General features: G+C 46.8%; 1 protein-coding gene across 3 annotated transcripts; it reads right to left on the minus strand.

The window, feature by feature from the left end:
• Positions 1-50546: 50546 nt before the first annotated feature.
• LOC119974902 (WSC domain-containing protein 1-like) lies at positions 50547-237477 on the minus strand. 3 transcript variants are annotated; one of them, XM_038814237.1, is made up of 9 exons: positions 237244-237477; positions 168579-169295; positions 132836-132950; positions 130794-130978; positions 89689-89810; positions 67541-67715; positions 63607-63771; positions 59476-59676; positions 51133-51485 (listed from the first exon to the last, which is right to left on the minus strand). In XM_038814237.1, exons 2-9 carry the CDS (start codon positions 169006-169008, stop codon positions 51133-51135), a joined length of 1746 nt encoding a protein of 581 aa, XP_038670165.1. In that variant the 5' UTR covers positions 169009-169295; positions 237244-237477. The 3 variants fall into 3 exon arrangements, with proteins under 3 accessions (XP_038670168.1, XP_038670165.1, XP_038670167.1); XM_038814239.1 differs by lacking the exon at positions 237244-237477 and adding an exon at positions 179551-179665; XM_038814240.1 differs by lacking the exon at positions 237244-237477 and having other exon boundaries at positions 50547-51485; positions 168579-169008.
• Positions 237478-288358: the final 50881 nt, after the last annotated feature.

Genomic DNA, 288358 nt, shown 5'->3' on the forward strand with positions numbered 1-288358 from the left:
TTGCTGCAGGACAGATTGTTGGGCTACTGTTAGAGCCAGTATTGTCCCTTTGAGCACTGGCATGCACAGGGCTACGATGGCAGCAGTCTGAGCCCGCACGGTGCCAAGCTGGGCTTGAAGGGCAACGGGCTCCCATTGCCTCAGCCTGAGTTCCCATTGCAGCAGTGAGATGTGAATGCAAGCCGAGTTATCGGCCATGAGATGCTGCACTCCAGGTGAGTCTGCCAGGCCTGAAAATGCACCAAGCATCGCAGTGTGCATGCTCATCTACGCTCCAACCTCTCTGTGGTCCCACCCTGCAGGAAGCTACCATGTGAATGATCCTTTTCCCTGGCCTTGCTACAGCCGCTTATGGCTGATGACTCGCCCTATGCTGATCCCATTTTTGCAGCAATCTCTAAAGTTCATGCAGTGCAATATCTACTTGGATGGTCATATCAAATGACAGTGCATTTTCAACAGAGCTCGTACTCTTCATGATGAAGCTGCACTGGCTGGCCAGGAAGCATTTCTTGGGTACCTGAAAGCAGAAATACAGTTAGTTTGAGGGACGTAGGGTTAGGTTGGAAAGCCAGACGTCCATGCTCACATCAGCTGCAGCTTACCCTTCATGTCACATAACCGTTTGAGGGTGAGGTGGGATTTGAAAAAGACCAGATACACACCGTCATCCAGAATTGATACTGGATGCAACGACTTCGGTCACAGTCAGTGCAATGATGAAGTGCCCTCTGGAGGAGGACTACAGAGATGCACCCCAATCCCCTGAACCTTCCTGTTATGGGCCACCAGGTCCTGCACGAGAGGGGGAATGAACATCAATGCCTGTGTTACAATGTGTTTGGGTGATGGGCCTGGCAGAGCTGAATAGAGCTGGAGTTCTGTGGGAGCAGCAAGACGTGCGTGCGAGCCTGGCAGCATTGAAAGGTGCATAAGGGGGAATTGGAGTATTTCAATGAGTCCGGATTGGTGATCCATGAATTGTGGGGCTGTGGTGGTCTGAGAAGCGTGAATGGTTGGTTGAGTGATGCCTGGGAGATGCCACATGAAGACACATTCACTGGCCTTGAACACCTGCAAGGTCTCAGGTATTGCAACACCGAGGTCATGTCCTCAGGTCAGAATCTGGGAGTAGGCCTTTCTGATTTTCAGCTCCTACTTCCTTCTTGGAAGTAAGTGCCTTGAAGGTCCCTCTGATCCTCTCAAAAACTTGACATCTCTCCTCCTTTCCGTATTAATCAAAGCTTCATCTAAAAACCTGGGAGCAATCTCTGGTTTATTGTTATGTTTGCTGCCCTTTCCCTTGCAGGCAAGCCTTTGCAAACATTTTTTCAGCAGTTCCTGATACATGAAAGCAACCTTAAGAGGGCAGGCTGCCGTTAAGTTTGCCACGATAGCCACGCACTCTGTTGGATCCTCTGTTGTGTACATCCATGTTGGGTTGTCTGTATGGTAATCCACTGTTACGCCTGTATTAGGTGATGTAAGGTAGGACCTGTATTACAGGTTCGCCGGTAGCCCCTGCCTGCTGGCCCCGCCCAGGAAGAGGAGTATAAATATGCATGTCCTCTATTCAACTGCCATTTCGCCAGCTGCTGTGGGAGGCCATGCATCTTACTGCAATAAAGCCACAGTTGTACCCAATCTGAGTCTTTGTGCAATTGATCATGCATCAGTCTGCTGATTGGAAAGAACAGGCAGCTCAAAGGTTTGTGAATTGTTTTGCCACAATGGGAGACAGAAATGGGCCTTGGCAAATTCCCCAATACTTTCTTAACATCGGCCTCAGTAAAGCAATTCAGAAAATACGTTTGCAACATTTCGAATCACTTTCCTAACCATTACTGTGATTTTGTCAAATGAGATTTAAATGAGAATCTAGCTTACTGCCGTGCAACTTAAATGCTCGCATTTTCTGGCGGATGAAAATAGCTCCTTTAGAAAATTGGTTCAGTAAATAAACATCAGTAGCAAATGAATGGAGAAACTATTTAATCGGCCTGGGAAACTGCAAGGTCATAAATGTGCATAAGGTATTCTTTGTAAATTTTTCAATTCAGATTAGAATCTATATAAATAAATTCCATTTAAGACCATGCAACCCCACTATTTTACCTTCCAGTTTTATGATTTAAAATCCACATGCGATCCCAAAGTTTTATGATCCGTGGGATGGCACATTTCGTTTAAAATTAGATCACACCTCAAATTTCCGTACGGTTGGAGACTGCTTCCTGGCAACCATTGGGAATGTGTCCAGATCCATCTGCCCTTTCAGGAGAAAACCTTACCATCCCCATTTTGCTTTGCAAGTTAAGGGTGACGATTGTGACATTTTTTAAAGTGTATCTTTTTAATCACAGTCAGAAGTCTTTCAACACCAGGTTAAAGTCCAACAGGTTTGTTTCAAATCACGAGCTTTCGGAGCACAGCTCCTCCCTCAGGCATTCACCTGAGGAAGGAGCAGAGCCCCTAAAAGGTAGTGAGTTGAAACAAACCTGAAGTGTTGGCTAGTGTAGACTTGAGAGATGAACAGACACTTCCAACACTGATGAAGGTTCAACTCAATTTTATTAACTACTTCTAACTAACACACAATGACTGTGGGTCTAAATGATGCTAACTTAAACTAGAAACCTAAGCCTTGTCCGAACCAGTTGATTCTCTCAGCACGTGTTTTAAGTCTGTGCTGGGCTGGATGAGTTCTTGTTACACTCAGAGGCAGCACTTAGAATGAGCGGGAACCGTGGTGCCCTCTGCCTTTATAGTGTGTGTATTCTAACTGGTGATTGGCTGCGGTGTTTGTACATGTTGATTGGTCCCTATGTGTGTCCATCAGTGTGTGTCTGCACCATGATATACTGGTGTATATTATGACAAAACCTGTTGGACTTTAACCTGGTGATGAAAGACCTCTTACATAACAGGAAAGGCAGTTAGCCCAATTTGAAATTACTTGGACAGGCAAACTGCCTCTGAAGACATGGCAGCCATATTGGAATGAAGTCCAAGGACCAATCTCAGGAGATTCTTGGGCCCTCCTCTCCGTCTGATTAGAGTCTCCACAGCCTTTTGGGTGAAAAGGTAAACAGAAGCACAACTACCCGCTTTGATGGATGGAAAAGGTGGACGTGGAGTTGGCTGTTGTCCTGCCTGATATTTCTTAACTGATACATATCACTATCAGAAAAAGAAACATATTGGGCGGATATTCTGGCACTTGGTGTCGATGGAATCTTCCCTGTGGCAGATTCCCAGGTAGTGGGATGGGTGGACCACACAGAAAACTGTGGACATCGATCCCGCTGGTGGCCATTGTCGTGCTGCTTCTGCCGTCGGTAAACATGCCGGGGATGTGGGAGGAATATCCTGCCCATTATCTGGCTATTGATTCATTTACTTCCTATTGGACATTGCCATGTAAAAATTCCTTCCCACATTTGTTCATATATCACCGGTCACAGATCATCGAAAGTAACCCATTGATTGCAAAGTGATTAATACACCATGGCTTTAAATAATTCAAGGTCCTAACTGATGTCTTCTGCAAAACCTTTCTTTCGGAGTCTCAAGATGTGTGTGCAATGCAACGGTCTACGCTTCATTGCTGTCCTGTATCAGTTCACGCTGATATCAGAACATTGTTTTGCTCTGAAAAAGATGATAATAATCCAGAATTTTTGCCACGAACAAAAGGTTATAACTTGGCTCTGTCAACACAATTTATGCAATGCCAATGGGAAAAAAAATCAATACGATTACAAATTGAGCTTTTCTTGAAATATAAGATCCTGCATAATTAATAGCCATGTAGGAAATGTCATGTTGAAATATTAATTTTTTTATCACCCTCATGTGTCAGTATTGCGGCAATGATTTAAACTGAGAGAATCGACATTAGCATTTTTTCATTGCACCACACAAAGGGTTAGAAAATGTAATTTCATAAGCGATAGCCTTTATTTCCTGTTTAACTATTCTGGTTTTACATAATTTATTTTTAAAAACGCACCAATGCTAACCCATGTTGAATTCTGATATGAATATTTAAGGCTAAAATATTTGTTCAAGAAGTGAACATTTAAATCTGTTTTTCCGCTCACTGTAATATAAGATGATAAAACTTGAATTAAAATTTGTCTTTGGGATCTCTGGCATCGTTGGCGGCTTATGGTATTTTGTGAGCTGCATTTGATGCTGAACTAGACTAAGGACACACAATATTCTCCATCACCACAGCAACTGCAATTTGTTTTTCCCCTTCAGAGACTTTGACCCATTGGCTACAAACAGGTTGTAAAGCTCCATTATGCTGCATTCATTTCTCATGCCTAGCCGAATAAATACCTTTTGAATCATTCATATCTAATTGTACTTTGCAAAAGTGTGCTTCTTTGAAAACTCACAAGTCGCAATAAATGCAGAGGAAAAAAATAATGCTATTATACTTCCAGTAAAGCTGGTCATGGTGCTGACCTATCAACCTGGAGGCTGACATCAGCGGTGGGATTCTCCGTTTATGAGACTAAGCGTTGGCGCGACGCAGGATCCGTGGACTTTCACGACAGAAAAAACAGCGCAAAACCTGGATTGATTCAGCAACTGTGGAGGGGTTAGCACCAGTGCCACGTGGAACACAATCCATTTGCAGGGTCTGTGATTGACACTCAGGAGACTGACAAGTTGCAGCCGCATATGCACATTACAATCCGCACACACAATCATCCCAGCCAATAAGATGGCACTGGTTGTGCTGGAACGTGCCCATACAGCTGATGGGTCGGTTGGGACCAGAGGGCACCGAGGGTGTACCCTAGGGGTACACCTCTATGACCTGTGGCCCTAAGTTCACAGTGGGCTGTCAGCGGCGTGTACAGCTGCATGACTGCCTTTCTGGCTGCGACAATGGTATTCCGTGCCCATCCACTCCGATCCCACAGCCCATCACCTAGCCACCTTTGGCTACTCCCCATGACCCTGGCATAAGACCCCCCCCCCCCCCCCCCCCCCTGGCCAGCGGCAGAACTGTCAGCAAATTAAGGCGAATTTGACTTCCCGTAACCCCTCTCTCTCCCTGAGCAGACACGATTTTTAAAAGACAAGTGAACCACACCGTCGGGAACTCGGCCCATCAGAGGAGGAAATTGCGGAGGCCCCGGAGAATACCGGTGTGGTGAACCACTGTTGCACCTATATTAGATGATATATGGTAGGACCTGTACTACAGGTACGTCGGTAGTCCCTGCCTGCTGGCTCCGCCCAGTAGGCGAAGTATAAACGTGTGTGTCCTCTATGCTGCAGCCATTTCGCCAGCTGCTGTGGGAGGCCACACGTCTTAGAGCAATAAAGCCTCAGTTGTATCCAACTCTCGTCTTTGTGCAATTGATCGTGCCTTAATTTATTGCTCTAAGAGTTTCAGAAGGTGGACCTCCGTATCAAACCAGATCGCCTGCAGCTGGATCCGCAATCAACCGGATTGGCCCGCTAATGATATGCAAACGGTGTTTACTGTACGTGCGTTCAGGACCGCATTGACGCCACTGTCGAGGTGACAGAGAATTGTGATTTGTCATTAAATCGGCGCCCGGCGCGATTTTAGCGCGGAACCTATTCTCCACCCAATCGCATCGGCATCAGCCAACGGTGAATCCCGCCCCAGGAGCTTTCTTGGACATTCTCGTATTCAGTTGCCACAATTAGTTTCTCTAATTAAACAATGAAGATGGGAGAGGTATTTCCAGAGTAAACACATTTTAATTTAAGGTTCTTTCTGTGGGAAACAATGATACCAAACAGTGCAGTGAACCTCCAGTAAATTCTGTGAATACTCTTTGGCCAACTATTCCCTCTAATTTCCTTCAATTAATAATCGATGTATGATGAAACTAAAAGTAGAGGAAAATGTGTGAAATTTCTCACCTGAGGTTAATTTGTGATAAAAATGGGATTTGGTGCTGTGGGCGTTATGAGCTAATCCTTTCACGAGGAGATATACGTCCTCCTCAGATAGGTGGGATGAACACTTCTTTCATCTGACAGCTAGGGATTTTAATTGAAGTGAGTTTGACCAATCTGAACTTGATTTGGAATCAGACTGTGGTAAAAGTGTTTGGATTGCAAGGAATACTATCATAGATTGGTTATAACAGAGAAGGAAGCCATTCAGCCCATCGAATCCCTGCCTTTTTTTGTACTTTGTGGCATACAGGGCATGATCCTATGGCCACGCTGCTCCTGAAAAGCAGCTCACGCAGCTAGTCTCACTCTACTGTGCAGATTCCCAGGGAAATGAGGCTCTGGGATTCATCCCCATCGCCTCGGAGGCTTCGGCTCTGGAAAGGCACACTTTGGTGTTATATTCGATCTTGGGGTGAGCTTCCAACCCTCATATTGGTATCATCACTAAGACCACCTATTTCCATCCACATGTTCAGCACTGGTCCACACAAACGGGGAGCAGATGGAATGGTGCTCGTTCGAGGTCTCCGAGGGCATTGGAGGTCCCCAGCAGCATGCCCCTGAGCAAGGTAGTGCCCTGGCACTGCTGGTCCCACCTTGGCAGCACCATCTGGGCATCCTGGCAGTGCCACACTGGCACCCAGGTGGCATATTGGTATGCAGATGGCACTTCCAGCAGACATGGGCACAGCCATGTTGGCACTGCCAAGGTGCCAAGCTAGCATTTTGTGCGCCCATGCGATTGGGCCTGGGGTGTCCTGCATGGGTGCTAGGAGGGGGGGGGGGGTGGGTGTTTGGGGGTTACTTCGGGAACCTTGGAGATTGATTGCCATTTTAAAATGGCGCTTGCTGGAATACCCCAGTGTACAACACGGGGTAATGTGTGGCCTCAGCCACGCGTTCCCCACTGATACCCTTATACAGCACCTGTCATGTTGTATACCCATGCGTTTCAGCTGCTTGAATGAAGTCACGGCTCACTGTACTAAGTGTCAGTCTGCTCCATAAGCTGATGGTGTGTTGTTCTTCATAGTAAGTTTAACTTGTGAATTCCTCCATTTATAATCATGTTCCATGGGGATTCTATACTCATTTTGCATGAATATCTAATCTATTGGTTCTTTTCATCATTCTAAAAGTTGGAAACATATCCTCTTTAATCTTCTTTATTTCCAATGAGAATAAATTTGCCCTCTGAGCTCCTCTTCATAACTTAATGTCATGAGCACAATGTGGAAATAATAGCATTTGTGCACACTTGTATAACCATTTGCAAGAAAGTAAACTGATGCAAATGGAATATCGCTCCACTCAAATCGTCCAGATAAGAATGTCTCAACTTTCATTTAATTGAGAGCTGAATATTTTGTTACGATGTGCCAAAAGGGTTCCAGAAACCACTGCGGAAGAAAATTTGATAAATCTAATCCTGTAGTTTAGGACTGCAGGTTGTCAAACGTTGGATAGAAAATCTCCAGACTAAACCAATCATTCCTGTTGTCTGACTAATCAAATTCCTACACTTCTGAGTCTCAATTAGATGAATAAATAATTAAGGGGAGGGTGGGGGTTTGGCATTCAACTTGGAAATGTTCGTTTTACTTACAAAGAGATCTGGAAAGGCACAATTTGGTGTTATATCCAATCTTGGGGTGAGCTTCCAACCCTCATATTGGTACCATCACTAAGACCACCTATTTCCATCCACATAACATCATCCAACATCAGTCTTGCTTGAGCACATAAGCTGCCCGAAACCTCATTCATGCCTTTATTACATCTAGGCATGACTATTTGAAATGAAATGAAAATGAAATGAAAATCACTTATTGTCACGTGTAGGCTTCAATGAAGTTACTGTGAAAAGCCCCTAGTCGCCACATTCCGGTGCCTGTTCGGGGAGGCTGGTACGGGAATTGAACCGTGCTGCTGGCCTGCCTTGGTCTGCTTTCAAATCCAGCGATTTAGCCCAGTGTGCTAAACCAGCCCTGCATCCTTGGCTTGTCTTAGAATTCACAGTGCAGAAGGAGGCCATTCCATCCATCGAGTCTGCAGCGGCGTTTGGAAAGAGCACCCTACCTGAGCCCACAGCTCCACCCTATTTCCATAACCTAGTAACCCCAGCCAACACTTTTTTGGACACTAATGGGCAGCACGGTAGTATTGTGGATAGCACCATGGCTTCACAGCTCCAGGGTTCCAGGTTCGATTCCGGCTTGGGTCACTGTCTGTGCGGAGTCTGCACATCCTCCCCGTGTGTGCGTGGGTTTCCTCCAGGTGCTCCGGTTTCCTCCCACAGTCCAAAGATGTGCAGGTTAGGTGGAATGGCCATGGTAAATTGCCCTTAGTGTCCAAAATTGCCCTTAGTGTAGGGTGGGGTTACTGGGTTATGCGGATAGGGTGGGGGTGTTGACCTTGGGTAGGGTGCTCTTTCCAAGAGCCGGTGCAGACTCGATGGGCCGAATGGCCTCCTTCTGCACTGTAAATTCTATGATGATATCTAAGGGCAATTTAGCATGGCTAATCCACCTAACCTGCACGTCTTCGGACTGTGGGAGGAAACCGGAGCACCCGGAGGAAACCCACGCAGACACGGGGAGAACGTGCAGGCTCCGTAACGACAGTGACCCAAGCCAGGAATCGAACCTGGGACCCTGGAGCTGTGACGGAACTGTGCTAACAACTGTGCTACCATGCCATCCCTGTGCTACTGTGCCGTCCCTCCTAACCTTTGCCACCTGTGAACATGAGATCATCCAAAACGTTGCTGCCTGATTCTGAGCCCACAGCAAGTCCCTTTCCTCTTCCACCTCTATTCTCTTTGACCCACATTGATTCCTGGTCAAGTAATGTCTTGATCTTTAAAATTCTCAACCTTGATTTCAAATCCTCAAATTGAAATTACCTCTCCTCATATACCCAACATTCCTGTATTCATGTCCAACCCACAACCCTTCCAGCTGTCGGACTCTTTCTGCACCTCTTCTTTTATTGACTCCATTAATGGGGGCCGTGCAGTAAGCTGCCTAGCCGGCAAGTTTTGGAATACCCTCCCTACACCTTTCCGATTTGCCACCTCACTTACCTCCTAAAAACCTACCTTTTTGACCAAGCTTTTGGTCATCTGACCTAATATCTCCTTGTGTGGCTTTTGTGTTATACTTCCTTATACACTGTTCCTGTGAGGAGCCTTGGGGTGTTTTATTTTGTTAAAGACACTGGCCGGATTTTCATTCTTAAAGCAGATTGTGGGAGTTTGGAATATCCCTAGCTCAGCCAGCCTACCTCAGGCGAGAGTTCTGCAAAGATGGGGTCTTCATTTCTGGGGTGGGGGCGATTGCGGACTGAAGTCAGGCTGGATGAAATTGCGAAAGAAGTGGAGATGAAGGTTCGTTTTTCAACCATCAGTGAGAAGAATATGAATGTGTGCAGAAAGCTGCGGCACATCCCTTGGATAAACAAGAAAACATCTCAAAGTAAAGAGAGGAAAACGCTCTCAGGGCAGGGTTATTCATCTCGTTTTGAATAAAACTGTGAAATGACAATGTTTTGTCATGGAGGAAGTGATTGAGGAAGATAATTTTGAAGCTCGCTGTCACTCAGATAATCACAGTTTGAAGCAAACCTAAAGGACCTACTGAGGGCTGCTTCCACCAACAGTGGAGAAGAGTAAGAAAAACCCTGGATGGGATTTTCCCCTCCCCAGCACCGATTTCGTAATCGGCAATCCGGTGGAGAATGGCTTTTACGACTGAATCAGAGGTGTCAGAACAGCAACCACGACACTTCAAACAACCACGCAACCTCAAACAAACCATTGTTTGCAGCAAATTACCCAGCCTTTAGAACAGCGACCATGACACCACACAACCCTGCCAGGGCAATCTCTGCAAAACGTGCCAGATCATCGACATGGATACCACCATTACACGTGGAAACACCACCCACCAGGCACGCGGCACATACTCGTGCGACTCGACCAATGTAGTCTACCTCATACGCTGCAGGAAAGGATGTCCCGAAGCGTGGTACATTGGCGAGACCATGCAGACGCTGCGACAACGAATGAACGGGCATCGTGTGACAATCATCAGGCAGGAATGTTTCCTTCCAGTCGGGGAACACTTCAGCAGTCAAGGGCATTCAGCCTCTGATCTCCGGGTAAGCGTTCTCCAAGGCGGTCTTCAGGACACGCGACAACGCAGAATTGCTGCGCAAAAACTTATAGCTAAGTTCCGCACGCATGAGTGCGGCCTCAACCGGGATCTGGGATTCATGTCGCATTACATTCACCCCCCACATCTGGCCTGGACTTGCAAAATCCTACCAACTGTCCTGGTTTGAGACAATTCACACCTCTTTAACCTGGGATTACCCCTATCTCTGGATCTGCAATGATTTAATTACCCGCAAATGCTTGCATTCCAAGCATTGTCTGGCATCTCTGACTTTGTCTATATAAATGTTTCTGGAACATACCTCTCCATTCACCTGAGGAAGGAGCAGTGCTCTGAAGCTAGTGTTTGAAACAAACATGTTGGACTTGAACCTGGTGTTGTAAGACTTCTTACAGTGCTCACCCCAGTCCAACGGCGGCATCTCCACATCATCGTCTTTTTTTGGATGCTCTGCCCCCTCCAAAATGGTGTCATCAGGTAGTACGTCGCACACCTATCGGACAGCCTCAGGACGTTACCTTAAGGCCCTCTTCAGGTGCTCCATCCCTGATGGGCCGAGTTCACGACGGCGCGCGGCACGTGTGCTCTCAGTTTTCGTGAACCTGGCGTGGCGACTGCGGACAGTCAGGGGTGTGGGGAGAGACATGCCACTGGCCGGGGTGGGCTTCGACGAGGGCTGGGGGTCTGGTGGCGGGTGGTCCGGGGATACCAAGGGACTGTCCAGGGAGGCACTATCTGGCAGGTCGGGTCGCGCGCGGCCCTTGCCTCGTTGTACGTCGCAACCACTGCTGGTCGGTGCCGTGCGCATGCGCGGCCTGGGACCCAGCAATTCTCTGGCCATTGATTCTGTAAAGGCCGCGCGTTTTACATGGCGCGACTGCAAGCCCCTCATCGGTCGGAGGTCGGTGCTGGGACCTCGCCAACTTTTCTCATCGTTGTCCTAGACACTTCCTCCAGACATAGCCTCAAAATCGGAGAATCCAGCCCCCTATGTTCTTCTGTATTTAACTTGAGAAACCTGTGCGATTCATTTCTTTCAAATAGTGTGACTAATCTGCATCCAAATGTGAAGAGGGGAAGACCACCAGAGTATCAGTTTGCAGCTATACCAGAAAGGTTGAAAACCCATGGTACAAAATAGAAATACAAGCTGGTCAAGATATACTTCTAAAGAAAACTTTAGTGTCTCTTCACTATCTTTAGTTGACTATGCAAAAATTATGGAAAAAAATATGTAATTTTTTTTTTTAGAACAGTACAGCACAGAACAGGCCCTTCGGCCCTCGATGTTGTGCCGAGCAATGATCACCCTACTCAAGCTCACGTATCCACCCTATACCAGTAACCCAACAACCCCCATTAACCTTATTTTTTAGGACACTAAGGGCAATTTAGCCTGGCCAATCCACCTAACCCGCACATCTTTGGACTGTGGGAGGAAACCGGAGCACCCGGAGGAAACCCACGCACACACGGGGAGGACGTGCAGACTCCACACAGACAGTGACCCAGCCGGGAATCGAACCTGGGACACTGGAGCTGTGAAGCATTGATGCTAACCACCATGCTACCGTGCTGCCCTGTAATTGCTGTGCTGTACAGATTTAAGGGAAGAGTGTAGTGGAAAAGGTAGGTTTTGAATTATGGTAATTTTATGATGTTTAAATCCTGCTAATCCTACTTGTTACATATTGGCGTTAGTCATGGTTAAATCTTTCTAATGTGAGATGTTTACGTATGCAACAAAATGCTCAAAAAACAGAGTCCCGTGTTGGGTGTGTATAGCAGGGTGTTTCTCAGTGCCTGTAGCGCTGAACCGACCCCGCTATCCAATGGCACTCTGCCTTTTGGTGGCCTCAGCACTACTGAGGCTGCACTTAGCTCATTTAACTCATGGAGCGGGGCATCATTTTTAAATTCGACCCCAATCTTTTGACCCCCCCCCCCCCCCCTCTCAGTCACTCCACCACCACCTCTGGACACCCCACTGCCCCAACGTACCTCTTAGGGGATCCTCAAGCCAACCCCCCCTCACCCCACCTATTAAGTACAGGGCATGCCTGGGACCGATCCCCAGCAGTGCCAACGTGGATCCTTGGCACTATGGTACTGCCAGCCCTGCACCCAAACAGTGCCCCTGCCAGCCTGGCAGTGCCTTGGTAGGATGGCACTCCCAGAGTCCATAGGTGGCAGTACCAAGGTGTCAGACTGGCAGTGTCACGGTGGCTGGCTGCCGGCGGGAGTGCCAGGGTACCACCTTATCCAGAACCCGACCACCGGGGGCCTCCAATGACCTAGGAGACCCTCAGGTGCTGTTACAGCTGGTTCACATTTGTGTGGACCACTGCTAAATGGCACCATGTTGAGGTCTCCAAGGCGAGGCTGTTAGTTCCTGGGCCTCAGGACAATCTGGTGTAGACATATTTAAAGGAGTCTAATGGCTCACTTAAATATTTTAATCTGGATCTCATTCAGCAAGGGCGAGATCCAGATCGCGATGTCTATTGAGATCTATTGTCATCAAGTCGGTCACGACAAGGCAATTATATTTCACCCTTTATCTTTAAAGTATGTAACAAGTTAATTGTTAGAAGCTTATGATGTGAACGTCTTCTTGGAAATAAATTGGGAAGTCTTTGTATAAAAACCTTCACTATGGTGAAGGATATTTTCTCCCAAGGGGTTTATGATGAGATCTTGCTTACCTTCCATCGAGCGAGAGTTTGGCAATTCCAAGTTCCAATATGCCTTGTGGGTTTCCACGTTTCCAGTATGGACTGGAAACAAGTTCCATATGTGCACCACAGTATTTTACACTTCTTCAGGCTGAGGACTAGCCTAGTGTGCCTGCAGAAGGTTAGTGACTCCATGCTACAGCCCATTGGGGCAAAGGTACCCCTTTGCAGCAGTGGTATTCTGCTCAGCATGGCCAAAGAGCTGAAGTTGTACTTCATAGCTGGTGCTGAGGTTGTGCTGTGAGTTGACTCACTCACAGTGTTTACTGATGCCTTGTTAGATTGTTGAGAAATCCATGGAATTGGTCATGGTCATATTTGCTATTGATGTGTAGTGTGGTTGTTAGATCAGAGTGTTCCTCTTAATTTACATGCACCTCATAGTAACCCGGAATTGTAGAGTACAAGATAGATATTGGGCGCAATTCAGCAACCGGGTTGCACCCAGCACTGATCGGGGCATGCCGGGTGAATAGCAGGAGATTGCAAAATCAAGATTCAACAATTTTGCGATTCACCAAGCCCACTCCCAATGCGAGTTCCGGATCTTGCCCCAAAATAGCAAGAATATCATTAACAACACTGAAGTCGAATGCAGCGCGAATTACCCAACTCCTCGGCAGGAAGTCACACAGGCATTGGTGGGGAGGGAGGGGGGGGGGGGGGGGGGGGGGGGGGAGGTGCTGGTGGGTGTGGGGTAGGCAGGTCTTGCATTTGGCGAAGGGGGGAGGGCGGCCCTCCGATGGACTTTGGGACAAACTGCCATAAAGAGTTACCCCTTTGGCCCATCGTGAGGTCCACTGCATCACGACCACACTTGTCACGAACCGCATCAATTGTCCTGGCCCAAAGGACTGGGGAATCGCGAGGGCCCGGTGAATACAGGCCCGGCCTGTTAACAGGATGCAAAGTGGTCTCAATAACTCATTTTCACACTGGCACGCGGTGCAAACCTCGATGCGGACGAAGATCTAGAGCATCTGAACAGGATTGGCGCCGTTTTTTCAGCGACGCTCAATTATTCTGCTGCATCGGGAACTCTACTAGTGGTGGCGGAGATTCCAGCCCAATGCTATGAATATCAAACCAACGATGAAGCTGAAAGAGGAGTACACACAGTGAAAGCATTGCTGAAGAAGAATGATGACATCTAACTTACGCTTCTGAGTGATCGTTCAACTCCACTCCAAAATGGTTTTGTGCCATGAGAACTCCCCATGGGGAGGCAGCTGAGAACTCATCTCCCTGCTCTCCCACATACGGCAATGCCATCAATATAAACTGATGACTTGGACAAAGTGGGGGAGAAAGAGGATAAGTATTGTTCAGCCAGATCTGGAAACTTGGCATTATATCGCCAACCTTTGGCAATTCCGATGAAAGGCTAACTTTGTTTCTCTTTTGACACAGCTGTTGCCTAACCTACTGAGATTTCTTTACAGCATTTTCTATTCAAATTTCTAGCATCCACAATATTCTGCTTTTAAATTTTAAATCGTGAATTTCTTTCCCCAGTTAATGTATTAATGTATTAAAAATGGAGAGACAGATTCCTTTAAATGGAAGCAATAATGATAAAAAATTGTTGTGAAATGCTTCACTTGGCACAAATATAAAAGCTCAAACAAATTGATTTTGTCCTCACCTTGAAATCACACAAATAATAGGACCAGAGCTTCCATATCATTGCAGTGAATGAAATTGTGGCTATTAATTTAACTGATTTGATTCCTATAAAATAAGGTGGCATTAAAGGATTCTTTGTTGTAATAGAGTTAATCTAATGTCAAGGTCATTGGTTTCTTATGAGTAGTGCATTTCAGACAATTACAATGTTCCAGTTCTCATGACGTTGGATCCACAGTTGTGCCTCAGTCTAATATCCTTCAACATTTACTGATTCCCACGTTAAGTATTCAAAATTGTGCTTTTAATATGAAATGGTGATGAGTGAGAGATATTGCAATCTTTTCATTCACTGACATTTATAGCCTAACCTCACCATGTTAAAGAAACACAGGTATGCCTCTAACTTTTGGCAATGGTATATAAGCTGAATCATTAAATCATACAGCTTTGAAGGAGGCCATTCAGCCTGTGTCTGTCTTGGCACTTTTTAAAAAGAGCTATCCCAATTAGTCCTGCTTCTCTGCCCCCCAACATTACCCTAAAATGTGTCTTTAATCTCATTGTGAGTTCAGTATGCAATAACTTCTGCTTTCTGCAATCTATCTGACCTATTGGTCAGTAAGGACACATTATATTCCATATCACATAAATGTCACAGATATCCGGACTGACCAGTCCCAGTCCAGTTCTATGGGCAGCGATTGGCAGATATGAACTGGCTGTGACATCAAATTATTGCTTTGAATTTTGTGCGCACCCTGAATACAAACCCATTAATAGCTGGTTTGAGTTTTCCAACTGAAGTGGACATGTGACCCCCTTGGGGTAACTAGCTGCGATGAACCCGATAATGTTTCCTTCACATGATACATTCTTCCGGAACTCTTTTAACAACAGTGCCACTTCCCTGCGCCCCTCTGCTATTGGAAAACATTGAATCGCCGAAGCTTACAGCATAGATGGGATGCCATTTGGCCTGCCATGCCTGTGCTGGCTCTTTGAAGGAGAATTGTGCTTCGTCTCACACCCCTGCTTTTTGTCCTCTCTCTAAATTGCTTAACGTCAAGTCCCCACAAATTCAATTTTTAAATTACTAATAGATTCAGTGGCACTGCCTTTTCAGATGGAATGTTCAGATCCTGATAACTTTGAGTGAAAAACTCACCTTCCCTCCAGATCTTTTGATAATGATTTCAACTCTTTGACCACTGGTTATTGACCCATTCACCAGAGCAACATGTCTGTCTTTGTGAGCACCTAGCAGGTATAAATGAAACTGCAGTACCTACTGGATTGCTGATTGCATGATCAGAAGATCACTGTACTGACTGATTGAGACAATTCATCGGAAAATAACTCAAAGTAATTGGAACATTGTACTTTTCCATAGACGTTACGTTTTTGTTTCATTATCTGGTTCGGAAGCTAAAGCTATCCATGCATTTACTGCATGCTGGATTGATACTGCTACCCACTGATTTTGATGGGAGTTTGGTAGACGTGAGTTACATTGTCAGCTCAGGACAAGAACAGTGATCAGGATTTTCCGACCCATTCAACCGCCATGATCTTCCGGTCCCGCCGATGGGGAACGGGTGAGCCACGCAAAATGGTGTTGACATTGGCAGGACCAGAAGATCCCATTGGTGGCCTGTAGAGAGCCTCCTCCGCCACGGGGAATGGGGGTTGGGGGGGGGCGGAAATTGACTTATATTTACAAGGCACTCCTAACTAGCAAAACATCTCACGACATTTCACTAAATTTGACATTGAACCTTGTAAGGATATATTCGGACAAATGACCAAAATGATTGGTCACGAGAGAGGAGTTTTCCTCTCTTAAAAGAGAGATACAGAGGCAGAGAGGTTTAAGGGAGGGAGTTCTAGAACTTAAGGATAGGCAACTGAGGCAATTGTGGACTGATTAGAATCAAGCATGCTTAAGAGACCAGGAATGGGGAAGCTCAGAAATTCGGAGGATTGCAGAACTTGGAAAAGTGCCTGGGGTGGGGTGGGGGGGGGGGGGGGAGGGGGGGGGGGACCGGGGGGGGGGGGGGGGGGGGAATAGGGGGGAAGAGGGTTCTGTGCAGGAATGTCAGTTGCATCAGATAACAAATTCGATTTGAACATTAGCAGAGGCATCAGCAACCAGCCAGCAGTGCATTGATTAAAAACGGGATTTTAAAAGTTCCTAACCTATTCACTGGACCACCTGGGGACATTTAAAACTTGACTGCACATTGCCTGCAGTTATGAAACCAAACGTATTGCGAGAATACCTCTTGGATTTGTTTCATATTCAAATCCCACTTTGCAGTCTTCAGCGATGAGAAATCAAAAATTATGTTATTAACCATCAGCAATACTTTCATCTCGGTAGCTGTTCTTCATAGAGTATCATAGGGCATCATAGAACTTACAGTGCAGAAGGAGGCTATTCGGCTCATCGAGTCTGTACTGGCCCTTGGAAAGGGTATCCTACCTAAGCACACACCTCCACCAGTAACCCCACCTAACCCTTTTTCGACACTAAGGGCAATTTAGCATGGTCAATCCACCTAACCTGCATATCTCTGGACTGTGGGAGGAAACCGGAGCACCCAGAGGAAACCCGCGCAGATATGGGGAAAACGTGCAGACTCGGCACGGACAGTGACTTAAGCGGAAATCGAACCTGGGACCCTGGCGCTGTGAAGCAACTGTGCTAACCACTGTGCTACCATGCCGTTTCTTGAAGTGAAAAAGATGTGGGAAAAATACAACCATTATATTGACATTTAAAAGCTGAAAACTATTGCGGCACTATTAATGAGTTATTTACTAGGTTATCCCTCGCGGAATATCCAACCCTAGGCTAATTAATCGGTATAGTTTTATTTGAATTAAACTGACTATTTATTACGTAATTAATTTTATTGTCCTAACTTGGAGTGCTGAGCTTGTGGCATTTGAGTGCTACAGTGAGAGTTTGGTGACTGAGGGAGTATAAGGGTTCATTTTTATTTAAAGTCTAGTATTTCTTTTATTTAGTTAATTAACTTAAAAGTTGCTGTTTGGTCTATAAGAAGGTGAATTTTGAATCAGCTTTAAACAAGGTTCTACTTGGACTTATTGCAGCTGGAGCTTGTTAATTAGTTAATTGCATTAGGCCAGTTTTCAGAAGCTAGAGTCACAGTATAAATAGGAGCTAGTTACAGTGCAGACTTTGTTTGCACTGGAGTGCTGAGCTTGTGGCATTTGAGTGCTACAGTGAGAGTTTGGTGACTGAGGGAGTTAGGTGAGGAGGGAGTAAGGTGCTCCTTACATTTCATTTCCTATATTTATCAAAGAGCGTGAAGGGAGCCAGGAGTTTAGAGTACAGCTGACTGGAAGTAGAGTCGGAGGGCGGAGGTCCAGTTGGTCCACGGGGCAGCTAATTCTGTAAAGTAAGAGGGGATGGAGGCTAGGGCAGTTGCATGCTCCTCCTGTAGGATGTGGGTGGTGAGGGATACCACTGGTGTCCCCGCTGACTATACCTGCGGGAAGTGCACCCAACTCCAGCTCCTCAGAGACCGTGTTAAGGTACTGGAGCTGGAGCTGGATGAACTTCGGATCATCCGGGAGGCAGAGGGGGTCATAGAGAAGAGTTACAGGGAGGTAGCCACACCAAAGGTACTGGACAAGAGTAGCTGGGTTACAGTCAGGGGAAAGAAAACTAACAGGCAGACAGTGCAGGGATCCCTCGTGGCCGTTCCCCTTCAAAACAAGTATACCGTTTTGGATGCTGTTGGGGGGGATGACCTACCGGGGGAAAGCCCCAGCGGCCAGGTCTCTGGCGCTGAGTCTGGCTCTGGGGCTCAGAAGGGAAGGGGGGAGCATAGAAAAGCAATAGTAATAGGAGATTCAATGGTTAGGGGAATAGATGGGAGATTCTGTGGTCGCGAGCGAGACTCCCGAAAGGTATGTTGCCTCCCGGGTGCCAGGGCCAGGGATGTCTCTGATCGTGTCTTCAGGATCCTGAAGGGGGAGGGTGAGCAGCCAGAAGTCGTGGTGCACATTGGTACCAACGATGTAGGTAGAAAAAAGGGTGTGGAGGTAATAAACACGTTTAGGGAGTTAGGCTGGAAGTTAAAGGCCAGGACAGACAGAGTTGTCATCACTGGTTTGTTGCCGGTGCCACGTGATAGCGAGGCTAGGAATAGGGAGAGAGTGCAGTTGAACACGTGGCTGCAGGAATGGTGTAGGAGGGAGGGCTTCAGGTATTTGGATAATTGGAGCGCATTCTGGGGAAGGTGGGACCTGTACAAGCAGGACGGGTTGCATCTGAACCAGAGGGGCACCAATATCCTGGGGGGGAGGTTTTCTTGTACTCTTCGGGAGGGTTTAAACTAATTTGGCAGGGGAATGGGAACCGGATCTGTAGTCCAGCAACTAAGGTAGACGATAGTCAGGACGCCAAAGCACATAGTGATGCAGTGGGGAAGGTAACAATGACAAAGGAGAGTACTTGCAGGCAAGTAGATGGGTTGAAGTGTGTATACTTTAATGCAAGAAGCATCAGGAATAAGGTGGGTGAACTTAAGGCATGGATCTGTACTTGGGACTACGATGTGGTGGCCACCACGGAAACTTGGATAGAAGAGGGTCAGAAATGGTTGTTGGAGGTCCCTGGTTATAGATGTTTCAACAAGATTAGGGAGGATGGTAAAAAAGGTGGGGGGGTGGCATTGTTAATTAGAGATAGTATAACAGCTGCAGAAAGGCAGTTCGAGGGAGATCTGCCTACTGAGGTAATATGGGTTGAAGTTAGAAATAGGAAAGGAGCAGTCACCTTGTTGGGAGTTTTCTATAGGCCCCCCAATAGCAGCAGAGATGTGGAGGAACAGATTGGGAAACAGATTTTGGAAAGGTGCAGAAGTCACAGGGTAGTAGTCATGGGCGACTTCAACTTCCCAAACATTGAGTGGAAACTCTTTAGATCAAATAGTTTGGATGGGGTAGTGTTTGTGCAGTGTGTCCCGGAAGCTTTTCTAACACAGTATGTAGATTGTCCGACCAGAGGGGAGGCCATATTGGATTTAGTACTTGGTAATGAACCAGGGCAGGTGATAGATTTGTTAGTGGGGGAGCATTTTGGAGGTAGTGACCACAATTCTGTGACTTTCACTTTAGTAATGGAGAGGGATAGGTGCGAGCAACAGGGCAAGGTTTATAATTGGGGGAAGGGTAAATACAATGCTGTCAGACAAGAATTGAAGTGCAGAAGTTGGGAACATAGGCTGTCAGGGAAGGACACAAGTGAAATGTGGAACTTGTTCAAGGAACAGGTACTGCGTGTCTTTGATATGTATGCCCCAGTCAGGCAGGGAAGAGATGGTCGAGTGAGGGAACCATGGTTGACAAGAGAGGTTGAATGTCTTGTTAAGAGGAAGAAGGAGACTTATGTAAGGCTGAAGAAACAAGGTTCAGACAGGGCGCTGGAAGGATACAAGATAGCCAGGAGGGAACTGAAGAAAGGGATTAGGAGAGCTAAGAGAGGGCATGAAAAATCTTTGGCGGGTAGGATCAAGGAAAACCCCAAGGCCTTTTACACATATGTGAGAAATATGAGAATGACTAGAGCGAGGGTAGGTCCGATTAAGGACAGTAGCGGGAGATTGTGTATTGAGTCTGAAGAGATAGGAGAGGTCTTGAACAAGTATTTTTCTTCAGTATTTACAAACGAGAGGGGCCATATTGTTGGAGAGGACAGCGTGAAGCAGACTGATAAGCTTGAGGAGATACTTGTCAGGAAGGAAGATGTGTTGCGTGTTTTGAAAACTTGAGGATAGGCAAGTCCCCTGGGCCTGACGGGATATATCCAAGGATTCTATGGGAAGCAAGAAATGAAATTGCAGAGCCGTTGGCAATGATCTTTTCGTCCTCGCTGTCAACAGGGGTGGTACCAGAGGATTGGAGAGTGGCGAATGTCGTGCCCCTGTTCAAAAAAGGGAATAGGGATAACCCTGGGAATTACAGGCCAGTTAGTCTTACTTCGGTGGTAGGCAAAGTAATGGAAAGGGTACTGAGGGATAGGATTTCTGAGCATCTGGAAAGGCATTGCTTGATTAGGGATAGTCAGCACGGATTTGTGAGGGGTAGGTCTTGCCTTACAAGTCTTATTGAATTCTTTGAGGAGGTGACCAAGCATGTGGATGAAGGTAAAGCAGTGGATGTAGTGTACATGGATTTTAGTAAGGCATTTGATAAGGTTCCCCATGGTAGGCTTATGCAGAAAGTAAGGAGGCATGGGATAGTGGGAAATTTGGCCAGTTGGATAACAAACTGGCTAACCGATAGAAGACAGAGAGTGGTGGTGGATGGCAAATATTCAGCCTGGAGCCCAGTTATCAGTGGCGTACCGCAGGGATCAGTTCTGGGTCCTCTGCTGTTTGTGATTTTCATTAACGACTTGGATGAGGGAGTTGAAGGGTGGGTCAGTAAATTTTCAGATGATACGAAGATTGAAGATGGAGTTGTGGATAGTGAGGAGGGCTGTTGTCGGCTTCAAAGAGACATAGATAGAATGCAGAGCTGGGCTGAGAAGTGGCAGATGGAGTTTAACCCTGACAAGTGTGAGGTTGTCCATTTTGGAAGGACAAATCTGAATGCGGAATACAGGGTTAATGGTAGGGTTCTTGGCAATGTGGAGGAGCAGAGAGATCTTGGGGTCTATGTTCATAGTTCTTTGAAAGTTTCCACTCAAGTGGATAGAGCTGTGAAGAAGGCCTATGGTGTGCTAGCGTTCATTAGCAGAGGGATTGAATTTAAGAGCCATGAGGTGATGATGCAGCTGTACAAAACCTTGGTCAGGCCACATTTGGAGTACTGTGTGCAGTTCTGGTCACCTCATTTTAGGAAGGATGTGGAAGCTTTGGAAAAGGTACAAAGGAGATTTACCAGGATGTTGCCTGGAATGGAGAGTAGGTCATACGCGGAAAGGTTGAGGGTGCTAGGCCTTTTCTCATTAGAACGGAAAAGGATGAGGGGCGACTTGATAGAGGTTTATAAGATGATCAGGGGAATAGATAGAGTAGACAGTCAGAGACTTTTTCCCCGGGTGGAACACACCATTACAAGGGGACATAAATTTAAGATAAATGGTGGAAGATATAGAGGGGATGTCAGAGGTAGGTTCTTTACCCAGAGAGTAGTAGTTGAGTCGGAAAAGTTAGGGACCTTCAAGCGGCTATTGGATAGGTACTTGGATTAGGGTAGAATAATGGAGTGTAGGTTAACTTTTTAAGGGCAGCACGGTAGCATTGTGGATAGCACAATTGCTTCACAGCTCCAGGGTCCCAAGTTCGATTTCGACTTGGGTCACTGTCTGTGTGGAGTCTGCACATCCTCCCCGTGACTGCGTGGGTTTCCTCCGGGTACTCCGGTTTCCTCCCACAGTCCAAAGATGTGCAGGTTGGGTGGATTGGCCATGAAAAATTGTCCAAAATTCTATGATTAACCTAGGAGAAAAGTTCGGCGCAACATCGTGGGCCGAAGGGCCTGTTCTGTGCTGTATTTCTCTAAAAAAAAACCTCGTGACAGGATTCTGAACCACTCAAGGAGCTGCAGTTTTTATTTTTCATTATTTAGATAAAATTACTGAAGAAATGGATGCCTCTGTTCAAAAAGCATGATGAACAGAGCCTGAGCTCTGAGCTCAAAAGTCTTGATGGCCTGTAGGTCCTTTTAATAGTTAAGGCAAGGGCTTCTGGGGAGATGGTGGCGTACTGGTAATATCAATGGAAGAGTAATCCTGTGACCCAAGAAATATCACTGGACTGGTAATCCAGACATCCAGGCTGATGTTCTTGGTTTGTGTGATCAAATCCCACACGGAAGCTGGCGGGATAAAATCTGTGATAAGCTACTGAAACAAAAAAACAGAAATGAAAATCGCTTATTGTCGCAAGTAGGCTTCAAATGAAGTTACTGTGAAAAGCTCCTAGTCGCCACATTCCGCCGCCTGTTCGGGGAGGTTGGTACGGGAAGCCAGTGAAGCCACATGAAGCCAGTGTTGATTAAAAACCCATCTGGCTCACTCATGTCCTTCAGGAGAGGAAATCTGCTATCCTTACCTGGTCTGGCTCCAGATGTGACTCCAGATCCACAGCAATGTGGTTGACTCTTAAACACCCTCTGAAATTGCCTCACAAGCCACTCAGTTCAAGGGCAATCATCTCCCCCACTGACATGCTTTTGGCTATGCTTTGCTTTCTGGACAGAGAAAGGGGAGTTCCAGTCAAGACATACAAAATGAAAAGAATTACAAAATGAAAAAAATTCCAAGATGAAACTGTCATTTCTCTGCTAACATAAAAAGTATTAGAAGGGAAATTTGTGGTCCCTTTGAGCTTTTTAAACTCACCTTGATTTTGGTTCTCATGTCAGAGCCAGCAAGAAGTGCTTTGAGATGACTACCATAAGATGCTGTTCTAACTATTTGGGCAATTTCACAGTTAAGTAGATTATTCAAGGCCCAATTCACTTTGCATCAAGGCACAATGTGAGGTATAATTGACCTACTCCTTAACAAGACAGGGAGCAACATGCACTCACGCAAATATAAAAGAGATAGGATTATAGAAAGACAAACAAACTTTTTGGTATTTGCAAAATGTTTATTTCTACATTATCATACATGATTCAAAGCTGCTATACAAAAGTGCTTTGTACAAAAATAAATTCTGTTGATACAAAAGGATAAATGCAATGTTCAACATCTTCTTCCATGAACTGTAACTTTCAGCATGTTAAACTTATTAAAATACCAATGTTCAACCCATTTCACATAATCAGTTATTTCTTCATTTCATATAAGCAATAGCCTATTTCTAACCATTTTTCACATAAAAATATACAGTAACAATCCAAAATATTTCTGTCTTCGTGTGCCACAAAAGTTGATATTCTACTTATCTAATTACTGTGAAAGCACAGAGTTCAATGCAATGGTTTCTCTCATGATGATTTATACACTTAACAGGAACCGAAGCACATTGAGTGTGGTATTGAGAGAGCTTTAAGAAGCATTTCCCATTCACAATTCTCTCCTGTTCTCTCCTGAAGCTCGTGGCCTTGTCAGGTACAGGTTTACGACCCCAGCAGGTTCCCCCCAATCAATACCACATGCAAGCGGCCACTACCCATGAGTGAACCTATTCAATTGAGAGGGGACAGCAGAGCTGAGCCCTGTCCTATTCTCGGCTCATGTGACACCAACACTGGGTATCAGCAATCAGGATTTATGACCATTGACTGCCCCCCCCCCCCCCCCCCCCCCCCCCACCACCCCCTCTCCTCCCCCTTCCTACAAGTACCGAGATCAGTCATAACACAGCACGGGTTGCTTCGACTGAGGTCAGGTAATTGAGCACAGATTTTAATTAGTAACTCAGAGTTGTATCGTGGTAAATCTTTGTGCAATAGTGCAAAACAGGTGATTGTGAGTCAGGAGCTCATTTTACATATCTCTATTAACTGCCCAGTTATGTCATCCCCTGTTTTCATCACATCACAAAGTCAATATCTGGCCCCCATTGTAAGGTATTAACCTGCAAGTGAAAGCAAGAATATGCCACTGACATAGAGGATCAGCCATGATCATATTGAATGGTGGAGCAGGCTTGTAGGATCGAACAACCTACTTCTGCTCCTAGTTTTTATGTTTCTATGTGTGAGTAGTGAATCCAAATTGAGGCTGGGATTCTCCAATCCTGCGGCCAAGTTCTGACGCTGGCGTGAAAGGTGGTGCGAGCCACTCCAGCGTCAACGGGCCTCACCTGGCAGCTATCCACCCCTTCACAGGTGGCTGGTATGGTGCCAGAGTGGTCTCCGCAGCTCTTGCCTCCGAAAGCCGGTGTGAGTTCCCCATATTGCCCAGCACCCGGGCAATATGGCGGAGCCCTACAGGGGCCCGGCGCAGAATAACATAGGCCCCCACATAACCAGGCCCGCCGATCGGTAGGCCTCGATCGCTGGCCAGGCCACCGTGGAGGCCCGCCCCGGGGTCAAATCCCCCCTTCCCCCACCACCAGGATGGCCCCTGCAGAGAGTGCGCCGAGGTCTCACTGTGTGGGACCACACATAACCCACACCGGCGGGACTCGGCCGAACTCGGCGGGCACTCGGCCCATCGAGGCCCAGAGAACCACTGGGGGGGGGGGGATGGCTTTTCAACGGCCCCTGACCGACACGGTGGCGATCCCGCGGGCGTCCGGAAATCGCCGGCAGAGAGTCGGCGAGGCGACGTCGGGGCCCGTGGTGTGATTCCCGCGCCCCCTGGGGATTTTCCAACCTGGCGCGGTGTTGGAGAATCCCGGCCTGAATTTTTTCCGTAAAAGGGAAATGCTGGAAATCCGAAAGTAAAAGCCATAAATGCTGACAACATAGATCTGGCAGGATCTCTCCAAAAACTGACATTTTTCCAGCAGTTTCTGTTTTTATTTCGGAGTCTCCGCATTTTTGTAAATCAAATATGTTGCCCAGTCTAAATCAGAGGGGCGGATGGGGTTGGGGTTGTCAAAATTTTAAGTAAATGGGTTAATGTCTTTGTTAAATCAGCAGACAGAAAATGGGGACGTTAACTAATATCACACAGTACACTAAAATCCCAATTGCAATTGGTAAATTAATTTAGAATTTATTGATTGTGAAACAAGACCTGGTAATATCACCATCTATTTTCGACTGCTTCTGTTATGTATGCATTATCACTGTGGCCCCGAAAGGATTGCCCTCAGTGACAGGTCCAGACAAGAAATATACATGAAAATGTAATGAAATCGAACTTCCCCTGCACTACTTTTTTGGGAGTACGTGGGTAATTTATTTAAGTGCGTGACCCCTTTAAATTTGATTGTGCAGCTGTGCATGCACAGCAACCTAAAGGGTTTGACGTGTTTATAGTCTGGTCAGAGACTTTCAGGCACCTGCATTGCCATACAGTTGCAGGGAACACTGCTCTGTCCCCTTACATCACACTGACAGAGTGGGACTCAACAGCATGGTAGAAATCTTGGTCATTTCAAAATATCACAATCTCACACTGAATTAAATCACAAGCAGTTATTTTGTGTGATGGAGACCACAAACAATCAACGAAAAATGCTCCGAAGTTTAGAGTAGAAAGTAAACAGAGATGAAGAACAATGGTCCGGAATTCTCCAATCCCGCTTTGACTGGACTTGCCATGGGGGACGCGATGGGCTAGCCTGAAGTCCATTGACTTTCAGTGGGACCGGACGATTGTGACAGCGAGCAGGGCTGGAAAATCCCACTCAATGTGTATTGTCTGGTCAAATTATGGACGAGGCTAATGATTTTGGTCATTCCACCATTTCCTAAATTTTCAATATCAAACATCATAATGTTAAACCCCTAATATAAAGTAATTGTCACAAAGTTAATGAAAGAATTTTATCACACTACCAAATGCTTTACATAACCTCTTACAAATTCTGATTGATGCCAGTAATGGTGATGTCAAACTAAAATGGTGGGAGCGATACCGAAAATGGGAATGGGTCGGGCAGTGTGTGGTAGACTATCATTTTCAGCCCACTGGTAGCCTGCTGCAATTAAGTAGGATCCCTTGGTTTAGCATTGATGCAAATCCAATTCTTACCTTATAGTGTAAATTGGACGCCAAGGCTTGTCTGAGCTGACTCCCAAGAAAAATGGAGAGAATTCCCTTTACAGGCAATGTTGGGTCAGGCCAGTCCACTATGCATTGAATACACCTTAAAAAGGGTAAAAATCTATCCCATCAGCCATATGAAATCCTGCGGCTCTCATACAATTGGGCCTGCAACTCAACATTGTGGGATTATCTACAGCCAAGCGAGAGCCTCACCCAACAACATGCCATCAATGTGATCTGCTTTCAACAAAAATATTTTCCATCAGATGAAGCCATGAGGTACAAGATAGATGGATTTGGCCTGTTGCGTCACATTGCACACCACAAGCACGGCCGTGTCATATCTATCTAAGCAACCATCTGTTCTCCACTGAATACACAAGGTTGGTGTCCCCTTTGCAGCTAATGTCTACAAGGTCCCTAGCACTAGTTGAGACCAACAAGTCCTCTCAATCCTACCACACCCAGCTGCCCATACTGTAGACTTTGACGGCTGCCACACAGACTGGCGTTACAAAGATTTTAATGGAGAAGGTGATAAGCTTGTCAACTGGACCTGACAGTGTGACCTTGCCCTCATCCGTGATCACAAACAGCCTGGAACTATCCACTTAATAGGTGGAAACGTGACTACTCTCCTGATGTCCCCTGGGTCAGTTCAGTATTCAGTAATCCACTTCCTGTATCATGCCAAATCCTGCCTAACTTTCCACACAGCCAGCACAGATCCATCTCTGATCCATATCGGACTTCAATTACCAATCGCCACCAGCTCAAAGAAGAAGCAGTGGAACTGGCAATAGGTTAACTCGTAGGAAGACAGCAAGATTTTGGAACAAGGTGTTATAATAGTACCCTCCCAAAATATCCCACAGAGCTGGTATATAGTCGCTTCTGCAGAGCCATCGACACAGCAGCCACCAGAACCATTCCAAGGGGATACCACCCTTATGTATCTGCCTTATCTGAAAGAGGAGCCTACTTCCCTATTCCAACAATACAAGTCCACTAGTGATGCGGATGTGTCAATCCATCTGTTTGAGTCCCTGGACTGTGTTCGCTGGGCCAGATAGGAAGAGACAATAAAGAACCTGTACTGAACTTTGCCAGCTCAAGTCAGAAATGTGGCGAGTCCTATGCCCCCCAGTGACCACCAATGTAATGTCACCCATCTGCAAATGCCAGTGAGGTAGCTAACCATCTCCTTCACATGGGAAAGTCACCACTGGAAAAAGAAAAAGTGGAGATCCTTCCAGCACCTTTCCAGATCTGATCCCTTCACCACCCTTCCGGATCTGATCCCTTCACGACCCTTCCGGATCTGATTCCTTCACCACTCTGGAGTTGGACAAAGTACTACACACCATCAAGCTGGGCACTGTTGCTGGTTATGACAGCACCTTCATAGAGTTCCTAAAATAACTTGGTCCATGGGCCTGCTCTTGGTTGGCCAAATTCTTTACAAGAATCATAAGTGAGGAAAGGCACCAAAGCCCTGGCTCATGTCTAAAGTAATCAACCTCCCAAAACCAGGCAACCAAAATCACCATCAAACTACAACTAAGGGCCAATATTCCTGCTATCAATATACTTCTAAGGAGTGGAGTTCTGAATAGTCCAGCAGATCAGGCAAGAAGCGGAGAAAACCCTGCAGGCCAAGCAGGCTTTCGACAAGGGAGTAATATGTGATCAGCTCCTTGCATTAACCGCTTTCATTGCAATTCACCTTCAAACGAATCTTAAAAATGTAGCAATTTTCCTTGACCTCACTGCAGCATATTATACAATCAGGCACTTATTCGCCAAGATATCAAGTATCCCGCCGGTTACTCACACCATTGAACTGCTACTCTGGGACAGACAGTTCAGGGTGCATATGGGTGACAAGGTTAGCGAGCGCCTGGAGGAAACAGACAAATAGGCTATCTTAGGGGTCTGTCTTACTTCCAAGCATGTTCAATTTGTACACCAAAGACCATCCCCAGCCCAGCCCCGGATGTTTATCAATACAGGTAACATCAGCTGCGGTATACCAGCTCAGGCTATCCCTGGACTGGAAGACACACTAAACAATGAGATTGTAAATCTAGCTGACTGCTGCAAGACCAGGTGCTTAAAACTGAGCACTCGTCAAATAGTCTCGAGCACATTCCACCTTCACAAGAGGGAACTGAACATCACTCTGGATAGAGAGAGCTTGATTCCCTACCCTGGGTGTCACCCTTGACAAAACCTTCATGTACAGACAGCACCTCATCAAGACTGCAAAAAAGATTGAAAGCCACAATAACCTCCCCAGTAAGCTAGCTGGCACCACGTGGAAATCACAGGCAAATACCGAAAGGATCTCTGCTTTTGCCACCGCATACTCAACTGCAGAGTACGGCACACCAGTAAGGCACCAATTGGCCCATACCAAACGTATCGATGTGCAACTCAACTCAACAATGTGCATCGCCACAGGTACTCATTGAGCAAATCACCTCCCCCTGGCTTCCAGTCCTGAACATGTTGCACCTGCACTCCCCACTACCCCCACATCAGGTGAGTAAGTGCAACAGGCAAGCTACTGGAGTAGCCCTACTCCAACCCAAGACTGTCATTATTCAAGGACATCCCAAACACAACAGCAGTACGCCTTCCCTCATCCCATGTGGTTAAACCACCATACCAAGGAGTAACAGCTGAGGACCTACAGCAGGAGAAAACATCCACCAGAAACAACTCACTCATCATAGATCCCGCTGCTCGTCCACCCGACTTTGATCTCGCATTGCAACAATTGGGCCCTTTATCATTGCCGGGTGGACAAAGGCTTCTGTGCAGCCACCCAGAGTCAATAAGATCACCAAGACCATCCAGGCTGCAAGTGTGGTACGGTGCAACTAATGACTCACTCTGTCGAGGAGTGTCTGCTGACTAAACCTAAAGTTGGGCTTAAAGAACTCCATCTAGCTGTTGGTTGACAAGACTATTGTTTGCCTCTGTGACGATACACACCTACATAAAGAAATACGGCAAAAATTAAGGAAAAACTTTGTTTCAACAATAAAAAAAAGTCATGATATAAATTGAATACTCAATAGGCAAGTAGAATACTGTGGGCGCGATCTCGTCACGCTCAACCTGGTGTTAGGGTGAAGTTGTTGAATCTTGCGAGAGGCCTCCATCAGGAATTGCGACGCTCGAAATGACTTACGAGATTCCATTGAATCTCTCGCTGAGAGAGATCCAGGCATATATACTTAAATGATCCATTAGGCTAATTTAAATATGCACTCACCCAATTCACCCAGGCACGGGATTTACCAGCCTTGCTAGTGAGGCCTCAACAGGGCGCCATTTGGTGCTGGTTCTCAAAGTTGTGAACCAGCCATGATGGAACCAAAAGGGGGGGTTGGTCTCACTGGGGAGTTGAGGCCCCCGGGTGGTCAGGCACTGGACAGGGTGGCACCCTGACACCTGTGTATGTTGGCCAGTCTGATGTTCTGGCACTGCTAACCAAACACCTTGGCACTCCAGGGTTCCCGGGTGGCACTGCCAGGCTGGAAGGCCAAGATGTCCAGGTCTCAGATTGCGCATGCTGCTGGTCAGGCATAACAGGTGGGGTGAGGCGTGGCTCAAGGTCCCCAGAAGAGATAGGTTGGGCGAAGTGGGGAGGTCCTGAGGCCTCGGTGAGGGTCGCAGAGAGGGGTAAAAAGATCGGGGTTGCCTTTAAAATTGACACCACGATCTGCAAGTAGTCTTCCGGCGTTGGCAAACTCAGCTCACCAGTGCATGAAATGGCTTAAAGAGCGGTCTCAATTGGGAGCTCCTCACTGAGGCCAAAGAAAATGGCAAAGTGTCATCAAATAGCATGGTTTGTTCTCGGCACTGCAGGCGCCGGGAAACACTCCGCTAACCGTGCCATTATGAATAAGGTTCAATCAAGCCATGGGATGACTAGTATTTATTTTACTGGGCCAAGGCTCATGCTGTCAACTCAGGTGAGTATTTTTACACTCAAATTAATTTAAATTAAAGAATTATTACTAAATGGCACATGGAGCTGCTAGCTCTATATGCCTTTCTCACATGTGTAACATTACTGTTAGGATTTAAGGAATTAATAATACCTGTTGAGTAGATTACGTGACATAATAATTTGACTTAGGGATTTCCAACAGCTTCCCCAATGTTTTTCAATTAGAGGGAACTCTTAAAATGGGAAAAAGCAAAATATCGCAGATGCTGGAAATCTGAAATAAAAACAGACTAAAAAAAATTATGGAAATACTCGGCAGGTCAGGCAGCATCTGTGAAGAGAAATAGAGTTACTGTTTTAAGTGGCGATGACCTTTCATCAGAACTGAAACTAGGTAAAAATGAAACTCCAAGAAACCCCTTCCCGCCAGCCAGACCAAACGGCATAGACCTCAGCGGGGCAGGAAGATCCCGCCAGCAGCCAATGACAAGCCACCTCTGCTGCCGGAAAATCGGCATGGGGTGGTTGGAAAATTCCGGCCTTACATTTCAATTTTTCTTCAGTTCTGATTGAAGGACCAAACGAGTATTCCCATCATTTTTTATTTGGTTTTTATTTCTTAAAGTTAAATTCATGTTTACTTCTGAAGTGAATCCGAGGTTGACTTTACTGTAGCAAAAACCAACACTGGTTTCTACTCAAGAAAGGACTTTGATCTCACCTTGTGGTTTCTATCTGACCAACTATCTCCCATCATCTCTCCCTGAGATTGACTCAGGGTAAACACCCATAAACCCCACAGCACTTGAGTACTTTGTACTTACAACTGTGGCCTGGAGCAAAGAGGATGCTTCTACGCTGTTGTTTCCACCATTGGTATTCTACCATCCTAAAGCCAGCAATGTGACAAGAGACTGTGCTCACCACATTTAAGTTCCTCTATATTTACAATATAATAATAACCTTTATTGTCACAAGTAAGTTTACATTAACACTGCAATGAAGTTACTGTGAAAAGCCCCTAGTAGCAACATTCCAGCGCCTGTTCGGTTTCACGGGGGCGGGGGCGGGTGGAGAATTCAGAATGGTGAATTCACCTAACAGCATGTATTTCAGGACTTGTGGGAGGATACCGGGTGATCACCCAGAGGAAACCCACGCCGACACAGGTAGAATGTGCAGACTCCGCACAGACAGTGACCCAAGCTGGGAATCGAACCTGGGACCCTGTGAAGCAACAATGCTACCCACTGTGCTACCATGCTGCCCCTGGTTCTGAATTAGCCGCAATAGACCCAGTGACTTGGTTCCCATTTGCTGGATTAATGTGAAAAGCATGCAATCTTCTTTAAACAATATATTAAAGGCTCCACTTTCCTAATTCAAAAGTGCACTGGGGAGTGAGAGGGATAGCGGAGAGAAATTGAGTTAACATTTTCGGCACTGAGATAAAGGGAACTGTCACCAATCAGCATTAGACATGACAGGCAAGATCTCAGGACATGAATGCCTTGAACATAGAAAAACAAAGGAAGTTGTGCAAAATCTTTTCAAAAATCTCTCATTTGGCCTTAGCTCGAGTATTGTGTAGAATTCTGGGCACCACACTTTAGGAAGGATGTCAAGTCCTTGAAATTGGTACATAGGAGCTTTACCAGGATGATGACAGGGACGAGGAACTTCAGTCAAATGGAGAGATTGGAGAAGATAAGATTCTTCTCCTTAGACCAGAAAGGATTAAGGGACACCTCATAGAGATATTCAAAATTATGAGGGATTTTGATGTTGCACGGAAAGGGTAAGGAGAAACTGGGGAAATGATTTGTAGCCAAAGGTCATAAATTTAAAATGTTTGGCAAAAGAACCAGAGGGAAACGAGGAGAATTGTATCCACACAGAGTTCTGCTGAGGACGGAAAATCACAACCTGAAAGGGTGGTGGAATCAGATTCCATCCAAACTTTCAAAAGACATGTACCTGAAGAGGTCGGATTTATGGGGGAAAATCTGAGTGTGGGATTACATGGGGCAGATCATTCAAAGGGTGCTGACCCTTTGCTTCATGGTTTGAAAGGCCTCCTGTGCTATAAGCTTTTGTGAGTCAGCAATTCTATAATTTTGGATTGTATTAAAAATACTGTGTAATCTCATAAATGAGCACAACATAAACAACCCTGTCTGATTGAAGTAGGGAGCAGCCGCACAATCATCTCAAATGCACAGATAATACCAATGCTAATAAAAGATACCACCAGCAAATTGCAAATGTTCTTAAATCTCAAGCCAAAAGAGGGGACAAAATTGTGTTTGTGGCAATATTACCCAGCCCGTCCACAAAATGACACATAAACTGTGACGGTCTTCAAATTACTTCGTGCAACGCTAACGTACTCATGTTTAATGTGTTTAGATGAAATTCTTTTGTCTGCAATTTTAAGAAGGGTTAAGCTAACTTATTTGAATTTCATTAAAGATTTCATTAAAATATTGGACATGTAAATTTCATTAAAGCATAAAAATAGGCACATGTCAGCTAAGCATACATCAAAGTTGTTGATGCCCTTATTTTCAGGCTGAGTACATTTCATCCCCAGAGCATCCTGCCTGAAACATCATAGGAAATCTTTCTGCTGTTTGGTACTGTATGCAACGAAGAAGACAGTGGGAGCTCACCATTGCAGTCTATGTCTGAACTGGATAACGAGTAAAAATACATTCTGTATTTGTTTTTGACCTTTTGCCGAGATAGAAAGAGATATCCATGCACAGTGACATGCATCTTAAGTCACAGGGTGACGTGGAGTTCTGTCAAATGACATTAAACTCACAAGACAAAATGTTATTTAGGTAGCTGGACTGGGGGTTGGGGGTTGGGGGGGGGGGGGGGGGGGGGTAATCAGTGAAAAACAATGGGATGAAAATTGTGCTGGTTCTTTGATGGGCGGGCCAGATCATCTCCTAGACAGTGAAGGGACAATTACCTCCTTCCCAATGGTGAGATGAAATGGTAATATCATACTGCCTCTCTGTTGTACACAGACACTATTAGACAGGTATTGACCACTGACTGCTTCCCTGTATGAAACAGCTCTGATTACTGGCTGTCACCTGCTGGCCTTGCGCACGTCTTGACTCAATCTGTGAGAACTTCCCAAATCACTTCTGGGTAGCAGCATTTTTCTTCAGAAGAGAAAGACAAGTTCGATAGCGGATTAGAGCAGACGATGTCAGAACCCACTGCAACAAATAGGTCCACTGTAACTAATGATTCTGCGCTATCTGAGATGGGATAAAAATATTGGATATTACTTACCCTAATTCAATGAGGGAAAAATCAATGGCATTTGCTGTACTGAAGCTAATACTTTAATTGCTAATATTGCCTTGATTTGTTTATTTTTTTGCGGTGAGGGAAAGCCTTTTGTTGATTCGCCTTGACTTCTTTCTCTTTGTAGTTGGCTATTTCTATATTTTTTTTAATTCAGCTTTTTTGTGTTGTTCCACCTGTGGCATGCTCCTGCGGGCCAAGTGTTGTGAGAGAAATCATTAACTTGGCAACCAACCTGCTTACCTAATTGTTTTTCCTGTTGAAATCACTTCGATAATAGCCTCTAAACAGCCTCCCATGTTCTTCTAGATATTGTTAATTTTCACCTGTGCTTGGTCTCTGCGGTTTCATCAACGTTATCTGATAATGGTACTGCAGTTAATAAGAACTCCATAATTTTAAAAGATTAACAGCTAAACAACAATTGTGAAGCTGCTTTATATCTCCTGAGTTCCGCTAATATCATATTCGCGCACAGATAATTTTCCTACATGCCTCTCATTAGCTATGGTGTGAATTTAATCTGCTATTCAAATGTGAATGATGTAATCTTGCCGCATAAATTCTGTCACAACACACTTAAGTAACTATTACAACAGTAGAGCAGAACTGTGTGGGAATTAAGCTCCTTAACTGAAACAGCACAATAATTTACATGAAGATAATTATTCGCCTCTGGTAATAGTGGCATAACTGCAACCTTGTAACTGCAGCAGCATTGCTTGCTACTTCTGAGCTCCCTTATCTGCTAGTTTAGTTCGAATTATTTCAATGGATATTGGTGCCTGTTAGAACTGTAATTGCTTAAAAGAAAGGAGGCATTTCTTTTTTTGTGGTCCAAAACCTTTTGTTGACGAGGATCAGTATTTGGAGAAAATATTCAGATAGTCATGTATGTCTCGGTCCAGATGAAAAAGCACTTCTGATGCTGTTGATATGTTGTCTCAAGGGAGGTAATGATGCACTGTTTCTACAAGAGACAGTGGGCGTTCTTATTGTTGTGAAGGATCCACAATCCACTTTTTTTTCAGTAACTACCACAGATTGTTACAACTCAGCAAAGAGGGTGAGTAACTGATTTCTAGACTTTCACTGATGGTGCTCCATGTCTGGTGTCAGAAGAACTGCCCAGAAGCGGTTCAAGGGCATCTCCCTTCAAAGACCATCAAGGGCACTCATACAGCTGGAATGGAAGAGCTCAGTTGTGAAGGGGGTGAATTTCAGTGGGCTACATTGACTTTTCTCATCTTTGACTTCTGCTCGATGTTTCTGAATATTCTAATGGCAAAGGAACTCAACAAAGTGCAGGCATTGAACAACTGCCCCAGTCCATACCACAGAAGGCATTAAAAATTGTTACATTCACCCTAGTAAATGGCAATATCAGATTTTAAGATCTTACCTCAAAAGTAATCAAATAACAGTCATAGATAATCTGTGCAAGAGCATCGCAAGATAAGATTTGAGACTTTTGTTTCAGAGAATTGCCTGGGTTCCTTCCCGATTCACACAGGCTATAGGCACAATTCTCCCATCGGGAGACTAAGTCCCGACGCCGGAGTGAAAACCGGAGTATTTCACTCCGGCGTCGGAGGCCGCTCCTCGCCCCCTATTCTCCCAACACCGGGGGGGCTAGGAGCTGCGCCGCGTCATTTACGCGCGCCGTGCCTTGGCGCGGTTGCCGTCCTCCCCGCGGCCAACCCGCAAGAAGATGTCGGATGGATCTTGTGGGGCGGTGGAGGAAAGGAGGTCCTCCTTCAGAGAGGCTGGCCCGCCGATTGGTGGGCACCGATCGCAGGCCAGAACCCTTTTGAGGCCCCCCCCCACCCCCCAGGTGCAGGATCCCCACTTCCCCCCCTCCACAGGCCGCCCCCCCCAGCGTTCCCGCGCTGTTCCCGCCACCAGAGACCTGGGGCGGCATTCACCCCTACCCGGCGTGACGGAGGGTGCCGGAGTAGAGGAGTGGCGCCAACCACTCAGGGGTCGCGCCTCCCCAAAGGTGGAGAATTCTCCCCACCTTTGGGGGCCAGCCCCGCGCTGGAGCGGTTAGCACCAGAAGACTGGCGCAAAAAACCGGCGCCCCCGGTGCGGGGCTGGCCAAAAGGCTTTCGCCGGTCTGCGCATGCGCGATGCAGGGTTCTCTTCCGCTTCCGCCATGGCGGAGGCCGTGGCGGCGCGGAAGGAGAAAGAGTGCAGCCAGTGCACTGGCCCGCAGTCTGAGCGGGGGGCCCTGATCGCGGGCCAGGCCACCGTGGGGGCACCCCCCAGGGTCCGATCGCCCCCCGCCCCCCCAGGACCCCGGGTGCCTGCTCGCGCTGCTGAGCCCGCCATTCCAGAGGTGGTTTAAACCTCGGCGGCGGGAGAGGCCTCCCAGCGGCGGGACTTCGGCCCATTCGGGCCGGAGAATCACCGCAGGGGCCTCTCCGATCGGAGTGGCGAGATTCCTGCCCCCGCCACTTCCCAGGTGGCGGAGAATCTCTGCCGCGGCGGGGGCGGGATTTTAGGCGCCCCCAGGCGATTCTCCGACCCTGTTGGGGATCAGAAAATTTCGCCCCAGGTGTGGACGGCGTCAGCGGGAACCTGTCGTATTGGGCAGGCTGCTCGGCCCATCCGGGCCGGAGAATCGCCGCTTGCTGGTTACAAACGGCGAGCGGCGATTCTCCCAGCAGCCAACCGTGAATCTCGCCGCGCCGGTTTGGGGGGGTTGGGAGAATCGCGTGCGGGTGCCGGGGCGGTGCGGCGGGACTCGCTCGGCGCCCCGGCGATTCTCCCACTCGGCATGGGGAGGGGGTGGGGGCAGAGAATTCCGCCCTATATTCTTAAATATTTAACAATGAATTTTAAACACATTAGATCTTGGTATCAAATTGCTACAAAATACTCAACACTATTTCTTCACTGCTATTTTGACAGCAGCATTAATCCAATCAAACAAGTTAATACCTCTTTTAAAATACAAGACAGAGGAACCTGATATTACTGCAGTAATTGTTCAACAACATCATTGCTGACAGTAATTTCTCTGGTTTAACGTGAAAATGATATAAAAGCGATATGAAAAGATAAGTGGGAATCATGTTTATGCATATTTGTGTTGTTTTTAACATTTAAAATAACTTGTTGAATGGCAATAGAAGAGGTTTAGCTTGAAGACAAAGAGGAAGCTCTGTAGGGATCATAGGGGATGGGTGGTTTTGGAGGGAGTACTCTGTTGAGGTTTTCCCATATCTCCTGTTGCTATCGTAGGTTTCCAGTCACAGCCGGCCTGATGGACAGCGTCAGGCTGGAGGCCTTTCAGGCAGGGCCTCCCACAGCAAGAGGGTGGAGACAAACTGACCTGAGAACGAGGTAGGTTGAGGGGGCAAGCTGAGGGTGGGGAAAGCTTGCAAGGCTGTGGGAAGAAGAGTCTGACCATAGGGTGGGGGGGGGGGGGGGGGGGGGGGGTTCTATCAAGGATGCGAGTTCCAATCTTAAGTGGGGATTTCTCATGAGAAGTGGTCATGGGAGTGTGGGAGGCAAGTGATAGTCAGGGGAGCGTAATGGTGGTCTGGGCGGATTCCAATGATGGTTAGGATAATGGTCGGGTGAGGGAGGGTGGGTGGAGAAGGCATCCGAAGGTTGGAGGAATCTGATGGTGTCTGTGGGGAGTTGAGGGACAGATGGTGGTTTGGGAGAGGGGATGCATAGATTGAACTCTTATCACCTCCTCTTGCCTGCCAGGTTTCCTAAGACCTTGGAAACATAGGGGCCTGTGGTTAAAATAGAACTGTTAAAATTAAAGTAGGCAGCCTCATTGTAATATTTAAACAATCAACCCACTTCCTACAAGCGGATGGGTGTCCATTCCTTATTCCACCTGCATTTAAACCGGAAATGGATGGAGATTTGAGGTGAGTTGAGTTCCTACTTCTAATTTTTCAAAGATCATTCGCTCTGACAAAACCCTCACCCCTTATGGGTTGTTCAGCTTCAGTTCATACATTTTGTGCAGACTTGCTTTGGTATTAAAAAATATATATCTGATGTATTATTCAGACTGACAAACAAAATAATTGTCTGTTTTAAGTCACAATAAGTCATAGCCAAAGAGTAACAGAAACCTATAGATAGCTAAAGAGAGACATCAAGGCAGCATTTGATCGAGTATGTTATCAAGGAGCCCTAGCAAAACTGGAGTCAATGGGAATCAGGGGGAATACTCTCCGCTGGTTGGAGTCATATCTGGCTCAAAGGAAGATGGTTGTGGTGGTTTAAGGTCAATCATCCAAGACCTAGACATCACTGCAGATGTTCCTTAGGTGAATCCCCTATTATCAACATCCTGGGGGTTATCATTGATCAGAAACTGAACTCGACTAGCAATATTAATACTGTGACTACAAGAGCAGGTCAAAGGCTAGGAATCCTGTGGTGAGTAACTCACCTCATGACTCCACAAAGCTTGTCTGCCATCTACAAGGCACAAGTCAGGAATATTCTCCACTTGCCTGGATGAGTACAGCTCCGACAACACTCAAGAAGCTTGACATCATCCAGGACAAAGCATCCTACTTGATTGCTACCCCCTCCAAAAACATTCAATCCCTCCACCACTGATGAACAGTGGCAGCCTTGTGTGTCATCTACAAGACGTATTGCAGTAACTTATCAGAGTTCCTTAGACATTACCTTCCAAATCCACAACCACTACCATCTAGAGGACAAGGGCAGCAGATACCGGGGAACACAACCTCCTGGAGGTTCCCTCCAAGTTGCTCACCTTCCTGATGTGGAAATATATCACTGTTCCTTCACTGACGCTGGGTCATAATCCTGGAACTCCCTCCTAACAGCACTATGGGTGGACCAACACCACATAGACTGCAGTGGTTCAAGGTTCAGCTCACAACCACCTTCACAAGGGCAAATAAGGAGCGGCAATAAATGCTGGCCTAGCCAGCGATGCCTATATCTCATAAATTGAAAAACATACAGGCACTGAAATTCTGCAGGAGCATGTGCCACCCTCCATCTCACCATAATTATAGGGTTCACAGCTGTGATTAAATGTATTCCTGGATGTTTCATCACATGACTTTCCCCCATGCTCTAGTCGATAGTTTGGCCAAACACATCCATCCATGTGACACACTGCCTTCCTCCGCAATAGAAAAGCAAAAAGACTCATTACCCAATTGGATAACGCTTGACTGTCAGCCAAACATCTGCCTTCCCCCCCAACCTTTTCAATATTTTTCAATCTGGATGGCACAGTGGTGCAGTGGTTAGCTCTGCTGCCTCACGGCGCCAAGGACCCAGGTTCAATCCTGTTCCCAGGTCACTGTCCATGTGGAGTTTGCACATTCTCCCTGTGTTTGTGTGGGTCTTACTCCACAACCTAAGGATGTGCAAGGTCGGAGGATTGGCCACGTTAAATTTCCCCTTAAGTGGAATTTTTTTTTTAAATGCTGAAAGAAAATGCCGTTAAATTACAATCTCTTTTACCCTCCTGGTGACCTTTCTCCAGGGTTGCTCACAGCAGTGTCCTGGAGATTGATCTTCAATTCCTTGAGAGTCCGGCCAATCCTGACAGGTTGGCAACCCTGGCAAGGAGACTGGACAGCTAAGAGTGATATTCCAGGCTGTAATCTAATTGATGGGTTTGGATGGCATCATGAGCCATGGAAACAAATGTGGGTGGAGCTGTGAGGAACATTCAAAGCTGAGGGAAGATTATCTCTTAAAATTTCCCCTTCCCCCACACCCACAGTTCTTCCCCTCATGTTAGTTTCTCTGCTGTTTGACCTTTCACATCTTTTGTTCTCTCTGGGGACTCCCATTAGCACTCTTTCCCCTTGGTTTCTGTGGCCATTAGCACCCAGTTTCCCTGGGTTTCTGTGGCTATGACTCATCTTTCATTCTCACTCCACAGTATACATATTTCCCACTTTCTCTGTCTGTTAGCTTTGACAAAGAGTCATCGGACTCGAAACGTTAGCTATTTTCTCTCCCTACAGATGCTGCCAGACCTGCTGAGATTTTCAAGCATTTTCTCTTTCGTTTCAGATTCTAGCATCCGCAGTAATTTGCTTTTATCTCTTAAAATTACTCCTTTATTCCCAGGATTTTTAAAATAATATAAAAGTCCTGTAGAATTTGAGAGGTCAGGGGCAATTTAGTGTCTTTTTGATGTAATTTTGTATTTTACTGGCAGGCATTATCTAAAGAGAACTCGACAGGCACAATATTCTGCGATTGATCAACTCTCAAGGATCAATAATTTGGATATCTGATAATCCTTGGTAATCTGATAATCAAGTGGATCACCAAGAATCTCTGATTGTTTGAATGGTAAACCGAGGGGGAAAGAGCAGAGCTCATTAGTGCAGGACATCAAGGTTGCAAAGTACAGTGCCGATGTCCAGGTTCGATCCCTGTCTGGGTCACTGTCTGTGTGGAGTTTGCACATTCTCCCCGTGTTTGCGTGTATTTTGCCCCCACAACCCAAAACTGTGCATGGTAGGTGATTGGACACGCTAAATTGCCCTTTAATTGGAAAAAATAACTGGGTACTCTAAATTTATAAAAAAAAAGGTTGCAAGGAACAGCAGAGAGGATGTGAGAGTCGAGAAAGCTATAGTTAAGAAGTGAGGTGCTCAGATTCGAAAAGCCTTCTGGGAAGAAGCTATATACAAAGGAGCCCTTCTGAAGTCCTAAGAAAGTGACTGAGCACAAGGCGACAGTGCAATTAGTTGATTTTAGCACAACGATGACGCAAAGAAGCGAAACAGCTGGTACAAAACATCTTGGCCAGATTGTGTGCCACCAACTGACATGCTTAATGTTTGCTGTGACTGGATGCCAGAGAAGCAATATCTGGAGCACACACAGTGCACAAATTCCAAAATTGCAGTGGGTCAACTAAAGCCACTCCTGCGAGTTTACGATTTCAAACAGTGGGTGAAGAGCCAGCACATATTTGATCCATTTTCCCACTAATTTAAAATGAATTACAGTTTAGGCATAAAGGGGCCTCATCTCAATGTTTGATAAGTCTCACATCAGAAGGGCTCTTGAAAAGTTAAAATGGATTGACTTTTGGAAAAAATGAAAGTCTGATGAATCTTATTAAAAAGCCAGATACGCAACTTTTAAAACTTGATTCATCAGAAGCTTAAGGTCTCATTTTTAAAAAATGATTTACCCAATCATACGTTTTGTACCTTAAGAATTGTCTAATTTGTTTGTTCTAAGAAAAGTTTACATTTTTAGTTCTGTTAAATCAATCATGTCTACTTAATCTGATTTTCCATTGTCCTGTGACTGCTACAGGGACACTTACAACTGCTTGCCCATGTTTGTTTTGTCCATGCTATGCAGTGCTGCAGCCAATGCTAGGAAGGAATCCTCTCGCAAGGCAGCCGAAACACTCACCATGGTAGCTTCATCGGTACATTTGTTTGATGTAAGCATCGAGCCAATATTTAGAAATCAGGGGCAAGAAAGGAATGCTCAGGAGAGTGTCATTTGCATTGGATTAATACAATAGAGAGAGGATGAGAACGGCTAAAATTGGGATTAAAGTTTAGAGGCTTTTAAGAGAGGTGTGCCGAGCACTCTAAATTGCAGGCTCGGAGCATATCACAGTAAAAGAAAACTGATAACTCACCTCTCCCACATTAGTGCAGGCTCTCAATACAGTACATTATTGGAGACGCCGAATCAACTAACCTAATTTTACCCTTCATTTAGAAAATGTGTCATTTTATTTTTCTCGCTGAGATTTGTATGGCACTATTTCAAGAGACAAATACATTTAGAGCTGGTTGTGTGCTTTCCTCATTTTAGCTGAATGGCTACTTTGGATAAATTGTCTCATATGTATTTAAGCTGTTTATTTTGAGTGACCCAGTAACTGTGATGGCCGAGTGATAAGCCTCCATCTGGGAAGCCTTACTGAAAGCCGTGATTTTGCTAGGCGGTCTTTTTAGAAATCTGTTAAGTTGCCATTATACTGTATGCCCTTAGGCGATGCTTATGCTGCAGAAAATGAAGCTCATATTTGATTAACCAGATAAATAATGAAACTACTCCAACAATTAAAAAATCATCATGCGCAAATATACAGAAAGAGCACTAAAACGTGTCGCAAGGGAGCAGAATCACAGGGACGAAAGAATCAACTGCACCTTTACCATTATTTTGACTTTTCTATTTCCTTTCGGGACATCTTGGTTTGTCCCATTTGCCACCCTATAGCCAAGGCAGTGGTCAGTTTGTTGGTGCTTAGCAGAAGCTGTGTTATGGGGGAACCTGACCTCTGAGTTTCCTTTCGCTCTCTTGGGAGGTGCCTGGCCTTTTCCCCAGCATTCTGGCGCAGTGAGGAAAAAGAAATTGACACAGTCCAACACATTCTAATACATCAATCACACACTTTTCATCAGCCAGAAATGGAGCTAGTCTAAAGTGGAAGTAGGTCTTTCCGCCAGGCGGGAGGAATTTGATTGTGACATGAAGAGGAAAGAAACTACTTTACAATTGCGTGTTGCCAGTTTGTCGTGCACATTGCAGTAGGTCTTCCATGGGATCGGTCCGCGGGTGAAAGGATACAAAGACAGAATGTTGTTGTATTATATACAGCTCAGGGCAAAGGAAGAGTATGCAGCATGGTATCACGGTAGCACAAGTGGCTAGCACTGTGGCTTCACATTGCCTTGGTCCCAGGTTCAACTCCCTTCTGGGTCACTGTCTGTGCGGAGTCTGCACGTTCTCCCCGTGTCTGCGTGGGTTTCCTCCCAAAGTCCAAAGACATGCAGGTTAGGTGGATTGGCCATGTTAAATTGCCCTTATTGTCCAAAAAGGTTTGGAGGGATTATTGGGTTACAGGGATAGGGTGGAAGTGAGGAATTAAGTGAGTCAGTGCAGACCCGGTGGGCCAAATGGCCTCCTTCTGCACTGTATGTTCTATGTTCTATGTAAAAGTAAGATGCCATTCAGCCATTTGAGTTTTCTCAATTAAATCATGGCTGATCTGCATATAAACTCCACCTACCCAGCAGAGGGCAATCCTCTTGTCTGACAATCAATCTTGTTTTGGACATTTCAGTTGGGCTAGCCTCAGTATGCGGGGAGAAAGGTCCTTATTCCCACTATTTTTTTTGTGGAACCTTAATACACTTGAATGGCTAGATCTAATTTTAAGGCATACCCTCTTAGTCTTCACTGCCCCAGAAGAGAAAATTGTTTCCATTCCCTAATCAACTCCTTTAATTATCATAAGCAGTTCTTTAACCTTCTATATTCAAGGGAATTCCTGCTTAATTTCTGCAACCTATCCTCATAATTGAAACTTTTTGACCCAAGTATTAGTTTGTTGAATCTGTGTTGCACCCAACCCACGGCTATTATATCCTTTTTCAGATGTGTGTCCGGAACTAAATGCAACACTTTAAATGTACTCTACTTGGAGATTTACAGAACTGTAAATTAAAGGCACTTTTACATGGCCCTTTGTTATTAAGCTCTTTGAAGAAAGCTGCTTGCTGCTATGGTGAAAATTAAGGGGAGGGGAAATAGCTACAACAATAAACAGAATTTCCCACCTATTCCATGTCAAATAATTACATATAAAAAGTTATAATAATTGTTTGAATCTTTACACAAAGGCCTAAAATATGCACTTCCCATATTGGGGCAGTTTGGGTGCTTTACAAATTTTCCTGGAATCCCCTCTACATTATTTCAGATGAATGTGTGCAGTGTCTCTATATCAATAATGCATCATTTCAGAGCAATAATGTGAAAGATATGTGCACATATTAGTGCTTAGCACACTTTGTTCCAAATATATTCACTGTCGGGGTCTATGTTGCCTCTGCAGAGTTTGGTCAATTTTGAACAAAGATTCATTTACTACAGGTGTCATCAATGGAACTGCATAATAAGGCAATAGAAGAATTCTCTCAACCCTAAAAGATCACTCCATCTGATAGTTTGGCCCATAACTGATGAGCCACAGAAAGTTAAAAAGGCTGAAACGATAGCTGAAGCTGAATGCAAGTCCTTTTTAGCTCAACATGCGGGCTGACCGATTTACAACTCAAACTCTCACAATTCTGCCATTTTGGTGATCAGCGCTGACCAAATGTCACATTAATGCTCTTAACCCTACCAGAAATCAGTGGAATTATGAGCGAAACTCTTAAGCATTGACCACTCAATGGACTTGAATGTGACTTTGCTTTCAGTAATCCCTGATGGAATGGATGTTATGATGGTTAAAAAAAGCAGTATTATCTTTCAATTCTTGTATTGTCATTCCATTAATTCAGTAGATTTGTTCATATCCCCTGACTTAAATCCTTATTAGGAGAGTCAGGTTTACATTTTAAAAAGGAACTCATTACCATCCGTTTTTAGTATTTATAGAGCAAACCAGGAAAATATTTAACTGGAATTTGCAATCATTTGTGGTTATTTCATTCCAGTCATGAGAATGTACAAAAAGTTACATTTATATAAGAATGACAACAAAACTGTCAAAAAAAAAATTAGCTTATAAAATATAACGTACAACTAATCAAGGGTGGGTGGAAAAGTGATACAGATGTGGTCTTGCATTCACCTCACTATATAATACTGGGTGATGTGGAGATGCTGGCGTAGGACTGGGGTGGGCACAGTAAGAAGTCTGACAACAGCAGGTTAAAGTCCAACAGGTTTATTTGGAATCACTAGCTTTCAGAGCATAGCTCCCTCAGGTGAGGAATACTGTGTGGCCCTTGATGTTTATACCCAATATGGCTTAGATGCTGTCCAAGTGATCCATTTATATTAATATAGGAGATTTGTTGCTGTAAAGAAATATTTGAGGTGACTGAGATGAGGAGTTTCTGAAGTATGTTACTTGACAGTGTCCCCCTAGACATTTTTCAAATGAAAATATACTCTGCTGGAGACACAATATTTTTTTACCTATCAATGGGAGAGGTTGATGTTGCCTTTCCAAATAAACGCAACTAATTCTCAAAGTCATGATACTATTTCAATAGGTATTATCCCATTTCAAATTTAAAAAAATATACTTGTTAATTTTATGGTATCATAATGACAGCTATTGGGCGGGTTTCTCCGACCCCCCGCTGGGTCGGAGAATCGCCAGGGGGGCAGCGTGAATGCCCCCTCCCCCCCAGCTGGCGAATTCTCCAGCGGCGGGGATTTGGCAGGGGTGGTAATTGCGCGTGGGGGCAGCGGCCCCCCCGGCGATTCTCCGGCCCACAATGGCTGCCCATTTTCGGCTGGTCCCGCCGGCGTATGTTACGACAGGTACTTACCCGGGGAGACCTGGCTCCCCGGGCGGCCTCCGGGATCCTCGGGGGGTGTATGGGGGGATCTGGCCCTGGGGGTGTGGCCTGGCCTGCAATCGGAGCCCACCGATCCACGGGCGGGCCTGTGCCGTGGGGGCACTCTGTTCCTCAGTGCTGGCTGGTGTAACAGTCCGCGATGGGCGATGCGGAGATTAACCCCCCGTGCATGAGCTGGGATGACGCCAGCACACACTGCCGCTCCCATGCATGCGCCAACTCCCGCTGGCTGGCGGAGGCCCTTCGGCGCCGGTTGGCGTGGCGCCAAGCCACTTCCGCGCCGGCCGGCGTGGCGCAAACCACTCCAGCGCCAGCCTAGCCCTTGAAGGTGTGGAGGATTCCGCACCCTCGGGGTGGCCCGACGCCGGATTGGTTCACGCCACTCCTTCCCACCGGAGTTGCCCGTCCTGCCGATTCCCGCAGAATCCCGCCCAATTAATGGAAAAAAAAGAGGTAATCATGAAATTCAAGAAAATTATGCGCAGAATTGCATATGTAGAAATCTTGGGATGATATTGAACTTCAACATTGGAGCAAAGCAGGCCGTGAATTGCTATTCCTGCCTTGTCGGTGGGTCAAAATCCTGCTGACATCCTGCTGTACTACCCTCTTGATGTTCTTTTCTATGAACTGCTAATTTGCTACCTGCCATTTCTGCATTGCTGCTTCTCAACCACCTCATTTCTGATATGCGTACGAGGTCACTTTGCCAGTTGTGGATCTGTATTAAAATAACTGACCTCAATAGCCTTTGCTGTTCAAGTAAATGATTGAATAATTTTTTTGCAATTAATTCTTGGACTGTGGGTGTCACTGGTAAAGCTAGCATTTCGTGCTCATCCCTCGATGCCCTTTCGAAGATTGTGGTGCTTCTTTTGCATAAATCGCTGCAGTCCGTGTGGTGAAAGTGCCACCATGGTGCTGTTGCTTGGGAATTTTGACCCAACGACAAGGCAGGATTAGCAATTCATGGCCAAGTCAAGATAACGTGTTCTGAAGGAGCCATATTAGACTTTAAACGTTCGCCCCTTTTCTCCCTCTCCACAAATGCTGTCAGACCTTCTGAGCTTTTCCAGCATATTCTGTTTTTAATTCAAGATAATTTGCAACTCGGAGAGGAACAAGGAGGTGATGATATTCCCATTCACCTGCTCGGCTTATCCATCCAGGTGAAAGGGGGGTTCGGTTTGGTAGGTCCCGTCGAAGATTCCTTGGTGACTTGCTGCAGTGCATCATATCAATGGTATGCACCTCAATAACCATCCGCCAATGATGGAGGTAGAGGGAGTGGATGTTTAATGTAGGGAATGGGCTGTTGAGCATATCATGCACTTCAATCACCATGGCATATTGATGGCTATGCTGATACAATAAAAAAACTGATATTGGGATCAGAAATGATTATTACTTCAGAAACCAAACCCTTGCGTTACGTGGAACTAATTTAATATTTTTGTGGAATTTATTATTATTTATTTTGGCGAAAAAAGTAACCTGAACTTTTGTATTATTCTGTAAAATTTTGAACTGGATGGGAGCTTGTCCTCAACCTTGGTAAAAAGCTTCAAGCCACAATCAGCAAACAAAGGACTCTTGAGATGCTGAGGGGAATAATGATTCAACTGTCTTTGGGATTATAACATGGAGGTCATCTGCACTCTCCTGAAGTCATTGATCATTTTAAACAGATATGGTCAAAACCAGGAAGGATGCCATGGGGTGGATTGTTTTTTAATATAGATTTAGAGTACCCAATTCATTTTTTCCAATTAAGGGGCAATTTAGCGTGGCCAATCCACCTACCCTGCACATCTTTTGGGTTGTGGGGGTAAAACCCACACAAACACGGGGAGAATGTGCAAACTCCACACGGACAGTGACCCACAGCCGGGACCGAACCTGGAACCTCAGCGCCATGAGGCAACAATGCTAACCACTGCACCACCATGCTGCCCTATGGGGTGGATTTTTAACTTCCCAGAAGAAATGAAATTCATACAATCTTGCCTTGCTGTTTTTCTGCCTGGATTGCAAGTTGAAAACCCACCTCAATATGCAGCCTTTTCTCAGAAAGCAAGAGGACATGCACCCTTCAGAAAGATGAGCTATAAGTTTCCACTAAAATATGTTTGTTTTGCAATTCCATTGACATGACTGTTTGGGTAATTGGGTTAACAAGTTTGAAGATTAACATTATTTACATTTATAATCATAAAATTCTACGACCATCAATATTATAGTGACTCACTCACAATTAGGAATTCATGAAAGCAGAGAAGTATATTAAAATAATTTTGGCCAATTTCCACATCATAAATTGTATCATACTAATAGCCCCACACAGCTAAACAAGAATCCAAGCAATGCAGCACAAGAAATTGTTTGCAGCTATTCAACCAGCACATGAGAACTAATTGATCAGAATATGCAAGACCGCAGGAAACTACAAAAGGCTGTGAATGTAGCCCATTCCATCACGCAAACCAGCCTCCCATCCATTGATTCTGTCTACAATTCCTGCTGCCTCAGAAAGGCAGCCAGCATAATTAAGGACCACACGCACCCTGGACATACTCTCATCCACCTTCTTCCTTCAGGCCCGTCAGGAAAAAGATACAAAAGTTTGAGGTCATGAACCAACCGACTCAAGAACAGCTTCTTCCCTGCTGCTATCAGACTTTTGGATGGACCTACCTCGTATTAAGTTGATCTTTTCTCTACACCCTAGCTATAACTGTAACATTATATTCTGCAGTCTCTCCTTCCTTCCCATTGTCTGTATAGCATCCAAGAAACAATATATTTCACTGTATACTAATACATGTGACAATAACAAATCAAATCAAATCAAATCAAATACTGCAATGCCCTTGTGTAGTCTTAAGAATTTTGAAGAATGCTTCTCACTTAGTTCAGTGACTTACCAAGTGGGTTTTTAGACCGATATCAACCTGGATGTAGGTCCAAAAGATAACTTAATCATTTCAAAGTTTGCGGTCTGATCTCATTCTTATAATATTAGTGAAGTGCCGACAGGATCTTTAACGACAATAACTACAACAATTTTCATTTATCTGTCTCAGTAAACTTCGAAAACTGGCAATACGTTTAAATGGTGTTGTGCAGGTAGGGAGGAATGTAGAAAGATGGAGAGAATTAAAGGGCGACTGTTTCAGACTGTGGGGCTCGAGATGTTTGGAGGCTGTCCGCTGAAGGTAGGGTGGATCTAGTAGGGGGCATTCAGCAGACAAGATTTGGAAGGACCGAGGGCTAGAGTAGAATGGCAGGGTTATTTGAATGTGAAGTCAAGAATTTCCAGGTCAATGCACTGAAGAATGGGAGACCAAGAGAGAATTGCAAGCAAAGGGAGAAATAGGTGAATGGGATCTACAGGCAGTAGAATTCTGGGGGTGGAGGGAGGTTGGAGTCTATGGAGGTTAAAACTTGAGGGGCGGGATTCGCTGATCCTGAGGCTAAGTGTTGATGCCGTCGTAAATGCCGTTGTGTTTTACGTTAGCGTCAATAAGTCCCAGGAACAGCGATCCTGAGCCCTTCAGGAGGCCAACACGGCACTGGAGCAACCCTCTCTGCTCCAGTTGCCGATACCGGCCTCACATCTGCGGCGCGTGTCTGCGCATGCGCGCAGCGACCAGCACGATTTCACGCATGCGCGGTGGCTTCATTATCCGCGCCGGCCCCGACGCAACATGGCGTAGGGCTACAGGAACCGGCACGGAGCAAAAGAGGCCCCCAGCCCAAGAGGCCGGCCCGCCGATCGATAGGCCCCAATCGCGGACCAGGCCACAGCGGAGGCCCACCCCCACCCATGGTCGGACCCCCCCTCCCACCCCCACCTGGCTGCCGGGTTCCCGCCGGGTAAGGCTACATGTGCAGGCGGGCCTCGGAATTTTTTGCGAAGAATCGCTGGGGGGGGGGGGGGGGCGGCGGCGCTCGACTGGCATTGCGCTGACCGCGCCGGTGCCAATGGTGCTGATACTCCGCTGAACGGCGTCAGGGCGTGGTCGCGCGAATCGCGCCCGGCCCGGCGATTCTCCAAACCGGCGCGGGCTGAGAGAATCCCGCCCAAGATGGCAGTAAGCAGGATGCAGGTCAATTCCAGTCAATGTTTTTCTAATTTTTAAAATTTCACAGTGAACAGATCATACTCAGAGTTCCATTTGGCCAAGTGGAAGGAGCAATGCCTTCAATGCCTTTGTAAATCCAGTTACTGGTGCCACTCTGCTAACTGCAGTCCTAAGACAACATTAGATGGGAACCCAAAGAAAAACACTGCTGCCTGCATTTTCCACCAACTGCGCAGCTTAAGTACTTGTACCTAACCTATTAACTGTTGGAACATCCAACTAAATCACTGGGATTATAGCCACTTTAAGTCAGGTAATGATAAAGGGTTTTATCTCCTGCTTGGTGCAATGCTGATAATAGCACTAAATCCAGATAGGCTGCGCTGGGGTTAGCTTATTTATTATCTTCAGAATGGTCACATGTTTAAATTATTCACTGAAATTAAAGAGGGAAAAATATTAAAATGCTGAAATTGTTTTTCAAATGCCAAATATTTTTGAAAGGTCATTTATGTGTTTGTTTTAAGGCAAATGGATGGGCTGGAGATGTGCCCACTCATCTAGTCTAGAAAACAAATGGGAAAAAAGGGGCAAAGAAAAATATGCTTCATGTTATAAAGAAAATTCAGAATCTGGATTTTTCAAATATCACAGTCTGGAAATTACATGATATTAATGTCCAAATTTTTAACACCATTGCATGATATTCCTTTGCCAACTATTTTCATATAAATGGTTCTGTGGGTGTGATTTTCTGGGTTGCATCCCGCCGGAATTGGGATGGGACACAGCCGATAGGTTCCTGGAGAGGCCTCTCCTGGGATTCCTGACGGTCGTTAACAGATCTCGTGGCACGTCGCACTCTGGATCCCGCTCACAGTATGTTCAGAAATTCACTTAACTATGTCTACGCGGGCAGCACGGTGGCCTAGTGGTTAGCACAACTGCCTCACGGCGCTGAGGTCCCAGGTTCGATCCCGGCTCTGGGTCACTGTCCGTGTGGAGTTTGCACATTCTCCCCGTGTCTGCGTCGGTTTCACCCCCACAACCCAAAAATGTGCAGAGTAGGTGGATTGGCCACGCTAAATTGCCCCCTTAATTGGAAAAAATAATTGGATAATCTAAATTTAAAAAAATAGAAAAAAAAAACTGTCTACGCTGGATCGAACCTGGCATCCACTGGCTTCTCTGAGAAGACTTAGCACTGATCCCCACAAACAGGGTCCAGGTGGAATGGCACTTGGGGATCTCGGGGTCTCCCAGGTGTTTGGAGGCCCCAGGGTAGTCGGCCTCTAGGCAGGTTGGCACCTGAGTGACACTGCAAAGGTGCCACCCTTGCACTTCCAGGGTGCCCAGGTGGCACTGCCAGGGTGCCAGGCTAACAGTTTGCACACCCCGGGGATCGGGCCCAGGGGTGCCTTGTCTGTGACAGATGGGGTGTGGGGGGGTCCTAAGGGCCACCTTATATGGGAGTAGGGGCGTATGGGGGGAGGGGGGGGGTCCAGGGGTCATATTGTGAGGTCAAGAGATCGGGGCACCAGCTACACTCGTCTGATCTCCTCAGTGTGCAGGAGCTCCGCTTGTCTGATATCCTAGGGGTGGGGGGGGGGGGGGGGGGGGGCGGAGTGTACAACAGGTAGATGCAAGCAGTTTGAAGGCTTCATCCAGTGAGTTTTATTTCACTGAGATCTGTTAGTATTTTCACCAGAAAAACAACTCAGTTAACCTTTTCAAGCAAATCTCCACTCTTAACAGTCCTTGAAATGCAAAAATTAACTATAAATGAGAGGAGAGTTGTTGACTTGACACATTAGTAATGGGACGGTCAATGTTAGCGCAATCACCTTCTGGGATGTCTGAATGAGTTGCTGAAAACATTTCCACATTCCTTAGAAAAATTAATTGTATGCTACTGTAAACAGGCCACAAATTCCTTCTGATTCCGGTCTTATTTTGTAGGGAAATATCCTGGAATCTAAAGAGTTTTAAAGGGCATCTAACTGCTATAAAAATTTCAGAGACGCAAGGCAAAAAGACTTGGGTCAAAATACTTTGTGTCACGTAATCCAATTAAATCAGACATACTTTTCCTTGACTCGAGATCCTTTTCCTCTACAGCATGAGGTTATTGATCTATCGGTGTCACAATGCCCTCCTCTTTACCCTCTTTTCTGACCTTCTGATGCTGTTCACATTTTCACACTACCTTAGGGATGCAGGCTCGAAGAGGTGATACACTGTTTACCTCTTCAGCTACATCATCTGGGGAGGTACTCCTTGGGTAGTCTTGTGAGATTTTTCATTTTGAGAGACTCATCCACCATCTCTATATAACTACTAATTACACTTTTCATTTCGGGTGTAAACGGATCGAAATCTTTCTGCCGCAGCCCAGATCGTTTGAAGTTCCCGTCCTTTTGAGTTTCGACACACAGTAGTCTGTCATCCGACACAGTAATGTTCAGGAACTCCGCCATACGCTTCAGCTGGGGTAAGAGATTTCTCTTCATGTCTTCATAGTGAACCACCAGCACTTGATTGCAATATTTCAACCAATCCAAAGTATGGGAGGCCCACCAGGAGGCATAAGTATTTACAAATTCTGCCCATTCTGCGGAGAGAGAAATTTTAATATTGTTCAGTAATTTTGCATATATCAGAGCACGGAGCTGCAGTACCCCTCCCACCCTTAACTCACACTGCAAAGCTATCATGACATTCTGCTTCAAAGCTTCTCCCATGAGGCTGCTGTTGCTGACTCTGAATTGACAGGCAGGCAAGTTGTAGCGGGCAGCACCACCACCAATGCTGAATTATTGACTCAGTTGACCTCAGCTCCCCTGTTGATGAGGAAAGGGAAAATTCTCCTGCGTTTCTGTCCGAAATGTCAACCATAATACTCCCAACGAAAGCTAAGGTTCCACCTAGCCAGAGTCTTATCTGTCAGCCAAGAAATGCTTACTTCCATCTTTGCAGCACTGCCTCACTTCCCCACAGTCGCTGAGACCTCATCAATGCATTCATAACCTCTTGACCCAATGGCCCTTAATTCCTGGGGATAAACTCCACAGAAGGGCATGCCCACCAGACATCATTCTACCTTGCTCTCTGGCTCAAGAGTCAGGGTCACTTCCGCAGAAGGGTGGGGTCATGTCAGTTCCAGTATTCCCAGGGTGTCCACCCTGGAGGAGTTAGGAATATCTCCCCATGCTTCTCTGCATGGAAGCGGGTCATTGCAGCTGAGGAACATCAGAAATTTTAAATGGAAGTTTTGGATTTAAATTGGCCACTTTTCCAATGCAACAATAGATCATTCCACCTTCTGACTTTCCAAAACTGACTCTTGCAGTTAAAAGTCTCTGTCCCAGTTCCACCAAGAACTGATTAACACACGCAATATCCTTGCATTATGCAGGTGTACTTTAGATGGAGAATTGTAAGTAAAAGTGCTGGGGTTTGGAGCATATTGTCACCTTAGCTGTTTTGATGATATATGCGTGAACAGGTGGGAGCAGGAAACTGATTTTCCCAATATAGGCGGATAAAGAGGACGGAGACTGAAATTCCCTCTAAGTGGCATGGCTGGGTGACTGCACAGTAATCTGCAATGCATCTTGCAGGCAAGCAAACAGGCCGTAGATGACCAACATTCCCTTTAACGTGTGCAAATGTGGTCATGCAGTAATCTTAAAGGGACAGAGTCAGGGAATGGTGTCCTGCCACAGTCAGCATCGCAGTGGAGTAGTCTGGGAATGGTTTCTAGCCAGAGCCAGCGCCACAGTGAGGCAGTCTGGGAATGGTTTCCAGCCAGAGCCAGCGCCACAGTGAGGCAGTCTGGGAATGGTGTTCTGCCACAGTCAGCATCGCAGTGGAGTAGTCTGGGAATGGTTTCTAGCCAGAGCCAGCGCCACAGTGAGGCAGTCTGGGAATGGTGTTCTGCCACAGTCAGCGTCAGTAGTATGGGAGCAGACAGCAGCATTCTGAGGTGACATCACAGTTCAGAAAGTGACGTGGGACCAATGGGAGCAGCTGATTGGTGAGTAAGTCCTGGTGGGTATTTTCAAACTATATTAGATTGTAAGTCATTATTTAAGCAAGGGTATGGATTTATTTGATTTCTTACAAGTTTTCTAGAGTTTTAAATTGAAAGGGTTTACTCATGGCAAGAGAGTGCAAAGCCATGGCATGTTCCTCCTGCCCTATGTGGGGCGCCAGGCATATTTCCAGCACCTGGGACCAGCATGTGTGCAGGACTTGTGTCCAGCTGCAGCTCCAGCTTGGGTTTCAGAGCTGGAAAGGTGGCTGGGGACACCGCAGAGCATCCATGGGCCTGAGAGTATCATGGACAGCATATTTAGAGAGATGGTCACACAGGCGCTGAAGGGGCTTGAGGAAGGAAGGAAATGATTGACTACCAGGCAGTACAAGAGAAACAGATATTTCAGGAGTCCCCTGGGGTCCCGCTTGCAAATCCGCATGGTTCCTCCAGTGAGTGCCAAGCTCCTGACACCGCCAGCATCCTGTCTGTACAGGAAGGGAGGAAGAGAGGAAGAGCAATAGTAATCAGGGATTCTATAGTCAGGGGAACAGATGGGCACTACTGTGGCTATAAATGTAACTCCAGGATGGTATATTGCCTTCCTGGTTCTAGGGTCTGGGAAGTCACTGAATGGCTGCAGGGCATCCTGAAGGGGGAGGGTCATAAGTCAGAGATCATGGTACATGTTGGTACCAATGACATGGGTAGAAAGAGGGATGAGGTCTTGCATCAAGAATTTAGAGAGCTAGGCTGTAGACTAAAAAGCAGGACCTCTGTATCACTTCCAGTGCCATATGCTAATGAACATAGAAATAGGAGAATAGCGCAGATGAATGCGTGGTTTAAGGTTTGGTGCAGGAAGGTGGGTTTTAGATTTCTGGATCAATGGAACCATTTCCGGGGAAGGTGGGACCTGTACCATCAGGACGGTCTATATCTGAACCAAAGCAGCACTAACATCCTTGCAGGCGGGTTGCTAGTGCTGTTGAGAGGAGTTGAACCTAATTTGGCAGGGGGAGAGGTCGGTGTCGCACAGACTATCAGAAGAATAGGGACATAGCACAATACAGTAAAGTACAGGAGTGGCAGCTCAACATTCCAAGATATAGAATCTTCAGGCAAGACAGGGGAGGGGGTAAAAGAGGAGGAGGAATTGCATTACTAGTTAAGAAGTCAGTTACTGCAGTAAAGAGAGATGATGGGTGCAGTTTAACCACCACGTTGCACCCTGCGCCCAGCAGTTAAATAGTGGGAGATGCCAAAACCGAGATCAGCGGCATGCGCAAATCAGTTCACCATCTAACCGTCTGGAGCTGGTGGCAGGTTTCCGGATCACGCCCAAACATGGCGAGAAGATAATTGACAATGAGCAGAAATCTCCATCTCATCATCAAGGTGAAGTCCAATGTAACAGCCTCCTGGGAACTAACTGTCTCCACAGTGAGAGATCACATGGTTGTCGCTTAGCGCTCCTTGTTAAAAGCATGAAGCTGGCACAATGGCTGCTGAGGGAGACCGAGGAGGTGTGTAGCCATTTCTATTTTCCGGCATGCAGCCCAAGTGCGCTGGCGCTGCTTCCCCGGTGCCCGAGGGCAGGGTGGGGGACACCCAGGGGCATTGGGCCTGGTCGGGGGACTGGGCGTCATAGGTCGCGATTCACCCCTGAGCTGGGGGAGGGGAGGGTGATGAGTGGCTTAGTGTCTGCGGGGCCTATAAGCCATACTCCAGTACTGTGTATGCCTGCATCAGGGGCAAAAACAGCTGCTGCCTGTCTGTCCGACCAAACACTTCCAACCCTGCTCTTGGTTATATACTGCACGTCACTTTAACTCCCATTGACTGTGAGCAGCCTCTAGCTTCACAGTTGAAGACTGTTGCAAATAAAGAATTAGCATTGCTAGTTATGTGAGCACTTCACAGCTGCAGGTTCTGTTTGCTGCTGGCTCCTGCCATTGGCTGCAAATGTCCGGAGACTGCTGTTTCTGTTTCCTTCCTTTTCTTTAGCCGGAAAGAAGGTCAATTTTTTCTCAGGTACCTGGGCCCTGGAACACCGCGCTGAGGGAGACGTACGAGTTAAGAAGGCAATCAAGGTTTGAATCAAGAATAAGATGCCGTCGGACCTGGTGTGCGAAATTGATCCAAATGAGCAACCTGATGGAGATGTTGAAGAAATGCTTTCGCAGATTGCTGATGCTTTTGTTGCTGGTGTGGTGAATGCTGCATGTACCTGGCGCGTCGCCGTGGGTTAAAAATGCTGGAAGTCAAAAGGATGTTCAACTACACCTTGGGCACCAGTGGAACATGTGGATGCCAGGATTCGGTCCCAATGAGATTGAGCCGTGTGGGAGGGGCCTGCACAGCTGCGGCTCCTGGACGGAGAATGGCACTGATACAACCAACAAGTCATACATTGATGAACTGTTCATTTCTATGACAAAGTCCCAGAATATAAAACACTCCATTTCTGTTGAGGAACCTGCGAGGGGTGATGCCGTGAGTTTGTCTTTTTTTTGTGCAAATGAACTGATATAGCTTCATATTGATACCAATATGGAACAATGACGTTTCCTTGTTTTGTGATGTGTGCAACGTTACGTAGTTGATTTTCAAATCTTTGTTACTGTTGACCATTTTTGCTACTAAAATATTACTCGAGTGTGCATTCTTGTGGGGCCACTTGGACAAGTGTTATTGCCGAGCTTTCCAATCAAACTGTGAGGCCCGGACACTTTGCCTGAACCCTGGAGGCATCACCACCAGAGAGGCAGCGGCCAACAATTAGACACTGAGCAGCTGGGCTTCAGGTCTGCAGCTACCCCCTCGACCAAAGGGTGAATGTGTGGATCAGGGGAGGACACCTGAGCATGGTCTCTCTAACGTCTCTGGAAGGGGTCTGGGGTCTAGGGGCTCATGCCTTGGCCGGGGGGGGGGGGGGGGGGGGGGGTGAGTGTGGGAGTGAGGTTCTCCAGCACAACTGGCTTGGTGAAAGAGACTCTGAGAAAAGGCGGGACATGTAAGGCTGGGGGGATCCCAGGATCCCGGGTGGAAGCACAAACTGATTTTCAATCTCTCTCCTTCTCCAATTCCTTATGGATACCACAATGGATGTTGTTGTCGACCCCACAGCGGCTGCCCTTGCGGCTCTGGTGGCAGCCCAGGTGGCCAGACGACCGAGAAGGCAGCAGGTTCGAGGCAGCACCCCATGAGCAGGGGGCTGTCGCACACCCTGCAGGCCTGGCTGCCCATTATGACGAGGAGGGACCCAGAGGGGGACGCCGGCGATGGCCCAAGGTGTACAGGCGCTATTGGTTGTTCAATGAGATGATGGACAGAATGTGTCGCAGGAAGCTCCATCCCAGCAAAGAGGCAGTGTGGCAGTGGCACTGTGTGCCATGTCCTCACGGACTTGGAAACCGATGGAGGAGGAGGATACCTGCCCACAGTGGCCTTGCAGATGACCACGCCCTGAATTTTTATGCCACCAGATGATCCCAGAGCTTGAGCGGGAACTTGTGCGGCGTCTCTCAATCTACAGCCCGCAAATGCATCCATGAGGTCATTGATGCTCTGTGTGCCACGGCAGTTGACGATGTGAACTTTGACCTAGACCAAGTGAATCAAGATGCTGGGCAGCAGGATTCCCCGCCATAGTCAGGTATCCCAGGTCCAGGGGGTAATTGATGGCACACATGCCACCTTGCAAACAATGGGGCATCAGGGAGTGCCCTTCATTAACAGGTGGGGGGGGTTCCATTCCCTGAATGCTTAACTGATGTGCGACCACCATCACAGGATCATGCACCTGTGTGCATGCTTACCGCAGGGCGCATGCATGACAGCTATACTGGGACAGTCAAAGATCTGCGGCGAAGGACGGAGGAAAGAAGAATCCACGAGGAGGCCCAACGAGGTCTACTCCAAGGCCTCATTCCAGGAGCGCCCGACCAGGCCACCAAGGAAGGAGCCCAACCTGACTCAGGAAGCCCCTGCCTGTGACCCAGGACCCTGAAGCCAGTGTCCAGTGATGTACCACAGGGATCTGTGTTGGGCCCCCGATTATTCATCAGTCCGTGGGGGGTAGGATGACACATAGATTGGCCGGGTGGTTAACTGTGAGGTTGAGTGTCTTGGGTTACAGGAAAATAGAGATGGGATGGTCAAATGGGCAGAGAAGTGGCAGATAGAATTTAACCCTGAAAAGTGTGAGATGATACACTTTGGAAAGAGAAATTTGACAAGGAAGTTTTCAATGAATGGCATGAGATCAGGAAGTTCGGAGGAACAAAGGGACCTTGGCGTGTTTGTCCACAAATCTCTGAAGGCTGAAAGATAAGTTGATAGGGTTTTGAAAAAGACATATGGGGCATTTGCCTTTATCAATCATGGCATAGATTACAAAAGCAGGGGGGTCATGTTGGAGTTGTATAGAACTTTAGTGAGGCCACAGCTGGAGTACTATGTGCAGTTCAGGTCGCCACATTAAAGGAAGGATGTGACAGCACCAGAGAGGGTGCAAAGGAGATTCATCAAGTTGTTGCCTGGATGGAACATTTATGTTTATGAATAGAGGTTGGATAGGCTTTGGTTGTTTTCGTTGGAGCAGGTAAGACTGATGGGCAACCTAACCGAGGTGTACAGATTGAGGGGGATGGACATCATTGATTAGGGAATAGCTATTCCACTTAGTTGAATGGTCAGTGACATGAGGACGCAGATTCAAGGTAAAGGACAGGAAGTTTAGGGGGATTTAAGGAAAAGGTTATTTACCCTGAGGGTGGTGATGGTTTCGAATGCACTTGGAGGGTGATAGGGTACCTGGATGGGCACTTGGCACTACATGACATTCAAGGTTATGGGCCAAGTGCTGATAAATGGGATTAGGGAGGTAGCTCAGGTGTTTTTCACTGGTCGGTGCAGAATAGATGGGCCAAAGGGCATCTTCTGCACTGTGATTCTGTGCTGTTGTAATTCTGTGACCACATAGTGCAGTATAGAGGCTGAACACAATGACTAATACAGAGCAGGAGCATTTATTGAGACCCAGCAGAACAATTTCCAGTCCCAAATTCTTCAGCCCATCGACGCTCAGAAGATTTGGCACCATGATTATCAGTGTTTCACTGGCCCACCTTATTGACCTCTACAATCTACAGCTTGTCCAAAGCTTTGTCATTTGCACCAAGTCATTATGCTGGTTCCTTTTTTCCACATCCCCGCCCCAACCATCATCCCGCAGCGCCCCCCCCCCCCCCACCCCCATCCTCCCCATGTATTACATACGAGTGTCTTGCCTTCATTTATAAATCTCTCTAAGCCCTTCCTACCTTATTCTGCCAACGTCTTCAACCTTGTGTCTCTTATCTATGGCCATTGAACCCTGGCTCTCTTTGTAAGTGGAAGACACACTGCTTCCTTCCTTTCACATTTGAAGGCACAATCCAACCGTTTCATGAATATAACTTGACCTTCCTGGCTACACCCAACTGGACTTAAAACTCAGCATGGAAAGGGAGCCTGAATATTAATTTATCTGGCTGAGCTTAGTCACCGTTCATTACTCCCTCACAAAGACTTTCTGCTCATTCTTCTCATTCTTTGTGACGCACCTGATAACCTTTTCTGCATTAAAGGCCATTATAAATGCAAATTAAAAAAAAAATTAGAGCAGCCAATTGTTTTTCTTTTTCCAATTAAGGGGCAATTTAGCGTGGCCAATCCACCTAACCAGCACATCTTTGGGTTGTGGGGGTGAAACCCACGCAGACACGGGGAGAAAGTGCAAATTCCAACCCGGCAGTGACCCAGGGCCGGGATTCGAACCTGGGTCCTCAGCACCACAGTCCCAGTGCTAACCACTGCGCCACATGCCATCCTTATAAATGCAATTACAAGGAGAGTCCGAAATTCTGTCACTCATTTCAGAAATTACTTTAGCTTCCATGCGATGCTTGGGAAGTCACCAAGTGGGAAGTCCCAAGCAGAAATTGGCCCTCAAGCCAGGACATCATGAATGCTGCCACAGCACAAAAAACTATCAAAATGACTCAGTGATCACTAACATGACAAGCATCAGGCCTGTTAATACTTAACAGCGGTGGGTGTCAGCATTGATGTGTTGGGTAAGCTGGGTCTGCGAGGACTGCGTTTACTGCAGTAGTGAGAGAGACAGGCTTCCAACACTTGAAGAAATGCAACTCGATTTTATTGAACTCTTAACTATCATACATACTTTAACTGTGGGTTGACACTATGCTGACTTGACTGGAGACCTGAGGCTAACCTGACCAGACTATCTTACTACCACATGTGTTTGCTCTAGTTGTTGCTCACGGGCTCTGACTGTCTCAGAAGCTGGGTCCCGAGAGAGCGGGAAAACTAGTGCCCTCTGGCTTTATAGTGGTCGTGTCCTGTCTGGTGATTGGCTACTGTGTTCTGTGTGTTCACTGGTCATCCTGTGTGTCCATCACTGCCTGTCTGTGCGCCATCATATACCTGTGCGTATATTATGACAATCATCAATGCTCTTTTGCAGAAATTGTTAGAATGGGACCTGCCCTTTTACCTTTACTCTTCCAGTGGCGTTCCGATGCATATCCCAGGTGACCAGCACGCTTTCTATTAAACTCTGCCATCAAAGCCTTGTAAGGGTTTCTGACCAACAAGATGGCTGCATTAAATGTTTCTATTTCTCTTTTCCCACTCTCATGAGTTTTTATGCAGATAGTCCGGCCACTTTTCCAGTAGTCCTTTTCGCCTTTGAAACCTAACAATGATAAAGAAGTTAACAATTGGGCATTGGACAGCATCACTACATACTCCTAAAAACACAGGCACAGCATATTCAAAAGGAAGCGAAAATTTAAATTTCTTCGGGAGACAGTGGCGTGATGGTAATGTCATTGGACTAATAATCCAGAGGCCCAGGCTAATGTTCTGGGAATAAGGATTTAAATCCCACTGATGGAATTTGAATTCCAATAGTAATCTGGAATTGAAAAGCTAATCATAGTGATGGTGATCATGAAACCATTGTCGTAAATCCCCATCTGGTCCACTAATGTACTTTGGAGAAGGAAATAGATCATAAGACCATAAGACATAGGAGCAGAATTAGGCCACTCGGCCCATCGAGCCTGAACCGCCATTCAATTATGGCTGATATTTTCTCATCCCCATTCTCCTGCCTTCTCTCCATAACCCCTGATCCCCTTATTAATCAAGAACCTATCTATCTCTGCCTTAAAGACATTCAGTGATTTGGCCTCTATAGCCTTCTGCGGCAAAGAGTTCACAGATTCACCACCCGCTGGCTGAAGAAATTCCTCCTCATCTCTGTTTTAAAGAAATCTGCCCTCCTTACTTTGTCTGGTTTGCATGCGACTTCTGAACCATAGCAATGTGGTTGACTCTTAACTGTCCATCTGAAATGATGTGGCAAGTCATTCGGTCCAAGGGAAATTAGGGATGGATACCACTTGCTGGCTTTGCTAGTGACACCACCATCCCATGAAAGGAATGTTTAAAAATGGGTTCAACGCTCACGCCACCATAATAACTTCTTGTACGTGACAAGTTACAAATTTCTTTAAGAATTAGATTATTGCGGTAGTAAATCAATTCTGATTGTTAGGTGTTCAGTCCTGACTAAGTCTATTGGGTGCTCTTCATTTTGACATATTATGCAAAATACAACACAATTTCATAAATTTAGAAACAAAACAGTAGGCACAAGAAATAATTATACCAAATATAGTTAAAAATAGCAGTTCAGAAGAAGAGAAGGTACTTAACCATTTTATGGTGCTTATGCATTTTAAGCTAATAAGTTCATATCGTTTTATTGGTACCTGAGTCAGATTCAATTTAAAATCATACAGCCACCTTTCTAGTGAATGATAAATAAGATGCCGAATGTATCTTATGGATTGATGTGCTCAGGAATTGACTGAATTCTGTATACTTGGATGTAACAACAAATAAGTGTTACATTTCTAACATTGAGGCTAAAGTTATCCAGGGATACAGAAAAATCCATAAAGCACTATTAAAGGAACTTAAGAAATAGGATCATTAAGTAGGCCTTTGAGCCATTCAAAAAAATCATGGTTCATCATCTGTTTCAACTCCACTTTCCCACACTTCCAATATCCTTTGATTCCCTTGGTATCCAATAACTATTCACCACTGCCTTGATTATAATCAATGACTGACATCCACACTCGTCTGGGATAATTCAAAACATTTGCAACCCTGCGAGTGAAGAAATTTCTCCTCATCTCAGTCCTAAATGGCTAATTAATTTGTTGCGGTACTGTGACCCCCCCCTAGTCCTGGATGCCTGAACAGGGGGAAAAATCTTTCCAACATCTATCCTTCTAAGCTCCTTTAAGAATTTTATATGTTACAATTTGAATATTCAGAGAGCAGGGCCGGGATTCTCCCCTACCCGGCAGGGAGTCCCGGCGTGTTGGAGTGGCGTGAACCACTCCGGCGTCGGGCCGCCCCAAAGGTGCGGACGTCTCCGCACCTTTAGGGGCCAAGCCCTGACATTGAGGGGCTAGGCCCGCGCCGGAGTGGTTGGCGCTCCGCCGGCTGGCATGAACGGCCTTTGGCGCCATGCCATCCGGGGCCGAAAGGAATTCGCTGGCCGGCGTAAGTCCGCGCATGCGCCGGAGCATCAGCGGCTGCTGACGTCATCCCAGTGCATGCGAAAGGGGAGGGGGTCTCTTCCGCCTCCGCCATGGTGAAGACCATGGTGAAGGCGGAAGAAAAAGATCGCCCCGTGCCCCCCCCCCAGGACCCCGGTGCCCGCCCGCGCCACCAATCCCACTGGTCAGGTAGGTGTTTTGATTCCCACCGGCGGGAGAGGCTTGACAGCGGCGGAACTTCGGCCCATCGCGGGCCGGAGAATCGCCGCGGGGGGCCTGCCGACCGGCGCGGTGCGATTCCCGCCCCCGGCCGAATCTCCGGTGGCGGCACCGGGCGATTCTCCGACCCGGCGGGGGGTCGGAGAATCCCGCCCCTGGTCTAGTCTGCTTAGTTTATCTTCATAGGACAATTCCCTTATCCAATACAATGAACCTTTACTGCTGTCACTTTAAGGTAAGCATATCCTTTCTTGGGTAAGGAGACCAACATTGAATACAACACTCCAAATGCGTCCTCACCAAGGTCCATATAATTATAATAGATTCCTTTTATACTTGCACTCCAATCCATTTGTAATAAAAACTAGATATCCCTTCCTTTCCCAATTGCTTGCAGTGTCTGCATTTTATGTGCCAGACCCAAGTCCCTCTGAATACCAATATTTCCCAATTCCTCCCCATTTAAAAAAATATTCTGCTTTTCTAATTTTCTAACCAAGAGGGTAACTTTGCACTTTTCCACAGTATATTCCATCTGCCATGCACTTCCCCATTCACTTCACCTGTCTCTACCCCTTTTCAGCCTCTGCTTTCTCCTCATAGCTTACTGTCTCAACTAAACTGTCATTGATGTAGGTTGTAAGCAGCTGAGGCCCAAGCATTGATTCTGATGGCACCCCACTAGTTACAATTTGCCAATCTGAATATGACTTGATTATTCCTGTCCAATTCTGAATTCATGCTAATATGTTACTCCCCAATCCATTTCAACCAAATTTTGTTTAATTACTTTCTGCACGGCGCCTTATCAAACATTTTTTGAAGTCTATACGCTTTTTGAAGTGTGTATGGTTCTGCCTTATCTACACTGCTAGTTATAACCTCAAAAAACTCCCAATAGAATTTGCAAATACTTCCTTCCCATAAATGCACATTGACTCTATCCCAATCAGAGGATACATTTTGAGTCCATCTTAATCCATTTATATGCATTGATTTAGATGGAGGTTTACAAGAATGCTTTCTAAGTGGAGTAAAATTAACCTTTTATCAGAGCCGTTTTATTTTACAAATAGACGTGCAAAATTGCACTGCTCAATCCTTTGGTTCTGCATTGATGAGCTGATTTCTTATCAATTTTTAATTGAAGTTCACATGAATTATACGATTTGAGATATCCAACAACAAATTCAGAGTTTCAAAAGTGCTGACTGCCTCTGTGCATCTATACCTAACCTTTACAAAACAGATTGCGATTGATTGTCAACACTGTAACTGGTGAACACTTAAATGTTCTAAGTATAATTTATGGACGTGTTATTTACCCAATGAAGCTTTGAGCATTTAAGGGTGGGATCTGCTGTGCATCCCGCTGCATGGTTTGGGGAGGTGGGAGGCAGCCTGCCATTGACCAATGGCAGGATCTTCTGGGTCCCACCATTGTCAACGGGGTTTCCTATTGAATGCACCCCTCGCCGTCGTGAAACCCATGGCAGGGGTGCACTGTTGGGGGCACAGGAAGATCCCAACTGTGTGAACAGCCTGAAGGTTCTCTAAAGATACAACTTTAGTTTGTGGTCCATACAAATAGTTGTTGAATAAATAACAAGGCAAAGAATGTTAATTGCATAGTAATTGTGTTTCATTGCATTCAGCTGGTAAGCATTAATTGGCCATTCTGTTGAACCACCTATAAGGAGACACAGACTAAAACTATTGTTTTTTTGGATTAGGAGGTATATGCTTGTAACGTGTAACTCGGTATATAAATATGTGCAAAGATTGGCTCCAGCAAGCTAGTTAGAAAAACAAAGAATAACACATACCCTTGTTATAAAGAGTCCCGTCAAAATAATAACTTCCAGTGTAGAATCCGGTGGCGTGTTCTATCAAATGTCGTGCCCATGTATTTCCAGCACCCGGAAAGCTGGAGAGAGCAACCATGACCTTCGTTTTTGTAGGCAGGAACTTCCTATCTGTACATCTGGTGTCTAGAAAAGAAGTGAAGTTCGATGAAATCTGTCATAATTCCTGATTTTGTTTTCTCTGACAGTGTCTTCTAGACAGGATCAGAAATCAACTGGATTACACATTTTAGTTTCAAGAGAAAGAAAAAAAACATTTAATTTAATTTGAATGTAATCAGAATGATTTGGAGGAAGGTGAGCTTGAACGTAAATAGTTCTGCATGTGGGCAGTGAAATTATTTTCTTCTATTTATTCCTAAAAATATGCAATCCCATAAAGACATTGTGTAGTTGCATATCCTGTAGATCTTGAGTGAAAGGAGATGACAAAATTATTTGTTGTTTCTTAGTTAAAGATGTTTATTTTTGGTCTCTCTACTTTGTGATGTTATTCCACCATGGTACACAATTGTCCTGGATTGATCAATGAAAACCTATTTCTATTTCACTCTAGTGAGTGTTTCGCTGATGAAGGTTCCTCCATTTTGTTTTTGGATATTTTTTCTCTGGAGCTGGTTTGAAAGTTGTATTTTGAGTTTGGATACCTGCCTCTTTGGGATTTAGGGTGCAGTGTTAAAAATATAGTGACTGTTCATTCCTACTGCTTTTTTTCTTTTGATTCTCTATCTGACAACAGAACAATAATCAATGCATATCTCCGACTTGCCAAAAGAGCTAATTTTAAAAAGCAGAAAATGTTCCCTCCTTATTCTCTTCTATTGTCTCCATTTTTTTTGCATTTCTGTGAGTATTATATTTTTGCTAACATTAGTGAAGAATTATATTCTAGCTAATTCTGATGAAGAGTTAATTTGAGCATAAGCTTGGTGCAATGTTAGCAGACCATGAATCGTGTTCATGTGCAAGTTGTTTAATTGTGAGAAAACTGGGCACTTGGCAGCTAAGTTTTCAAATTTGAAAAATTAACCTTTTAACCTGGCCACAACTGAGAAATCATGAAGTCCTGCATCATATTGGGAGTTGAGGATAGACAGGTCATTCTGAAGGATGAGATTATCAGGTTGTGTCCTTCAATCAGACTGACGTTCCTCAATTTCCTGCTACACTACACTACACACGTGCATTTTTGGTATTTTATCAGCCTTTGAATTTTGACGGAAAGTCTTATTCCCCCTTTGCTTTCTTGGCTGCTTAATTTCTATCATTGCTTCCATCTGTCAATGGCACCAGGCACGATGCACTCAATCACTGCCGCAGTAGGGGCCTGTCATGCAAGAGCACCCACAATTGTGCCAAAGTATCTTCTTATCACATTCAGAACTGTGGTGCCCAGATAATCAGAACAGTACATTTGGCAGAGATATAATTGCACATGCAATACCTTCATCCAAAGATTAAAATGCAATAGATTGGATTAAAAGGAACTGTAAGGAAGAATAGGTTTTTAATTAATAGCTAGATAAATTTTTGGGACAGTTTATTTATCTGTCCATGTAAATTGCTTAAAAGAAATGAAGAAAACCACAGGACATTTAATTCAGAATCAGCATTCAAAGTGATTTGCATCAGCTCAATTAGGACCAATAGCATTGGTTTGTCTGCTTGTCCTGACCAAGGTGGCAACTTGTTGTTTTTCATGCAACCCCTGCAGGACCATGCTGTGTGACCTCTTCAAACCTAACTGCACAGATTTATGGTGTGTGGACTATACTTCATGTGTTTTAAGATGGACTTTTTACCCAGGTATGACATGTGCATATCAGTGTCATTATTCAACCTTTAAAAACAAGTAAGGTGCCACACAGTTTGAATTGTACATTATAATAATTGTGAATATCATCACAGATTGTACCTAAAATTGGAATAGAAGGTGAACTAATAGTAATTTCCCCTCCCTCCCCTGTCCTCCTTCAGCACTAAGGAGGGAGGTCAAGGCAGTGAGTACACCCTCCCCCCCTACACTTACTCAGGGTACTGAGGGAGATCCTTCAGGTGCAGCAGAGGGGCTTGAATTAGGCTGGAGAGACTCGGGTCAGGGTCTTTCCTGGGTAGGCATTGTTTGGCTCATCTTCCAATTGGTAGTCTTTTAATCCTTTGAAATGTGTCCCAGCATGTCAATATTAAAGATTTTTGAGAAGAAAGTGAAAGTATTCGTATCTGGAGTCTTAAGACCTTTAAACTCTCTCCCACCATGTCAAAATGAAAAATCTGTACAAAGAAGTTGTCCCTTTAATGTGGTGGAAACAGTTAAAGTATTTTTTTCACAATCAATTCAATTGCCCTTTAACTTATTCAAGCCTGTCTGCAAACTTAGAAGCCTAAAAGCTTTCAACTGCATTGTTTACATTCAATTTCATGGCCTTTTAAAAACCTCTTGATTAACAGGTCCAAGCAGTTTCAAAGGAAGGCTTACCATTGTTTATTTATATAACTCTACAGGGGTCCATTAACTCTCAAGTACTCCCTCTTTTACGCAGCTGTTCTTTCTAACTGTAATTTTTTTTAATGAGGCCGCCTCTATTCTGAAGAGCAGCCTGGAAAGACAAAGTGTTCTGTTTGAGTACTGCCCCATTTCCTGTTCACTGGGCAATCACAATTCCCGCTAATGGCCTTGCAGAATCACTCTCCCTCGACCCCAACAGCATTTTCTGTTGTTTGAATTTTCCTTAAAATTAGAGCACATTAATATGTGCTGTATTAATCCTAGATGGATTATTCTTTATTTATTTTTTTCTTACTGTTTTACACTTATTGCTAATTCATAGATGGACATGTGTCTGAAGCATTAACACGGGGTGATTGGTTTTTAAGATGAATCCACTTTCAGTATTCTGACTCAGATTCAAATTCAGCATAAACTATTAAATGAAAGATTCCCCTGTCTTCTGCCTGTAAGGATGTTATATGAAGTGCGTTTAAGCAGTTTTGATCTACAATCTGGTGAACATCACTCACTAATTTGACCTCAAAATGTTTCATCTTAATCAGAAGTGTCAAAGGATGGGCAGCAGGGTAGTACAAGTGGATAGAGGCAGCACAGTAGCACAAGTGGATAGCACTGTGGCTTCACAGCGCCAGGGTCCGAGGTTTGATTCCCCGCTGGGTCACTGTCTGTGCGGAGTCTGCACGTTCTCCCCGTGTCTGTGTGGGTTTCCTCCGGGTGTTCCGGTTTCCTCCCACAGTCCAAAGACGTGCAGGTTATGTGGATTGGCCATGATAAATTGCCCTTCGTGACCAAAAAAAGGTTAGACGGGGTTATTGGGTTACGGGGATAGGGTGGAAATTAGGCTTAAGTGGATTGGTGCAGACTTGATGGGCCGAATGGCCTCCTTCTGCATTGTTTGTTCTTTGTTGACGACTGTGAGTTGTAGAAACATGTCCCACAGGTGCTCAGAAAGAGGGTACTCTTCTGAATTTGGGTCTTTGGAACAATACTGATGGTTTATGAATCTATAAGTGAAAGCAGTACTGTACCTCTCTTCTCAATGATAGCACTCAATGGAACATTTCCATTCCCTAGTATTAATATTCCTTGAAACTCATATGCATGAACAGAAAAAATTCTGAAACAAACGTAGAAATATTAAATTGATGGATACATGCAAATTTCACTTAATAATTTATGCTGGATTTGAATCTGAGTCAGAATACTGAAAGTAGATTTGTGCTAAATACCAATCACCCCATGTTAATGCTTCATACACATGTCCGTCTATGAATTAGCAATCTACTCGTTGAATTCAAGAATCGAAGCAGATCAAAAATATATTTCAGTTAGGTTTCAAATCAACATGTCACTGTTGAGCCACAGAATGTGATCTTTCAGATTTACCTTGAACTGGAGTCTGGTAGACAACACAATAATTTTCATCTCCTAAGAACTCTGTTGCTGTGTCACTTGACAGCTTGCCACAGAGTTGGTCGTTCACCATGTCATGAAGTGTGAAGTGAGTTGTGGCAAATCCACAGTAACATTCTGTCCTCCTGATGACAACGAGGGGAAATTCCTGTCAAGGAAAATTGCATGAAATTGTGACATGAGCCCCTGAATCTCTCTTTTTTAAAGCTAGTACCCTGTGTTGATGAAAATGTATCGTCAACTGAGGAAGAATTTTCTTACTCCTTTTGCTAACTGCTGTAAAGCAGGTCCATTGCACTGCACCTCACAAATTTCCTGAGTCATAAAAGTCTTGTGCATTGTACTATTTTCAGATCTTGGTTTTCAAAATTGATAAGATTGTTTATACTCAGTACAGGTATAATTTACATCAGAAGATCTTGAAGAATTACCTTATTACAAGGATGTGCTTTTAAAGGTTCGATTTCTAATGTTTACATTTTTCTTGCTGTATTTAAAAGAAAACTGGAACCCTCGAGATGATATAAAATAACTGAGGCTGATACAATGCATTGCTTCATATTCCACTAAGTAAATTTTTTTTTAAAGACATTCAACCCCCTGGGCAGCATGAAATACTTTTGTCCCCTACTGACTTCACATCCTCCTGAGCCTTTTCAAATGTTTCTGAAATGAGACATCAAAATGTAATTTCCTGTTCTGAAACAATAACTGCAGCAGACATGAACTGATAGAATTCCTCTGGAATATATAACCAGGAAGGTACTTTGAGGAGGTTACCAAGCAGGAGAGAGAGAAAAAAGACAATGCTGTTCTAATCAAAGGCTGCTGAAGCTGTGTGCTATCTTTGCCTTGCTCGCTTTTGGTGTGTGTGTGTACGTGTGTGTGTGTTCACACAAATGCATGTGACATATGGATGGTGGTTCTGATTTACCTAGTTTTTGTAGTTCAGGGCATAGTTTCAGTAAACTTATCCTGTTCTTTGTGTAACCCATGAAAAACTGTCTGACTAATGCTTTACGATCTAAACATGTAAATAGTGGAACTTGTGAAGAATTGGCAAAGCGCGTCCTCTCTAAAATAATACCCTGTTACAGATTAACCTGGAGTGGCCATTGAAAGCGACCCCCCCCCCCCGCCGGCGATTCTCCGCACCTCGATGGGCTGACTGTCCTCCGAGTTCGGCAGAATCCCACCTGTGTGGGTTACGTATGGTCCCACCCTGTGGCACCTCGGAGCTCTGGCTGCAGGCACCGTCCTGGTAGGGGGATGGGGAAATCCGACTCGGGGGGGGGGGGGGGGCCTCCAAGGTGGCCTGGCCCGTGATTGGGGCCTACCGATCGGCAGGCAGGCTAATTCCATGCGGGGCCTATGTCCCTCCGCACCAGGCCTGTAGGGCTCCGCCATGTTGCCCAGGGGCCAGCGCAGAGATGGGAACCCACGCACATGCGCGAACCCGCGCGGCCGTGGCGCACCGGCTTTTGAGCACCGGAGCAGTGAACACCATTCCGGCTCCATACTAGCCCACTCGGAAGGGGTGAATACCTGGGCCTGTAGGCCCGTTGACGCCGGAGTAGCTCACGCTGCTTTTGATGCCAGCGTCAGAATTTGGCCGCGGGATTGGAGAATCCCGGCCAATGCATTTTTCCTTCAAGCAAAATATCTTGATATATGAAACTTAACCTAAAATTATTGGTGGATAATTTCTCAACATTTTTGCATGATATTTCTCTGTCTGTTAGATAACTATCGTGATGCCCAATACATTATGTTAAGTAAAGGCTTAAATAAATGGCTTAAGTAATTGCCAGTCCTGCATCAATTGGTACACTACTATTCAAGGTTTTGTATTAGTATTGGATTGGTTAGATTGAGGGGGAGTCAATGGCATAGTGGTAATATCACAAGACTAATAATCCAGAGGTCCAGATTAACGCTCTGCCAAATCGCACTACAGCAGATGATGGAACTGAAACTCAATTGGTATAATATGAAATTGAAATCTTAGTCTCAGTAATCGCAACCATGACATTTACATCAGAAAACCATCTGGTTCACTAATGTCCTCTGTTGGTCCTACCAAGAGATCTGCTGCCACGGTGTGTCATGCACTATCCTTACACATCCACTGTAGCTCATCTGTAACCACTCTTTGATGTCTGTCATCCAACTAAGCCGAGGTGACCCGTATTCTTCCTGCCCTGCAATTTGTCCTCTTGAAGAAATCTTTGTTGTATTTTTTAGCTCTTATCAAATGATCGAAATACTGACATTTTCTTTTCTCATTGTCACATTCTAGAGTTATTTTTGTTCTTGCAATTTCAAGCACCTTTTCAATGTCCTATGGTCTGTATGTGGAATTTTAGCATATCTCTTAGCATCCACATTTCAAAGGCCTCTCTTTTCTGTCACAGATTTCTTGTTTGGTCCAGGTTTCCAAGGCATACTGGAAAGTGGATAAGAATACAACATCTTACGAGCTTTTATTCTGTGTTACAAGCTCAAGTGTTCTTGTTGTTAATACATCCTTTATCTTCACAAAATTACTTTTGGCTATCTTTTGGCTATCTCTATCCTGGTTCTCATTTTGGCAGTGTATCCACCATCTTATGTCATAAGTGGACAAATGTATCTATTTTTCCAGTGTGACACCATCCACTTCAATCTTCACTCTTGTTTCTTCAAATGTATTCCTTCCAACTACCATTGCCTTTTTCTTTTTGATGTTCAATATCAATCCATACTTTATTTTTTTAGATTTTGCTTGGTCTATACTACTTTGTAAGACTTCTTCTGATGCTGCAAGTAGCCCTGTGTTGTTAGTGTGCTACACGTGTTCTTGCTTTTAGTTTTTATTCCTGGAAGTGCATTTAATTTTCTGAATACCTTTCCCCTGTACATATTGAATAATTTTGGTGACAGTACACAGCCTATTCGTACTCCTCTCATCACGTTCAGCAGTCCACTCACGTCGACGCTATCACCAAGAAAGCACAACAGCGCCTATACTTCCTCAGGAAACTAAGGAAATTCAGCATATCCACATTAACCCTTACCAACTTTTACAGATGCACCATAGAAAGCATCTTATCTGGCTGCATCACAGCCTGGTATGGCAACTGCTCGGCCCAGGACCGCAAGGAACTTCAGAGAGTCGTGAATACCGCCCAGTCCATCACACGAACCTGCCTCCCTTCCATGGACTCCATCTATACCTCCCGCTGCCGGGGGAAAGCGGACAGCATAAACAAGTATCCCTCCCACCCGGCTTACTCACTTTTCCAACTTCTTCCATCAGGCAGGAGATACAGAAGTCTGAGAACACGCACAAACAGACTCAAAAACAGCTTCTTCCCCACTGTCACCAGACTCCTAAATGACCCTCTTATTGACTGACCTCATTAACACTACATCCGATGCTTCATCCGATGCCAATGCTTATGTAGTTACATTGTATATCTTGTATTGCCCTACTATGCATTTTCTTGTATTTTCTTGAATTTTGTTTAATTCCCTTTTCTTCCCATGTACTGAATGATCTGTTGAGCTGCTTGCAGAAAAATACTTTTCACTGAACCTTGGTACATGTGACAATAAACAAATCCAAACCAATCCAATCCAATCCAATCCAATCTTGATTGTGTAACTTCTAACCTAATGCTCACTATTTGGTCCTAATAGAGGCTCTGGCTAAATCCAAGGGCTGGATTCTCCGATCCCTGACGCCGAAACCGCATTCGGTGATGGGACAGAAAATCCCCGATGACGACAAAATCAGAGGCGGCGGTGTTTTCATGATGCTTCGCCCCCGAAAAGCACCGTAACCGTGCCCTCCTTATGTTGGCTGAGGCCCGCTCCTAGATGCTCCGTCCCCGACTGTCCGAGTTCCCAACGGTATGGGCCGTGTGTGGTCTCACCCGTCGGGAACTCAGAGTGGCGGCTGCGGACTCAGTCCAGCGCCGCCACAGTCGGGGGAGGGTCAATCCGCGGAGGGGGGACATATTCGGGGCTGGGGGCACCATGGTGGGGCGGTCAGGGGCGCGTGAGCCAGCCGAAGGGGGGCACTATTTTGTGGGCTGGGTCCACAAGCGGCATCCGCCGTGAAGCACGGCGCGGCCATGGCAGGCCGCCGCTCTGCGCATGCGCGGCCACAGACTGGCAATTCTCCAGGCCGTATCGGCAGCTGCCTGCCTGCTAGCGCCTCTGCCACCCCTCCTCCCCTTGAACATGGAATCGGTGGCCGTTTTGCGCCAGTTTTCCTGCCATAAAAGGCCACCGTTTCCATGCCGGCGTGGGGACTCTGTCTCCAGAACAGAGAATCCAGCCCCACATTTCTGCTGTCAATTTCACATGTCAACCGCACTATCAGCTTTTAGTAATAATAATTTACATAAACACAATTGAATGATTTTTCATACTCCATGAAACTTTTAGATATGTATATATTCAAAATATTTACCAATGATTGTTCATAAGTTAAATATTCCCCCTCTGACTCCAGGTCTAAATCCAGACTGTGTTTCTCAAATTTGTTATTATTTATTTCTATTATGGTTTTCAAGGTCAGTGTAATGAGATGACTGGTTAAGTTTTAGTTCAAAAATAATATGCCCTCCATTGCTTTAGGTTTCTTAGCCAACTTAATAACATTGAATGTCTCAAGTCATTTGGAATATCCTTTGGTATATATTAGATCACAAATTTCTGTTGTCACGTCTAATTCTGTTTCTCCTGGGGCTTTTAGATGTTCTGCAGTAAATTAATCTTACCTGGAGGTTTTTCTGTATTCATCAATTTCAAAGCTTCCTTTATCACAATGTTTGGTCTTTCATTTGCCTCTATATATCTTGAGGACTACCTCAATTTGGATCATCGTACAATTATACACTGATACTTATTTTTTACTTGAAGAGCGAATGTGTCTCTGCTGTCATTCTTCAACATGTCAGGGTCCAAATGGTCGTACATCTTTTTCTTTTTGATATTTGCAGCTTCTCCATGTGACAACTATTAATCACACACACTTCTATATTCTGTCTGTCATTTTGCTATTGCATCCCTTTCAAACAATATCTTATCATCTTTGTCTTTTACTTGTTGTTGTCTCTTTCTTTCTGTGTCAAAGATTTCGCTTCTGGTGCATAACCCTCATTTTGTGATTTCTTTCCAGTTCTAATAATTCATCGTGCAATCTTATTGTAGCCTGCCTACAAGGTTTCTTTATTGTCTTTTCAATTTCGCCATCTTTGTGTATGTCCATTTTCTTTCCCCTTTCTAACATCAATGCTGATATCTCACCTGTCATCCATTCCTTGTTTTTTTAATTTTGTGTTCTGATATTTCCTTTGCAGCATGCTCTCTCTTTCATGTTTTGCTTTATATTTCTGATTCTGAGAACTCTGCTTGTTCTGTTTCCTCAGTCCTGAGGCACTGATACTTATTTTTCACATGAAGAGCAAATGTGTCTCTGCTCTCATTCCTCAACATGTCAAGGTCCAAATGGGCGCACGTCTTGCATGATAACCAGGTTAAAGGCTGTAGGGAAGGAAATCTGGAGTCGTTACCAAATCTGGCTGATGTGACTCTCGACTCACAGTGATGCAATTGACTCTTAATTGACCTTTGAAATGGACTAGCAAGTCACTCAGTTCAAGGACAATTTGGGATGGTAAAATGCTGGCCTTGCCATCAAGGTGCACATCCCATGAAAGAAGAAAACAAAGGTCAAAGTTACCCATTGCCTGTGATTCTTATCTCATCATATCAAATGGTCATCCCCTTTCCTGAAGGAGTCTATGGTTCAGCCTGTTATCAAGGACTATGCTCAGTAAATAATGACTGGCAGAAGGTTAGTTTGCCTACAATGTAAGATTTTTACTGATTTTTAGAATCTGTATCAATGGATTTTATTTTGTAACTGTAGTTTAAAATAATGTGGTTCAGTTTTGACTTTGTTGGTCAATTAAAGTAATTGGTGAACAGAAAAGCAGTTTGTGAAGATTCAATATTGTTTTATGATGGAGCTCATTCACATCTTGAGCTGAAACCATATTAATGGCCAAAATACAATTAGGTGTTTGTTTTTAAATCAGTTTGAAGGAATAGCTAAAATCAGGCTGAACTTAAGATGACACTGTTTAAACAAACCATGCATTACTTTAATTGAACTGTGCCGGAGAGAAAAACCTTTATTCCCTGATATTATGATAACCTAACTGTTGATTTTTATAGCTTTCGTGTGGAGTTTAGGTCAAGATATATTGATTAGAGAAGGTGACTTTATTTATTGCTTCTCTGTATCTGGAAGGAAATCTGTGTCCATTTGTTAGGAGTGAATTTGTACCATTTCCAGAAAAGGGAGAAGAAATGGGAGACTGGGGAATAAAAGTTGAGAAATTGTAATATTTGTTGGCACCGTGATACCATGGCTTCTGGGCTATGCTGTTCTGGACATGGGGCAAAAATCCCGCCCCCGCCGTGGCCGGAATTCTCCGCCACCCGGGAATTGGCGGGGGTGGGAATCATGCCCTGCCGATCGGCGTGCCCTCCGCGCCGATCGGTGAGCCCCCTGCGGCGATTCTCCGGCCCGCGATGGGCCAAAGTCCCGCTGCTGAGAAGCCTCTCCCGCCGCCGTGGTTTGAACCACCTCTGGTGGCGGCAGGATCGGCGGCGCGAGTGGGCCCCCGAGGTCCTGGGAGGGGGTGCGGGGCGATCGGACCCCGACGGGTGCCCCCACAGTGGCCTGGACGTGATTGGGGCCCACCGATCAGCAGGCGGGCCAGTGCCGGGGGGGCACTCTTTTCTTCCGCCGCCGCCACGGCCTCCACCATGGCGGAGGCGGAAGAGAATCCCCCAGCGCGCATGCGCCAGTGGTAACGTCAGCGGCAGCTGCCGCACCGGCGCATGCGCGAACTGGCAAAGGCCTTTCGGCCAGTCCTGGCGCTGGGCGCCGGGCGTCAAAGGCTGCTGGCACCGGTTTTGCCGCCAGTCAGAGTGGCGCCAACCACTCCGCCACGGACCTAGCCCCCAAAGGTGCGGATAATTCTGCACCTTTGGGGAGGCTCGACGCCGGAGTGGTCGGCGCCACTCCACTACGCCGGGACCCCCCGCCCCGCCGGGTAGGGGAGAATCCCGGCCATGGTTCATCATCACTTGAAAGACAAGGAACACACACACACAGAACACAGAACAATACAGCGCAGAACAGGCCCTTTGGCCCTCGATGTTGCGCCAAGCATTGTCCTAAACCAAGATCAAGCTATCCCACTCCCTGTCATTCTGGTGTGTTCCATGTGCCTATCCAATAACCACTTGAAAGTTCCTCAAGTGTCCGACCCCACTATCACAGCAGGCAGTATATCGTGTTGCTCGTTCTGGGTGAGTGTGCTTTACACTCAATTAGCTCTGTTTTATTCCTTAGCTCTAGAGTCGCCAGGTATCTTTATGATACCGCCACGAGGTTCAAGTTCAAGTTCAGATCAATGACTCAATACACCAGTTAGTAAGTTCAAACAAGACACATTTATTATTGCACAGTTATTTACTACTCATGCACATAATACTAAGACTAAACTGTTCCTACCGCTGCTAGGCCAATACTTATCTGGAATAAGGGAACTGCCGGATCAGGGAACAATGGCCTCTTGCTTTGTCCTGGATCCGCAAGCTTCCAGTTGGTGTGGACTAAAGGGGTCAGGAGTGTCTATTCTCGTAGCGGGCATTGTATGACACTTACTTGTTGGTGTAGCAATTGGCCAGGCCTCTCCTTCTCACGTTCAAGTTCTTAGAGAGCTGCTGCAAAGGTGTTCTGCTGGGAGGGCCGGCTAAGAGATCAAATTTGTCTTGGGACCTTACTTTTACAGGTCCCAGGGGCTTCGCGCCCTTTTGGGCGGTCCCCTAACTCACTGGCAATCGATTGGGTCTCATCCCAATCGATTGATACGAATCCCCCAATACTGAGGATGTTCCTCGATCACGGGGCGGTTCTTTCTAACTTGTTTGTGTCCTTTTGTTTCAGGCTCCGTTGGCGCCGAGAAGTCTGACCTGCTATAGAATGTTTCTATTGCAGCTAATTGTTGTGTCCATTGTGCCCGGGAGTCACCGGGAATCGCTTAATTAGTATGCAAACTTGCTAGTTTCTATGCTGTCTGGTTTCTTCACAGACAGAATCCACAGAGAGGTTCTGCAACTTGCTTGCCTTTCTGACATTGACCAATTTTCCCTGCATGCAACTCAATGTTCCATTTTATGTCGGGAAGTAGCCAGCTTCGGTGGCTACAATCGCATTAATAATAAATTTGGTTTTAAAATACCAAATCCCTATTTCTTTGTGCAATAAGCCCTGGAGTGAAGTATTCTTTCCGCAGTCTTTCAAAATAAACTAAAATATAAGCGACATTGGGCGGGTTCTCCGTTCCTGCGGCTAAGTGCCAGCTTGAACGGAGAATCCGCGGAAGTGTCACGCGGAAACAATCGGCACGAACCACTCACCGATTCCGGGACCGATGAAGGGCTAGCGCCAGCGCTGACCAAAACCCCCACCTCCCATGCGAAAACGGCCGAAGAATGGCCGGGTCCCGGACCACGCATGCACATGGCTGACGACCTGCAGCGGTCGTGCCGTACAACATTGCACTTGCCGTGCATGGACCCGACCCTGCCATCCGCAACCCGACAGCCCACACCCTGGCCCCCACTAGTCCCCCCCAGCCTTCTCAGAAGTCCCCCGGCCAGCGGCACGGATCCCGGCCGAGTGTGGCGGCACTGGATACAGTCCGCCGAGTGTGGCGGCACTGGATACAGTCCGCCGAGTGTGGCGGCACTGGATACAGTCCGCCGAGTGTGGCGGCACTGGATACAGTCCGCCGAGTGTGGCGGCACTGGATACAGTCCGCCGAGTGTGGCGGCACTGGATACAGTCCGCCGAGTGTGGCGGCACTGGATACAGTCCGCCGAGTGTGGCGGCACTGGATACAGTCCGCCGAGTGTGGCGGCACTGGATACAGTCCGCCGAGTGTGGCGGCACTGGATACAGTCCGCCGAGTGTGGCTGCACTGGATACAGTCCGCCGAGTGTGGCGGCACTGGATACAGTCCGCCGAGTGTGGCGGCACTGGATACAGTCCGCCGAGTGTGGCGGCACTGGATACAGTCCGCCGAGTGTGGCGGCACTGGATACAGTCCGCCGAGTGTGGCGGCACTGGATACAGTCCGCCGAGTGTGGCGGCACTGGATACAGTCCGCCGAGTGTGGCGGCACTGGATACAGTCCGCCGAGTGTGGCGGCACTGGATACAGTCCGCCGAGTGTGGCGGCACTGGATACAGTCCGCCGAGTGTGGCGGCACTGGATACAGTCCGCCGAGTGTGGCGGCACTGGATACAGTCCTCCGAGTGTGGCAGCACTGGATACAGTCCGCCGAGTGTGGCTGCACTGGATACAGTCCGCCGAGTGTGGCAGCACTGGATACAGTCCGCCGAGTGTGGCAGCACTGGATACAGTCCGCCGAGTGTGGCGGCACTGGATACAGTCCGCCGAGTGTGGCGGCACTGGATACAGTCCGCCGAGTGTGGCGGCACTGGATACAGTCCGCCGAGTGTGGCGGCACTGGATACAGTCCGCCGAGTGTGGCTGCACTGGATACAGTCCGCCGAGTGTGGCAGCACTGGATACAGTCCGCCGAGTGTGGCAGCACTGGATACAGTCCGCCGAGTGTGGCAGCACTGGATACAGTCCGCCGAGTGTGGCGGCACTGGATACAGTCCGCCGAGTGTGGCGGCACTGGATACAGTCCGCCGAGTGTGGCGGCACTGGATACAGTCCGCCGAGTGTGGCGGCACTGGATACAGTCCGTCGAGTGTGGCGGCACTGGATACAGTCCGCCGAGTGTGGCAGCACTGGATACAGTCATGCCAGGCCCACGATTTGTGTGAACACCCGTGCCCCACGCAGTCAGGAACTCAGCCCATCGGGGGGTGGAGCATCGCGAGTGGGCTGATCAATGAGGTGCCAACGGCATTGCGATTGCGTGCGGTTCGCGTCACAGTGATGCCATTTCGGAGCGGGTGGGGGACCGCAAACAGGCATCAAACCGGCGCCGGCTCCAATTCCGGCATCGGAATCAATTCTCCGCCAGATCGACGATTACGATAGCGGCGTCAAGCAACAGAGAATCCCACACATCGTCTGTGCTGACAACACCAAAATTCCTGGGAGCTTGAGAGATTAAAAACGTCTACGTTGCCTTTACTGTTTCTTGTTAAGTATATGTAGTATCTTGCTTAATAAATTCTACTTGATTCAAAAATACTAGTTATTTGTACCTTGTAGGTCAAGCCCAACTGAGCGCCCTAATGTTAGAAATTAAAGTTTGGAGCTGAAAGGTTGTTTTAATTAGAAGAGCTTGTTACAGCGTCTTCATTGCAGTACAAACCAGCCATAGCATCATACAGCACAGTTGGAAGCCAATTGGCCTATCACGCCTCTGCTGACCCTCTCAAAGTTTGACCAATCCGACCCACTTCCTCACTTTTCCAGCACAACTCTACATTTTTCGTATTTCTGTTTCTCTTTTGAAAACTGTGATTGAATCTACGCTTATGCCATCATTTCAGGCCATGCTTTCCAGATCCAAAAAGCCCTTTATCTAACAACAAATATCTTCAGTAGTCACACTAATTATGCAGCATGTTTAATGCTTAAGAAGCTGCTCATAATGCTAGCAACACTTCAAAGATTACAATCCCACAGCACTAACCACCATTGAACATGCATACAACGGAATTCATGAGCAAAGACCACAAACATTTTGGCAGGCTCCTGAATTTATTGTGTAAATATTCTGAATGGTTATCACTGAAAAAAAAGGAATAAATTACTTCTGCAATTCACAGTTTAATCAACAACTTGTTTCTGTATGTGGAATTTAATAAGCCCAGCATAACTACCTCAGAGGCGAGTTTCTAGGTAGGTAAGGGGTGGTTTAGGTGGGAGAGTGCAAGGTTGGAAGGCTTTCCACCGACTGAAGCCTTTAAATGAGATGGACGGGGAACTGACCATGTTGGGAAGCCAACATGCAACCCTAGCTGGCGTACTTTGCAGGTGGTGGGAGGTTGCCTTGTTGAAATACACAGTGCCACTTTCCTGCCCTTTCTTCCTACGTCCCTCCCGCCCTTAGTTGGAAATGCCCTCCCTCTGATCCCTTACCTTTCTCCGGGAGTCCAACGATGAACCCTGGTGAAGGGTTCTGCAGGTAAGGCACAGGTGACGGCCTATAGTGGGCTGATAGCCCACGAGGCCAAATTTCTGTCCTACTGGGGGAAAGTGCAGAAATGAAATGTTCCCGGCAGAGTTGGAAGCCCGAATGACAGGTCTCCTGGAGATTACCTTGGTGGAGATGTTGTCAGTTTTGATGGTACACATCGGGCCCACTCTCAGTAAATTCTGCCCTTGCTGTTTAATTCCAATATGAGGCATATAAAAGAAAAGGTCCCACTCATGCAGTATTTAATTCTTCAAATGTTTTGATGACTAAATTAATTCTCATCCCATTATATGTCTATAGACGCATTATATGCGTTTAGAGGGGCATCTTGAATCTTCCAGAATCAAGGAACATGAGTGAACAACACAATCTTGAATTTGTGCATGGATATTGATATGGAGATCATAGGGGCATAGTACTTTGGAGTAGGAGTTGGCCGTTTACCCCTTCGAGTTTGCACCACCATTCAATAAGACCACAGCTGATCTGTGATCTCTGTTCCGCTTTCAGGTCTGCCCCCATAACCCTTGACTTCCTTGTCTAATAACAATCTGCCAAACTCCAGCCTCCATTACCATCTGAGGAATAGAATTCCACACTCTAATGACCCTCAGAGAAAAAATAAATCCTCAACTCTGCCTTCAAAGGGAGACGTTTTATTCTTAAAGTTCTAGTTCTAGTTTCTCCCACAAGAGGAAACACCCATCCGGTATCTAATCAATCCAACCCCCTCAAGACGTTATGGGCAGAGCATGGGAGAATCGTGGGAGGGCCTCCCGACATTTTTTACGCCCCCCCCCGGCGTCCCCGCGATTCTCTCCCTCCCCCCCTCTTCTCGGAAAAATCGCCGCTCGCCGTTTTTCACGGTGAACGGCGATTCTCCGAGCCTGATGGGCCGAGCGGCCGGCCCTTCACGCCCATTTCACCACGGCAGCAACCACACCTGGTCGCTGCATTCGAGAAACAGGCGGCGGATGCCCGTTTGGGGCATCTAGGGGCCCGATTGGCATGGGAGCACCACGACTGTGCTCGGGAGGGGACAGGCCCGCGATCGGTGCCCACCGATCGTCGGGCCTGCGTCCAAAATGGACACATTCTTTCCCCTCCGCCGCCCGCCAAGATCAAGCCGTCACGTCTTGCCGGGCGGCGGTGGAGAAAGACGGCACCGCGGGTTCACGTCGTCTGCGCGCTGATGTCATCCGCGAAGCACCGTTCGGGCGTGATTTCCGGCGGCCGAGGTCGCAGCCGGGAACGATGGGGGCCCGCTCCTAGCCCCCCGGGTGGGGGTGAATTAGGTGCGGGGAGCAGGCCCCGAGGCCGTCGTGAACCTCGGCCGAGTTCACGACGGCCTCCGCGATTTTGGCCACCAGTGGAGAATTCCGCCCTATATGTTTCAGTAAGGTCACCTCACATTTGTCATAACTACAATGGGTTGAGGCCTAACCTATTCAACCTTTCTTCATAATATAATGCACTCATCCCAGGAATGAGTCAAGGGAATCTTCTCTGAATGGCTTCTAATGCAGTAATATATTTTTTCAAAAAAGGAGACCACAAATGTGCACGATGTTCCAGATGTGGTCTCACCAAGGCCCTATACAGCTGCAGTAAAATGTTCCTACTTTTATATTCTGCTCCCCTAGCAATAAAAGTCAACATTACATTTGCTGTACTAATCACGACCATCTTCCTAATTCATGTACCAGGACACCCAGATTCCCCTGTACCAGTGAGTTTTGCAGACTCTCTCTATTCAAATAGCATTCTGCTTTTCTTTTCTTCTTGTCCATTTTGGCAGGTTCACATTTGCCCAGAGGCACAATGGGGATGAGAAACCAGTACCAATTTGCTGGAATCCAAGTAGGATGATAATCATACTTTCCAGTAGTCATCAGATAGCAATGAGAAGGGGGAACCTTGAGTGATTTTCATTTCCTTAGGCACAATTCACTCAAAAACTTCCTAGGGCTCAATTTAACTGCATGTTTCGTGACACTCGCAGTGTCAAGAAACACATGTTGTTCAAGGGGCCTCTACTGGGGATGAGCGACCGAGGCTGCACATAGCCCCATTTTGTACAGTGACGAGCTCCGCTCACCGGAATCCCCCAGTGTAGCAAGAAGTCGAGACCCCCAAAATGATTCCTCACCTCTCCCCCAGGCTGAACGCACTATGAGAGGGGACCGAGCCCCTGCCGCACCCCTTCAACATCCACACCGGGCACCCCATGCAACAAATGCCAGCTTGCCACCTTGACAATGCCCATGCCAGCTGGCAGTGCCACATGGGCACCAGCAGTGCCAGGGCACAACCCTGCCCCATGACTATGTAGCTGGGTGCCTCTGATCCTCTGGGTGACCCTACGAATGCCATTCTGCCTGATCCCCATTTCTGGGGACCAGTGTTGAATGACGCTTGCCCGAGGTCTCTGAGGTGAAGGGGCTGAATCCTAAAGCCTCAGGTAACTCGGGAATCTGCACATTGGAGTGAGACTTACTGCTGGGATTCCCCGACCCTGGGCTAAACGGGGCACTAAACGTCTCCGAGACCCCTGAGTGGCTATCGTTACTGGTCTCTGCTTGTGGATCGGCGCCAGGTTGAAGCCTGATTCAGATCGTGTCGTGAGTCGGCTGACCCGTGAGAGGTTTTGCGCCTCTGCCATGATTTACCTGTTGCGCCGGGTGTAGAATTGTGTCCCTTATCTCAGTAGCTCTGAGATGACTAAATGTGGTGTCCCCTCACATTGCCAACTTAGCTGAGATAAAAAGCCTTGCATTTACACAGTATCTTTGATAGACCAAGAACATCCCAAAGTATTTTACGGCCAATGAACTGCTTCAGAAATGTAACCATTGTTGTGTAAGAAAGGTGACAGCAATGTGATAATTACCTGCAAAGACTCGCATTCAAAGTATTATCTTGCATCTTTGGCTTTTCTATATATACTGTGTCTGCTTAACCTGTCTCTTTACTCACCTGAGGAATGAGCTATGCTCCGAAAGCTTGTGATTCCAAATAGACGAGTTGGACTTTAACCTGATGTTGTGAGACTTCTTACTGTGCCCACCCCAGTCCAATACCAGCATCTCCACATCAATGTGATAATGACCAGCTAACCTGCTTTTCTCGGTACAGTTCAGGATGCAAGGGATCACCACCTGCTTGTCTTAAAAACAATGTCATGGGACTTTTGACGTCCAGCTGAGAGGGCAGGCAGGACCTCCTGTTTAATATGTCATCCAAAATATGGCGCAAGTGACTGCACCGTCACTGGAAAGTCAGTCAAGATATGGTGCTCAATTCTTTGCTGTGAAGTTGATCCCATTCGACTCAGAACCAAGAGTGTCATCTCTGAGCCACAGCTGACACTTGATAAGAGATCAGCTGCCGTGTATGGTGTCGACCTTATGATCAAAGTCGTGAAGGGAGCACATAACGTTCACTATTTAATGCCTCCATGCACAATCTGCAGAATTGCCAGCTGCCGTATTTGCAAGTAAGAAAATACAAGGTTGAAAGCATTCATCCAAAGAGATTCAGCTGATCTGGGGTCACAATTGTAATCAAACATCTACTTTGGCCACAGTGCCAATAGATAGGAAATTACTGAGGTGGGACCACTGTATCTCGCAGTAATAGGATGGAATCTTTAAGGTGTCAATGTCGCTTCACAAACTAATTGCCAAAAGAAACCAGCACAACATGGAATAAGTCATCTTGGCTATTTATGCTCTTTACTTGATTAATTTTTCATGAGAAATTATTTTTCAGAGAATGCAGGTTTTGCACATTTCGAATGTGCCAAACTAAAAATCATGCAACTTCTTATTCAAGGTGTCCTTCAAAAAGTCAGTGAGGAATCGCATTGGCATTGTGCGATCAAAAACTGGTTCAAAGGAGGTAAGTCTAGATTTTATTTTCCCAGCACTTGCGCGTACATTTTATATTAATCCCCAGACTGATGACTCATTTGCTTTGAGGGAAGTGGGAACATGAGCATCACTAGTAATCTGGCATCTGTAGCACTGCTAATGGGATCATGATTCGTCTTGTAATGCCACAGCTCAAAGGTGTCACGAACAGAATTGAAAGCCACAGAATCCAACTGACCACAAGTCAATGGAATTTCAAAAGTGCCTTCTTATCCCATTTTGAACCCATACTTTGTTTTCATAGGAATCGCAGCGTGGATGGGGAAGAGTCATCTATCTCTCATTTAGTTAGCATTTTCTGGAAGCTTCTAAAATGAGAGCTGAGCGAGAAAAGTATTTTCCCACTTGCTTTTGCGTATCATCAGGTGGAGTTCCAAGATTTTTTGATGAATATTAACAATCAAATTCAACTTCAGAACTCAAGCAGTTGACCCCCTCTCCCTCCCACCCACCCTCACACTCCATCCCTGTCCACCATCACCACTTTGCTTTTTCCCTTCCTTGAAACACAGAATCAAGAGTTGGTCATTCAGCCCCTCTAGCCAATTCTGCCATTCAATGAGATCATTGCTGTCCCGTATTAATTCTGTTTGCCCATCTTTGATTCATATTTCTCAATATCTTAGGTAAAGGTCTATTAATCTCAGTTTTATGTTTAACAGTCAATGTGGAAAATATTTCCAACACTGTTCCAAACTTCTGCACCATTTGTGTGTAAACATTGCTTAATTTCACTTTGAGTCGTGATCTGATTTTTAAATTATTTCCCCACCTGCCCATAAAGCCCTGGACTTCCCAACCAGCAGAGATCATTGGCTGGATTCACCATTTTTGAGACTAAGTGTTGACACCAGCGGAGGAACTGTGGCGTTTAACGCTGGAAAAATCGGCGCTGAACCCTCACCCATCCTGAGTCCAATGAGGGACTGGCTGTCACGCCGAGTAATACCCCCATTCTCCAATGACAAAAATGGCTGGAGAATGGCCGGGTCCATGGCCCCGCATGCGTACGGCGACGACCTGCAGAGATCGTGTCGTAAAACATGGCGCCGGCCGTGCGGGGACCCGACCTACCAAATACTGCCCCCCTAGCCACCGCTTGGCCACCCCCGCCAGTCCCACAGCCGTTATGTAACTGCCCCCCCCCTCCCCCTGCGGCTAGCAGCCTGGCTCTCGGCCGACTGTGGCGGCGCTGGGCACAATCCGCAGCCACCATGGTGGGTTCCTGACCACTGAGACCACAAGTGAACCGCGCCGTTGAGAATTCGGCCCTTCGACAACGGTGAATCGCGGAAGCCCAGGGAAATAAAGGGTCAGGCCTGCTAATGATACGCCAATGGTGCTTAAACAGCACGTGGCTAGTGATGCATTTACGCCATTTTCGGGGTGCAGGAGGATCCCGATTTGGTGTCAGACTATTCTCCGCTCAATCGCGTTTCGTGATTTCGATGTCAGCCAATGGTGAATCCCGCCCCATTTCTCTCCGTCTACCCTATCAGTTACTCTTAATATCTTGATTTTTTTTTTAGATTCGCTCATGGGATGTGGGCAGCACAGGCTGCATTTACTGCCCATCCCTAATTTCCCTTTCGGGGCAGTTAAGAGTCAACCACATTGCTGTGAGTCTGGAGTCACATGCAGGCCAGACCAGGTAAGGAATGCAGATTTCCTTCCCCAAAGGACATTAGTGAACCAGATAGTAAACGGGAATTGCCTAGGACCCTTGAGCATTACTACTCCAGTGATAATATCACTACACCACTGAATTCCAGGGAATAGGACTGTAATTTCAGCAATATCTCTTTGTAATTCAGCCCTTCAGGTGAATGCACACTGCACTGCCTCGAAGGCTTATTTAATCTTCGTGAGGGAGTGGTGCTGAGAACTGCTCACAATACTGCAGGTGTAGTCTAACCAGGGCTTTGTATTGCGAAAGCATGACTTTTGTCCCAGTGCACCTCATCACCATTGACCTCCAGATATGAAGGCCAGAATTCTGTTGGACATTTTGATTATTTTCTGTTCTGACTCATGACATTTTAATGCTCTTGTGTGTGACCCACCCTCCAGCCCCTACTTCCCCCTGCCCCACCAAGGGTCTTTGGATGTCCACTGTTACTAGATTTTTACTATTCAGGAAGTACTCTGTTTTATCCTTTATCAAATCCCAATGGTGCAGAAGGAGGCCATTTGGCCCATCAGGATTGCACCGACCCTCCAAATGAACACTCTATCCAGGCTCACCCCTGCCTCTATCCCTTGCAACCCAACGCGTTGATCATGGCCAATCCACCTAACCTGCACATCTTTGGATGTCCAAAGTGGATGGCCTCACCTTGCCAATGTAATACTCCATTGACCACTGTACTGCCCTTTCACGTAATCTCGCTGTCATTTGATGTTTATTTCCACAATGCTTCAAATGCTGCCTGTCTGCTTTGGGACCCGACAAAAAGTGGGTGAAGGGTAAGGAATGAGGCAGCGATGATGCAAAGGTGGAACCTTAGACGTGGAGCTTGTGACTGACTCTTTGCGAGCAACTTTGGTATAATTCCAGTAGCATTTGTTCAAACACGTACCTCCAGAGAGTATCAATATTAATTTTAGAACATAGACATAGAACATAGAACGATACAGCGCAGTACAGGCCCTTCGGCCCTCGATGTTGCACCGACATGGAAAAAAACTAAAGGCCATCTAACCTACACTATGCCCTTATCATCCATATGCTTATCCAATAAACTTTTAAATGCCCTCAATGTTGGCGAGTTCACTACTGTTGCAGGCAGGGCATTCCACGGCCTCACCACTCTTTGCGTAAAAAACCCACCTCTGACCTCTGTCCTATATCTATTACCCCTCAATTTAAGGCTATGTCCCCTCGTGCTAGCCACCTCCATCCGCGGGAGAAGGCTCTCACTGTCCACCCTATCTAACCCTCTGATCATTTTTTATGCCTCTATTAAGTCACCTCTTAACCTTCTTCTCTCTAACAAAAACAACCTCAAGTCCATCAGCCTTTCCTCATAAGATTTTCCCTCCATACCAGGCAACATCCTGGTAAATCTCCTCTGCACCCGTTCCAAAGCTTCCACGTCCTTCCTATAATGAGGCGACCAGAACTGTACGCAATACTCCAAATGCGGCCGTACTAGAGTTTTGTACAACTGCAACATAACCTCATGGCTCCGGAACTCAATCCCTCTACCAATAAAGGCCAACACACCATAGGCCTTCTTCACAACCCTATCAACCTGGGTGGCAACTTTCAGGGATCTATGTACTGAGCTGTAATTTTGAGCTGTAAATCTCTGCATCGTGGACTCAAATCAATTTATATTCAAGCAAAGACCAGGTTATCCTTGCCAACTCGAATGGCAAAAGCAATATCTCGTCGGTAAACTGTGACTCATATATGCAAGGAAAGGATTTTTAAAAAACTGTTTTTTTCCATTTCCCCTGAATAAACGTCTTCAGAGAGAAACTGTCCTGATCTGTTCATGATAACATTTGAAGCTAGATTTCCACTACTGCAGACAGGCTTGCAAATACTTCAGAGGAAGTAATAATCATTCCCATCATTAATAATGTGTTCGCCTGTGGCCTTTAAAAAATGAACATGATATTAATATTCATCCGTTTACAGGGATATGAGGCTAGATTATGGTCTCCACTCTCACCGGGTTGCAGCAACCGTAACCAGCACCTCGTCTAAAGATTTACAGTAACACAAATATGTCAGTATGGGGGTCATCAAATGCAGAATAAAGTATGTGTACAGGTGAAATTTCTGAAATACCTACAGATTCTTTGAATGTTTTCCCACTTCTTAAAGAATATCATGCTGAGGAAGAAAACCATTGAAGGCAGCAGTTATCTGACTCATCACCAAAGTTGCCAGACGTTGTGTGCAACTGCTGGCTTATCTGCCCAGCTGATCCCAATCCAGTCCTTGTATAATGGCGAAACATGTAGCTGGATTTTAAGGCCATAAACCAAGTACCTGCCGTCCCCGCTCCCACTCCCTGACCTCCTTGCCTACGTAAATTGTGGCATAATGACATTGGGTCAGCAACCTGACATCATCCCGCCAGTCTCCGATACTACAGAAGGTGGGTGAATGCCACGAGCAGGGATAAAATGCAGAAATATCAATCTAGTTTGTGCAGGATTTATTGTTGAGCCATGGCTCAGTTGGCAGCCCTCCCATTCACAATGTTCGAGGTTCAAGTCCCATTCCAGGACTTGAGCACAAATATTAACCTCAGTGCAGTACCAGAGGAGTGCTGCACTGTTGGCGGTGCTGTCTTTCTCAAGGCATGTTAAGCCACGATCTGGTTTACTCCTCTGGGGGATAGATTACAAGTCGCATGCCATTACTTGGAAGAAGGGCAGAGAAACTATTCTCAGCCCCGAGGTCAATATTAAATTTCACAAAATTGGATTATCTGGTCATTATCACACTGCTGTTTGCGGGAATGTGCAATTTGACTGGCGTGTTTCCCACATTACAACCAAGACTACCCTTCAAGAGTACTTCATTGATTGTAAGTCACTTTGCGATGGCTGGAGGTTGTGGGAAGAATGCAAGTCATTCTTCTTCCACCTTCAAACCTGTAAAGGAAACTTTACTTTGGGAGACATTCAAGACATATAAAAGTTGACCAACATAAGAAGAATTTTACTCCTACACATCACCCAAGTAAAAAATATCTCAGCTCAGCTCACTTGGTACAACTTTCACTGCTGAGTCAGAAGATTGTAGCGTTGAGGTTTACTCTGAAGGTTTGCTTCCCTAATCCATGGTGGTACAGAACTGGAGAGCATCGCATCGTTAGATGTACTGTCCTTTGCGGTAAGATGTTAAACCAATTGCCCTGTCTCCTTATTCTGGTATGATACAAGTGTTAATGATCTAATACCACAATTTAAAGAATAAAAGAGCCTTGGTATTGTGGTTAGAATTGATTCCATACCTAATAGTATCCAAATTAAGTTAGCTAGAAATGCTCTCATTGTTTTTCCGGATTGTATATGGTACAGAATGGCAACCACCTAAATGTAAGTGAGTCCCACAGGATAACATGGTAAACGGTCAGAAATAATCTTGATCTCAGCAGGTAAGCCGGTGAGTCTCTTAAATGTTCGTCCATCGGGTGTCTGTTGGACGGGCGGGGATATCATCTCTCATGATTTCAAATGCTTTACTAGCAGGCATAGAGAAATTAAACAGGCAACTCATGTGTGTACCTAACAGGAGCTTGTGGAATAAAGATTCAGGGTATTAGAGACCTTCCATGATACTGGTAGTACAATGTGGATAACGGACTACCCTGCAGGTTAGTCTAGACCAGCTGACACATTTTAGTCATAGGTGTCCCCATTGAGCTTGAGCCTCACCATGCACTGCTGCCCCATCAAACTACATTGCTGTCTCCACGCAGTCAATCTGCTTCCTGGTGTAAGTTTGACCCATGAGCCAAACACTCTCTTTCCCTCACAGCCGAGCCATGTCCTCCCCTGATCTTGCAACATGAGCAGCTTGTTATTGCTGGTATACGCATGCTCTGTCGTTCACTATTAAATCTAAAAGAAAACCATCTTGTGCCTTTAATTAATTGAAGTAGCTTTCACAATCACCATATTTATGTCACATCCATTGTGCGTTTTTCAGTTTTCGTATTTAATGACCAGATAATCCCTGTCATAGAATCATAGAATTCCCTACAGTGCAGAAGATGGCCATTCGGCCCATCTGGTCTGCACCAACCCTCTGAAAGAGCATCCTACCTAGGCCCGCTCCTATCCCTGTAAACACCGTCTAACAGAAGCGACAATAAGGGGTAATGTAGCATGGCCAATCGACCAACCCTGCACATTTTTGGACTGTGGGAGGAAACCAAATCATGCGAGGAAACTCACACGAATAAGTGGAGAAAGGGCAAACTGCACACAGGACTCACCCAAGGCCAGAAACAAACCCAGGTCTCTGGTGCTATGAGGCAGCAGTGCTAACCACCTTAAGTGTCCTTTCTAGACATCTAGACTGTAGCTCAATTTCTGCACCATATCTGATAAGGCAGTTCTGCACTCATTTTAGCTCTTAGATTGTAATGATATCAATTCTGTGTTTATTGGGATTTTATATTCAGTGGTATTCATGTTTAGGCCACTATTTCATTAAAACAAAATAATTCTCAGTCCAAAAAAGTGCTGAAGTGAAAACAAAAATACTGGAAAGATACAGTAGCTTTGCTCGTGTTTTTAAAGAGCAAAGCTACCAAATTATTGGGCCAGACAGTTAAATCAATCCTGCTCCATGCAGTGGTGGCCAGAGCATTGTGACTTCCTCAGACTTACTGACATGAAGATCACCATGCCAGGATTAACTGTTCAACTCTGCTCGGAATTTTCACCAAGTACCTTGCTGGGAATTCGGACAAACCCTCTTGCACAGACAATGCCAATGTTCAAATGCAATCTAAACTTTCATTATAGAGTTTCATAGAATTTACAGTGCAGAAGGAGGCCATTCGGCCCATTAAGTCTGCACTGGCTCTTGGAAAGAGCACCCTACTTAAGCCCACAGCTGCACCCTATCCCCGTAACCCTGCAACCCCATCTAACCTTAGGGCAATTTGGCATGGTCAATCCATATCTTTGAACTGTGGGAAGAAACCAGAGCACCCGAAGGAAACCCACGCAGACATGGTGAGAACATTCAGACAACGCACGAACCCAAGCGGGAATCAAACCTGGGACCCTGGAGCTGTGAAGCGATTGTGCTATCCACAATGCTACCATGCTGCCCATTAACCTCTGCATTTTCCACATAAATCATCACTTTCACATTGAAAACAATGGCCCCAACCATGATATGCAATAATATCCTTTGTCCTCCTTAATGAAAGACTCCATCCACACTTACCTTTTTAGTGCAGAATTCAGTGCATTTAGCAACGGTCATGTTAGACTGGATTGAATAGACGGGGAACGTTGCAGTTAGATTCCTGGGTATCTTGAAACATCCTCGATAGAGAACATTCCTATCTGAAGCAACATAAAGTGCATATTACTTTAAATCAACAACAATGGGCCAAGCACAATTATTTGAGAATAACACCCTCTGCTGTCTGCATCCACCTAAAGTAAGTGTATGAGAATGGAGCGGTGATACTGCAAATGCTGTCAAAGTGCTGCTTACCAACAAGGAAACAGCTCCAGAATCCTGTCAGGCCTTTGGTAGAAACAGGGGTTTCTCCCTCAAATATCTCAGGCAACAATGCACATTCAGTACATCTGGGAAACAACAACTTGCATTTAAACAGCACCTTTGGCATAAAAAACCATCCCAAGGTGCTTTGCAGAAGTGTCATCAGAACAAAAAAATGAGGAAATATTCGAAGAGGTGACAAAACGCTTGATGATAGAGGTTCTGGAATTTTTTTAAAAATCTGAAAGTTTTTTAAAAAGATCATTTGTGAACTAATAATTGATGAGACTGTGAACCCATTATGATTGTCTCTTAAGGTACAGGCACTAAACATTTCCTGACTAATTTAAGAGGGCAATATAGCGAGACTTGATTGTTGACACAACAGAGGACAGCGCACAGTGCAAGAAATCAATGAAAATATATCAATGCAATTTGGAGCTACAGAAGAATCTGCTATGTGCTGGAATAGCAGAATATTTACTGGTGGTTATTAGTTATCAAACAATGTCTAGCAACTGTTAGTTACTATTGACGATCCCACAAATTACATTTTGGTTTTATGACAATTAAATAAAATAACAGAATGCAATGGCAGTGTTTTGTGGAAATTATGGTGGGATTCTCTGGGTCCCACTGGCAGCTTTGCAGGCAGGGGGGCCTGTGAAATTCCTCAGATGGCCGTTCCTTCAGCCCTCCCATATTCTCCCAATCTGTCTGCAATCTTACAGGGGCAGGCAAGGCCTACGGTGACCCACCAGCCTCACCCCAGTTGAAGCCCTAAATGGTTAATCGATGGCCAGTAGGTGGGCTCCAGGAATGGTGAGGAAATGCCCAACAGGTGGCCTGCACAGGCCTTAGGCAGCATGCCGGTGGGATACGGGTTGGGGGGAAGAGGGGGGGGGGAGGGGGAAGAGTTTCATCTCCATTACAGGCCCACTTCCAAAAGGTGTGGGCCTCTTAGATGCTTCCTCCTGCATGCCCTCCCACAATCCTCCCCATCTCTGGGCCTTTCCTCCCCAAGTTGTCCAAGACCTCGAACTTCCTTGTGTCCTGTGGGCCCCTGGCACAAAGCCCCGTGGAGACTTCTTGTCGTCCGAGCAGTGGCCACTGCTCTCAGTGACGTGATTGGCCATCAGTTCTGGCTGAGGCTGGACTTGCACAGTGGTTAGCACTGTTGCCTCACAGCGCCAGGGATCCGAGTTCAATTCCAATCTTGGGTGACTGTCTGTGCGGAGTTTGCACTTCCTCCCCGTGTCTGCGTGGGTTCCTCCAGGTGCTCCATTTCCTCCCACAGTCCAAAAATGTGGAGGTTAGGTGGATTGGCCATGCTAAAATTGTCCCTTAGTATCCAATGATGTGCAGGGTAGGTTGGGTTACGGGGATAGGCTGGGAGAGTGAGCTTAGGTTGGGCATTCTTTCGGAGGGTTGGTGCAAATGGTCTCCTATTGCACTGTAAGGATTCTATTCTATGAGAACCTCCTTAAAACCATTTTATTTGACGAGCTTTAGTTACTCCTCCTAAGCCTCCTTGTTAGGTGCCCATTTTGTACTTATGCTTCTGTGGGTCAGATTGGAGTACTACTACATGAAACCATGTTCTGACTGTGTAGCTGAGACAAGAAACGCTGTCCTGGTTCAAAATAAGATCCCCATGTAGATTTCTGCAGTCTAAATTGATCTGCTGAGATTAGTTTTAAAATGCATGGGTAACTCCTGTCCTGACTTCCCAAAGCCTGTCCACCATGTACAAAGCACCCCAGCCAGCACCTTAAACATTCACCCCTCCACAATCAGTGGCAGCCGTGTGTACATCTACAAGATGCATTGTAGCAACTCAACAAGGCTCTTTCGACAGCACCTTCCAAACACCTTGGGTGGGATTCATGGTTGCCCAAAGGCAATATCGTAATCAGCGATCGGGCGGAGAATCCCTTCCGACACCCAAATCGGTGGCAGTGTCAGTTTGACATGGTTCTCTCATCTCTGCCCCTCCGAAATGGCGTCACACGTTGCGCACTGCACGGCATTGGCGGGTCATCTGAAGGCTCTCCCCCGATGCCCCACCCCTGATGGGCTGAGTTCCAGACTGCACGGTTGACGTGTGGTCTGAGCGGTCGGGAACTCGGAGTAGAGGCCACTGACTGTGTCCAGTGCTGCCACAGACGGCCGGGAGCTGTGGCTTCCACGAGGGCTGGGGGGGAACTGGTGGAGAGTGGCAAGGGAGTGGCCAGGGGTTGTTCTGTGGGGCAGTATTTGGCAGATTGGATCCACGCACGACCGCTGCAGGTCGTCACCGTGTGCATGCATGGCCACGGGTCCCAGAATCGGTGAGGGTTCGGCCCCGATTTTGGCTTCATAAAATGCTACAGTTCCCACGCTGGCGTCAGCACGTTGCCGCAACATCGGAGAATCCAACACATTGCCTCTACTGCCTCGAAGGGCAAGGGCAACAGTTCCATGGGAACACCAACATCTGCAAGTTCCCCTCCAGATCACACACAATCCTGAATTGGAATTATATCACCGTTCCTTCAATGTTGCTCGATCAAAATCCAGCACAGCTGGATGGACTGCAACGAGAAGGCAGCTCACCACCACCTTCTCAAGGATAATTTGGGATGGGCAATAAATTTTGGCCTAGCCAGCCTGCGAATGAATATTTTAAAAATATGATGCACGATTCTAATTCATTGAAAAACAGGCTATTTTCTTTTACTAAAACAAAAGCAAAACACTGCGGACACTGGAAAGCTGAAACTAAAACAGAAAAAACACAGCAGATCTGGCACCATCTTTGGAAACAAAAACAGAGTTAGCAATTTGTATAACACCTCTTTGCATTTTTTTTTCTTACCTTAGTCAGTTTATTAATTAATGTTAAATTATCTCAGTAGAACTCGATCACTTTATAGAACAGATGGGACTGGTGGACCCCTGGAGGTTCACCCACCCAGTGGAGAAGGAGTTCACCTTCTTCCCAGTACACAACGTATACATCAGAATTGACTTATTTGTGGTGGGGAAAACGGTGCTTCCGGGGATAGACGTAGTGGAATACTCCGCAATTGTGATATCTGACCACGCTCCACACTACATGGGCGTGAGGCTGGAGACGGGCAGGGCCCAACGCCCCACATGGAGGTTGGACATTGCCCTGATAGCTGACAAGGCCTTCAATGAAAAGATATCGCAGGCCATAGCAGAGTACATAGAGAACAACGAGAACAGGGAGGTCTCACCCTCCACATTCTGGGAAGCACTAAAGGCCGTACTAAGAGGGGAAATTTTTGCTTTCAAGGCGCGAAGAGTTAGTGAGGAAAGGGCGGCTAGGCAGCAGCTGGTCGACTCCATACTGGAGGTAGACCGTAAATACTCCGAGGCCCCGACCGTAGAGCTCCTGGCGGAGAGGAAACAGCTACAAAGGAACTTCGATCTGCTCTCCACCAGGAAAGCAGTGCACCAACTCCGTCAGGCATGTGGGACCCTATACGAGCACGGAGACAAAGCCAGTCGCCTGTTGGCACACCAGCTGAGAAAGCAGGCAGCCACCAGAGAAATTGCACAAATCAGGGATACCAGAGGCACATTAAAAACAGAACCAGAAAAGATCAACAAAACCTTCAAGGCCTTCTACCAAGGGCTGTACACCTCAGAGCCCCCAATGGGGGAGTCCGGGATGAAAAGGTTCCTTGATGAACTGGACATACCAGTCATGGAGGAGGGCAGAAAACGGGGCCTGAAAGCACCACTGTCACTGGGAGAGATCATGGACAGCATTAGCTCCATGCAGGCGGGGAAGGCGCCGGGACCAGATGGTTCCCGGCGGACGTCTACAAAAAATTTGCAACAGCACTGGCCCCGCACCTGCGGGAGATTTTCACAGACTCGCTGGCTTAGGGCACACTACCACCCATGCTAGCACAGGTCTCAATCTTGCTGATACCTAAGAAAGATAAAGACCCAACGGAATGTGGGTCATACAGACCCATCTCACTGCTGAACGCCAAAATACTGGCCAAAAGGCTACGGGACTGTGTACCAGAGGTGGTCGCAGAGGACCAGATGGGCTTTGCCTGCTGAAAGTGATAATGATCCCCTCCAGGGAGAGAACACCAGAGGTGATCGTCTCCCGAGACGCAGATAAGGCCTTCAACAGGGTCGAATGGAAATACCTCATTGAGATACTGGAGTGGTTCGGGCTTGGAACAGGGTTCATCTCTTGGGTAAAACTCCTATACAACGCTCCCAACAATACCAGCTCCCGATACTTCCAGCTGCACAGGGGCACCAGACAAGGATGCCCACTATCCCCGTTGCTGTTCACTCTAGCGATCGAGCCATTCGCAATTGCGCTTAGAGCAGCAAAAAGCAGGAGGGGGATCCGAAGGGCCGGCAGAGAGCACAGAGTCACACTCTATGCAGATGACCTCTTCCTACTTAGATCCATCCCGATCTACATCCACAAGGCCTTTTTTAAAGCATTAGACAAACTAATCATGGCGTTCATATGGGGGGTGGGAAGAATGCTAGGATCCCAAAGAAGGTCCGACAAAAAACAAAATCCAAGGGGGCTAGCCCTCCCAAACCTACAATTCTACCACTGGGCGATGACGGCCGAGCGAATAAGGGGATGGATCAAGGAGCCAGAAGCCGAGTGGGTGCACGCGGAAGAGGCCTCCTGCATGGGGACCTCCCTCCGGTCCCTCGCCATGGCGGCACTCCCATCCCCACCCAAAATACACTCCAGCAGCCCGGTGGTGATAGCCACCCTCCAGTCCTGGAACCAACTACGGCAGCAATTTGGCCTGACCAAAATGTCGGACAAAGCTCCCATCTGCAACAACCATAGGTTCACACCAGCGCTGACTGACGCCACCTTCAAAAAGTGGGAACAGGACGGAGGGACACTGACAGTCAGGACTGTGGTGATATGCATCACTGTAAATACACAAGGGGATAATGTAAATACATGTAGACAAGCTAGACACTAGAGGGAGCACCAGAGACATGACACACAGACACTCAACCAATAGATCAGTTAGATAGGACACGACCAATGGACATTCATGATGCACACTGAGGTGACACCACCACAGGATGGCATTACACCAACCCATATATAAAGGACACAACATACATGATCTTCCTCTTTCCAGTGGAGACACTCAGTGAGTACAGATACAAGGTTGATTCAATATCACACCCACCACGTGGATTGTAACAGACTGGTTTGTCAGTCTGAGTAGCTATGGAAGGATTAACAGCAGTGGCGAACCTGAGTAGGAGAATTGTAAGTAGTTTAATAAACGTGTTGAAGTTATCTCCACGTCTGAACCTTCCTTTGTCAAGTGCACATCAAGGAAGCCGCTTATACTACGCTAAGAGCATAACAAGACAAGGACCTATACACGGATGACAGGATCGCATAACTGGACAAACTAACAGAAAAATTCCAGCTAGCCAGGGGGAACGAGCTAAGGTACCTGCAGCTCAGAAACTTTCTCCGCAAGGAGACACGGATGATCCACAACCGCCACAACAGACATTACTGGAAGAGTTACTGGACGTAAGAATCCTAGATAAAGGGAACTGTTGCGACATGTATGACTGACTGGTATAAAGGGCCAACACCGTGCTGGACGCAACGAGAAAGAAATGTGAGGAAGACCTGGGGATTGAAATAGGGTGAGGACTCTGGAGCGAAGCACTGCATAGGTTCAACTCCACCTCCACTTGCGCAAGGCTCAGCCTGATGCAACTAAAGGTGGTACACAGAGCCCACTTAACAAGAACCCTTATGAGTAGGTTCTCCCAGGAGGTGGAGGATAGATCTGAACGGTGCCAAAGAGACACGGCCAACCACGCCCACATGTTCTGGTCTTGCCCCAGACTTACGGGGTACTGGAGAGCCATCTTCAAGGCAATGTCAGAAGTGGTGGGAATGAGGGTGGAGCCATGCCCAAAAGTGGTGGTCTTCGGGATATCAGACCAGCCAGACCTATTTCAGGGGAGGAGGATGGACGCCCTTGCCTTTGTTTCCCTGATCGCCCACCGTAGAATCCTGTTCGGCTGGCGGTCAGCAGCACCATCCAAAGCTGTAGACATTCACCCAATTGTTCCGGGACCAGTTTGTGGCCAATGAACAAGCAGAAGAATAGCCAGGTAACCAAGAATCAGGCGAAAGTAGCCAAGGCATGAGAGGGAGAGATAGACCGGGGGAGGGGGGGAACAGCTAAACCTAAGAGGAAAGAAAGACGAACCATAGGAGATGGGGAGGAGGCAGAAGGGGAGGGTGGAGCAGGAAGAGTGAAGAGATAGGGAACAATATAGAGGAACCAGGGAGGTGGGGGGAGGCAGCGGAATGACAGCCGGAAGGAGGGCACGGGAAACGATAACAAACTTGGCATCTACAGGAACAGAGAGCAAGGAGAATACAGGCGAAAGACGAGACGGGCAGCTGAAGCAGAGGTGAGCGCGAGACGACAGCGGCAGCGAAACCTATCCGGGAGAAGCAAGTGACAACACCAACACCAGACCCATTCCGAGTATTGCCCCATGTAATTGTTTCTCCGGCACCCAAATGAATATCTACCACCCCAGTCTCCAATCCCGCCCCACAAACAGATGCCTACTTATGTGTTAAAAATGATATTGCCAATTGTACAGAGTTGCTGCTGTTGAGCTGGTGCATAATATCTTACCCATTATTTTATTTTATTTTTTTTTGTGGTATGTTTGTGTGTGCCCTTCTCTTCTCGCTCTCTCTTTATATATATCTTACTCTGTGTACATAAAGGTAAATATACTTTGTTCAAAACCCAATAAAGAAACATTTATAAAAAAATAATAATCTCAGTTGCAGTTTGGGCTTTTGCCAGTCGATCTGACGTGCAGCACATCCCGGTGAGTTGGCAGCATTGGTTTCACATGAGCTGCCACCCCCAACCACCCACCCAATCAAACAGCCTGCCTTACCTATCGGCAATACTTTAACTAATAAACAATTGTGTTAAAAGTAAATGAAAAAAATAAACCCACACAATTTCTTGAAGGCCTTTACCACCCGCAGCAGCATCTAGGAAATCAATCTTTAATTTCTGGAGACTCAGACAATCTGGAAGGTTGCCAACCCTGTGTACTGAGGACAATTTGATAGTTCACTGGCGTCTGCCACTGTGTGCATTTCTCAACTCTCCTTCACTATGCTGTAGACTGAGTAAACTGTGACAGCAAGAAAAATAATCGCATTTACAAGGTGCCGTGTCATGTCGACATGTCTCAAAGAGCTTCGTGTGGGATAGCACTTTGAAGTGTAGATATTCTGTCCCAGCGATGTTGCACAAACAGCTGAATGGTCAGTTAATCCTTTCAATGGTGGCAATTTGGCGCAGGATTCCGAGACCAGATATTCATCTCCAGGTGGGGCATGGGACCTATAACATCCACCTGGACCATGACAATAAGCACACAGGCCTTCCGTCTGAAGAATGAATGCTGAACATACAGCTGCTACCCTGACTTAATGGATCCCTGCAGAGCTCTAAAAAGAAACAGTCTGATTTATTTTGAAGTTTCAACTAACCACAATGTCGATAAACATGTAGCCGTGATTGACAGCTGCTGGACCATAGCGAAGACTGTTAAGTGCTTTCTCTGTTAGTTTCACAGCTGATTACTTCAAAACCACTCAAGCATGAATGGAGATGAATGAAATAATGCGGATGGCTGTGTGGAAGCTGTCAATCACAGTCTAGTAAGGTCTATTTCACAGAGCAATGAATGAATGGCTTGCAGATCACAGATCTGAGGGGTTTAATCCTAGCGGACTGGTTTACTCTTTCCAGGAATTGACAGGCGCTGCTTCCTCTGCCTGAGCCAGCAGGTTTATTGCGCAGGTGATTTTTTTTTTCATTGCTTCTGTCTGGCCTACTCGCTAGTTTCCAGGCAGGGGTCTCTCTTATGGGTGGGCCTCCAGGCAGGAGGCATTCTTATGGGGTGTTTACAAGTCAGGGTCTTTCTTATGAGGGGTCAATGGTTGGGTCTCTCTAATTAGGAAGTCGCTTGGGGGCGGGGGGGCTTCTAATTAGGGGTCTTTGGGGAGGCCTTTCTAATTAGTGGGTGTCTGATGGGGGCTTCTCTAATTGGGGGATCTCTGGTGGGGTGGGGTGGACTGGTCTTGCACTGTAGCCGGGGGGGGGGGGGGGGGGGAATCTACCAATGGACGTTAGGTGCATCCCCCTTAAAAAGTTGCTCCCTTGGCCCACTGTGAGGGTCAATACGTCAGAGCCATGTTTGTCATGGACTTCATCGAATATCACCCAGGTGATTCCAAGCCTAGAGGACCAGGTGCCTGGCCCTTCAATAGAATGAAAATGGGGCTTAATAATCCAATTGCATCCTCCTGCTGGTACGGGGTGGGAACCCCAATCCCAACGCCAGCGAGGAACTGGACCATCAGAACGAGGTCGGCATCGGGCACCAATCCCGTTTTCTGCCGACCGCTGGATTCTCTGCTGCCCGTTGCTGGTGGCAGAGCTTCGGATGTGGCAGAGAATTCAGCCCAACATGCAAGAACGGCAATACGGACAGAACTCTGTAATTTTATATTACATTCTGGAATTTCCATTCTGGAGACTAAGTGCTCCCACCAGCAGAGAATCGGGAATGCTCTCCATGGACGCTGGAGCCGCCGCTTAGGTGCTTAGGTGCAAATCACTCTCCTTAACCATGTAAATACATGCATGGAGGAGAGATCATAGGATTTCAATTTTAAGCCAACAACCCCATCCACAGTCCGGCAACAGCCCACTTCCGCCCAAAATGCTAATGCCGTCCCCCGCTAACAGGGAGGGGCATCCTCCCCCAACCAAGGGAATAACAGGCCACCACCCCCCCCCCTCCCGCCAAGCACACATGCCTGAGGATTATCCAACCCCACCCCCACTACCAGACCCCCATCAGAGACCCCATCAGCCATTGCCATCATAGACACCCATCAAAGATCTGTGAGAATGCAACAACAGGTACCTACTTTGATGCAAACCACAATTTTAATAAACACCCTATGAGTGATAGCTCCTTGCCACATCATAAGGAGCTAAGTGGTTTCACTTCCTCTAACTCACAGCAGAAAGCACTGAGATAAACATTCCACCAAGAACCCGTCTCTGGAGTAATGAAACTGTCAATCATTAGCAAGTGCAATATTTTGCTGTGAGAAATTGAATAGGTGTTTTGCATTTGAAAGGCTGTTAGGAGATTTGAAGTCCTTTGGCTCAAAGTACTTGGACTGGTTTCACCCCGACGGCGGTATGTTCCGTTACGCCAGCCGGTCAATGGGGTTTCCCATTGTGAGGCGGCCCCACGCCGTCAGGAACAACCCAGGCTGCCGGCAAATTGGAGCATCCTGCCAGTGGAGAATCCAGCTGCTTGGCTTTCGAGGAAGCCTCTGACACTTGTAACAACTGCTGCATTAAACACTTTTGTTTGAGGCAGCAGATGTTAGGGAAGGGTAAGTTAAAATGCAGTGATCTTTCACTGTACTGCCTGGACTTCTCATCAGAGTCCCTGATGGTGGTCTCTTGGGGGTGACTGATGGGGGGGGTCTGATGGATGGGCGGCTGAACGTCCTTCCAATGGACTTTAGGAGGCACCTCAATTATGCACTGATCCCCTTGAACCACCTCTGTGTCCACCACATCAGTGCCACACTTGGGCAAACTTGCACCAAAGTCCACCCGATGGATTTCCCCCTATGGGGGAATGGGGGAAGGGGGTGATGAATTGGATTTCCAGCTCATCAATCAAATTGAAATCATGAATTTGCACCCGCCCACCGGTGTGGGATGGGTAGCACGCTGAAAATGCCGGCAGGGGATCAGAGCATTGCAACCGGCGCAAACCCATTTTTTGGGGGACTGTTCATTCTGCGCCCAATCGGAAATTCCAGTCGCAGCATTGGGTAATGGAGAATCCACCCCTACATCTTTACAGTAGAACATGGACACCAAAATCAGGAACAGCAAACAGGCCGAGAGTGGCTCCCAATATCGAAATCGCCGGCAGGTGCCAGTTTGACGTTGAGATACGATGCTCCGAATTGGCGTCATCGGGACATGCACCGTGCACAGTCGCAGCCCCGTTTGAATATAATTATCGGGCCCACTTGCGATGCTTCGCCTCCGATGGACTGAGCTCCCGACGGCGCGGGCCACATGTTGTCTCAGCGGTCGTGAGCGTGGCATGGCAGCTGCGCAGAGAGAGTGAGGGTGTGCGGACAGTGTCCAGCACCGCCATACTCCAATGAGAGCCATGCCACTGGCTGGGGGGCTTCTGCCAAGGTGGGGAGGAGTAGTGGGGGGTGGCCAAGAGGTGGCTGGGGAGTCGGGGTAGACAGGTATGCAGTCCAGCACAACAGGCCCCATCTTTTCTGGTGTGATCGGTGCCTTTGTGGGGGGGTGTAAGTGTACATGCGGCTGCAGCTTGTCAGCCCTGCGCATGTCCAGCACGGACCCGGCGATTCTCCTACCATTTTTCACGCATTCCACACTGAGCCGGCGCTAGCCCCTCACCGGTAGCAGTGCGGGAGTGGCGCTGATTTTTCCATCGTGAAACACCATCCTCCGTTGGCGTCAGCACTTAAATGCAGGAACGGAGAATCTAGCCCCATGTCTGCCTATCACCAGTGCAATATGCCACAAAAATGAAATACGTGGATGTGAGGTAAGAGGTCATAAGACAAATGAAGTATTCTGAATAGCAGGGAAGGAGGTGTCTGTCTATGATATTTTGTTCTCTTTTAGGATAATTGAGAGATGAGTCATCCTGTGATGTATTTTTTTCCTGCGATATTACATAATACAATTGCTAACCCATTGCATTGTATTCCCATCTCAGATATTCCAGCCCTCCCATCCCTCCCTTCCCTCTGGGAAATTCTGAGTCAGCCATCACATTATCTTTGCTCTTAACAGCAAGGACAAAGACTCTCATTATAGCTGAATAAAAAAAGAAGAGCTGAATTGAAAGAATCAAATTGACCTCCATTTCAAAAGGTATGCAACAAAATTACTGAATGTCGATCAGTAAAATAAAACAATAATGTTCTAACGTGAGATAGGATAGTGTGGTGTCATTAGACTGGGCTGTATAAAGCCAGTTCCTGTACATTATATTGTTAGGAATCAGATATTATTAGATATCATTGTATTGTACGGACAGTATTATATTATTTCATTCATGATACATAACCTCAACATTCTATAGCTAACAATAAACCTTCTCACACAATCAAATCACTATTCAGTAGCGGAAATAACTTTTCCCTCGCTTCGACCCCAACCCTGTCAACAAGTCAGCATTCATTAGCATTCCACCATTGTCTATCTCCTGTCCTGCACAGTTCTGATACAGAAAATATCAGACAATGAGGGGGGCGGGTTCAGGAGAGGAACTTGAGGTGTTTTTTTTTTTGTAAAGATATTTTTTTGCCCCTTTCAACTCAATTATTTTGCAGCATAACTCACAAGAAGCATGAGATAATAACAGTGTTGCAATGGCCAAGGGGAATCTACAACCTTCATCCTTGTCCACGGGGAATAATGATGTGGTCATGCCGGCGTTGGACTGGGGTGAGCACAGTAAGAAGTATTACAACACCAGGGCCGGGATTGTCCCCTACCCGGCGGGGCGGGGGTTCCTGGCGTGATGGAGTGGCGTGAACCACTCCAGCGTCGGGCCGCCCCAAAGGTGCAGAAGTCTCCGCAACTTTAAGGGCCAAGCCCTAACATTGAGCGGCTAGGCCCGCGCCAGAGTGGTTGGCGCTCCGCCGGCTGGCGTGGAAGGCCTTTGGCGCCACACCAGCCGGGGCCGAAGGGACTTCGCCGACCGGCGGAAGTCGGCGCATGCGCCGGAGCGTCAGCAGCTGCTGACGTCATCCTCGCACATGTGCAGAGGAGGGGGTCACCTGCCTCCGCCATGGTGAAGACTATGGCAAAGGCGGAAGGAAAAGAGTGCCCTCACGGCACAGGCCCACCCGCCGATCGATGGGCCCCGATCGCGGGCCAGGCCACCGTTGGGGCACCCCTCGGGGCCAGATTGCCCCCCCCCCCAGGACCCCGGAGCCTTCCCACGCTGTCTGCTCCCACCGGTAAGGTGGTTTCATCCACGCCGGTGGAAGAGGCTTGACAGCGGCGGGACTTCGGCCCATCGTGGGCCGGAGAATTGCCGGGGGGGGCTGACCGGCGGGGAGCAATTCCCGCCGCCACAGAATTCGGGACACGGCGGGGGGCGGGATTGACGCCGGCCCCCGGCGATTCTTCGACCCGGCGGGGGGGGTTGGAGAATCCCGCCCCAGGTTAAAAACCAACAGGATTATTTGGAATGACGTGCTTTCAGAGCATAGCTCCTTCATCAGGTGAATGAAGAGGTAGGTTAAACAAACACAGCATGTATAGACAAAGCCAATGATGTAAGATGATATTTTGAATGTGAGTCTTTGCGGGTAATTAAGTCTTTACAGGTCCAGACGGTGTGACTGGAGTGAGGGACAATCACAGGTTGAAGTGGTGTGAATTGTCTCAAGCCAGGACAGTTGGTAGGATTTCGCAAGCCCAGGCCAGATGGTGGGGGGGTTAAATGTAATGGGACATGAATCCAAGATCCCAGTTGCCGTGTGGCCTTCAGGACGCATGACAATGCAGAATCGCTGAGCAGAAACTGATAGCCAAGTTCCGCACACATGAGTACGGCCTCAACCGTACTCATAAATAGATAAATATATACAAATCCTTTTCTTAAAAACCTGCTGTGTGATATTGATTGAATTGCTTTAACAATTATCATGAAGTTGAAATGGAAGTTCTGCCGTTCATTACCAGCCCTAACTGTGCAGTAAGTTTAATGGGAACTTACTATGAAAATTCAGAAACTCCTTAAAAACAGGAAGGCGAAAGGCAAGATGCCATTTCTTTAAATCAAAAGGTGGAGCGGCGTAAATCAATAAGGCAGCCCTGGAGGACTGAAAACTCAGAGTATCTTGTGGATTTGCTGGTCGATTTGCGCATTGATAATGGGTTTGTGTCATTAGCACGCTGTTATTCTTCAAGCACGATTTGGTCCATTAAGTCACAGTGATGAGTCACTTCATGAGTAATGTCAAAGACATGATGAACAACGGCACTTCTACATTGTTTAATTGCAAAACTGAACTGATGAATGTCATGCCGCTCATTTGTTGAGGCAACATTTCCTGGGTTGGTGTGATATTTGTTCGCTGCCAGTGTGGCAATTAAAGGGCTTCCCTAATAGTGTACAGCACAGGAAGAGGCAAACTGGCTCATTATGCCGATGCCAACTCTTTGAGAAAACTGTCGAATTGGTGCCACTTCCATTTTCATAATCACCCAAAGCTTTCCTTTATATATATATTTCCAACCACCTTTTTGAAAGTTGCTATTAAATTTATTTGCTTGCACCATCCTTTAGGCAGTGGATTCCAGATCATAATAACTTATTGCAAAAAATATTTTGCCTCATCTCCTCTCTGGATCTTTTACCATTAATCTTAAATCTGTCATTAATCCACCCACCCATCAGTGGAAACAGATTTCCCCTATTTACTCCATTATACCATCATAGTGTTGAAATGATTTAATTTTCCTTTAACTGTATCTGTTCCAAGGAGAACAATCTCTGCTTTTCTCGTCTCTCCGCATTAAAACGTCCCTCACTTCTGGTGAAGAGAAAGACTAGCATTTACATAGCGCTTTTCCTGATTACCAGGCGTCTCAAAACATTTTCCAGCCAATGAAATGCTTTTGAAATGTAGTCCTTGTTGTTGTGGAGAAAGGTCAGAAGCTACTTGTAGAACAAAGAACAAAGAACAAAGAAAAGTACATGATGTGGAGATGCCGGCGTTGGACTGGGGTGAGCACAGTAAGGAGTCTTACAACACCAGGTTAAAGTCCAACAGGTTTGTTTCAAACACTAGCTTTCGGACCGCTGCGGAGCACTCCATTCACCTGTGGAAGAAGCAGTGGTCCGAAAGCTAGTGTTTGAAACAAACATGTTGGACTTCAACCTGGTGTTGTAAGACTTCTTACTGTGCTCACCCATCCAACGCCGGCATCTCCACATCATGGCTACCATCGACACCACAAACTGCCGGCTCAAACTGGAGAGGATCTCCAGGAAGATCGCGCATATAGACACTGACATTAAGTTTCTACAAAGATGCAAGAAAGCAGACAAGATCCCGAAAGGGCTACAGATCACAAACCCACTCAAGTCGACATACCTCTTCATTCACCTGAGGAAGGAGCAGTGCTCCAAAAGCTAGTGTTTGAAATAAACATGTTAGACTTTAACCTGGTGTTGTAAGACTTCTTACAAAGAAAAGTACAGCACTGGAACAGGCCCTTTGGCCCTCCAAGCCTGTGCCGACCATGCTGCCTGTCTAAACTAAAATCTTCTACACTTCTGGGGTCCGTATCCCTCTATTCCTATCCTATTCATGTATTTGTCAAGATGCCTCTTAAACGTCACTATCGTCCCTGCTTCCACCATCTCCTCCGGCAGCGAGTTCCAGGCACCCACTACCCTCTGTGTAAAAAACATGCCTCGTACATCACCTCTAAACCTTGCCCCTGGCACCTTAAACCTATGCCCCCTAGTAATTGACCCCTCTACCCTAGGAAAAAGTCTCTGACTATCCACCCCCTCATAATTTTGTAGACCTCTATCAGGTCGCTCCTCAACATCTGTTATTCCAGTAAGAAAAATCTGAGTTTATTCAACCTCTCCTCATAGCTAATGACCTCCATACCAGGCAACATCCTGGTAAATCTCTTCTGCACCCACTCTAAAGCCTCCACATCCTTCTGGTAGTGTGGCGATCAGAATTGAACACTATATTCCAAGTGTGGCTTAACTAAGATTCTATACAGCTGCAAGTTGTTCTATTATGCACAGCAAGCTCTCACCAACAGCAATGTAAAAATGACCAGATGACCTGGTTTTGTGATGCCAACTGAGGGATAAATATTGATTGGAACATGGGGGAATAACTCCTTTCAAAAAAGTGCCAAGAGATCTTTTACATCCACTCCAGATGGTAGAAAGTGCCCTAGTTCAATGGCGCATCCAAAGGGCAGCACATCTGGAAGGGCAAAATGTCCTCAGTACCGCACTGGGAGGTCAAATTTGATTTTGCTTAAATCCTGGAATGTTCCGTGAATCTGGAAACTTGTAACTCTCAGACGAGAGCGCTTCCAGCTGAACCACGGCTGGTAGGTTTCCCCGCCACTCCTTCAAGGAAACATACCAATGAATTGATGTTTGTAGAAGGCCAGAAGCTCTATTCTCCAGCTGATTTCAGCCACATCCTGAACAACGGTCTGAGGTTGAACTAGACTCTTCCAACATCCGTGACCCATCCATGAACCTGAGCTGAGCTTCCAACCTCCACGACCAGGACTATCCACTTCCTGCTCCGTGATGCCACCCATCTCCACTCCTGCCTCAACCCACCTGCGACTGAAACCCTCATCTGTGCCTTTGCTATCTCCAGACTCGACTATTCTAACCTTTTCCAGGCTAGCCATCTACATTCCAGCCTCCATGAAAATGTACCAGTCTAAAAGCCTGCTGCCCGTATGCCAGCACACAGTCCAATTCTTCATCATCCTTGTGTTTGCAGACCTACGCTACATCTCAACCCGGAAAGAGGGAAAATTAGCTTGGTGCCTGAGAGGTAGTACTTGACTTTTGACTGAAGCCTGTCCTTGCTCCTGTCACCCTTCCACTGTTTTGTTCCCAAAGCCTGGGAGACCCAGGCAGCCACTGCAACACCTGAAAGGCAAGTCAGAGGCTGCCAGCTTTACTGAAACATTTAATTGGCCAACCACGCCTCTTGGGAACAGATTTGCTGGTTCACCTTGCCCCTGTTGGGTTTCTAAAGTTATAACGGGTGGAATTTTCCGGCTCCATCGGGGCAGGGGCATGGCTGGTAAATGCAATGAGCCATTTAAAAGTCCATCGCCTTTGGTGAACTGGAAAATCCCACCAGCGGAAATTCCACCCAACATTCCAACCAAGAAACAATCCAACCATTTTGAGGGGCTAAAACTCAGATCAAAGAGGAGGAAATAATGATCGTAGTATGAGAAAGGAAGTAAAGTCAAATTAAATTTAAAATTTGGCGCTTATAATCTCCAGCAACAATTAATACCTGAAGGAATGATACGCCACACATGTTATTGTTAATTTGCAGTGCCAAAGAGGTTGATGCTTATCAAAGCGGTTGTTGTTATTGTTACTCTTCCCACACGTAGTGGTGCACAAGGCAGACTTTTATCTTCTCCCACAGCAAGGTTTTACCTGGAACAGATCACTTATAGTCGCAGAGGCTGATAGCTTGAGGGGTGCCACTCCGCATCAAGCGTGGCTGACCAGTAGTCTCTCCCCTCTTATCGCCTCCCATTGGTGTCTGTTGGAAGGATTTTTTAGGTTGACCCTCAACCTTTTGGTCGTGTTCCGAACACATCTTCCTTGGCCATCAATTCCTGGGGTGGGATTCAAAGCCAGAACTTCCGGCTCATAGGCAGGGATGCTATCCACTGATCCACAAGTTCTCCTGATTTCAAAGGGATAATCAGACTGAAACGGACAAAGTTTAAGTTTCAGTGCTGAGTTTAGTTTGTACCTACCATGCAAATAGAGAAATCATGCCGTTCAATGCTTTCCAAAGGTGAGCCAGACAACAAGAGGCCATTTTCACAAAGTTAATGATGGAGTGGTCCAACTTTACATCAGTTCCTCTCCTGAAGCTGCTGCAGTCAGCAAATTCTGCCTCAATATTTGCAGCAAATGCTCAAGGCATGACCAAAATCTTCTAACTCAGTCAAAGATATTCCTCACACTGTCCAGAATCCATAGAATCCCTACAGTGCAGAAAGAGGCTATCAGCCCTTCAAGTCTGCACCAACCTTCCGAAAGAGCACTGCAGGCCTATTCCCCCTCCCTATCCCCATAACCCCGCGCATTGAGCATGGCTAATCTACCTGACCCGCACATCTTTGGACTGTGGGGGGAAATCGGAGGAAACCCACGTGGACAGCGGGAGAACATGTAAACTCCACACAGACAGTCACCCAAAGACAGAATTGAACCCGGGGTCCCTGGTGCTGTGAGGCAGCAATGCTAACCACTATGCCACTGTTGAACATGAAAAGTGCGGCTAAGAAGACAAGCGCATAGAATTGAATTTTGGCGGAAAGAAAATTGAGAAGGAACATGACCAGTTCTTCTGAAATATACTCCATATGGATAACATATGTGTAACTAGTTCATTTCACTTTAACTACATTTGCTAAACTGTCAGGCGTCGGCATAAAACATTAACAAGACTCAAAGGAGATTGAAAACATTCCATTCCCACGGTGGTAGATTTGTAAAAAATAGTCCCATTGAAAGCAATTATTCAAAGATGGTCAACTCCTTTAAAAAGAGGCCGCCTGTATTTTAAAACTCAGAAAGCAAGGTGAAAGGCCAAGATCTGCGGCACAGGACATCATTAGCATTTAAAATGACAAAATAGATGAGGTAATGGCATTAAATATCTGAAGATTGGAAAATGAAAGATACGTCGAGGGAGGTACGATATTCATAAGCTTTGCAATCCCATGAAAGTGTGAGTAGAAGTAGTAGACATGGCCTGGGTTTTCCAAAAGTTCAGTGGTACAATATCGATAAAATAGAAAAACAATGAAGAGTGTAGACAAAGGCAATAAAATAACCTGGTACTTCTTTGAACCGCCAGTATATCCCTTTGGATAAGGGAGCAATCCAAGTTTTGAATATCCTCGGCTTGATAGAAAGCTAAGAATTTTTAAAAATGGAACATATATTCGGCACAAAGAGAAACCTCTTGACATTCTTTATGTTGAGGGAACCAAAGTGAAAGGTTGTGTCTATAACTGGGGACCAAGGTTTGAACTGGTAAAAGAAAACGGAAAAGTCAACCAAGTTGGGCTTCAAAAGTCTGAGGATGGGAGAAGCTTGAGAAAAGAAGTCTACTTTTTTTTTAAAATTTAGATTACCCAATTATTTTTTCCAATTAAGGGGCAATTTAGCGTGGCCAATCCACCTACTCTGCACATTTTTGGGTTGTGGGGGCGAAACCCACGCAGACACGGGGAGAATGTGCAAACTCCACACAGACAGTGACCCAGAGCCGGGATCGAACCTGGGACCTCAGCACCGTGAGGCGGTTGTGCTAACCACTAGGCCACCGTGCTGCCCTGAAAAGAAGTCTACTTGGGATTCAGATTGAATTCAGTAAGATGCTGAGGCCAATAAGGTGAAGAAAGACCCTAATCGAAACCATCTAATATAAGTGAAAATAAATGTTGGTTAGTGGTCAAGAGATAGAGAATATGAAGTGTACGCTGGCAAAATAAATATTGATTTTCTCATTGAAAAAAGATCAAATGCCCCCTCAGCAAGTTTACTTAAAGAATACCCAGCCCACACATACCAGACTGGAAAAGTCTGAGGTTCAATCCTTAGTAACTGCTTTGTAATAATAATAATCTTTATTACTGTCACAAGTAGACTTACATTAACAATGAAATGAAGTTATTGTGAAAAGCCCCTAGTCGCCACATTCTGCCGCATGTTCGGGTACCCAGAGGGAGAATTCAGAATGTCCAATTCACCTAACAGCACATCTTTCAGAACTTATGGGAGGAAACCGGAGCACCCGGAGGAAACCCACGCAGACACGGGGAGAACGTGCAGACTCCACGCAGACAGTGACCCAGCAGGGAATCAAACCTGGCCCCCTGGCTCTGTGAAGCAACAGTGCTAACCACTGTACTGCAGTGCCGCCCATTCCCCTATCCATTCAGTCATTGGTAAGCCATGACAATTCACCATATTTTTCTTGAATAAGAGAGGGCAAACTCAATCTGGGCTCACAATCTGGATCATTATTCAGCAACTGCTCCTGGAAGTGGGCCTCCAGTGTGTTGGGACAGGATTGATTTTGGCTGTCAAATACAGTGGCAACACTCATTTATTTAATACTCATATATGAAATATGGATGGTTAGGTGCGATATCAAAGATCATTTGGCATTAAGAGCTCTATTCCAGAAGGAGCTGATAGCATCGGGAGTGAAAAGGATAAAACTGGTATGAGAAATGAACAAGGCACAAACAGACTGCAGGTTAACAGGATAGGCGGGGTTATGTGGCAGCATTCCCAAACCTTCTCTCTAGCAGATAAGTGCTCAGAATTTCCCATCCACTGATTGCAATATACAGGAAATCGTAGGACAGCAACATCTAACTTTCAATTTCAATGTAGATCAAGAATATTTATGTTGTTATAGCACAGGAGAGAAAATGATAATTCTTTAACTGTTTGATTCCATCTGACACTCTGGGAGCGATTGGGCAAACATGTTCCGTTCAGCACAGAGCTAAGCGCAATGGGTGAATCTTGGGAGAGGTCCAAATCGGGCTTTGTGCTGGGCCGATCACAAGTCACCCAACCCGCTATGCCTGATGTCATCTGGATCACACCCTCACTGGATCACGACCACTGGAATCCGTGGCAGGGCCTGCGGGGTCTCAACCGGCGCCTATTAGCACTGGTTTCCACAATCGTGTACCAGGCATGATGGCGCCTCGGGATGTCTTTCAGGCCACTAGAGCCCCCCCCCGGGTGGTTCAGGAACATGGCAGTGTGGTACACTAACACTCCCCCTGGCACCGGGGTATCTTGGTACTCCCAGCCTGGCTGTGCCGGGATGGTACTGTCAGCGGTCAGGGTGAGGGGGGATAAGAAAGCGGCCAAAGAAAGGTTGGGGGGGGGGGGTGAAGGGGGTTTCCTGAAAGCAGAGGACCCTATCGGGGGTTGTGCAGAGATCGAGGCAGCGTTTAAAAATGGCGCCTTGATCTGTGAAGAGCCGGCCCTGCTGGTAGTTCAGCAGCCCAGTGCAGGAAATCCTCCGAAGTGTGACCTCGACAGGATGAAACTGTCCGAAGCCCCCAAAAAGTGGCTAAGCACTGTTGAATAGCGGTGTTCAATCTCGGCACTGCAACTGCCAAATGCGCCCGAAACCGGACTTGGAAACTTCTGAACCGCGCCCTCTATCTTTAATCTTTGAATATATATAAATAATGTGATTCCATATTCCGTTCTTTCTGAAAATGTTAAGTGCGAGGAATGGGCATCAGTCCTTTCCTGGACAGCAAATGGAATAAATTATTGTATTCTATCCAGAAGCTACCAGCGGGTGATTCAATGTGGCCTGTAGTTACAGGTAACAACTTTTTTGAAGAGTGAAATCCAGTCCCGCCAAATCATTGGGTGCCGCCAAATCAATGAACGTTTTGGTTGGTTCACAGTGTCCGGCATGGCTGAGCTGGAAAATCCTGGCCAAAGGCCTGAATTTTAAGGTGGTGGTAACAGTGCAACTTCCAGCATTTGCCCTCATTACTCCACTGAAACTGGCTGCAGCTTCAGGAGTCAATGCGTACACAAAATAACAAGGAAATCCAGAAGTAGCTGTCAGTGATTCGGCACAGTTCCGAGACAGTAGACAATGAGGTTCCCCTTTATGTGCAATCCCTAAATGAACAGTGAGTGAATTGATGAATAGCTCCATGTTTATATTGTTAGTCTCATTATAACAACCCTTGAATATGTTACCTGATTGAATGAGGTTTAACTGGATTTTTACAAAGCATAAATTCATAATTATTGCTGAACATATTCACTGGCCCAGAATATTTAATTTTATATTTTTGGAATGTCAAATTTCACCATTATAAAAAAGGTTGCATTTGAAAATGTTCAATATTTACGTTTCTATCTTAATCCGATCAAAAGCATTTATTTCACAATCTGAAAACTTAAACTAAAAATGAAAGATAACCATCGTCTTTAACTTACTGGTTTGTTGTCGGTGAGAATACTTTAACGTGATTGGTGGCTTAGCTGACTTGCTGAAATTACTGCTCTGGATGCATGGAGAGTCACTTGATTTGGCCCCAGCTTTAACCTGAGCTCAGGCAAAGGAGAAACCCACTTCACATAGATCACTAGATCTTTGTAAGTAGCTTTCTTCGAGGTCAGTGCCACTAATCACAAAATATAGCTCTTTGTGACCACACCATTCCTGTAAAACAACTGATGCTGTTAGTACTGGTTCAGGGTACATTTAAAAATTGTTCTGGTATCTTAATCATGGAATACTTTTGTTTGTATGGCCGTAAAGATTTTTTAAATGTTTCTTCACACATATTTTTTTCCCAATGGGAATAATAGAGGTGATCAAAGAATTCTCAAGCTGATATCAGCCTGTTAAACTGCGTCCTGAACACACCTTCCATGACCAACAGATCCTGGCGTGGGATTCAAACCTAGAATTTCTGAACAGAGATAAGGGGGTTGGATTCTCCATTTCAGGGACTATGTCCCCACGCCATCGTAAAAACTGCGGCCTTTCATGTCAGAGAAACTAGTGTGAAAAGGTCACATATTCATAGCCCTGCAGGGGGCTAGCAGGGACCCATCAGCTTTAGCAGCTTTAGCTGCAGATACGGGCCCCACACTTCCAGGTCAGAGGCTGCGCATGCGCATGGCGGCAGACGCCAACGGCCGCGCCGTGCTCCACGGTGGTCTCAGACCGTGGAGCTGGACCTCCTAAATAGTGCCCCCGATCGGCCGTGAGTCCGACCGGACAACCCGCCCAAAATAGCCCTGTTCCGTATGAGGCCCTCCCCCCTGTCCTCCGATTGGCCCATCCCCGACCATGTGGCGGCTGCGGACTCACGGGTATCCCGATCGGCTGGACCAAATTACATCCGCACTGTTGGGACTTTAGCCGGTCAGGGGCGGAGAATGGCAGGGCAGGCCTCCAGCAATGGCCGCAGGTAGAGGATACGCGCGCGGCGTACTTCCCGAGTACGCTGCTTTTCAGGGGAGAATCGGGGAATTGGCGCTGGTCCCGGTTCTATGCGTGAAAGTGGATTCTCCGCCCTGGTGCTGGATGCAATTTCGGCATCGGGGTGCGGAGAATCCAGCCCAGCGTTGCTAAAACAATGCCTTCTATACTGCAACACTGAATGAGTGTCGAGTTCTTTTTGACTTTTTGTTCGGCTTCTGTTAATTTGGAGTTAAATATGCTTGGCCCGGGCCAATTAAGTTCCAGAGTGCATTAAAAAAATATCTAGGAAGGTCTAATCTCAAACTTAAGTCTTGTTCCACTCTAGCTTTCTGCTGATGATTGTTCTAACAATTTGCATCCAGGTAAAAGTGAGCAGTATCCTCCTGTACACATTTAATATGATCTCAAATGTGAACATTTGGGATATGGCCTAGTTAAAATACCCCTGACACTGCCTGGAGCATGAAAGGAGTGATTAAGAAGGCAGCATCATAGAATTGGACATTGAAGCAAATTAAATTGAGAAGGAATATAGCACTGTTTCTATTTGTTGTTGCTCAATTCCTCAAGAGTGTTGTTACTCAATGCCTCAAGGGTGTTGTTATTCAATGTCTCGAGGATGTTGTTACTCAGTGCCTCGAGAGTGTTGTTACTCAATGCCTCAAGGGTGTTGTTATTCAATGTCTCGAGGATGTTGTTACTCAGTGCCTCGAGGGTGTTGTTACTCAGTGCCTCGAGGGTGTTGTTACTCAGTGCCTCGAGAGTGTTGTTACTCAATACCTCGAGGGTGCTGCTACTCAATGCCTCGAGGGTGTTGTTACTCAATGCCTCGAGGGTGTTGTTACTCAATGCCTCGAGGGTGTTGTTATTCAGTGCCTCGAGGGTGTTGTTACCAAGTGCCTCGAGGGTGTTGTTACTCAGTGCCTCGAGGATGTTGTTACTCAGTGCCTCGAGGGTGTTGTTATTCAGTGCCTCGAGGGTGTTGTAACTCAATACCTCGAGGGTGTTGTTACTCAGTGCCTCGAACATGTTGTTACTCAGTGCCTCGAGGGTGCTGCTACTCAGTGCCTCGAGGGTGTTGTTACTCAATGCCTCGAGGGTGCTGTTACCCAGTGCCTCAAGGGTGTTGTTACTCAGTGCCTCGAGGGTGTTGTTACTCAGTGCCTCAAGGGTGTTGTTACTCAGTGCCTCGAGGGTGCTGCTACTCAGTGCCTCAAGGGTGTTGTTACTCAGTGCCTCGAGGGTGTTGTAACTCAATACCTCGATGGTGTTGTTACTCAATGCCTCGAGGGTGTTGTTACTCAGTGCCTCGAGGGTGTTGTTACTCAATACCTCGAGGGTGCTGTTATTCAGTCCTCGAGGGTGTTGTTACTCAGTGCCTCGAGGGGTTTGTTACTCAGTGCCTTGAGGGTGTTGTTACTCAGTGCCTCGAGGGTGTTGTTACTCAATGCCTCGAGGGTGCTGTTATTCAGTCCTCGAGAGTGTTGTTACTCAATACCTTGAGGGTGTTGTTATTCAGTCCTCGAGGGTGTTGTTACTCAATGCCTTGAGGGTGCTGTTATTCAGTGCCTCAAGGTTGTTGTTACCCAGTGCCTCGAGGGTGTTGTTACCCAGTGCCTCGAGGGTGTTGTAACTCTGCCTCGAGGGTGTTGTAAATCAATACCTCGAGGGTGTTGTTATTCAGTGCCTCGAGGGTGTTGTTACTCAGTGCCTCGAGAGTGTTGTTACTCAATACCTCGAGGGTGCTGCTACTCAATGCCTCGAGGGTGTTGTAACTCAATACCTCGAGGGTGTTGTTATTCAGTGCCTCAAGGTTGTTGTTACCCAGTGCCTCGAGGGTGTTGTTACTCAGTGCCTCGAGGGTGTTGTAACTTAATACCTCGAGGGTGTTGTTACTCAATGCCTCGAGGGTGTTGTTACTCAGTGCCTCGAGGGTGTTGTAACTTAATACCTCGAGGGTGTTGTTACTCAATGCCTCGAGGGTGTTGTTACTCAGTGCCTCGAGGGTGTTGTTACTCAGTGCCTCGAGGGTGTTGTAACTCAATACCTCGAGGGTGTTGTTACTCAGTGCCTCGAGGGTGTTGTTACTCAGTGCCTCGAGGGTGTTGTAACTCAATACCTCGAGGGTGTTGTTACTCAGTGCCTCGAGGGTGTTGTTACTCAGTGCCTCGAGGGTGTTGTTATTCAGTGCCTCGAGGGTGTTGTTACTCAGTGCCTTGAGGGTGTTGTTACTCAGTGCCTCGAGGGTGTTGTAACTCAATACCTCGAGGGTGTTGTTACTCAGTGCCTCGAGGGTGCTGTTACCCAGTGCCTCGAGGGTGTTGTAACTCAATACCTCGAGGGTGCTGTTATTCAGTGCCTCGAGGGTGTTGTTACTCAGTGCCTCGAACGTGTTGTAACTCAATACCTCGATGGTGTTGTTACTCAATGCCTCGAGGGTGTTGTTACCCAGTGCCTCGAGGGTGTTGTTACTCAGTGCCTTGAGGGTGTTGTTACTCAGTGCCTCGAGGGTGTTGTTATTCAGTGCCTCGAGGGTGTTCTCATTCGGTGCCTCAAGGGTGTTGTTATTCGGTGCCTCAATGCTGTTTCTTACTCAGTGCCTGAAGGTTAAAGCCAGAACATGTGGCTCCATTTTACATCTGCTCTCCCAGCTATGAACTTAATTGAACTCTGCCAATTTCCAACTCTCAGCCTGAATAGTCAGTCTTTAAAAATGTGTATCATCCCGGTTGCGGTGATACGGAGCTAAGCCGCACGTTCGGCAGCTCCCGCTATTGAAGGACTTTCGGGCCTATTTTAGGGCCCCAAACGGCGCTGTTTTGACGATTCCCAGTGGGGGAAGGTGTTTGGAGGAGCATTCCCCGAAATGTATGGTGCTTACCCGGAGTGGGGCACGGGAATAGGCTGCAGCAGATCCCCAAGAAAAGCGGGGGAAGGAGGACAAAATGGCGGCCGGCGGAACACCCGAGGACTGGTGGAAGTGGGCGCAGGAGCAGCAAGCCTCTCTTCTGCGCTGTTTTGCGGAGCTGAAGGCTGAGTTGCTGGACTCCCTGAATGCGTCTATCAACAAGCTGCTTGAGACCCAGACGGCCCAGGGGGTGGCCATTCGGGAGTTGCAGCAGCAGGCCGCTGAGCGGGAGGAGGAGGCCATGGTCCTCGTGGGGAAAGTTGAGTTGCACGAGGCACTTCACAAAAAGTGGCAAGACCGCTTGGAGGAGCTGTACGTTCGCACGAGGCGAACGTATTTGAGGATCCTGGGCCTGGCGGAGGGGCTGGAGGGGTCGGATCTTCCGTCATATGTGACCACGATGCTGAGCTCGTTGATGGGAGCGGGGTCCTTTAATTTGCCCCTGGAGCTTGAGGGAGCCCACAGAGTGCTGGCCAGGAGGCCTAAGGCAAATGAGCCACCGAGGGCGGTGCTGGTGCGGTTCCATCGATTCAGCGACCGGGAGTGTGCGCTGTGCTGGGCCAAGAAAGAGAGGAGCAGCAGGTGGGAGAATTCGGTAGTGCGAATCTACCAGGACTGGAGTGCGGAGGTGGCCAAGCGGCAGGCCGGGTTTAACCGGACGAAGGCGGTGCTGCATGCCAGGCAGGTCAAATTTGGAATGCTGCAGCCTGCGCGTCTGTGGGTGACATATAAGGACCGGCACCACTACTTCAAGTCGCCGGAGGAGGCGTGGGCCTTTGTACAGGCGGAGAAGCTGGACTCGAACTAGGGTCTGGGGGCTGTGAGGTCCGGTGCACTATGGTCGTTGCTGTTTTTGTAACTTTGACATGTGTGTTTTTTATGCTGGTTTTTTGCTCTGTTTCCGGGTGGGTCTGTTGGGTATGGTTTTGGGTTATGTGGGGAATGTTGGGGGTTTGTGTGTTTTTGTTTTTCTCTTCTGTACGGGGCTGGGGGTTGGGGTGAGACTGGAATTTGGGGAGCTGCGTCAGAAGGGTGGGGTGGGGCAGTGTGAAAGCGCGGGCTTTCCTCTGGTTTCCCGTGCTGCGGGGCAGGGGGGGTGGAGCTGGTGGAGGGGGCGTGGCCTCTACTGGTTTTTTCCCACGCTGAAGCGGTGCCAAGGAGTGCGGCAGGAGGGTGGATGACCCCATGTCGGGAGGGGCCGGGTTTTGGCAGGAGTTGCCGGGGTCAGCAGAAGTCATCTGACTCACGGAAGTACCATGGAGGGTGCGTCGCAGCTAGGAGGGGTCCTAGCCTGGGGGGGTGGGGGGGGGGGGGGGGGATACCGGGTTGCTGCTGGAATGGCCAGGAAGGAGCTGGTGTGGGCCGGGGGGGTAGAGGAGAGGCGTTATCGCCATGGGGAACGGGTTGGGCGGGGCGGGCTGGCCTGGGGCGAGCAGTCGATGAGCTATGGCTAGCCGGCGGGGGAGGGGGGCGGGTTGCCCTCTGATCCGGCTGATCATGAGGAGGCTGAATGGGCCGGTTAAGAGAACTAGGGTATTTTCTCATCTGAAGGGGCTGAAGGCGGACGTGGCTATGCTCCAGGAGACCCACTTGAAGGTGGCGGACCAGGTTCGTCTGAGGAAGGGGTGGGTGGGGCAGGTTTTCCACTCAGGATTAGACGCGAAGAACCGGGGGGTGGCGATTTTGGTGGGGAAGAGGGTGGCTTTCGAGGCGTCTCAGGTGGTGTCGGACAAGGAGGGCAGATATATTATGGTGAAGGGTAGGCTGCAGGGAGAGAAGGTGGTGCTGGTTAATGTATATGCCCCGAATTGGGATGATGCTGGCTTTATGAGGCGTATGTTGGGCCGCATTCTGGACCTGGAGGCAGGGGGCCTGATCATGGGGGGAGACTTTAACACAGTGCTGGATCCCCCACTGGACCGGTCCAGTTCAAGGACGGGTAGGAGGCCGGCGGCGGCCAAGGTGCTGAGGGGGTTTATGGACCAGATGGGAGGGGTGGATCCCTAGAGGTTTGGGAGGCCGAGGGCGCGGGTTTACTCCCGAATAGATTTTTTCGTCCTGAGCAGGGGATTGATCCCGAAGGTACAGGATGCCGAGTATTCGGCCATAGCGATTTCAGACCATGCTCCACACTGTGTCGATCTGGAGATGGGGGAGGCGCGGGACCAGCGCCGGCTATGGCGCCTGGATGTGGGGCTGCTGGCTGATGAGGAGGTGTGTAGGAGGGTCCGGGGAAGTATCTTGAGACCAACGACACGGGGGAGGTCCGGGTGGGGATGGTCTGGGAGGCTCTGAAAGCGGTGATCCGGGGGGAGCTGATCTCCATCCGGGCCCAGAGGGAAAGGAGGGAGAGGAAGGAGAGGGAGAGACTGGTGGGGGAGCTCCTGGATGTGGATAGGAGGTAAGCGGAGGCGCCGGAGGAGGGGTTGCTGGGGGAACGGCGTAGTTTGCAGGCCAAGTTCGACTTGTTGACCACCAGAAAGGCGGAGACACAGTGGAGGAGGGCGCAAGGCGCGGTATATGAGTATGGGGAGAAGACGAGCAGGATGTTGGCGCATCAGCTCCGTAGGCTTGATGCGGCTAGGGAAATTGGTGGAGTGACGGATAAGGGTGGGAATGTGGTGCAGAAGGGGGCAGAGGTAAACAGGGTCTTTAGGGACTTCTACGAGGAACTGTACCGGTCGGAGCCACAGATTGGAGGGGGGGGGGGAGGGGGGGGGGGGTGATGGAGAGCTATGTTTGAACAGGCTATGTTTCCCAAAGGTTCAAGAGGAGCTGGTGGAGGGGCTGGGGGCGCTTATAGAGTTGGAGGAGCTAGTCAGGGGGATTGGTCAAATGCATTCAGGGAAGGCGCCGGGGCCAGATGGGTTCCCGGTGGAATTTTATAAAAAGTATGCGGATCTGGTGGGCCCCCTGTTGGTGCGAGCCTTCAATGAGGCATTGGAGGGGGTGGCTTTGCCCCTGACGATGTCGCTGGCGCTGATCTCTCTGATCCTGAAGCTGGATAAGGACCCCTTGCAGTGTGGATCATACAGGCCAATCTCGCTCCTCAATGTTGACGCTAAGTTGCTGGCGAAGATCCTGGCTACCAGGATAGAGGACTGTGTGCCGGGGTGATACACGAGGATCAGACAGGATTTGTCAAGGGACGGCAGCTCAACACGAATGTGCGGAGATTGCTAAATGTTATTATGATGCCGGCGGTGGAGGGGGAGGCGGAGATAGTGGTGGCGCTGGATGCAGAGAAGGCGTTTGATAGTGTTGAGTGGGGGTACCTGTGGGAGGTGCTGGAGCGGTTTGGATTCGGGGAGGGGTTCATCAAATGGGTGAGGTTGCTCTATGAGGCCCCGATGGCGAGTGTAGTTACCAATGGAAGGAGATCGGAGTACTTCAGTCTCTACCGTGGGACCAGGCAGGGGTGCCCCCTGTCCCCCTTGCTCTTTGCACTGGCGATTGAACCTCTGGCTATGGCGCTGAGGGAGTCGGGGAGGTGGAGGGGCCTCGTGCGGAGGGGGGGAAGAACATAGAGTATCGCTGTATGCAGACGACCTGCTGTTGTATGTGGTGGACCCAGAAGGGGGAATGCCGGGGGTGATGGAGCTGTTCGCGGAGTTTGGGAGCTTCTCGGGCTATAAGTTAAATCTAGGCAAGAGTGAGGTATTTGTAGTACACCCGGGTGATCAGGAGGAGGGAATTGGGAGGCTCCCATTTAAGAGGGCAGTTAAGAGTTTCAGATACCTGGGGGTGCAGGTGGCCAGGAGTTGGGGGACTCTCCATAAGCTTAATTTTACCAGGCTTGTGGAGAAGATGGAGGAGGAATTCAAAAGGTGGGACATGGTGCCGCTATCGCTGGCAGGTAGAGTTCAGTCCATCAAAATGACGGTGCTCCCGAGGTTCTTGTTCCTCTTCCAGTGTTTGCCCATCTTTATCCCTAGGGCCTTTTTTAGGAGGGTGACTTGCAGCATCATGAGCTTTGTTTGGGCGCATGGGACCCCGAGGGTGAAGAGGGTCTTCTTGGAGCGGGGTAGAGATGGTGGGGGGCTGGCGTTACCCAATTTCTCGGGGTATTATTGGGCAGTCAATGTGTCGATGGTGCGCAAGTGGGTGATGGAGGGGGAGGGGGCAGCATGGAAATGGATGGAGAGGGCGTCCTGTGGAGACACAAGCCTGGGGGCCCTGGTAACGGCGCCGTGGCCGCTCCCTCCTACGAGGTATACCACAAGTCCAGTGGTGGCGGCTACCCTCAAGATTTGGGGGCAGTGGAGGCGACATAGGGGGGAAGTGGGGGGCTCGATGGAGGCTCCGTTAAGGGGGAACCATCGGTTCATCCCGGGGAACATTGATAGGGGGTTCCAGGGTTAGCACAGAGTGGGCATCAGACAGCTGAGGGACCTGTTCATTGATGGGAGATTTGCGAGCCTGGGGGAGTTGGAGGAGAAATTTGGGCTCCCCCGGGGAACATGTTCAGGTATCTGCAGGTAAAGATGTTTGCTAGGCGGCAGGTGGAGGGATTCCTTTCGCTTCCCGCGAGGGGGGGAGTGACAGGGTGCTTTCGGGGATCTGGGTCGGGGAGGGGAAGATATCTGATATCTACAAGGTATTGCAGGAGGTGGAGGAGGCGTCAGTAGAGGAGCTGAAAGCTAAGTGGGAGGGGGAACTGGGGGAACAGATCGAAGATGGGACATGGGCGGATGCCCTGGAGAGGGTTAACTCTTCCTCCTCATGTGCGCGGCTTAGCCTCATCCAATTCAATGTACTGCACCGGGCCCACATGTCCGGGTCTAGGATGAGTAAGTTCTTTGGGGCGAAGACAGGTGTGTCAGGTGTTCGGGGAGTCCAGCGAACCATGCCCATATGTTCTGGGCATGCCCGGCACTGGAGGAGTTCTGGAAGGGGGTGGCGAGGACGGTGTCGAGGGTGGTAGGATCCAGGGTCAAGCCAGGCTGGGGACTCGCGATCTTTGGGGTTGGGGTGGAGCCGGGAGTGCAAGAGGCGAAAGAGGCCGGTGTACTGGCCTTTGCGTCCCTAGTAGACCGGCGGAGGATCTTGCTACAGTGGAAGGATGCGAGGCCCCCAAGCGTGGAGACCTGGATCAATGACATGGTGGGTTTTATTAAGCTAGAGAAGGTCAAATTCGCCCTGAGAGGATCGGTACAAGGGTTCTTTAGGCGGTGGCAACCTTTCCTCGACTTTCTGGCTCAACGATAGGGTACTGGGTCAGCAGCAGCAGCAACCCGGGGGGGAGGGGGGAAAAGGGTTTTTTTTTTAGGGGGTTAGTGTTTAAGTTAATTTGCTTATTGTTAAATTATTCTGTTGTTTATTGGGGTTGGGGGGGGTGGGGGTTTTGTTATATGCGTTGTTACGGGTGCCGAGGCTTGTTCAGTATTATTATTGTTATTGTTATTATTGTGTTGTTTTGTTGATATATATTTTTCAAAAAATTTCAATAAAAATTATTTTTTTTAAAAAATGTGTATCATCAAATTGGCAGAGTGTTGAATCCCCGATAAGCGGAATGCATAGATGATGGTAGAAATGAAAGAACAAGGGTTATTCTAACACAGCTACAATACTCATCCACTCCCTTAATCATAGCTGGGGCACTCCTTGTAAAAGGGAAACCCCGCCCCCTTAAAGGGGATGTCTTGCCTGCCTTAAAGTGTAAATTCATATTCAGGGGAGGACATGGGAAATCGTATGGTCCTGATCCCGAGACCTCCATTGGGATTATAACACAGAGGAATGGCACAATCTGTTTATTTTTCCTTTATTTCTTACAGTTTCTCTTTTCTGTTAGTGATTGCTTCAAAAAACAAGCTTGGCAACCGCAGGTTCCGTTGAAGTTTCAATACTTCTACAATAGAAGTTGTATTGCCCCTACAATACTTCATGTAAAGTACCACAACTTGTGAGTGATCAACTCACACTAGAGTAGAAGCAATAACTGGAATGCCAATGCCTGGATACAGAGGTTCTGCTTTGGTCACTATGACTGATCTGGGGGCAAACTGCATTCAATTCAAGCAGCCACCTTAATTGGGTTTCTGGTCAAGGCTGACCTACATATGCTGAAGGTAAAATCTGCCCCAAGCCAGTGTCACCAGTGTTTTAGAACAAATTTTTAAAAATGGTACTTTCAAAATATTCCTTGCTATGTTGGTGGTAACTAGAAGCAGTTTAATGAACATAGATGAAAAGTGGTTGATCCAAAAAGGCTATTAATCACACTTTCAATCCTCCATTCTATGATCGAGATAGGGGCCAGTGTCTTTTTCTTTAAAATAAATCTGAAATCCCCAGTTATTTATGAAAAGAATAAACCCTCAAGACCACAGTTTAAGGATCTTTACTGTGCAAGAGGCAAACCACAGCAAACATTAAATAAGACCACAAGACGTAGGAGCAGAAATTGGCAATTTGGCCCATCGAGTCTGCTCTGCCATTCAATGAGATCATGGCAGATCTGATATAATCCTTTACTCCACTTTCCCACTTTATCCTAGTAACCCTTGATTCCCTTACTGATTAAAAATGTATCTCAGCCTTGAACATACTAAATGACCCAGCCTCAACTGCTCTCTGTAGTAAATAATTCCACAAATTCACTACCCTCTGAGAGAGAAAATTCCTCTTCATCTCTGTCTTAAGTGGGTGACCTCTTACTCTGAGATTATACCCTTTTATCCTAGATTCTCCCACAAGATAAAACATCTTCTCAGCATCTACCCTGTCAAGCCCCCTGAGAATCCCATATGTCTCAATAAGGTTGCGTCTCACTCTTCTGAACTCCAATGAGTGCAGGCCCAACCTACTACACCTGGCCTCATACGAAATTCCCTCCATACCCAAGATCAACCTAGTGAACCTTCTCTGGACTGCCTCCAATGCCAGTATATCTTTCCTTACATAAGGGGACCAAAACTGTTTGCAGTATTCCAAGTGTGGTCTAATGGGTGCCTTGTATAGTTTTAGCAAGGCTTCCCTATTTTTATACTCCATTCCCTTTGAAATAAGAGCCAACATTCCATGTACCATTCCAATTGCTTGCTGAACTTGCATGCTAGCTTTTTGTGATTAATGCATGAGGATCCCCAAATCCCTCCATTTAAATAACATTCAAAATACTAAGATCACCTCCTTTATTCTACTATCCACATAAGTTAAACATGAATGAATAAGCAAACTGTGGTGGACAATAAACCATAAATTACACTGTAAGTGGCAGATACAACCAAGACAGATCCTATGAGTTAGCATGATAGGACATGCCACATAAATGTCATCAAGCTCAATTGAAAAGCTCTTCAAAACTTGGCCTCGCTAATAATTTTAGCTTGCCCCTTCTCGGAGCCGACTGCAGCATACAACCGACCCGAGTTCCACAGGCATGGTCTTCACCGCAAATACACACTTGGGCAGAATCTCCTCCACCCACCTAATCATGTTGGCATAGATCCACCAATGGCAGCTTCCTGTCACAGAAACAGCTTACTATCGGCTTCTGGATCTGAACCCTGTCATCTGTACTGCGCCACTCAACTCAGCAACTACCGGGCTTGGGTGGTTCTGCATCCGTTCATATAGTCTCAATCAGCCTCAATCTGCCCAGGAGTTTTGATCTCCGAATCTCGGCTGCAGCCTTTTGTTTCCTTAGACACCAGTATAACTTGGGATACAACTGGTACGGCTTCGAACTGATTTTGTACACCTTGAAGTGGAAGTCCGGCTAGGACCAGTACCAATCATTTCCCAAGTATTACTGTATTCTTTTCCTTCTGGATGGCCGGATCAGTTTGGTTTCTCCTGTTTTCTTTTTCACATTCCCTTTTCTGGTCGGGATTGCCTCAAAAATAAAGCTGCAAATTCCATGACAATCACCTCTTGTGAGTAGCCTGTTTTAATTTACTGAAAATGATTTTAAAACGACGCATAGTCAGCAGTCATTTGGCAGAATTCTTCCATCTGGGGACTAGGTCCCGGGGTGGGGTGGGAATGTGGACTATTCCCTGTTGTGGAGGCTGTTGGGAAAATGGTGGAGGCGGGTGTTTTGTCCCATTTTCCATGTCGGGGCAGGCCTGATGGCATGAAGTCCATGGCCGTATCCAGGCGTCACATAGGAAAGGTGCCCATTTTCACCCACACTCTATTGAAGAAAGAAGACAGACCTCCTGAAAATGAAGATGGGTCTCTGGGAGCACTCTGAGACTGGATGAAGGACCTACTGAGAAAGAAGATGGATCTCTAGGAAAATTTGGAGGATGGGAGACGGACAGGGAATCTGGCAGATCCACCTGTAGATGATCCCCTCACCCACCGCTGTGGGGTGCGATTCTCCCATGCCGCGCGTATGGGAGAATCGCCATTCGCGCCATTTTTTCCCATGGCGCCGGTCCAACACCGGCAGGCGATTCTCAGAGGAGCGGAGAATCGGCACCATATGCGTCGGCGTTTGGTGCGGCACGGTCGCGGGCTGCTGTCCGCGGCTGGGCCGGCGATTCTCCGGACTTGATGGGCTGAGCGGCCGCGCAGACATGGCAGAGTCCTACTGGCGCCGTTCACCCCTCGCAGCCAGCGGGAACTTTGCGAGTACGGTCAGGGGGCGGCCTGTGGGGCGGGGTAAAGCGCTCCTTCACCGGAGGGGGCCTCCATTGGGGTCTGGCCCGCAATTGGAGCTCACCGATTGGCGGGCCGGCCTCTCCCCCCCCCCCCGGGCCTACTTTGTTGCGCTTCCGGCCTCAGAACCCCTGCGCCATGTTGCGTCGGGGCCGGAGCGTGCTGTGAGTCTACCACGCATGCGTCGGTTGGCGCTTCGCCACTGCGCATGTGTGGGCTGGCGACGCCCCCAGTCCACGCCAGGATGTAAGGCTGGAGCGGTGTGAACCGCTCCAGCACCATGCAAGCCCCCTGGCCAGAATTGCTACTGCCCGCATCCGTTTAGCACCGTCGTGAAACGTGACGGCATTCACGACGGCACGGACACTTAGTGAATCGCGCCCGGTGTTTCAAGATCCAGGGTTGCCGGCGGCCTCCATCCCCAACTCTGGAGGCAGCCCCAGGCATTGTCCAAGTGAGTCCCGACATCTGCACGCCAAGTTGTTCCAGATGTGATTTTCACTGGCGGGTCTTCCCCCTGGTTACGAGGTATACCTGCATTCAATTAGCGGGATGCAAATGAGTTCTACACCGACCTCCAACGGGTTACCCAATCTGCCGAGGCGGGCATCAGTAGAAAGTCCCATTGGAAATTCACGCTGGCATGAAACCTAATATTAGCCCTCACGCCAAATTCTAGCGCCCCATCCCCCCCTCACACCTGCTTGATCCTGCCCGTGGGGGCAATGGGAGAATTCTACCGAGTGTCTTAGCAATTCGAAAAATACGTTCAACAGTTTTTGAAATGCTCCGATTGGTCTTCTTGCTCCCAATAGAACCAGCTTAATTTTGAAAGTATTTTTAATGTCCTACAAACAGCTGCAATTACTGGAAACCTGCCATGGTGATTAATTCATTCCTGGGCCTGGCCAGATTTGTGGGGTGAGAAACAGCTCAAATGAACGGAAACAACAAGCCTTGGTTTCCTGAAATGAAAAGGTGTTACCTGACATCAATGTAATAATCTGCAATGATTAACAAATCATTAAACCCTGTGCACTTCACCAACTAAACCGGACTCAGAGTTTCTGCAAATATGATTAAGGAGCTAAATCAATAGTGATCCATAATCTCGATGTACTTTGCACGTTGCTTGTTCAATTTCATTTCGGTAAATTGTGAACTATACGGGGATTAAGGGGCAGCTTTGACATGGAGAATTAGATGATGGTGCTACCTGATATCATTCACAGGTATTGGTATATGAGACATTAGTTTGAAAACAAAGGAGGATTTTATGAGTTAGAGCCTTTCAGGTGCAGAGGTTTCCACGACAGGGAATTCAGACATGTAGCGATCAGCAGACCTCATGTAATTTTTGGAGACTTGTGTACAACGCGCTTATCTCGATACCCAATTTGCGCTCCTGTAACCCAAATTTCTGTAGCACTGGGTCTAATTTTTCAAATCTAGATACAGTAGCAAAATATGGGAAGGGAAATGGGGAGAAATCAGCAGGAATCAAATTTCTCAGCATATACTAAATCTGTGGTGATATATGCGGGTGGAGAGCTTTACTGCTCCATGATGGTCGGGGTGCCTCCATAAAAGGCGGCGAAGCAGTCAAAGGTCCATTGACTTCGGCGGGACTGTAAAATCCCTCTGCCGTAAAATTCTGCCCAGAGAGGGTTTGCGTTGGCTTGACATTATGCCAGAAGTCACTGGTCCTGCGTTAATCATGTACTAACTGTGGTAACAAGGTTTTTGGGAGAAATCCCCCAATCCCCATCTCTTCCCCCCCCCCCCCCCCCCCCCCCCGCCAAGCTGGTTTTACATGAATATTTGCTATGTTCAGTCTGTGCGTTGAAATCTGTGAAGCCTCACGCACATTCGGGGCCAATCTAACAGAAGGGTTCAGCATTAAATCCCCTGAACTTCCCTCTGATAACCTACCGCTGGTGAAGGTGGTGGCTTTATAGAGTATTGTGAGTTCTCCAGGCTCACAATGATATCTAGTTGCTCGAGCACACTGAATTATAGAATCCAGAGTACAGAAGGAGACCATTCGGCCCACTGAGTCTGCACCTGATCCCTGGAAAGAGCACCCGACCCAAGTCCACACTTCGACCCCATCCCCGCAACCCGGCAACCCCACCTAACCCTTTCGGACACCAAGGGCAATTTAGCATGGCCAATCCACCAAACCTGCACATCTTTGGACTGTGGAAGAAACTGGAGCACTCGGAAGAAACCCACGCAGACACAGGGACAATGTGCAGACTCCGCACAGTGACCCAGCGGGGAATCGAACCTGGGACCCTGGCACTGTGAAGCAGCAGTGCTAACGACTGTGCTGCCGTGCCGCCCACTGAGAGACTGTTTCTTTGGCCAGCTCCAGGGAGGACAGCTAGATCAGCCAGCAACCGAGGCAGTGCCCATATGTAATCACAGACAGACATTTTGTAATGTCTTAGTTTGAAGAGACTGATATTGATTGCACTTGTCCAAAATTTAGAGATGTAAAATGTTTCTATTTTCTGCTAAATATTAACATATTTTAAGGTCTATGTCCATATCAATACATCGACCATAGCGAACACTTAGGTTATTTTGGAAAGGTACAGTTTTCTGAGTCTCTGATTTGGTCCTTTTAGAAAGGGGAGAGACACAATGCAGTGTAGACAAAGCAAAAACTACAATACTTATTTTGAAAGGGTTTCTCACAAGATGAATGGCTTCTGCTGGGAATAATGCCAATGGCAGATGAAAAAGAACTGAAGCTGATTCATCAAAGGGACCCTTATAGACACAATGAGGACAGACCATTTGGGTTTTGGATGAAAAATCCCCTGAAGAAACAATCATTCCTCTGATTTTCCTGTATGTGTGCCTTACCATAAACTCCATCATATTTGGGGCACACAGAATACACATATATACATGAATACAAATCATTTTCCAATGAAATATGTTTAAGAAAATAATTAATTGAAACATAAACCAGAGGAATAAGCCACAAATCTGTTCATCATACACGGGAGGGAAATCCCGAGATGACTTATCAGTAAGTGCCGAGATCAATTACCCCCTGCCCGATGGAGGTGTTCTTGCTCCCTCTGGATGTCGCTCTATGGAGAAATCCTCCCCCCCTTAAACTTGGGGACCGGGGTGGAGGGTGTTGCACACAGCAGTCCCATAGAACTGCAGACTGCATTGGTTCACCGACCACCAAGCTTCCTGCCTTTTTGGGGCCTTGTGAAGTCTGTGGACCATGTGTTCTAAGTTGTTTTAGGCTACACTGCTAAAACCTTTTGTTGCGGATTTGTTTGCACTTCAGCCCCACACTCCTGATCGACACAGGGAGGGAGGAGAACCACCTGGCAACCCTGCTCCTGGGCTTGGCCAAACCTGCCATAAACTGATCCAGGTAGTGGGCAACTTGACTGTCCGTCCCTCTACTGTGGCTACATTCGCGGCCGGGTGCCCCTGGAGAGGGAGTATGCAGAGACCACGGTCACCATTGAGCCCTTTCGGGCCCGCTGGGCAGTGCAGGACTGGGGTGCTTTATTGAACCTCTTAATCAGATTTTAATTTGGCGTTTTAAATTTCAATTGCGATTTGCTTTTGTTTAAGGCAGTATCCCTTTAAGGGGCTGCCCCTTTTAATTTGTCCCTCGGTTTATTTAATTTAGTTAACTTGGTTTGTACAAAATAGTTGGAGGTGTCCTGGCACCCAATAGAACCAGCAAGAATTTGGGGGGGGGGGGCTGCTACGAGACCCTCAAGGCTGACAATGTGAAGACAGTGGGAGCAGATAGCCACAGAGGGCAATGCCAGGATGCTGACACCAAGCGGCTGGACACGGCACTGGTTTAGGTTCAATAACCTCCTGAGCGTTCAAGGTTTGTGAATGCCTCTTCAAATGCCATCTTCTACCAACCACATCATCAACCTCACATTGCTCAATACACTATAACCCCAGCGACAATCTCTGCCAGTCAGGACTCATACTTAATATTTACATCACAATTTCACCCTCATACACAACCCATTGCTGCAAGCCACACACCCACATCCCACCCCATAGCTTCCATAGGCTGTCAGCTGTTCAGCAATGACAGGGAGATCGTGCAAACACTGGAGGAAATGGTGACATCATGGTAATATCACTGGACTAGTCTAGAGATCTAGGATAATGGTCCTAGGATATGGCTTCAAATCCCATCTTGGCAGTTGGTGGAATTGAATTTCAATTGATAAAAATTTGGAATATAACCCTGGGGATGGATTCTCTGCCGACCACCACCGGTCGCAGAGTTCCTGATGAGGAGAATTGCGCCTTGGGCAAAAACGGAATGGCGGCTACTCCAGTTCCCCACAGGCAGCAGCAATGAGCTACACACCCACGCTGGCGGGAGGGTGAAAATGGGTCATTTGAACCCATTTGCATCCGATTAACGGGCTAGAGGCTTGATTCTTCATGCCACCATGCTGCTCCAGCCTTCTTGGCAGGAATCCACATGGATGTGGATAGATGCAAGTATTTGTAAGGATGGCCCTGATGAAATAGACCTTGTGGTGAGTCAAGGGGGTAAGAATGTAATGGTGGTGCCCCCAAAGTCTATCGAAAGGACCCACAACTCCCAACACAAATCCTACCGACCTCAACCGCCAGCACTCCCCCATCAGACACCCCCATCAGTCCCCCAACCATAGATCCCACATATCATAAACCTCCCATATCAGAGATCCCCCCCATATGAGAGACCCCCCCCCAAATGTCAGAGACCCCCATCAGTCATACCACCTGGAATCTGGAGAACAGCGAAAAATCATTGCTTTTTCACTTTCCAGTCCCTTATGCCTGCTGCCTCAGACATAAGTGTAGCAAGCAGCAGCTGTTACTTCATAGAAAGTCAAAACACATCACAGGCTTTAAACCCCCAAATATCCTTTGATCTGCTAGGCTTTTATTCACTTTCAAAGAGAAATAGCTTTTAGTAGTCTGTAATTGACAGGGTAATAACTTCCAGACAGCCAGGTGTCTGGATTGTTTATTTTTTATCAACTATCACACTTGAATGCATCTCGAGTGCCCTGCTAGGGTTTAAACCACACTGTTGTTGTATCATAATGTTTATAAACATCTAGTTATGATTGACAGGTGGTCACTACCTCAAAAGCAGTTAAGTGCTTTCTGCTGAGAAAAAGAGAAAGTGAAAGTACATCTCCTAGCTGTTTAGAAGCATGGCTGTTAGCTTCACAGCAGGGTATGTGGAGTGCAGTAAAGCATGAAGGGAAATAAAAATAAACAATCCAGACACCCGGCTATCTGGAAGCTGTTACCCTGTTAATTACAGGCTATTGAAAGCAATTTCTCTTTAAAGTGCCCCAGTAATTCTCATGGTGTTGGTAGTGGTGAGGTGGAGGGGGGCAGGGAGGATGCCCCTACTCATCAGCAGTGGGGTTGGTGGGGGAGGCAGGATTTGCATTGTGTGGGGCCGGGGGGGGGGGGGGGGGGGGGGGGGGTGGGGGCTGCAGCCACCGGACCTCGGTTTTGGGCCACTAGTGCAAAATGGCAGCCCGATAGCAGAATTCAGAACTGAATCGTAGGAGCTCCCCACCATCAAAACGTAGCATGGCAATGGACACTGCTCCGAGCACAGCAGAGGCTAGGAGTGATTTTGCTCTGGTGGGAGAACTTAGCCTCCTAATCAAAGAATCCTGCCCCTAATTTCAATAATGGTGACACAAATCTATCATTGATTGTTCAGCTGGTGAACCATAGACTCTTAGCATTATCAGTGCATAAGGAGGCCATTCGGCCCATTGAGTCTTCGCCTGACCTTGAAAGAGCACCCTACTTAAGCCCATGCCTCCACCCTATCTCCGTAACCCAGTAACTCCTCCTAAACTTTTTAGACACTAAGGGAAATTTAGTGTGGCCAATCCACCTAACCTGGACATCTTTGGACTGTGGGAGGAAACCGGAGCACCCGGAGGAAACCCACGCAGACACGGGGTGAATGTGCAGACTCCACCTAGACAGTCACCCGAGACCGGAATTGAACTCGGGTGCCTGAAGCTGTGAGGCAGCAGTGCTTCCCTTTGGGGAAGGAAATCTGCCATGCTTAGCTTGTCTGGTCCATGTGTGACTTCAGATCCACAACAGCATGGTTGACACTTAGCAAGTCCCGCATCAAGGGCAACTAGGTGAAGGGGAACAAAAGCTGGCCTTGCCAGTGATGCTCACTTCTCATCAAAGGAAAGGAAACCACGTTGCTCCAAACTGACTAACACTTTTCATTTCTCTTGCTGAAGAAGATGGCACGGAAAGAACCCAGGGGAAGGGTGGTGTGTGGGGGGTTCTGGGCAAGACTGCATGTCCCCAGTCCCCCAAAGGAAATGGTATTTGGAATTATTGGCGTGGCTGACATTTTTGACTGAAATAACTTTTTCAAAACCTCCGCCAAACAGAAAGCTTCCACTAACTCTGGCTCCAGCAAAATAAAAGGCAGAAGCATCCAGCATGAAAATTGGCGCCGATGCCGTCATGTAATGTTGATTTTTTTTGAGGGGGGGGGAAGAGTGAGTGGTCGTGGGTGGCAATTGAACCCATGTTCAGCTCTGCATATTTGAGAGAGGGCATTGACATGATCGGCGAGGTACAAAAAGGCAGTTTGGGTGACAAAGCAGCAGAAGGACATAGAATCATAGAATCTTTACAGTGCACAAGGAGGCCTTTTGGCCCATCAAGTCTGCACCAACCCTTTGAAAGAGCACCCGACCTAGGCCCAATTATCCACGCTACCCCTGGAACCGCACCAAGAGGCAATTTAGCATGGCCCGTCCACCTAACACATCTTTTGGCCTGTGGGAGGAAACTGGAGCACCTGAGGAAACCCACGCAGACACGGAGAGAACGTGCAAACTCCACACAGACAGTGGCCTGAGGCGGGAATCGAACTTGGGTCTCTGGCGCTGTGAGGAAGCTGTGCTAATCGCTGTGCCACTGTGTCACTCTGCTGAAGATCATCACAATCTGCCCAATCTGCTTGTGTCAGATTTATGCATCGTCACCCTTCACAACATGCAATTGGTGCAGGGCATGCCTCATGTGTTTGGGAGAGGGCCGTCCTCATTGTTTTCATCACCCGACCACCAAACCCAGCAATGCTACTGAGCAAATATTTGCACCTATGGTCCTTGCTGATCTTTGATAAATAGGTTGAAGTAAATGTTATTGCTGGGAACAGTCTTTATTAAATGGGGTTTATAGTATATATTGATGCATAATTACTGAACAATACAAACACTGATGTATGACATTCTTTTAAATATTTCCAAGAAAGAGACATACATCGTTTGTTGCTTGGTCGGAGATCTTCTACTTTATATACTGACAGTCTATTCACTCCACCGCAGACTGTGTGCTTCTCTCCTTTACACTCCATGTTGCAATCCTCTTGCCTTGCATTGGTTGAAGTAACTCGATTTCCACAGTAGCATTCAGCACCATATTCCAGACCAGCATAGAGATAACCTCTGTTGAAACAAATCTGCTGTCAGATTACAAAGCAAGAAGCAGGATTTTTTTTTAAAGAGCTGGGCGGCGCGGTGGCGGAGTGGTTAGCACCGCTGCCTCAAGGCACCGAGGACCTGAGTTCGGTCCTGGCCCCGGGTGACTGTCCATGTGGAGTTTGCACGTTCTCCCCGTGTCTGCATGGGTCACACACCCACAACCCAAAGATGTGCCTGATAGGTGGATTGACCATGCTAAATTGCCCCTTAATTGGTTACTCTAAATTTTCAAACATAAATTAATGATTTAAAAAAGAGCTAGGAAATGTTCTGATTGGGCTTTTTTAGCTCCGCCTCAATCATGCAGGGACATAGGTAAGCTGGCACAATATTCATGCTGCTAGTCTGAGCTCTGCTGCCCCGTCTCCAACCTGCCCCTGGGCCCCGTTCCTGGAGTTTGAAAGGAGCTATTTGCCCGCAAGTGGCTGGATGCCAAATCAGCAGGTTAAGGGCCGAAGGAGGCCTATTGTCAGAAGGCCAACTGAAACTTTTTAGCTGGATTTTAGGTTCTTGCAAGTGTCAGAACTGGGGAGAGGGGTGGTAGAGGAGTGAAGGGGGGTGGTAGCACGCCTGTCAGTACCCATGACAGGCTTGGAGTCCCTTCCTATCTGCCTGGGTTTCTCCCTTTCTCAGTGGTCGCGAGGCTGCAAAGGCCATTTTTTATTTTAAAAAAGGTTGGAGACAACATGCCTCCATTATTTGGGTCATCCTCCCCCTCGCTTAGAGGCCATGGCATCCCGCTGCTGCTTTCAACCGGGGAGCCTCCAGCTTCCAGAGCCTGCTTGCCATCCTTAATTGGACTGGCCAATTTGAGGAAAATCACAGGTGAGTGATTGTTTCCCTCACAGCGTGGGCTTCTGACCCCCATTTGAACCCAACTCCGGGGTTCCGAAGCCCACAGGAAATTCCTGCCCTAGTTTCGCAGCTCAGTCCCCCACCCTGATGAAGTTGAGAACTAGAGGCGCGAACTGAAAGACTGTTTCGCATTTTTATCTTCTGAAACATATTGGCTGCTGGGTCGGAGTATCAGCGGGGGAACGCGATAATCGACGCCAATCGCGCCTGCACAGTCGCCGATCGGGGGCTGTTGAACGCGGCCCCTGCGCCGATTCTCCACGCTCGACGGGCTGAGAGCCCGTCGGGTTCCGCCAAGTCCCGCCAGGTTCCGCCAAGTCCCGCCAGCGTGGTTCACATATGGTCCCACCCGGTGGGACCTCGGCTTTTTGGCTGCGGGGGCCCGGTGAGGTGGGGGGGGGGGGGATCCGACGGTGGCCAGGCCCGCAATCAGGGGCTACCGAACGGTAGGTGCACTCATTCCGGTGGGGGCCTATGTCCCTCCGCGCCGGGTCCCTGTAGGGCCCTGCCATGTTGCCTGGGGGCCGGCGCGGAGATGGCCATGGCACGCATGCGCGGACCCGCGCTGGCCGTGGTGCGCATGTGGGAACTTGTGCCGGCCATGCAGGACCGGCTTTCAGTGCCGGAGCAGCGCACAGCACTCCGGCAGCATTCTAGCCCCTGAGGAAGGGACGAATGACTGGACCTGGAGACCTTGCCGCCGGCGTCACTCGCGCTGGTTTTGACACCGGCGTCAACACTTGGCCGGGATTTCGGAGAATTCTCACCACTGAATTTTGAGAGGAGAGGAGAATATCCAAAAATCTTTTATGGAAGATTGATTCTCTAACAAATCAAAAATCACCTTAACGGGGCTTAAATCATATTGACAGAGGAATTGGAATGAGGAGGAAATATGTAAGCACCAATGGAGGCTGTAAAATGAATATAACATTCAAAAGATAAACTGGTGAGTTGTTCCCTTACCTTTCAGCACAACTGTCTTGACACTGTGAAACGGTCATTTTTCGAAAGTCATAAAGCACCGCTCCTTTCAAAGCCTTCTCCTTGGATTCGTCTCTGAAACACCCTATGTGCGTGGCTGAAAAACACAACAATGTAACTGTAAGTTCTACATCTCATTATATATAGCGTGCTATCACCGCTCGAGAATTCTATGGGTTAACAGTTCCAAGAAAAGCTCATGGACTGGATTCTCTGCCGGCGGGATGCTCCATTTTGCTGGCAGCCCGAGGGTCTCCCGACGGCGTGCGCCTGCCCCACAGTGGGAAACCCCATTGACCAGCCGGCGAAACGGAGCATCCCACCAGTGTGATGAACCAGAAATCTAGCCCGGCAGGACAGAGAATCCAGCACCATATTTTTTTCAATTAAAAATGTAAGTCTGGAACTAAATTCTTATTGGTAGAAACTTGGCAGTTAACTGTTCCCTGGTGCATTATTAATGGAAACGTCTCTACCAATCAGAATCCACTTGTCAAACAATTGGCACTCTCTTCTCATGTAGTGTAAATTGTTGTTCCATTTACAATTACCTCTGTGTTGATGGGTGCACGCATATCTCTTTTCTCAACAATATTTACATTTTCAGCCAAATTTTACTAGTTCAGTTTGTTTCAAATGCTGACAATTGCTGTAAATCATTCAAAAATATTGCCTATCTCTAGTGATTATGGAAGTCATGCTGATGTGGATATAAACGTTGTCTTTCATTGTCACTTTGTGAGATTGAGCTCACAGTGCAAACAATTGTTTTCATTACACGCTCACGTGCTCCACAGACTACACAGGAACTTGCTGTGAATCAAGCATTATTTTGGGGCCTGGCTTGTCTCCTTAACCAATCAGATTGAAGAATAATTAAGGAGGAGCAGCGAAGCTCAGCCAGGAAGAGTACCTTAGAATATTTAATACAATGTCAAAGCAAAATAAAGATGGGAAAATAAAGATGGGATGAAGTGAAACAAAAGGAAAAAGTAAAACAAAATACCTTTTCACTTTTTAAAAACTCCAGCCATAATTAAAATCAGGGACATTGTTTGGCAGTAATTAAGACCGACCACTCCATCAAAAGGTTATTACATTGGAATATGCTAGTCCTAACCTTTTGTGGAAAGTTTAATCTGTGCCTATGGGATAAGTACTGCAATTTCACAGCACTCCTCACATTAACATTGTGAAACACAGTATGTAGATTGTCCGACCAGAGGGGAGGCCATATTGAATTTAGTACTTAGTAATGAACCAGGGCAGTTGATAGATTTGTTAGTGGGGGAGCATTTTGGAGGTAGTGACCACAATTCTGTGACTTTCACTTTAGTTATGGAGAGGGATAGGTGCGTGCAACAGGGCAAGGTTTACAATTGGGGGAAGGGTAAATACAATGCTGTCGGACAAGAATTGAAGTGCAGAAGTTGGGAACATAGGCTGTCAGGGAAGGACACAAGTGAAATGTGGAACTTGTTCAAGGAACAGGTACTGTGTGTCTTTGATATGTATGTCCTGTCAGGCAGGGAAGAGATGGTCGAGTGAGGGAACCATGGTTGACAAGAGAGGTTGAATGTCTTGTTAAGAGGAAGAAGGAGACTTATGTAAGGCTGAAGAAACAAGGTTCAGACAGGGCGCTGGAGGGATACAAGATAGCCAGGAGGGAACTGAAGAAAGGATTAGGAGAGCTAAGAGAGGGCATGAAAAATCTTTGGCAGGTAGGGTAAAGGAAAACCCCAAGGCCTTTTACACATATGTGAGAAATATGAGAATGACTAGAGCGAGGGTAGGTCCGATCAAGGACAGTAGCAGGAGATTGTGTATTGAGTCTGAAGAGATAGGAGAGGTCTTGAACAAGTATTTTTCTTCAGTATTTACAAACGAGAGGGGCCATATTGTTGGAGAGGACAGTGTGAAACAGACTGATAAGCTCGAGGAGATACTTGTCAGGAAGGAAGATGTGTTGCGCGTTTTGAAAAACTTGAGGATAGACAAGTCCCCCGGGCCTGACGGGATATATCCAAGGATTCTATGGGAAGCAAGAAATGAAATTGCAGAGCCGTTGGCAATGATCTTTTCGTCCTCGCTGTCAACAGGGGTGGTACCAGAGGATTGGAGAGTGGCGAATGTCGTGCCCCTGTTCAAAAAAGGGAATAGGGATAACCCTGGGAATTACAGGCCAGTTAGTCTTACTTCGGTGGTCGGCAAAGTAATGGAAAGGGTACTGAGGGATAGGATTTCTGAGCATCTGGAAAGACACTGCTTGATTAGGGATAGTCAGCACGGATTTGTGAGGGGTAGGTCTTGCCTTACAAGTCTTGTTGACTTCTTTGAGGAGGTGACCAAGCATGTGGATGAAGGTAAAGCAGTGGATGTGGTGTACATGGATTTTAGTAAGGCATTTGATAAGGTTCCCCATTGTAGGCTTGTGCAGAAAGTAAGGAGGCATGGGATAGTGGGAAATTTGGCCAGTTGGATAACAAACTAGCTAACCGATAGAAGACAGAGAGTGGTGGTGGATGGTAAATATTCAGCCTGGAGCCCAGTTATCAGTGGCGTACCACAGGGATCAGTTCTGGGTCCTCTGCTGTTTGTGATTTTTATTAACGACTTGGATGAGGGAGTTGAAGGGTGGGTCAGTAAATTTGCAGATGATACGAAGATTGGTGAAGTTGTGGATAGTGAGGAGGGCTGTTGTCGGCTTCAAAGGGACATAGATAGGATGCAGAGCTGGGCTGAGAAGTGGCAGATGGAGTTTAACCCTGACAAGTGTGAGGTTGTCCATTTTGGAAGGACAAATATGAATGCAAAATACAGGGTTAACGGTAGGGTTCTTGGCAATGTGGAGGAGCAGTGAGATCTTGGTGTCTATGTTCATAGATCTTTGAAAGTTGCCACTCAAGTGGATAGAGCTGTGAAGAAGGCCTATGGTGTGCTGGCGTTCATTAGCAGAGGGATTGAATTTAAGAGCTGTGAGGTGATGACGCAGCTGTACAAAACCTTGGTCAGGCCACATTTGGAGTACTGTGTGCAGTTCTGGTCACCTCATTTTAGGAAGGATGTGGAAGCTTTGGAAAAGGTGCAAAGGAGATTTACCAGGATGTTGCCTGGAATGGAGAGTAGGTCATATGAGGAAAGGTTGAGGGTGCTAGGCCTTTTCTCATTAGAACGGAGAAGGATGAGGGGTGACTTGATAGAGGTTTATAAGATGATCGGGGAATAGATAGAGTAGACAGTCAGAGACTTTTTCCCCGGGTGGAACACACCATTACAAGGGGACATAAATTTAAGATAAATGGTGGAAGATATAGAGGGGATGTCAGAGGTAGGTTCTTTACCCAGAGAGTAGTGGGGGCATGGAATGCACTGCCTGTGGAAGTAGTTGAGTCGGAAACGTTAGGGACCTTCAAGCGGCTATTGGATAGGTACATCGATTAGGGTAGAATAATGGAGTGTAGATTAACTTCTTCTTAAGGGCAGCACGGTAGCATTGTGGATATCACAATTGCTTCACAGCTCCAGGGTCCCAAGTTCGATCTCCAGGGACCTGGGTTCAATCTCAGCCTTGCGTGACTGTGTGGAGTCTGCACATCCTCCCCGTGTGTGCGTGAGGTTCCTCCGGGTACTCCGGTTTCCTCCCACAGTCCAAAGATGTGCAGGTTGGGTGGATTGGCCATGAAAAATTGCCCTTAGTGTCCAAAATTCTATGATTAACCTAGGACAAAAGTTCGGCACAACATCGTGGGCCGAAGGGCCTGTTCTGTGCTGCATTTCTCTATCTATCTGGCAAGATGCTTTTCTCTGAAGGAGTTTGGAGAAGCAAGACAATTCGGACAAAAAATTCCTGACTATGATTTTAATTGCATATGCGTGGTTGCTAGAATTTATTGGCTGATTAACACGTAGATAATAGAAAGTGCTGTTGTCCTCACTGTCACTTGCACAGCACACCTCAGCCCATTTCCCGTGATTGAAGACTCCTTCATTATTATTTGATACAACAGAATCTAGGGCGTGATTCTCCGAAATGGAGACAAAGTCCCGACGCTGGAGTGAAAACCGGAGTGTTTCACTCCGATGTCGGAGCCCGCTCCCAGCCCCTTATTCTCCCGCCCCCGGGGGCTAGGAGCGGCGTCGCGTATTTTACGCGCGCTGGGCCTTAGCGCCTCGTAAAACGTGGTGCCGCGTAAATGCCGTGGCCGGTGTCGCGTAAATGAAGTCACCCGCGCATGTCGCGTAAATGAAGTCCTCCCCGAGGCCGCCCCACAAGAAGAGGCAGATGGATCTTGCGGGGCGGCGGAGGAAAGGAGGTCCACTTTTAGAGAGGTCGGCCTGCCGATCGGTGAGCCCCGATCGCGGGCCAGACCCCATCGGACCCCCCCCCCTCCCGGTGCAGGAAACCCCCCCCCCCACAGGCTGCCCCCTCCCCTCATTCCCGCACAGTTCCCGCTGGCAGCGACCAGGGCCGGGATTCTCCCCTACCCGGCTGGGCGGGGGGTCCCAGCGTACCTGAGTGGCGAGAACCACTCCGGCGACGGGCCTGCACCTTTAGGGGCTAGGCCCACGCTGGAGTGGCTCCCGCGCCGCCGACCGACGCGAATGGCCTTTGGCGCCCCGCCAGCCGGCGCGACCGGCTGTCCGAAAGGCCTTCGCTGGTTGGCGTGAGTCCGCGCATGCGCCGGTGCATCAGCGGCCGCTGACATCACCCCGGCGCATGCGCGGTGGAGGGGGTCTCTTCCGCCTCCGCCATGGTGGAGGCCGTGGTGGCGGCGAAAGAAAAAGAGTGCCCCCATGGACAAGCCCGATCGCGGGCCAGGACATCGTTGGGGCCTCCCCCGGCGTCAGATCGCTCAGCGCCCCCCCCCCCCCCCGGACCTCGGTGCCCGCTCATGCCACCTGCTCCCGCCGGCAGCAGAGGTGGTTTAAACCACGTCGGCGGGAGAGGCCTGACAGCGGCGGGACTTCGGCTCATCGCAGGCTGGAGAATCACTGCGGGGGGCCTGCCGACCGGCGCGGCGCGATTCCCGCCCCCACCGATTCCCAGGTGGCGGAGAATTCCGGCCACGGCGGGGGCAGGATTTACGCCGGCCCCGGGTGATTCCCCGACCCTGCGGTGGGTCGGAGAATTCCGCCCCAGGTGTGGATGGAGCCGGCGGGAACCTGTCATGTTGGGGCGGCCGCTGGAGAATCGCCTTTTGCAAATGGCGAGCGGCGATTCTCCGAGCGGCCAGCTGTGTTTCTCAACGCGCTGGTTTGGGAGGGGTGGGAGAATTGCGTGCGGTTGCCGAGGCGGCATGGCGGGACTCGCGCGATGCCCCAGCGATTCTCCCACCCGGTGGGTGGGGGGAGAGAATTCCGCCCCTAGCCTTTCGCTTTGGGCTTCTGAATCTAAAACTGATTTCCCAATAAGCTACCTGTGGAAAGTATATCCACATTTTTCCATTTTGACACACTTCTCAAAAGTATTAATATGAAAGGGGTTTCAGAATGTTCTTTGGCATTTTTACCACTTAATTTGAATAGCATTCGAAGATTGCCCCATTTCACTTATATTTTCACTTGATTTGCATGGATCTCAATCACCCATATGTTAATTCCCAACTTTATGACAATATTGCTGCTTCTTAATAATAATCTGGATTTATCAGAATTGATCATTTATATTTTCGTTCCCACAATTAGCACCTTGAGAAATGCCCTCAAAGACATAAAAAAATAATTATCTACTATTGCTACAATATAGACTTTGTTCAAGTACAGCAGAGATATTTATAAGTCCTGAACATTTTCATCGCTTTTAGCGTAATCGTCTTTTTGAAAATTAGTGCAAAGGGAGAATATGGTAGAAGACTGTCAAAGCAACACCGTGTAAAAGACACAGGTTCAAACATTCATATCTTAGGATTCCAAGCACAAGCTGGAAATGAAGTTCTTCACAAGAGGATGCACTGAGAAAGGAACATGCGTCATGAAATACTGCATTTTGATCCGAAGAACAAATGCAATCGTGGACGTTAAAATAAATCACTCTTGAAAACTTGCATTTATATAGTGCAATTTGATGAATGCATTATGTTCAGCACCATTCATGACTCCTCAGATACTGAAGCAGTCTGTGTTCATATTCAGCAAGACCGAGGCAATATTCAGGCTTGGGCATGCTAAGTTGCAAGTCACATTCACGCCACACAAGTGCCAGGTAATGACCACTTCCAACAAGAGAGAACCTAACCATCTCCCCTTGACATTCAACAGCATTACCATTGTTGAATATCAACATCCTGCGCGTTACCATTAACTGAAAATGGAAATGGACTAGGCATATAAATACTGTGGCTACAAGAGCAGGTCAGATGCTATGAATTCTGCGGTGAGTAACTCCCCTTCTGACTCCTCAAAGCTGGTTCACCAACTACACGGCACAAGTCAGGAATATGATGGAGTACTCTTCCCTTGCCTGGATGAGTGCAGCTCCAACAACACACAAGAAGCTGGACACCATCCAGGAAACAACACCTGTTTGATTGGCAACCCACACACAACCTTCATCATGTTCCTTTTAGGGTGAAATGTAGGAGAGCCTTAGATGTCTAGGAATATTCAGGACTGGATCAGAAGGAAAAGAGAAGATTTTAACAGGTTTAAAGGGAAAAAAAACTACAGAAACCCTCGTGGGGTTTAGAAAGTCCAGGGGGGAATTCAAAAAGCAATTGGGAGAGCAAAAACGGGGCATGAAAAAGCACGGAGGTAAGATTAGGGAAAATCCCAAGGTATTCTATAAGTATATCAAGGGGAAGAGGTAACTAGAGAAAGAGTAGGACCCATTAGGGACCAAGGGGGCAATCTGTGTGTCGAGCCGGATGACATTGGTAGGGTGTTAAACAAGTACTTCACTTTAGAGAAGGAAGATGTGGGTGCAGAATTCAGACAGTGGGACTTTGAGGTTCTTGAGCAATTTGACACAGGGAGTGAGGAGGCACTGTAGGTTTTGATGGGCTTAAAAGTGGACAAATCTTCAGCTCCGGATTAGTTGTATCCCAGGCTGCTGTGGGAGACAAGGGAAGAAATTATAGGGGCTCTAACCCAATTTTCAAATCCTCTCTGGCCACAGGAGACGTACCAGAGGATTGGACAACAGATAATGTTGTTCCACTTTTCGAGAGGAATAGTAGAGGTAAACAAGGGCCAGTGAGGCTCATATCAGTGCTGGGGAAACTATTAGAGAAAATTCTGAAGGACAGCATTAATCTCCAATTGGAGAGGCAAGGTTTGATCAGGAATAGTCAGTGTGGCTTTGTCATGCCCAACAAATTTGATTGGCTTTTTTGAGGAGGTGAATGGGTGTGCAGATGAGGGTAGGGCAATTGATGTAATTTATATGGATTTCATCCAAGCCTTTGACAAGGTCCCACACGGGAGACTGATAAAGAAGGTAAAAACACATGGGGTTCAGGGTAACATGGCAAGTTGGATCCAAAATTGGATTAGTGGTGGGAGACAGAGGGTGGTGGTAGGAGGCTATTTGTGTGACTGGAGGCAGTGTCTAGTGGTGTACCACAGGGATCAGTGCTGGGTCCCTTATTGTTTGTTTGTAAACCAATATGTGTGTGGGGGGTGGGGGGATGATAAGTAATTTTGCAGGTGACAATAAGATTAACCGGGCGGTTGACAGTGAAGAAGAATGTCTTAGGTTACAGGAAGATATAGATGGGATGGGCAGATGGGCAGAACAGTGGCAGATGGAATTTAACCCTGAAAAGTGTGAGGTGATACACTTTGGAAGGAGTAACACGTCAAGGGAGTATTCAATGAATGGCAGGATATTAGGAAGCTCAGAGGAACAGAGAGATCTTGGGCTGTTTGTCCACGGATCCCCAAAGGCAGACAGGTGAATAGGGTGGTTAAGAAGGCATTCAGGACACTTGCCTTTATCAGTCGTGGCACAGAGCAGGGAGATTATGTTGGAGCTGTACAGAACTTTGGTTAGGCCACAGCTGGAGTACTGTGCTCAATTCTGGTCACCGTACTATAGAAGGATGTGATTGCACTAGAGGGGGCGCAGATGGGATTCACCAGTATGTTACCTGGGATGCAGCATTTAAACTATGAAGAGAGGCCGGATAAGCTCAGGTTGATTTCTTTGGAGCAAAAATGGCCGAAAGGGGAGTTTATTGAGGTGTATAAGATGATGAGGGGCATGGGCAAGGTGAATAGAAAGTAGCTGTTCCCCTTAGTTGAAGGTCAATGTCATGGTGGAATAATTTAATGGTGAAAGGCAGGGGATTGAGAGGCGATTTGAGCAAATTGAATTTCGCCCAGAACGTGGTGGGAATCTGGAATGCACTGAGGGTAGCTTGAGGCAGGAAACCTCACAATCTTTAAAAGGATGAGCACTTGAAATTCTATTACATTTAAGGCTATGGGCCAAGTGCTGGCAAGTGGGACTAGTATAGATTCAGAGTCGTTTTTGCGTTGGTGGAGGCTTGATGGGCTGAAGGGCCTCTTCTGTACTGTATGATTCTATTAAAAATGATCAAAGCATTCACCAACTTCAAAGTGCTTTAACAATATTCTGTTTGATTCTGACTCTATTCTATTCTCTCCTCCCCTTCGTTAATGTGAAGCACGTATGCCTGGGGATGACCTATTTTGGATATGCCCTATGTATGGCAATCTATCTCACAACATCCCTCAATGCTTTTCCATTCATTTGATTGATGAATGAGCCTTCCCATAATCAAACATTAAACTGTAAACAATAATTATTCTTCACATAGAAGTAACAAAACGTAAATGATTTTGCCTTTGAAATGGGAATGCACAGATAATAGGTATATCGGTGTTTCACCATAAGTAGTCAGCATTAAAACTCACTCAAGTATTGTAGTTGGATTCCCATTGTCAACATTTACACTATTACAATGAAACACTTATTTATTTTTGGCCCTTCCTTTATTATTTGAAGAACAGTTCCTAATGAAATAAACAGCTACTCCGAGAGCTCAGTTTCTTCCCTGCTGGGTTTTCACTTGGACTATGGCTACAGAAGGCACTAACATTGTTAATTTGTGGACAGAAGAGTGGATTCCTCGCCAAAGGAGGTTAATGCTGTGCAGTTGCTCTCTTGAAATGCACCTTTCATCTGAACCTAATTTGTACGATGCATTTTAAATGTCAACAGGGCAAAATGACAAATTGTTATACCATTTACCAAATTAGAATGAGTTAAAGGCTTATTAAAGATAATTAAAAAGCAATCAAGAAGCTTTTAATTTGCAGCAGTGAATGTCAATTAGTCCAGTAAATCTATCACCAATGAATATGTCTACCATTCTAGCTGCTGAGTGCAGCAGTTAACATTCAGTGCAAGTATTTCAGTTGTAGGTGCAATTCCAATGCACAATTTTTGTAAGTACAATAACGTAGTCGAAGCCAATAGTCCAGGTAATTTAGGGAGAATGTTGCAAGAGTTTAAAATGCAAATAGGAATATGAAAAAGGACATAAAAATGATACGGCGTCCAGATAGTCACAATATTGGTATCCACTGCTTGGGATTAACGATTGCATGTAGACAATGAGATAAGGTCACCCTTGCATGATGCGGTAATAGAGACACCTTTCCATCTTATTATTTGTAATGACGCACTTTCAGAGATTTCACTAGTAGACAAAAAGGGATTTATTTACTGTGATGTTCAGCATTGCTGAATGTTTGCAGTTAATTCTAAAATACCTCTGCCCGAGGAAAACTTATCCCCCTGGGGCAATTCCCTGCTCTGAGTCCCGATTGGTCACCCAGGTCAGGTGACTCTTACTCTGCTGTGTTGCCCTTGAAGGGACAATCACCGTGGCTGCGAAGCACCATGGGATGTTTTTTCCTATGTTAAAGGTGGCATGTATCTGTCGCTGTTTCAAAAAATGAAGCCGAGCTCGAAAACTAAATTTCAGCTTGTTTAATTTTTTGATGGTAAAATGCATCGATGCCCAAACCCATAGAAATCATCAGCCACGATGTGTAAAATCTGGCTTGCTCAATACAATATCTCCACCTTTTGATCACCATCCCCACCAATCTCCCATCTTGAAGAATCTAGGGGCTGGTTTAGCACAGTGGACTAAACAGCTGGCGTGTAATGCAGAACAATGCCATCGGCTTGGGTTCAATTCCTGTAACGGCCTCCCCGAACAGGTGCCAGAATGTGGTGGCTAGGGGATTTTCACAGTAACTTCATTGAAGCCTACTTGTGACAATAAGCGATTATTATTATGTTAATCCACTGTATCAGAGAATGTGAAATTCAGCTAGAAGTCACAGACGGTCCTTGCTTTTTATATTCAGTTTGCCCGAGATGGCAAGTCACTGATAGGGGTGTAGGCAGCAAATAGTAAATTATGCAGATTCAAATGCTGCCATCATGTTGCATATTCTAAATATTCATAAAGATATCCTGGCCTCCCAACCCACTCCTCGACAAATGTCCAATTTTACTTGAAAAAGTTGTATGGTCTGGTTCATTTCAGAGTGCTTTCCACAGTTACAGGCAAAACACATTAGTCAGCCAATTTATGCGAGGCCAGAGACTCCAGTGCTAGCATATGGTAAGAGACATTTTAAGCAACTGAATCAAACACAATTTCTTTCATCAATTAGCATATGCAAGCTGAACTGATATGTGGAATTAAAATTTATTTTTGAGCTTCATGGCCCTGAAGATCCTTGGATAGTGATCCTGGCTATCGTGCCAGGATTGTGCCTGCCGGCCTCATCAGCACTGTCGCCACTGGAGGATACAGAGTCATGTGCGACGTGACTAAAAGGTCTGTAGGAGCTTAAAATCTAGGGCAGGCATCATCTGTAATGTCGGTGGAGCCACGCAAGCGTATGATTTTTCTAAAAGTGTCATTGAAGTCACCTACAGGGCACAGAGTGCCCGCCTTGTTGGGTTTTGCTGCTTAAAGGTGGGTAGGCGGATGATGGGAACCCTCTTTGAATTGAAGAAAATACCAACTCCAGTAACTCATGCAGACCATGTGAGGTAAGAGGAACTAATTATTTAAAAAAATCATTCATGGGGTGCGGATGTCGCTGGCTGGGCCAGCACTTTTTACCCATCCCAAGTTGCCCTTGAATGGAGTGTCTAGCTAGGCCATTTGAGAGGCATTTTACACTTAACTATATTGGAGGCCAGATCGAGTAAGAACAGCAGATTTCCTTCCAATAATGGGTATGAGTTAACTTGATAGGTTTTTACAACAACATGATCATAGTTGTGCTGTTCTTTGTGTTGCTAAATTCAATGGTTGGCACAGTGTTCACAAAGGCCACAAAATAGTTCTAACTTGAACAAAGCTCTAAATTTATTGACACTACTAATTTGGATGCGACACATACCCCTAAAGAATACACAGCTGATTACTAACATATAAACTACACTCATCTACAGCTAATCTCTGTACCATTATAAACTATGATCTGCTCTTACTCATGCTATCTATACCTCAGTCTGCCTCGAGCTAACTCCTTCACTTTTACTCCCTCACAATGTCTTAAATAGGGTCTGGGGCTGCTTTAGCACAGTGGGCTAAACAGCTGGCTTGTAATGCAGAACAAGGCAGCAGCACGGGTTCAATTCCCATACCGGCCTCCCCGAACAGGCACCGGAATGTTGTGACTAGGGGCTTTTCACAGTAACTTCATTGAAGCCTACTTGTGACAATAAGTGATTGTTATTATTATTATTATTATTATACTTTTAACTCTAGCTCCCTCTAGTGGCTGTTCTTAGATATTAGCTAAGGATCTTTAACCCTTGCAATTCTTACATTTATCATAATACCACAATCATTAGAGTTTTGATTTCAGATTTTTACTGAATTCAAATTTTGTGATGGGATTCAAACCTGGATCCCCAGTGCATTACCCTGGATCACTCATCCAACGACAATACCACTACACCAACACATCCCCTAATCACATTGCACGTCTGTGATTTACGCACGTCTCTCATATTGTTTATGATAAATGTGTATAAAGCAGCATCGTGCTCTTTCTGGCCCTCACATTCACATAATTCCTTGCGTATTTTCCTTTCAGTATAAGTCTCATATCTCAAGCACGCTGAGAACTGGAAATTCCTGCAGAGTACAACTGGTAGCAAGTGGTGGTAAGATGTTAGTGATCAGAGTCACAATGCCTCTTTTCTCAGCTGATGGTTCCAGCTCTAGGTCTTACTCGTTCTCTTTCTGAAAGGACAATTCTGGGAGAGCACCAGCTTTTGGTGCAGACTTGAAATCACATCATAAAATGTGCTGCCGATAGCACTGGGGTAGAGGTGTTCACCAGCAGCGGCTGTTCAACACTGCAGGAGTATTGTGTTTGCTCAAGAACCCTTGTAACAGACTTCACTGATCACCTGGGTGCCATTCAATCTGCCTTTCGCAGATCACTACTTAGTACATGAAAGGCATGCACAGTTAATATTCCAGGATGGCATGCCACCTTGTCAGGGCCAGATCCACCGCAGATTGAACATCCAGCAGGAGAGGTGATGCTGCTTGTCCATTTCAGTTCCATTCAGTCAACTCTTGGTAAAGCAAAGTTGTGTAGCATAAAGCACACAACTACAACATTGGAAGCTAACATTACAGGACATCCTCAGATTGATTTATACAACTTAACCATGGCTTTCACATACTAATAATCTTTATGCTTACTAATTAGTCTTTGAATGGACCTCATTATATTAGTGCACAGCTCAAGTCCTAGGAAAAAGCATAAATTCAACAAACCATAGCTGTAAATGTTAGCCATGGTCCCCCCAAATTGGCCTTGGAAACACTGTCCGGATTTTGCGCTTCTTAGGCAATTATTTGCCTGAGGTTGTGGCTTATGATAGGGTTCTGGTTACAGAACAGTGCCTCTTAAAGAAACCTCCATAGTCTTCTGCAAGTTTAGTACTGAAACTACTTACACATGTACTAAAAAGAATACAACTTAGGAGGTGTCTCCATGCTTAGGTCTTAGATGATTTCCCTGATTGGGGAATCTAGAACCAGGTGGCACAGTCATGAGGTAGACCATTTTGGACTGAGGTGAGGAAACATATTTTCACTCAAAAGGTAGTGAACCAAGGGCAGCACGATGGCGCAGTGGGTTAGCACTGCAGCCTCACAGCGCCAAGTTCCGAGGTTCAATCCTGGCTCTGGGTCACTGTCTGTGTTGAGTTTGCACATTCTCCCCGTGTTTGCATGGATTTCGCCTCCACAACCCAAAAATGTGTAAGTTAGGTGGATTGGCCACGCTAAATTGCTCCTTAATTGGAAAAAAAATGAATTGGGTACTCTAAATTCATTTTTTTTAAAAGGTAGTGAACCAATGGAATTCTCCACCACAGAAGGCTGTGGAGGCCAAGTCACTGAATGTATTCAAGAAAGAGGACATTTTTTTTCAGGTCTTAATGAAATCAAGGCGCATGGGAAGAAAGTGGGAATGTGGCATTGAGATTGTGGGTCAGCCATGATCATATTGAATGGCAGAGCAGGCTTGAGGGACTGAAAGCCTCCTCCTGCTCCTAGTATCTATGTTTTACACATCTCTACTCAACAGCACGCTGACCCTGGGTCTGCATCATGTGGCTTCTTACATCACTGTGTGGGTGGTACTGCACTCAGTCCCACACAAACCCGCTATGTGCCGCACCTTTATACTACTGTGGCGCCCACTCCCATGAGGCAAGATGTTGCTGTAGAGTAAAGGGTTAACATCAGGAGTGCCTGATAATAATGTAACTACATGGCTAAGAGACGAAGATCTGTAGGGAAGCAGAAGCACCGCCCCATGAAGAGTACTGAGATGTACATGGTCTGTAAATAAACACAAATGTTCATTTTTATGAAAAACAGCCTATGATAACAGGCAAACCCTAAAGCAACCCCATCCAGACGTCAAGCACAAGACTTGTTGCAGCATCACCAGGAACAAGGTGGCTTTTTCTGCTGTGGTGCGCGGTGGTGATGGTGGTGGTGGAGGTGGGTCCCTCTGTGAGGTACAGGGTTCCTGACCAAGAGTGACCACCTCCGCCCCACACCCTCGAGGCTGCAGTCAGTCCACCAGGGTTTACCTGGTTGCCTTGGTACATGGAGTGGGCAGAAGGGAACTTCTCCACTGTCACGCTAGTAACATTCCAACAGAGGCGAGTAAGCAGTGGGTGCAGCAGCTACCACCATCTCATCCTATTTTACGTCATCCCCCCCATCACCCACACCCCAATTCCAGGGGTGGAGAGGTGTGGCAGGGGTGTGATATAAAACGCTGGCCCTGATGCCTGAAGTTATCACTCACTCGGGCAAGCAGGGATGTGCTCAGGGCAATTAATTTCTCCCCTTTTTTGTGTCGTGAATATTCATTTCAACACTCTGTGGAAATCAGTTACAGACATATATAAGCATACATATGAATTAGGAGTAGGCCACTCGACCCCTCAAACCTGTTCCACCATTCAATAATATCTGATTGTAACTTCAGCCCCACGTTACTGCCGACCCCCGATAGCCTTTCATCCCCTTTGTTCATCAATTGATACTGCATCGCCTCAGGAAGTAGAACTGGTATCCGCTTGATATAGTTTTACAATGCAACAGAAAAAGTATGGGGAGACACTTAGAAGAAGTTAGATGGAAACTTAGGAGTTAAGAATTTTGATGAAGGAGAAAGATGCAATAAATATTAATAACCGAGGTGAATAAGGACAGACAGGAAGTCAATCTTGGCACCAGTTAAAGGGAAATACTAAAGGGAGAAGCTGAAAGTCAAAAACCGTTAACTAGTCCAGAGCGTAAGACTGATGTGAGAGAATTTGGCATTCAGAAATAGGCTTAGTGACTTTGAGAAGGCAAGAGCAATCTAACAGCAAAGAGGAAAAAGTATACAAAGGAAATGATTGGATTGTAGCTGAATTTTTAAAAAGGAAAGATTTTGTGGACTTGCCAGAACATTATTAATTACAAATGGAGCTTGTAAAGAGAGTGTATTTAATAATAATTTCTTGGTTAACAAAAGGGACCTTAAGTAATTGAATCAACTGACATATCTAATATATAGCAGTTTTATGAGGGTGTAATAACCCTCACGAGACCCATGGGGTCACCCGAATTGATTTCCCCATGGGCCTTGTGAGTGTTATTACATCCCTCCCCTCACCCCTCCCCAAAAGTCCTTAGGTCCCTCTGTTGTTGGAAGCAGAGGAAGCCTCCTTCACCGGTTTGCCCATGGCTGTGCTTCCAATGGCTGTGGGGCTGAGTGGGGTGCGGGTGGGCTGGTGGTGGGTGTTGTAATGTGTTGGGGAGCATTACGTCAGTGCCGATCATCGGAGTGGTCCCGTCGACGATCCCTCCCTGGCCAAACTGAGATCCAAGATTATGGAGAATTCCATCTCCATATCTGAACCAGAATCTTCAATCCCTTGTAGACCTGTGTTCTGACCCTTGGGGAGTGGTGCTCCCTGACATATGGATGGCGGTCATGGGGGCGCGGGACTGATTTATCTGGCGGGCTGTTCCTGGTGCGCGCTCCCTGTCTTTGAGGTGGTCCACATGTTTGCACACAGTCCGTTCTCTGGTTCTGGTCGTGTAAGAGACTAGTCCTGTCTTCTCCACTATGGTCCCCAGTACCCACCAGTTATCGACCCCAAAATTCCAAATGTACACAGTGTCCCCTGACTTGAACCCTCTGTCCTATTTCAGGTGTCATAATACTTCTTCTAGACGTCTTGTTTCTTCTCCACCTTCCCACCAAGATTGGGAAATGTTAAACTCAGACGAATTTGTAGTCGTTGGTCCATCAGTAATTCTGCTGGTGTGACTCCGGTTGTCATATGTGGTGTGGTCCGATAGTTGAATAAAAGCATATCAGTATCCTCGCAACTGACCCTGTGGCTTGTCTCTCTTGAAAGTTTGAAATGCCCGCTCAGCTGCCCTGATATGGGGCAGTCCGAATGTGTTTAGTTCCATTCACCTGTATGAGCCTCAAGAATTCCTCGCTCGTGAAGGAGATGCCATTTTTGGTGCCGAGTGTCTCTGGGGTCCCATGGATGCTGAACCTTTCTTAGCTTTTCTATGGTGGTCCGTGAAGTAGTGGACGGCATCCGGTATACATCCATCCATTTCAAGTGGGCGTCAATTTGCAGTAGGAATGCTAAGAAGGGCCCGGTAAAGTCGGCATGTAAACACACCCAAGGCCACCCTGGCTATTGCCTGGGTTGGAGCAAGGCTGGTGGTGAAAGGTTTTGATGCTCCTGTGCGCGCGTTGCACACTGGTGCACCAAACACTCGATATCACCATTGTGCCCCGACTACCACACCTAGCTCCTTGCGAGTATCTTCAGTTTGGACATCCCCGGATATCCATTGTGCCGGTCCTGTGGAATGGCTTTCCTTCCTTGCCTTGGAACCTAATACACGACTCCCCACAGAAGAATCCTGTCTTCAATACTAAGCTCCTGTGGCTTGTCTGTGAATGCCCATAGTTCTTCAGCTGTAGTCCCCTATGTAGACGTGGTGCAGCTTTGCCAATGTAGGATCCTTTAGCGTCCACACACAAATTTGTGAGGCTGTGACAGGCAACGTGTCCATAAAACTTAGCGCCAACGCAACTTCATCTGCTACTGGCGGGGACAGGGGGGCATAAACACAATGGGAGTTGGCTAAGAGCATCAGCGTGCGCGATCCACAAGCCCAGGTGATACTCAAAGGCATATCCATACACTACCAACAGCAAAGCCCATCGCTGGATCCAGGCTGCAGCTACCGATGGTATCACCTTGTCTTCCTTGAGAAGACCAAGTGAGGGTTTGTGATCCTTGATGATTGTGAAGTGCCATCCATAGACATACTGATAAAATCTTTTAACCGCGAAGATCACAGCCAGTTTCTCCTTTTCAATCTGAGCGTACCTGCACTCTGCACCAGCCAAGGTTCTTGAAGCATAGGCTATTGGCCTCTCTGTCCCATTGATGGGACAGCACCGCCCCAATGCCATATGGGGAGGCATCACATGTGATTACGAGTGGATTAGATGGGTTGTAATGTGTTAGTAGCTGAGAAGATAACAGTTGGTGTTTCACTTTGGAGAATGCCTCCTCGTGTGGCACCTTCCTTGCCCATTTCAGGTGCCCCTGTAAGAGTGCATGTAACAGTGCCAGTATTGTCACCAGATTTGGAATGAACTTTCCATAATAATTAACAAGCTCGAGGAATGGCTGTAGCTGCATTGTATTCTCAGGTGTAGGGGCCCACTTGATGGCTCAAACTTTCTCTTCCACCGGGTGTAAACCATACTGGTCAATCCAGTACCTCATGAATATGGCCTTTCTCGCCTGGAAGTCGCATTTGCCCCTTTTTAGGAGGAGATCTACCTAAGTTATCTAGGTGTTCCTTCATGGTGGTTCCTGTAATCAATACATCATCCTGTTTAGCACGGGGCTAAATAGCTGACTTTGAAAGCAGACCAAGGCAGGCCAGCAGCGCGGTTCGATTCCCGTAACAGCCTCCCCGAATAGGCGCCGGAATGTGGCGACTAGGGGCTTTTCACAGTAACTTAATTTGAAGCCTACTCGTGACAATAAGTGATTTTCATTTCATTTTTCATTTCATCCAGGTAGACCGCCGTTGGCAGCCTTTGAAGGATGTTCCCCAGAACCTCCCCATCACAGACAGGTGATAATCCAAATGGGAGCCTGGTGTATTAATACAGTTCCTTGTCGGTATTGATGGTCACATATATCCTGGTCGCCGCGTCCAACTTGGTATGCATGTCCAACTTGGAGAAAGAATGACCCCCGGCCAACTTCGCTTTGAGGTCCTCCACATGCGGCATTGGGTACTCGTCCAAACGGGAAGCCTTATTCACCGTCATTTTACAATCATCGCACAAGAGGACGGTCTAGTCTGGCTTCAGCTCCGGGGCCATTGGGGCTGACCACTCCGCGAACTGAACTGGGCGAATAATCCCCAAGTTCTCCAGCCGGCTGAGTTCACCGTCCATTTCAACAGCAGGGTATATGAACTAGGAGCAGGACAAGGCCACTCAGCCCTTTGAGCCTGCTTCGCTCTTTAATCAGATCATTACTGATTGGATTGTAACCTCAACCTCACATTCTGCCTTTCCCTGGCAACCTTTCACCCCATTGTTTTGCAAGAATCTATCCAGCTCTGCCTCCGCCACGTTTTGACAAGGAGAGTTCCATAGAGTTGTGAACCTCAGAAAGAAATTCTTCTCATCGCTGTCTTAAATGAGTGACCCCTTACATTTAGACTGTGACCCCTCTTTCTCAATTCTCCAATTAGGAGGAAAAATACTCTCCACATCCACCCTGTCAATACCCCTCAAAGTCTTCAAGACTTCGATCAAGTTGCCTTCTACTCTTCAAAATGCCAGTAGATACAAGACTCGCCTGTCTGTCCGTTCCACATAAGACAAACTGCTCGTTCCAGACATTCATCCAGAAAACCTTCTCTGAACTGCTTCCCATGCATCAAATAAGGAGGCCAATACTGTAGACAGTGCTCTAGATGTGGGGCACAATTCTCCCATCGGGAGACTAAGTCCCGACGCCAGAGTGAAACGCAGAGTGTTTGTGTTTCACTTCGGCGTCGGAGGCCGTTCCCAGCCCCCTATTCTCCCGCCCCTAGGGGGCTAGGAGCGGCGCCGCATTATTTACGCGCGCCGGGACTTGGCGCCACGTAAATGACATCACCCGCGCATGCTCGGTTGCCGTCCTCCCTGCGGGCGCACCGCAAGAAGATGTCGGATGGATCTTGCGGGGCGGCGGAGGAAAGGAGGTCTTCCTTCAGAGAGGTCGGCCTGCTGATCAGTGGGCACCGATCGCAGGCCAGACCCCTTATGAGGCCCCCCCCCACCGGTGCAAGAACCCCCCCCCCCACCCCCACAGGCCACCCCTCCCAGCGTTCCCGCGCTGTTCCCGCTGGCAGCGACCAGGTGCGGACGACGCCGGCGGGAATCCGTTGTGTTGGGCAGGCCGCTCGGCCCATCCAGGCCGGAGAATCGCCGCTCACCTGTTACAAACGGCAAGCGGCAATTCTCCCAGCGGCCAGCCGTGAATCTCGCCGCGCCGGTTTGGGGGGGGTGTGGGAGAATCGCATGTGGGTGCCGGGGCGGCGTGGTGGGACTCACTCGGCGCCCCGGCGTTTCTCCCACCCGGCGTGGGGGGGGTAGAATTCCGTCCGTGGTCTCAACATTGCCCTGTGTAATTGAAGCATAACCTCCGACGTTTGCATTCAATTACACTCATTAAATTATAATATTCGATTAGCTTTCCTAATTATATGCTGTACCTACAAACTAACATTTACGATTCATGCACTAGGACACCCTGAACCCTCTCCATCCCAGAGCTCTGCAATCTCCCAACTTTTAGATAACATGCTGCTTTTCTATTCTTCTTTTCAAAATGGACAATTTCACATTTTCCCACATTATGCTCCACTTTGGCGTGTAACTTCACCAATAAAAGGTAAACTTGATTAACTTTAGCAAAGGAACATGAAACTGGAACTCATACACACTTGTAAGAAGTGTGATTATATTGTTTGGGATGATGATGTCCTTTAACTTTCCTATTCAACAACTCAGTATGTACTGGCCTCTCATCAACCATGACAAGTTTTAACAAGGATGTCTGACTTAATTAAAATTTTAAGAACCGGTGGTTCATAAGTGGTCTAAAATGGCACATAAAATATACACATTGTAAACAACAATAAACAGCAGCGAGTAGCTTCAAGATCACAATCTAATCTTAAAGGTCAGATTGGTTTCTGTGGTGAATAATTTAAATAATAGAGGTGAAAATAATAGATCGCTATGTGTAAGCACTGCACTGAGCTTTGGAATAATAACCAGGGAGATGCCTGAATCAAGTCGTATAAACAAATCCAAAAGTCAACTGAATATACCTGGAGAGAGAAGGAATTGAAAGGTACAATAGCAAGGGCTAGACCTATTGTCATTTCTTGTTTTTTGAAAGAATTCTTAACTTTTTATGCTGACCATTCCAAGCTTAAATTTTACTCTTCCAAATTTTACTCATTGAACCATGTTTTGCAATTTCTTAGCCTTTCATCACTCTGTTGCAATAAAACACAAACGTGACATTTCACATGCATGCACATTTACAGTAATAATGCACACTTTTAATCCTATGCATGGAATCCCGTGGCACATCTTTCTCAACAGTTGCTTTCACGAGACTCACCACCTGTAGAGAGGTGATGGCAGGCCAGAAGTTACAGCTAATGACCTGGTGTACTCTATATAGTCATGAAGATGGATTGTATCGGACCTTGATGCTATACTTCCCAGTCCTTCATTTCACTTCATAGAATCTCGACAGTGCAGAGGACAGCCATTCAGCCCATCGAATATGCACCGGCCCTCTAAAAGAGCGTCATACCTAGGCCCATGCCCCTGCTCTATCCCCGTAATCTTGGACACTAAGAGAATTTTAGCGTGGCCAATTAAGCGAAAGGCGCACCTTTGGACTGTTGTAGGAAAGCGGAGCATCCGGAGGAAACGCATTCAGACACAGGGAGACAGTGCAAACTCCACACAGACAGTCACCCAACACTTGAATTCAATCTGAATCCCTGGCGCTGTGAGGCAACAGTGCTAATCATTGTACCGCCCCAGTCACAATATGCCTACTGATCTAGTTTTTGTCAATTTGACCAGCCAGTAACAATACCAAACACTATAGAGTGAAGGGTCAGCATCAAGGGCACTTGATACTAATGTAACTAGATATTGATGTAACGATGATGCAATGTCACATGACTAAGAGACTGAGATCTGGTAGGAAGCAGAAGTACAACCTTGTGTTGCGTACTGATATGTACATAGATCTGCAAATAAACAAGACAGCTTTTTACAAATATGTCTGGGGTAACATTCTTGGGATAACAGGTAAACCCTAAAGAAATCCCATCCTGACCACAATCCAAAATAAAACATGGTGGCAGCTGCTGGTTTAGGCCGATTGCCCATGTGCCCCATTGGAAGCATGGTGGCAGCTGCAATAGCAGCCGATGAAACATAATAATCCAGAAAATAGTCCAAGAGAAGACTGCAGACCGGAAACATCTGCAAATCCTTGGATAAAGCACAAGAGGAAACAAGATTGGCGACTCACCTGACAATGGAGCATCGTGGCTGCTGCAGATGCAAGCAGACACACAGAGGCAGAGACCAGGCAACGCTAAGAACAGATCGCAATCTACAAACGAAGCCGCTGATGTAGCAATAGATCCAAATTGTCCGCCAAGTGTGGATTCTACATTGCCACTCCTACTATGCAAAGCACTGAAGACTTGCAATCGGATCAACACTGGGGCAATTGGAGAATGTGATTCTCCAGTTACAGAACAGCTTGCATAAGAGGAACCAGGAGGATCAGAGCTCTACTTTATTCTATGCAACAGGGGTCATAGCAGAAAACATTATTGCAAGACAGGGCACTAGTGAGGCTTCAAGCTCATACGAGGGAGGCCTTTGGGCATTCAATTCGGTTTTCATTGGTCAAGAAAACGTGATAATTGAGCAAATGAAATGTAATAAGAGGAGGCAAAAACTGGGTGAATCCATGGACTCATTTATAAATGACCTGTAGAGAATCGCAGAGGATTGAGACTATGGGATTCTCAGAGATTAATTAATACATAATCATATAGTTGTTGGGGTCTTAGGTGAAACCACATCAGATTTTCTAAAATGAGGGAAGATTTAGCTCCCACAAAGTCATTATAGATTGCATGAAAGACATAGCGTAGGAAGCTAAACAGAATAGTTGTCCAGGGGAGAAATGATGCCCCTTGGAAAAAAAAATGAGTCAAGCCATTCAATATATCCAACAAAAAATGGGAAAGCGCAGTGAAGCAAAAACCTGTGACAATTTGGAAAAAGTGCAGAAACTGCCATCTTGAGATGCTCTTGTTGTGGCGGGAAAACCCTGCACAAATGGGAATAATGCCCAGCAGGAGGAGCCAAGTGCCACATCTATGGGAAATTAGGACACATCAAAATAGTCTGCAGATCCAACATCCCTGTAACTCATAGGAAGAAGAGATAACAACAAAACTACGTAAAATTCAAGAAGTGGGAGAACTTCTTAGGAGGGGTTAACAGAATAGAAAATAATTATTGGAGCATTAAAGTTAAAGTCGATGGCCACTCCACAGTATTCAAGCTAGACAGTGACACAAGCACTTCAATATTATTTTATGAAGTAAAATGGCTTAAAAATATCACATTACAGCCATCTTCCATCTATTTTCAAGGTCCAGGGGGGACAGTGATGTGTTGGGTAAGCTGGGTCTGCGAGGACTGTGTTTACTGCCGTAGTGAGAGAGACAGGCTTCCAACACTTGAAGAAATGCAACTAGATTTTATTGCACTCTTAACTATCATACATACTTTAACTGTGGGTTGACACTATGCTGACTTGACTGGAGACCTGCGGCTAACCTGACCAGACTATCTTACTACCACATGGTGTTTGTTCTAGTTGCTGCTCACGAGCTCTGACTGTCTCAGAGGCTGGATCCCAAGAGAGCGGGAAAACTAGTGACCTCTGGCTTTATAGTGGTCGTGTCCTGTCTGGTGATTGGCTGCTGTGTTCTGTGTGTTCACTGGTCATCCTGTGTGTCAATCACTGCCTGTCTGCACTCCATCATATACCTGTGTGTATATTATGACAGACAGCACTAAAGGTAATAGGCCAGCGCTTGACACTCTTAAGAAACGAGGTAAAGAGATGTGGAGCACCCATAAGTTATGCAGAACCTGGAGTTATCCTTACTGAGCAGAAAAACATGTTTGCAGCTGAGGCCCATTTACAAGGTTGATTAAGTTGCTGACGAGCAGTCTAGTGAGCTTCTAAGGAATTAATTTACATCCCGATTTGAAGGTTTAGCAGAGCTGAAAACAGAATATCGCATGAACCAAAGGGCAGCTGCTAATCCAATATGATTCCACACAGAGAGGAAGGTCCCTCACCCACTCTGAGACAGAGTCGAGAGAGAGGTTGAACATACATTACAACAAGAGGTCAGCTCTCCAGTAACCATACCAACAAAGTAGTGTTCTGGATTGATCACAGTATCAAAGTCTAATGGTTCAATTAGAATGTGTGTGGATGTGCCTCAATTAAACAGAAGAAACAGAGCACGAGATTCACCCGTTGTTATCAGTGGATGGAAGTCTCACCAAATTATCAAAATAGTACCGTCTTTGAAACACTGGATGCTTGCTGTGGCTTTTGACGGTTGCTCCATGATAAATAATCCAGATTACTAATGACTTTTATCGCCCCATTTGGTCATTATTGTTTTAAGAGTTCACCATTTTGATTGCTTCGGCACCTCAGATATTCTAAAGAATATCTCAGACAATGGAAGACATGCGAGGAGTAATATACCATATGGGCAACATTCTTCAAACAGGGCTCATTAAGAATAGAACATGACAGTTACGAGCAGTCTTCCACGTTCTACAAGGGGCAGGTTTGACATTAATCGACAAATGTGAATTTGCAAAGCCTATGATGAAACTCTTATGCCACATTGTGCAAGCTTTGGGAGCCACAGAAAAGCATGGTCATTAGAGAGTTCCCCAGCCTTAAAACAAAATCACAGAATTACAGAGATTCCTGCAGAGTGAATCACAGAATTGCAAATATTCCTGGGGATTGACAAATAACTGTTGTTTTCATATATATTCATTCATGGGAGGCAAGGAGGCAACTTACTACCAAACTTGACGGACATTAGTGAGCTGTTACGATGGCTGTTGAGTCGAGGTCAACAGTGGTGCTGGAAGATGGACCAGCAAAATGCTTTTGACAAGATCAAAAATCTCTTCATTTCCCAAAAAATTCTAATCCGCTACAACCCAGAGTTACCAACAATTGCAGCAGCAGGCACATCACCAAATAGCTTGGGTGCAGTGTTACTTCACATTCAAAGAGATTAACAAAGAAGGCATTTACACATTGCTGGAAGTGCTTTAGGTTGAAACCTAGTTTTACTTTGTGGATTTAGGAGAGAGAATCTCTGCCCACTGCCCCCTCTCCCCCACCCCACCCCTCCAAACAATGTCATTGTTGCAACAAGGGGAGGGCCACAGGCAGCCCGTACATTTTCCCAGGGGTGACATGGCTCAGGATTGGTGTTGCTATCCCTATTGAGACCAGAGTACTAGGCTGACCGATGACGAAAGTGTGCTCTGGTTAGGGAGCTAGACTGGGATCATGACACAGAACCCTGTCGAAATCTTTACAATTTTGTTTTAATCCTTTCAAAATGTGGGCGAGCCCAGGATTTCTTCACAGGGGCCGGACCCAGCACACCTCCTGCAAGCTGCTACGAGAGCTGGTTTATGCAGCTCATTACTAACTCTTATTTTGCTTCTTGTTCCCAGTAAAGGCTTATGTTAAATCTCAGGTCTTTCCATTAATTATGACTCTTCGCTGAACCTTGTTCCGCCTTTCATGTTTCACCTTGTCAAACACTTTCTCATCATCTGTGAAGTGGTGATACCTTTTCTCTTGATTTTTATTCTGTTCACAAATCATTCAAAAGTTAAGTATTCCTCGGTGAGACCTAATTCCTACTTCTAAAGAATTGTCCCTCTTAACTCCTCATCCAATTTCCTTCTCATTATTTCTGATATGGTGTTAGGACTAAGACCCAGCATGCATCAGGAGGCCGATGGTGCTGTAATTTAATTTCCAGGCCTTCTAATATTTTCTTGGTGGGGGGGGGGGGGGGGGGATATGTTTTAAATATAGATCTGGTAAAGTCCACAGGCAGGATTACCAAGCCGTAGATCGTGAAGCAAAATAGGGCCATTTTCTTCCTTCCCTAATCCGCCCCGCTTGCTTTCCCTACTTTCGTAAACTCCATAGCATGCACAACCTGTGTTGCTGCTTTGCCACAGAAATCAGCAGTGCAGTAGAACAGCAGGACTGTAGCTCCTGCCAGCATCTTTTTTTTAAATTGCTACTTGCCAGCAGTATTACTATTCAAAATTGGACCTTCAATACATCAAATAAAAGCAAAAAAAAACGAAACAAAGTTGTTGCCATACGCTCACAGTTTTGAGACGCAAGACTGAAGCTGAAAATGCTGGGTTAAAAAAAAGTGGGGGGGGGGAGATTTTGTCAGGGGCAGAAGCACAAACAGGCACAAAAGAAACGACAGCGCATTTTACACTGCACCAGAATTTCCTCACTGAACTGAATGGGAAGAGTTTCAAACCAGATGCTGATTTGCTATTGTTCATTCTGCATGACAGCCGAAGAAATCTTTCACCTCATGACACAAGAAAAATATACTCCTCTCAATTTCAATAAAAGGAGAGAACTACCACAATATTGAGGCTGTGATCTCATTTTGGAGATGATTTACATAAGGGTGGACATGAAACGCGCTCAACCTCTCCCTCTCTCGAAAGAGGAATGAACTAATATTATCTCCGCTATCTATTTTAACAGATGTTTCCAGCAAAGATGCGGATGGTGTTTGAAACGCCCCCGTCAACCAAATTTGGCAATTTAAATAAAACATGTTTTTGGTTTAAAATTAAATCAAATCAACTGATAGCTACAAATTAAGAGCGGACCCTGTAAGAATGCTTTTAAACACAACGTAGCCCAGGGTAATGCTAAGCAGAAAACCTGTTTTTAAGGCCTCTTGTACATTATGACCAGTTGCTAGGTGATGCTAGAGCGCTCAGAGCGATTCATCCACTAATCTTCTCTCTCACTCATTTTCTATTCGGAAGCCCGTAAAACTTTGTTTGCAACCCTGCCTGAGTGGCACAGTGAGACTCGAAATGTGTTTTGGATGCAAGCACTCCAGGACACTGTCCCACTGCATTGTGCTTGAACTTCTGCACAGCAGAGCATGCTTTTTGTACTCTTCATTGTGCCACATATGTTAGGACACCGTTGAACTAAAAAACACCAGCAATTTCTGCAGAAATTCTTGAAACATTGATGGAAATAAGCGAATGCTTGGGGAAATTAAATAAACAACAAAATCTATGGGGCGCGATCCAGCGGCCACATTGCACCCGGCGCGTTGGGTGAATAGTGGGAGAGGGCAAAATCGTGATTCGCACCGGGCACGACCCATATTGTCATTCACCCGGCCCGTTCCCGATGGCAAGTTCCCAAAAATGGACAGCATATCATTAACTCTCATTTGCATTCATTTCAATCTCATTAATGAAATTGTTGTTGAATGCAGCAGCCTCCCAAGAGTTACCCGACTCCCCAGGGAGAAACCATGAGGCTGTGGTTTAGTATTTCTTTTTTAAAATGTAAAGCTGCCGCAATGGCTTCTCGGGTGGGGAAGTGAGGCGGTGAATAGCCCTTTCCATTTTCCGGCATGCCGCTCGAGCACCGGAACTGCTGCCCAACGGTGGTCAGGTGGGCATGTCGGGTCCTTTAGAGGGGTTGGGGCTTGGTCGGGGGCCTGAAGCATTCCAGGTTGGAGGTCGTTCCTCAGCCGGGGGAGGGAGGGGGGGGGTAGGAACTTTGCATCTGTGAGACCCTCGAAACTTCTTAAAGAATTGTGGAGACTCATAACAGGGCCAACCACAGCTGCAGCATCTTGTTTTACCAAACACATCCAGGTCAGAGCCCCGCTGCTGCTTCTCTCCTGAAAGTCAATTTCACTCCCTTTGACTGTGAGCAGCCTCTAGCTTCACAGCTGAAAGCTATTAAAAATGAAGAATTAGCCTTGTTAGCTGTGAGAGCACTTCACTCACCTCAACTCTCAAGTGCCTCCTCGAAGGCACATGTGCCATGTCTCAGATAAGGACTAGTGCACAGCAAGTCCAGCAAGCTTTGATGCCTGAACTGTGTGCCTGAACTCTAGAAGTGCCGGCACCATAGAATCAGCTGCCACTAATCAAACAGTGCAAAGTAGGGCTTCACCACTGAGGACCTTCTCGCGACTAAAGGGTAAATGTCCGGATGAGCAGAGGACAGCTGAACACGTCACCCCAATTTTCCCGACAGAGGTCTTGGGTCTAGGGACACCTGATGTGGCTGGGGGTGAGGGCGCAGAGCAAGGTTTTCCAGCACAACTGGCTTGCTGGATGGCACTCAGAGATGGCAGGACAATCATGGTAAAGGCAGGGGATGGCAGTCCTACCTGAGTATCGGTCTTCATCTCCAATTCCCACCAGGTCAAACAATGTTTGCTGGTGTAGCTCCCATGGACATTGCCCTCGCATTGCTTGTGGCAGCCAAGGCACAGGTGGTGACGCCAACACAGGCTGGAGGTGGTACCTCATGTGCAGGAGGCTGCCACACACCCTGAAGACCCGGCCTCCCATCAGACGGGGGAGGGACCCAGAGGGGAGTCCAGGCATGGCCCAAGGTGTACAAGCATCATTAGTTATTCCATGAGCAGACGGATAGCATATGCTGCAGAAGACTCTGTTTCAGCAGAGAGACAGTGTGGCACCTGGGTACGTCCTCACAGACATGGCACCATGTGGAGAAGGAGGACACCAGTGTCTGTGAAGCTCAATGCAGCGCAAAACATTTATGTCACCGGTCCTTCCAGAGCTCGCGAGGGGACCTGTGTGGCATTTCCCAATCTTCCGAACACAGGTGTAACTGGGAGGTGACAGATGCTATGTATGCCTTTGGCATTAGACTATATCACTTTCAACCTGGACCAGGCCCATCAGGATGCATGGGCTGCAGGATTTGCCGCCAACGCCTGGGTGCCCCAGATCCAGGGGTGATCAATGGCACATATGTCACCCTGCAAACATCGAGGCATCATGGAGTGCCATATGTTATCAGGAAGGGGTTCCACTCCCTGAATGTTCAGATCGTGTGCATATACCTCAGAATAATGCAAGTGTGTACCCATTACTCTGGGAGAATGCATGATAGCTACTTCCTGGGGCACACGGAGATCCTCGGTGTCTTTGAGGGTTACCCCAGAATGATGTGTTGGCTCGTGGGGGACAAGGGTTACCCACTCAGAGCATGGCTGATGACATTGGTGCAGAGGCCTGAGTTTGAGGTGGAGACCCAATACAACGAGGCCCACATTATCACCCGTGCTGTCATTGAATGGTGCATCGGGCTGCTCAAGATACGGTTCTGATGGCGAGACCGTTCTGGTGATGCCTTGCAATACATCCTCCCAGAGGGACTACCGCTTTTCTGCTGTTCCCTCCACAATGTGGCACAGCAGCAGGATGGGAAGGAGGAGGCAGACTCATGTGGCCTCATCTGAGGAGGATGAGGTAGTCCAGGAGGGGCAAGTGGACAAACCCAAATCAGGTCTCGTGTTCGGTTCCAACACTTCCTCATCCCTGACGGTGCCCATAGGGCCATGGGGTACTCCATGAGATGGAGAGACAGCTGAAGTGAGCTCCAGAAATCTCTGCGTCATCAGGCTCTGCCAGCCCTGGTGGCTCTCCATTGTCTGCACCATGGTGCCAATGCCCTCATTGATGGCCCTCAGTGACTGGACCACGCTCTGGAGTGCCTCAGCAATGTCCACCTGCATCTGGAATATGTCCCTCATCGACTGGGACATGATGTTGAGGCCTTCAGCCATTCTAAAGCAGTGCTTTGGACATCACCACTCAAGATTTGGACATCGTACTCCAGGTTTTCCACTGCGGCTGCCACTCTAGCAGTGTTGACCTGAGTGCCACCCGAGCAGTGTTGACCTGAGTGCCACCCGAGCAGTGTTGACCTGAGTGCCACCCTAGCAGTGTTGACCTGAGTGCCACCCTAGCAGTGTTGACCTGAGTGCCACCCTAGCAGTGTTGACCTGAGTGCCACCCTAGCAGTGTTGACCTGAGTGCCACCCTAGCAGTGTTGACCTGAATGCCACCCGAGCAGTGTTGACCTGAGTGCCACCCTAGCAGTGTTGACCTGAGTGCGCCGTCTCCTGTGCTGAAGGCTTTGGGACTCCTCAAATAGCCTTGCAGTCGCTGGAATGTAGCTGACACTCCCTCCTGAATATTACAGCTCTGGCCTTCAATCTACATCAGCTCCAGGAAAACCTTGTCCAAAGTCGCGACATCTGCCTGGGACCAGCTGTGTCCTAGAATCCAGCAGACCCCCGACTGCTGTCTCTCTTAGATGTTCCTCCCTCCACCTGATGTGCACCAACAGCTGTGTGCTGCTCACCAGATTGTTCCCCCGAAGCCTGTCCACCTATGTCACCCACCGAGATGTGTGTCTCTGCGCTGGTGGAAGGTGGACGTGATTGCTGTGATGCAGCACCTTTTTTCTTCTTTTCTAATGAGCTCTCCTCTGAGGTGTTCACTTGGGTGGCAGGGGGTATGACTCCGGATGGCCCAGCCTCATCAGATAGATGATCCTGTGCGAGAATGGACATGTGGGGCGGGATTCTCCGAGAATTGGCGGGGCGGGCAGAAACGGCGCAGTGGAGTGGCGGGAACCACTCCTGTGTCGGGCCGCCCCAGAGGTTTGTGCCTCGCCGGCCAGTGTGAATGGCCTTTGGCGCCGCGCCAGCCGGGGTTGAAGGGACTCCGCCGGCCGACGCGGGTCCATGCATGCGCGGGAGCATCAGCAGCTGCTGACGCCATCCCCGTGCATGCGCAGGGGGGTTCACCTTCGCGCCGGCCATTGCGGAAGCCTACATGTCCGGCGCGTAGGAATAGAGTGCCCCCACAGCACAGGCATGCCCGCGGATCGGTGGGCACTGACCGCGGGCCAGGCCACCGTGGGGGCACCCCCCAGGGCCAGTTCGCCCTGCGCCTCCCTGAGAACCCCGGAGGGCGCCAACGGAGCTGGGCCCCGCCGGTAGGGACCTACCTTGATTTACAGTGGTGAGACCCTCGTTAAACGGGCGGAACTTCAGCCTATTACGGCCCGGAGAATTCGGGCGGCCCTGGGGCCCATTACGTCGCGCTGGTCCCCGCCATTCTCCGAGGCGGGCAGTGTGATTCACGCCGCGCCGACTTTTGGAGGGGGTCGGAGAATTCGGAGGACGGCGGTATTCACACTGCCCCCGGGTGATTCTCCGACATGGCGGGGGGGTCGAAGAATCCACCCATGGTCAGTGAGAACGAAGGATCATTTTGTGAGATATTAACAACTGACTGGAGACAGGTTATCTGGATGGAAGGACAATGGATCCTCACATCTCTGGTGCAGACTGACCTTGCTGTCAGTCACTGTTCTCTCCTCGGTGACCCTGTGATCTCCAGGGTTCATAAGTGTTGAGGACTCGGACCTCTCCACCCGTCTTCACCCTTTCCCTCTTATTATGGACATTCTTCTCCTGTGGGAAGAAAGAGAGGACATTGTGAGCCTCAGGGGTGCCTGCTGCAGGTGGCATGTGTGGGCAGTGCACCTAGACATGAAAATGAAATGAAATGAAAATGAAATGAAAATCGCTTATTGTCACGAGTAGGCTTCAAATGAAGTTACTGTGAAAAGCCCCTAGTCGCCACATTCCGGCGCCTGATCTGGGAGGCTGGTACGGGAATTGAACCGTGCTGCTGGCCTGCCTTGGTCTACTTTAAAAGCCAGCTCTTTAGCTCAGTGTGCTAAACCAGCCCCTGAGAAGGAGATTTTCTGGTGGGTGCCAAGGGGTTCTGAAGAACCAGCTTGATGATCAGATGTTGGGAGGGTGCAGGGTGTCAGCCAATGGATTGGGGGGGGGGGGGGGGGGGGGAGGAAGTGCGGGGAGGAGGTTTGAAAATTGAGGGGTGGTAGGCGCGACTGATGCCAGAAGAGAGGTCGCAACTTACCTTTGCAGCTGGTTGGAGGTCGTTCATCTTCCGCCATTGGCTAGCAGCCCTCCTGGTCATGCAGCCGGCACTCATTGCAGCTGCCACTGCCTCCTAGATGGCATTACTAACCCTGCTGACGGTTGTCCGATCTCCTCGGGGGAACAGGGTGCCCCGCCTCACTTCGAAGTCATTGAGAAGCATGGCCAGGTTGGCAACCCCAAAGCAAGGAGCAAGTCTCTGCGCTGCCATCCTCATCTCTTGACTGGGAGTGAGTGTTTGAAAGCAGTTCCCCCAGTTAACCGCGAACAGCTGAGACATGTCGAGCAAATCAGACGTTGTGGGAGCCAGTCATGTCGTGATTCGTGTGGGGGCTCATTTTTGGGACTAAGTGCAGTTGAATATGGGCCGGGATCTTGTCAATGAGGCCGATGCGAAACACCCTACTAAACTGGCTCACAATGACACTGAAACCTTTCCACTAAATTGCGGCCATGGTGAAACTTTCATTTTCTGATGAAGTAATAAAGTTCCCCCCTTTCATGAATCTTTTGCACCATCAGGATTGAATTCTGGGACAGAATCTTTCTTCCCTTCTGTGAGGCAGAGAGTCAGATGGCTCTGTGACTCTTTTGCTGCTACTCGTTAATCCATTCTTTTACTTTTTTCCTCCATCTTAAATTGAGCTGAGCACTGGTTATTCTTTCTGCAAAGTGTCTTTATGATCTTTTGGTACATATTGATGTGTGTCACTAGAATTGGCGGTGGTAAAAATCTAAAGGTTCCCCGCATGCCTTTAGATTAATGAACCACAGTGATTACTGGTATGTGATTATTAATCACAAAGCATAAGACCATAAGATATAGGAGCAGAATTAGGCCACTCGGCCCATCGAGTCTGCTCCGCCATTCAATCATGGCTGATATTTTCTCATCCCCATTCTCCTGTACTCTCCCCATAACCCCTGATCCCCTTATTGATCAAAAACCTATCTATCTCTGTCTTAAAGCCACTCTCAGTGATTTGGCCTCCACAACCTTCTGTGGCAAAGAGTTCCACAGATTAACCACCCTCTAGCTGAAGAAATTCCTCCTCATCTCTGTTTTAAAGGATTGTCCCTTTAGTCTGAGATGGTGTCCTGTGGTTCTAGTTTTTCCTACAAGTGGAAACATCCTCTCCATGTCCACTCTATCCAGGCCTCGCAGTATCCTGTAAGTTTCAATAAGATCCCCCCTCATCCTTCTAAACTCCAACGAGTACAGACCCAGAGTCCTCAGCCTTTCTCATACGACACATTCTTCATTCCAGTTTGATCCCTGAACATCTGGGGTCTAATTTTACTCATGCTGCATGAAAAGGGCCGGTATTCTCCGACCGTTGGGATTCCCTGGTCCCGGCAGCAGCGCACCCCTGCCTGTGGCTTTCCCGGCACAAACCCCGGGTGGCTGCAATGGGAAACCCTACTGACAAGTAGCGGGAGGAGAGAATCTTGCCGATAGCGTACGGCGCTGAGAAACACACATCTGTGGGGTGGGTGGGGGGTGGGACAGTCCCGCGTCCTGCCCCCTTTTTTCCTGTTAACCACCACGGGGTTGACATTTATGCAAGTTCGACCTACACCGGTCATTCAAACATTGAGAAAGTTAAGTGTTCGCCTCCTGTCCCATTTTGAACGATAACACACCCAGTCTATGAAAACATGTAAAACTTTTAATTTGGCTAGTTAGAATAAGAAAAGAAAAAGCAACAGTCCATTAAATTTGAAAGCAAATACCTGTCAACTGTACTGAACACTTCCTATTTAACCCAATGGCACAGAGGTATGAGAGTGCTTAGGTTGGTGATGTGTGATGTTGAGGAAACGCATCAGTTACGTTCCTGATTGTTGCCGCCCTTTCCCAGGCCATTTAGTCCAGTGGTACCAGGGCACTCCAAATTAGGAGAGAGAAAAACTGACACCATTTGTCAGACCCCCCACAGCAATCCTGCTTTCTGTCAACCAGCAATGAAGTCCAATCAGAGGCAGTCATGGAGAAATGTAGCTCAGGTTGCTCTATTCCTCTGGCTGACAGCTGCAACCCAGCTTCCTTGTGGGGGAAAGCGAAAGCAGACTTCATGTACAGCAGGACAAAACATCCTGGGAAACACTTGAACTCACATAAGTGTGCACTCATCAGCAATGAAGTCAAACCAAGTAGGTCAAAAGCAAAATGAAAGCTGATTTTCTTCCCTGTTGTATAAATTCAGGATCAACCAAGAGCCAAATTCCCTTTGGGTAGAGTGGGGAAGTAAATTAACATTTCTTCTCCTCTTCCTTCTTTTAGACCCCCCAACCCTTTCCAATCATTTGTAAAATTCTAAGATGTGCTCAGATGAAGAGGACTTTTTGGGGCATTCAACTTTATACTTCCAAAGTGCCCATGCTGTGAACCTCTCCCAGCGACTGATTTCCACTTTCACTGCCTAGCTGAGGACGTGGCAGAGTAGGTTGCTCGCTGTTTCCCAATCCATTTTATGTTCATCCTGTTTTGACTTCAATAAGCTGAAAGTTGGGCAAATAATACAACTGGTTCCCAATCTGTTACACCAGCTTGGCAGTCAGGCAGTGAAGGTGGAAACTACCCCTTCAGTTTCATAAATGAGTCTGGAATCGCAGCCTTGGACACCCTTCCTGACAATTGATTTCCTCACAAACAGTGTCAGCAGCTAGTCTGTTAATAAGGAGACAATGGCCCAGATCTCAAGTCCCCAGATCACCAGAGACTGGGCTTATGACCCAGGATACACTTTGGAGCTCACAGGAACCCTAATCCACTGATTACATGAGAATTGTTCAGGAAATTTGGGAAACTCCCCCACTTCCCGGAACCCACTAAAAAAATCTCTGGCTCTGAGCTAGTCATAGACTTTGATAGTTCTGACTTACTAACATGAATTGTTACCCAGGAAATGTAGGACAGAAGGGTCCTAGACTAACTCCTAGGTAACTATCCAACTGCCCCCTCAATCACTCAAGCTGACCACCTTTAATTCCCCCCCACTTGACGCCCTGACTCCTCCCAAGACGCACCTGCACACTCACCCACCTACCATCCTACCCAGATGCGATCTACTCACCTACCCACTTACCTCATCCGCCTACCTATCAAACAACATTCTGACCTCTTCCCAGAACACTAGACACTTACTCACTTACTAAAATATGGCAGCAAATGCCATAAAGAAAACCACATGGTTTCTGTGTTGATTTTCTTCATCACTCTCTTTGAGGACTTTTGCACTGATGGGTTATTACTGCATCATAGATCAGCAGTCAGAACGTTCTCACCACATGCTGGTAAGTCATAGATTATCATAGAATTTATCATAGAATTTACAGTGCAGAAGGAGGCCATTCGGCCCATCGAGTCTGCACCGGCTCTTGGAAAGAGCACCCTACCCAAGGTCAACACCTCCACCCTATCCCCACAACCCAGTAACCCCACCCAACACTAAGGGCAATTTTGGACACTAAGGGCAATTTATGATGGCCAATCCACCTAACCTGCACATCTTTGTGACTGTGGGAGGAAACCGGAGCACCCGGAGGAAACCCACGCACACATGGGGAGGATGTGCAGACTCTGCACAGACAGTGACCCAAGCCGGAATCGAACCTGGGACCCTGGAGCTGTGAAGCGATTGTGCTATCCACAATGCTACCGTGCTGCCCTTCTATCGCCAGTCGTCAGTCTTCTATCTAATTAGCCTCAGGCAGAGGGGTCCCTATTCGGAAATTTTGGGTCAATGTTTGTGTGACTTATACTCCAATTTCAGGCATAACAGACTTTACCAATCAGAAGCCAAGGATGCAAAGCATTCACAATGATGGGGGAAAACAACTGGCAAATGCATCTTACCATTTGAACAACACATGCACAAAAAGATTAAAGTACACATACATATCTGTCCAAATGTGAGTGTAGTCATCACATACCCAATGACTGTGTCTATTACTTACTTTTTATTCACTAATCAGTAATACAATCTTCCCACATCATGGTGGCACAGTGGTTAGCACTGCTGCCTCACAGCTCCAGGGGCTGTGGTGATATGATTTGCATACCTGTCTGCCATTGGTGCAGAACACCGGCTTACCATTGGCCCTGGTCAGTCATGTGCCTCCCGACCAATTGGTTGAGACCAGTCATGTGACTGCTCTCCGATTGGTCGAGAGGCTGAGTTAACCACGCCTCCTTACCGAAGTATAAATAGTCGAAGCGCCCGGCGGTCGTCCATTTTATTGCAGACAACCGCATGGCTAAGTTCTAGCTTATTAAAGCCTAACTTTTGTATAGCAACTCGTCTCTTGTGCAATTGATGGCTCATCAGGGACCTGGGTTCAATCCCAGCCTTGCTTGACTGTCTGTGTGGAGTTTGCTCTTTCTCCCCGTGTCTGCGTGGGTTTCTTCCTGGTGCTCCGGTTTCCTCCCACAGTTCAAATATGTGCAGTTTAGGTGGATTGGCCATGATCAATTGCCCCTTAGTGTCCAAAGGTTAGAGGTTGGGTAACTGGGTTAAGGGGATAGGGTGGGGCCTGACCCTAGGGAGGGTACACTTTCAGAGGGTCGGTGAAGACTCGATGGGCCGGATGGCCTCCTTCTGCACTGTTGTGTTTCTATTCTATCTCGACTCCTAGCCAACATACTGAACAACACATCCCTACATCCTGAAGACCACCACATCATCAACACCACTCGAAGCTCACCTTAATTCAGTTATGATTTTCCTCACACTAAAAGCAATGTATCTCAATATTTATGTCGGTTGAAAATGCTACATATAAAAATCAATGAGTTATTTAGAGGAAACAGCCACAGGAATAAGAAGAAAATAAAAACAAATGAGCATTTAAACGATCAATACCTTTGCTTCCAATTGTTCTCTTCACTGTTCCAATCTCCAGTCTTTGCCTCGACTCTTGTTCCTTCACAAAGCTGTTGAACCACCTCTGTCTCAAATGGCCAATTTCGGGATGTCCTGATATCAGCCAACGCGGTCCAAATTTCCTGTTCAGCACTGGCTCTTCCCACACCCGCATGCTTACGGCCATTTTGGACTTGTACTTCATGCTGTATATTGTTTCGGGACCAGGGATATCTTTGTCTAGGACAGTTGTGGCGGAAGCTGGGACTGCCTGGCTGTTGGAGACACCACGTGGGCCCAGTTGGATGGAAAAGCCTGACCGCTGCAGTAGCAGCAGGCTGCCAGCCATCAGGTAGGCCACAATGAGGAAAACGAAAAGTATGGGTGTCCGCCGGAGAAATCTCTGTAGTCTGACAAAGGGTTTGGCCATGCCCTTCACCCCTCGCTTCCACCTCAAGTACTGTTAGTCTTTGAGGCTGCGCAATTCATTCCATCCTGTTGAGGCTCTCAAAAAACAGCATTTTGGTGAACTTGCGTTTCCTTCTTTTTGAGCGGCATCAGGGGGCAGCACCATCACCATGTAAAAATGAGCGACATTTCCAAACACTGAGAAAACGCTGCTTCCGTGTTATAATCCTCTCTTTTCAGATAGGTGTTTAGCCAATGCATGCCGAAGCCTGAACGAAGGACGAATGAGTCCAAAAGCAGCTCTGGAACCTAACGAGAAAAAATAAACATTTGAATTTGTCCTTATTTCTCTTCAGTTATTCATTTCCCAACAATAAGTTAACTTGCAATTAGTTTACAGCTTATGCATAGTAAAGGGGAGGTGGTGGTGCAGTGACCCAGCATAATGCACTGAGGACCCGGGGTCGAATCCGACGATGGTACTTGGTGAAATGTGAATTCAAGAAAAATCCGGACTTATATGTCTAACGATGATCATGAAACCATTGTCGATTGTGGTAGAAAACCCATCTGATTCACTCATGTACTTTCTGGAAGAAACATTTGCTGTCCTTATCTGGTCTTGCATTCACTGTATCATAACTGATTCTCTCAATGATTTGCAAAATACGGCTGAAATGATGTCAAATGCATCATTTATTTTCAGGTAAGAAGAAAATTGAGGAAATGTATATTTCACCCAGACAGCGGTTGGAGCGTGGAATTATTCATGGAATCCCTACAGTGCAGAAGGTGGCCATTCAGCCCATCGGGCCTACACCAACCCTATATAGGCCCACTCCCATGCAACCCCGCCTAACCTTTGGGCACCAATGGGCAATTTAGCATGGCCAATCCAACTAACATGCACATCTTTGGACTGTGGAAGGAGCACCCCGAGGCGACCCACGCAGACATGGGAGAATGTGCAAACACCACACAGTCACCCAAGACCGGAATAGAACCCGGGTCCCTGGCGCTGCAGTCCATGTGGCCTGGGTACACACACAGTGCTCTTAAGGAAGGAGTCACAGGATTTTGACTCAGCGACAGTGAAGGAACAACGTGAAGGAACAGTGATATATTTCCAAGTCAGGATGGTGAGTGACTTGGAAGGGAACCTCCAGGTGGTAATATTCCCATGTATCTGTTGCCCTTGTCCTTCCAGATGGTAGTACTCATGGATTTTGAAGGTGCAGCCTCAGGAACCTTGGTGAGTTCCTGCAGTACATCCTGTAGACGGTACACACTGCTGCCACTGTTCATCGGTGGTGAAGAAAGTGAATATTTGTGGAAGGGATTGCAATCAAGTGGGCTGCTTTTTCCTGGATATCTTGAGCTTCTTGAATGTTGTTCTAGCTGTACTCATCCAGGCAAGTGGAAAATATTCCATTACATTCCTGACTCAGAGTCATCGAATCCCGATAGTGCAGAAGGAGGCCATTTGGTCCATTGCATCTGTACTGAAAGAGCACTCTTCCTAGGCCCAATTCCACCCCCCCCACCCCCATTCCCTTGTGCCATTAGATGGTGGACAGGCTTCAGGGAATTAGAAGGTGAATTACTTTCAGCCGGATTCCGAGTCTTTATCCTACTCTGGTAGTCAAACTATTTACATGGCTTCCAGTTCAGGTTCTGGCCAATGGTAACCCCCAGGTAGTTGGTAGTGGGACATTCAGCAATGGTAATGCCATTGAATGTCAAGGGGTGATGGTTCGATCCCCTCTTGTTGGAGATCGTCATCGCTTGGCATTTGTGTAGTACGAATATCACTTGCCACTTGTCAGCTCAAACCTGGCTATTGTTCAAGTCTTGCTGCATTTGGACATGGGCTGCTTCAGTATCTGAGGAGTTGCAAATTATACTGAACATTGTGCAGTCACCTGCGATCATCTCCACTTCTGACCTTATGATGGAAGAAGAGGTCATTGATGAAGCAGATGAAGTTGGTTGGGCCTAGGACACTACCCTGGAGAACCTCTGCAGTGAAGTCCTGAAGCTGAGATGACTGACCTACAACCACTGCAACCATCTTCCTTTGTGCCAGGTATGGTTCAAAGGCAAAGAGTGCTAAACATTTCTGAGGAATGTTCCCTCTGCCAAATAAGTGGCAGGCTAATAGTGATGTTAAGCTTATCAAATGATGTGGCTATCGGTTGCCTTCTGAGATTTGCATTTCCGAACTGAATAAAAAATTGTTCGGGGGTATGTATGTAATTAGTCATTGTCGACGAGGGACTGTGTACATCTCTCTATTTTAGATAAAGACAACTGGTTATATTGTTTGGAGGGCACTATTCCACATAAAGGCAAAGAGGCAGAACTACAGAATTACTACAGCCAGTGTGGGGATTGAACCCATGCTGTTGGCATTCTGCACCACACTCTCGCCATCTAGCCAACTGAGCTAACCAATCCCCACCATATATTCAGAGGAGAAAATGCTGGAAAATCTCAGCAGGTCTGGCAGCATCTGTAGGAAGAGAAAACACCTAATGTTCGAGTCCGGTGACTCTTTAACGTTAGCTCTTTTCTCTCCCTACAGATGCTGCCAGACCTATTGAGATTCTCCAGCATTTTCTCCTTCCTTTCAGATTCCAGCATCCGCAGTAATTTGCTTTTACCCACCATATATTCATATTTGTTGTAAAAAAATAAGTACCTCTGACCTTTCTCAGTTTTAAAATTTTTGATAGGCATTTACTCTCCAGTAAAGGTCACCTTTTCAATATTTCAATGTGCTGCAACTATACTCCTCTGCTCATTTCTGATTTGGAACTAGGCCAAGCAGTGAGTAGGGCAGGTGGTAGTTAAGAGACAAGGACACACGCGATCACACTGCTGACCAGTTTTACACCCAGTGGATCTCCTTCTGGATCAGACTGGTGACATTCAAGGATCTATTGATGGACAGCTATGGATCAAATGAAAGTCGACACATCAGCTGATTATTGCAGTCATTGGAATTTTAATTTAATATGCTTGTCATGTTTTTATAATGATATAAAGGCACCAAACATTCAGAAGGGATGAGGTAAACACATTCTGGGTTCATTCATTTAGGCTACACACTAAGAACAGTTATATATAGGTAGAAAGGTTGAAGACATTAGCAGCAGAGCTGTGTGTGTGCAATGCTCAAAGGAAAATGTGAAACGAAGACTCGATTGCACGTCATACTTCCCTTCTAGTGAAGTCATGCTGCTAACCCTTAAAAGGCATTTCACAACAATGCCTTCCTCTCAAAATGGACAAATATTTGCAGCATCTCTCATAATTTCTTAAAGGAAATCCTAGAGGTGTGAAAATGAGCCAAAGGTGCCCAGTCCCATCTATTTACTTCCACTGATGTCAATGAAGACATCAAAATTAAGGACATCGCCATTCCTTTCAAATGCTGACACTATTGGAGGCTCCTTGAGTTTCAAATTTTTATTTCCAAGTGTTGAGCAAGTCTTCTTCCAGAAGCCTTGATTCAATTTAAAAATGATAGACACCATTGGAAATACAATATAAACGTTCCCACCTCGCCCCATTCCAAATGCTTCAGGTTTTTTTTTGGAATGGGGAAATATTCCAATCACATTTCATAGAGTGGTGAGCAGCTGGAATGGCTGAGAAGAATTCTGCTGCATCATTTTGTTTTTAAATGACAGGAGTTAAAAGCAAAGTTTTCTTAACCCTGCTAACTTTCAAAATGGAGGTGGTTTATGGAAAAGCAGATGATGTCTTTGTTCAGACACCAATTAAATCAAGAGGCAGTTGGACTAGCAGCATGTTAAATATTACTATGTTTACTATGTTCGATTCCCAGCTGGGTCACTGTCTGTGTGGAGTCTGCACGTCCTCCCCCTGTGTGCGTGGGTTTCCTCCGGGTGCTCCGGTTTCCTCCCACAGTCCAAAGATGTGCGGGTTAGGTGGATTGGCCATGCTAAATTGCCCGTAGTGTCCTAATAAAAGTAAGGTTAAGGGGGGGGGGTTGTTGGGTTATGGGTATAGGGTGGATACGTGGGTTTGAGTAGGGTGATCATGGCTCGGCACAACATTGAGGGCCGAAGAGCCTGTTCTGTGCTGTACTGTTCTATGTTCTATGTTCTATGTACATTTACAGAAAGTGGAAAAGATCATGTTATTCTGCCTGAGTAATTAGGAGAGGGTCATACGGACTCAAAACATGAACTCTGTTTCTTTCTCCACAGATGCGGCAGACCTACAAAGTTTTTCCAATAAGCAATTAGGAGAAAACAGTTCAGAAGGAAAGCTCCACTGAGAGAACTGAAGGGCAGTCCAGGCAGAAACAGGTGAAAAAAAAATCACTGCTTTGTCAGTCACCTGAACCTTACACCTGCTGCCTCAGACAGATGTGTAAAAAGCAGCAGTTGTAACATAATAGAAAGCCAAAACCACATTGCAAGGCTTTAAACCCCTCAAGAGACAAACAACTGAGCCATGGCTGGCATTCAATGTATCGTATTTATACAGTATAAATGTATGAATACTGTTCAAAGGAAAGGTCATTGAAACGTCGGCTGGAAATTTCCAGCCTGTTGTGTGCTTCTAGCATTTTCTGTTTTTGAATTCAGATTTCAGCATCCACGGTATTTTGCTTTTGTTCAAACGTTAATGCACCAGGTCACCGGATTTGAAATATGTTAAACCTTTCAGTTGCTTTGTTCATTTGAATAGAAGAAAGCGCCTCGTCCCACTGATTGAGTAACAGCTCCGGTTCCTAAGCTTCAGTTCTGCACAAATTCCATGTGTGAACTCGAATTGGTGCTGTCCATTATTGTCTCACACAAAGATCTGGCAAGAGATTGCCTTAACGGCAACACGGAAAACTCCTACTGCCTATCAGGACATCATCTCCATTTGCTTGCGAATGTGAGGATCTAAGCATGTATCTCTTTATGGCTGAGTGAAAGTGAAATGAATATATTGACAACATCTTGGGATAGTTCATCCCAGCTGCATCTCTGCCTCTTCCATCACAACCTGTAAGCAGATTCTAGTCATAGAAGCAAATTATTGCGGATGCTGGAATCTGAAACCAAAAAGAAAATGCTGCAAAATCTCAGCAGGTCTGGCAGCATCTGTCATCGGGGCAGCGCGGTAGCATGGTGGTTAGCATAAATGCTTCACAGCTCCAGGGTCCCAGGTTCGATTCCCGGCTGGGTCACTGTCTGTGCGGAGTCTGCACGTCCTCCCCGTGTGTGCGTGGGTTTCCTCCGGGTGCTCCGGTTTCCTCCCACAGTCCAAAGATGTGCGGGTTAGGTGGATTGGCTATGCTAAATTGCTCGTAGTGTCCTAAAAAGTAAGGTTAAGGGGGGGTGTTCTTGGGTTACGGGTATAGGGTGGATACGTGGGTTTGAGTAGGGTGATCATTGCTCGGCACAACATCGATGGCCGAAGGGCCTGTTCTGTGCTGTACTGTTCTATGTTCTATGTAGGGAGAGAAAAGAGCTAACGTTTCAAGTCCAGATGTCCTGCATTGACAAAGGGTCTTTTCTCTTTCTACAGATGCTGCTAGACCTGTTGAGATTATCCGCAATTTTCTTTTTGGTTCTAGTAATAGAAGTGAGAAATATGGGTGACCACAAATGTCACAAAAGCTCCCGACACCCAAACTGAAAACATAACCCGTTCTCTTCCTTTTAAACATTGATGGATCTGTTGTATATTCCCCACATTTTGTGTCTTGGATTTTTGGCCTGACAGTCCATCTCTTTATCGCATAGATTCTTGCAATGGATTAGTGGCAGCACTTTAAACAGAGAGTTAAAGAGACTTAAATTCATAATGAAAACTGACACTTGGGGCTGGGTTCTCCAGCCCCCCTGCTGCGTGTTTCTCAGAGGTGCACCGTTGTCTGGCAGTGGGATTGTCTACTCCCACCGCTTGCCAATGAGATTTCCCATTGAAACCACCCCATGTCGCCGGGTAACCCACAGGCAGGACAGCACTGCAGCTGGAAACAGAGAATCCCAATGGACAATGAATTCTGGCATGCTGTGCAATATTCAGGGATTGCTGTGTTGTCTTTGGATAGGATCTATATCAAAATTGGGGGTGAGAAATTGGACTCATTAGTGATCATATGTTCGGGCGCTACTTCAGTGTCTCGTATCTGAAAATGTCATTCGCAGCATGTGTTAGGACACCATGCCACCAGCATAGATGTGACAGAGCCGACTATTGGTGCACTGGCACAACTATACCACTGTCGGTCCTGATCAGGAGGAGGCCTGTAGTACCTGGCTGAGAAAATATCAAAATTCATCGTGATCTGCTGTATGGTACACAGCATTGGCAGCATGAGCAGACAGCCCTGGCCACCAGATCTAAAGCAAGCAGCTTCACTGACGGTCCTCCCTCACTGACCGTTCTCCTTCACTGACGATCCTCCCGCACTGACCATCCTCCCTCACTGACCGTCCTCCCTCACTGACGTCCTCCTTCACTGACCATCCTCCTTCACTGACCGTCCTCCCTCACTGACCATCCTCCTTCAATGACCGTCCTCCCTCACTGCCTGTCCGTCCTCACTGACCGTCCTCCCTCACTGACCGTCCTCCCTCACTGACCGTCCTCCTTCACTGAAGGTCCTCCCTCACTGACCGTCCTCCTTCACTGACCGTCCTCCCTCACTGACCGTCCTCCCTCACTGACCGTCCTCCCTCACTGACCGTCCTCCCTCACTGACCGTCCTCCCTCACTGACTGTACTCCCTCACTGACCGTCCTCCTTCACTGACCGTCCTCCCTCACTGACCGTCCTCCCTCACTGACCGTCCTCCTTCACTGACCGTCCTCCCTCACTGACCGTCCTCCTTCACTGACCGTCCTCCCTCACTGACCGTCCTCCCTCACTGACCGTCCTCCCTCACTGACCGTCCTCCCTCACTGACCGTCCTCCTTCACTGACCGTCCTCCCTCACTGACCGTCCTCCCTCACTGACCGTCCTCCTTCACTGACCGTCCTCCCTCACTGACCGTCCTCCCTCACTGACCATCCTCCCGCACTGACCGTCCTCCTTCACTGACGGTCCTCCCTCACTGACCGTCCTCCTTCACTGACCGTCCTCCCTCACTGAACGTCCTCCCTCACTGACCGTCCTCTGTCACTGACCATCCTCCTTCACTGACCGTCCTCCGTCACTGACCGTCCTCCCTCACTGACCGTCCTCCTCACTGACCGTCCTCGCTCACTGACCATCCTCCCTCACTGACCGTCCTCCCTCACTGACGTTCCTCCTTCACTGACCGTCCTCCTTCACTGAACGGCCTCCTTCACTGACTGTCCTCCTTCACTGACCGTCCTCCCTCCTTCACTGACCATCCTCCTTCACTGACCGTCCTCCCGCACTGACCGTAGTCCCTCACTGACCATCCACCCTCACTGTCCGTCCTCCATCACTGACCGTCCTCCGTCACTGACCGTCCTCCTTCACTGACCGTCCTCCCTCACTGACCATCCTCCGCAGCGCCGGCCCTAGGGTTGCTGGCGCCCCGGGCAAGCTGAACTTCGGCGCCCTTGGGGGGGGGGGGGCGAGAGGGGGCGGGGCGGGGCCGAGAGGGGGCGGACCCGGGGGGGGGGGGCGAGAAGGGGGGGGCGGGGCCGAGAGGGGGCAGGGCGGGGCCAAGAGGGGGCGGGGTGGGGCCGAGAGGGGGCGGACCGGGGGGGGGCAAGAAGGGGGGGGCGGACCCGGGGGGGGGGGGGGACCGGCGGGGGGGGCGGACCCGAGGGGGGGGCGGGGGGGGCGGACCCGCGGGGGGGGGCGGACCCGAGGGGGGGGCGGACCGGGGGGGGGCCGCCCTGGGGGAAGGCGGCCACCGCGCATGCGCTGGTTGGCACCGGCCCAACTGCGCATGCGCGGGACCCGAGTCTCTGGCGCCCCCTAGCACATGGCGCCCCGGACGACTGCCCGAGTTGCCGGTGCCTTGAGCTGGCCCTGATCCTCCCTCACTGACTGTCCTCCCTCACTGACCATCCTCCTTCACTGACCGTCCTCCCTCACTGACCGTCCTCTCTCACTGACCATCCTCCCTCACTGACCGTCCTCCCTCACTGACCGTCCTCCCTCACTGACCGTCCTCCTTCACTGACGGTCCTCCCTCACTGACCGTCCTCCCTCACTGACCGTCCTCCTTCACTGACCGTCCTCCCTCACTGACCGTCCTCCTTCACTGACCGTCCTCCCTCACTGACCGTACTCCTTCACTGACCGTCCTCCCTCACTGACCGTCCTCCCTCACTGACCGTCCTCCCTCACTGACCGTCCTCCCTCACTGACAGTCCTCCTTCACTGACCGTCCTCCTTCACTGACCGTCCTCCTTCACTGACCGTCCTGCCTCACTGACCGTCCTCCCTCACTGACCATCCATCCTCACTGACAGTCCTCCTTCACTGACCATCCTCCTTCACTGACCGTCCTCCCTCACTGACCGTCCTCCCTCACTGACCGTCCTCCCTCACTGACCGTCCTCCCTCACTGACCGTCCTCCCTCACAGACTCCCCTCCGCCACAGACTCCCCTCCGCCACAGACCCCCCTCCGCCGCAGTCCATCCAAGTGTCCCATTCGGCCACAATGCAAAATAAGCCCCAAACCAAATGTATAAATCAAACCATATCATATTGCATAGAAATGAATCAACCTAGTCCGTCCCCTCAGTCTGTCTTCCCCTTGCCCTTGCCTGTCCTAGTGCTCCTCGGAAATGGCTGCAGCATGACTGATGAAAGGCTGCTGAAATTCAGAGAGGGAGACCGTATATGGCTTTGAAGGATAACCTCAAACTGCTCTGTCCCTAGAAGGTCAAGACTGGTGGCTGCACCACGTCAGCATGGGAAGCTGCAGAATAAAGCAGTAGGTTGATAGGCAGTAGCAAAGACACTGGCAGTGTGGCATGGGTGTGAGGCTGCATTCCTGAGAGAGAGGAGATCAGGTTCATGCTCTGTGGAGCCACTGGCACTCCCCCATGGTCATGCTTAGCAATCCTATTGATTTTTTGAAGGACGGATAGCTGGGCTACTGAGACCCACCCCCCACCCCACACCCTGTAATGCGCAGGCATGATAGCAGCAGTCTTCGATTACGTGGCAGCAAAATGACAGCATGACTGTCATCTGAGCTTCCACTGCAGCATTCTGGTGTTGGCTGACCAAGAACCAATGGAAGCTGTAACATTGGCCAGACTTTGCTTCATGGTTGCATCCACAAGTGTGTGAATGTAGTTGGTGAAAACCTCCATACTGGAAGCATGAGCAAAGTCCTGAAGCCAAAATCATGCATGCCTTCTTGACAATGGCCACAGGCTTTCTGGCCGCTTTCTCAATGCACAATGCATTTCATTGTGCTTATCCACCAGTGTATTTCTTAGACTACCCTGTCAAGGTGCTCATCTAAGTGCCCTCTAGTGAAAACCAATTGCAACTTCACACTTTCTCAACCTGGAACCTGCATTATTCTTGCACCCCACCCTGGTAGCAGCCCACCCATACCTGATATCTCAACACATACAGATCTTGCCTCAAGAAGATTTTCTAAGGTACACACAGTATCTTTGTGTCTACAAATGTGCCATGACCTCATCAGCACTCATCAATGTTGTTTCTCCACTGCCTCAACAGGTTATATTATTGGGTAGGTAAAAGGTAAGGTAAAGTCGCCATGGTCCCAGGTGACCATAGGCTGCTTTCCTCTTCAGAGGACGAGCTGATTGGTTATAATTTAACCTGAGGGTCATCACACATCAAGCGAGGGGTAAGGTTGAGAAGACAAGGCTCTCATGAATAACCTCAGCCGGTACGGGAATTTAACCCACGCTCTGGTCTCGTTCTGCGTAACGAATCAGGTCCACGGAGTTTGATCCCTCACATTGACCTCTGCAATTATCTGCTCACACTGACTTTCGAGCATGGATCTGAGGGCCTCCTGATCCCATGGATAAACATCTCTTCCATTTTTTGCCTCCTCTGCCAAGGCCTTCAGAGCAGTGCTCCAACAATGTGGAACCTGTCCTCTCCCAAGTTGTGCATCCGTCACTGATTCCCAGGTCGGAGTGCATCCGTCACTGATTCCCAGGTCGGAGTGCATCCGTCACTGATTCCCAGGTCGGAGCCACTTCCGACATGACTGCCAGCACCTGCTCTATAACCACAATGCACCTTCTCTTTAAGTGCTGCAGGTTAGCTTTAAATGGTGCTGGCATGTTCTGCTTTTGAACCTTCTTCTGATGTATGGATTCAATGGTACAGTTAACAATGTTTAACTGTACAAGCAGCAATCATGGCTGCAGGTTAATCAGTTATGAAGGACCCTGTGTCTGTTTGATGATTTCCACTTTGGCCCTACAAACCTTTTGAGCAGGTGGGCATACCTTTTGTCAGAATTCAGAAGAGATGGGGAAACCTTTTGTGTCCTGGCTAACGTATATCTTTCAATTTAAACAAAAAAAAAACAGAGTGACTGGTCATTTATGTTTATCGGGCATCACAATGCTACAAAATGGTTGTCCCATTTACTTACTTAACAACTGCGGCTGCACATTAAAAACAAATCTCTGACTGCAAAATGCTTTGGAGCATTCTGAGGATGTGAACAGTGATCCAGAAATGCAAGTTCATTGCTTTGTTCAAACTTGCTGATGCATATCTGGGCTTACGCACTTTTCAGTTTAAGGTTGAAGGTTCCTTCATGTTTTTAAGTCTCATTCTTCCAATGTTGTGGCACATGTCTCGCTGATGTTGAGTCATTGGTGGAGAGGTGGTTGCCATTGTTTTCTATCCCTCATTGCTTTCAAGACATTCAGCCTTACTTTGTCCAGGAGGGCTTTCAGCTATCCATTAGTTGCCATGGTTCCTCATCATTCTGAGTTGATGTTAGAGGAACAATTATATTTCAAGGATGCACAAAATAACATTTATACCAAGGTGTCATTCACTGGATTCTGAAGGAAGAATAATAGATAGCTTTTCAAACAGAAGCACATTTCCCATATCTCAAGATGATGCCTGTTAAGATACCGGTCCGGACCTCAATATTGTTAGGACTCCGGAGCAGACCCCAAGCAAATTGCAAAACTTTGGGAAAAGGATACTTCACCCCAGGAGTGATGACTCTGACCAATAGGTGTCTTTTATATTAAAACAAACTTTAAGTTAAACACAGAATTAACCGAATTATCAAAGACATAGCTTTACAATTAACAGTTAAACGGTTCTTAAATAAAAGGAAAAAACTTTAACTTATGAAATATACCTGCCACTAATTCCACTTAAGCAACCCAATACAGTTCAAATGGCACTTATAAATAAAGTTAACAAAACAGGTTTACCCGCTTATCTGTGCAGACCTTTGGAGAGAGAGTCCCTTTTCAGGAACAACCTGAAAACATGCTCACTTGTCAGACTCTTCTGCTCAACCTCAGAGCATTTGGCAAAATTGCAAACTACATACAGACCTGGCTCCTCCCATTAATTATATCATCTGTATACCACTAATATGTCCCATTACCTGCTTGGCTAGGACTAAATAAAATCTCTCATAAAGTATCTACTATCCAGGGAATCTCCTGAAATCAAAACAATGTTCCATTAGCCATCTCTGTTCCACTAGCCATATCTCTGTAAACAAGAAACTGGTTGGGATCAATGATTACCTCACCTTTTACAACACCATAATTATAGCTTTAAGGATGCACTACCTAAATGTATTTTAAACCAGAATTTTTAATAACATTGCTGCCACAAATTTGAAATATAACATTTAACATTTTCGACATTCATCACATGCCCAAGTGGACTTCTGGTAACTGGTCCGAGGAATGACCAGCCAGTTGTCTAATCTTTCTGGTAGGAAGCCACATTCAAATTCAGCTGATAGGTTGTGAGTGGGAAGTGACAAATCGCCAGGGGAGCTAGCAGGTCCAATCTTGGGATTTTGGAGTCGGGTACCATAAATATGTTGGGAAAAGGTAGAGGAATACTCCACACAAAAAAATAAACACCAGCTGCATTCCAGCTAGATCATCAGCTGATTCTGGGGACAGCACGTACAGTGGGCACTATACTTACTAATGCAAAAGGGGGCGCTGTGTATGATTTCAGGCCCCAATTTGCATTTTAATGGGGGTGATCAATTGACAGCATTCTGTCTGCCCAACAACACACCCAGGCAAAGATTTCACAGGCCACTAGAGCAGTGGGAATGGTGTCCAAACCATTCCGGGGAAATATATCTCCATTTCCTGCCAATGAGAGGTGTCTAAAGCTGTGGTGGCAGCTCTAACCCCCATTTGGCTAAATGCTAATTCTTCATTGTTCAAGCATGGATCTGGAATGAACTGGAAGCTGCTCCCACTTTAGAGCTAGGGTAGGCACAAGTAAAATCTAATTCTACTGTACTGAAGTCAGCAGACATTCCATATACAATTCACTATTGTTTATACAACCACCCTCCCTCCCCTAACCCCTTTAAAGGTGAGTTCCCCCACTCCTATCTTAATTCTTACATTCTTCTTCACTGGATGTGAATGTTCACATTAATACAGGACCAAGATTGATCAGCTTTTGTTGATGATTTGCCCCTATCAATAACAGTTCAGATCTTCCATTGGCTGTGAAACCAGTCGCCAATAATCACAATTTGAGTTAATGTGACCCTTTTACCATAGGAATGTATCCTCTGGTGTCTCAAAACAAAACTTACTGATCAACAATGAATGCACAAGCTTAGAGGAAGGCAATTTGGGAGGGATTACTAAACACTTGTACAAATAAATGACTTGCAAGGAGTGTCTTAAAGGAAGAGAGGTACAGAGTGTCATGTGAGAGTCCCTTTAAGAAAAGTGTGTTTTATCAAATGGCTGTAGTGAGATCATTGTGTGGATGGAGCTGGAATGCGATTCTGCTTTTTACTTTCTTTTGAGCCGGAAGATCTTTTTGGCTCTGTGTTTTAGTTTTGCTTTCAGTTGGAGAGCTGCATTCAAACCAAGCAGATGTATACTGGTCTCTCTCTCTCTGTATGTTGAACAAGCTGCTTAGATCATTTGATAATTTAAAAGTGATAACTGTTCTCTGTAGAGAATTCAAACCTACTGTCTTTGTTAAAAAGTGTTTGGCTTATGGATGTTGTTAGGGAAGTTACTAAGGGTTACCTATAGAGTACTGTATCTTTTTGGAGGGTTATCAGTGTTGGTAGTTGGTAAGATGTTTCCTGTGCGTTTATAAAATGTTAACTGGATTCATAGAATAAACATTGTTTTGTTTTAAAAATACTTTAGATCTCTGTTGCATCACACCCGTAGAGTGGGCTCTTGTGCTCCCCATAACCAAAATCTATTAAAAGTTGTGGGTCAGGTGAACTCCATGATATACTTTGGCGTTCTCTAAACCCTGGTGCATAACAAGAGGCAGAGATGATTATGGAGGTAATTCTAAAATGGAGACCACTATGGATGGGACAAAAATATAGTGGTGACTGCATGAGACCAGAGTAGGATGAACACTAAGATATCAGTGGTCTGTGCCCATATCCTAATGCACACTAAATACCAGCCACCCACTGTCCCCTCTGCTCACTTAATGACTCCCAATCCAGAAAATTAGCTTCCCTGTTTTCAAATCCTTCCATGGCTTTGCTCCTCCCTATTTCTGCAATCGCCTCCAGCCCTACTATCCTCTAAAATCTCCATGCCCCTCCAATTCTGGCCTCCTGCAAATCTCCCATTTTAACTACTCCACCATTGGCAGCCATGCTCCCGCCGGCCTACGTCCTGAGCTTTGGAATTTTGTTCTTAATCCTCACCCCTCTCTACTTCTCCCTACTCCTTCAAAACAGCCCTTTAAAAACCCCCTCTTTGACCAATCTTTCGGTCAGCTGCCATATTACCTCTTTTTCTACTTTGCTGTTCAATTTTGTTTGCTAAAACTTCCATGAAGTGAAATCGGTCTATTTACTCCGTCAAAAGCCACTCTAAAAATGCAAGTTGTTGTTGTCATTGTTTGTTGTACAGCTACAGAAGGTTAGAAAGATAAGGATGAAAGAGGCCATGAAAACATTTCAGCACAAGGTTGAGAATGGTAAAGTGAGAGGTTAGGGATTACAAACCAGCTGAGGTGAGCAAACACAGGAAAAATCTAATGAGTGGAGCTTGGTGTGGGATCGGATAGCGGCAGGAGAGTTTTGGAAGAGCTGATGGTTACAGAGATTGGAGGATTGGAGGCCTCCCAAGAGGGCACGGGGATTATTAAGTCACGGAGATAACAGACGCATGGATGAGGATTTCGGCGGGCATATCACTTCACACTTCTCCACATTAAATTCCATCCATTGTATGCGCCATCCCAAATCACCAGTCTGCTTATGTCCTCCTGAAGTCCGTTGTTGATCTATTTTTCCAATGTGGTGTTTAAAAATAGGATGGAAGGGGAATAGATTTTCTCATTCTCTGCGAATTTACACATTACCCTTTGATAAATATCACTGTACTAAATGGTATTTTCTTAGCCTGGTAATGCATTACCCATGGGAAATCATCAAAACCCTAAAATATTGCATTCACCTGATCATCTGATACAATTCCCTCACCTATTTCATCTAGTTTTTCAATATTCAACCACACATTTCAGAGTGAGCTGTGACCATCGAAGGCTATGAACAGACTATTTTGGGGGGTTTCACAGGATGGCCATATTTGTCTTATTGTGTTGTACATATTGTGATCAGGTAGCAGCTGAATTTCAAGTTACACTTGAACGGTAAGACGACAACAAGCTTTCCTGCCCGACTTTTTCAAAACTTCCAAGTTTGATAGGAGCCAATTGTGATGGTTCAAGCTCACACCAGGAACTGGTTTGGACTTTCGGAGAAGAATTATGTTGGCAAATGACTGAGGTCTAGTGGAATGCAAGGCAAACTTCTCCAACAATTTCTCACAGTGGCTCGGCTATGGTTTTATGTGTCCTGAAATGGTAACTTCCTCAGCCAGCAAAGGGGGGCTTAGGGCCACCTCTGCCTCACTCCAGATTGATTTTCTGGTGGGTGTCCACTTCCAGAGACCCCTTACAACTGTGCAAATCTTTTGAAAGAGCTGCCCAATTAACTGCACTCTGTAGCTCTGCTCCCCCCCCCCCCCACAGCCCTGCCAATGTGGCACTGCCATGGTCCCAGGTTGGCAGTGCTAAGGGGTGGCAGCTGAGGGCGTCCATGCCCATGTAGGTGGTTGAAGGGGGTGAGTTAAAGGTGACTGGGTGAAGGGGGGCCTGCAAGTCAGGGGCAGGTTGAAAGGGGAGGATTGAAAGGGGCGGGCCTGAAGCCCTAAAGGTGGGATTCCGCAGCGACCCCATTGCGGGTTATGTTCCCATTGGGGGAAAGGGAGGGGCCATGTCGGGGGTGATATCCCGATGCCCACAAGGATGATCGGTGTGGGGCAGGTTCACCCTCATGCCTCGATGGTGGGAGGGGGCACACGCTAATAGTGATGGGAGGAGGTTGTCCCTTGGGGGGTTGAGGGTTCGGAGTGTTGACCATGTCTGCGTTGGGTTGCTTTGTCCATGTGTGGGAGGTGTGGGAGACCCTCAACCTCACTTTAAGATCGGAGCACTCTTTAAAAAGGGTGCCCTGATCTCTAAGTAACTGGACCTGCCGGTGGGTTTAATGCCCCATGACAGAAAAAAATTCCAAGTGTGGGATTTACTGGTGAGAATTCTCCCAAACTCCGAAAAAAAAACCTAAATGTGGATGAATACCAGGGAACTGAACAAAAATGCCGATGCGTGGGGAGGCAGAGTTACATTGATGTTAACACTGCTGCCTCACGGCGCCAAGGACCCGGGTTCGAATCCTGGCCCTGTGCCATTGTCCGCGTGGAATTTGCACATTACCCCCGTGTCTGTGTGTGTTTATCCCCACAACCCAAAGATGTGCAGGGTAGCTGGATTGGCCATGCTAAATTGCCCCTTAATTGAAAAAAAAGAATTAGGTACACTAAATTTATGTTCAAAAGAAAATGCCGATGCGAATCACCCCGACAAACTCAACCAAAAATGACACTTAAGTAATTTTTTGTGTCAATCGCACCCTAAGTATCTGTGACATTCAGACATTCTTCCCGGAGAGACAGCTATTATATCGCTATATGCAACGCACCAATAAAACCCCTCAAACTGTTCAAAATTCCAGGCAAAAGAAAATCTGTAAAATAATCAAGATTAAATGAGCTCTACCTTTTAATCAAGTTTTGCGTGAAAATCTAACTATCTGGTGATGCTGCAACTGTGAATCCAGCCTCATGACTAGATGTGGATGGAGAGACTCGAACAATGTTTCTTTTACCAGTTCATTTGAGTTCATGCTGACAATGCAGCACAAAAGGAGGCCATTCAGCCCCACTGTGCCTGTGCTAGCTGTTGTAAAGTGCTATCTCATTCGTCCCACTCTCCTGCTCCTTCCCCATAGACCTGGAAACTTTTCCTTTGCGCATGCATAAATATCGGAAGTTACAATTCTACTGCTGCTACTGCTCTTACAGGCAATCAAGATCACAACAAACTTCTGCATAAAAGCTCATCTTCCCTCAGATTTTTCTGCCAATTACTTTAACTCTTGTCCTCTGGTTAGGGACCTTCCTGCCAGTGGAAGCAGTGGGGGGAATTTTACGAATCCCTCATTCTCCCATGCCCTCCCTGCCAGCTTCTGCATTTGCCGTGGAGGGAACACACAAAGTAAGAGAGATGGCTAGCGGACCGCCTTCCCGTCTACCTTCAGGCTGGTTTCCCATAATACAGTAGATGGGTAAGGCATCACACAGCCTGCCCACCTCTTAGGTTTATGGAGACCCTTAACTAGCCAATTAACGGCGGGTTAATGGCCTGTTTCTGCCTCCACCACAATAATGTGGTGAGTAAGTGAATGCGGAGCAGAGGAGGCCAGACTCCTTTTGGGGTTGGCGGGCAGTGTCTTGTGCCCATCAGGGGCACCCCTCTCCACCCCCTGAAAATGCCACTTCCCCTTTGTGACTACACCTGGCCTCCAAAATCCTGACCTATCCCCACCCCATCTACTCTTCCATCTCCCCACAAGGTGTCACTTGCGTTTTGTGACTACCTCCTGGTCTCCAACACATGACGCATCCCTACCCCCTCTTCCATCTCCCCTACCCCCCCCCCCCCCCCCCCCCCGCCCCCACCCCCCCCAACCTAGGTCCTCCATCTTACCCTTACCAAAAATACATGACTTACCCAAATACAAAGTCTGGCTTCCATGTTGTCTCCCTTTATCCACACAATTTCTCCTGAGTTACTCTATCAAAATGCTCTATAATTTGAACACCTCTGGTCAATCACCCCAAACCTTCCCTGTTCTGAGGAGAACAATCCAAGTTTCTCAAGTCTCCCCACATCACTGAAGTTCCTCATCCCAGGTGTCACCTTGGTAAATTCCCTCTGCAGCGTCTACAAGGTGCTTGACATTCTTCCAAAATTGAGCACAATACAGGCCAGGTGAGCCTGGCCTGACCAGTGATTTCTGAAGATTCAGCATCACCTCCTTCCTTTTGTGTTCTATACCTCCATTTGGAAAGCCAAGAACTCCTTCGGCATTTCTAACAGCCTTTTCAACTTGTCCTGCCACCCAAAGATTTGTATCTGTGAACACCCCAAAGTCTTTCTGTTCCTGAAACCCTTTCAACATTTTGACAATTTACCAATTGGACTTACTTCTGGAGCAGATAACTGTAACGAAAGACTAGACATAAAAGACAACCAGGAAGGGAAAGTAGTGATCTGTATCATTTCTTGCCTTTCATTTGAAAAAGGACAAGGCAGCTCTCTGTCAAATTGATCTGAATTTGCACTATGCATGCGATTCTTTACAGACTCTTATTCAAAGCAGCCTCCGACTGTGAAGCTCAGTCTGGCAGCTAATGACAAGCAGGACAGATGGATCTATGACCTGTCGCCAGATTTCACGATAAACAACAGAAGCAGTTCTATCAATTTAATCCATCCCTGTGTGCCAGAGCAACTGCTTCAGAAGTTGGTGGGGGGGGGGGGGGGGGGGGGGGGGGCAGGGTCATTGCAGATATTGGTGCTGGTGGTGGTGGTGGGGGGGGGGGGGAATGGGGGGGGGAGCTGTGGTTTGCCAGGACGATGGGCGACTTTGAAACTCAAATCTCTAAACAAGCTCATAATATTGCGAGCCAATTATCAGACACAGAACACAGATGGCACTGTAATGCCCAGAGCAAGAAGGGGGTGAAAACATGACTTGTTATAAATCATCCCTGCTGATAACCTTTGAAAACTTATCCAAAAGGCAGAAGCAAAGCATCGGACAATTATAGATTGATACAGAACAGGAGGCGGCCAATTGGACCATCAGACATATGGTGGCTCTTTTGTCGAGCTATCCAATTAGCCCCACGCTCCTGTCCTTTTACCTCAACTCCTAACACGTTCTTGTTTCCCTTCAGATGTCTCCCCAAATCTCTTTTGAATATTCCGATTGAATCTGTTTCCATAACAGGCCGTGCACTCTGTATCATAGCACACTGCGCACAGAAATGCAGCACTGTGGCAAGCACTGGTGCCTCGCAGCGCCAGGGACCCGGGTTCAATTCCAGTCTGTGTGAAGTCTGCATGTCTCCCTGTGTCTGCATGGTTTTCCTTCGGGTGCACCAGTTTCCTCCCACAGTCCAAAGATGTGCAGCTTAGGTGGATGCTAAATTGCCCCCAAGTGTCCAAAGGTTGGATGGGGTTGCGAAAGAGTGGGCCTGGGCCTGGACAGGGAGCTCTTTCAGAGGGTGGGCCTCCTTCTGCATTGTAGGGATTCCGTGACATTTTCCCTCACGTTGCCACTGGTTCTTTTACTACGCAGTCATTGGCTGCATTATTGTGGCCGTTTCACATGCCAACCCCTCCAACCACCATGTTTAAATATAGAAGAGTGTGACAATCCGAAAGTAATGGCAATCTAGACATAAGACAATGAGTGGGTTGGGGTGCGGTGACTTCAGCAGGTTAGCATGTGGTGCTTAATAATGCCAACAGTGCCTACTGAGGTAGGTCTGGGTCGTCACTTGGCCTTGCCCCATTGTGATTTCATAGCATTGAGATGCATGGAGTTTCATGATTAGTAACTCCTGGACACCAAGTGCATTATATGAAAATAGAAGCATGTTCAGGCAGTTTCCTCATTTGTTTGCATGAATCCAAATGGTTTTGTCAAAACGCTTATGGGAAACTTTACCCAGTAATGATCCACCAAATCTATGGTGAAAAATGCGCATTGATCTGATGACGCTGCTGTTGCACCATTGATTGTACTAAATCTCGAACATTTCCAGATATCAGCTAATGCAGGGTTGAAGTTATTTCTTCTGCACTGTCTCATGACACTCCTGTCCTCAACTACAAAACAGCACTCACTCTTGCTTCCTTTGCCGCTCATCTAACCAGTGATGACAGCTAATTTAATATAAGTTAGGTACAAGTGGAGAGTGTAGCACTTTGGAGCTGCAGTCTGTAAAATAAGAGAAATCCCGGCCACGTGCAACTATCAGAGCATACTTTCATGAAGTCCAAGGGCCGTGTCCTCAGAAACAACACCTTGCATTTTAGGGTATTTGGGGCTGAGAATTTAGGCAGCTGCACAACTCAAATATCCCTCCATCGCTCCCGACTTCACTTACGCATTTACTTTGCCTATTTACACAAACGAATTGTATTGCAATGCCACCCAGGTGGGAATAGGCAAAATGGGTGGTTGCAAACAGTGTGGTGGGGCCTCAGACAGTTACCAGGGAGAGGCATGGAGTTGGTGATTAGGGTACAGAACATGTGGCAGGGACAGGGTAGAATGGTTTCTTTCTCCCCAATATTTCCTCAGAGGAATTTTCTCCTCGTTCAGTGCTGGGCATCAGGTAAGCAGGCTGACAATTTACTGACAGTGGGGAGTCAAGAGCAGTGGTGGTGAGATAGAGAAAGGTGTCGTCAGTGTACATGAAATGAAATGAAATGAAAATCACTTATTGTCACAAGTAGGCTTCAAATGAAGTTACTGTGAAAAGCCCCTAGTCGCCACATTCCGGCGCCTGTTCGGGGAGGCTGGTATGGGAATTGAACCGTGCTGCTGGCCTGCCTTGGTCTGCTTTCAAAGCCAGCGATTTAGCCCTGTGCTAAACCAAACAGGAACTGTGACTTCAGGTGTCATCGGAGGGGCGCATGGGGACGGGGAAGGGGATAATAAAGGTTAAGCCCTTAGGGGGTCACCATGTGGAAAAATGTTGATAAACCCCATTTTCTGGTAAAATGATCATGATGGGCATTGACTCTGTCAGCAGATCCAGCAGTGAATGATAAAACCAGTTGTCTACCATGCCTGTTTACATCTGCGCCCCCTTGACCTATGTGAGCACATATGAGAGCTTTGCTAAGGAAGTGTTCAGGATGAGAGAGTAATGATGAGAATGGGAGCTGGGCCATCGAAGGTGGAGGTGAAGTTGTGGTTGAGCCTATCAATAGCTGTAGACATTTTGTGGGGAACAGATCACCAAAGGTTAGACGGTTTGGATTTTGAAAATGCAGTTGTATGTGAATTCAGAAAGGTATAAAGGTTGAGAGGGAGAAATGGGTAGAGCTTTAGAACCCAGAAGGAAAAACAGTTTGGACAAGTATTGTTACTGCCCCGTTTCACTGGTGATCCATTTTTAATGTACACAAAATCAGTTCAGACTAATATTCTTATTTCCTCTTTTGCTGTTTTTTTTCCTTCTAGAAAGGAAGTGAGATGGAGGCCGGGATTCTCCGGCCTTTGTGATTCTCTTTTCCTGCTATCAGTGTACCTCCACCAGTAGGTGTCCTGGCAGACATGGGGTGGCTTCAATGGGAAATCCCATTGACCAGTGGCAGGAAGAGAGGATCCCGCTGCCAGTGAACGGTGTGCCCCCGTGAAACACGCAACTGCGTGGGGGGAGGGGTTTGGGGGGTGGGGGGGGGGAGGGTGGTGAGGGGGCGGGGGGGGTGCTGGGGGAGGGGGGGGTGCTGGATAATCCCACCCAGAAAAGCAAACTGCATCAGTACAGGTGTCCTTATACCGAGACTGCAGAATACGTCGTGACCGCTCTGTCATTTCTTTCTAGCAACATTTAAAATGATCAGACTCCTCGTGTCTGCGTGGGTTTCCTCCAGGAGCTCCAGATTCCACCCACAGTCCAAAGATGTACAGGTCAGGTGGATTGGCCATGCTAAATTTCACTTAGTGTCCAAAAAAAAAGGTTAGGGTGGGGTTACTGGGATACGAGGATAGGGTAGCGGCGTGGCCTAAGTAGGGTGTTCTTTCCAAGAGCCGGTGCAGACTCGATAGGCCGAATGGCCTCCTTCTGCACTCTAAATTCAATGTTCTATTCTTAACTCAATGTAAAATAAAGCTGGAATTGCAGTGGTAAACAGTTGCAGTGTTGTTGATATAATCACCATAGCAACGGTATCCCGATTAGTCCTGCACACTGTTGGTGATCTAATTTTTTGTGAAGCAGAATCTATTTTTCAAATTCAGCAGGATGCTGAATCGGGAGGTCATGGTTTGAATAGAATCACATTTTGATAAACCTTGACAAATCTTTGTGAGGCCACTCAAGCAGTCTGTAGTTGTTTGTTGACTGTCCATACATTGCTGTTAATTAAAAAGATCAATCACTGCACTTGGATGGTACTGGAATAATATTAGGAATAAATATAAGAATGCATGTGAGAATCTTTATCTGCTGCAAGGCTTGAGCTGTAATTCACTGCTGAATACTTTCATTATATTGTCTATGGATAGACAGCTAATGTTCACAAACCAGTCAGAGCCACAGGAAAAATAAGAATCCATTCATTAAAGTGCAGTCTAAAATATTAGTGAAGAATGTCATAATAATATAGAATACTGAGAGGCCTAGACAGAGTCGACGTGGAGAAGATGTTTCGTCTAGTAGGAGAGTCTAGAACCCAAGGGCACAACCTCAGACTGAAGGGACAATCCTTTAAAACAGAGATGCGGAGGAATTTGTTCAATTAGAGGATGGTGAATCTGTGGAACTCTTTGCCTCAGAAGGCTGTGGAGGCTATGCCACTGAGTGCTTTTCAAACACTTGATTAATCAGGGGATCAGGAGTCACGGGAGAAGACAGGAGAATGGGGATGAATCCTGGAACGGTCTCGATAGGCCAAATAGACTAATTCTGCTCCTATATATTTTATGATCTTATATCTGCTGACACATTTTTTCAATAAAGTTTTCATTATGAATTTTTTTTAAGGATTTATATTTATTTTTTATTAGATTTCTGAAAGTTCATTTATAAGACTGGGGACATTGAAGTTGGAAAAGATTCCACATGCAACGGTCGTTTCGTTTTCAAACATATTCTGCCTTCTCTCTGATCCTGATTGAATCTCTTTTCATAAATACATTTAATTGTCTTCTAAACTGATTTCTGCTTCAGTTAAAGTCCATTATTCATCATCTCACTTTCTTGTATGACCCAGAATTTGCAACGAGGACAATGGTGAGGCTATCAGTTTAATAAAGGAGGATACCTGATGCAAACTTCTGGAGTTTGCACTTGCACGGGTTAAACATGGAAATCCAAACCAGATACTTTTATCTCTTTCCTTCCATCACACAAAATTGTCTTCCATCTTCACCCTTTCTTGTCACCACCACCAGCCATACCAGCTTAAGTTCTCTCCTCTTGGGTACTGTGCTGTCCCCATCCCTCCTCCAACCCATCATTACTCCTCTGCCTTGCTATTGTCCATCTATCATTATGGGCTTGAATAAACCCAGAGCTAAGCTCTTTCTCTCTTCCTTGGCATTCTCGAAAAAGGCCCAATCGAGGCACTCCCCATTGTATCCTTACAAGCAGCAACCTGAAATGGTCCCACACTCCTGTCTTGCTGACCTTTTCCACCCGCCCAGCATTCTTGATGGAGACTAATCTCACTAACCTCCTTATTATCCTCTTGCCCCACCACAAAACTGCTTAGAATTCTGCTTGTCCTGTCTCTGCCTTTCTGATAGAGTCATAGTTTTAGGTGCTGGTTGAATGCATGTAGTTGAGAGATAAAAATGATTAAAAGTGTCTTGACTGCGGGAATCTAGTCATTGTTTCATATAATTAAATAGCCATTGTATTCCAGTGTATTCAGAACAAAGAATGTATCAACTAATTAGTTACAGCAATATCTCTGGGCCGAGCTGTGTAACATGGAAAGTGTGAGAAACATAACCAGTAATTTTTCTGCACATTTTCTGTAAGACTGCACATGCAGACACTGAGGTAGTTTTAATGGACATCAGTCAATCTTAAGTAATATCCAATATTTTATGAATAAACCATCCTCAAAGTAACAGACACTCATTTGAACAAACCAGGCAAACTCAGCTGAGAATTAGAAACCAATGAGAGTAAACGAGGGGTTAAAACAGAGGTCTTTCTTCCTGAATTTCTGGATTCTTGAATCATCTATCTGTTTGTGATTTTTGCCATGTATTCGACCTTTTTAACGTATCATTTGATATTTCATTCCTACGTTTTAATTCAGTTCTTAAAAAGTGTATTCAAGTGAATAATTAGCAAAGAAGTCGTATTTTGAGACATCCAGGGTGGAATTCTCTCAGCCCGGGGCCGGGCAATCCCTGTGACCGGCACAAATCTGGTCACGCCGCCCCGACACCGGCACGCGATTCTCCACAGAGTGGAGAATCAGCATCATTGGTGCCGGCATGGTTGGCACGGCACCATGTCGGGGGCTGCCCTACATGTTCCCCCCCCCCCCCGCCGATTCTTGGCTCGGGATGGGCCGAGCGGCCATTGTAAAAAAGCCGAGTCCCGCCGGCGCCATCCACATCTGCTCTCAGCAGGCGGGAACTTGGCGCGGAAGGGTCGGGGGGCGGCTGGTTGGGGGGGGGGTTTCGACCCTGAGGGGGGGGGGGTGGCCTGGTCCACAATCGGGGCCCACTGATCGGCAGGTCGGCCTCTCTGGCTGGGGGCCTCCTTTCATCTGCGCCGGCCCCCGTAGCCCTGCGCTATGTTGGGTCGGTGCCGGCGCATTGAAGGGAGCCACTACGCATGCGCGCGTTGGCGCCGGTGCCACCGTGCATGCGTGGATCCCGCGGTGCCCAGTTGACGCCGGGATCAGCAGCGGGAGCGGCGTGAACCGCTCCAGTGCCGTGCTGGTCCCCGATAGGGGCCAGAATTGCTGATCCTGAGGCTGTGTTGACACCGTCGAGAAACACAACGGCGTTTCCGATGGCATCAACACTTAGCCTCAGGATCACAGAATCCCACCCCCAATCAATGGGACTATCAACTCTTATTAGAAGGTAAAATAGGAGCCTCAACACTTTCCCTACAGATACTCCCAACTTACTAAATTTAAACTGTACCCTCTGTTCCTTGTTTTAAATCCCTTTCTCGGGATCGTAGATTCGCTTAGAAAATTAGCATTTCTTGTTCTTCTCCAGTTGCTGCAGACAGAGTGGGTGGTAATGAATTGCCATCTACTTGAATTGTTCAGCATTGATATACTTCATTATAATACTTTGAATGAAACATGAGAGGCGCGATTCTCCAATGCCGCGCGGCATCGGGAAAGCCGTCGTGAACTTGGCCGAGTTTCACGACGGCGTCGGAGGCCGCTCCTTGCCCCCTATTCTCCCCCCCTGGGGGGGGCTAGGAGCGGCGTTTTGAGAAAAGCGGCCGCCAGGCCTTGACGCTTGTGTCAAAGTGGCGCGCCGAGAATGACGCGACGGCAGCGCCCAAGTGACGTCAGCCGTGCATGCGCAGGTTGGCCGGCTTCAACCCGCGCATGCGCGGTTGCCGTCTTCCCCTCCGCTGCCCCGCAAGACGTGGCGGCTTGATCTTGCGGGGCGGCGGAGGGGAATGAGTGCGTCTTTTGGAGATGCCGGTCCGACGATCGGTGGGCACCGATCGCGGGCCAGTCCCCTCCTGAGCACGGCCGTGGTGCTCGATCCCCTCTCCACCCCCCACAGGCCCCAAACTTACCTTTCGCGCTATGTTCACGACGGCAGTGACCAGGTGTGGTTGCTGCCGGTGTGAACAGATCGGGAACGGCAGGCCGCTCGGCCCATGCGGGCCGGAGAATCGCCGGTCGCTGTGAAAAACGGCGAGCGGCAATTCCGCAACACGCCATTCTGAGGGGTTAGGAGAGTCGCGGGGGGTGCCAGGGCGGCATGTCGTGATTCACCCGGCCCTCCCGCGATTCTCCCACCTGGCGTGGGGAGCGGAGAATCACGCCTGAGAAGTTGTGCATTCTAAGCTTAAAGAAAGCCATACCAGAAAGTATGTTATCATTTTTAAGTATCATTTTTAATTATATGCACATGTCCTTTGATCATTAAGGACAGTTTAAACTTGATAAGATCATATCAATAAATGTTACAAATTACAATCTATTAAAAACTGATCATAATGTATTTGGATGAGATGGAGGAAAGAGTACCTCACACCTTGTAAAACCAACAATTCAGTCTCTCAATTTCCATGAGGGAAAGTGAATTTTAAGTTATGAATGATATTCTTAGAAATAAGAGTTAATTTTATAAACATTTTGTGAGGGATTTTTAAAAAAAATTACTCCCATTGCAAATGTAATTAAATGCATTTTAGAGTATCTTATTTGGCAGTTTGTGTTCATACAATAGTTACCCTTCCAATCCACTAGAGGGTGAGGACAGATATTTATTTTCCATGAAAATTCGAACAAAACAGGAACACAGATACTAACTAACTAGGATTACGTTACCACTATGCGTTTGCAGCATGGATTATAGGACATGTACAACATTTCTGAAAGGATTACTCATTTACCAAATTATAAGGAGTAAATTTACTCATATTCCATAGTGTGAAAATAGAATTAAAATTGATTGATCTTATAAATTGACTGAGTTGCTGCTTTGGTCATTAATATATACTTTTGAACAATTACACTGTAAGCCTCAAATTTTTTTATAAAGCACAGCATGATGTCTGATTTAATTGGGTGTATATTACATAGGTTATTTGCAGCTTTTTAAATTTTGTTGCTGCCAAGATTGGGCCTGTTGAGGATTTACACTGAAACAAGATTGTACAAACCTACAAAGTAGAGTTTACACTAATAAAAAATAGCCAAACACTTCAAAGATTCATGTCTGTTACCTGTTTTATTTTGTACAGGTCACTGTCCAATAGTTGACAGGGGACTGTTACTCAATTTTCAGGTGTTGATATTCCTGGTCAATGCTATTATTTGAGAAAAGTGATGAAAGGAAATTAATAGGAGGCTATTAAGCATATTACACTACCTCAAAGTGTATCTCAGCAAGTCATTTTGAAGAAATACTTTGTCTTTATAAATTTGCGTTACATAAATTTAAGCATGGAGCTGATAACAGGGCTGGTGAGGAGCTGGTTTAGCTCACCAGACTAAATCGCTGGCTTTTAAAGCAGACCAAGCAGACCAGCAGCACGGTTTGATTCCCGTACCAGCCTCCCCGGACAGGTGCTGGAATGTGGCGACTAGGGGTTTTTCACAGTAACTTTATTGAAGCCTACTCGTGACAATAAGCGATTTTCATTTTCATTTCATAACATGGATTTTTCTGGTCACATAAACGTTACATTAATCCTCAAGATACAGGTTGGTTTGCATGATTGCTCAGTGGTTAGCACTGTTGCTTCACAGCGCCAGGGACCCAGGTTCGATTCCTGTCTGCACGTTCTCCCCGTGTCTACGTGGGTTTCCTCCGGATGCTCCGGTTTCCTCCCACAAAACCCAAAAGACGTGCTGTTAGACGAATTGGACATTCTGAATTCTCCCTCCGTGTACCCGAGCAGGTGCCGGAATGTGGCAACTAGGGGATTTTCACAGTAACTTCATTGCAATGTTAATGGACGCCTACTTGTGTCACTAATATAGGTTATTATTATTAGCTTCCACAGACAACTTATTAAATTGTACAATTTGTACCAGAATGAAAAAGCTCCAATTTAATCTTAAATTATCTGAACCACCTTGCATTAACTGACAAGACTGGCAAAGACTTTCTGGGTCCAACCATTTGTCCCATGTGACTGTGATACCATGTATGGGCTAGTACGAATCCGACATATTGGTCAACATATTTCTATGATGTGGAGATGCCAGCGTTGCACTGGGGTGAGCACAGTAAGAAGTTTTACAACACCAGGTTAAAATCCAACAGGTTTGTTTAGAATCGCTAGCTTTCAGAGTGCAGCTCCTTCCTCAGTTATAATAGCTTGTGCTGGTGGCAACAGGGGTTGAGAATTCATTCTGTGGTGTGGGACTACAATTTACAAGAAAAACTGAAATTATTTCATATTGTAAGCGAATAGCAGCCTGACACGCTCATTAAAGAAACTTTAAAAAGTACTGGGGAATTGAAAAAAGGAATTGCCGCTTCACTTACCCAAGGTAGAAATGTAGCAGGTCGGTTGCCAGTGACAGAGAGCGTCACCCCTGATGCAGATGGTTTTACAGAAAGTAGATAACGTCTAAATGGCAGGCAGTGGAAAGCATTTTTTTTTAAAAAGGTCAATGTTATCAACTTCACTGCCACCTTGAACAAGATCAGGCTACTCGGGAGGGAGGCGGGGGGGGGGGGGGGGGGGGGGGGGGGGGCTTGAGGACCTCCCAGTCTGTATGGTTCAGTGCAACACTCGAGCATTACATTTACTCATTGAGATAAGCGGGGAAGGCGGGGGGGAGCATTCGATTTAATTGAGATAAATTTGTATTAGAGATTTGCGCAGGAGCTTTAATTGAAAAGGTTTCCTTTATGTGCCCTCAGCCGTTAGCATACTGTTCATTTTAGTTTATTAAAATTGATTGCTGTTGACAGAATGTTGGAGGATGGGGTCAGCGGGAGCAAAAGCATTCATTAAAAACATCGGTTAATAGGCTGCAAAGCTCCATCTGCAAGACTCGCGTCAAAGGCCGTGCAAACTGAATTACTTCCATGAGTCTGACATTCGGACAAGTGTTATCATACGACATAATTGGCTTTGCAGGGCATCAGACCTGACTATAAATGGACGCTGGACCAGTTTATTATTTCAGCACTAAAATGGCACAGTGCTTTTTTTTTAAGGTTTGAATCATTCGTTATTCAGGTAGAATGTGTGAACGCCTCTGGGGAAAGTGAAGTAATTTTCTTTGCTCATGTTAAAAAAAAACAGACCATACTTACACCGAGTCTTTCAAGATCTAAGACTTCTGTTCAACTCAACTGCACAGTGATTTTTACAGTGGGTGCATTCAGGCTTCTTGTTTACTTCTACCTATTATGTTCAATCGAAAGTAGCATCCACCAACAAGTCCATCAATGCAAGTGCATTGGAGTGCAGGGATTATATACTGGGCAGATACACACGCTAAAATGCTTCAAGCTCATGCAGGGCCCTGCCACGAGGGAAAACCATTTACTCCTTTTCCATCAGCTGCCCAGCTCATGGGTCTCTTTCAGCCCGTGGCAACCAAAATCTAGATCACTATTTAAGTTCCTGAAATGTATTCTCCCGCCGTATAGATTCCGTCCAATTTATTTATGCCCTCATTTCAAATTAAGTTTCCCAGAGTTGGCCTGTTTTTTTTTAAGGAGCGGCTGTGCATTTTGGCTACCCTCTGTTTAGTGGAGGATGCAGGGGGAGGTTGCATTTTTCGTCGTGGCTTTCTTTATGGCTCAGGGTAAACGTAGCAACAATCTGCTGCTGGTCTTGGCCCCTGGTATTCCGATAGACTGGTGGAGAAAAGAAAACACTTATTTTTACCAGTCAACCCAGCCAAGCCCCCTCTCCACCACATCTAAACAGGAATGGTACATGTGGGTGAGAGGATTGAGTCGCTATCTTGCCAAAGGCGTGGCAATTTTTCCAGCTGCTATTTTAACTCCCAGAGAGCAGGAGGCAAGTGAAGATTTTGAGGCGGATGCTTAGGACCAGAAGACATAGGAGCAGAATTAGTCCATTTGGCCCATCGAGTCTGCTCCACCAATCAATCATTGCTGATATATTTCTCATCCCCAAATCCCTGCCTTCTCTCCATAAACCTTGATCTCCTTATTAATCAAGAACCTATCACTGTCTGCAAGAGACTCAGTGACTTGGCCTCCACAGCCTTCTGTGACATGAGTTCCACAGATTCACCACTCTCTGGCTGAAGAACATCCTTCTCATCTCTGTTTTAAATGATCGTCCCTTCTGTCTGAGAATGTGTCCTTGGGTTTTAGTTTCTCTTACTGGTGGAAACATCCTCTCCACGTTTACTCTGTCTGGGCCTCACCGTATTCTGTAAGTTTCAATGAGACCCCCCCCTCATCCTTCGGAACTCCATCAAGTACAGAACCAGACTCCTCAACCATTCCTCATATGACGAGTCCTTCATTCCTGTGAACCTCCTATAGACCCTCTCCAAAGCCAACACATCCTTCCTTAGATATGGGGCTCAGAATTGCTCACAATATTCCAAATGGAGTCTGACTAGAGCTGTACACAGCCTCAACAGTACACCCCTGCTCTTGTATTCTAGCCCTCTCGACATGAACGCTAACATTGCAATTGCCTTCCTAACTGTCAACTGAATCTGCATGTCAACCTTACGAGAATCCTGAATTAGGACTCCTAAGCCCTTTAAGAGTCTCTTGAATTTTCAAGAATTGGGATCTGTTGGCATTGATTCTTTAATCCCTGCTGGGCTGTACAAATGTAAACAATGGCTATTGTGGGGAGTTGGTTGCATCTTGATAGGTTTAATGAAGTCTTCATAGTCTTTAGCAGGTTAACTGCTAGTCTGTATTAACTACCAAAACCTTTTACAAATATACAGTAAACGTGCAAGCTGGGAGTACTCCACTTTTAGTTATGTACGTGGTTATGTCCAAGATACTAGGTGCGGGTCATTTGCTCTCTTACATCACTGTGTCTCGGTAGTGGTATTCTGTCCCACATTAACCCCGTATGTGGCAGACCCTTGTACGACAATGGAAACAGTGCTGGGAATTTTGACACAACATGGATTCAACACCAGAATGTGACCAGATAAGCAAAAACAAAGCAAAAGAACATTTTTTTGAAGTTTCACTGTGCACTGTCGATGCTCGTCTGGGCCCCACCAAAGAATTCTTGGGATTCTCTTTCCTCTCTCAGTCAAATAACCATGACTGCCTCAGGTCGCTTAACCTGACCCTGGTGAGAGTTTTCTTGGGTCCCTGATGGCGGTGGTGACCTGATGCCACATGGTCTTCCTCTCCATCTGCTGGGCATTTCATAAAGCCACCCCCTTTTGTTTTTTATCCACCCTCGCCCCTTTCACCTACTTAAATCTATTGCATCTGTAACTTTTCTCAGTTATGATGAAAGGCCATTGACCTGAAACACGAGGGGGAATTTTATTCCTCCCCCCACCCCCCTGGAGTCAGGATTAGAGGAGCTGGAACCAATTGATTGAGCAGGAGGATGGCAGGTCTACCTTCAGCCTGAGAGGGGGGAAATCCCTCATATTCAGACACTCTGTGCCGATGAAGGATCCAGCATTGGGAATTGTCGACACTGTGGGAAATCATATGGAATCATAGAATTTACAGCGCAGAAGGAAGCCATTCGGTCCCTCAGGTCTGCACCAGCCCTTGGAAAGAGCACCCTACTTAAGCCTACACCTCCACCCTATCCCCGTAACCTAACCTTTTGGACACTAAGGGCAATTTATCATGACCAATCCACGTAACCTGCACTTCCTTGGACATTGGGAGGAATCCGGGACACCGGGTGTGGGGGGGGGGGGGGGGGGGGGACCACACAGACACAGGAAGCAAGTGCAAACTCCACACAGATAGCTATAGTCAACTATATCCCTGCTATTTCATTTGACCATATTTGCCAGCACCCCCCTGACTATTACCCCCATCTCATCCAAACTTACCTCTCCCTAGGGTTCCCTCACTGATGCCTGGTGAAGGCCCCTGTGGAATACTGACAGTGACCACTGCCCCCAGTGGTGCTGCCAACCTCTGATTGACTGAGAGCTCTCCGAGCCAGGATTTCCACTGGCTTAATTCAACAGGAGGTCTGGCACTGCCCAGGTAAGCGCCTGATCATTATAAAATTCCATTGGGCCTTCTGACAACCTAGAGTTGCGACACGTCGTCCAGCCAATGGACCGTAACTATATCTTAAATATCAAATTCCGCCCATTAACACTGTTCCTATCAGATGTGGTCAGACCTGCCAAGTGTTTGCAGCATCTTCAGTCTTTATTTTTTTGGCAATAAGTGTCGTTGTAAGGATCCAAAATCCAATGGACAATATATTGGCATGAATATAGAGCACATTGTAGACATGTTGACATCATCCTTCCCCGACTGCACCATACATACCACCAATGTCGCTTCTCATTCCACAATACCACCCCTGCTGCCAGACTGAAAGCTTCATTTCATTACAAAACATTGGTGTGTTGTTCAGAACCCATGGCAGAGGAAATTGTCGACATATAAATTATTACAATGTGAGAAAGATATTAAAAAAGGGTAATAAAGATTGTTAAAGTCTGTTGAACTCCGATATGCTTAGTCTGAATATAAAAACAACATGTTTTATTTAATTACAATAAAACGAAGGCTGACTGTCCAAAGGTTTATTTTGTCCTGGGGGCATTTTCTTCCAGCCTATAAATAGGTTTGTGCCGATGAAAAGGTCAACCAAAATGGTACAGCACCTTCCTGTCACTGAAATTTGTGTTTAACTTTGCCACTCTTATTTTCTTTTGCTGCTCTCTCTGACCTACTTCAGTTTTATTTCTACGGACTTGATTTTCAATTTGGGATCGGGAACCTGACACCCGGATAATTTCCGGGGCTCAATCCAGTGCCACGTCTGCATCGCTCATGCGATGCAATCTTCAAATATGATAGCCCTGATTGAGACAGAGGCAGACTTAATGCCCAATTAGTGGCACCAAGCTCTGCTAATTTCAATACACGACTGCGCCCTTGCTGAAAATTCAGCTCCATCTCGCCTGGTAGAAAGCAGAATGTGGGGGGTAAGGGGTTGTTAAAATTGACAAAATAAACCTTTGGACAGTCAGCCTTTGTTTTATTGTAATTAAATAAAACATGTTGTTTTTATATTCAGATTAAGCATATAGGAGTTCAACAGACTTTAACAAACTTTATTACAAGGAAGGCATTTCCCTTTTTTAATATCTTTCTCACATTGTAATAAATTATATGCAGACAGGGGATTGACTTCAATTCCAACTTGATCTAGCTAGGCACACTGTTAAAACCACTAGTGACAAGGACATGCATGTCAAACTGTTAGGATCTTCCTTAAATCTACCAACATTGCCATCAGAGCCCAATCTGTGATTTTCACCTCAGCGGTTAGAAGCAGTGATACGCTGAGTGGCAAAACCTGTCGGAATCGGAGCCAAGGGTGGAGCAGCGTCAGGTGCTCGGTTATTGTTATTTTTCTCTTTCTGGTTCCTTGTGGGCAAGGTGAAGCAATAGATATTTGTTTTTAAAAGAAAACATAATGAACAGGTTGTTAAAGCCAGGCTAAACTGAGGGGCTTGTTGGCTCTGAGTTTTATTGAAACCTGAATGCTCTGGGAGTGTAATTAAGGAAAGAGCCAGGTTCTCTTTAAATTATTTATCATGCACTTCAAACAGAATACAAAATTGTGATGTTTTAAAAATTACTGCGCCAACAATTAGCCGAAGACCTCTAATGACAGATGTAACCGAATAATAACTTCAAACTGACTGACTGGAGCTCGGGATGAAAGTCAACACTATTGTGACATGGTTGACAACTTTTGTCTCCAACATCTCTAAACAAATATCTCTGATTAAATATGAATATTGAAGCAGATTCTCCAATATGTGAAGGACTCTCTGCAACTGCAACCCGGCAGGTTGCATACTCTTCTCTGGGAAAGGCTGAGCGTGAAATCTGCCTTGCAAAATCTACATTATTATATTTTTCACAACCAGGCGTTTCCGTCAGCTACCTGTACTTGTACAGGGGCTGGATTAGTACAGTGGGCTAAACAGCTGGTTTGTAATGCAGAACAGGGCCAGCAGCGCGGGTTCAATTCCCGTACCGGCCTCCCCGAACAGGCGCCGGAATGTGGCGACTAGGGGCTTTTCGCGGTAAATTCATTGAAGCCTACTTGTGACAATAAGCAATTATTATATTGTTACTTCGGGCCACACACAATAGAAATTCCCACATAAGACTATTTTACTGGATACAGTCAATAATACAAAAGGGAGAAAAACATTCAGCAGCGTTTTTAGTAAGTTCATGTTATCACTTTCTGCTTATTCCATCCAGATATTATTACTGGCAATAAAATCTGGCTTTTCAGAGGAATGCTTTATGTTTCCCTGTCGCTGGCATGCAAGGAAGCCAATTCCTGACAATGCGCATTGTTTATTAATTTCTGAAGTGAAATTATATAAATAAACAATTATTTTAAAAAGCAGACCAATTACCTTCAGCTATCATCCACATTTATTCCAAAAGCTGTGGGGTTTTTTGGACCTGTACTCATTGGAGTTTAGAAGAATGAGAGGCAACATTATTGAGACATATAGGATTGTCAGGGTGCTTGACAGTGTAGATGTTGAGAGGTTGCTTTTCCTTGTTGGAGAGTCCAAGACCAGATGGCGTACTCTCAGGATAAGGGGTTGCTCATTTAAGACAGAGATGAGAAGGGATCTCTTCTCTCAGAGGGTAGTGACTCTGTGGAATTATTTACTGCAGAGGGTTGTAGAGGCTGGGCCGTCAAGTATTTTCAAGACTGAGATAGACAGACGTTTAAGGGAATCAAGGGTTATGGGGATAAGCTGGGAAAGTGGAGTTGAGGATTATCATATTAGATCAGACATTGATTTCATTGAATGGCAGAGCAGGCTCGATGACCCAAATGGCCTACTTCTGCTCCTACATTTTATGATCTTATGGGGCACAATTCAGTGGAGAAAAGTTTAAGTCGGCTTTCGGGTGTGATTGGCGGGATGTCTCTTGGTTGCCACAGAGCCAGCAGTAACAGCTGTTCATAGATCGGGGTGCCATTTTGAACGGCATTTCCAGTCTCTCCCCCCCAGGTCCCCCCTGATTTCTGTAACCCCACCCCCCAAACTTGTTGAGGCCACTGAAAACACCCCCTCACCGCCCCCGCCCCATCTAGTTGGCAAGGCCCACATCCTGGGGAGTGCCAGGATACCACCCTGTCCTAGCCATGACCACCCTGGGGTCTCTAATGCCCTTTGACCCCCCCCCCCGAGGTGCCATTACACCTGGTCCACATTTGTGCAGACCAGTACTAAAAGGCACCTTAACAAGGTCTTGTCTCTGTGGCCATTGACTCCTGGGCGCCGTGTGAATCCAGTATCTGGCTATTTAGATGAACCTAATGGCTCATTTAAAAGTCATTATCTGGATCACGCCCAGCGCAGAGCCCGGTTTGGGATTCTCCTGGGATTCTGCCGGCGCACCAGACTCCACGCTGGGTGCAACATGAGAGCTGAATTGCACCCATGGTCTTTCTCGCATCAAGAGATAACACTCATCATATTACTGGCAGGATTTTTCTATATTTTATTCAGCATCAGGCTCTAACTAAAATCCGGCATGTAGTTCTCCAACTGCACAGCCGAGGATTTAGTCCAGATTGTGAGTCTCTCTGAAACTAAACCGTGGGGTGTCGCAGGGCCTGATAGAGCCGGCAAGGCCGGCTTTTCTTATTTTGGTGCCGCCATGGGGGTAGGGGGGCGGTTTTGGAATCCCCCCAACTCAATCATGTTTTTCCAAACCTGCCATAAACCTCTCCGACATAACATCACATCGGCGTGGTATGAATATTCAGTGAGGGGGGGGGGAAATATGTGGCAAGGGGGGCTAGGTAAGGATATTGAAATGTATTTAATTGAGCCTCCCGCCCTTTCTGGGCATGGGCGTGGCAAAAATTGAAAAACGAGATCTCGCCAGCAGGAATTACATTTTCTGATTCTCGTGGGGTTTTCTGCCTGCTTCACCTTCTCACCGACAGCTAGCATGGGCTGAATACAGCCCCAATGTATTGTAATTGTACTTTGCAGAAAGTGCTTCATCCACTGGGGAGTAAGCTCACATATATATATATCTTTATCAGAGAATTGCTGGCATCTATTGCATAAACACCTTGAAATTAAATCAACAATTCATGCAACAAACAGTTTAGATGTCTCCCAAAGCTATGTAAAGTTATGTAGCAGACAAAATACTCCCAAACATTACGTTTCCCCACAGGTCAGTTCAAAGACTGAGGCCACGAAATAACTCTTGACAATGGGCATCGGGATTGCATGCCGGTTGCTTCTGATTCAGGCAATGCACAAACGTCATGCTGCTTGCTAATTTAAGTGATGGTGACGTGTAGCCAGTGTGCTGCTGAGTGGCGGCATGTCTTTTCAGAGGGTTTAAAGCCAGCCTGCATCTGTCATAGGGGAAGTGCATTATGGGTCTGGAGCAGGAGGCTGGATATCATTGCACAGCTGATTCTGGCCTGGGCAAAACATGGAGATGGCGCGGCATGGCAGGGAGTGGGCTCCAAGGTTTTCCAAAGCTGCACTGGAGGCCTTGGCGCAGGAGATGGAGGGGAGAAGACAAGTCATTTATCCCAAGTGGTGGGATGGGGGGTGGGGGTGGCGTAGAGAGGAATTGGTATCCTTTGTAGTTGTATTACAGTTCAGAGTTGATCTGCAGCACCAACAAAGCCACATGCTTGCAGTCAAGAGCATCCTGCATTCTGGGGACCTCTGGTACAGCTGCTTGCTCACTCTGCACCCCCAGAGAGAAGAGAGAATGGAATGGACTGAGCTCTCATGGAATACAGAACCTCAGGGACAGCTCTTACACAACAGTGGATGACAATTATCACCTGCCTGGAAAGAGCTGAATATACCGAAGTTCAAGAGCATGGTCCCTTTCAGAACCTGCAGATATGTTATCCTCTCCTGGCTCTGTAGCTGCAACTGTAGCTGCAGATTTAACAAAAACGTCCTTAGTGAAGATGAGGCATCTGATACTGAGGATCAGGTCGACAAAGTGCTCCCTGAATATTCTGGGTGGATACAGCCTCCTGTTGAGAGCCTTTCTTCCCCTCCTCCCTCTTCCAGCAGCTTGTTGTGCTCTGTGTGACCTCTGATCATTCTCCCTAACTGTTATGCTGTCCACAAAGGGGAATGCACACAACAGCATCCACATCTGGGAGAAAGTGTTTTTTGCTGAACACTAGAAGTCAGGACAAAGTCCTACGGTACGTGCCACACGCCTACCTACAGACTGCAACTACCTTAAAGAACTCCAGAAGCCACCAAATACGTGTATAATCACAGCAAGAGACAGTAGAAATCAAAGAGCAATTAATCAGAGAGTAATTGATGATCCCTTTTGAATAGCATTCTACCTGCTGCTAAACTCATGTTCAGCTGTGCAAAGTTAAAAGAGGGAACTAGTTGGAGCTTTGAGGATCAAATCAGTCCGTTGACCTGCATGCTCTGCATACTTCCTGCAGAGCGCACTGCATTTGTGCTAATGTCCTCACCCACATGCTGACTGTTATGTTTAGCACCAGGATGCCATTTTGTAGGCAAAACAATATCCATAGCACCAAACACTTTCTCTTGGGATTCAAACTAACCCTAAACAAAACTGGGCCTGAGAGTAAAACAAATAAAAGCACAACAACCATGGATGCCATTTTGTATTCCCTTGCTACATATGCAATAACTGTCTTTATTTCAGCTGGCCCATAACTTTCTCCAGACCCTTTTGCCATGCTTACTACTCTTCATTTTGATTGGGGTCCCTTGTCAGGAAGGAATAAAGCTGAACCCATTCATAATAAACTATACAAGACAAAATAAGATATTTAGAGAGTATATTCCAAGAATTTGAATTGTGTACAGAAATTTTAAATATTTTATACAAAAGCTGGGATAACCATTTCCATCTGATTTATCCAATCAATGAAACTCTTGTGCAAAATGGTTTTCAAGATGTTTCAATCCACTACGAACTGCACTGTGAAGTAAATGATGCTGACAGGAATATAATTGATTATGGGGAAACCGTCCAAACTTTGAAACAGTCGATGATAACATCTCTATTCCAACCCCCCAGACTTGCTGTTTCTTCCTCCAAATGATGACTGTCTCAGAAATAATGAGCACGGCATCTACAGTGCTGGGAGCAGATTAGAAAAAATAAGGATCTGGTATCATTCAACTCAGCACATCAGGCAGTAGTAAAGCTGCCTATGGACAGAATATTATTCATTCCCAGGGATTCATTACAATATATAGCACAGATTCAGGGCAGTAGCAAGGCAGAAACTTAATCTATGTTTTGAAATTTTATAAACCGGTCCACTGAGGGATAATTTTAAAGGTCCATTAACTAGGCAGAAATAAACTCTGAGCTGCAGTTCCAGCAGGCAAACTCCTCAAAGTGGTCAATGTACGACAACTAAACCCCATTATCAGGGGCTGGTTTAGCACAGGGCTAAATAGCTGGCTTTTAAAGCAGACTGGGCAGCACGGTAGCACAGTGGTTAGCATAATTGCTTCACAGCTCCAGGGTCCCAGGTTCGATTCCCAGCTGGGTCACTGTCTGTGCGGAGTCTGCACGTTCTCCCCGTGTGTGCGTGGGTTTCCTCTGGGTGCTCCGGTTTCCTCCCACAGTCCTAAGATGTGCAGGTTAGGTGAATTGGCCATGTTAAATTGCCCTTAGTGTCTTTGGGTTACGGGTGTGGGCTTAAGTTGTGTGCTGGTTCCAAGGGCCGGTGCAGACTCGATGGGCCGAATGGCCTCCCTCTGCACTGTAAATCCTTTGATTCTATGACCAAGGCAGGCCAGCAGCGCGGGTTCAATTCTCGTACCAGCCTCCTCGAACAGGCGCTGGAATGTGGCGACGAGGGGCTTTTCACAGTAACTTCCTTTGAAGCCTACTTGTGACAATAAGCTATTTCATTATGGAATTGCTACTCTGTAGTACAATCTGGCAGAGTATTTGATTTTTAAAAAGCATTACTTCAGCGTAAACAATAGGAGAGCTTCACCTGTGAATATGCCTGCACTCTTATCGTCATTAACATTTCAGGTCACGGAGCTGAAATGTGAACTCCGTTTTTCTCTCCATGGATGCTGCCTGACCTGCTGTGCATTTTCAACGTGTTCTGTTTTTATTTCAGATTTCCAACATCTCTGATAATTTGCTTTTGTGCCCATAATATGATCTTCTGCTCAGGACCAGACTCAGGAATCTGCATTGCTCCGCATCTTTTTACATGGTTCCTCTTCAAATTCTATAACTTACTGTGAACCGTGCCTCTATGACGGCCATGTAATTAATACTGTTTCTCATCGGGACGATCTGTGTTTTATGTTGTAGTTGGTGGCTGTGCATGGAAGAGGTTAAGACGACAACTATTACTTGCATCTTTCAGATGTAAGAAGTCGGAACTGACTTCTTCCATCAAAAATATTTCAGAACTAATGATTAGAAGACCGGGGCATATTTATTTTGCGTTCACATTAGAATCAGTTTTTGTGAAATCAATGAAAGGTCATCGTTATACATATGAAAATGCAATGACTGGTAATGTTGAGTTTCCCTTTGGTACAGCAGGAAGAGGCACAATGTGGGTCATGCTGGAAATATGTTCTATGGTGTTTAACTGAAGTGCCTATTTACCACTGAAGACCTAAGGACTGAGCCAGACCCTCGCCAAACTTGTCATCCAAACCCATAGCTTCAAGTAGGAGATACGGGATAGCATTAGACGCCATACAATCATCTACATCTAGTTCAGGGTACTGAGGCCAACTGTAGTATCTCTTACTAATGCGCTGCCTGAAATCTGCAAAGTCTGAATCAACCTGGGCTTCAGGACTTTCTGCCTGCCTAATGCACTTCCCCAATGTCCATTTAACAATTGAGCCCAAACAAATTTTAAGGAAATTAGTTGCATTCTCTAACTATCATTGGGTGCACAGTGTATCCTGTATCACAGGTTCAATAGACGCTTGGAGGGTCATTTATAGTTATGGTTCTTCAAATTCAGATTTATTATAGTGAATGATAAAGCTTACTTAAGTTAGGAAGTTGGATGGTTGCAAAGGGAGGGGAGGAAGAAGTTCGTTGGCCATTGAGTTGACACTGCAATGTGCTAATAGCCATCAGGCATGGAGATGAGATCAGCTCCTTCAACATAGAACCAGGACCATTGTTGTTGTGGAGGACTTCGGGTGGTACAATGGGAGCCCAACAAAAAAAGCATCCATCCTCTTGAAGCTTTCCCAATCCAAAATTGTGCATACCACACGTGCTCTAGTGATCCATCAATTTCTGTTTCCCTCTGTGAGACCAGATAAAAGTTCATTGTCCACGTCCAAAGGGGGTCAGGCCATTGGCTTGAAGAACAGCACAAAACTAATAACTATGCAACCATGATGTTGGTATGGCTTCCTTGCCCTAGTGGCAGCAGTCCCACGAATGAATGAAAATGAAATGAAATGAAATGAAAATCGCTTATTGTCACGAGTAGGCTTCAATGAAGTTACTGTGAAAAGCCCCTAGTCGCCACATTCCGGCGCCTGTTCGGGGAGGCTGGTACGGGAATTAGACCGTGCTGCCGGCCTGCCTTGGTCTGCTTTAAAAGCCAGCGATTTAGCCCAGTGTGCTAAACCAGCTGGGAGGCCAGCCCCATAAACCTTATGCATTAGGTTAGACATTGGGTGATGCTGGGTCAACCACAGCGTCAGCCCCCTCCAGGATTTCTGTGCAGATGGGCGCTAGGGGAACAACAAAACCTTGAATAGGAGTGATTCCACCAACATTCATTTATTAGGGATGGATGGAATTGACAGTTAGTGTCGGGTGAGATGTGCGAGTGGAAGATCCCAAGCCGGCTTTCTCCCATTCTGCAGTAGATGGGGGTCATGGGAATTAATGTCAGGGTCGTCCTGAACGAGTGGGCGAGAAAATGCAGATGAGTGAAGAAACAATACTGAGCAGAGGGCTGAGTGGAAGACTCAGTAGAAGACTGAGCTCTCACCTACTTTAGGTCAGATAAATTCAAATGAGGGTTTCTTTCCATCACGTTTGACAGTGCATAGCAAGAATTGTCATATTTGCAAGAAGTAAGAGTAGTCATGTTTTGTGATATGAAATTTGCCAACCAATAACTGGAAGGGCATAATTTAGTCCTGCTGCCCAGTTCAACTGATACCCTTAACATTAAACCATGACCTTTCTCCTCCATCTTAAACCCTCTTTTAAAAAAGTATCCCGTACATTAATTGTCTCAATGCAAAAACCCTCTCTTCGCACCCCCCCCCCCCCCCCCCCACCCCTTCCCTACACTCAGTCTTTTGCTCTTAAGGTTGTTACATCTTGTTTCAATCTCTCCCAGCTACAATTGCATATCAAACACATTTACTCTCTCTTCAGTTCTGATGAAGAGCCAAACAGGCTCAAAACATAACTCTGTTTCCCTCTCACTTCAGATGCTGCCAGTCCTGCTGAGTTTTTGTAGCATCCTCAATTTTTTGTTTCGGGGTCCAGCGTCCGCAGTATTTTGCTTATGTTTGAAGTTAATGTTTACTTCAAAATATTTAGTGGCAGTTCTTCCTGTATAAATAACATCCTTCAGGGGATTAAGTGAATTAGGGAGAGTTTATGACAATATAATTGTGCAATATCAATTGAATGGAGTAGCTTCAATTGGCTGAATGGACAACAAAGGTCAATAATTTCTCATTGTGTTTTTACTTTACTATTCGGAAATTAGGATTAATGTTTATTATTGCTCTGCCACTGTTAAACTACATTAGTGTTGCTAACAGTGTTGTTATGCAACCGGACAGCATAAAAGCATGATTCTGATTAATGGTATTGAAGGATTTTATGGAATACTTTCGAGAAAAGTATTTTTGCAAATCAAATGATCTTTGTCATGGTCAAGCCTTTTCCTGACCTGCACAGAGATTACTGAACAAATTATTGGCATGCAACAACAACAATGTGCATTTATATTGTGATTTTTCTGTGGTCCCGCATCATACTGTCCTGGAAGCTCCTTTGATCAGCTATTGTAACTTCTGGGGAACGTCAGTGGGAATCCGGTTTCTGTGGGATGAACAAGATTTCTGCTGAAGTTATCAATGAGAAGAGCCTCCAAGTGAATTCCTGCTGACTACCTCAATAAGAAAATCCATTATAAATGTGTCAATCTTTAGCTCGCATTTATTACACCTTTAAGTGGTGCTATGTTAGAAATGTTCCATGTGCAATGTCACATAATTTTAACTGCTAAAGTAACAGCGGCTGTGTAACACATTGGGAGCTCGTACCAAAATCATCGGTTAAGTTTTAAAGTTTATTAATATTTTTAACACAACATGAATTTATGGCCTCGAGATCATCCCAATAGGGCCTCCCGCTTCACCTACCCCATTTCCATTATTCTATGTAGACTTCTCCCAGGCTAGGCCTTCATCACAGATCTGTGACACCAACAGCTCAGTCACCCAATGGCAAGGTTAGTTATTTGCAACCGGCATCTAATAAACTTCCCACCTCACCCTCAGCCCAGTGCTTTCAGACCTACACTGGCTCCTGCTTTGGTAGTGCCTTGATTCTAAAGTTACACTCCATGACCTCCTCCCTCCTCTCTATAATCTTCTCCGGTCCTTCAATTTTCCAAGATCTCTGCGTTCCTCCAATTCTGGCCTCCTTGCGTTCTGACACTCCACCATTGGCAGCCATACCATCAGCTCTCTTAAACTCTGAAATCTTCTCCCTAAACCTCTTCAGTTCTCTCGTCCATTAAGTCGCTTCTTAAAACCTAACTCTTCTGCACATCTATTCTCATTAGGCTCGGTATCAAATTTTATGTGATAACACTCCTGTGAAGCAATTTGGGACATTAAGGGATATTATGTAAATGAAAGTAGTTGTCATGGCCCACTTGTTTCCTGTAGGAAACTTTCCATTATTCTCCACTCTATTCTCTATTCTCAAACCAACTGTTTAGCTTGCAGATCACCTGCCACCTCCCCCTCATTCACCAAGACTTCTTCCTTTGGAATTATCTCCTTCAGCAGGACAAAATAATCAATGAATCCAGCACCGTACTAAATCCCCATTTGCATTGAGCAGAGAAATGATTGTTGCCAAATGGCGCCCCAGCCCCCTCCATCCAGACTACCAGCCTCTCCAACACTACCAACCCTGGCACCTACCCACCTAACTCCATGCCTCTCTGGTGCCTCTCCTGAGCAGGGGCTGGTTTAGCACAGTGGGTTAAACAGCTGGCTTGTAATGCAGAACAAGGCAGCAGCACGGGTTCAATTCCCGTACTGGCCTCCCCGAACAGGTGGTGGAATATGGTGACTAGGTGCTTTTCACAGTAACTTCATTGAAGCCTACTTATGACAATAAGCGATTATTATTATACTGTTCCCCGAACACTACCTTCCCCTCCATCAATCAGTAACCATCCAAACCTCTCTTACTCCTTCTTCATCCGCACATCATCCTGTAGTTCTGCACTCCCATGATTCCATTGCCACTGTCTTCTATCTAATTCCGCTTACGCAATTCTCTTTCTCACTGTGCAACATCCTTCTCCTCTCCTCCCTCCTTCTCCTAACACACCCCACACTCTCCCCATCACCCATGCTCTTCCATTACCTCCACTTCTCTTCCCAATCCTATTCCCACCTTGTTTCCACTACCACTGTCCATCTGTCTTCTTTCCCCAAGCTACGACCAGCAGCTATCCCCATTCTCTAACCCCACCTTATTTTCATCTCTGTACCCCACCTGTGATACAATGAAAAATCACGAATTAATCGTAAAATATTCATTGTAACGTTGCAAACGTCACTCCTTTAATTATCCTACATGACCAAGCCAAATTGCAATGTCTTCACACCTTGCTGTGTGAAATCACACTGGTTAGTGTCAAAATTAGTACCAGGAAAAATAACGCAGGCAAGACTCAGCCCACAGAATTCATTTAGTAGCAGGTATGAGAAATGTACATTGTACCCCTTGAAACAAATAAACACATGGCGAAAATATCGAATGATTTAAGCAAATTCATGAAATGACTATCAGCTAACACAACTGGACACTTCTCCCTTTCAGTATCAATCATTCTTCCCCATTCTCTCAAAAACCTCTGAAGTGATGACTGCAGAAGATAAAAAATAGAATCAGGTCATTTTTTCAATTGATAAGAAGTACTAATGGAAATTCTTTTTTAAAAAGACATGGACAAGTCTAGGCCCAGTGGTTGTACATTTAAACGCAAGGGTTGAAGGCCCACTTCAATGATTTGAGAACATCATCATGTCTGGTACTTCAGTGCAGGAATCAGAGAGGTGCTGACTTTCAGATGAAAAATTAACCTGAGACCCTGTATGACCTCTCAATGAGATAGAGAAGGAAGTTGTCATTATTGGAACAAGGAAAGTGGTGTTTTCCCATTGTCCAGCCAACAGTTCTACTTTAGCCAACCTCATAACATATTATTGGCCAATAACTTCCTGGCTCCCCAGCGTCGGATTTGGGGGCCATCCCAAAGATCCACAAGGGAATCCCCCTCGGAGGTTCTGAGGTATGGGTTTACACAGCAATTGTCCAGAAGTCCAGAAGTGCAGGTCATTGCGCTGCATTGGGAACCATCTGAGAAAGTGATTTAAATCGCTAACTTTGGATGTTTCTTCCAGTTTTTACACCAATTATTTACTCTATAAGAGTTGGAAGAAATAACACGACTTCGAACTTCTGCAGAACTATTTTAAAGAGCCGGATTGAACCCTCACTCCAGAGCTCCAACACCCAAACTAATCAAATCTACCGCCCTGAACCTCTCATCATTGGATTCCCCCATCACCTGGCCTCCAGCCGCACGGGTTGCCCCTAACTGCGGGCCTGATTCTTGCAGTTCCACCTTCCCTGCTCTGACCCACCCACCCACTTGAGCGGTTATGGAATACCCCCTCACATCCCATACACATGCAAACACACACACAGATTCCACCCCCCCTCCCATCCACCATCCTACCCTGCCTCCCCATCCACCCCACCAGAGTAGACTGCAGACTCTCCCCTCAGACCCCCAAAGCACTTCCACCTACCTGGACACTTACCTTCTCTTTGGATTGTCAGTTTCACTGGGCTCTTTAAACCTACTTGCTTTCTGATAGTCAGTGCGGTAAAAAAAAGCGATTGTGGCCTCCCCGAGCTCTCCGGTGTTACCTTGCAGAGAGGCCTTCAGGGATTATTTCACTGCAGGCCCACAGCAGCTCCAACCATTAGAGGTTGGAACAAAGATTTCCAAAGACTTGGAAGTGTACTTTAACCTCTTGTAATTCCAGCTGGACATCACTTTACACCATTGGGTGGAAGTTGGGGCCCAATATCCCTCCCTGTATCTCATTCATTTGTTGGATTTTGTTATTCCAAAACTGGAAGCTGTTTTTGGTCACATTACACAAGTGACTGCAGTTAAGCAAGTAGTTTATTTGCTGTGAAAGTTGTGGCTCCGTAGCATCTATATGAAGTGGCGGAATATTCTGCTCCCGCCAGCGTCGGGAATTACGGAGGGCAGGGGAACTTAAATTAATGGGATAGACTGCTGGAATTTTGTTCTTCCAGGTTAAAGATAGGTCAAGCTTCCTGACGAACCATGTCTGGAATCCCATTTTAATTAATTAGCATCTTGTGCATGCCCATTAAAAGGCAACCTCGCCGGAATTAAGTTGAAGTCTTCCAAATTAAGTTCCCTGCCAGTGAGAATTTACAATATTCAGTTTTATGCCTGTGTATGACTGACATGCACCTGACGACATTCACCTCCTCCAGGACTTTGAGCTGAGGAGACGCCACTTTTGATGTCTCGGGGACCTCATATAACTTCACTCATATTGGCAGGAACATGGCAGGAACAAAGGCTGCAAAAAGGCTGGGCACGGGAGACAGGCTAAGCAGGGGAAGGAGGAGGGGGCACTGGGGGAGCTGGTGCAAAAACTGTCAAAGGAAAGGTGAGTGGTGTAGGGGGGAAGAGAGTGTTTGTTAGGGAATTTGTTCCAGGAGAGAACAGTCACAGTCAGACGGCAGATTGACATGTGGTAGGGTGACAAGCTCATGATGAAAATTTGGGAGGTGAATGTCTCATGGTGGGTTGGAGGTTGGAGGGACCACAGAGGGGTACTAGACAGATGGCACAGATAACAGCAGAGGCAGGTCAGGATGGACATGAGGCTGTGAACGGGTGTCAGCTCTGAGGGGAGAAAGGGCATGTGGAGTGAATCATGAGGCCCCAGGTAATGGGGAGGGAAAGGAAGAATGGTATTGGATGTGTCTATGGTATTGGGGGAAGTTGGTGGGTAACGGGGAGTGTAGGAAGTGATCTGAGTTTGGAAGGAGACACGCACCATTTTACACATCTGACCTTGACCAAGCATTTGGTCAATCAGTGAGATGCCTCGAAATGGGCGGAGGGTCTTTTTGGGTGAGTGGAGTTCAAGGTTAGCATGTGGACGATTAAAGGGACACCCTAATAATTATGAGGCAACCTGATGTCAACCATGTGTTCTCTCTATGGTGAAACCCACACGGCAGCAGGCTTGCTTCTGACTCAGGAGTCTCATAACTTTGAGATCCCAGCAAGGTGCGGAGGTGCTGTGCCATTTGTCACCGGCTGCAGTCAGAGGCAGGGATGAAGGGAGGGAGGAGAATGACTCCCGGGACGCATAATCTGTGGGCAGCAGTCGACTTGTGACTCCAAACTTCCATTCTCCCAGATGAATTGGCACAGCTGACAAGGCCTCATATTGTTAGAATTCCATGCTTCCACTGCAACGGTATCCCTATACAGTCTTGAGAGTAGTGGAGGCAAGTAGAATAATGTCAGAGGGAGGCTTCTTGCACACATCTCTTAGCACTCTGATTAAATAACAATATCGTCATGCGCACGAACACACACCTCTGGACCTCCAGGATGTCCTTTGCCTAGAAGGGGTGGGGTGTGGATGCCAAGTCTAGATGAAGACCAGGTGAAGGGTTTAGCACTGGCCTGCTGGCTTTCAGATGGAAGGAAACCTGTAAAGGATATGCTCATTAAATTTATCACTTCAATTTGTTCGTACATATACTGAGGCGTTGATAATGCAGGCTACACGCAAACCTGCCTTGGTACTGGCACTCATTCCGATGAGGAGAAGAAGGGTCCATTACACTTTGGGACAGGGACAGTAGGAGCAAGAGCCTGAGCAGCATACCTCAAGAAGGTCAACTTGCTGGCGAACAGGGTCTACTGCACTGGCGAGCATTGGTCTGAGCATGGGTGCATCGCAGCCAGTGTTTCTGTCTGGAAATAAGCGAAAGGCAATGCCAGGGGCATCTTCAGGGTGTAGTTAATCACATCTACCAGTTTCTTCAGTATGAGCTGTATCTGCAAAAACTCTGGAGGATTAATGCAGCGCTCCTAGCCTGCATTGAACGAATGTCCGTCTGGGGTACCAGGACCTTCAACCCCATGAGATAACAGTGGGACAGGTGACCCTCTGACTGCCCCATCATGAAATTCGCTGTGCTCTTTGCAGATGCATAATTAATCAGCTGAATGGCGGAAGATTGTGCGTGTTCAGCCATCCCACCATCCAATAGGAATGCTAACTTTCCTGCCAAGCAGCAGACTTTGACTCCACAACAGAAGATTCCGTCTATATACTCTACATCTGCCTCACAGTTTCTCCCTAAAAACTTCTTTAGCCATTCCTACTTACAGCTGATTCAGTGCTGCATAAAATTAGATTGTTTTGAAACAAAATGTTGGCTGATAATCATAGAATAAACAGATTAATAAATCTTAGAATTAGAAATTAGGAAAATACTCAGAGAAATAAAACTAACCCAGAGTCCTAGAAAATGCAAATTGAAGTCAGAAATAGGAAAGGAGCAGTCACCTTGTTGGGAGTTTTCTATAGGCCCCCCAAGAGCAGCAGAGATGTGGAGGAACAAATTGGGAAACAGATTTTGGAAAGCTGCAGAAGTCACAGGGTAGTAGGCATGGGTGACTTCAACTTCCCAAATATTGAGTGGAAACTCTTTAGATCAAATAGTTTGGATGGGGTGGTGTTTGTGCAGAGTGTCCAGGAAGCTTTTTTATCACAGTATGTAGATTGTCCGACCAGAGGGGAGGCCATATTGGATTTGGTACTTGGTAATGAACCAGGGCAAGTGATAGATTTGTTAGTGGGGGAGCATTTTGGAGATAGTGAGCACAATTCTGTGACTTTCACTTTAGTAATGGAGAGGGATAGGTGCATGCAACAGGGCAAGGTTTACAATTGGGGGAATGGTAAATACGAGGCTGTCAGACAAGAACTGAAGTGCATAAGTTGGGAACATAGGCTGTCAGGGAAGGACACAATTGAAATGTGGAACTTGTTCAAGGAACATATACTACGTGTCCTTGATATGTATGTCCCTTTCAGGCAGGGAAGAGATAGTTGAGTGAGGGAACCATGGTTGACAAGAGAGGTTGAATGTCTTTTTAAGAGGAAGAAGGATACTTATGTAAGGCTGAGGAAACAAGGTTCATACAGGGCGCTTGAGGGATACAAGATAGACAGGAGGGAACTGAAGAAAGGGATTAGGAGAGCTAAGAGAGGGCATGAAAAATCTTTGGCGGGTAGAATCAAGGAAAACCCCAAGGCCTTGTGGTAGAGCAGAGAGATCTTGGGGTCTATGTTCACTGATCTTTAAAAGCTGCCCCTCTAGTGGATAGAGCTGTGAAGAAGGACGATGGTGTGCTAGCGTTCATTAGCAGAGGGATTGAATTTAAGAGCCGTGAGGTGATGATGCAGCTGTACAAAACCATGGTACAGCCACATTTGCAGTACTGTGTGCAGTTCTGGTCGCCTCATTTTCGGAAGGATGCGGAAGCTTTGGAAAAGGTGCAAAAGAGATTTACCAGGATGTTGCCTGGAATGGCGAGTAGGTCGTACGAGGAAAAATTGAGGGTGCTCGGCCTTTTCTCATTAGAACGGAGAAGGATGAGGGGCGACTTGATAGAGGTTTATAAGGTGATCAGGGGAATAGATAGTGTGGACAGTCAGAGACTTTTTCCCTGGGTGTAACAACCATTACAAGGGGACATAAATTTAAGTTGAATGGTGGAATATATAGGGGGGGATGTCGGAGGTAGGTTCTTTACCCAGAGAGTAGTGGGGGCATGGGATGCACTGCCTGTGGAAGTAGTTGAGTTGGAAACATTAGGGACCTTCAAGCGGCTATTGGATAGGTACATGGATTGCGGTAGAATGATGGGGTGCAGATTAATTTGTTCTTAATCTAGGACAAACGTTTGGCACAAAATCGTGAGTTGAAGGGCTGGTTCTGTTCTGTATTTTTCTATGTTCTATGTTCTAATTATCAATTGCCTAACTGCAAACTCAATATTACCCCCACATAAGCAGTAGTCAATACCCATGGTGATTGTTTTCAAATAGCGACTCTTAATAAATGATGCATTTAATATAAATTGTGTTTGATTTAAACACCTGTTATGAATGCTGTATGTATGGGAGAAGGATTTAACAAGCTAAATGATTTCCTCAGCCTTGTCTGCATAATCCATCAGTCATAAGGTCTGATTATCACCTCATGATTTACTGGTGCTTAGTTCCAAAATCACTAAGTGATGGATAATAACTCCCAAGCAGCTCAGACACACTAGTCCAATTTAGGAAATGTTTTGTTCTGGCCCTATGTTTTATTTATAACCACATACGATTGAAACATTGCATGTTACAATGTCAGATTTTCATCAGATTATTCTTTTTCTCCCCCCCCCCCCCCGGTTTTGGGGCAGATACTGACAGGTGGAATATAAAAGGCCATTAGTTCATCAAACAAATTCTTCTCACAGAGCGTGTTTTCTCTAACGTAGATAGTTCTATCGAAAGTCCTGAGGGAAAGCCGTGTATAAGTACAGGAGGCAATTTTTAAAATCCCGGAATATTCACCCTTCCTAGCATCACCGTTGCTTAACCTTATCTTACCATATTCCACAGATAATATCGCCATACCCCAGTCAGCACAGGAGGCACATAACATGCACATGAGGATATTTTTCCTCCAATGTGCAATTGGGACACTGAAGCCATAAACTGAATAATAAAAATTAATAACTAATAATAAACACATTGTCTGGCATAATAATATTAATTACTCAATCAGTTTTAGATATCTGTAATAAAAGTATGGTGGCCAGGAAGGGAGATGCTTTTCTCTGTGGTAAGTATAGCAGCATTTTAACGGCTCTGATGCCTGTGGGTGAAGATAAAATTCCAACTGCCAATCACAGTGCCCTTTGGTTCCATCCAAAAAACATCAGGAGAAGACCAGCATTCCTGAGAATCAGTGGGCGACCTGAGAACAAAATGGCACTAACCGTTTGAGATCCTCCACGGTTTCTCTCTGACCTGGGGGGATATTGGTGGGGTATAAAGGCCAAAGGTCTGAGTGTCTGGTATTGATGGAGGAGGAGGAGGAGCCAAGGTTGCACTCTGAGTCAATTTGAATGTTAATAAATAGAAAATGCTGGATAACTGGATAATGCTGGAGAAGGGTCGAATGGACTCGAAACGTTCATGCTGTTTTTCTCTCTCCACAGATGATGTCAAACCTGCTGGGTTGATCCAGCATTTACGTTTACTATTTTGGATTTCCAGCCGCCGCAGTATTTTGCTTTTATTTGAATGTTAACAAGATTCGGCCCAAAGCAGTTCTCCTCCAGAACGAGCCGAAGCAAAGGAAACATAAAATTATGGGTCCCTTGCTTCCTTTTTTGTTTTTCCCACAGCTTTTATATATTCCCCGGCTGAAAAACAGAGAGGGAAAACATCCTGAGCTGGATTTTCCCATCCCCTAGCTGCGTGTTTCTCAGTGGCGGCCATTTTCTGGTGGTGGGATTCTATCTTCCCGCTGCTTGCCAATGGGTTATTCCATTGAAGCTACCGCATGTTGCCAGGAAGCCTATGAGCGAAGGTGTGCTGCCCACAAGAAAAGTGAATCGCAACGGCCTGAGAATTCAGGCCCATATTTATATTCATTTTCTGTAGTTTTTGAATAAGTCGTATTTCTTTTTCTCTGCATATCAAGAGAATCACTATTTATGTTGTCTTAGCCTGTATATAGTGCAAATCATCAAGGTTTTTTTGATGCATTTTGTTACGACACCCTGGGCTAGTGTACAGTCAATTCCAGCCCCACTTGACCCGGCGTCACAACACAAGTGCATTAACCAATATTTCTCAGAAAATACCCAAAGTCTTTGGCACTTGGCTGCCCAATAATTATAGTCACCAGGTTTGTAAATGTAAACACAACTGTTGTTTATTGGTAAAAAAACCTATAACGGAATATGCAACAAATACACCTGGAGAACTATTATCTAATTCCTAATTTTCCATTTTAACTCCCCCCACCCTCTACACAGACACACACACATACACACACGATAGACAAACACAGAGGGGAAGAAAGAGGTAGAAAATCATAAGTAAAAAGTAAAAAGAGTTTTTGTTTCAAATGATGGTTTCCAGAACCTTACTTAGCTTTTATTGGTCAGAATATTGAATACAGGTGTTGGGCCGTCTTGTTGACGTTGACACGACATTGGTAAGGCCACACATGGAATATTGTGTTCAGTTCTGGTCACCCTATTATAGGACGAATATTGTTAAACTAGAAAGAGTGCAGAAGAGATTTACGAGGATGTTACCTGGACTTGATGGTCTAAGTATGAGGAGAGGCTGGATAGTCTGGGACTTTTTTACCTGGAGCGTAGGAGGCTTAGGGGTGATCTTATAGATGTCTATAAAATAATGAGGAGCATTGATAAGGGTGATAGTCGATATCTTTTACCAAAGGTAGAGGAGTCTAGAACTAGAATTTCTTCACACAGAGGGTGGTGAGCATCTAGAATGGGCTGCCAGAGGCAGTGGTAGAGGCTGGTACAATTGTGTCCTTTAAAAAGCAGTTCGATAGTTACATGGGCAGTGTGGGTATAGAGGGATATGAGCCAAATGCTGGCAAGTGGGACTAGCTTAGTGATAGAAACTGGGTGGCATGGACCAGCTGGGTCGATGGGCCTGTTTCCATGCTGTAAACATCTATGACACCATGACTCTACTCCTCTTTAAACCTTGCTTTCAGTTCATGCTTTTATTGTAGATTCAGTCAGGTCTCTATAGTGTCAGAAATGCAGTGCTCACAGGCCTTTCTGGAGCAAGAGAGAGAGAAGGCTTTGACTTTGTTCACAGCCTCTAATGATTCTTTTGTTGATTCCTTTATTCAGATTCTCTGCAGGTCCAGGAAAACATGGAGGAGAGAGAATAGGATCTTGGCCTTGTGCTGCCAGGAGTCAAACTGAACATCCTTGGGACTCTGAAAATCATTCCACTGGGAAATGAGCCAATCACCACCTGTTACCGGGCAGAGTACAGCCTTGTGGACAATCTAATTGGCCATCAGCCAATCAATCAAGCCGAGTTCCACCCCATCTCTCTCTCTCTGGAGCTGACAATTCTGCAGCTCCTGTTCAAACCAGCAGAAACGAGCAGAGTGTTCCATCCTGTAACTTCTGAAATCTGCTGCTTGCCTTAAAGTTATATGTCCATTAAACAACCATGGACCAAAAATAAGAACGGAAAAATAAAAGGGGGAAATATGGAATAAAGAGGAAGGACCCTTACAATTTAACCCCAAGTTGAAACCTAACCTGTACTCCTGTATATTGCCTGTGTTCCATTCTTAAATATGGCTCTCACCCAGGGGGCGGCATTCCCCCCTACCCGGCGTGACGGAGGGTCCCGGAGTAGGGGAGTGGTGCCAACCACTCAGGGGTCGCACCTCCCTAAAGGTGGGGAATTCTCCACCACCTTTGGGGGCGAGCCCCGCGCCGGAGCGGTTAGCACCAGAAGACTGGCGCAAAAAACCGGCGCCCCCGGTGTGGGGCTGGCCGAAAGGCTTTCGCCGGTCTGCGCATGCGCCGGCAGTGACGTCAGCGGCAGCTGGCCGCTGACGTCACTGCCGGCGCATACGCGATGTGGGGTTCTCTTCCGCTTCCGCGGCGGAGGCCGTGGCAGCGCAGAAGGAGAAAGAGTGCAGCCAGGGGACTGGCCCGCAGTCTGAGCGGGGGGCCCCGATCGCGGGCCAGGCCACCGTGGGGGCACCCCCCGGGGTTCGATCACCCCCCGCCCCCCCCAGGACCCCGGGGGCCTGCTCGCGCCGCTGAGCCCGCCGTTCCAGAGGTGGTTTAAACCTTGGCGGCGGGAGAGGCCTCCCAGCGGCGGGACTTCGGCCCATCCGGGCCGGAGAATCGCCGCAGTGGCCTCTCCGATCGGCGGGGTGAGATTCCTGCCCCCGCCACTTCCCGGGTGGCGGAGAATCTCTGCCACGGCGAGGGCCGGATTTTAGACGCCCCCAGGCGATTCTCCGACCTTGCTGGGGGTCGGAGAATTTTGCCCAGGGAATGGAAGTGATGGTTGAGCCAAATGTCAGGTTCCTGCTGTTTTAAAAGGCCCCCTCATGACAGTGCAACAAACTCCAGCTTATGTACAATAGTAAAGCATGTGCTTTCCACTATAGATACAAAGGGTCTTATTGCTTTCTGATGGTATTTATGCAGAGCTACAGAGTCATCAAGGTGTCTCTGTAAGATTAGTGCCATGGAATCAGGAAAGTTGTTTCCTCTGTCTGAGGGGGGGGGGGGTGTTCTAAAACAAGGGGTCACAGTCTCAGGATACAGGCTAGGCCATTTAGGAGTAAGATGAGGAGAAATGTCTTCACTCAGAAAGTGGTGAACCTGTAGAATTCTCTACCACAGAAGGCTGTGGAGGCCTAATCACTGAATATATTTAAGAAGGAAATAGATAAATTTCCAGGTATCAAGGTGTACGGGGCGAGCATGAGAGTATAGTGTTGGTATAGATTCAGCCATAACCATAGTAAATGGCAAAGTAGGTTCGAAGGGCTGAATGGCCTAATCCTGTCCCTATTTTCTATATCTCTCTTTTTCTCTATCCATTCCTTGGACTTGATGTCCAATGATCTGTCTGTGTGTGAAACATGGCAGTCTTGCGATCTTTGTATCACTTCTGATTACTTTCGTCAAACAGCGAGTTGAAGTTAACTACCAATGCTTCATCGATGTTTTAGTCTCATTGTAGCATTGTCCAATGCTCCAACTGTTAATGGCCTGTGTTAGTACAGTCAGCATTGCAGCATCAAAAATGTTGCTCAAGTGTTTGATGCCAGGCTGAACCACAAACAACCAATTATCCATCTGTTACATCAACATATATGCTGTTTTATTCATTCTGGAGTTGTGGGCTATAAGTCCAGCATTTATTTCCCATTCCTAATTCCCCTTGAGAAGATGCCGATGAACTTTCTTGAACCACTGCAGTTCATATGCTGCTAGATAGGGAACGCCAGGAATTTGACCCAGCACCTGACCATGACCAATATTTCAGCTGGAAAGCAAGGACAATAAATTCTACATCCTTCGGCAACTAGCATGCTGGACCTCCATCTATCATCCGATCTTTCAGCAGTCGCCCATTGTGCTAAAGCTTCACCAACATGCAAGCATCATTTGGATATTGTTTGTTCAAATAAAATGTCCCACAAATCACTTCAACACAGTCTATGAACAGGAACACTGATGGACCAAATGAAACAAAAGTTTTTAAATTAATTTTGTGTGCCTGGTAGCTTGAACAACACTTCAATCTTTTGAAAGCCCACTTCACCCAAACCTCCCCTCTCTATGAATTGCATCATACGGCACAGCGCCTCTCGGCCTTCTGGCTAAGATCAAGCGTGAGATCCGGAGTAATGCCTTTTCTTGTCAGCTTGGATCTGGTATGCCTCTCCTGTGGGGACCATGAAATGGATTCAATTTGAATTGGTTTTGGAGCAAGCAAGGAGATGGATTAAGGACTTACCCTGCCCACTCTGTGCATTAGCTTTGTAACGCTGAGAAAGCATGGGCAGCATGGTAGCAAAAGTGACTAGCACTATGGCTTCACAGCGCCAGGGTCCTTGGTTCGATTCCCCGCTGGGTCACTGTCTGTGCGGAGTCTGCACGTTCTCCCCGTGTCTGCGTGGGTTTCCTCCGGGTGCTCCAGTTTCCTCCCACAGTCCAAAGATGTGCAGGTTAGGTGGATTGGCCATGCTAAATTGCCCCTAGTGTGCAAAATGTTGGGAAGGGTCGGAGGGGCAATTGGGTTACGGCAATGGGGTGGAAAGGAGAGCTTAAGTGGGTCGGTGCAGACTCGATGAGCTGAATGGACTCCTTCTGCACTGTATGTTCTATATTCTGAAGGAATACGCTTTTAAAAACATATTGTGCTGATGATATGTTGAAAACTTCTCCTGAGATGGCCCAGCACCTCCTGCAAATCTTCACTTAGTGTTCAATACATGCCTGATTCTACCATAATAATACTGTGAGCAAGCAACGGAAGCTGGTCTGTCACTTGATTTAATATCCTATCTTTTGAATGTGTAAGAATTTTATTCATATAATCTATTCCTTCAACAATATTCACTGAAAAGAAGAACCCCCATATATCCACCTCCATATTAATGACTGTGTCTATATCTTGTATTATGAGCGATACAATAGCACAGTGCTTAGCACTGTTGCTTCACAGCACCAGGGTCCCAGGTTTGATTCCCACTTGGGTCGCTGTCTGTGTTGAGTCTGCATGTTCTCCCCGTGTCTGCATGTGTTTCCTCCGGGTGCTCCGGTTTCCTCCCACAAGTCCTGAAAGACGTGCTAGTAGGTCATTTGGTCATTTTGAATTTTCCCTCCATGTACCCGAACAGGTGCCGGAATGTGGCGATTAAGGATTATTCACAGTAACTTCATTGCAGTGTTAATGTAAACCTTCTTGTGACAATAAAGATTAGGATTATTTTGCTTGTAATGTGTGCTTCACCAGCAAGGTTGGCATTTAGGACACCCATGTTCAATAGGACTGACAGTTAAGAGTCAGCTGAGGTCGGAATCATTTATAGGTGTGATGAGGGCAGTAGGTTTCCCTCCTTGAGGCCATTTGTGAATTAGCAGAACATGTTGTTGCCACATTTTAATGATGCCAGCATTTTATTTCCAATTTTTAAAAAATTTGAATTCGAATTCACAAACTGCCACGATTGGATTTGAACATGTAAAGTCTGGATTATTAATCCAGGTCTCTGGATCACGAGTCTAATGACGTTACCATTGTTCTTTTTCTCCCAGGTCTTCCCATTGGTCAACTGCAAGTTAAACTGGTCAACAACTTGTTGTTACTTTGTGGGTTCATTATAGGTTTATGGTACACCACCTCGCCCTTTCCAAGCTGAACAATTGTGTGTGTCTTTCTAATTTTATGCTGGCAATCAGGACTTTGGTTTGTACCATGAGTTCTCTGACTTTCTCTACTACGCTTTTCTTAGTTAAGCTTTGCACACTGAAAAAAAAGCTGTGTGAATGCAATATTGATCAATTAGATGCTTGAAAACTGTGAAAGCAGAATTATTCAGGATGTTTCATGATTGATTCTGGATACACCTTCAGCTGTCTCAGGAAGGCAGACAGTGTTATCAGAGACCCCTCCCACCCAGGCATTGCCTTCTTCCAGACCTTCCCATGAGGCAGAAGGTACAGAAGTCTGAAGACCCGCATATCCAGACATAGGAACAGCTTCTTCCTCACAGCTGCAAGACTCCTCAACAACTCCCCCTCGGACTGATCTGTTCCCTATAACACTATTCACGACGCCCTATGCTGCTCTTGCTTCATGTATTTGCTTTGTTTGGCCCCTTGATCCGCACTGTAACCAATCACAGTTTGTCGATGTACCATTTGTCAATGTACTCTGTTGATTATTCTTTTTGACTACTATGTACATACTGTGTACGTTCCCTCGGCCGCAGAAATATACTTTTCACTGTACTTCGGTACATGTGACAATAAATCTAATCAACTCAAATTGACAAGTTCTCTTTTGTTACCAACACTGAATTCAAATTTCACATATTTCAAGAGGAAAATGATGCATGCTATCTTGAGATGGGTTTGCTGTTGTCCATAAAAATAATAAAACCTAAGCTTTTGCTTGAAAACACACACACCTAAAACTTAAATAGTACTGAAGGGTTAAGTGACTTGGCAAAAAAAGTTTTGTTCCACTTCTGTGACCAACTCTTACTTGTCCTTAAGTCAGAAAGCAGGTTGACAACTCCAACCCATATTGTGGAGCCAATCCATAATGCACTAATGAGTCACCTATGATGTCCCTTTAATAAGGGATTGAGTGTAAAGTATGTGGACATGCAATTGTGCGTAGCAAGGCTGACTGGCGCATTTCCAGGTTTCAAGGTTGTGATAGTTTATGGCTTCTTAGTACATTAAGATTTTCGACTGCTGTCAACAAAGGTCAAATGATTTCACACAATGCTGTGAATCCTTTCAAAGACCCATGGCATCAAGATTCTGAAAGTCAGAAATAAGTGGGGAAACCTTTTTTCTATTTGTTCATGGGATGTGGGTAACACTGGCTAGGCTAGCATTTTAATACCCATCCCTAATTTCCCATGAGAAGCATTTTAATGCCCATCTCTAATTTCAACATTGTGGTGAGCTGTCTTCTTAAAGTGCTGCTGTCCATGTGGTGTAGGCATACCCAGAGTGCTGTTAGGGAGGAAGTTCCAGGATTTTGACCCAGCAACAGTGAAGGAACAGTATGGTGGGTGACTTGGAGGGGAACTTCCAGTTGGTGGTGTTCCCAGGTCTCCAATGCACTTGTTCTTTTAGATGGTGGCGATCGTAGGGCAGCACGTTAGCATTGTGGATAGCATAATTGGTTCACAGCTCCAGGGTCCCAGGTTCGATTCTGGCTTGGGTCACTGCCTGTATGGAGTCTGCACATCCTCCACGTGTGTGCGTGGGTTTCCTCCGGGTGCTCCGGTTTCCTCCCACAGTACAAAGATGTGCAGGTTAGGTGGATTGGCCATGATAAATTGCCCTTGGTGTCCAAAATTGCCCTTCGTGTTGGGTGGGGTTACTGGGTTATGGGGATAGGGTGGAGGTATTGACCTTGGATAGGGTGCTCTTTCCAAGAGCCGGTGCCGACTCGATGGGCCGAATGGCCTCCTTCTGCACTGTAAATTCTATGATAATCGTGGGTTTGGAAGGTGCTGCCTGAGGATCTTTGCTGAGTTCATGCAGTGCATCATGTAGATGGTACACACTGCTGCCACTGTGCATTAATGGTAGATGGGGTGAATATTTGTGGATGGGATGCCAATCAAGAAGGTTGCTTTGTCCTGGGTGGTGTCAAGCCTCTTGAGTTTTATTGGAGCGTTACCCATCCAGGCAAGTGGCGAATATTCCATCACACTCCTGACTTGTGCCTTGTAGATGATGGACAGGCTCTACAGGGGTCAGGAGGTATGTTGCACACTGCACAATTCCTCGCCTCTGACATGCTCTGGTAGCCACAGTATTTATATAGCTAGCCCTATTCAGTTTCTGATCAATGGTAACCCCAACATATTAATAGTGGGGGATTCAATGATGATAATGCCATGAACTGTCAAAGGGTGATGGTTAGATTCTCTCTTATTGGAGATGGCCACTGGCTGGCACTTGTGTGGCACAAATGTTACTTGCCACTTGCCTTCCCAGGCCTGGATTTTGTCCAGGTCTTGCTGCATTAGGAAATTAACTGCTTCAGTATCTGTGTAGTCGCAAATGGTGCTGAACATTGTGGAATCATCAGAGAACATTCCACATCTAACCCTATAGAAGGAAGGTTATTGATGAAGCAACTGAAGATGGTTAGGCCTGGGACACTACCCTGAGGAACATTTACAGTTATATCCTGTAACTGGGATGATTAATATTGGCAATAAATATCTCTGGAAAGTCTAATTTTCCACATTCTAGTCTGTGCATCTTTAAATATGTGTAAATGCTGCATTTCTGTGCAGTGCACTCAAATGTCAGTCGCCAATTTTGAATCTCCTTGAATTAATCGACCCTGGTACAAAATACCCTCGTCCAATCATTGAATAGCACCACACTGCACAAGAGGAGGTCATATGGCCTATCAACTCTGCAATGACTCTTTCAAAGAGAATCCAGTTAATCATTCTTCATTTTTTCCTCATATCCTAACCTACTGTGATACATATATTTTGTAAATTAGGAAGTCTCCAAAGTTAATATAGATGGGACTATCAGTAAAGCTATTTAAGTGCTCCACAAGCACTCAGACCATGATTTTCTTCATCAACTTGCTTATGCTTGGGGGCAGACATGTTGACCTTGCACATTTTTCACCCATTGTCACCTAAAGTTCAACTTTGCTTTGTTATTATTTTAATTGTTATGTGCCACCTTCCCTTTGATGAGAAAATCACAAGGGCAACCTTGCCATGCGACATGAGATATCAATGTTTATACCTCTGAGCTGACCTAAGAAACAGTGTGCATTGCCACCTTTCAGAATCTGGTATTAGGCACATTTGGGAAGCTTCCATACACAATGTGACGACATGGCTGAAATATCAAAAGGAGATTCTATGTTTAGCTATCAGATCCAAGGCAACGGAACTGTAATCCAGCCAAAAGTCTGATCTGATCCAAAAGTAGCATTTCAACGCATCAAATCAATTTCCCAAATTCACACTCAGAACTCTTGACCCATGTATAATAAATGCATACATGTATAATCCTTATTCAACCAAACATTCCTTATCATTTAACTTATAAAAAGGTCAACACTGAATATTAACAAACCATTGCCTAAAGACAGGAGCTCGTACTTCTTAAATGTTTTATGCATAATCACTAAGTCTAGCAAGACAAGAAAATCAGAACTGAATTTAGTGTATTTTTTGATACAAGTTAGTAAGTTTGTTTCCCACCAGATTTAAATTGTAAACAGAGGTGGGAGCAGAGGTAAAACTTTATTTTGGCAAAAGTAATTTTGTACAATCAAACATAACTGATTTTAAAATGTGTTATATAATTCCGGTCCAAGTCCAATTCATCAGATTTTTTGAGGTAGAAATAATTATTGAATCACATCCTCTTATTGCTAAGCCCTGTCACTTTGTTACTAATAAAGTAGTTTAAAACAGGATTAACCGCAACTTTGAGTAGTATAAATAAATCATATAGAAATATTAATCCAATGTCACTTTTCACTGCAAAGCTCCTTATGCATAGATGCGCTTTATACTGTATAGTATAAAATATACTTTATAATATACTTTATAGCATGGTTGCACAATGCTTAGCACTGTTGCTTCACGGCGCCAGGGTGCCAGGTTCGATTCCCGGTTTGAGTCACTGTCTGTGCGGAATCTACATGTTCTCCCTGTGTCTGCGTGGGTTTCCTCCGGGTACTCTGGTTCAAGTCCCGAAAGACGTTCTGTTAGGTAATTTGGACATTCTGAATCTTCCTTCCGTGTACTTGAACAGGCGGCAGAATGTGGCGACTAGGGGATTTTCACAGTAACTTAATTGCAGGGTTAATGTAAGCCTACTTGTGACAATAAAAATTAGTATTCAATGAATAATGAAACATTAATTTATATAATGAACGTGGGTGCTAGACATTTTTTTAAAACTGCATATGGAAAATAAATGTCCTCAATATGCCTTTATCATCTTAAAACATGTATTGATTGTGGATGCAGTGTTAAAAATATCCCATTTGTTAACACATTACCTCAACAACAACAGCTTCAAGCTAGTTTTGGACTACACTTAAATGGAAAAGTGAAATATGTGAGTTGTATTGATTGCTGCCTATTATATTAAAAGATGCAGCTAGTATTTCATGTGGGAATGCTATCTCTTTTGATTTATAACTTGTATTGCTTTAGGCACATTTGCATTCACAGATTTATTGCTAAGCCACAAAAGGCTGTGATAATGAAGAGCAGGTCAATAGCTGGCTCCTGAGCAATGTGATTGCCAAGCCCCAGGCCACACATTTTTATTGACCAACACAAAATCACGTTGTGCGGTTGAAACTATGCTTGGCAATACATTCCGCGGAATGTGAGACCTCCTCTTCTTGAACCAAAAAAGAACCCTAATAATCACTACCACCCTGGGGGCCACTCTTCTCTCTCACTCACTGAAAGTTGTTCTTTCTAATCAGGTTTCCTGCAAGATAGAGATGGGAAAAAATCCATTCTCTCCCAATAGAAGCATGTTAGCTCACAAAGAGATGAAGTTAACAGAGGTCTTTTCTCTCTCTACAGCTGAAATCCATGACCAAAACCAATACCTCAAGGCATTAACTCCATCCCCAACATAGGCCTAGTTTTCAGCTTTTTGAACATAAAGTGCCCTGAAATGGATCCACCTATATGTTACTATTGTTATTCCTGAGCAATCTAATGTGATGTAATACTTAAACCTCCAGTGGTGTCACACAGTCACCATTACCACAGTATGTGCATCACTCATGAACTTCAGAAAAGTGGATAAATGTTGGCATTGACCATGGTGCTCAATGACAAATGAATGAAAAGGAACACTGACAAAAAAATAAATACTTTCACAAGCCCGTTATGGTGTATATATTATATATAAAGTAAAGAATGGGCAACAGGAGTGACTTTTTATTTAAAAGTTTTGTAGGATGTGGGCATTGCTGGCAAGGCCATCATTTATTGCCCATCTCTAATTGCCCTTGAGAAGGTGATGGTGAGTCAAGGTGGTGTTCAAGCCTTCTTGAACCAATCCAATTGATGTGGTGTAAGTATACTCACAGTGCTGTTAGTAAGGGAATTCCAGAATTTTGACTATATCACTACGTGCATAAATGCAAAAGGAACGTTGCTGTAAACCCTGACATTCAATTAATATTTCTGTATGATTTATTTATACTGTTAGAAGTTGCTGCTAATCCAAATGTAATGCTTTACGATACTTTATTAATAACAGTGTGACAGGGCTCAGCAATAAGAGGATGTGATTCAATAATTATTTCTACCTCCGAAAATCTGATACATTGGACGTGGATCAGAATGAAATTACACATTTTATAATCAGTTGAGTTTGATTATACAAACTTACTTTTGCCAAGGTAAAAGTTGTACCTCTGTTTCGAATGTTGATGTATTTCTGAGTCAGCATAGTGAGTGATATGTAGGGGACCGTCCAGGTGGCGGCAATCCCATGTATCAGCTGCGCTTGCTCTTCAAGGTGGTAGTGGTAGTGAGTTTGGAAGGTGCTGTATAAGGAGACTTACTGAGTCCCTGCACTACCTCTTGTAGGTGGCCACACTGCTGCTACATTTCGTCAGTGCTGGAGGGAGTCAATGTTTGTGGATGGTGTGCCAATCAAGCGGACTGCTTTGTCCTGGATGGCATCAAGCTTCTTGAATATTTTGGGGGCTGCACTCATCTAGGCAGGTCGAGAGTATTCCATCACACTCCTAACTTGTGTGTAGATGGTGGACAGGCTTTGGGGGAGTCAGGAGGTGACCTGCTCTTGGACCCACAATATTTGGACCCACAGGGGCAGTCTGGTGGTACAGTGGTTGGCACTGCTGTCTCACAGTGCCAGCCACCTGGGTTCAATTCCGGCCTCGGGTAATTCTCGTAGTGGAGATTGCATATTCTCCCCGTATTTGCATGGGTTTCTTCCAGGTGCTCCAGTTTCCTCCCACAGTCCAAAGATGTGCAGGTTAGGTGGACTGGCCATGCTAAATTGCCCCTTGATGTCCAAAGATGTGCCGATGTTAGATGTTAGGTGGGGAAGTGGGCCTGGGTAGGATTCTCTCTCAGAGGGTCGGTGCAGACTTGATGGACTGAATGGCCTCCTTCTGTGCTGTGGGAGTTCTATTTATATGGCTAGTCAAGTTTAGTTTATGGTAAATGGTAAACCCCAGAATGTTGATAGTGGGGGATTCAGCGATGGTATAGCCGGTGAATGTCAAGGCTATAATCTTGTTCTGGGATTCAGGTGACAGTAATCTCAACCATTCAATGAGATTGTTGTCATGTAATCAGTCATGGATAACTGGTGAGCTCACTATTTTTAATTCTACCACTTTTCAGTAATTTCTCTTTCTTTTAAGCCCACCGACCCAATACCTTATGCCATTGCTTATCTGAAAAGACAAGGAGACAACATGCTGTGGGCCTCTGCCAATGTTGTTCTAAAGTCCATTTTTTGAGAGCTGTAGCAAAGCGGACAGGGTACGACAGTCACTGATTCCGCGTTGCTCCCTCTGGGAAGGACTTTTCGCTTCATCACTATTCTTCTTCACAGGACTGACTGAGATCAGGATCTGTCTGTGCAGAGGTCATGGCTATGAGCTCACAAACCACCATTGAGTTATGTTATATTCTTCCTGCCCCTCTGAACAGGAGCTGCTTGCGAAACAGATGGCATTACAATTTTAAGCAAAATCATCGTAAGTTATAATTTATGAATAAGGACACGAAGAAACAGTTTCTACATATCTTCAGACATAATACTATCGAGGAAACTTTTACGAGCCAGAATTGTATCATGCAATGCATGGCTTTTATTATCATAAATTAATACTCATAGAGGTACAAAGATCAAATAACTCTGGCATCTGATTTAAAAAGAAAACAAAGTAAGGCATTTTGCAGGAAAGGAGCAACTAAGCCTTAGACATAATTAAGCTCGTTGAAAATATCTAAAATATTGTTCTCAAGCCTCAGGTGCATATAAAAATAAGAGAGACAGAAGCTGAAGGTTGAAACCAATTATGTAATTGGACAGACAAATACTTAGAACTCGAATTAGTTCAAAATATGGGTCATAAGTATACGCTGAATTGAAATAAATCAGCACAAGAATTTTTGTTTGAAATGAAGGGCTTGGGAATAAGATTCAAAATCAAGATTTTTTGTTTTAAATAAAGGACCTGGGAATAATGGGTGTCATGGAAACACAGTGGTTAGCACTGTTGCTTCACAGCACCAGGGTCCCAGGTTCGATTCCCAGCTTGCGTCACTGTCTGTGCAGAGTCTGCACGTTCTCCCCGTGTCGGCGTGGGTTTCTTCCGGGTGCTCCAGTTTCCTCCCACAAGTCCCAAAAGATGTGCTGTTAGGTCATTTGGACATTCTGAATCCTCCCTCTGTGTACCCAAACAGGCACCGGAATGTGGAGACGAGGGACTTTTCACATTAACTTCATTGCAGTGTTATTGTAAGCTTTCTCGTATCAATAAAGATTATTATTACTATATTAAGGGGCAACTTTCATCCAAAAGAATGTTAAGATGCGAGGCTGAATTTTCCCCAAAGTTTTCCCCGAAGCAGGGCCCATGTCCACATTGAGCATGCATTAGGAGATCACAGCTATTGATCCTCCAACAAGTGCTCTCAGCAAGTGGATATAGTGTAATGGTGGTGTTACTGGACTAGTAATCTGGATGTCTGAACTAATAATCTACAGAGTTCACCTCAGCAGTCTGAGAATTGTTTGTGGCCTCAAAGCCGTAACGGTATCATAAAAATGTAATGAATGGGCAGGTCACTGCTGTACCTGAGGGAAATAAATCTCTTCTCCATACCCAATCCGGCCACTGCATGTGTCTCCACTCCCCACCAATGTTGTTGACTCTTAACTGCCCTCTGAAGTGACCTAGTAATTAATTGGACCATACCAAATCACCTTAATTGGTTTGAGAAGGTGACCCATCACCGTCTTCTCAACCCAACTAGGGGTGGGCAGAATGCCAACCTTACCTGTGATCCACACACCTTGAGAATGAATTAAAACAAAACCTGGAGGCTGCTCCACTACAGACAAGGATTCAGAAAATGTACCCTCTTCAACCCGACCTGTAACATTACAAAGCTGCAGAAGATATGCGAAGACGGAATGAAGTTAGCAATTTTCACTCTAGAAAAATACTACTGGATGGGTTGAGAGATTTAAAGAACCAAAGACTTGAGCTTCAATAGGATAAGCAATCTTTCTCATATAGCTTAAACACATCTTGTAATGAGACCACAGTATACATATCCACTAAAGTCAAGATTAACTTAATGCTTCATAGAACTTGCAAGAATAAATCTGATTCAACAAGCTTAAACACACTTTATTTCTATTTCAGCAGGTTGTGTATATAGTCTTGTGACAAATACCAAAATGGTTGATGCATTTAGTAAAAGTTCCACCATCCGCTCTGTCTCATTTATCTTTCCTCTCCATTTCTCTACCATTTCCTCTCTGCCTTGAAACTCCACAAATTACAAGTCACTAAAATGCCCTCTACATCCTCACTCACATTATTGCCCCATCCTCCCCAAGCTCCACATGTGCCCCGTGCTCCTGTTCATTGACTTGAAGATCTTCATCCTTCCTTTCAAAACCATCCACGTTCTCGCTCAACCTTCCCTCAGCAATCACTTTTAGACACTGTGCTTCTGCCCACTGGATGTCACCTATATCCTTCCGACTTGTAACACCTTCCTGTCTCCATTCAAAGATCTCCTCAAAACCCTTCACTTTGACTTTGCCTGCATGTCCTCAGCCTTTTCCACTTTCTCTTTGTTCTCTCCAGCTTTATGTCCATTTAGTTTCTCTCCCCCCCCCCCCCTTTATTCTAAAGGACTGTGATAGTTGGTGCATCCCCAAATCCCGAAACCCCTGATAATGTAGCGCACTCTCCACTGAAGGGAATTCACTGCCATCTCCTGTTGCCTTAACCCTTTCAATGGCTTTCTTCGTTCACTTGATTTGTGTTTTCCAACCTGTCACTACCAATGCACTCGCTCTGTCACTTAACTCTTATCCACGGGCTTACGATGGTCTGGAATGAAAACGCGCCCAGTTTTATACATGTCCATCGTGCGGAATACTGCGACTTTGTACAATTCTGTTAGCTCAAAGAAATAATTAGCTATTGCATCATTTAAGACGCTCATTAAAACCTACCTCTCTGAACAAGTTTGCAGTCATCTACCTTAAATAGCTCAGTGGCCGTGTCAATTTTTAATCGGATTGGGCACGCATGAATTTGATGATCTCAAAAACACTCTTTAAATGACAGTCATCCAGACTCGAAACGTTAGCTCTCCTCTCTCCACGGATGCTGCTGAGATTGTCCAGCATTTTCTACTTTTGCTTCAGATCCCGGCATCCGCGGTAATTTGAAGTTATTTTACTCTTTTAAATGCAATTTCTCGCTATTGGTGTTGCTCGAAACTGTAATTATGCAAATATATGTGAGTTACGAATGCCTGAATGGGTTCCTATTAAATCCTGAATAATCCCATGTTTGTAAGAAGAGCAGCGAATTGAGAAGAATTACATTATTTGTGGAATGAATCTGCAGCCGGTTAACCAGAGGTATCACACCACTGCCTTCGAAAAGAGTGACCATATCTTCCATAGAAAATACACTATTTTATGCGGCTCATCTCCAATTGAGCTGCGAGGAATGATATTCTGTTCGGCACTGTGGAAAGTGCACACTGCCAATCAGAACCGTATCACTCGTTAAGTGAATAGAGTGGCTCAACTGTTGATGGGGGTTCAGGAAAGTGGGAAACCATCCGCACGGCAACAGTTGGGTCTGAAGTGCTGCAGACTCCGTCTTGACCCTGGGTGGGTGGGAGGTGGGAGAATTCAAATAAAAAAAGTCCCCGTCTCAAAATTCAGATGAAATTCAATGTTTCAAAGCCCCCTGTTGAGAATTTCTTTCTGCCAATCGCTGCCGGTCACAATGGTGAAAGTAACATTTCAAACTGCACCCCGCCGCAATTTTAGGAAGCCAGTGAGTTGGATACTAGCGATGAGCAGAGCTCCCTCAGCCAGAAACTGTGTGACCATTTAACCTGTGTCTGTGGCAAAACCGGGGCACGTCCAGCTGTGAACTCCCTGCACAAATTTAGAACAGGGCATATTCCCGACCTAAATGTTGGGATATCTAATGCCGACGCAGCAACTTGTGCTTAGCTGCCAATAAAGCTGTAAGGTTTGCCAGTAAGGTGTGGGTTTCCCGGCTCCTTCTTTGATAGATGGTCCTTTTTTTGTGGTGGTGGGGGGGGGGGGGGGGGGGGGGGGTTATAAAGTGCTGTGCTGCGAAATTGGAAAGTGCAGAGAGGAGCACCTGGGAAGTTTAAACCTCACCCTGCGCCCGTTCGCGCACCTCCTCTATAAGCAAACTCGGAAATTCAGGACAGTTGACTGACGCCAATCCTTAATAGCGGCGCGCGTTATAAACTGATTCGCAATTCCGATTTCTGTTTGTTCAAAATGGTCCTAGCAGAATATGCGCCTTAATCCCAGACACTGGCTGGAAAAGTACTTACCCGGATCCGTTTCGGAATCGCCACTTGCACATTCATTTGAGGGCTCACTCCCCACAGGCAAGGGACAGACGATTTTTTTTTTGTATAAAATACCAATGCGTCAGTCGGCGATAAGATAATGCGGCATGTGTGTTATTCTGCTACCCCCCACCCCCGTCATCCCGTTTGGGGAGGGGGTGGGTAAAGGCGACCCTCTTTGCTGATTCGCATCATTCAATCATGGGGTTGTCGGTGGGGTCCCACAAAAAACATTTTAATTGAATTCATTTTAATGAGAGCTCGTGTGCACTCCGCACAAATCAGCTTTGTCTTACCCCCACCCCGTTTCTGTCTTTTCAAATTGCAACAGGAATCAAACATTTTTACCGCTTCATTCTCCATCTTTAGCCGCCTCCTGACAATTTCATGTCAGTTTCACATTGACCAAACACTTCCCCCCACCCAGCCCGCACACACACCCATACACACATTCCCCCCTCTATCTCACACACACACACACACCGCCCCCACACACACCCCTCACACCCACTCACACCTCCACACACCCACTCACACACACACACCCCTCACATGCACACTCACACACCCCACACACGACCCACACACACATTCCCCCCTCTCTCACACACACATACCCACTCACACACTCCTCACACACACCCACTCACACACCCACTCACACACGACCCACACACACATTCCCCCTGCCTCATGCACACTGACACACCCCACACACGACCCACACACACATTCCCCCCTCTCTCTCACACACCCCACGCCACATACCCCTCACCCCCCACACAGCCACCCCTCACACACACAACCCACACACACTTCTCACACACACACGATCTCTCACACTCCCTCCCACACACACGATCTCTCACACTCCCCCACACACCCTCTCACACAGACCCAGACACACATTCCCCCCTCTCGCACACACAGACCCCCCCCCCACACGCACACACACACCCATATCCCCCCCTCTCTCACCCCCCCCCCCCCCCCACCACACACACACTCCCAAACTAGCCCTAACCCCCTCCTAATCGCAAGGGGTATCAGACGAATTTGCATATTGCCTGGTCAGTTGCCAAGTGTCGCAATAGACTGTTAAAAGTGACGGATGGAAAACATTTCCACCGTACGGATTTAAGGCTGGAAGCGGGGAGATTACTTCAGCGGTCGGCTGAAACAGCCACAAAAGATTAAGCCGCGGGGAAGAGAGCTGACCTTCCAAGTTTCGTCAGGAAATAACAAGTGAACACTTCTACCTGTTAATCCCACGTTACTTCTCTGGTTGGGGGTGGCCTGTTTGAGGGCGGCTCGCCTCGCCGCTCGCTGCCAGGGTTAAACGGTGCTGAGATTGGGAAGTCTGCGTCCTCTTGTGTGGAAAGCAGGAACTGTCCATTGTACAGTCCGCCACTTCTCCGCTCAACCCTAAATGCTCGCCTCTCCCGCGTTATTTTGTGTGTGTGTGTGGCATTTCCCATTCCCAAGATTGATCAGCACATTGTCCTGGAATAGTGAGGATATTTGTTTCAGAAGGAATTTGCCTGCAACTTCCCATAAATCCCGGGCTGCCTGGTGGGCTGGGGAGGGTGGCATTACGCGGCAGAGCTCAGCCTGTACAAAGTGAAGCGAGCTGAATTGCAGCATCTCATTTGCAACTAAACGGAGGCATCAACTCACCTTCCGCACGATCCGCTCCTGTAGCAAAGTGGGCAAAGTGCAGAGCTCCAGAAACCAACACCATGTACACCGTGCCACTGCTGCCTCGTCCAATGCTCAGGTGTCGAGGACTGTATCTGACTCTACTCTTACTGTCTGCTTGCTCTTCTGATGCTGTTCCTGTTGCCTTTCCACTTCCCAGTGTTTTCCTCTCTTTCTCCCTCTCTTAAATTCTTATTTTCAGGAATACAATTGTGTTCATGCGCAGTGGCAGCCCGACCCACTCACTGCGAAGTATCTTCCGGGTCCTAAAGCCTCCCATCTGACACTACACGCACACACATACACATTTGTACACACACATATATACATACATACACCCACGCACACACATACACATTTGTACACACACATATATACATACATACACCCACACACACACATATATATACATACACACACATACACACTCGTACACGCACATATACATACACACATATACCCAGATATACATACACCCACCCACTCATACACACACATATTTACATACACACGTATACACACTCGTACACACATAAATACATACATACACGCACACATATACATACACACACACACATACATAAGCATACATGCATACACACATACATACACACATATACACACACTCGTATACACGCACATATACATACACACATACACCAAGAACCACAGAATCCATACAGTGCAGAAGACCAGTCGACCCATCGGGTCTGCATCGGCCGTTGGAAAGTACACACACCCACACAAACTCATAAACACGTAAACACACACATACACATTCATAAACACATATACTCATACAGACATATCCATGCACACATACACAAATATACACACATACACAGATGCACATATACACACAGATCGCTACATACATACACACATGCATACATTCACATACACACACATATGCACACATTCATACACACATGCATACATTCATAAACACACACATATGCACACACATTCATACGCACACGCATACAGTCACATACATACACACACACATACATGCACACACATTCACACATACAGATCACACTTATTCTTTCGTGAGACAAAACTGCTGAGGAGGGCTGGGGGGAATAAAACGAAGAGTAAATGGCCCCGAATCACTTTCCTTTCCATATTTATTCCAGGGGCTGAATTATTTTCACAAAATCCCACTGCATAGCAATCATGTGTGTGTGGTGGGGGGGGGGGGGGTGTTATTCGCGGTAAGTAATAGAGAATGCGAATTGTTTTAACCTTTTAGCAGGCATGGACTTCAAAGCTTTCAAATTGCATCAACTGCACAAACGAGGGAGAACTCATCCTTAAAGTTGAAACCGCTTATTGACCCGTTCCACCGGTGAAAAGAAACCTGGTTGTTTCTTTTCAAACTGCGATGCCACACAAAATCAAATTCACGACAGGCAAAAGTTCCAGACGTTTGACGGCTGGGTAATTCCGTCAGTGTTTCAGGCAGTGGTCAGCGTGAGATTTGGAAGTGTGGGCATCGGCCAAGCTGTAAAACGGGAATCATGCTGGGAAAGGGGTGGATGGAGAGAGTGAACCTCCGTATGTGGCGTGGCCAGGCGCTAGGACCTTATGGTGGGAGGTGGAAGGCTGTCTTCGAAGTTTCCTTCGGAAAAAGTTGAGTTGAGTTGTTTTCCTCGCATTGAAGCCGAGGGCGGCGTCCCAGACTGACCCGTTCCGTACTGGCAGTGGCAGCATCAGTTAACACAACACAAGCCCGGAGTGCAGCCTGGTCACCCACCCTTAAGGCTTTCTCCCTAAATCAGGGCACCGATAATGGTGACTGCCCTTCACTGAGACAGACTGGTGTCACCTCCAGCAAAGGCGCTTCACAAAGAGGCTCATTCAGACCAAAAAATGGAGCGTAAATCAAAACAGGAGGACGGTGAAGTTGCTCCCCTTGGCAACAGGCAAAAAGGTCGAATGGAAACCCCTTTAACTCCCAGCCACATATTCTTTCCATTCAATTCAGCCGCCAAGAAGAGACTGATGGAAAGCCTATTGTTCAGAGAGGAGGGTTTTAAAAGGAGGATTGGATCGTGGCTTGTTACTGATGGAACCACATCTTTTTTGTTCTTGCATTTTCTCTCGGAGGGACGATGGGCCCACGTTGGGGGGGGGGGGGGGGGGGGAGTGTAGGTTTGCACACGAATCCGCCAATTTCTCGGTGACACAATCAGGGCGAGGTTAGCTAATTGCCATTGCCTGCTCAACACCAAAGGACAGCGCGAAGTTTGCAGGCAGGAAGGCTGTACTGCAGGGACTCATTAACAGTTTCACAATATCCATTTGCATTACGGTCTAGTTGAACAATGTCCCAGATGAGAATGATCTGAAAGAATAAATTATTCATTAAAATGATGGCTTTCCTTTAAACTCTTAGAAATACCTCAAAAAGTCAGTTTGGGAATAGTCAGTTTAAATGGTTATCTCTTGCAGTTGTAAAAACCAATAAAAGGTATATTTTGGAGTTTTCGTAAATCAGCAATGTCATCGAGAGTTTCGAGTTATGGCACAAAGTGTACATTTGTAGCTCAGGGCTCGGGCAAGAAAGCTCTCAAGTAGTAGCCCAAAGATGTGCAGTTTGGTGGATTGGCCATGGTAAATTGCACCTTCGTGTCCAAAGATATGTGGGTTAGGTGGATTGGCCATGGCAAATTGTCCTTTAGTGTCCAAAGATGTGTGGGTTAGCTAGATTAGCCATGTTGATTGCCCCTTTGTGTCCAAAGATGTGTGGGTTAGGTGGATTGGCCATGGTAAATTGCCCCTTCGTGTCCAAAGATGTGTGGGTTAGATGGGGTTATGGGAATGGTCCTGGGTAGTGTGCTCTTTCAGAGGCTCTGTGCAGACTCGATGGGCCGAATGGCCTCCTTCTGCACAGTTGGAATTCTGTGGTTCTATATTTCCTGCTCTACTTTTTTTTAATCCCCTTCAACTCCAATTATCTTGCAGATGTTGACCCAGTTTGGACTGGTGATGTCCATCCTGAAGATTAATGATGGTGAGACAGACATTTCAGGTTTATTGAGGGACCACCTGCAGTAGATTAGCAGAAAACACGTCGTGAAGTGAGCAAACAAAAGGAACAGCAAAAGACAAATTAAGAGGAAATATTTTGAAAACTACTTAATCAGGGAAATATATATATATTGTGCGGCATCTCAACCATTACTGGAGCAACAGAAGCACCCTGCCAAGGTCGAACATTGTTCATTGCTCGACCCATTCTGTGAAGAACATTTCGATGAAAAAGAGAAAATTGCCTCTCAAAAGTCCTCACTTCTTATTCCCATTGAAAGCTAGGTCTTATTGACAATGAATTGGATAGCTATCCAATTCATTTGCTATGGCTATGCTTGTCTGTATCATCAGAGCACAAATCAGCTATAAAATAGCAGTTTAAACTCATGAATAGATAGTCTGAAAGTAAAACAATATCACACAAAGCTACGGAGTCTGACTACTCAACAGCAATTTGAGAAGGAAAACATTGTTCGTGATGAGCAATAATAACTATCTACTTCTTGACAACGGCAAAGAAAGTGAGATGGACTAACACTGAATAACTGTGACTGTATGAACCATTCAGCTTCAGCTAACAAATTACCCATTACAGTATAACTCACCTTTTCATTGCAAGGTTTTGATCTCAATGATATGAAATGTTTGCTATAACCCATGCTCAGGATGTTTTATGTGTTTTTTTACTGATCCACACAAATGACTATAATATTCATGCTAATTATTAAACACCTTCCATTATAACAGCTGTTAATACAGTACCAACACTTGATAACATTTGAAGCAATATTACATTTATGAATAGAACCCAATATTACATTTATGAATAGAACCATAAACCCCCTGATATAATACATCATTACTGCAACACTCAATGTCGTTGAGGAAAATATTTCAGAAAGCATTTTGTGCAATTTATTCAAATATGCTCACTATGCTCAGCATAGAAAATGCAAAAGAAAACCCTGATCTATGGACTGTATTCTTGCTTATTCCTTACTGTGAGCTTATGAAGCCTGAAATGTGCTTATGTTAGTCCATACATTGCTACTTGCTCAATTTAGTTGATTACACTGACTACTACCTCCTTAGTAGTTCCTCAATCCACCCCCACCCCCACTATCCACACCACAAGTTCTGAATCCACAGCTGCAAAGCATATTTATCATTATCCGATTGTTATTGAATCTTTATGTGTCTGTTGGCTAAAAAGGAGCCATTTTATTTTATTGTGTTTTCTAACTGAAATAGAGGACCTCAAGCTCATTAAAGCAGTCATACGCAAATCATCTCCCTCATCCTTATTTCAGTATAAAGCATCTTGGAAATGTACGTGGCATATGATGTGTTGTCTGCTGTTCTTGGAGAAGACTTATATCCTGTTCCTGCAAAAACTGTATCTTCATTTCGTTTAGCAACAAAATGTTCCAGTTAATTACATCCCAGAGTTCTGATAATGCAGCTAAATGGCAATGTTTGTGCTTCTAAATATAATTGGATACTAAACAGGTGTTGACTTCCATGTTTTAAATTTTGAATATGTAATAGCTTGTTTTTTACAAGAAGGACACAGCGAAACTGCTGCTCAGGATTGAGTGCACAGAACAGTCACAAAAGCATTCAAAGGTGTAAGTTCACTGCAATGTCCCATGAGGAATGTGTGAGGGTTACAGCAGGTGCTCCAGTATGGTACAGAGTTGAGGGAAGGTGATACTGTTGAAGTTGAAGGTGTCAGTCTTTCAGGTGAGACATTAAGCTGAGGCCTCATCTGCCCTCTCAGGTGAATGTAAAAGACCAAGAGCAGGGGAAATATCTCTGGTGTCCTGGCCAATATTTACTCTCATTCATCATCACAAAAATGGATGGTCTGATCATTGTAATATTGCCATTTCTGGGAGCTTGCTGTGCACAAATTGGTTGCTGCTTTTCCCACATGATTACACTTACCACACTTCAAAATAGCACAGTGGTTAGCATGTTGCTTCATAGTGCCAGGGTCCCAGGTTCGATTCCATGCTTGGATCACTGTCTGTGCGGAGTCTGCACGTTCTCCCTGTGTCTGTGTGGGTTTCCTCCGGGTGCTCCGGTTTTCTCCCACAAGTCCCTACTTTGCGACAATAAAGATTATTATTAAAACAGTTTGGGACATTGATGGTCTGAAATGTGCTCTTCACTACATATTAGTGATTTCTGAAGGTGACTCCTATAAGAAAGGTTGATTGAGTTTTGCCTTTTTAATTTTTGTTAACCTTTCATATCAGTGGCCTTTTTTGAAACATTTTTCTAACTGTTGAAGAACAATCCACACTTCAATTTCTCATCAAAAAAGAATCTTCTCCAGGAAACCTTTATTGAAACGGAAAGTTTCTGATTCTAGTCAAGCTTGGAGGCCTCCTCCCCCATGACAGCTGTTTTCTGAATAAATGGGAATTATCTCATCCAACTTTCAGAAGAACTGCAAATTCACAGCAACTTAACAGTTATACAGATCTTAGTAGGAGAAAGATGCTTCACCCTTCCATGCGGACTCAATAAATGAAGGGAGCATTAGCTCTCGGCCAGATGAATCGAAAATTGATGAGAAAATGAGCAGGTATTAGAACGCAAAGAATGGCCTCACCACTGGAGCCTAGTTTCGGTTTTCACAAAATATTCAGGGAACCTTTCATCTAATTAATCTGGATTGATTAGCAGAATGGCACTGCAGATTTCAAAAGTGTGAACTCTGCAATGGCTCAGTTGTGATGTGCTGTTACACTGATGGAATGTGGTAAGGTCAGCAACAAGCCATTTAATCCTTCATGCCTACTCGCCATTCAGTTAGATCATGGCTGATCTGTACATTAATTTCATCTACTTACCATGGTTCATAACCTTTAACACCTTTGTCCAATAAAAATCTGCCAGCCCCAGTTTTGAAAATTTCCCTTGGCCTAACTTCAACAGCATTTTGGGGGAGATAGTTCTCGATTTGCACTGTCCCTTTAGTCAGGAAGTAGTTCCAGACATCACCATTGAACAGTCTTGCTGAAATTTTAAGATTATACTCCCTTGTTCGAGACAGCTCCGCCAGAGAAAATAATTTCCCACCATCAACAATATGTACACCTTTAATCACCTCAATTACACCACTCCATAATCTCTTTACACTCATAGGAATATGGGCGGAGTCTGCAACCTGTCCTAACAACTTGGGTCACATTCATGGAAAGGCAGCAATATATTTATTGAGTTAGATTGTCAAGTTTTTGCAAGCAGTAGAGACCACCTCAAGCTTTTAGCCTTACCACCTGCAATCTAACTGCAACTTGTGAGAAGCAGAGGGTTTAAAACTTAAAGTTATTTTAAAGGTTTTGAGTGTTACTAAAGAGCAAACTGTCTTGCCAGCTCAACACCAACACCAATATCAAAAAGTTAGCTGACATTTCCCTACTCCCATAACCCACCTAACCTGTCCATTGTTGGACACCAAGGGGCAATTTTAGCATGGCCAATCCCACTAACCTGCATATATTTGGACTGTGGGAGGAAACCGGAGCACCCAGAGGAAACCCACACAGACACGTGAGAAAGGGCAAACTCCACACAGATAGTCACCCAAGCCCGGAACTGAACCCAGGTGCCTTGCGGTGTAAGGCAACAATGCTAACCACTGTGCCACCGTGCCAATAAGTGGACTTATGGGCATTGTTACGACCAGTCCCTGAGTGAGGACCTCCAATTTGATCTGGACGGGATTCTCCCAAATTGTTTTTTTTAGATATTTGAATTGAAAACCTTTTCATTATAAACATAGTAATATAAAACAGATCCTTCAAGATACAATGCAAAAAGAACACAATCAACAATCAAGAATACACCCAAACTTAACCCCCCCCAACATTAAACTAAAACCCTCTTAACAACTGACAGTGACTAATGCATCGACAAAGGAAATGAATGGTTATCATCTTAGGTAGAACCCCTCTACCGACCCTCTGATGTTGCACTTGATCTTCTTCAAATGTAAGAACAACATGAGGTCACCTATCCAGGCCGGGGCAGTGGGCGGAGTAGGAGATCTTCACTCAAGCAGGACTCGCCTCCGGGCTATTAACACGACAAAAGTGAGGGCATCCGTCTTCATCCCAGTCTACAGCACCGCCGAGTCTGATGCCCTGAAAATGGCCAACGAACATGGCTCCAGTTCCACATTAAGTATCTCTGACATGGTGTTGAAGAAAGAGACCCAGAAGCTTATTAACTTGGGGTAAGACCAGAACTTATGAGTCTAGTTAGCCGGCATCTGAGAATAACGCTCACATCTGTCCTCCACCACAGAAAAATAATCCACTCACCCTCGCCTTGGACAGATGAGCCCTGAGCACCATCTTGAGTTGGATGAAACTAAGTCAAGCACAAGAGGATGTGGGGTTGACCCTGCAAAGAGCCTCACTCCCCATTTCATCATCCAGAATAGGACCCAATTCACCCGCCCATTTCATTTTTAACTCATTCAATGAAGCCAACTCCAATGATAGGATCCGGCTGTAAATACACAACCCCACCCCCCACCAAGCCTGGCCAAAGACAGAATCCTTTTCAACAGGCTGGATGGTGGTGCCAAGGGGAAAGAGGGAAAAGCCTTATGCGAAAAATCACAAATCTGAAAACATCCAAACAGATTAGAACCAGAGACTTGGAATTTTTCTGAAACCTCCTCAAAACTTGCAAACCTTCCTTCATGAGCAAGTCCCAAAACCTCTCAAAGCCCTTCTCTTCCACCATGACCCAAACATCGAGTCTAAACCCGCTGGTAGAAAGAAGTGATTATTGCAGATAGGGGCACAAAGACATGGAGACAAATTTAAAATACGCCTGAACTGCTTCCCAATTCACAGTGTGGCCCCCACTACCGAATTTGAAGAAGATCTTGCAGGAGAGAACGGCAGCCAGGCAGTTACCAATGGACCGAGGTTAGAACCCCTACAAGAACACCCCTCCACTTACCCCATATGGAACTCAGATCACTGAACCTATATTGGCTGCCCAATAATAAAATGATAAATTGGGTAAAGCTAGCCCACCTGACTGTCTATTCCTCTGGAGGAGCGCCCTATGGATCCTTGGGGTCTTACCCACCCAAATGAGAGAGCACACTAATTTGTTAACTCTGACAAAGAAACACTCGGAAGAAAAGTGGGAGACATGGAAAAGAAATAAGAAGCTTGAGAGGACATTACTTTTAACAGTCTGAACCCTGCCTGCCAAGGACAGGGGGAGGTTATCCCACTTCTGCAAATCCGATTTGCCCCCATTAACCAGACTTGCATAATTTAATTTAGTGGGCGAAGCCAAATCATGGGTCACCTGGATACCCAGATCCAAAAGCTGGATCTGGCAAGGCAAAAGGGTAACGTCCCAAATGGGCCTCCCTTCTCCGGGGGATTGGCCAGGATGTATTCGCTCTTATCCAAATTCAACCTATACCCAGAGAAGGAGCAAAAATTCCTAAGTAGCTTCATTATCTCATCCATAGTGGATACTGGGTCCCTAATATAAAGAAACAGATCATCTGCATTCAAGGACACCCAATGCTCCATTGATTTATCCCCTTCCACTTACTGGAAGATCCTAACGCTATGGCCAATGGTTCTATTGCTAAAGCAAACAGGAGTGGAGACAATGGACATCCCTGCCTCATGCCCCTATTAGGCGGAAAATAACCTGAGTTCAAGGCATTTGTGTGAACACTAGCAGTAGAGGCCCTAGACAGTAAATGAATGCAGGATATAAACTTTTGGCCCAAATCAAACCTCCCAAGAATCTCAAAGAGATATCCCCACTCCACCCCATTAAACACTTTTTCTGCATCCAGGGAAACAATCACTCCGGATCAGGAACTGGAGAGGGGGAAAGGATAATATTTAATAGCCAACGTATATTGGGCGACAATTGCTGAAACCTGTCTGGTTTCCGAGATCAGATCTGGGAGGCAGGACTCCAATTGTAGTGCCGACACTTTTGCAAGCGATTTAGCGTCTGCATTCAAAAGTGAAATAGGTTGGTACGACCCATATTCCTAGGGTCCTTGTCCTTCTTAAGGACCATTGAAATATGGGCATGTGCAAATGCAATGGGCAATGAACCCCAGGACAAGGAGTCATTGAACATACCTAAGATTAGAGGGATCAATTGTCCCAAAAACCTCTTCTCAAACTCAATGGAGAATCCATAAGGGCCAGGAGCTTTACCTGTCTGCATCAACCCAATGCATTTAGAATTTCCTCAGGGCCCGGTAGGGATTCCAACTCTTCCTGCCTCTTCCTCTCCACCACTGGAATGGATAACCCATCCAGAAAATTCTGTCATGGCCGAACACATCGCCGGGGGCTCCAATCTACAGAGATCCTAAGAAAATGTCTCATTGGCCTTAGGCGGCGCAGAAACAAACTACCACTCAAGTTTCTTATCTGCACATTTTCCCGGGAAAATGCCTCAGCTGATGAGCTAAAATGCCTTTTCCTCGTCTTCATAATGTACCCCTTGCAGCTGGTCCACCAATGTACCTGTTGATAATAATTCAAATTGTGTCTGTGATTTTTGTTTCCTACTCAGAAGCAACTCTGGAATAGGGACAAGTGAGTACTGATGGTACGCCTCCAGGATGGAGCCCACCAGCCTCTGCCGCTCCACATTCACAGTCCTTTCAATCTGAGCTTTTAGGAAATTATCTCCCCCCCCCCCCCCCCCCCCCCCCCCCCCCCGCGATAACCAACATAAGGGCTTCCCACAACAGGAAGGTGAGATACACTCACTTGATTAAATTTCATTTATTCCCCAATGTTGGTGGACATGCCTTTGTAACATCTTTTGTCCGCTAACAATGCCATATCCAATCTCTTTGGTGGACATTGTGGGGGGTGGGGTGGGGGGGGGGGGGGGGGGCTGACTCTCGTATCAAATCCACAAAATGTGGTACATAATCTGCAATCAATACAATCAAAAGTGTCAATACATGAGTACACCTGGTGGACATGGGAGAAAAACAAAAAAATCTTGTGACCCAAGCCGGAATTGAACGGGTGACCCTGGAGCTGTGACGCAATTGTGCTATCCACAATGCTACCGTGCTGCCCTTAACTTTGGTGTTCTCTAAACCCTGGCCCATAACACCACCAAGGTGCCCACCAAGAACCCACTTGTCTCCCATTGGGGTGAGTCAAGATCTTAGCGGCAGAAAATTGAACCCTTTCATTTATTAAAATTGCCGCACCCCGGGCCCCACCATCAAAGCCTAAATAAAAAACTTGTCCCACGAACCCCTTCCAGAACCTTGTCTGGTCTCTGACCCACAAATAAGTCTCCTGCAGAAACACCACATCAGCATTAAAACTTGCGAACCTTTACCATTTCACTGGGCCATTCAATCTCCTTACATTCCAGGTTACCAAGTTAATTGGGCCTTCCCAACACCACTACCCACCCCACCCCCCCAACCCTCCGCTCGATCCATAGTCAGCCAGTTCTACCAAGAGGGATTATCCTACAATTAAATAGACAGTACAGGTACCAGGCCCATCAAACGTGGCCACCAAATCAACTCACAAGACAAAACAGAAAATTCTATTGTCACTGCCAGCAAGTTATCCCTGTGCCGCAACCCTTCCCCCCCCATCTCTCTGACCTTAAAACAATACCATGCCAAAATACAGAAAAAACAGTTTGGTGAACAACAGCCACTAAAACCTACTTCTACTAACCCTAGCCCCAAACAGAATGAACACACTAAGCTCATTATGAGCTCCAGTCACTCCCATTGCTCCACTCCCGTTAACTAACTCTTCGGCTAGCAGGGCCGTCCCTGCCCAGAGTGACGGAAAATGCGAACAGAAAAAAGACACAAAACGTTTAAAAAATCCGTTAAAACACAGTACTCCAATAGAGAGCTATATATTACTCATAACAGTTATAGCAAGTAGAACAAAACCCCCACAACATTAAACACCCCCGCCCAGGTGCAACTTTCGAAACATTCAACCCACATAAGAACTAGGAAATGCAAACATGAGCAAGGAACCCAACTACTCCCCATATCCACATGCCCACCCCCAACATCCAAAAGCATCAATCAACCTGCACCTAGCCCATGCTTTTTTAAAAGGAATCTGCCTCCTCCGGCGTATCGAAAAAATAATCTTTCCCCTCAAACGTCACTCTGAGTCATGCCGGGTACATCACCCCAAATCAGATTCCACTTTATTACAGGATGGTTTTGGCTTGTTAAATGCTGCCTGCTTCTTTTCCAGGTCGACAGCAACATCCTGATAACGCCTGACGGAATGCCCTTCCCATTTGTAGTTACGATGCTCCTTAGCCCATCTCAGGACCAGTTCTTTTTCTTGGAAGCTGTGAAACGTTACAATTACTGCTCATGGTGGGGGTTCACCAATGCCAACCAAATGGGAGCCAGGGCCTCTTCCATTGACTTGCGGGGGTCTTCCAACACAACCCGCCATTATTTCTCAAATTCAGCTGTCAAGGTGCTGGCAAGCATCTCGGTCGTTAATGGAGTGGCCGGAGTTACAGAAACTGTCTTCGCCATTTTCTCCACTGCTGAGCCCCCGAGAAGCCTCTGATTCAGTCGAAGAATGTCTGCTTTCAAGCTTCTTCCCCATGGTCCTTCTGGGCATTTCCCTTCGGTGGGCACCTATTCCATTAATCAAGTAGGTTTTAAAACAAAAATAACCCTAGAAACTGGGCGAAAAGAGTTAAAGTACAATACCTTAGCAGGAGCCACCTTATGTATGTCCGTTCCCTAAGTACCACCAGCAGAAATCCCAAATTGTTATACTCCTGGGTGAGGAGAGATGAACTGGCTCTCCGTCTTTCTTCAACCCTGTGGTTGGCCATAAAAGTTTAATGTAAAAAGGATCCCTTGTGGATGCATTTTCACAGTCCAAATACATGTATGCTTAAAAAGGAATCAGTTGACCGTGGTTTTCTTGAGTAAAGGAAGAGTGAGTTTATTAGTTACTAAAACACAGGAAGAAAATAATAAAATGCATGTCACTTATGCACAAATTTGAAATGGGAAGTGAGTCCAAAAGTAAAAGTTAAATAGACACATGACTCAGTTTTTGTTTGTCCGTGAGGAGTAGATGATGAAAAGTTGCCACTGGGAATGCTGACTACAGCAGTTGAGTAGTTTGTTTGGAGATTCCTGGTTCTGCTGGTTAGCTGAAAGCTGTTGTCCTGTTTCCTTTTCGACTGTGTTTTTTTCTGACTTGACTTTCTTCCACAATCAGAGAGAGAGATTTACCTGACAGCACAGAGGTACCTAGTCGATATTCTTCAGCTGTGATCCTCGCAGCTCGCACTAGCACAGTGAAACCTGAACATTGCACGAGCACGCAGAGGCCAGAGTTGCGGTTGGTGTGTAACCCATTTTATTGCATATTCCTGGTAGGGGAAAACCACAAATATGTCTGAGATATTACTCACAGAGATGATTTCTTGCCGAGAGAGTAACCAGCTCCCATTATCGCCACAGGAGATTGCAATTCAGTGTTTGCATTGCTTCTTCCTTTGAAATGTCTCTGTCTGAACAAGGGTACAACATTCTGTTGTCTCTCCTGGGACTGAATATAATCCACACAGGAATTAGAGCAGTTACTTTGCAGTCTCAGCTAGTTTCTGATTTTAAGTCCTTTTACTTTAAAAAAGCACATGCCTTATTTATAAGTTCAATATGTCCTTTGTAATTCAGGGTCATGATCTGTTGCCCATGACAGCACGGATACAAATACCCAACTAAAATTTGTCTCCCCCCCATTGAACAAAGTCACATATACCTTCCTACTGGCAGCATGAAATCCCACAATCATCAACATATATTCTATATCACCCCGACTTGACTTCCACTGAGAGACTGACTGTCAGATAAATCCCTGAAGAGCAACATCAAGCCCATGACATTATTGAAATGTATTTAGTTTATCATAAATGTTAATTGAATAACCATCTCTGATATAAGCACACCCATGGAAATCAAAGCATTTCCCTTGGCCAATTATTCAACATTAAAGGCATTCATTTTGAATTTGGTTGCAGTACACTTGCAAGTGTTCAAGAAAGGAAGACTGTTAATCCAGGCCTAATTGCAGGTTTTCATTAGACAAGTGTCAAGTCCATTAAAGGCATGCCATATTCATAAATTCAGATTTCACAAACTTTATTCAGTGTGGAATCATTTAAATTGGTCGTCTTCTTTTTAAATGGGCAAGGTGATGAAACACTACGGCTGTCGAAGTTCAGATAGACTTGGGCAGGATTTACCGGCTGTTCATGCCGGTGGAAAATTCCGGTCCAACATCGGCACATGGGTTTCCCGGCGATGAGGGTTGCAGTCAATGGAAAATCCAGTTGACAACGGCAGGTCCGGTAGAACCCGCTGGCGGGCCACTTCCCCCACTGAAAAACACGCGGTAGGGTGGTCGGTAAATCCACATCCCTGATTGGTGTTGTCAACAACTGACTCCCTGTCAACAGGACAATAAAAGATGCATTCCAGACTAAACGGTGATAATTAACCATGTCGCTGTGTCCGAAAGGCCATCAGAAGTCATTCCTGAATGGAATAAAGAATGTAAGTGTCTCAAATAACACCAAAATGTGGTGGATGCTGGAAATCTGGAATAAAAATGCTGGTAAACATCAGCAGGTCTGGCAGCATTTGTGGAGCAAAGTTAACATTTTGGGTCCATATGATTCTTCTTCAGAACTCATCAAGGTGAATGTCTCAAAACATTAAGGCAGGATGTGGCTGACCAATCAAAGGACATCACCATGTTTGGTAAATGAACCACAGGAGTCACATGGTGGGGCAACCGTGTTTGTCCCTTTTAATCTTTAAATGCTGCCTTCAGAAACAGTGACACAAGGTAACAGGCACTAACATATATGCTGGAGAAAGATCCAAATGCTTCAACATTGTAAGCTCTTCAAACCATTTTGCGTCCGTCGAAGCAACAAACTGATTTCCTGCTAATGAGCCCACAGGAAGCTGACTTGATGACCTACAGAAAGTGCTGCAAATACCTTTGGCACATGACTGTGGCTGTTGAATTTACATAAATCACACTTCAAGAGTGGAGAAGGCCTTCCACTCAGGCCTGCTTCTCCCAGACAAGTCAAACATGAGAATTTATTTTTACTCATTTGTGAAGTACACTATTCTCTTCAACTTTCCTTACGTTTGTTTGTGTGTGTGATTGTGTGAGGGGGTGTCGCAGAATTAGATTGAATGCTTAAATAAACAATCAGTTTTCTTTATTTAACCTCACAAGGTTTGCTGCCAGTTATTAAAAACACCCACATACTTGGGGTTTAAAAACCACGAATGCTTCTTCCTCTCAAAACTTGACTGGTTACGGACAGTTGGGTTTCCAGCAGTTCTCACTCATCCTGTCCATCACATAAACAAGGAATATCGAAATGTTCCTAAGGAAGGAGCAGCGCTCCGAAAGCTAGTGTTTGAAACAAACCTGGTGGACTTTAACCTGGTGTTGTAAGACTTCTTACTGTGCTCTCCACATCATCACTACCATTGACACCACTGAACTCTGAGCACCAAGCATAGACAAGGTCAAAATGTAAGTGAAATCCCCTCAAACCTATCACGGGAGTTACAAAGTTCAATTAATATGAAATCTAAACAGGTCTTATTATAAAAAGTTGCAATGCCCAGTTGACAAGTATGCAAGTTAAACTATGGATTTAATCTTTGTTGAAAGTAAGTGCACCTTTTGTAATCACTGGTAATTCAACTCTGCTACTGTTGTTAAATTATCACACTGCTTCTCTGACATTGAGTGACGGATGAACAGAAATTTCCTCCAATTAAATATTGAGAATTCTGAAGTAATTGTTTTTGGTCCCCCGCTCCAATGTCTGTTTCCTAGATAGCAAATCCATCCCTCCCATTGGGAACAGACAGAGACTAATAAGCCCATTCGCAACTGTTGGAGGGATTTGGAAAAGTAGACAAGGATCAAACGTGTAGGCTCTTTACATAGATTTTTAATGAAGATCCACATGAAAGCAGCTGGGAGACAAAGACTGACTCAACCCTCCCTTAAGGAGTCAGCCAAACTCGTCTCGCCTTACAGACATGAGAACAGAAGTTATGTACCTTTTTTGTAGATAGTCTTCACAACTCTTCTGTACTCCTCCCACTGTCCTGTATCCCGGCCTTTTCAGAACAAATGATGTTTATTCAAGACACTCAAAAGGTTTGTGTGGTGACTTTATTATCCCATATGTTCTAGGAGTCTCTGATGACCTTCAGAATTGATAAGAGGTCATGCTTCTACACCTCTGCTAGCCAGAGACTCCTCACCCTGAAGGGGGGAATTGTAAGACGGCAAATTCTGATAACGGCTCTAAATTCAATTCAACGTTAATTGGTCCACTTAACGAGGCCTGTCAGACTTCTCACCGCAAATAAAGGCTCACCAGCTGATTCGTCGGGGCCGAGCTCACCATCCCCCCGCTAACTAGATCATGCAGCACTTAAGCTGCACTTGCTCAGTCATCCCCAGCCAGCTCACAACAATGGCGGCAAGGAAACCAGCCCCAAGAATCGGGGACGCTGACCTGGGGAGGGTGCGAGATGTGGTGGAGGCCAGGAGGGATGTCCTGATCCCCCCAGGGTCTCAGAGGGTGAGCCACAAATCAGCCAGTGCTGCCTTGGACGAGGTGCCATCGGCCGTAGGGGAGAGTAGTATGAGCAAGAGAACTGGCCACAGTGCAGGAAGAAGGTCAACAACTGCACCAGGTAGCACGAGTGAGTGGACACCAAAACCCTATCCCACCCGAGACCCTTCCGCCCCCATGGGAAGATCCACCCTCCAGCCCTCCATGCGACCCCCAGCCCTCCCTCCCCCCTCCCACCCAACCACACCTTCACACCCCTTCTTCCACCACTGTGAACCACAGGGCAGCACGGTAGCATTGTGGATAGCACAATCGCTTCACAGCTCCAGGGTCCCAGGTTCGATTCCGGCTTGGGCCACTGTCTGTGTGGAGTCTGCACATCCTCCCCGTGTGTGCGTGAGTTTCCTCCGGGTGCTCCGGTTTCCTCCCACAGTCCAAAGATGTGCAGGTCAGGTGGATTGGCCATGATAAATTGCCCTTAGTGTTGGGTGGGGTTACTGGGTTATGGGGATAGGGTGGCGGTGTTAACCTTGGGTAGGGTGCACTTTCCAGGAGCCGGTGCAGACTCGATGGGCCGAATGGCCTCCTTCTGCACTGTAAATTCAATGATCTATGATCTACACCTCATATGTGCAATCCTCCTCCAGCCCCACAACCCTGCACACCAGCTGTGTTCTCCTAATTCTGGGCTCTTGATCATTCTTGATTTTAATTGCCCCACCATTGGTCGCCATGTCTTGAGCTACCTCGACCTAAACCTCTCCACCTCCCTACACCATGTTTAAGATGTTCCCCAAAATCAAGCATTTATTCATCTGTCCTAATATCTCCTTATGTGCCTTGGTACCATATTTGTTTTATAATGCTCCTGTGACATGCCTTGAGACATTTTATCATGTTAAAAGAGTTATATAAATACAAGTTCTTATTGCTTACAATTGATTGTTCTTGTGTTGTCAGTTTCAACCTAATTGCATGAAAGCAACATGGTGATGCTGTAATATATCATGGAGCTCATATCACGGTATTTTACAAACATTGGAACCTTTTACTTAAATGTATATTAGCTTGATTGGATCAGGCAACCAAAGCATGATAGTCCAATGGATTTGTTTTAATTTTGTATTACTTCTTTCTTCTAATTACACACACAGGACATGTAAATTCATTCATGTTGCAGACTGCTTTTCAATGGCCCAGCTTTCAATTAAACATAGATTTTCTAGCATGCTGTGTCTTAGTTGTAGCAAGTTGAAGAAATAATTTACTTTTGAAATATATTTCTTCTTCTTGATCAAATGAATTAAGCTTGTCGTGAAGCATGCTGATGTTATCTGTGGGGGTATCTTGGAACACCGGTTTATGGGGATGTATAATTTTGTTTGTGTGAGGAGACAGGTGAGAATAAATGTCTCCTTATATGGCTTGGTACCATATTTGTTTTATAATGCTCCTGTGACATTGTGTAGCAACAAGGTGGCCTGCCTCAATGACTACCAACCGGTGGCCCCAACGTCTATTATCATGAAATGCTTCGAGAGGCTAGTCGTGAGACGGATCACTGCCAGCCTCCCAGATGGTCTCGATCCACTGCAGTTTGCCTATCACTGCAACCGGTCCACAGCAGATGCTACCTCACTGGCTCTGCAATCAACACTCGAACACCTTGACAACAAGGACACCTATTTAAGACTGCTGTTCATAGACTATAGCTCCGCCTTCAACACCATTATCCCAACAAGGCTAATAACCAAACTCTGCAATCTTGGACTTGACCCCTCCCTGTGTAGCTGGATCCTCGACTTCCTCACCAACAGACCGCAATCTGTCAGAAAAGGCAACTGCATCTTCTCCACAATAGTCCTCAACACCAGGGCCCCACAAGGATGTGTGCTCAGTCCTCTACTGTACTGCCTATACACACATGACTGTGTGGCAAGATTTAATTCCAACTCAATCTATAAGTTTGCGGATGATACAACTGTGATGGGCCGTATGTCAAACAACGACGAATCAGACTACAGGAGGGAAATAAATCACTTGGTTACATGGTGTACCGAAAACAACCTCTCCCTAAATGTTGGAAAGACCAAGGAACTGATCATCAACTTCAGGAAGCGTAGTACGACATACATTCCCGTTTGCATCAATGGCTCCGAAGTGGAGATGGTTGATAGCTTTAAGTTCCTGGGGGTCACCATCACCAACAGGCTGTCCTGGTCCACTCACGTTGATGCAACAGTCAAGAAAGCCCAACAACGTCTCTATTTCCTACGGAAGCTAAAGAAATTTGGAATGTCTGCATCGACTCTCACAAACTTCTACAGATGTGCGACAGAGAGCATCTTATCCGGCTGCATCACAGCCTGGTATTGCAACTGCTCGGTCCAAGATTGCAAGAAACTGCAGAGTATGGTGAACTCAGTCCAATGCATCACATAAGCTTGCCACCCCACATTGATTCTCCCGCTGACTCAGGAAGGGAGACAACATTGTCAGAGACCCCTCCCACCCAGACATTGCCTTCTTCCAGATCCTTCCATCAGACAGAAGGTACAGAAGTCTGAAGACTCGCACATCCAGACATAGGTACAGCTTCTTCCCCGCAGCTACCAGACTCTTCTACGACTCCCCCTTGGACTGATCCGTTCTCTGTAAGAACACTATTCACGGCGCCTTATGCTGCTCTTGCTCATGCCTTTGCTTTGTTTGCTTTGTTTGGCCCCCTGTTCCACGCTGTAACCAATCACTGTTTGTCGATGTACCATTTGTCAATGTTCTCTGTTGATTATTCTTTTGTCTATTGTGTACGTTCCCTGGGCCACAGAAAAATACTTTTCACTGTACTTTGGTGGATGTGACAATGAATGAAATCAATTAAAGACTATTTATTACATTAAAAAAAGGCAAATATACACAAACAGTACAACTCTACTCTCACGCAATTAAGATGTATGAATTACTAAACACACAAAGTTCCTCTCTGAAATACCCCTTTGTTACACAATATACCGGCGATACCTGAACCCTGTAAGACATCCTCTGTTCCCCAAACAAAAAACAAATTGAATAACTAGCTATAGTTGCCGCTCAATTTAGGGATGATACTTAAATCTGGGAAATGTCTTTTTCCTGGTCCAGTGAAGATATTTTAAAACTACTGTGACAAGGTTTTCTGCACTGCCTTGGCTCTAAGACTTCGAAGCTTGCTTGCTGTAAACTTGGTTTCCAGCTGAGTTGCTGAAGCCTGCATGATGCTCGATAGTGACTGTTTCTCCTGGCTTTTCAGCGTCTGGACAATTATACCTTTGTTGTTCTTTGATTATGCGTTCTGTGCATTTGGATGTTTGCCTCCATCCTCTTCCTTGACTATAAATTAACATATATATCTCAGTGACCTTCCCAATCATCTATAATTTGTTTCTCCTCCATAAGCTACTCACACTTGATTGTTATCTGAACTGCCATTCTAAACTTGTTACCGGGAGAGACGCATACCAATTGCAGCACTTTGGATACTGTCCACTGCTGTCTCCAGGCAAATTCATGACAGTTGGCATTATCGGTAGAATTGTAATTTACTGTTTTGACCACATGCCTGTAGTTGAGCAGGGCAACACACTATTTCCTTCACAGCAGATTTCTACAAATTACATCCAGTTATGTTTCCATTTCAAAAATACACATTGGTATTTGTACAAGGTCTGGCTTATAATAAAAGGAAACGTCAGAGCAAAAGACTAATAAAATATATTTTTCACAATGCGACTGTATCATCACTGCCTCAAAGTAAAACCTGTGTGTGGCAGCATGAAAAGTTCTTTGTTTTGTTGGTGGCATCAAGCACACTCTCTGCCTATGAAGCTGAATTGGTTTGGTGTTTCTGTTGACTTGAAATGTATTATGCAGGCGTCTCTTAAAAAAAAGGGGAAAAAAGATTCTTTTGAAATCTCAGTTTAGATTACTTCATAATTGCATTTCTTAATCACATATGTGCCCACGTTAGGCACACTCAAATCTGCTAAAGTTTTAATTTACTGCACATTCTGATGTGAAATAGAAAGAGACAAAATTATTCATTGAACCTATAATTGTAATTCTTTATGCTCTTCTAAGAAGCAGTGTGTTTGACTCTAAGTTGTAGCTATCTCCTCCTTTAGATCAAGTGACATAGAAAATGCTTTATGGTAATATGCTATGAACATTTCTATGAGCAACATTCTGACTACAAAGAAGTGTTATCAGGCACCCTTGCTTGTTGAGAAAGCTATTAGTTAAAGTACAATAATGGTAATTATTTTGTCGAGGGAATCTATCCGTTCTAATTGCCTGGTGAATAACAGGTTTGCACACAAGTATAAAACAATAAGATGAAAAGTTTTGTATTAGAGCAGTAATGACATAAATAAGATGTGCATTTCTCTGATGTTGTGATTTCTGAGTGCTCTGACAGTTACAATACTTTGGTTTCACAGCCCTTTGAGTTTAATTTGTTTCTTATCCAACAAGTCTTTAAAAATGGAAAGACTTGCACAACGCATGAATAGCATCTGCCTCTATAGTTCCTGACCATTTGTACCAAGGTATCTGCAAATGTTCAAAATAAAAACCCAAACTATTATAATTCTGGTTATCAGAAGTCGTCATCCATCTTTTGGAATATAAGTAAGTATTCCATTAGAAACGGCAAGGTCCTTCACAAAAATAATGAATGCCATGTTAAAAAAATACCTTAGAAACAAAAATGTAAATGTAAATAATCTTTATTGTCACAAGTAGACTTACATTAACACTGCAATGAAGTTACTGTGAAAAACCCCAAGTTGCCTGTTCAGGTACACAGAGGGAGAACTCAGAATTCTCAACTGGTACGGAAATTGAACCCGCGCTGCTGGCCTTGTTCTGTATCACAAACCAGCTGTCTAGCCCACTCTGCTAAATCAGCCCTCCCAATGTAATGGGAAAATATTAGTTAAATTGGAAAAGAAAGTGTCACTATAAAATGGAGGAACATCATGGAGATTATCCCAGAAGAGCAAAGTAACCATTGCGGAAAAATAACCCGGAAGGACAAATAAATGGAGAGCATGGTGCAGCGCCAACACCTGCGAGTTCCCCTCCAGGCCACTCACCATCTTGACTTGTAATTGCATTGCCATTCCTTCACTATCATTGGGCCAAAGTCCTGGAACTCCCTTCCCAACAGTGGGGTCGCTGCTCCTCGCTCCAAAGACTGCAATGGTTCAAGAAGGCGATTCACCGCCACCTTCTCCAGGGCAATTAGGGATGGACAATAATGCTGGCCATACTAATATACATTTAATAATTTAAGTAAAAGGTCCCAAAGTCTGGAACACATCCTGAAAGGAGCTCCATGGCATATCACAACATTACCACGTAGTTTTCATGCAGCTATGTTAAGGCTGGAAACACAAGGGCAATTAATTGTAAACAACAACAACTTGTATTTTTGGGCTCTTTCGACATAATGAAATGTCCTAAGGCACATGGCAGGCGCATTAGACAACAAAATATAACGCCAAGCCACATAAGGATATATGGGACAAATGAACAAATGCCCACGTCCTGCGAAAGGATTAAAAAATGGATTTTTCAGGCCAAAGTTCAATGATAATGAAAAAAGCTCATCACCTCCACAGTAAATGTAACTAATCCAACTGGGTTCAAATTTGAATCCAAGGTGCAATGTTGCCGTTAAAAATTCCCATTTATATGCTGGAACAGAGAAATAATTATTACATTGTTGAGGCCGACAGACACAGGCAGAACAATTGAACTGACGGAGCCTGAAGCGGTGGTAGCTGAAAGTTCTTCGTCACTCGAGGGAACAGGCTGGATCCACATCAAATGAAAGTGCTGAAGACCTAGCATAAACTGGGCACACCTATTAATAATCATGTCATGCGCACCTAACACTTAGAAACAGCATTCCATAACAGGGAGGGGAAAACCTTAAGGAGAACTTGCTTTCTAGACACAACTGAAGTTGTTGCCCCGACAGATGAAAGCAAATGTTAATGGTTGGTCAAACACGTATTAGCTTGCATTTATACTGAATCTTTAAATTTAAAAAAAAATCATATAAAGCCCCAGATGACCATCGGCTGCTTTCCCCTTTGAGGGGGAGAGCTGACTGGTGGTGATTTAACCTGAGGATCGCCACACCTCAGGTGAGGGGCAGGTTTGAAAGGCGGGCTTTCATGAGTAACCTCAGCCGGTACGGGAATTGAACCCACACTGCTGGCCTCGTTTGACATCCCGAGCCAGCTGTCTAACTAAGTGAGCTGAACCAACCCCCATAAAAGCAATCAAATGTTTTACAAGGGAAAGAAGTAATGAGCACTAAAAATAACAACTAGCAGAAATGACTGCAAGGCTGGCTAAAGAGATGAGCCTTAAAGAGGCTTTTATAGGAAGAGATGAAAGCTAAGAGATACAACGATTAAAGGGGGAAATTTCAACAAATAGGATTAAGTTGGTTTCATGCTCCATCACCAATGGTAAAGTGGACAGGGAAAATGCACAAAAGGGCAGTTGGAGAGGACTCAATGGTATGAAAATACATGTGAAACTGAATGATGTTGCAAAGGCACAGTAAAACAAGAGAGGTTGAAGATTACAATCAGCGCTTCAACTTCAATAGACAAGGAACCACTATTGGTAAGCAACAATATGGGGAGATGGGTAAGTAGGTCTTAATGTTAAAATAATGTGGACAGCAGAGCACTGGATCAGTTAAGAGTTCATAGAGGTTAAATAATGGGGTCTGACAACAAAGATATTGGGAAAACTGATTCTAGAGGTAGCAAAGTGAGTGTAAGTGATTTGGTGGCAGTAGGACTCAGGTGACAGGGAAACAGGCGACATTACAGAGCGGCCACCAATGCTGGTGATTAGATAGGTACGTCGGTAGTAATGAATAGATAAATAGCTCAGCGTTGAACAAATAGGACCCTGAGACTTCACAAAGCTTGTTTCAGCCGAAGAAAGCTCCTGGGGAATGATTGGAGTCATCTGCAGATTGGTGGCGTTTATGCCACGGGTCAAAAAACAATGGCCAGGATATTACATTGCTCGGGTAGCTGCGTGCCAACCTGCACGCATGCGAAAAGACGTTGGGCGCACGTCCCAATGTCATTGCGCCTCATGCAATATTTCAGTCAGCGGGCACAGTGCGAGAGTCGGAAGTACGCCCGCCAACAATCAAACAGACAATTTAGTCCATTAAGGAGCAAATCGAATGCAATTTTACGTGACCCGTCTGTTTTTATGGTTGGCGGATGGGCCGATTGGCCAGGCAGCCATTATATTTTAGCTTTAACCTTGATCCGGGGGTGGGGGGGTGTATGAATTGTCTGGGCTGAAATAAAAATTAAGAAGATGCCTGGAGACTGAGATTTGTGTTTAATTGTGGTGCCTGAATGCTGTATATGTAGTTTCTTCATTGCAATTTATTTTTCACAGGTCTGCAGCTCCCTGAGACAGCTCCATGGCAGATATCCCCCTGAGGGAGCACATTAGAAGCTGCAGCCTGGACCCTCACTTTTCTCAGCACCTGCTTCCTCGGTGTCATTCAGCCTTTTCGAGCATGCATTTCATGCTGGCTGTCCGTTAATTGACCATCCAGCGAGAAACTGCATTCTGGGGTTACCCACAGATGGCAGCGCGTTTTGCGCCTGCTTCCAGGCCCAATGACGACAGGCACCCGATGGACACAAAATTCAGGCCAATGACTTTGATCTTCTCCGTATTCAGCTGGAGGAGATTTGGGCTGATCCATGCCAGTGCCTAGATGAAGAAGAAGAAACCTTTCATTGAATAGAATATGAGAACAACAGCAGCAACTTGGTGGTAATCAATATTAAAATGGTGGCAACTGATCCAACAGCTGTCGAAACATTGTTAGCCATTGAGATGAGAAAGATACTGGATGGGAACGGGATTGGGCGGGAATCGATCGTGCAGCCAAAATCATGGCGGGCATCAGTCGCTCTTCAGCATGCCATGCTCCGGTGGCTTGACAGCAGCGTCAATGCGTTCTACTCCGCACGTAAAGTAAACGCCATTCGCATATCATGCGTGGGCTTGATCCGCTATTCTCTGGGGCCTCCCCTCACTTGGGAGAATTACCAACGGCAAGTTTCACTTGTGGTTTTAAAAATCATGGCCGATGAGGGAGATCGAGGAGGGAGGACATACAACGGCACAACCTTGGGCTTCCGGCCCTGTCGCTGGCAGGGCTGGCTGAGTGGGGGGCATGTCTGACAGGCTCGAGGAGGGCAGCGGGGGTTTACCAGGGATGGGCCGTGGGGTTGGGGGTCACATACAGGATCAGGGTGCCATTCCCACGGCCTGCATGGTAGCCACCTTGCTGCACGCCCCACTGACTGCTCACCGTAGCCCATGGTTGAGCAGATTGCCACCAGCCATATGGCTGCCCCTACCCCTCCATCCCTGCACAGCAGCCCCCACCCTTCACCCCACTAGCCCCGCACACCACCCTGCATTCTTCACCGCACCAACTCCGCCCCTCCCAGACTGGCCGTCACACGCCTGCAGGGCAGCACGTGGCCCACCTAAGGGCAACATAGATAGTAGCCCCTGCGGAAGGGGACTTGATGGGGGCCATGGAGCATACCGCTGTCATGGGTAATGCCAGCCACCAGTACCACTGGTAACAGGGATGGGCAGAAACAGAATGAAGCTATCATGACTGCTGCCAGGATTGAGGACAGTGCCCAACACGATGCTTTGCCTGTGATTACGAAGCAGATGAATTTTGAAGGTGAGGAATCCCTGCCAGTTGAGGGACCTGGCAGAGTTGAAATGTGGCATCCACAAAGTAATGTGTGTGTAGTCAATGGAACTCTGCATCATGGGAAAACCTGGAATCCTAGCGACGATTCCACCTCACTATTCCTGCTCGTCTCTGGAAAGAGACAGTAAAATCTAGCCAAAATGAGAAAGTACTGGAAAACCTCAGCAGGTTTGACAACATCAATGGAGAGAGAAACAAGCTCAATGCTTCAGGTCAATGACCTTTACGAAGTGAAGCTAGCTCGCTTTTAAGAGATAATCTCATATCTTCCTTATGCAAAAGTGGGTACCAAGCTGTGAGATGTTGCTGACATATTTAACAGCAGCTGGAAGGAGAGAAACTCATAAACGCTTATCACCAGAATCACCTTCACAGTCACTGCAATGCAGTCCTTGACTTTGGAGTTGTGGATGTAGCACTTGGCAGATTTCACTGAGGACCTCCTTAGTGAAGTGCATGCACCTCATACATTCTTCCTTGGTAAGGTACAGATTTACTCCATGAACATCCTGGATGGAAACAGCTTCCGGCTGAGACCCCTTTTCCCTTCCTCCTCCTCCCTCTCTGAGCAGCTTTGTCCTATTCAGTGGGTCCTCTGCACCTCCTCACAGTCCCGCTCAATTCAAAGAGGAAGGTCTACCAATCCACCCAAGTCATGTGGTTTGTTCAGAAACCTTGAACACGGCGGAACACCCTTCAACACCTATCCTGTTACCCTTTATTGACTTGTGAAACTTAAAACATTGATAGAATGCCCCATAAAGTGTAGATTTGAAACAACAGCCAGAAAAAGGCAGCAAATAACTGACGTGTAAGTATGAAATTATTTAGCTAGTACTAATTAAGAAACTTCGTAACTTCAATTTAAATTCCTTTACTGGAGCAGGACAAGACATTTCCCAGACTTGATTATCATCCTTGTATTGTGTGGTAATTATAAGTTGCTTTTAACTTCTAGATTTATTTAATTTGGATGTTGGTTGGGGAAACGCGGAAGTCTTAAGGTTATATAGAATTTACAGTGCAGACGCAGGCCATTCGGCCCATCGAGTCTGCACTGGCTCTTGGAAAGAGCACCCGACCCAAGCCCACATCGCCACCCTATCCCCATAACCTAGTAACCCCACCCAACACTGAGGGCAATTTTGGACACTAAGGGCAATTTAGTATGACTAATCCACCTAACCTGCATCTTTGGACTGTGGGAGGAAACCGGAGCACCCGGAGGAAACCCATGCACACACGGGGAGAACGTGCAGACTCCGCACAGACAGTCACCCAAGCCGGGAATCGAACCTGGGACCCTGGAGCTGTGAAGCAATTGTGCTAACCACTATACTACGGTGCTGCCCTGGGATGTTCAGGGATCGTAGATATATTTTGGAACAAAGGGTATATTTCACATAACTGCATGTGTATTTAATAATCCACGTACCTTAATTGTCGTAGAATAGAGTAGTCATATTCATGTGTATTTGTCTTTCCTGTACATAAATAAATAGTCGTTAATGATGACTGGGCTCTTTATTCTCACTGGGGTTTTCGCTTGTCTACACGCGTCATAACAAAACTAAATTATACTCCCCCACGAACTGCTGTTCCATACAATCATAGAACCCCTGCAATGTGGTACGAGGCCATTCGGCCCATAAAGTCTGCACCAACCCTCAAAAAGAACTACCTACCCAGGCCGGCTCCCCCACCCTAACCCCATACCCCCACCTAACCTAAGCAGCACTTTTATCATGGACAATGCACCAAACCTGCACAACTTTGGACTGTGAGTGGAAATTGGAACACCCAGAGGAAACCCAAGCAGACATGAGAAGAATATGAACGCTTCACACTGACAGCCATTCCGAGTTGGGATGCCCTCACAGAAAACATCAGCATGTTTTGTGACACTCCAGAAGGTTTTCATAGTCCTCAGCCTCGATACCACAAGGCCCGTTATTCAATGGATGAACCTTCACATTTCTTCCAGCTTGAGCATGATTCCACCACCAACCATACCTTCTCCTTTCCTCCTCTTTCAGTATTTTGAATAGACTGTTCCCTCCATGATACGCTGATCCATTCCTCCATTACCCAACACCTCCTCACTTTCCTACCACACTTTTCCATGCAAGCACAGGAGGTGCAACACCTACACTTTTACCGCCTCCCTCCTCACCATCCAAGGCCTCAAGCGCTCCTTCCAAGTGAAGCAGTGAGTCATCTGAACTTCGTATCATTTGGTAAATTGTATTCCCTGCTCATGATGCGGGCCCCCTCCACATTGGGGAGACCAAATTCAGACTGGCTGACCACTTTGTGGAACACCTCTATCCAGTCTACATGACCGCCAGCTTCCTGGTGCTTATCATTCTACTTCCCGCACCTTGATCCCACTCTGACCTTCCTGTCCTTGGCCTGCTGCAGTCTTCCTGTGAAGCTCAATGCACACTCGGGGGGACAGAATCTCAACTTTCAACTTGGCTTTCTGCAGCCTTCTGGACTCAATATTGAGTTCAGCAATTTATAATCATAACTTCTTCCCCCTGTGTATTCATTTCTAGATTCGATTTTGGAGATTTTTCTTCATCAATCTCTTTACTTTCATTTCGGACAGCTGCTCTCCAGTTGCTCACACCTCATTTGGGACACATCTGGGGCGAACTTCTCCGCACCCGCGGAAAGTCGGCAAACCGTCGTAAAAATCGGGACCGTTTTACGACGGTCGCGAAGGCTTCATTTCCCGACGAATTCACTTCCTGGAAATGGGCTAGTAGCGCGGCCGCGTCAATTACGTGCGTGATGACGACGGAACGCGACGACGACACGAACCCGCCCACGTGACGCCGCCCGACGCCGTAAAAAGGCGCGGGCGACCACAGAATCTGTCGGGCAGGATGTCGGAGCCGAGGAGAGCTGCTCCTCGCTTTGTAGATGCTGACGTCGAGGCGCTGCTCGATGCCGTGGAGCAGAGGAGGGGCATCATCCGCCCGCGGAGAGGGCATCGCCAACCTGCCAACACGGTACGCCAGGCCTGGCGTGACGTGGCTGCTGCCGTCAGTGCTGTGGGGCAGACCCCTCGCTCAGCAGAGCAATGCAGGAAAAGCTTCACAACCTCACCAGGGCTGCCAGGGTAAGTGCCAAGAGGGTGCCCCCTAGTCACAACCATCCCTCCCCCTAAACTGCCCGGGGGGGGGGGGGGGGGGGGGGGGGGGGGGGGGGGGGGAGAGGGATTGGGGCAGAGTTATTTGAGGGTGGTTCACAAAGTTGTCACAGACCCAGCGCTCTGGCCCCGAGGAGAGATGCAATCGTCTGATGACAACTTGCCCCCCCCAAACTGTGCCAGTATCTGAACGGACTGCTGATACCTACCGTTTTGTAATGATCTACCTATGTTCCCTCCCCCAACAGGCCAAGGCCGGTCATAACCACCATGAGCGGCACAAGACTGGAGGGGGTTCGCCCAACATGCACCCCCTCAGCACCTTTGAACAGAGGGCACTGGACCTTGTTGGGGGGTCTGCCACCCGCGATATCGCGCAATGCGAGGTTGGCGGAACTGCAGCAAGTGAGACAACCCTCCCTGACAAACACCCCCCCCTCCCCCATCCTCTGTCCCTTCACAAACCCTGCCCACTGGGACACCTCCCCCATCCTCTGTCCCTTCACAAACCCTGCCCACTGGGACACCTCCCCCATCCTCTGTCCCTTCACAAACCCTGCCCACTGGGACACCTCCCCCATTCTCTGTCCCTTCACAAACCCTGCCCACTGGGACACCTCCCCCATCCTCTGTCCCTTCACACACCCTGCCCACTGGGACCGTCCAGCGGCCTGCCGAGCAAATCGAAATAACCCGTCTCATTCTTTTCCCTAGGACGTGATGCCGAACGACCAGGGCCGTCTGGCTGCAGACGGAGACAGGAATCTGCCGCCACCTCACCCGGGGCCTCACAACAGAGGGTGCCCGATCAGCGGGCAGCCCTATCCGCCCCAACCCAATCTGCGGACCAGGACGCACAGAGGGTTCGAAGTCCACCACCACCACCAGAAATGGCCAGGGACAACCCTCCTGTCGCTGAGCAGCCCCACACCATGGACGAGGACCTAAGCATTGAGAGCGTCGGGCTTGCGGCACTGCTATCTCCCACCACATCCATCATCCCAGAGATACACACCCCGGCGGGCCTATTTAGTGATGAGTCTCCTGGGGCACAGTCTGGTTGGCACATCACAGCTGAGCAGGTACAGCAGGTGGAGGTCGGAGCAACAGAGGGCCCGGACTCGCGGAGGCCAGACCAGGCCCAGGATGCAGCTGGCTCCCAGACGTTTTCAGAGTTCCTGGAGTTTCTCAACCCACCCGCACAGCCGATGCCTCAGGAAATCCAGGGAAACAATGGCGGGAGGAGGGCAGCCTTCCTGGCTCTGCAGACGCTGTTAGAGGAGTCGAACCGCGTCCAAGAGCAGGGAGTGGTGCCGCTCATGGCAGAGACCCAGTCCGACACCGCACGGGTGGCATCCGCGGTGGAGGCAATGGGTCAGGTTATGCAAGATGTTGGGGTTAATGTGCACGCGTCATCCTCGGCCCTGGACAGGGTTGCCCTCTCACAGGCAGCAATGTGCCAGAGCCAAAACGACATTGCCGGCGCCCTGCGGGCCATGGCCGAGTCTCAGCAGGTCATTGGCCAGTCGCAGCATGCCATGGCACAGTCCCAGCAGTCGATAGCACAGTCCCAGCAGTCGGTCGCGGAGAGCATCAACCGCCTGACACATGTGCTGGATGGTGTCGTGCACACACAGGTTGAGATCGCACAGTCCCTGGCGGGAATGTCTAACTCCCTGGACACCGTCTCTGCAAACCTTCGGATCCTGGTGGATACCGTTGCAGGCCTCCAGGACTGGCAGCGCCAGGTGTCGGTGGTGCGACGGGGAACCTCCCCGCTTGCACCTCTGTCCCAAAGTGAGGCCCGGGGGCCACCGGGCTCCCCGAGGGAGGAGGAGGTTTCGGGGCCCGTCCCATTAACTCCATCACGGGATGTCCCGGAATTCTCGGCCTCCCCCCGTCCCATCCCTGGCGCATCGGGTGGGCAGCAGGCAGAGCAGGGTGGCACAATGTCACCCGAGACGCCCGCAGAGCAGCCTGGCCCATCAAGGCCGGGTCGCCCCAGGAAACGCTTAGCCAAGGAGAAACGAGTCGAGGGGGGCGATTCGCAGCAATCCTCCTCCACTCCTGCTGTATCATCTGGGGATTCACTTAGACGTAGTGGTAGGGCCCGTAAGGCAACTAAGATAGACACTGAGTAAGTTGGCACGGGTGAAGGGCACAGTTTAGTTGTAGGGGCTATGGCACCTGTAAATTATTGTTAACATTAAACGCACTGTTCCACCTTACTTGTAATACCGTGTGATTGTTCCACAGCCACAGGAATCGTGATGGTGACCGAGTGTCGCTGGGGGTGACGGGTGGTGAAACCTCGGTGCCGGGTGTGCAGTCCCTTCCTCCCCCCACCCCCTCCCACAGCTAGCCCACGCGGGCACGTGATGGAGTGTCAGTGACAAACTCAGCGGCCACCAAGGTGGATGGTTCAGCTATTGCCATGGGTCAGACTCTCTCTAATGATTCTGAGCTCACAGCTCTTCGCAGAGCGGGCTGTCATCATTCCACATGGCACTGATCACACCCGCTGACACAGCCATCAATGTTGTGCCATACCGTCTGGACCCAGTGGTAAGGGTGATGTCGAAGTGGAGCAGTGTACACTGAGAGGGGGGGGGGGGGGTTGTGCTGGTGGCAGTTGTGTGGTGACCCTCTGCATGACTAGCGATGCAGGTGGTGGTTTGGTGTTCATCGGGGACGTCACATGCGATGCGTGAACCGTGCTGCCACCAGGGCGTCGCTTGCCCGCCGTCCTTACCGGGTCCGTCGTGCCGCCTCCTGGACATCACCAGCACCAGGGTCGTGTCTGCGTGCTGCGCCCGCCACTCCGCCACCGTCCTCCTCCTCCTCCTCCTCCTCCTCCTCCTCTGTGCTGGCACCACTGCCACTGGCTTCTCCCTCCGCCTCCTGCAACAGGTCATCTCCCCTCTGCATCGCGATGTTGTGCAGCGCACAGCAGACCACTACAATGCGAGCGACCCTGTCGGGCTGGTACTGCAGGGCCCCTCCGGAGCGGTCCAGGCACCTGAATCTCATCTTCAGGAGGCCAAGGCAGCGCTCCACCACACCCTGGTTGCTGCATGGGCCTCGTTGTATCGTGTTTCCGCATTGGTCTGAGGCCTCCGTATAGGCGTCATCAGCCAAGACCTCAGCGGATAACCCCTGTCGCCTAGCAACCAGCCCCTCAGCCGGGGGTAACGCCCCTCAAAATTCGCAGGGATGTCCGACTGCGCCAGTATGTAGGAGTCATGCACACTCCCTGGGAACCTTGCACAGACGTTCATGAACCTCATGTGGGGGTCGCATACCACCTGGACATTAATGGAGTATGTCCCTCTCCTGTTTGTGAACACTTCCTTGTCCACAGCAGGCGGGCGCATGGGGACGTGAACACAGTCGATTGACCCCTGAACCCTCGGTATCCCGGCCACACTGGCAAATCCACGGGATCGTGAGTCTTGACTTGCTTGGTCCTCGGGAAAGGTGATGTAGCGATCGGCGATGGCATAGAGGGCGTCGGTCACATCCCGGATGCACCTGTGCACCGATGACTGGGATATCCCGGAGACGTCGCCGCTCGGAGACTGGAAGGAGTCGGGAGCATAGAAGTTCAGAGCGACCGTCACCTTGATGGCTACCGGGATCGCATGTCCTCCCCCCGTTCCACGTGGGGCGAGGTGCGACAGGAGTTCGCAGATATGTATCACCGTCTGCCTACTCAGCCGGAGTCTCCTCCTGCAGGTGATGTCCGGCATTGTTAGGAAAGAGACCCGGACACGGTACAACCTCGGCTTTGGTCGTTGCCTCTGGCGCCGTGGCTGCACCCTCACTCTCTCCTCTTCCTCCTCCTCCTCCTCCTCCTCCCCCCCCCCCATGCTGCTCGACGACTGGCAACTCCTCGGCCCTTCCCTCTGCTGCTGCAGCTGGCCCTGCATCCACTGCGGGTTGTGGGTGTGGATGCTGCTGCATCTCCAAATGCAGTGCAGCGGCCCCAACCACTGCGCAGAACATAGCCGTTCTGTTCCCATGCATCGTGCTAACCTACAGAAGGGTGGTGGGAGGCAGAGAAACGGGACATGTTAGACGGACGTTAGTCGACACCTCGGCAGCCGCCAGCCATGGGATACCAGTGTGTCCCGGTGGCCTGGTCGCGCTGCTGACACGCGGTCAGCCTAACCCCTGGTCACTTTCTGCATCCAACGGCCAGTAAACTATGGCCTCCTCACGGGTGCGTCAGTGGCCTCTGGCCGTAAGCCACAGGGGAACCAGCGGCCTTGTCCTCGTGACCGGCACGCCATGGCATGGTGGCAGACATTTTGTTACGGGGTTGGACGGCTCACTCTCTACCTAACCCCCCCCCCTCCGTCGCCCCCCACTGCCTCCCCCGTCTCCCCCAATGCCTCCCCCGTCTCCCCCACTGCCTCCCCCGTCTCCCCCCCACTGCCCCCTCCGTCTCCCCCCCACTGCCCCCTCCGTCTCCCCCACTGCCCCCTCCGTCTCCCCCACTGCCCCCTCCGTCTCCCCCACTGCCCCCTCCGTCTCCCCCACTGCCTCCCCCGTCTCCCCCCCACTCCCCCCTCCATCTCCCCCACTGCCCCCTCCGTCGCCCCCACTGCCCCCTCCGTCGCCCCCACTGCTCCCTCCGTCTCCCCCACTGCCCCCTCCGTCTCCCCCACTCCCCCCTCCGTCTCCCCCACTGCCCCCTCCGTCTCCCCCACTGCCTCCCCCGTCTCCCCCACTGCCCCATCCGTCGCCCCCACTCCCCCCTCCGTCTCCCCCACTCCCTCCTCCGTCTCCCCCCCTCCATCTCCCCCACTCCCCCCTCCGTCTCCCCCACTGCCCCCTCCGTCTCCCCCACTGCCCCCTCCGTCTCCCCCACTCCCCCATCCGTCTCCCCCACTGCCCCCTCCGTCTCCCCCACTCCCCCATCCGTCTCCCCCACTGCCCCCTCCGTCTCCCCCACTCCCCCATCCGTCTCCCCCACTGCCCCCTCCATCTCCCCCACTCCCCCTCCGTCTCCCCCACTCCCCCCTCCGTCTCCCCCACTGCCCCCTCCGTCTCCCCCACTGCCCCCTCCGTCTCCCCCACTGCCCCCTCCGTCTCCCCCACTGCCTCCCCCATCTCCCCCACTGCCTCCCCCGTCTCCCCCACTGCCCCCTCCGTCACCCCCACTCCCCCCTCCGCCTCCCCCACTGCCCCCTCCGTCTCCCCCACTGCCCCCTCCGTCTCCCCCACTGCCACCTCCGTCTCCCCCACTGCCTCGCCCGTCTCCCCCACTGCCTCCCCCGTCTCCCCCACTGCCACCTCCGTCTCCCCCACTGCCCCCTCCGTCACCCCCACTCCCCCCTCCGCCTCCCCCACTCCCCCATCCGTCACCCCCACTCCCCCCTCCGTCTCCCCCACTCCCCCCTCCGTCTCCCCCACTCCCCCCCTCCGTCTCCCCCACTCCCCCCCTCCGTCTCCCCCACTGCCCCCTCCGTCTCCCCCACTGCCCCCGTTCTGGACCCCCTCCCGTTCCCAGGGATGCCTTCCCCGTTGTGGCCAGACTCGAGCGGAGCGCTGAGCGGTGCGCTGAGCGGTGCGCAGAGTGGTGCCCTGACCTCCTCCAAGCAGTCGTCAGCCAGGCCAACTGGTTGACGAATTTAAAAAGCAGGTGTGTTTCACGACGTCCAAACAGGGCGCCATGACGTCGGGACTTCGGCCCATCCGGGCCGGTGAATAGCGGGGGGGCTCTCAGTGGCGATTCTGGTCGTGTCAGGGGCGGGAAGGAGGCATTTGTCGGGAAACGCGACTCCGACATTTTGCGGGGTTCGGAGAATAGCGGGAGGGCGTCGGAACAGCGTCGCCGTAAAAATTTCCGACGCCCGCTATTCTCCGAACCGTCGTGAGGCTGGAGAATCGCGCCCCTGTTTCTTCACTTTATCCATAACCACTCCCTTAGGTGTTTGAACAATTAAACCATTGATCATTTAATCTCTCCTGACTTCTACTCTATCACAGAATTTTTATTTTTGTCAACTGTGATTAAATGTGTTTCTGAAGGTATTATCTCAAATGTGTTCTGTTTCCACCCTAACCCCACTGTACCCCCTCCTCTGCTTTCACCTGCTCAAACCTGAAGGGCTAACTGCCTTTCTGTCCAAAGAACTGCTGAGTATTTCCAGCATTTTCTATTCATAACAACACTGTTGCCTGGCATCTTAAACCTTAATATGTAAGCTGCATGACATTGATGTCAGAAGAAACTCTGAAACCGTGTCTTCGATTGCCTGTGTCTTGTATTTATCCAAAATATTTTAGAGAAACTTGACTTCTCATGAAAGTTAAACATTTTATTCGCAGTTGAAGAATACCATCACCTCAGTTAGCAAATTGAGGCTGGAATAAAGGACTGCATTTTCTCAGCCATTTGGTGGTGGGCTTGGGTGCAGGGGAGGGAGTGGGCGGGGGGGAGAGAGATTAGGGAGGGGGAGGGAAGGGAAGGAGGGGGGGAAGCAGGGTGGGCTGGAGTGAAGTGAGATGGGGAGGGGGAGAGGGGAGGGGTGCATGGGGAGGTGGAGGGAGGGGCAAGGGATGGAGGGTAAGGAGGAGAGTGTGGAGGGAGGGGGCGACAGAGAAGGAAGGATTAGGAAAAAAGTGGGGAGCCATGTTGTGATGATTTCCTGCTGCATTCCTGCACCAGGGTAAGTTTCCGTTGGGCAGACAGGGTCCCCACTCGGCCCGCCTCATGGTAAGTTTCCCATGGGCAGGCAGGGTCCACCAATCGGCAGCGTGTACCACCTAAGCAGGTAACCAATTAAGCTGATTATTCCCACATTCTCTGTCTTTTGGCCTTGATAAAGGGTCGTCAGGACTCGAAACATTAGCTTGTTTCTGTCCCTACAGATGCTGCCAGACCTGTTGAAGTTTTCCAGCATTTTCTCTTTGGAAGCTGATTACAGACTCAATTAGGTCCAATTTTGCCAGGACCCTGACGTTTTTCCACTGATGGAGTGGATTCCCACTGTATGCAAAGGCCACCATTACAATGGAGGTGGTACATCTTAGCAGGCATGTCGACAAGTGGAGCCAAAGGTCTCATGCCCCAAGGAGGGGGCTGTCATCAGGAAAGATTGTGCCTATAGCCCAAATGACACACCAAGATGGGTTTCTGCTCCCCCTCAATGGGCCCAATGACTTTAAGGCCTAAAATTTCAACTTCAAATAATTGCCTCCAAGTGTGCCTCCATGTTGAGGTGTTCTCACTGTCCTCAACCCTCCTCAGCAGTGCCCACCTCTCGCAGTGGGGCTGATGAATCTCCAGTACTGTCAACACTCTGATTGGATCTGTAGCCTTAAGAGCCCGTCTGCTCACCTTAACAGGTCAATGAGCATGGTGGCACCAAACAGAAGACAGTCTCCAGGAAGAGGCTGCCATTAAATGCAGTGTCGCAACTCCCATTTGGCCCCAATGTTAGAGTCTCGAAGCCTGTGAGAAAATCCAGCCCAGAGTGCTGAGTTTGGTACATATTTCACAAGGGTACTACGACAGTGCAATGTACCTTAGCCTTATTAATGTCGTTTTCAATAGATTCTCCTTCAAGATTGTCATTGAAAATATATTGCAAATATTGCAGCAGATATTTTAATTCCATGTCTGAGATCTTAGACAGTAGCTTGACATTTCTTGAAAACAAAAGGTCAGAGATTGTGTCCTGAAGGGCAGGGAGATAGTGATGGTACTTTGTTCGCACGGCTTTTGTGTGAGAAAGAAAATGCTCAAACTGAATATCCCAAGAGCAGGCCTATAATTAAATGCTCACACTTCAAGTTTAAAAGGAAGAAATAATGGAAAATTGCTTTTTAAAACAATTATAATCTTCAAAAAAAAAAACTGCACTTTGACAGCTGTTATAACTCTAGGAAATACCTCAGAAAGAAAATCAAAACTGATGTTTGATAGGTCATTAAAAATTGAATTGTGTTTCCCCATTAGGTAGCCTTATACTCATTATCAGGGCAATGTTTATACACATTTTTAATCAGCTGGCGGACTTTTGGATAATGCTATTCCAGACCTCCGCTCCTGCAGCTTCCTCAGAGTTATGTAAAATCTACATACTCGTAAGCTCTTATTATTCCAGTGGAAAGTCTTGGATAAAAAATATTAATGTGAAAAATACTGCTTTCCTCACTACTTAGAATGCACCCTGGTGAAGAATGCTTGACGCCACAGGCAAATGATTTCACAGAGTCAAAAATGACTAAACTTATTTTATTTAATGAAAGGACAATATTTATTTTTATAAATTTAGTATACCCAATTCATATTTTCCAATTAAGGGGCAATTTAGCGTGACCAATCCGCCTAGCCTGCACATCTTTTGGGTTGTGGGGGCGAAACCCACGCAAACACAGGGAGAATGTACAAACTCCACACGGACAGTGACCCAGAGCAGGGATCGAACCTGGGACCTCGGCACCGTGAGGCTGCAGGGCTAACCCACATTCTTCACCAGGGTGCAAATTAAGTAGTGAGGAAAGCAATGTTTTTCACATTAATATTTTTTATCCAAGACTTTCCACTGGAATAATAAGAGCTTATGAGTGCTGCCCTCAAAGGACAATATTTATAGCAAACAGTGATAATTTGTAAGAGCAAAATACCCTGGATGCCGGGAATCTGGAATTAAAACACAAAATGCTGGATAAGCTCCTCAGGACGGGAGGCATTTGTGGAGAGAGAAACAGAGTTAATGTTTACCGTCCATAAGTCCCTTCTGTTCTCTAGACAGGTCATATGGACTCGAAAGTTGGGTGATGTTCTTTGGCCTCCCCTGTGGTGTGATTCTCAGCTGTGGGAGGCAGACCCACCATTGGCCAACGGCAGGAACTTCTGGTCCCGTCCCTGTCACTGGTATTGCCCGTTGAATCCACCCAGTGCCGCCGGGAAACCTGCAGCGGGGGGTTGCACCGTTGGTGGAGCCAAAAGTTCCTGCGGGAGTGCACAGCTAGAATAAAGAACAAAGAATAAAGAAAATTACAGTACAGGAACAGGCCCTTCGGCCCTCCCAGCCAGCGCCGATCCAGATCCTTTATCTAAACCTGTCTCCTATTTTCCAAGGTCTACTTCCCTCTGTGGCCGCCCGTTCATATACCTGTCTAGATGCCTCTTAAATGATGCTATCGTGCCCGCCTCTACCACCTCCGCTGGTAAAGCGTTCCAGGCACCCACCACCCTCTGCGTAAAAAAATTTCCACGCACATCTCCCTTAAACTTTCCCCCTCTCACCGTGAAATCGTGACCCCTTGTAACTGACACCCCCATTCTTGGAAAAAGCTTGTTGCTATCCACCCTGTCCATACCTCTCATAATTTTGTATACCTCAATCAGGTCCCCCCTCAATCTCCGTCTTTCCAACAAAAACAATCCTAATCTACTCGACCTTTCTTCATAGCTAGCACCCTCCATACCAGGCAACATCCTGGTGAACCTCCTCTGCACCCTCTCCAAAGGTCTCACCCATTAACTCTCAGATGTTTCCAGACCTGCTGAGTTCATCCAGCATTTTTTGTTTTTATTTTCTAATTAATAAGAAGTGTCCATCACAGTTAGACTCCCATAGGTCATGGGCGTTATAGTTAACAGAAAGGAACTGTGCACAATTTTGAAGTGTTGGCTAGTGTAGACTTGAGAGATGAACATACACTTCCAACACTGATGAAGGTTCAACTCAATTTTATTAACTACTTCTAACTAACTAACACACGATAACTGTGGGTCTAAATGATGCTAACTTAAACTAGAGACCTAAGCCTTGTCCAAACCAGTTGATTCTCTCAGCATGTGGTGTGAGTCTGTGCTGGACTGGATGAGTTCTTGTTACACTGAGAGGCAGCACCCAGAATGAGCGGGAACCGTGGTGCCCTCTGCCTTTATAGTGTGTGTATTCTAACTGGCGATTGGCTGCGGTGTTTGTACATATTGATTGGTCCCTGTGTGTGTCCATCAGTGTGTGTCTGCACCATGATATACTGGTGTATATTATGACAAATTTGACAAAACAGACTGATTGGGAGTGATAACAAGCTGCTTATCTTATTTTTGAGCTGTGGAGCACTTGAGTGATTGAAGGCATGGAAGGAGGCTATTCGGCTCACCGAGTCAAGGCTGGCTCTCCATAGAGTAATTCGATCACAGAGACTTACCTGTATGCTTATCATAGAATCCCTACATGCAGAAGGAGGCCATTCAGCCCATCAAGTCTGAACCGCCCCTCAGAATGAGCACTCTATCTAGATCCATTCCCACAGCTCGACCTAACCCTATAACCTAAACTGCACATCCCTGTACATGAAGGGTCAATTTAGCATGGACAATCCACCTAACCTGCACATCGTTGGACTGTGGGAGGAAACCGAAGCATCCTGAGGAAACCCATGCAGACATAGGGACAATGTGCAAACTCCACACACCCAAGGACAGAATTGAACCTGGACCCCTAACTCTGTGAGGCAGCAGTGCTATTCACTGTGCCAAATTGCTGCCCTTTTTCTCATTCTCATTCCCTCGCTCCTTCCCATTCATTCCCTCTTTCCCATTATCAGTCATTCCCATTCCTTCGCTCTATCCTGGTAGCCCTGGAAGTTTATCTCCATCAAGTGCCCATCCAATTTCATTGCAATCCCGAGTTTATTAATCATCTTAAAATGGCTGAAAAGAAATTGGGAGAAAGGGTTTATGTTAATGATGAAAGATATTAATTTCCTACAACATCACGCAGATCTGACATTCACTTGTGGTCTTGTACCTCGTATAAATAACTTGGCTGTTTCACTCACTGCAAATGTTAGAAACCCATTCTGCTCAATTTCCAGCCATATTCCAAATTGTCTCATAATTTGACGTATCTCGTGCCTGTTTTTTCAAAGGTCGAACAACATTTTCGTCCATGCTACTTCGCAAAAAAATGGGACATGCCTGTCTCCTGAACTATTGATGCAAAAGCTACTTTTTGCTATTCAGCAACAAGTTCAAAATAAGGACTAATTTTCTCATGAAGACTCTTGTTAAATTAAATTAAATCGAAATTTCAGGAGAAAGAGTGTAAAACTAAAATTGCTCTTGAGTTTATAAACATCCTATTGTCAGTATTTTACCATACTTGGAACTAGATGTTGGAAAGTAACAAACTAGCTCCAGTTAATAATTTTTTTTACCAATTCTGGTACTTTTTTTTAAATATAATTTTTATTCAAATTTTCACCTTTTCACAAAAAAGAAAACAATAACAGAAAATTCTAAGAACAACAACAACAACAAAAAGTACTCCGGGTTGCTGCTGCTGCTGACCTTTTGTTTTTACCATTCTGCCAGGAGATCTAGGAATAAATGCCATCTCCTGAAAAACCCCTGCACTGACCCCATTAGGGCAAATTTCACCCTCTCTAATTTAATAAACCCCGCCATATCGTTGACCCAGGCCTCCACGCTTGGGGGCCTCGCATCCTTCCACTGAAGAAGAATCCTCCGCCGGGCTACTAGGGATGCAAAGGCCAGAACACCGGCCTCTTTCGCCTCCTGCACTCCTGGCTCCACTGCAACCCTAAATATTGCGAGTCCCCAGCCTGGATTGACCCTGGATCCTACCACCCTCAATACCGTCCTTGCTACACCCTTCCAAAATTCTCCCAGCGCTGGGCATGTGGACATGGTTTGCTGGGCTCCCTGAGCACCTACTACACCTGTCCTCGGTCCCAAAAAACCGGCTCATCCTTGTCCCGGTCATATGATCCCTATGCAGTACCTTAAACTGTATGAGGCTAAGCCTCGCACACAAAGAGGAGTTCACCCTTTCTAGGGCATCCGCCCACGTCCCCTCCTCAATCTCCTCACCCAGCTCCTCCTCCCATTTATCTTTCAGCTCCTCCACCGAGGCCTCGTCTACCTCCTGCATCACCTGGTACACTTCCGAGATCCTCCCCTCTCCAACCCATACCCCCGAGAGCACCCTGTCCTGGACCCCACGCGGCGGCAGCAGGGGGAACCCTGCCACCTGCCGCCTGACAAACGCCCTTACTTGCATGTACCTAAAGGTGTTCCCCGGGGGGAGCCTGAACTTCCCTTCCAGCTCACCCAGGCTCGCAAACTTCCCGTCTATGAACAGGTCCCCCAGCCTCCTGACACCTGCCCTGTGCCAACTGAGGAACCCGCCATCAATTCTCCCCGGAACAAACCGGTGGTTCCCCCGTATCGGGGACCCCATCGAGGTCCCCACCTCCCCCCCTGTGCTACCTCCATTGCCCCCAAATCTTGAGGGTAGCTGCCACCACCGGGCTCATGGCATACCTCGTCAGAGGGAGCGGCAGCGGCGCCTGGCCACCTGAACCCCCAAGTACCTGAAGCTCCTCTCCGCCCTTTTCAGTGGGAGCCTCCCAATCTCCCCCTCCTGGTCCCCCGGGTGTACCACAAACAGCTCGCTTTTCCCAAAGTTAAGCTTATACCCTGAGAAATCCCCAAATTCCCGGAGAATCCCCATCACCACCGGCATTCCCCCCACCGGGTCCACCACATACAACAATAGGTCATCTGCTTAGAGCGACACTCGGTGCACCTCCCCACCCCGGACCAGCCCCCTCCAATCCCCCCGACTCCCTCAGCGCCATAGCAGGGGTTCAATTGCCAGCGCAAAAAGTAGGGGGGGGGGACAGGGGACACCCCTGCCTCGTCCCTCGGTATAGTCGAAAATACTCCGACCTCCTCTTATTCGTGGCCACACTAGCCATCGGGGCCTCATACAACAGCCTCACCCAACTGACAAACCCCTCCCCAAACGCGAACCTTTCCAGCACCTCCCACAAGTACCCCCACTCTACCCTATCAAAGGCCTTCTCCGCATCTAGCGCCACCACTATCTGCACCTCCCCTTCCACCGCCGGCATCATAATAACGTTCAAGAGCCTCCGTATATTAGTGTTCATCTGCCTCCCCTTCACAAACCCCGTTTGATCCTCGTGGATAACCTGCGGCACACAATCTTCTATCCTCGTGGCTAAGATCTTTGCCAACAACTTGGTGTCCACATTCAGGAGTGAGATCGGCCTGTATGACCCACACTGCAGGGTATCCTTGTCTCGCTTAAGGATCAAGGAGATCAGCGCCCGAGACATTGTCAGGGGCAAAGCCCCCCCCCCCTTCCCTCGCCTCGTTGAAGGTCCTAACCAACAGGGGGCCAGCAGGTCTGCATACGCCTTGTAAAATTCAACCGGGAACCCATCCGGCCCCGGCGCCTTCCCCGACTGCATGTTCCCTATCCCTTTAACCAGCTCCTCAAGCTCAACTGGCGGCCCCAGACCCTCCACCAGTCCCTCCTCCACCCTCGGGAATCTCAGCCGGTCCAAAAAGCGCCCCCCCCCCCCCCCCCCCCCCCCCCCCCCTCTCCGCCGGACGTTCGGACCGATATAGTCTCATAAAAGTCCCTGAAGACCCCATTAATGTCTACCCCCCTCCGCACCACATTTCCTCTCCGGTCCTTAACCAATTCTGGTACTTTTAAACGCATAAATTAAAAAAGCTGGAAGTATTCAGATACAAAAAAGAAATCAAACATTCATCAGACTAAAATGAAAAAAATGTTCAAATTTGAAAACAGAACAATGGGAGTAAAAATTGTAATAATATTGGTTTTCTGGGGCGGCACGGTGGCACAGTGCAGCATTACAGCGCCAGGGACCTGGGTTCAATTCTGGCTTTGGGTGACTCTCAGTGTGGAGTTTGTACGTTCTCCAGGTGTCCGCGTGGGTTTCCTTTCTAACCACAGTTTCGACCACAGTCCAAAGATGAGCAGGTTAGGTGGATTGGTCATGATCAATTGTTCCTTAGTGTCCAGGAATGTGTAGGTTAGGTTAAGGAGGTGTTAGGATAGGATGGGGTGCTCATTCAGAAGGTCAGTGCAGACTCGATGGGCCGAATGGCCTCCTTCTGCTCTGTAGGGATTCTATGATTCAAGATGGCGAGATTAAATATGAAATGATTTTTGGGATGAAAGTAACACTGTAAGAATAAGTACAGCTGGATATCATCGAGAAGTGTTTTGTGAACAGTGTGTTTCTGTGAATGTGAAGTAAAATTATTTTAAATATAGAAGCCACCTACACTTATAATAAATGACAGATAGCCAGAAAAATCTGGAAGCAAACAACGTTGACATAGTTACTGTGTGCGGAACTATGTTCATGTGGATTATAATTTAGCTTGCTATGACGTAATGGAGGATAAGTGAGAAACAGCAGCTGATGACTCCAACAGAGTGTTAGACATAGGAGGCCCAATTTCACAAGAGCAGCCTACTGGCAAAAAGCCTCAGCTGTCAGCCATGCATCTCAGGAAATCCTGTGTGAGCTGCGTACAAATTTGCATTCATTAAAATGAATGGAGTGGAATCACATTTTCCAAATGTGTGTGTCTGGTTCCCCATCATTACTGCGTATTTGTAAAATCATCCTGATAGGATAAATCACCATCAAAATCAGCTGATGTCACTTGAAATAAACCCCTTTGGAAGGGAACAGGATGGGTTTAGAATAAGACTGACTAATGTGAGGATAAATACAGATTGAGATGACTAACTAGTTTTTTTTTACAATGCCATGATTTTGACCCACTGGGAACATAGAAGTGTGACTTTTGGGAGGCCAGCAAGCCAGAGGTGAATAGTGTACAACATAAGGGAATGTTTTGTTGAATTATTGGGAGCCATCTGCCAGATATGAAGAGGTTTCTGGAGGAGCACATCACAGCGGTTGTAGGATTGATTGACAAACTTATTGAAGGAAAGCCTGATGGGTTGACACTTGGGGTGAAAAATAATATTGAGGTTATTGTTTTTGTTGACATTAAACACTTCACCCATTTGGAACGTTTGCCTGCTGTGTGTATCGTAAGCAGGTTATGTTTCCGTAATCTATATTACATTATTGAAGCAATGTCAATGCGGAGAGAGAGTGTGAAATATTTATGGACAATGAACAGATCAAGAAAAGCACAAGTCAATCAACTCCTCCCTGGCATCTCCTGCTTCAATAATTTGTAGTATCCTCGCTCAGCTCCTTCTTCACCTTCATCTAAGTCTTCCTGCTATTGCACTAAGTGCAGTTCTCTCACGATTGTGAGATTGTGCAACTTGTAACACACATCCTAATGTGTGAGAATCTCTGTGAGTTGTACTGAAGTTAGTCACGGGCTGGCAAGGTGGCACAGTGGTTAGCACTGCTGCCTCACAGCTCCAAGGGCCCAGGTTCAATTCCGGCCTTGGGTGACTGTGTGGAGTTTGCACTTTCTCCCAGTTTATGCGTGGGTTTCCTCCAGGTGCTCCGGTTTCCTCCCAAATTCCAAAGATGTGCAGGTTAAGTGGATTGGCCGTGATAAATTGCTGCTTAGTGTCCGAAAGGTTAGATGGTGTTACTGGGTTACGGGGATAGGGTGGAGGCATGGGTTTAAGTGGGGTTCTCCTTCCAAGGGCCGGTGCAGAATTGATGGGCCGAATGGCTTCATTCTTCACTGTAAATACCATGATTCTATGACATATTCAAGCACTTAAATTATTGCTTAAAGAGACCAAATGTGTGCCTGAGGATTATCCTTTTGCTCCTAGACTCTGGTTGTGCCTGAACTGTGCGGATGTGTGCTGGGGTGACAGAAACCTGTTAGAAACCAAGTGCAGAGGAGGTAGCCCTTGTCCCTCTGGCATTCCTTGATGGATAGAATAGGGGGAAGATCATGACAGCTGCCTGGAAACCTGGTTCAGACCTGCATTATTCTGCTGTGATGATCACAGGCTGGCTGCAAATAGATGGAATAAAACCCTTTCCGTTGCTCCTAGCTGGTTTTCTGACGATGACTATTTGTGTGTTGTCTATGACCCCCTGCACGTGAAGGAAGTCAGTTACTGCAGCAAATCTCAATTTGACTTCTGACATCAGTAAAGCTATTTGAGTTGCCGACATTGCCAGCTACATTTGATGAGCATGGACAGAGAGACGGATGAAATATTTGCATTAGCACCTTGGAAAGAGCCTGAGGCAAAGAGGTTAAAGTGGGATTCACTGCCACAGGCAAAGCCTTACCACCTGATTACACAGACTGTATAAAGACTTGTTACAGGAGCACAACAATACCATGTTACAGCACTATCCCTGATCCAAAATCTCTTTGAGCATGGCTCATCATGGAATGTATGCAATAATGGAAAGTGTGCTTTTACCACTGTGCTATTTTATCCCTATTTACTTAACAGAATGGTTTTAGATTTATATATTCACAGGGTGCGGGAATCTACGTTGCCCCACAGCGAAATTGGGAACGGCGATCTGGCGGAGAATGGCTCCGTGCCAAAGCTGCGGCAGGCGGCAGTTTGACATCGGGATGCGATGCTCCGCCCCCTGATAATCGGCATCATCAAGACGCGCGCCGCGTGCAGTCGCAACCCCGGTGGAATCTCATTAGCGGCCTCACACGCGGTGCTCTGCCTCCGATGGGCCGAGTTCCCAACGGCACGAGCCACGTGTGGTCTCAGCGGTCATGAGCCTGGTGTAGTGGCTGCGGAGAGGGAGAGAGGGCATGCGGGCAGTGTCCAGCACCGCCACACTCGGCAAGATCCATGCGGCTTGCAGAGTGAGCCTCTGCCAGGGCTGGGGAGGAGTGGTGGTGGGTGGCCAGGAAGTGGGCTGTGGGGTCGGGGTGGGCGGGTAAGCGGTCCAACACAGCTGGTGCCATCTTTTCCGACCCAATCAGTACATGTGTGTAGGGTGTAGGCGTACGTGCAACTGCAGCTTGTCAGCCCTGCACATGTCCAGCACGGACCTGGCTATTCTCCAACCATTTTCCGCACCTTCTGCAGGTGTTTTGCGCGGCGACGGTGCTAGCCCCTCACCGGTAGCGGAATTGGTGCGGGTGTCGCGCTGATTTTGCCATCGTGAAACATCACAGCGTCAGCACTTAGACGCAAGAACGAGAATCCAGCCCATGAAGTTGATCAACTATTACCTGAAGCTGTTACTACCGACTCAAAGAATGTGATTCCTTGCATTGTTCAAGCCTGGTGAATTTTTGTCCCTTTCTAGGCACATGGTATAAGGTGGCATGGTGGTAGAGTGGTAAGCACCGCTGCCTCACAGCAGCAGAGACCAGGTTCAATTCAGGTCGTGGGCGACTGTCTGTGTGGGGTTTGGATGTTCTTCCCGTGTCTGTGGGAGTTTCATAGAACATAGAACAGTACAGCACAGAACAGGCCCTTCGGCCCTCGATGTTGTGCCGAGCAATGATCACCCTACTCAAACCCCACGTATCCACCCTATACCCGTAACCCAACAACCCCCCCCTTAACCTTACTTTTTTAGGACACTACGGGCAATTTAGCATGGCCAACCCACCTAACCCGCACATCTTTGGACTGTGGGAGGAAACCGGAGCACCCGGAGGAAACCCACGCACACACGGGGAGGACATGCAGACTCCACACAGACAGTGATCCAGCCGGGAACCGAACCTGGGACCCTGGAGCTGTGAAGCATTTATGCTAACCACCATGCTACCGTGCTGCCCCTCCAGGTGTTCCGTTTTCCTTCCACAGCCCAAATATGTGCATGTTGGGTTTATTGGCCATGATTAATACATGGGGTTACGGGGATAAGGCAGTGGTGTGGGCCTAGGAAGAATGCTCTTTTGAAAGGCCGGTGCAAACTTGATGGGCCAAAGGGCCTCCTTCTACACTGCAGTGATTCAATGGATCCTGCAAGCAACTATAATTATTACTTGAAACAATAGTGTAAAACTAATATAAATGTTGTTTACATCTCACTTCCAGCTTAAAGTATGAAAACGTTAGAGCGTTTGAATTGCAATTTTTTCATTTAGTGATGTTAGTTTTTTATCTCTTGTTGAACAACATAATTTCTGACTAATGCTAGAGCAATTTTGGATTTGTGGATTAGCTTTAGCCAATGCACCGTGAAAATGTTTTTTGTTAATTTTCATGCAAAGGTAGTTCCTCCATTGTTCCCGTCACAATGCAACAGGCAAACCAAAATGTGCGGATGGACACATGAGAAGGGTGACATACCCTGGCACGAAGAATGTGATTCGCCTTCTTCCTTTACTGGATCCCCGTCCTCATATGCAGTGAGCTGGCACTCGCTATTGCTGCCACCTGGGGCTGGTCACCTTGCTGGCATGCTATCTCCCTGTTTGAGGGTAGAGGATGTCACGCCTCTGTTCCACCCCATTCAGCATCTTGGTTGGGGCTTCCTCAGAGAATTGTGGGACCGTCTTCCTAGCTGCCATCCACCTGATTGGACTCGGAATAGGTGCTGGGAAGGCATTTAAATGGTGTGCCCCCCCGATTGCTGAGGTCAAGTGATGTCTTGGCGAGCAAATCAGAGGCAGGCGACCACAAGCACAGTGTGAAACCCGTGAATTTTTTTTTTAAGTGCCTGGAGAATAGGTGCTTTTTCTTGTCTGCAATGCTGACAGGATTCTCTCCATTTTTCTCGCTGAAAGAGACACTTTGGAAAAATATTGGAAGATTCTGTCCCTTATTTGCAAACAGTGGCCCCTAGTTTTAGATTCTCACACAAGAGGCAACATCCTCCCCACATCCACCCTGTCAATGCCCCTCAGGATCTTTATGGTCTCAATCAAGTCACCTCTTACTCTTCTCACCTCCAGTAGATACAAACCTAACCTCTCCCAATATTTTTTCATAAGACAATCCGCCCATTCCAGGTATTAGCCAAGTAAACCTTCTCTGAACTGCTTATAACACAATCACTTCTTTCCTTACATGGTTACACGCCCATCCTGAGTCCAGCAGATGACAAATGGTGCAGAATACGTGGCAGCTCCACACCTTGCTGGGATCTCAATGTATGAGGCACAGGAACAAGGCTGCTGCTGTTCACACTTCACCACAGAGAGGAGAACAGTATGGTTGACATCCAGTTGCCTCATAATTATTCGGGTTTTACTTTAATTGGCCACTTGCGCTGACCTTATACTCCACTCACCCAGAAAGACCCTTCTTCCACTTTGAGGGATCTTAGATGTGCGGGTTAGGTGGATTGGCCACGCTAAATTGCCCGTAGTGTCCTAAAAAGTAAGGTTAAGGGCGGGGGGGGGGGGGGGGGGGGGGGGTTGTTGGGTTACGGGTATAGGGTGGATACGTGGGTTTGAGTAGGGTGATCATGGCTCGGCACAACATCGAGGGCCGAAGGGCCTGTTCTGTGTTGTACTGTTCTATGTTCTATGTTCTACTTATTGACCAACAATGAGGTCAATGTCAAATTAGCAAAACAGTGAGCGTCACCTTCCAGATTCGGTCCACCATCTTCTGAACTGCCTGTCACCCACCAACTTCCCCCATTACCTTTGACCCACCCAATGTCCCTGCTGTTAACCTTGAACCTTTCCCCCCAGCACCCCCCCCCCCCCCCCCCCCCCCCCCCCCCCCCGCCCCCCCATTACCCGGACCCCATCACAATCCACCTCCACATGCCTTTCTTCCCCTCAGAGCTGACGCTCAATACCATCCCCATGTCTATCCTGATGCCATGCCCTCCTATTCTCTGAGCCATTTGTATAGTTCACCTCTGTGACCTGTGACCACCACCACCCCCAATGAGATCTTCACCTACTAAACTCTCATCCTGGAGTGCCACCCTATCAAATCCCACTCCCCTGACAGACTGTGACTGTCCCCTCCTGTAGCCGGTACTCTTAGTTCACTCCCCCCTCTACACCCCCCTCTACACCCCACCCCCACTCAACATAAACACCATCAACCACACCCTCGAAGACACTCTCTCCCCCCTCTTCCCCAGATACTCTCTTCTATTCCCTCCCCTGGACACTCTTTCGCCCCCCACATCACTGGACACTCTCCCTCTCTCCTTACCTTCCTGTTTAGCCTGCCTCCCATGTTCACCCTTGGCACTGCTCTTATCGCTCAATATGAGTGAAGCGAGGTCCCCAAGATGGCGAAAGCATTTCCTGAGCTCAAAGACATGGAAGAGGTAAAGATCACCAGGTGCATGCCACTTAACTACAGATGTGGAAATGAATGTTCTAAATTCTCATTGGTGGGAAACTTAATTAGGAAGACAAACTTAATCCCAGTGAGGTGGTCTTTTAATGAGCATGCACAAGTTGCTCATATTAAGGTGGGGTTCCTCACTTCGTACATCAGGAAGCTCGACCCATCTTTAACCTGCTTTGGAATTCAGGACAACAAAATTCCAACAGTTTATCCCACTGTCGGGAAGGAGATTTTTGCCCCATCCACAAATAAAATTGTCACTTATAGAAACAGCACCATCTAATTATTCGGATTGGCAAGAAACAAATATGTGTTTACATCGCCATATTATGTGATGCTGTTGCTTTAATAAAGGCAGCCTGTTAACTGCTAGTTACACTCATTGGGTGAAATTGTCTGATTTGTTTTTTCAAAATGTTGTCTTCGGTGGAAAAATCAGAGGGCAGGCTGCCAGCTGCCCCGTTGCGCTTTCCTGTCGTATTTTTAAACACTTCGAAAATAAAGTGAAGAGGTGGGCACACAACGTCATGCCAACATGTCATGTCTGAATGAGCCCACTGTGCCAGCAATCTCAGGTTCCTGGCAGATCGGGACACCCATACCTAAAAAAAAAAGGAACCCCCCCACCACCACCTCACGGACACGGTAACAACCCCCTGAAGGAATCCCTCCCCATCATGGAAATGGGACCCCCCCCCCTTCCATTCCACCTCAATGGAAGTCCTCCCCGGAACTGCCCCCGGCATTGCCAGGGTACTGCCCAGGCATGACCCTCTCCTCCCTGGGGGTTGTAATTACCTGTATGCTCCTGGCAGGTTCTGTTTGCCAGTATCCTGTTTTGCAAAACCTGTTATAAACCCTGCCGACGTGATGTCATGCTGGCGGCAGAGTGTGAGTGGGGAGGGGTGGGGAGGTGGCATGGGCAGGTTATTCCCTACGTGGGGGGATGATACAGCGGCGCAGCCCACTAAGCATAAGTTAATGGGGGAAACCCTGTAATGTCACTGGTGGGGGTTGGGGACAATCAAATTGGGAAATCCCGGTGGCATGGAAGTAATTTGGGGGGCTCCCCTTGATTCTCCCCCCCCCCCCCCCCCCCCATTCCCGCCCGCCGAAAATGGCGATGGGGGGACAGGGGATGGGGCGGCGGGGGGGGGGGGGGGGGGGGGGGGAGGAATCCCACTTATTAAACCCATGGTCAGATTTTGGTGAATGCAGTTCTTTAAGTGCAGAATGTTCACTTAAATGTATTACATGCAGATCTCCTTCTTGTTTTAAAGGAATGATCTGTTCTAACAAGTGGCATTCGCTGGATATGGAATAAAAGCTGAAAATGCCAGAAACACTAAATAGGTCAGCCTGCACCTGCATGCATTTCATCAATATTGAGTAAGCATTTACAAGTCAAATCCTCAAACTCCCTTTTCTCCTCACAGATACTGATTGCTCAATATCTGGTTTTATTTTAATTTTCCGGTATTTTCAGTGTTTTTGTTCTTTTTAAAATATTTGTTCTCGGGACATAGGGTGGGGCATAGGGATTGATGGTTAGGCACATCTCAAATTGCCCTGGAGAAGGTTATGGTGAGCTGCCTTCTTGAACCGTTGCAGTCTATGTGATGTAAGTACACCCACAGTGCAGTCAGTGAGGGAGTTCCAGGATTTTGACCCAATGACAGTGAAGGAACTATCAAGTCAGGATGGTGTGTGACTTGGAGGGGAACTTGCAGGTGGTGGTGTTCCCATGCATTTGCTGCCCTTCTTCTCATTGGTTGGCAAGGTGATATTGACGGAGCTTCAACAAGGTGCTTCAGTCCTTTTTGTACATGGTACAGAATGCTGCCATTGTGAGACTTTATCTATGGAATTCCCTGCCTAGTGAAGCAGTTGAGGCTCCTTCGTTAAACGTTTTCAAGATAAAGATAGATCGTTTTTGGAAGAATAAAGGAATAAAGGGTTATGGTGTTTGGGTGGGAAAGTAGAGCTGAATCCACAAAAGATCAGCCATGATCTCATTGTATGGCAGAGCAGGTTCGAAGGGCCAGATGGCTTACTCCTGCTCCTAGTTCTTATGGTGGAAGGAGTGAATGTTTAAGGTGTTGTCTTGGTGTCCTATCAAACAAGCTGTTTTGTCCTGGATGATGTTGAATTCCTTAAGTATGGTTGAAGCTGCTCTCATCCAGGTAGGGGAAGAATATTCCATCATAATCTTGACTTGTGCCTTGGAGATGGTGGACAGGCTTTGAGGAAGCATTTGCTGCGGAATTTCCAGCCTCTGACCTGTTCTTGTCATCAAAACATTTATGTGGCAGGTCCAGTTAAGTTTCTGATCAATGGCACCCCCAGAATATTGACAGAGTGAAGGATTCAGCAATGGTTCTGCTGTTGAACATCAAGGGAAGAAGGTTAGATTCCCTTTTGTTGGAAATGGTCATTGCCTGGCACCTATCTCCCACGTATGCCATTTGTCACTTATCAGCCCAAGCCTGAATTTTGCTCAGGTCTTGCTCCATGGGGCATTTGAAGAGTACTTGAAGAGTTGCAAATGATACTGAACACTGCAATTATCAGCAGCCACCCACATTTCTGACCTTATGTTAGGGGGAATGCCATTGATGAAACGGCTGAAGGTGGTTGGACTTGTGCACTGCCCTGAATAGGTCCTGTCGTGCGGTCCTGGGCTGAGGTGATTGGCCTTCAACGGCCACAATCATTTTCCTTTGGGTAGGTGGCCTGAGGGAGCGAACCTAAGACAACAATTAATTACCTGGCCAGTCTGCTAGAACAGTGTAAAGTGGGGACGGTTATCACAGCAGCTTATGTCTTTAATTTCTTGAAGGGTCGAGTGTTGATTACATTATTTAAGAAGTATATGATAACAATAACAATCACTGCTGATGGATTGGATTTGCTTATTGTCACGTGTACCAAGGTACAGTGAAAAATATTTTTCGGCGAGCAGCTCAACAGATCATTAAGTACATGAAAAGAAAAGGAAATAAAAGAAAATACATAATAGGGCAACACAAGGTACACAATGTAACTAGATAACACCAGCATCGGTTGAAGCATACAGAGGTGTAGTGTTAATCAGGTCAGTCTATAAGAGGGTCATTTAAGAGTCTGGTAACAGTGGGGAAGAAGCTGTTTTTGAGTCTGTTTGTGCGTGTTCTCAGACTTTTGTATCTCCTGCCCAATGGGAGAAGTTGGAAGAGTGAGTAAGCCGGGTGGGAGAAGTCTTTGACTATGCTGCCCGCTTTCCCCAGACAGGGGAAGTGTAGATGGAGTCAATGGATGGGA

Source organism: Scyliorhinus canicula, chromosome 12 (assembly GCF_902713615.1).
Source record: "Scyliorhinus canicula chromosome 12, sScyCan1.1, whole genome shotgun sequence".
In the NCBI taxonomy this organism is placed as follows: Eukaryota; Metazoa; Chordata; class Chondrichthyes; order Carcharhiniformes; family Scyliorhinidae; genus Scyliorhinus; species Scyliorhinus canicula.

What these genes read in the sequence shown, in the direction of transcription:
- LOC119974902 (XM_038814240.1), bottom strand. Translation starts at nt 169,008, where the DNA reads ATGGCCAAACCCTTTGTCAGACTACAGAGATTTCTCCGGCGGACACCC. An exon ending in CAAGACAGTTGTGCTGAAAG is followed by an intron (nt 130,979 to 132,835) that starts GTAAGGGAACAA and finishes TTGTTTCAACAG; the next exon opens with AGGTTATCTCTATGCTGGTC. An exon ending in CCGACCAAGCAACAAACGAT is followed by an intron (nt 89,811 to 130,793) that starts GTATGTCTCTTT and finishes ATGTTGCTTCAG; the next exon opens with ATAGGAATGTTCTCTATCGA.